The sequence below is a fragment of the Lathamus discolor genome, chromosome 10, assembly GCF_037157495.1.
Source record: "Lathamus discolor isolate bLatDis1 chromosome 10, bLatDis1.hap1, whole genome shotgun sequence".
Classification (NCBI taxonomy): domain Eukaryota; kingdom Metazoa; phylum Chordata; class Aves; order Psittaciformes; family Psittacidae; genus Lathamus; species Lathamus discolor.
In genome coordinates, this window is record NC_088893.1 from 15,497,417 (window position 1) to 15,775,691 (window position 278,275).

At 48.9% G+C, this 278,275-nt stretch overlaps 10 protein-coding genes across 16 annotated transcripts; 7 read left to right on the top strand and 3 right to left on the bottom strand.

Annotated features, from left to right (window-relative positions):
• Positions 1 to 6,420: 6,420 nt before the first annotated feature.
• Positions 6,421 to 37,858, top strand: PDGFRB (platelet derived growth factor receptor beta). Its single transcript, XM_065690262.1, has 23 exons — positions 6,421 to 7,150; positions 19,796 to 19,873; positions 21,059 to 21,355; positions 22,085 to 22,354; positions 22,637 to 22,764; positions 23,089 to 23,263; positions 23,818 to 24,010; positions 24,193 to 24,308; positions 24,801 to 24,927; positions 25,527 to 25,738; positions 26,455 to 26,549; positions 26,716 to 26,848; positions 27,109 to 27,213; positions 27,305 to 27,415; positions 27,731 to 27,884; positions 28,817 to 28,983; positions 29,144 to 29,262; positions 29,978 to 30,100; positions 31,047 to 31,158; positions 31,434 to 31,533; positions 31,653 to 31,758; positions 32,239 to 32,477; positions 32,956 to 37,858. The coding sequence occupies exons 2-23, from the start codon at positions 19,813 to 19,815 to the stop codon at positions 33,104 to 33,106; spliced, it is 3,294 nt and encodes a 1,097-aa protein (XP_065546334.1). The 5' UTR covers positions 6,421 to 7,150; positions 19,796 to 19,812; the 3' UTR covers positions 33,107 to 37,858.
• A 2,836-nt stretch (positions 37,859 to 40,694) lies between these two features.
• Positions 40,695 to 61,270, top strand: CSF1R (colony stimulating factor 1 receptor). Its single transcript, XM_065691011.1, has 22 exons — positions 40,695 to 40,710; positions 41,047 to 41,190; positions 45,959 to 46,204; positions 46,966 to 47,250; positions 47,767 to 47,903; positions 48,645 to 48,804; positions 49,599 to 49,788; positions 50,786 to 50,901; positions 51,133 to 51,253; positions 51,897 to 52,084; positions 52,654 to 52,766; positions 54,733 to 54,859; positions 55,321 to 55,425; positions 55,737 to 55,847; positions 56,100 to 56,262; positions 56,808 to 56,908; positions 57,055 to 57,173; positions 57,900 to 58,022; positions 58,144 to 58,255; positions 58,485 to 58,584; positions 59,128 to 59,233; positions 59,727 to 61,270. The coding sequence occupies exons 2-22, from the start codon at positions 41,142 to 41,144 to the stop codon at positions 59,856 to 59,858; spliced, it is 2,904 nt and encodes a 967-aa protein (XP_065547083.1). The 5' UTR covers positions 40,695 to 40,710; positions 41,047 to 41,141; the 3' UTR covers positions 59,859 to 61,270.
• A 588-nt stretch (positions 61,271 to 61,858) lies between these two features.
• HMGXB3 (HMG-box containing 3) lies at positions 61,859 to 81,173 on the bottom strand. The gene is made up of 20 exons (XM_065691010.1): positions 81,083 to 81,173; positions 80,272 to 80,422; positions 79,690 to 79,864; positions 78,684 to 79,247; positions 77,930 to 78,028; positions 76,269 to 76,400; positions 73,877 to 74,289; positions 73,359 to 73,534; positions 72,975 to 73,072; positions 72,342 to 72,440; positions 71,644 to 71,793; positions 70,196 to 70,497; positions 68,658 to 68,785; positions 67,986 to 68,117; positions 67,531 to 67,715; positions 66,709 to 66,928; positions 65,567 to 65,700; positions 65,052 to 65,168; positions 64,419 to 64,628; positions 61,859 to 63,877 (listed from the first exon to the last, which is right to left on the bottom strand). The coding sequence occupies exons 2-20, from the start codon at positions 80,418 to 80,420 to the stop codon at positions 63,407 to 63,409; spliced, it is 3,954 nt and encodes a 1,317-aa protein (XP_065547082.1). The 5' UTR covers positions 80,421 to 80,422; positions 81,083 to 81,173; the 3' UTR covers positions 61,859 to 63,406.
• An 18,105-nt stretch (positions 81,174 to 99,278) lies between these two features.
• On the bottom strand, positions 99,279 to 106,788 carry LOC136019967 (neuropeptide Y receptor type 2-like). The gene is made up of 2 exons (XM_065690635.1): positions 106,584 to 106,788; positions 99,279 to 100,480 (listed from the first exon to the last, which is right to left on the bottom strand). Exon 2 carries the CDS (start codon positions 100,440 to 100,442, stop codon positions 99,279 to 99,281), a length of 1,164 nt encoding a protein of 387 aa, XP_065546707.1. The 5' UTR covers positions 100,443 to 100,480; positions 106,584 to 106,788.
• Positions 106,789 to 118,764: 11,976 nt separating this feature from the next.
• On the top strand, positions 118,765 to 125,482 carry LOC136020007 (nuclear factor 7, brain-like). The gene is made up of 6 exons (XM_065690719.1): positions 118,765 to 119,459; positions 120,067 to 120,162; positions 121,843 to 122,076; positions 122,469 to 122,488; positions 122,951 to 123,066; positions 123,166 to 125,482. Exons 1-6 carry the CDS (start codon positions 119,187 to 119,189, stop codon positions 123,708 to 123,710), a joined length of 1,284 nt encoding a protein of 427 aa, XP_065546791.1. The 5' UTR covers positions 118,765 to 119,186; the 3' UTR covers positions 123,711 to 125,482.
• A 3,205-nt stretch (positions 125,483 to 128,687) lies between these two features.
• FLT4 (fms related receptor tyrosine kinase 4) lies at positions 128,688 to 184,017 on the top strand. 3 transcript variants are annotated; one of them, XM_065690408.1, is made up of 30 exons: positions 128,688 to 128,903; positions 149,416 to 149,512; positions 155,410 to 155,684; positions 159,147 to 159,259; positions 160,140 to 160,302; positions 160,549 to 160,688; positions 161,282 to 161,450; positions 162,225 to 162,342; positions 162,846 to 162,997; positions 163,721 to 163,883; positions 165,709 to 165,853; positions 168,409 to 168,517; positions 169,547 to 169,906; positions 170,156 to 170,302; positions 170,962 to 171,093; positions 171,359 to 171,465; positions 171,753 to 171,888; positions 172,266 to 172,370; positions 173,899 to 174,012; positions 174,250 to 174,338; positions 174,635 to 174,782; positions 175,337 to 175,431; positions 175,774 to 175,896; positions 176,306 to 176,417; positions 176,774 to 176,873; positions 177,086 to 177,191; positions 178,140 to 178,279; positions 178,927 to 179,047; positions 179,812 to 179,897; positions 181,247 to 184,017. In XM_065690408.1, exons 1-30 carry the CDS (start codon positions 128,846 to 128,848, stop codon positions 181,464 to 181,466), a joined length of 4,143 nt encoding a protein of 1,380 aa, XP_065546480.1. In that variant the 5' UTR covers positions 128,688 to 128,845; the 3' UTR covers positions 181,467 to 184,017. The 3 variants fall into 3 exon arrangements, with proteins under 3 accessions (XP_065546480.1, XP_065546481.1, XP_065546482.1); XM_065690409.1 differs by having other exon boundaries at positions 181,250 to 184,017; XM_065690410.1 differs by lacking the exon at positions 179,812 to 179,897 and having other exon boundaries at positions 181,247 to 181,326.
• A 4,444-nt stretch (positions 184,018 to 188,461) lies between these two features.
• Positions 188,462 to 230,916, top strand: RNF130 (ring finger protein 130). The gene is made up of 9 exons (XM_065690266.1): positions 188,462 to 188,822; positions 198,963 to 199,157; positions 212,240 to 212,490; positions 215,689 to 215,760; positions 217,614 to 217,696; positions 225,038 to 225,134; positions 225,522 to 225,726; positions 227,767 to 227,860; positions 230,724 to 230,916. The coding sequence occupies exons 1-9, from the start codon at positions 188,561 to 188,563 to the stop codon at positions 230,737 to 230,739; spliced, it is 1,275 nt and encodes a 424-aa protein (XP_065546338.1). The 5' UTR covers positions 188,462 to 188,560; the 3' UTR covers positions 230,740 to 230,916.
• A 14,594-nt stretch (positions 230,917 to 245,510) lies between these two features.
• TBC1D9B (TBC1 domain family member 9B) lies at positions 245,511 to 267,799 on the top strand. 2 transcript variants are annotated; one of them, XM_065690370.1, is made up of 22 exons: positions 245,511 to 245,699; positions 248,060 to 248,170; positions 250,735 to 250,853; positions 251,929 to 252,157; positions 252,920 to 253,178; positions 253,775 to 253,982; positions 254,113 to 254,325; positions 254,489 to 254,650; positions 255,254 to 255,404; positions 255,811 to 256,025; positions 256,754 to 256,871; positions 257,570 to 257,855; positions 258,515 to 258,644; positions 259,798 to 259,896; positions 260,712 to 260,780; positions 261,555 to 261,795; positions 262,157 to 262,222; positions 262,384 to 262,455; positions 262,835 to 262,906; positions 263,984 to 264,031; positions 264,481 to 264,587; positions 265,352 to 267,799. In XM_065690370.1, the coding sequence occupies exons 1-22, from the start codon at positions 245,582 to 245,584 to the stop codon at positions 266,042 to 266,044; spliced, it is 3,786 nt and encodes a 1,261-aa protein (XP_065546442.1). In that variant the 5' UTR covers positions 245,511 to 245,581; the 3' UTR covers positions 266,045 to 267,799. The 2 variants fall into 2 exon arrangements, with proteins under 2 accessions (XP_065546442.1, XP_065546441.1); XM_065690369.1 differs by lacking the exon at positions 262,835 to 262,906 and having other exon boundaries at positions 245,512 to 245,699.
• Positions 267,800 to 268,225: 426 nt separating this feature from the next.
• On the top strand, positions 268,226 to 271,985 carry MRNIP (MRN complex interacting protein). 2 transcript variants are annotated; one of them, XM_065690305.1, is made up of 7 exons: positions 268,226 to 268,310; positions 268,377 to 268,436; positions 268,598 to 268,695; positions 269,907 to 269,976; positions 270,258 to 270,394; positions 270,658 to 270,745; positions 271,257 to 271,985. In XM_065690305.1, exons 1-7 carry the CDS (start codon positions 268,251 to 268,253, stop codon positions 271,857 to 271,859), a joined length of 1,116 nt encoding a protein of 371 aa, XP_065546377.1. In that variant the 5' UTR covers positions 268,226 to 268,250; the 3' UTR covers positions 271,860 to 271,985. The 2 variants fall into 2 exon arrangements, with proteins under 2 accessions (XP_065546377.1, XP_065546378.1); XM_065690306.1 differs by lacking the exons at positions 268,226 to 268,310; positions 268,377 to 268,436; positions 268,598 to 268,695 and adding exons at positions 268,775 to 268,919; positions 269,764 to 269,833.
• Positions 271,986 to 272,412: 427 nt separating this feature from the next.
• Positions 272,413 to 276,962, bottom strand: SQSTM1 (sequestosome 1). Of its 3 annotated transcripts, none has more exons than XM_065690302.1 (8): positions 276,707 to 276,962; positions 276,450 to 276,545; positions 275,391 to 275,620; positions 275,124 to 275,280; positions 274,567 to 274,653; positions 273,842 to 274,086; positions 273,400 to 273,604; positions 272,413 to 272,722 (listed from the first exon to the last, which is right to left on the bottom strand). In XM_065690302.1, exons 1-8 carry the CDS (start codon positions 276,882 to 276,884, stop codon positions 272,565 to 272,567), a joined length of 1,356 nt encoding a protein of 451 aa, XP_065546374.1. In that variant the 5' UTR covers positions 276,885 to 276,962; the 3' UTR covers positions 272,413 to 272,564. The 3 variants fall into 3 exon arrangements, with proteins under 3 accessions (XP_065546374.1, XP_065546376.1, XP_065546375.1); XM_065690304.1 differs by having other exon boundaries at positions 274,567 to 274,656; positions 276,707 to 276,919; XM_065690303.1 differs by lacking the exon at positions 274,567 to 274,653.
• Positions 276,963 to 278,275: the final 1,313 nt, after the last annotated feature.

The window sequence follows — 278,275 nt, forward strand, 5'->3', positions numbered from 1 at the left end:
AGGCTGGCTTTTTCTCCTCAACCCCAAGCACAGCCGCACAGAGGCTTCAGAAGGGTGTTTTGTCACCTCCTCCAAGGCCAATTCTACCCTTTTCTCTGCACCGTCCCATTCGCCTGCTGGAAACATGAGCAGGGAGAGGACTGGTCAGTCCTCACCCTTCTGGGGAATAAACAGCCTGGAATGTGACAACAAGGAACAGAAAAAAGAGAGAAAAAAAGGCAGAAAAAGAAAGGGATTTAGGGTGAAATTGAGAGGAAGGGACAAAATAAGAGACTTTCAGAGCTTTTTCTGATGCAGGTATGAACTTGGGAAGTGTTTCCAGCCTGGGATTGCCTCAGATCTGTGGGATTTAACAGGAAAATGGTAAGAATCCCAGCAAAGCCCCTCTGACTTGAGGAGCTCAGTACATTCAATGCGCAGCCATTTCTTGCCCCATTGCTGCTGGCGGCCGATGTCCCCAGCGTTAGCCGGTGGGTTGGGGACAGCGTGAGCGCTCCATGGGGCCCCACTCACCCGCACACCAGCCCTTCCTCCCCACAGCATCCTGCGCTCTCCTGTGCTCATGGAGGGATCGGCATGTCCCCGAGCCCCTGCAGCACTGCTGTCATCTGTTTGCTCAAGGTGGACTTTGTGAGAGCTTCTTGTACCCACCTCGCAGCCCTCCGAGACACAGCCAGGCCGGGCTGCTGCTGTTCCCAACCTGCAATCAACCAGGAGCCACCTCCAGCCCTGGAGCTGTGGACCTGCAGCAGCTCTGCATCAATCCTGGGCATCTCATCCCATTGCAGGCCTGATTCTGGCTGCGTCTGGTTGAAAACATTACATGGATGCCCCTGTGGCACATCCACTCCCTGCAGGAAGTGGGAGGCAGGATGAGATCAAAGGGAGATGGGGAAAGAGGTAAGGGGCCTGGTTTGCAAGAAGGGAGCAGAATAAAGTCCCAGCAATGGGAAAACACCCCCAGAGCTGGCATCTGCCTCCTAAGACTGAGCAAGGCCAGAGGTACCATGAGAGGTGAGTTATTTGCAGCATCCTCCCTGTGCTCGCAGTGTCCCCAGCCTCTTGCCCAGCCTTGTTCTAGCTAGTGACAAAGGTGACCATCATGGATAGCCTACTCAGTGAGCACCTCTGCTCAGACCGCAGCACAGATTGATTGATGTGCTCTATAACCCCATCTATCCTGGATTTTCCCCAAGTTGGCACAGACATGACTTTCTTTAAACGAGAGAGCCAGGACCTTCCTCTCCCTGCCAGCAGAGATGCTGGTTCAGAAAATGGGGAAAAAAGGAAGAAAAGAAGAAAATTCCCCCCTGAGCAGATGGTGGAAGCCAGGTGGCTGCTGGGTCCCACCCCAGGGGTGGCTGCATTTTAGGGATGGGGATGCTGGGGTTATTCCTGCCACTGGCTGTATCCCGCAGGCAGTGATGGGCAGCCAGGACCCACTTCCTCTTTTCTGAGCCCCTGGAGCCAATGACAAGGGCTCAGGCAGCTGTCAGGACCAGGGAGCCTGGGTGCAGCACCCCACATGCTGCATCCTATGGTAGGTGAGGGGCTTATTGGGGCACAGCATCTCCAGGTGCCTGCTCAGAGCCCTGCAACCAGCTCCCCGGTGTGGGGTGAGCAGACAGGAGAGGACAATTGGGCCATAAAGATCCACCAACAATAACTTCCCTCTTTTCCTTTTCTTTGGCCGGTTTGTTGCTGGTGGGGATTACAGTTGGTGAAATTTATGCTGGGGAAGAGCCAGGTGAGGCTCCCCTCCATGGGCTCACTGAAGCTGCTAGAATGGGCCTGAAGGGTGCTGCTGGTGACCCTCGGTGCCTCAGGATGACACCCACTGCAGGGTCCCATGCATGAGAAGGTCAGGGGCTGCCACAACCCTTAGGGGACCCCAGCTGGGTGATAGGAGGTGACAGTACCCTCCCCATCCACCCCGGGGACCCCCAGCACCAAACCCAGCCTGCGGAGCTCCTGTTACTCCTCCAGCCCTGAGACTCCTGATGGAAACGAGGCAGATGCAGCGGAGAGGGAGAGCAGCCAGGGCTCCCCAGGCACTCCCTGGGGCTCGGCGCTGCTATCCGTGATCGAGTGATGCCATCTCCTGGAAGCTGGAGGGCTGGGGAAGGGAGCGCGGGGAGGCCCCCGGGGCCAGGCTGCAGGCAGCTATCACAGATGGAGCAGGACTGCAGCAGAAAGCGCCCCATCACCTCCTCCTCCCATGCAGGAGGCTCTCACCCTAGGAACCAAGCCCTGCCTTGTCCCCCGGCTTGCTCTGAACCCCACCATGGATGCACCAAGACAGGGAGATGCCTGCAGAGGGTCAAGTAGATGCCTCCCTTCTCTCTCCTTCCAGAGCCTCCTGCCACACCAACTCCCTGGCAGCCCCATGGGCTTGTGGCCGTCCCACTCTCCCCAGCCTCTGTTGCTCTCAAAGGCAAACTTGTGGCCTCTGACCAGCACACCCCAGAGCTGTGAGCCCCCCCCCCCACACCCCAGCCCAGCCTTTCCTCCTGCTGCAGGAGGAAAGGGAGAGCAGAACATGTCTCCTGTGCATCACTCCTGCCATACACCTTTGGAGCAGCATCCCAGAGAGCAATGGAAGGATGGGGCAAGCACAGCCACTCCGCTGAACACCCAAGAGCATCCCTTCCTCTCTGGCAACAGACATCAGTGCAACGTTCTTACAGAGGACAACCCCCTATGCCACCTCCATCAGCCCCACTGCAGACTCCCGTATGCCCTTTGGCTTTTCCCAGATGCCTGGACTGCATCTTGGCTGGCACTTGTGTCCCCATGCTCTACAGAGCTGGTCCCCAGGGATCTGGATCAGCTTTCCAGGTAAAATGCAAATGGCACAAACCCTGGGACTATCCTCAGGAGGACACAGGGGACAGGGACACATCTGGCATCTCCCATTGCTTTCCACCATGTGCAGGGGCCCTTCTCTCACATGCTGGTGATGTGATTCCCACTGCACCAGCACAGAGCTGGGTGCTCTCCGTGCAGCTGACGGGAGCTGAGGACACCTCACCCTGCAGCCTGCGACAGAGACACAGAGTCCTGAAGGTTGCCGGGGCTTGGCAGGGAGCATCCTGACAGTGCTTCCCTCCGTGTTTCAGGCGCTGCGTAAGCAGAGGGTTAACGACTCCCACATTAAGTGACTGCAGATGTGTGGGAAAGGCTGGGGCGACCGGACGGCATCCCTATTAGTATTCACCCAGGAGCCTGCCGCTGCCTCCCGGGGCTCCACAGAGCACATTTAATACTGAGGCTCATCATGGGGGTTAGGAAGAGTGCGTGGGATGGGGGTGGAAAGGCCCCATGGTGGGGAAAGGCAGCAGAGTAACAACCTCTGCTGCTGGTTAGAACCTCCTCCAAGTGCCTGAATCCGGTAGATGCAGGGGATGGGTCGGCATCTGTAGGGACACAGCACTGCACGGTGCATGGCTTGGTGCTACCTCCCGACACAGTCACCCTGTAGCGTCCGTGGCTGGTGCTCCTGGTGCTGAAGGATGCTCCCCAGCACATTGTGCTCGGCCATACAGTCACTGTGGAAGGACCACAGCACTTCCTGCCTCCCCTTCCTCCCTGGGCACGGCTGTCACCCACTGCCACCCTGGCAAAGCAGGACCGTGCCCATGGTAGTGGTTCCTCCAGAGGCCAGAACAGAGCTCTGCAAAGGGCTGGATGAAGCCTCCAAACAGCTCTCCCCAGGTCTCAGGAACTGGATCCAGCCAGGAACAAGTGCTGACAGCTGCCATGGTGTAAGGCTTGCCCCGATGCGGTGCTGTGCTCCCTGGCACCACTGCTCCTTTCTTGTGGTCTGTGGCTCGACACCACATCAGAGCGAAGCTGAAATTCCTGGGTTGGCTTGGAGCTGATAGAAGTTTGGAGGAACCGAAGTTAGGGCAAATCTGGCCCTTGTTAAACCTGCAGAGAAGTCGGAAAGGCCAACATCTGCTTCTTCTTCACCACCTGCCTCTTGCCCCTTGGTACATGGGACCTGTTGCTGACTCCAGCACAGCCATTCCTGCCTTTGTGTGTGTCACCTGGTGCCTCTTCTCCACATCAGGCATGGGATATGGGCTTTTCCAATGGTCCCAGCTCTATCTGGAGAGCTGCTTTGACCCAGGTGATGCCAGAGCAGACCATGCCCTGGAGAGTCCCTATCTCATTGCATGACCCCAAGCCCTGCTAGCACTTAACGATGCTTACCGAGGCTGGAAATCTCCATCCGGAGCCACTCTGAGCCCACACTGCAGCTGTCCCAGCCCCAGGGGAATCACGAAGTCCATGAACGAGGGGTGCAGGCACCAAAAATAGAGGTGAGCAACGAAGGGGGACGAGGCAGACGTAGCTGCGCTGCTCCCCTCCACCCACCCGCTCGCACCACGAGTCCCTCCGGCTTCGGCGCTTCCTCCGGGCTGGCCTTTCCCAGGAGCTGCTGTAACCCCGATGTGCTGTTCCTAAACAAAGCACGCAGCCCTGGATGCTCCCTGGGGATGCACAGCACGGGCCGCTGTGTGCTTGCCGGGCCGCTGAGAGCTCTCCAGGGCTCTCCCAGCATCCCAAAACAATGAACCCTGCCCTTTGCAGGCTTATGCTGCAAGAAGGTTTTGTTTGTCCGAGTTGTCCCTGCTCCCAGCCCATGAGTGGGCATTTGGGTCATCTGCTTGAAGAGGGGAGAGGGGGGAATTATGTCTGACCTCGGGATAAGGATGCTCTGCTGTCAAGCATGGTCTGTGACTGCTTTTCCACCCCCTGCTCACCCCAGGTAGCCCGTCCCTGGTGCGAGGGGTCCAGCAGGATTGTACCAGCGAGTTTCTCCCTCTCCCACTGCGTTAAGAGCAGCGATGTTGTTCTTGGAGGGGGAATGCTGCCTGGAAATAGCTCGGCTGAGCTATTCCCAGCAGCCCCCCCGCACAGGGTCCTGTCAGACACGTCTTTATCCCTCGGGAAAAGTGTCGGGAAGAGCCATGTGAGCTGCACGTCCCCTCTCAGCCTGCCCCCCATATGAGCTGCTCTCACACTCGATAACTCTTCTGCATGACAGATTATCCTGGATCATTGGGGGTGCTGCCAGGCCCCCTCCCATGTGCCTGTCACCACGTCTGGAGTCAGGGAATCGGCCAGCTTGGTGCAGAGGAGAAGCAGGGTTTCATCCAGCCATTGCCCTTCATTCCACTGCACATCCCGCTGTAAGAGCCCTCCAGCTCCCGGGGGCTACCACTGCAGTATCCCACTTTTGCAGCCTCCATCTCCTGCCCGGGCTTAACCAGACCAGCATCCCCTGTGCCCTGTGCGTGCTGGCAAGGAGCCGGTGCGTGAGCCCTGTGCAAAGTGCTGCTAATTTTGTGTGGATAACTGAGGTGCCACAGCCCAACTCTCCTCACCCTCTGTGGCTACTCGGAATAAAGACCTTTCCCTTTTGCTTTCCACAGATGCAAAGAAAACACTGATAACGGGCGATAAAAGGCAATCTCTTAGGCTCATCCAGCCCGGGAATCATTAGCTGTGCCCATTGTGCAGGAGGCCGGAGGGAATGAATCTGCCTTGCAAATAAAGCAGGAACGCAGATTTCAGTGGTGTTGTCTTTATGGGAAGGGCTTTTCAATTCTTGGAAAGGATAAAAAAATGATAGAAAGGTATCTTTTCAGGGAGTCTCCTTTTTCAGGATGCATCTTTGCAGTTTTTCTTGTTTGGATCGGGCAAAAGCACATCCCCAAATGGAAATGGTGGTAAGAACTGATGGGTCGTAAGATAGTTTTGATCCAAAGAGCTTCTGCACCTTGATACAGTGCTGAAATTAATAATAATAATAGAACAAATCCTCTTTTGGACAAATGATAAAGGTTTGCCTATTGGGAGATTCTCAGAAACTTTCTTTGAACTCCTCAAGGTGCGGGGAGGATTTAAAGCAGGTTCATGAGCTGGTTTGCAGCTCCCCAGCGCAGCAGGGGTACAGTACACCGGAGCTGATGGCATTGCAAGATCTAAACTCCTGCCACCTCTCCCAGCTCCATACCCTTTAGCAGCCCAACCAGCTCCATGTCCCCAACCAAACCCATCCTGCGCCGCAGCATCCCAGCGCCACAGAGCTTTTATCTCCCTTTCCATAAGGCAGGTCTGGGAGGGCGCGTTGGCGGTCGGGGGGCAGCGGGGCTGGAGGCGCAGCGCCGGCACGGGGAGGCGGCCGGGGGGAATATTCGGAGCCGGTTCAGTACAGGCCTTCTTTAATAAAAACATGAGTCAGCTGCTGGCGTGGGCAGCGGATTTTCTAAACATCCCCTCATATCCTGAGAAAGGGAAAAAAACGAGAAAGAAAAAGAAAACGGGGGGGGGGGGGGGGGGGTGAGGGGAGGGGAATACTGTAAAAGAAAAAGAAAACAGGGAAAAAGGCCAGAATTGAAAGCAGACACAGGGAGAGAGCAGCTCCTTCCCTCCGGTTTAAGGAGGAGAGAGCCGGGCCGGGCTCCTTTTGTTTCCCGTTAGCCGGGCTCTCGCTGCTCCCCTCCTGCAGCCTGCAGCGAAACTCCCCTTTCCTTGCAGCCTCTTTGGCTTCTCCTCCTCTTTAAAAGCCTTTCCCCCCCCCCGCCATGGCTCTGTCTGCCGGGCTTTAATCGCAAGTTTTGCTCCGCAAAGGGTCCCCGCCGAGGGTGGAGGGAGGAAGCCGGAGGTTCCCCGCTCCTCATTGGCGAGGCAGCCTCCCCCCTTCTCCTCCTCCCCAGCTCCCTTTTATTTATACACGCACTCACACGCGTGCACATCCCTCGGCCAGGGGCTCTGCTCCACGCTGGGGTCCGAGCTGCCCGGACCCTATGTCCCGGGCGGGCTGGGGGCTGTAGGGATGCACTAGAGGAGTAGAGCGAGGGCTTGGCTGCAGCCCAGCCCTGGCACAGCCCAGCCTCTCCTTTTGATTTGATTTGGGCTTTTTCACCCTCCCCTCCTCCCCTCCACTTCGTTTCTTCCCTTTCCTTCTCTTTCTCCTTTAAGTGGGAAAGCCTTGCCAGCTGGGGAAGGCTGGGAGGGCAGGGAGAGCCTCGGCACACAGCAGATAAAGAGTGCGGAGGAGGAAAGGAAGGAATCTCGGGGCGGCCAGCGCCCGTGGGACGTGCGGCACAGGCGCTCGCCCGGTGGGACCCTAACCAAGGTAAGCCCTCGCGTCGCCCACCCGGGTGCAGGCTCGCTTTCCTTCTCTGCTCTGGCTTTCCAACCAGGAAGACCTTTGCTGGAGGTGGTATGGACCCCAAGGATCCTCTCACTGAGCCAGCCGGGGTGCTCTGCAAAGGGCTTTGCTCCCCTGCAAGGGGCTGGCACCCCAAAATGCCCCACCAAGCCCTGGGGAGGCGGTGTTTGGTGGAGAGTGGATGAGCTCTGCAGCATCCCATGGGAAATACCATCCCATCAGCTCTCCCCAGGTCCTGGGCTAGGACAGCTGAAGGGATCCAAGGGGAAGCTGTGGCTGAAGGGCAGGAGGGGGCTCTGCTGCAATAAGAGTGGGGTCCAAAGGATCTCTGCTTCTCTGTGGGGAGCTCTCAGTCTCTCCCTGGATCAGGGAGTTATTCTGGCTTTCCCGACCTGGCAGCTGTGGGAGGACTAGGGTGTGCTTGGGGTCACCATTCCAGTGAGGCATCTTTTAAAGGCATGAGTGTGCCCCATTGCAGAACAGTGTCACCTCAGTGTCAGATCCTCCAAACACATCCATGATCATCCCTAAATACAGGGTGCTCCTGGGACCACTCGACTTAGGTCTGTGCCCTTGATGTGACTCCTGTCCCCATAGGCAAGGCCAAGGTATAGGGGAATGTCCACAAGCCCTGCTCAGGCCCTCTGCCCTGGTGTGCTGAATACCAGAGGGGGAAAGCCTGATAAAACCCTTACAGGCATGGATGTGGACAACTATTTAGTGTCCCAGGAGCCCTGGAGCTGAGGGACTCCCGCAGGCTGGATCTGGTCTGGGATGAAGCTGTGCTGACTCAGGCAGCCCAGCAGCTCACTGACAGGGGTTTGCATGACTTGTAGGGCTTTGATGCTCAGACTGGGACCACTGTGGGCTCAGAGCATCCAACTTCTGCAGTCACTTGTCAAGGGAGGCTTTCAAGCAGGCGGAAAGGGATGTTGTCCTCCTCTATCCTTGCCCCAGAGCACTTGTGGCTTCTGCTAAAGCAGTGGGCAAATAGCTAAAAGTAGTCACTGTGGCAAGAAAACCCTGTTAGAAAGGGCTTGGCATTCCCAAATCTTTTCCGAGGGTGTCCCATCGGTGACAAGCACTAGTGATGTTGAGCCCCGGTGCTCCACACGGATCAATGAGGGGTTGGTTGAAGTTTCGTTTGCCCCTCAGCACCCTGCAGGACAAGGATCCTGTGCATCCCATGCTGCTGGGAAAGGGGTACGTTCCATCGGCAGTGGTGAAGACATGGCTCTGGCTGGCAGAGGGCATGTGCTGGGCTGGCTCAAAGCGGGAGATGCCAGGTAGCCATCCTGGCTGGCAGCCAGCCCTGGGCATAGTCTGATGTGAGGCTTGAAGTTACTCCTTGACACTGATGTCACCCAGGCTGGGGTGTGCTTGCGGCCCCAGTGGCAGTCACCAGCCCTGTCTGTGTCCCTGGGTCTAGGAAGCACCCCTGTGTCAGTTGGTACATCAAGAGGGGTCAGTGTTTTGGAGAAGCATCAAGTCACAGTGACCCATCTGCAGAGTGCAAAGGGCTTTTCTCTCTCCCTAAACCCAGCTGTTCCTTCCTCCAGCTCAATCGCATGGAGGGTCCTCACTGAAGGAACAGGGGAAGGGTTTGCAACCACCCAATTGCACGCCCTTGGCTCATCTCCTGCATCCCCACACGTTCAGGTCTGAAAAGGGAGCATGGTCTGAACCCGGTCACACTCCACCCTAATGCTGCAGTCAGGGAGCAATCAGCTGTGCCTTGTTGTCCAAAGCCCTGGGCATTTCTAGTGGGGAACCAGGCTTGGTCCTCTGCAATCTCTACATTAACCCACCTGGGTGATGGACGAGCACAGGCACTAAGCTCTGGGCTGGCACCAAGCTGGGTGGGCAACCAGTGTATGGGCAGATCAGAGCACCCAAGGGCTCCAGGAGTCTGGTGTCAACCAGGCAACAGCGAGCTGTGCCAGCGTGCTGCCATTAGGAAGGAAATACTAATGGCTGTGCGTGACCTTAGCTGCTAATGGCTGGTAGGGTGGGAAAGGATCTGGGGGCTACAGTGGACACAAACCAGATTGCAGTGTGGTGGGGTGAAACCCACAGCTCTTCCCATGGGATGTGCTGAAAGGTGCAGGGCTGGAGGCAGTGTGAGCAGGCAGATGGAGGGGAGCGGGTTCTCCCAGGCAAGTGATGCTGAGAGCTTCAGCAGGGATGTACATGGAGTGGAAAGGCTTGGGGAGAGCAGGGAGGGTGATCAGAAGCCCAGAAGGGGCTGCAGAGGTTATGGAGAGGGGTTGTTGGGGATCTTCGGTCACTAGGTGTCATAAGGAGGTAGCATACTGTATTAAGGCACAGGGAAGGTCATTGCAAAGAGAAAAGTTAGCTTTTAGGAGAAATGTCTTTGGGTTTAGATATGTGAGACTGGGTGCCTTTAGCAACACAGGTTTCAAAGGACATGTTGGGCAAATCTCTGGCTGGGGAGATGTGAGCACTGCAGCAGGACAATGACCCCAGGATCTCCCTTGGCTTAATTTTTGATGGGTCCGTGATGGGATTTCCAGAACAATACTGTTAGGGAGAGCTCTGAGCCCTTCTCTAGGATGAGCGCAAGATGACATTGTCTTAGTGAGCACCAGAGGAAAGCTGAGGTTAAGAAATGCTCTCTAGTGATGCTATGCAAGAAGACACTATGTTGGCTGGCTATAGGATCACCTGAATGATGGGGAGGTGGGATCAGCCACTGCCACAGAGTGCAGGCAGGGACTTCTGTGCCTCCCTGCACCCTGGGGCCAGACAGCCCCTGAGGTCCCTCCGGCCCCAGTGTCTGATGCGATGCTGAGGTGGGATGGGATTGCAGTGGTGTTCATAGGGTCAGGCTCCAGGAAGCGTCTTCCCAGGATGCAGCAGCAAAGGGCAAGAGTGGAGGATCTGCGCAGTGGCCGAATCCCATGGGAGCACAGCCGCCAGCGGCCGCCTTTGGCTCAGAGCTGGAGGAAGCTGGGGACCCTGCGGGCTCAGGGCTGGCTGGATGAGCCCTGTCCCTGCGAGGGAGGATCGAGGCTGAACACGTCGTGGAGTTTGTTTGTTTGTACTTTAACCGAGGGAAAGAAATCCCCTGGAGAGGAGCTGCAAGGGGAGGGTATAGACCGGGTATTGTTTCCTGAGAGGCTGGAGCAGCTCCAGGAGGCTCCTTCCGCTCCACCAGGCAAATTGGACATAACGAGGCTTGTTTTAGGGGTGGCTGTTTCCCTCCTCCTTCTCTCCCCAGTTGTCTAATTAGGGTCCTTAAGCCAAGCGCATCCCTGCCCTGCTCCGATCCCACCGGGACACCTCCTCCTGGAAGTGCAGCAATTTCCTGGTACTACAGGGGACATGGAGCGAACCCAGCTGGGACAGGGACGCGTGCCAGGGATGCACAGAGGGGTGCTGAGATGGGTCATGCACTGAGCAAGGTGGTCCCACAGGTCCGTTGCCCCCCCAGCCTGGAATAGGAGGCTTGCAGTGAGGGGCTGCCCTTCACATCCTGCTTTTTCAACATCCCTGGGCACACACTTGGGACACAGGCTGTGACATGCCCTAGGTTGGTTCTGCAACCACCAACCTGCAGAGCTGGAGCACTGTGGTGTGGAAAGCCTGTGCAGGGAGCAGAAAGGCTGCTGCCAGGAAAGGCAGGATAGTGCAGTGGAAGTGGTGCATGTCCTGCACGCTGGATGGGCTCATCCTCTCTGCTCATCCATGCATCCAGGTCTCTGCTAACACCCATCCTATGCTCTTCCCCGGGCTCAATGAGAGCCAGTGTGTGATGGAGAATGTGAGGTGCAGGAGCAGGGAAGGGCTGGAGAGTGCAGGGATGTAACCAGGGCACTGTGCTGGCTGTCAGACCCTGGGCTGCAAACAAGGAGACAGATGCAATAGGAGGTACCCCGCTATGGAGAGGGGCTTCTCAGCACATCCCATGGGCAGCACCAGGGCTGTTCGGAGGCCGAGGCTCCCAAAGCCGGCAGAGGACAGGCAAACGTGCCCCTTGGTGTGAGGCCCCATCCTGCTGGTCCCTCTGCCTTCCCTCCTGGCCCGTCTACCACGCGAAAGAGTCTGTGACTGAAATCTTAATGCTACCGAGACACAGTAATTGGCACCAATTAAATTGCTACATTCATGTTTGAATTGCTTTAACTGGCGAGACACACTGTCTTATTTATACAAAAAATATGTTTGCTTGTGGGTTTGTCTGAACCGGGGCCAGCAGAAAATGCACCATTTCGAGCTCCGTGCTCTCCGAGTGCATTCTCCACTCGCAAACTGAAGTCACCTCGGTTCCAACCTTTGCAGAGCAAATGGTTGCAGAACAGAAACCTGATTTCCTGGGGGCTGAGCGCTGCCAGCATTGAGAGAGGGGTCCCCTCCTCTCTGCCAAGTTTCCCTCTCCAGCCTGGGAGCTGTTTGGGAAAATATGGTCCGGTTCAAGGATTCCTTGTGCGGGAAGCAGGAATTGATGCCCATTGTGAAGCAGTGCTCAGGGGAGAGCAGGGGGTGCTGGCAGCTGCCAGCCCCAGTGCTGAGTCCTGCCTCAGTTTCCCCTATGGAGGATCCGTGAGGTTTTGGGGGCAGAGGCTGTTTGCAGTGCGTGGGTGCAGAAAGGAGATGGTTTTTGCTCTGTGACTGTGGGGAGAGGAACTGCTGGAGATTATAAAGGATTCTTCATGCAGGATGGCTTGGTGGTCTTAAAGGCCTTTTCCAACCTAGTTGATTCTATGATTCTACAGCAAGCATGGCTTGTGCTGCCCTGCCACAGCACATAGGATGAGGTTATCAAGAGGGAAGCACCCCTTCTGTAGCCTGTAGATGCACAGAGAATGGGTTCGCTTTCTGCATCTCCTGCTCCAGGAAACTCCACTGCTGCCTGCAGGTCCTGCTGTGGGGATCCTCTCCCACCCCAGCCACAGCACCAGGCTCCTCTCTGGGTGCTGCACATGGGCAAAGGGTGCCCTGACCACAGAGCTGGTGAGCCCCTAATCCCAGCCGCAAGAGCCTAAAACCCCAGAACAAAGCGATTTAGCTCTGGTCTTTCTCAGGCAGCCAAAAGAGAAGAGCTGATGCATCCATGCAGCTTGTTCCCTCCTCCCTGACAGCTCTGTGTCTCAGGGCAGTTTTCGGAGCAGGATCAGGTTGCTCATCCTTTGCTGGATGTGGGGATGGGAAGACCACAACAGTGACAGCTCCTGGGGCTCTGCAGAGCCCCTACATCCTACTAGGGCTCAGAATGGCTCTTTTTCCTTGTCCTGCCCCCATTGCCCTCCCCTCGCAGCTGATGATTTGTGTTAATTAGAGCCAGCCAGGACCTTTGGCCCCAGCCCTGGCCCCACCATAGCAGCCACCCTCAAACAGTGACCGTGAGCAGGTGATGGAGATGCTGATGTGTTGGGGACAGTTTTCCCCCCATGTTTACCTTAGCAGAGTGCTTCCTTTGAATTCCCCTGAAGGCAGACCTGGTTTTCTGGCAGCCATGGCACAGGAGCAGGGAAAGTCTTTGGGGTACCAGGACATTGGATGTGCAGCCAGGATGGTTCCCAGCCTGTGGTCCCATATCCCCTGCTTCCCCTCTCCACTCCACTGGTGGCAGGGGAAAAGCATTGGGTGAGCAGATGGGCTCTGCTCACAGAGGCAAGCCCCATCCAGCCCCACATGCTCAGGACCTGGGACCCCACATATGCCAGTTTGGGGGTGGTGAACCCAGAGAGCTCTTTGTGTCACTGCTGCCCTGAGGATTTACTGCCCAGCTGGGGGGGCCAGCGGTGGGGCAATAGAGGGAGCTGCATGTGTCCTGGCTCGTGGTTTGGGTGCCCTGCAGCCACGTCCATCACTCGCATTGCTCACATGCTTGTGAAGCAACGTGGTGTCTCTGCTGTCAGGGGCAACGGCGAAGTTGGGGGTCGGTCACGGACACCCCCAGCTGGGCTGTGTTGTGTCCTTTAGGGCATCCTGCTGGAAGAGGGCACTGGGAAAGTGGAAGACTGGAACGCTCCCAAAGGGGCACATTTGTGCCTTCCTCAGGGAGTCATCACACTGCAAGGGGTGAACACAGCCCTGCTCCACTCACCCCAGTGAGCATCCCTGGTCGTGCACATCCTTCAGGGCAGTGCTCCGGCCAGCCCCCAGCACCACCACAAGGCCAGCCCCAGCATCACCATGGCCTGGGCACCCTCCCGCTGCCCGAGGGACACCAAGGAGGGCAGGATTTGGCCAGGGTACGCAACAAGGGGCAGGCAGGCGCCGCAGCAGCCCTGCTCGGCGCGTGGCAGCCGTTCACCCCAACACCCCCATCCCTCCTTCCCTGGCCCCCGGTCCTCTCCCAGGGTTTTCCCACAGCCTGGGCCAAGCTCTTTAGGCTCCGGGGAGCAGCCCCGGGGTCTGGCCTTTCCTTGGAGAGCGGAAGCGGGGGAGCATGCGCAGCCCAACGGGCCATGGATACCAACACTCGGGGCTGGGGGATTATTTATAACGCTGGCACCCCTCCAAACAGATGTTTCGTTTTATTTTGAACTCGCGCTAAATGGGTCACTCGCTTCCTCCGTCTCCCATGGGCTTAAAACAGAGGAAAGCGGGGGGAATAGGGGTGAGAGTGTGGGGCTCGTTGTGGTCCCACGTCCCCCTGTGCCAGCTCCTCACTGAGAGCCGCTGGCTGGGGGTTGCTGGGTGGTGCATGCATGGACTTTGCAGTGCTCGGAGAGGGAGGATGGATGCAGCCAAAAAGGGGCTGCGTGGGGCTCACCACCCCACCACATTCCTCACATGGCTGACCCCGGAGCTGCTGAATCACGCTGCTGGGGTCCAACACGGACTCGTCATCCTCCCCAGCAGCCTCCCCCTGCTTTGGAGGCACTATCCTCATGCTCGGCTTTCTGACAGATGCTGTCAAAGGGAGGAGGCTGGCTCTGCGAGCTCGCGTCCTGCTCTTTGCTACAGAACCAGTGCTCTCATCTGCACAAACACCTCCTTCAGGTACCACCAAAGCTGGGGGCAGGATATAGGGTCCTGGGCATGGTCTCCAGTCACACCAGCCCTGCTCAATGCAGCAGAGACAGGCAGGAGAGCTGGCTCCATCAGAGGGCACAATAACCCTGAGCTTACTGCCCACTGCTTTGAGCATCTCTTAGAACCCTGGTCCACACCAGGACCAAAGAGATCTGCCAAAACCACTCGGAGGGCTCAGGCACTAGCGATGCTGTCTGTGAGCACTTGCAAAACCTTACCTCTGAGTGACTAAAAGAACCCCCCCAATCTTTGCACGTTGCAAACAGGCACCCAGGGCTCTCAGCATCCCTTGGTCTCACCAGGAAGACCCCGTGGTGCTGGCAGGTGACAGGGCAAGGAGGGTTTTGCCCCCCAGGCATTCATTCTTTGTGTAGGGATGTCCTGCGGGCCCGCAGGAGCTCCCCATCCCCTCTGCTCCTCTGCCTGGTTTCACATTTCCTACCTCTGCGTTTTATTAGCAGCTGTTGATGGGCTCTGGGGTGACTTCCCCATGTGTGTGCCCTGCCTAATCCTAGCCATGTGCTGGGAAAAAGCTAAAGGGCTCTGTGATGATAATGTGGCCTGTGAGTAAACACGGTGTCATGGGAGCCGAGGGACCCCAGAGGAGAGATGTTGCAACTCCGGACGGCTCCAGCCAAGGGAAGGGAAAAAAAGCAGCTCAGTTTTATTTAGATTAAAGGGTGGGAAAGAAGCGGAGGCCGGAGGGAGGGTGGCAGAGGGAAACAGGACAAGCCAAGGAGTTTCGCTGCCGGACAAGCACGGCTTGGGTTTCATGGGTTGCCAGGCTTTGCTTGGAAAGCTTTCTGCCTTCAAAAGCAAGGGGATGGTACCACCCCCCTACCCCCCCTCAACCAGGAGAAGCCCTGGCTCCCTGGCTGCGAGTGGCATGGATCACGGGATTCATAAGGGGCTTTTTTTCTTGCATACGGGCACCCATGATCTCAGTTAATGACTCAGATGCGCTCAGACAAAGAAGAAATAAAGTATATTTTACTTCCCGCTAATCTGCACCAGATGTCCCTCGCTGTTTGGCAGGGCAGCAGAGCCAGGGAGCATTGTGGGAGCGCCTGGAAGCACAGCCCCAGCAAGAAAAGGGGATAGAAATAGAACGCCGGAGGAAGAGAAAGGACCAGCGGCTGTGCGAGAGGCCTGGCTCCGCTTCTGCGCTCCCCACAGCCACCAACTGAGATGCCCTCATGGGCTGTGCTAGTGGGAGCAGATCTGCCCAGTGCCACCAGAGCAGGGAGGCTCAGACAAGGGGACAAGAACAATGTGGGGCAATTGATGCAGTAATTGCCCCTGGAAACCTAAATGGAATTTGCTGGTTTCCAGCAGGCAGCACATCCCCTTGTGGTGATGGATGGTCTGTAGGGACCAGAGCTCATGCCAAGGGGGCTTCCACCATCCCTGTCATGCTGAGCCATCCCCTTCGCCGTGCACCAGCGTTGCAGGCTTGTTCCCAGCTCCCACAGCTCTGGGCGTGCTTGATGGTCCTCCCTAACTGGTTTTTTGTAAGGCATTAGTGGTTGTGGAGGAGAGGCAAGAAGCATGGTCTAGGCATGCTTGGGAGGAGGGCTGGGATGGCCTCCTTGGTGTGGATGCCATCTGTGTAGATCTCATGGTTTAAGGCATTTGCAGAGCTGGAGATGGTCCTATCCTGTGTGATCCATGCTTGGAGATAGGCAAAGCCAAATGGTGCTCGTGCCAGCAGTGGCTGCCATGTGTGCTCTGCCAGGAGCACTGTGGAGAGGGAAGGGGGGTCCGAGCTGTGGCAGGGAACAGCAAGCAAAGTCAAAGGAAATTCATGCCTTGTTACCCAAGAATAGTCAAGACTGGGCCCACACAACATATTTGGGGCATTAGCAAAGGCATCTTTGGCTTACCAGCATCCTTAAACAAGAGATAGGTCTGGAGTGGGAGAATGGTAATACATCACTAAGGTTTGGTGAGCTCTTTAGCAAGGCACTGCAAGATCAGAAGAGTGGCAGAGATGGCTGAAGGAACGGTCCCTAAACAAAGGTGGGACAATCCCCAGCAGGGGCTGGATACGGCTCTTCCTTGTATCCAGCCCCCTGGGTGTAGCCCTGCTCCTGCTGCAGAAATTCCTATCCAAGTCCATCAGCCACAGAGGCGTCAGCCCCTGGCTACAACAAGTGGGGGAGCAGGAGAGGAGGCAGAGGAGAAAGCCCAGCTGTCATCAGGGTTGGGATGCAGGAGCAGGCTGCTGTGAAGTCATGAGATGGGGAATCATGAGACTTGAATCCTGGTCCTGGCGCAGCCATGGCTCTGCTGTGTGGCCTGGCTGTGCTGTTTAATCTCTTTGCTCCAGCCCTTCTGTCTGTGAGAGCACGTCTGTAGGAGCTGTCAGAGCCCGGGGTGCCCTCTGCACAGCACTGTGGGTGCTCAGGGATGTCGGGGTCCCCCCATTTATCCCATCACCCCGTGCAACGCACTGCAAAAGCACCAAGTTAGAGATGCTCACAGGGGCTGTCAGCAGCACCTGGCCCCAGCCACATGTGGGCCGCTCTCCTCCCAGCAGGCAGTGGCTGGGAAGCGCCACAGCCCCAGCGCTCCCTCTGCAAACTCCACTCTCGGCATCCGGAGGAGGAGCAGCGCCGGGCGCATTCCTGTGGCCGCGCAAGCAGCGTGCTGGCCGGCCTGCCGGGATTACAGGGCAGAGACAGGGACGGTGCGGCTGTGACACCGGGCAGCGACAGTCGCCTCTATCCATGTCTCATTTGGACTCAAAACCATCCCAGACATCCCGTGCCATGGTGCCCAGCTCCGGGCTGGCTGGGAGCCATCCTCCTCCATAGGGTGTCCTCAGGGACCCTAACCCCCGAAGAGCGCAGCCACCCCATAGGCATGTAGGGCTGGATGTGGGCGCAGGGCTGCATCACCCGGCCTCGCTGCGAGCCAGCTGACCGCCTGCCTCCTCTCCCAGCCACATTCCTCCCTTAGAATAATAAACAGAGGAAAGCTCCCTGATGGCTGCCCTCGCATCGCAGTGCTGGAGGGGGCAGAGGGGAGGTCTGTACGTGTGCTGGCAGTGAGGAGAGGATGGTGAGGGGTACAGTGTGGGGATGGAGAGCTGGGACTTCACCTTGAAGCTTCAGCCATGGAGCTGCAGGGCTGAGGGAAGGGTGCTGGACATGGCGCTGCTGCGGGACCTCGCTGGCCAGGATGGGTGGAGATAAAAGGCCCTACGGCTTGAAAATGCTCAGATCCTGGCCCATGGGAAGGATGTAGGACTCCAAGGCACCTTGCTGACTTATAGGACTGGAAGGAGACAATGCAAGGCAGCTGAGCAGCTCATCCCTGGGTGGGATAACATCTGGGCTCCTGCTTTGAGATCGCTGAGTGGGGCTGCACCCACCTCAGCCCCTCCTTGTCTGGCACTCATAGCGTGCTGTGGCTAAGAACAAAAGCTGAGTTTGAGAAGGGAACAGAAGTGCTCTCAATCTCTGGGTGCATTTGCATCCCTTGTGAAAGGCCTGTGCTCACCCACATGTGCAAGCACACATCCCCATGACAGGGAGAGAAAGGTTTGCCCCTCAGCAAGGCAGACTGTGTACGTCCTGCGGGACAGGCGGAGCTCAGCATCTCCGAGCATTGCCTCTAGCCCTGGCCAGAGCAGACAAACAAGGGAGAGGTCACCACTCTGAGACACTGCCACCCTCCCACTCTGCTTGGGAAGCATCTCCAAGCAAAATGCCTTTCTGCAAACCCAGCAGCTTTATTGAAACCAGCTATGAACACAGGGGAGGCGGCAGATGGAGCCTGCAGGGCTCTCACTGCCCTCTGAAGCAACAGCCATAGTAGCCTGGCACCAGCATGTACCCACCAGCTCTGGCAGAGCAGTAGTTTGCCCCATCAGTGGGCCTGCAGAGATCAGAGGGACTTGTCTATGTGGATAGAGAAGCCAAGATCTTGCCTGCAACAGGACTAACAGTGACAGCCATGAAGCTGGACACAGCTAAAAGCTGGGCATGAGCTTGGGAAGAGTTTAGCTGCTGACAGGCAGATATTTGGGGGATGGTGGGGGGGATGAATACAGCCTGGCTTGTGCATGCAGGCAGGGAGGGGTGAAAGGAGGGGATCCCAGATGTCCTCAGAACCTTGATCATTGAATAATGGATGAATCACACACCTCTGTAAAGGAGAATTGGGAAACAGAGGTAATGGTTCTCATGGCAGTGCTGGGGGGGCAGTGAGTTCAGATTGCCCATCCTCCTCCTCCCCCCTGCAGGCTGGTGCCTTCTGAGGGTGGGTGCAGTGAGGTCGCATCCATTTACAGCCCGAATTTCACCTCGGCGCATTCACCCTGCCCACCCCAGCTCTTCCCTGCGGGTGCTCTCATCCCCTCTGGCAACGGCAGAAGGGAGCAGGAGTCACGGCGGGGTTTTCTGGAGCGGGGAGAGGGAAGCTGCTGAATAAGCTGGAGACCTGGAAGGGCTTGCTGGTGGATCAGACTCTGCTGAGCCAAAGCAAGAGAATACTAAAAACATCTGACAAGCGCACGTCATTTAAAAACCATTTCCTCCTTAACATCGAGCAGACCCAGAGGCCACGCCAGGGCCAAGAGGCAGCTCAGAAGAGACGGTGCCTGGGGCCGGGTCAGCAAGTCCAGACCGCCACTGGCCATCCTCGTGCCTGGCCAGCAGCTGCCCAGGCACTGTGTCCATATCCCAGGGCTTCTCCTCTGACTGTGCCTTGTGAGCAGGGTGAAAATGCCTCTTGTGACCCAGCAGCAGGGCCGGAGCTGTGAGGTTCAGCTCCATGCTGAGCATCCTCAAGTTCAGGACTGTTGAATTCATCTGTTCAGGCACAGAAAAACCCTTTTCCGTGTTAATTCCTCCCTTGTCAGCTTCTTCATTTGCTTCATAGAAATACTCATCCCTGCCTCTGCATGCGCTACGGGAAGGGTCACCTGTCACTGTGTTACATGAGGGGCAGACCCACTGCTCTTAGGGAGTTCTGAACTCATCTGGGCTCTTGGTTTGCACCAGGCAGGGCTAAAAATGCTCTGTGGGAAAGATTTATTGAGAAATGTTGACAAAAGGGATTTTTAACTGCAAAACCCTCTTAAATATTCCTTTAGAATATACATAGTTCAAAGTTACATACAAGAAACTCAGGGTTTTTTTTATGGGGGTTCCTTGGGCTTGTTTTATTTCACTGGAAGGAACAGAAAATGTGGGAGGGTTGGAGGGGGATCTGTTTTCTAGCAAGTTTTATCTCACTGGGACAGAGGGAAGCAGAAACTAAGGGGGAAAAAGACAATCTGTAGAGCAGAGGGAGGCAGAGGCAGGGCTCTGCAGCCGCGGGAGCGGCATCTCGAGCACAGATTGACTAGAGTAGACTTGAATGAGCAAGAGTTGACACAACTGCTGGAGCCTCCAGCAAAATCCCTGTTTACCAGCAGGAGATGCCTTAGAAACAGCTCCTTCTGCAGATCCGGCTTGAGATGGAACCAACCACCCAGCCGGGAGGGAAAGGCTGAAACTGGGAAGAGATGGGAGGTTTCTGAGCTGGAGAAGGGTGGCTGAGGGACCCCCCCTCCTCTGCTGCAGCGCTGAGCTCATCCTGCTTTGCTCTTGGCAGGATTCAGCCACCAAGCCATGGAGCCCACCATGGTGTGCCCTTCTCTGAAGACATCTCTGTGGTTCCTCATCCTCACCGGTGAGTGCTGTGGCTGGGGATGGGTGTGCAGGATTGCGCCCTGCATGGGGATGCTACCCTGAGATGCTCACTCCAGGGCAAGAGGGAAGAAAGGGGCAGCGCCATTGGGCAGCACAGAGGTGAACAGTGTGCTCCGGCTACATCTGTCCCTCTTCATGACGGGGTCCATGGGCTCATCCCTGCACAGCCCTATGGTGGGGTTGATGTAAAGTCCCCACCTGTATCATGCTGATGCACAGCTGGGTGGAATGAGAAGATCTTTGCAACTGGAGCACTGTCAGGTGTGCTCAGTCCTTAGTAGACATCTGAGAGCCCCCATTAACTGGACATTATGGTCACCCTAACAGCATGAAGGACTTGGTCAGACCCCATCTGCACAATAACCCCCGCAGCAACACAACAGGGCACCCAGGTGCATCTGGGCTGTTCAGAGCACTGCTGTGCCCCTGGGGGCTGTCCCCAGCTGCCCTCCCCACCAGTGGGGTCACTGGGGAGGACCACACATCCCACTGGGACATCTGGGCAAGGAAGCTGGGAGAGACATGGGGAGCCATTCAGGAAGACCTTGCCTGCTCTATTGCTTCCAAAGGATTTCCTGCCAGGTTTTGCTGTCATTCCTTTTTCACTTTCTTGTAAGCTGACATTGTTTCAGTCTAGACTGTGTCCCGTCTGACACTGTCCCTGTGGAGAGGCAGCCAGCAGAGCAGGGAATTGCCTCATCTCCTCCTCTCCTCCTTGCCTGCTAAACGCATGGCCATTCCAAGCCTTTGAAGGTGTCACCGGGCGGTGACGAGCACAAGGCAGCACCGGGTGGCACTGAGGGTGCAGATAGCTCACAGAAAGGTTGGGCAGACACAAGACATAGTTAAAGCACAAAAGGGGAGGCTCCCTACCCATTATTGCCACAGGCAACATGGGCAACTTTGAACACTGCTAAACCCACGATGTCTTATTTCCTCTCCAGTGTGGGCTTTGGGAGGTGCAGAGAATGAAGGGCGACCCACGTAGGTTTAATTTGACAGGACATTCCTGTGGTGACCAAGGAGGACAAACCCAGGAAGGTTATTTTTCAGTGTAAAGGCTGACACCTTCAAACCAAACACATTGGCATGAGGCTGTGCTCCAGCCTGCTTCCCTTCGGATGTCAGAGGAATCCAACCTGGCCTCATCTCCCTCCTCTCCCAGGTCTGCTGGAGGTAGCATCCGAAGCCAGCAGGCTGCACATCGAACCTGGAGACAGCGAGCTTGTCCTCAGCCTCCACAGCTCCTTCTCCCTGTTGTGCTATGGGGATGGAGCACTGCTCTGGGAACGGGAGGGTCAGCCCCTCACCGCATCCCTGGAGCACAGGGATGGTGTCTTCGTCAGCAACCTCACCCTCAAGAACGTGACGGGCCGTCACACCGGGGAGTACTCATGTGCCTACAGCCCGGAGTGGGCTCCAGAGGCAGCGGAGAGGAAAGCCATCTACATCTACGTTCCAGGTAGGGGACAGCATGGCCTCATCCCCCCTGAAGGGGGCCTATAGGGATGCTGGGGAGGGACTCTTCGTCAGGGACTGTAGTGACAGGACAAGGGGTAACGGGTTAAAACTTAAACAGGGGAAGTTTAGATTGGATATAAGGAGGAAATTCTTTCCTGTTAGGGTGATGAGGCACTGGAATGGGTTGCCCAGGGGGGCCAGGTTGGATGAAGCCTTGGGTGGAATGGTTTAGTGTGAGGTGTCCCTGCCCATGGCAGGGGGGTTGGAACTGGGTGGTCTTGAGGTCCTTTCCAACCCCAACTATTCTATGATTCTATGATTTACACAGGCTTTAGCAGTCAGGAGAGAAAGAGGGCTTTGGATTATTCTATCTCCAGGCACTTGGCCTCCCCAAATCCTCTTTCCCATTGCAAAGGAGCCCTCATAATGTCATCTGCCTGTGGCATGTCTCTGGTATGCCAGGTCATGGGAGAAGCCCATGTGTGGTGCTGTTTGGACAAGTGGCAGGGGAAGCAATGGTGCTAGGCAGCAGCATCCGAGTTTCTCTCACCCTCCCACAAGTGGTTTGGCAAGCCCGTGACATCGCAGCTCTGCTTTGCTATGGGGAGTAAAGGAAGAAGCATTCCACTAGGCAGGAGGCAGAGCCCTGGGGCAGTCCTGGAGGAGCACAGAGCAGCCCTGGTTTAGCTTCAAGCAGCTTTCTGTAACCAGCATTCTGTTTCTCCCTCAGATCCCTCCTTAGTCTTCCTTCCCACACTGACCTCTGAAGAGCTCTTCATCTTCATCACGGGCTACACTGAGGCCATCATCCCGTGCCGCGTGACAAACCCACAAATGCAGGTGACCCTCTATGAGAAGAAGGTGGAGAACCCCATCCCAGCAGCTTATGACCCACAGCAGGGATTCAGAGGCTTCTTTGAGGATAAGACCTACTTCTGTCGGACAATTGTGGATGACCAGGAGGTGGATTCAGACACCTTCTATGTCTACAGGATCCAGGGTGAGCTGCCACTGTCTTCTCCTGTGCATCTGCTGTGGCTATTCCTTCAGCCCAATGGCAGGGGACAGCAAAGCTCTCCGGCTGTCTCCTTAGTGATGCTCTTGATCAATCCAGAGACTGGATCTAGTCCTGTCTCCATCACAGAAAGGGTTCTGCAGAAGTGTCTGCTCCACCCCTTAGGGACGAGGCTTTCCAATGAACCAGTCCACCCAGGATAAATGGACTTGGCACCCACTCATCCCTTCCTTCATGATTCATTCCTTTCTTGCACCTTCTCCACAGTCTCATCTGTGAACGTCTCCATCAGCGCAGTGCAGACCATAGTGCGCCAGGGAGAAAACGTTACCCTGATGTGCACCGTGAGCGGCAATGAGCTGGTCAACTTCAACTGGGATTATCCCCGCAAGCAGGTGAGTGCTCCAGCCCCACGGGCTCCAGGCAGCAGCTCCAGCCTTCACCTGATGTCCCATGGCAGTAACTCACCAATACCCTCGGTGAAGCTTCACAGGAAGCTGTGGGATGCTGCTGCTGCCGCACAGAGGGGCTTGATGAGGTGATCCTTAGGTTCAGGCTGCCTCAGTGGCCTCGGATCAGTGCATGTTCCCTGTTGCTACGGCAGCAGACCGGGGTCCTCTCTCTCCTCCTGCTCCCTCCCTGTGAGCATGGCTTTGTAGCTCCAATGGCAGAACATGCTCTTGAGTTCTCAGACCCTATTTCCTGTCCCTGTTGTGCAGGCAGGGAAGACTGTGGAGCCAGTGACCGACTTCCTGCCCGGATCCACCCATGAGATCCGCTCCATCCTCATCATCCAGAACGCGGAGCTGGAGGACAGCGGGACCTACGTCTGCAATGTCTCTGAGGGCTACCATGAGAAAACAGACCGCAAGGACATCACGGTCCATGTGATCGGTGCGTTGATGCCCGCAGACCCAAAGCCACCACAGCACATGGGTGTCAAAGCAGGATGTCCCAGAGTCGCTCTTCTCCCCCCTCCTTGACACTGCCCTAAGTAACCATGGCAAAAAGGAACCCTCAGCTCGTATCACCCTGCCCACTTCATTATCCCAAACCCCCTACTATGGCTTTTGTGACCCTTTATGATAGTTGAGGGTGTAGGTAAGAGCTCTTCTGCACTGTGCAGTGCCAAAGTGATGTGAGGTCATATCCTCACCTCCAAGTTGCATCTGTCCTTCTCTCGTGTAATTTGAGGGAACGTGCCCCATCTGCACAAGATAACAGCTTCCTCCCAACACGCCACCTGCCCCATGAGCTGCTCTGCTCCAGTGCGGCTCTGCACCCACACTCCCCTCACACCAACCTTGAAGCCTTGAAGGATGGATCTGGAGCTGCCGCACTGCTTCTGTGTGTTCAGAGGGTTTTGTTCCATGTCCACATTTGTCCAAAGGGCCGGAGAAGGGGTTGTTTCTCTCTCTGACCCTTCAATCCCTCGGGTCCCCTCTCAGAGCGTGGCTTCGTGCGCTTCCACACCCGCCTGCCCAGCACCGTGTACGCCGAGGTGCACAAGAGCCGCACCATCCAGGTGGAGGTGGAGGCCTACCCACCACCCAGCATCGTGTGGCTGAAGAACAACAAGACATTGACCATGGAGAGCAGCAGCGAGTTCACCATCACCAGCAGGAACCTGTCAGAAACCAGGTGCGGGGAAGGGTTAACTCACAAAGCAACCTCCAAATTGCTGGTTGGACACAGCTGATGAATGACTTTCTAAGGGTGGATTTTGAGCATGATTCCGATGGGTGGGAGCTGGTGGCCTTTGAGCATTATCAGTCCCCAGATACCTCCCCACATCCATCACTGTGGGACCGTGTCTCCTCCAGGTACCAGACGGGTCTGGTGCTGGTGCGGGTGAAGCAGGAAGAAGGAGGATTTTACACCATCCGGGCTTCCAATGAGGATGATGAGCAGGAGCTGTCCTTCCATCTGCAGATAAATGGTGAGGATGGGCATGCTAACATGGGGCTGTGGAGTGAGGGCAGCCTCAGGGTGAAGATGGACCTTCAGGCTGAAGCCATTACTCCTCTGGCTGCGGCTCCAGAGTGGTCTGAGTTACAGAAAGAACATTCAAGCAAGAAGCATCCTCATATCTCCCCCTTGGTCTCTGAGCAAGGGGGACAGGGATGCAGTGCAGACATCAGCAGCTTGGTGTTCATGCTCTGTCTTAGTGTAGTAGATACAGAGATGGCACTTTCCCCTGTGCTTGCCTGTGCTCTCCAAGCAAGTTAGATGGGGGCAGGTCTCTTCCATACCCCCTCAAACCTTTCTTGTTGCTGTTAGCTTTCAAAAACCCCACACAATCAATGCAACGAGTCCTTCCTCACTGCCTCCTCATCCCCAGGCCACGTCAGGGGCACAATGGAATCACGTTCCCCTTCCATCCTGCAGTCAGAAAGGAGGGTTAATTGCCATCACTGTCTCTTGGTTTCAGTGCCAGCCAAAGTGGTGGATCTCAAGGAGAACAGCAGTGCCAGTAGTGGGGAGCAGACCGTGACGTGCTCTGCTGAAGGCATGCCCCAGCCGGAGATCAGCTGGTCTACTTGCAGAGACATCAAAAGGTAAGTGGAGCGATAGAGCCCACGGGGATGGCTGGATACTTGCATTTGTTACAGTAAGAGACTATTATTTATGTATTTATTTATTACTTAGGGCAAAATTTTCATGCTGGCCTCAGAAAAGATTTCCCACATATACGGGGGAGGGGGAGGAGGATTTGGAAGAGGTTTATCATTGCCACCTCCCAGTACCTAAAGGAGCCTACCCGAAATCTTAGCAGGAACTTTTTACAAGAGCTTATAGGGACAGGACAAGGGGGAATAGGCTTCAGCTGAAAGAGGGGAGATTTATTAGATATTGGGAAGAAATTCTTCATTATGAGGGTGCTGAGGCGCTGGCATAGGGTGCCCAGAGAAGCTGTGGCTGCCCCATCCCTGGCAGTGCTCAAGGCCAGGTTGGACACAGGGGCTTGGAGCAAGCTGCTCCAGTGGAAGGGGTCCCTGCCCGTGGCAGGGGTTGGAACTGGGTGGGCTTTAAGGTCCCTTCCAACCCAAACCAGGCTGGGATTCTGTGATGTTATTGTACTCTGCTGGGAACACACCCGGGCAGCCCATGGAGGTCCCTGCTGCCCCTCAGATGCCTTTACCCTCCCCTGGACCAGGTGCAGCACCAAGGGGCAGCCCACCCGGCTGCTGGGGAACGAGTCGGCAGAGATCGGGCTGCGGACCAACGCCACGTACCATGCGGAGCTGCAGGTGTACCGCGTCAACAGCACCCTGCAGCTGCACAGGGTGGACGAGCCCCTGCTCCTGCGCTGCACCGTGCACAACTTCCTGGGCACCAGCTCGCAGGACATCACGCTGGTCCCGCAGGGTGAGGGCTGAGGGAAACACTTGAGACAAGGGTGGGGAGATGGAGTTTTCTCTCCGCGTTTCCAGCATGGAGGTACTGGAGCCAGGACAGTCCCCTGATGACTGCAGTCCTCACAGGCAGGAAACCTGGGATTTCTGCCCCAGATAAAGCCTCCTTTAAGTCGAGCAGGAAAGGATGCTCCAGGAGGAATCTGGAGCCTCGTGGACATCCCCTTCCCACCACTATCAGGGTCATCCACCTAGGGAGGCAAGACGGGAGTGCCTGAAGAGGTCCCTGGTGCCTTGTTATTAACCCGTGGGTCACTAGATGGTGCCACGGACTCAAACATCCCCGCACTGAACATCCTAAACCCGAGGAAGAATGGTCTGAGCCCAGGCCGGAGCTGCCAGTGCCCCCAAGCAAACCAGCCCCCCTGGCTCCTTATATTGTCCCATGGTCAAACCTCTCACAAGGCAGCAGGCTGTAACCACCCATCACCCTCTTACCCATGGGGGTGCAGGACACAGGTCTGCCCAGGAGGAGAGGACAGGCACTGTCCCCACACAGAGAAGAGTTCAGGGCCAATGTCTTGGGGGGATGCATGTAGCAGGAGGGGTACAGTGGTTAGAAGAGGGAAGGGGAAGGGTACAAGATGCACTGCTGTTCCCTCCTTTCCTGGGGGTACCCAGGCCATGCAGAGGTGGAGGAGTCTGACTGCTGTCCTGTTATTGTTGTAGCCTTGCCGTTCAAGGTGGTCATCATCTCTGTCATCCTGGCCTTGCTGGTCCTCACCGTCATCTCCCTGATCATCCTGATCGTCCTGTGGCAGAAGGTAAAAGACCATGGCCTCCGTCAGTCTCTGCATGCCCCTGGCTAGACAAGGAAAGAGGCAATGACTGCAGGGACCAAAAACTCCCTAACAAAGCTCACCAGTATCCCCCATGCCCTCTCTGACCCTCAGCCTCTCAGACCTCTCTCCCCTTTGCTCCCCTTTCCAGAAACCTCGCTATGAAATCCGGTGGAAGGTGATTGAGTCCGTCAGCTCCGATGGGCACGAGTACATCTACGTGGATCCCATGCAGCTCCCTTATGACTCCAGCTGGGAGGTGCCCAGGGACAAGCTGGTGTTAGGTAAAGGCTTTACAGGTCCCACTGGTGGACCCCCGGGGTCCTGGGTGTCTGGGGGTTTGAGATAGGTTTGGGTTTTTATCTCCAAAAGAGAGAAAGGAACAGAGATCCCTGGATGTGGTCCCAGTCCCAAACATCATCGTTCACAACCACTTCCATGCGCACCAGGACCACTGGTGTGGTTTCAGACCAGGGACTTGTCTTTTCCAAGCTCCTCTCCTCGAGGACCACCACTGACTTTTCTCCTTTCTCTTTCTTTGCAGGACGCACCCTCGGCTCCGGTGCCTTTGGACGTGTGGTGGAGGCAACAGCCCACGGCCTGAGCCATTCGCAGTCCTCCATGAAAGTGGCGGTCAAAATGCTCAAGTGTGAGTTGCCCCCACACCATCCCTTTCCCTATCCTAAAGCTGCAAAGGCCAAACAGTGCCCATTCACTGCCCTCCTTGCCCTGTCCAACAGCCACTGCCCGGAGCAGCGAGAAGCAAGCCCTCATGTCCGAGCTGAAGATCATGAGCCACCTGGGACCTCATCTCAACATTGTCAACTTGCTGGGGGCCTGCACCAAAGGAGGTACCTGAGAACTGCCCTTGGAGTGAATAATTCCTGCTTTCTGGTTCAGAAAGATTCATCCTTCCCTATGGAAAGCCTTGTGAGGCTCTGAAAGCATTTCTTTCCAATGTGATTGAAACTGAGCAGCCGTGTTTCTGTTAACCTCCACCTCCCATCCCAAACACAGATTTCAGGTTCCCAAAATGCTCAGTACCAGAAAGGGGGCTCTCCCTCCTGGCCCTGCTTAGACATCCTGCAACCTGGCAGTGTTCCTTTGGGATGATACTCACTGAACAGGGCCAAGGCAGGGCTGACTTGGGTGCTGTCTCCCACCAGGACCCATCTATATCATCACCGAGTACTGCCGCTATGGGGACCTGGTGGACTACCTGCACCGCAACAAGCACACCTTCCTGCAGTGCTATGGTGAGAAGGCACGGCGAGAGGCAGAGCTGTATGGGAACACCCCCAAGGAGGACCACGTGCACAGGTACTGGAAAGCAGCACTTTCCTCCTCCCTTGTGCCTACCCCATCATAGCCCCCATCAATAAGGCTGGTATTCCCAGGAAGGATAAGTACATTTAATCCAGCCCAGTGCAATAAAAGCTGGGCCAGCACTGGGACACAGCCGATTGCTCTATTACCTTAGGAGACCAGCCCATGTGCCAACCAGCCACCTCCAAACAGCTCCTGGCAGATGAGGAGATAGCAGAGGCAATATGTGTGTCCTGGAGGATGGGTTTGCTAGCACACACGCCGGCTGCTCCATGCCAGTTGGGAATATTCCCTGGCATCACTAACTTCACTGGCATAACCATGGCTATGCATTCAGTACAGACACAAAGGGTTTCCCAGCATGTCTTTACCCTTAGAGACCTCAGCTCTGCATTTTTAGAGCAGGTTGTGTTGCTACTGAGCCTAAAGGAGAAGCGCTATAAGGAGTGCAGTTGCACAAGAGGTCCTACAAGGAAAGGGAAATGGTCCTTCATCTGTTTGCCAGCTGTAAGGGATGCAGGCACATCAGCACAGAGAAATGGTCCCATGGGAAGTTAGAAAGCAGCATTTCCTTCTAGCAGGCCGAAACAATATAAAACAGAGCAGTGTCAAGACATCAGCACAGCTGCCCTATAGACTTCCTGCTTGAAGGCAGCTGAGATCCTCCTAAGCACTAAGAAGTCTCCCAAGCCCACGGGGATGTGCCCCACAGCTCCAGCCATGCAGCAGACTTCCCTTGCCCAGCACCAGCATGTGGAAGATGGATGCTGCTTCCCAGATGCAGTAGTTGCTCACTCCCTGCTGTGTGGGGCATTTCAGTGCTGGGGCTGAGGGTTCAGGAACTGCAGTCCCACAAATCACTGTCCCCATTCCTTGCGTCTCCTGCTCTCCTCTGGATCTGAACAGCCTCTTTGCTTCCCCCACAGTCACCTCTCCTTGTCTGTCGAGAGCGATGGGGGCTACATGGACATGAGCAAGGACGACTCCCTGGATTACGTGCCCATGTCTGACATGAAGGGTGAAGTCAAGTACGCCGACATCGAGTCCTCTAATTACGGCACCCCGTACGAGCTGGACAGCTATTCCCCATCAGGTAACAGCTCAGCCACAGCGGGAGGCTGAGGGGCTTGCACTTTGGGTGCTGGATGCCTTTGCTTGCAGAGATGGGTGATTTCATATTGAAGACGTCACCCTTGGGATGAGTTCAGCAGCTGGCTGAGTAACACCAACATCAATCTCGGCTTGCTCTTCAGCTCCTGAAAGAACAGACCGGGTGACGCTGATAAACGAGTCTCCCCTCCTCAGCTACATGGACTTGGTGGGATTCAGCTTCCAGGTGGCCAATGGGATGGAGTTCCTGGCTTCCAAAAATGTATGTATGGCTCTGGTCCATAGTGCCTGCAGCAGTGAAGGCCAGCGCTGCCCTGCTGTGTTCTGTGGTCAGCTTCTGCTCGTTGTCCCTCTGTCCATGCCAGCCTCCTCATGGGAGAAGTGGCAGTGAGATGGAATAGCTGCTGACCGCTTCCCTTTGGAAACAGATCTGGGTACCAGCATGACATTATTTGCACATGACAGCTAACCCTGGCTTAGATTGAGCTCCAGACCTCAAATTCCCTGGCTCTGAGCTCCTCCCAAGCCATGCACAGCACATCTGTGGTGTTATATCATCCTGTTTACAGGGATGACCAGTGATGACCTCCCTGTGCTACAGCACAAGGCACTCCACAGCGGAGCCACTACTCTCCACATCACCCCTGTTAAACCACACGCTCTGAACCCCCCAGGCCTCATCAGAAGTGCTTGTTTAGTGGAAATTAAGCCACCATACAGGAGTAGGCTCTGGGATTTCCTAAGGTGTCATAAGGTCTTAGGATTCCTATGGTTTTCCTGGCATAGCCTAGGGCAGGCAGTAATACAGTTGTGAAACATCGCACAGGGCAGGGCTAAGAGAGGAGGTGAGGATGGCATCAATGATGAGCGGAGAGAAATTCCTGGCTCTCTGCCTGTAGCCAGACCGTTCCTGGTCAGTGCTTCCTTGGGCTGTCTGGGGGCCCCTCGCTGTGACAGTGTCCTGCCTCCCCCTACAGTGTGTGCATCGTGACCTGGCTGCCCGGAACGTCCTCATCTGTGAGGGGAAGCTGGTGAAGATCTGTGACTTTGGCCTGGCACGAGACATCATGAGGGATTCCAACTATATCTCCAAAGGCAGCGTGAGTACCAGGAGCTGTGCAAGCCCCTTCTTCCTGGGGCTTTGGACCCATCCATCACTGTGCCAGGGTGGTGACAGGGCAGGACTCCCAGGAGATGGTGTCAGCAGCCACCCATCCTGATGTGCTCTGCACATTGTGGAGTAGAATTGCATGTCCATATCCCCAGGCTTTTACAGAAGAATTGAGGCAGCAGCAGCGAAGCTGAGGATGGTCCCTGCAGAGCCCATCACTGGCAGCACTGCTACATCCATTCCCTACACAGCACTGAGTCTGGTCCTGAGCTGCAGGCAGGAGGGCTACAAGGTTGGGCGGCCCAACAGTGCTGCAGTGGGTCATTGGCCACTCTGGGAAGAGGTTCACAGACTTCTGCTCTAACCACCAGACCACAGGCAAAGAGGAAGTGCTTTCCTCTAGGCAGGACTTTCCAGAAAGACGTCTCCAGTCTTTCAAGGCAGGAGAGGATGAGGCTGTAACTGAGCTTGCCCAGAGCCTGCCCTGTGACTTGAACACAGCACGTCTGCTTCCAGCCCTAACATACTAGGGAATGTGCAACCCCAAGCAAAGCAGGCCATGGAATTCCCAGAGAAACTGAGGCTGGGGGAGCTGAGAGCGGAGCCAGGCCCCTCCAACCCCAATCTTTCTCTGCTTCATGAACTTACTCAGCTTCTCTTGTGCTTTCTCCCATTTGCATGGGACAGCAGGCAGGCGCTCGGTGCCTGGGCAGGGAGACCCTCCGGCAGAGGGGCTGCGGTTTTCCAATCCAGCCTTGCCTTAGCTGCTTTTCCTTCCGAAACGGGAAATGAAACTGGGCCCCTTTGCAATCCTTCCTGGAGATTATTTTGGTATTCGTTGTGCAAGCAAATCCCAGGAACAGCACAGCCAGAGCTGGCTGGAACAAGGGCTGTGGCTGCAGCTGACTCTCCTCTTGTTCCATTTTTCCTCTTAGACCTTCTTGCCCCTAAAGTGGATGGCTCCTGAGAGCATCTTCAACAACCTCTACACCACCCTGAGTGATGTGTGGTCCTTTGGGATTCTCCTCTGGGAGATATTCACTCTAGGTAAGTGCCCTGGAGATCATGGTGGTATCCATAGGTCTGATAGCCTGTTAGCAGGATCCCTTCTCAGATTCCCATTTCTAACCCCCAAGTCCCAACCTTACCAGTCAGGGCAGCACTTCATTCCCTGTCTCCTTCTTTCCCATGCTGACACTGCCGTTTGGAAATGAAATGAAACAGGAAAGGTACAGAAAAAGGAAACCTTGGTGTGAAATGCGTGTTGGCATGGGGTGGCAGCAATCCACCAGCCTGATCTCCTGCTCTCCCTTTACACCCAGGGGGGACTCCATATCCCGAGCTACCTATGAATGAACAGTTCTACAATGCCATCAAACGTGGCTATCGGATGTCCAAACCCACCCATGCCTCTGACGAAATGTAAGTGCTGCCGATACGTGTTTGCCCTGGGCCTGCGATACACAAGCTACAGAAGCATTTCTGCCTCTCCTTTGCCCACCCAATAACTCACCACAGTGCTCTCTCATCCCTCTCGTTAGCTATGATATCATGCAGAAGTGCTGGGAGGAGAAGTTTGAGATCAGACCGTCCTTCTCACAGTTGGTGGTGCTTATGGGAAACCTGTTGGTGGATTGCTACAGAAAGGTATGTTCAAAGGAGCCTGTGCTGGAGGGACAGGAGAGTGCTCTATGGAGGCTTTGGTTAAGTCCTCAATCAGGGTTTGGAGACCAGTGTTTAGTGCTGCTGTACCAGGGGATTTTGCTGTGACTAAGGCTGCATTAGCTTGAACACCCAATGAAGGTGCCTCGGGCATCCTGGGGATACTGCTGAGACAATCAGCATCACCAGACAGGCAGCTTGGATCTAAGCAACTGCAGAAACCAGAACTGCCAGGAGATCAAAACCCTGCTTCCAACTCTTTGGTGTTCTGGAGTTGTGGAGTTGTGCCCCTGATGTCTCCTTTAGGAAACGTCCATGACTTGTCTCTGGTGGAGTCAGGGTAGCTGAACCCAGCTGGGAGATGCCAGGCCCTCTAGAAAAAGCCTAGGGGACAGGGAAAGCAAATACAACACAAGTGCATCTTCTCCTCTCACGAGGCCTTCCCGTTTCCCTGGTAACCTGCAGAGGTACCAGCAGGTGGATGAAGAGTTCATGAAGAGCGACCACCCCGCTGTTGTCCGCACAAGACCCACGATCCCCAGGCTGAACAACGCCAGGATCACAGCCAGCTCCCCCGCCGGCAGCATCCTCTACACCTCCGTGCACCAGAACGGGGGTGAGAACGATTACATCATCCCTCTGCCCGACCCCAAACCGGAGGCAGTCTGTGACCTCCCTCAGGAGGCCTCCATCAGCCGGGCCAGGTAAAACACCGCTTCTGAAAGCCGTCCCTTCTCCTGACTCCCCAGACATGAAAACAGGGGCCTCAAGAGGAAATGGGGATGTTTTGCTGAGGGATAGACCAGGGCTGGGTTTACCAGGAAAGAAGAAGGGCAGTGTCACCCCATCTGAGCCCACAGGGGTAGGAATGAACCAGGGGAGCTGGGACGTGAGCTAAGGTAAGGTGCCATCTCACATGCCCATACATCAGCCAGCACAGCTGGGGATAAGTGACCCTGCTCACAAGGAGAAGGGCACATAGGGACCCATGGCCTGCAGAACACAAAGGGGTGCATGTTGTGTTTTAGGGCTGAAGAGACCAAACTGCTACTGTCTGGAAAGCTACACAGACAGAGTGGGGGCGCTTGGAGCTTGGCATGCTTCTCAGCTGTTGGGAATCCTCTCCCACCAGGAGACTTAGGGCAAGGCACTCATTTCTCTCCCCCTCTTGTCTCCCTTCAGCTCTATGCTGAACGAGGCCAACACATCGTCTACAATATCCTGTGACAGCCCACTGGGCCTCCGGCAGGACGAGGAGCAGGAATCCGACCCGCAGCCAGGCTGCCAGGAGCTGACCACAGGGCACCAAGAGGTGGAGGAGAGCTTCCTGTAGTCAGAGCTGGGCTGCCTCTGCATCTCCCTATGGAGAGGCCAGCTGAGGGGCCGACCCAGATGTCACAAGGGCCATGCTCTGTCTGCACATCGCGACACCCCTACCTGCCCCAGCACCCCTCCTTCCCTCCTGTCTCCCAGCGTTGGGTGGGGAATTGAAGACTTTTCCCCATCGCCATCCCCTTTCCCCTTACAAAGAGGTGGCTCAGTGCTAGCACCTTCCAGATCACTGCCACATCCTCCTCAGTGATGAAACCACTGCAGGAGGGAGACATCTCACAGACCAACATCTTCTTTTCAAGTGGAAGACGTGGGTTGGTTCTCCACAAGAGACGCCACTTTCTGCGTTACTAAGATGATACTCCAGCCTCTTCCCCCTCCACGGCGATGAGTTTCATCTCCTCTGCACCAGCACTTCTCTGATGGTCTCAGCACCAGCCACACTGTGGTTCTGTGAAATGCCAGCGGGATGGATGATGTGCCTGGAGTCTGTTGCTGGGGTGCAGAGAACCTGTAACACCAGCCTTCAGCTGCTGGAGATCAAGAGTACATTGGGTAGATTCTCCTCCAAGCACAGCCAAGTCCTGGAGAGAACAGCCAGCGTCTCAGATACCAAATCACCATCTTCCTTTCTTGACAGCTCTTCTGTGGTGGAAAGAGCATCACAAGCACTACAGGTACCCATGGCTCTGGGGCACTGCTCTGCACCCATCTAGAGGGGCTGTCACACCCTGAAGCCTTTTGTGCCCTGCATGGCACCAGGAGCCCCAGGGGCATGCCAGGAACTCAGACTGCTCTCACAGTGACTGTTGTTGTAGCAAAGAGGGCAGTCCAGTGTTGTTCGTGTTGGCTGTGTGGACACTAAGCTAATTATTCTCTATTGAAGATTTAAAGGGAACAAATACATTAATCCACTAGCCAGGGCCAGTATAAGAAGCAATATGGCTATTCATTAATCTACTGCCACAAAGCCCAGCCCATCCGCTGGGAAATCATATAACCCTGCCAGCTGCAAAACGTTTGTGCCTTATCCTTGGGAAGCAAGGGATCCCTTTTGATAGACTGCCCACTCACACACCCTTTCTCAGGATGGGAGGTCTCACCGGTCCCTCCTGAGTCATAGCAAGACTATGGGGAGCAATAAGGATGCCAGAACGCCAACCCAGGGATATGTTAAAAGAGAGATAGGGAAAGAGACTGGGAAATGTTTGGGCACAGTTGAACTGGATCTCACACCCTGTCACTTTCTGGGGGCCAGACATAGCCTTTTACTGGGCTGTGGCTGAAGTGCCATGGGGAACCAAGCAGAGCAGGAGGAACCAGGGAGGATTCCTCCCTTTTGGAGAGTGGTTTGAAGAATAAAAGGGCAGAGACCTTCCTCCTGCTTCTCACCTCCCTCCTCGCAGGCAGGCCTGGGATTAACGCTCTCAAGCAGGCACTTGAATGGGGAGACTCAAAGCAGGAGGAACACCGGGCTTTTCAAACCAGTTGTGAGCAAACCTCTTGCAGAGATGAAAGCTGGGCCCCAAAAAGCAGGTCTGACACCATAGAAACTGGCAGGGCTTTTTCTTGCACGGAGCTCTGCTCGCTGCATGCCCCCACTCCCATTAACCCCTCCATTTATGCACCTCTGTGCATGCAGAAGCTGCACAGGCAGGTTTACGGACTCAGAAGTTCCCTCAGCATCTTGCTGGGCTTCTGCCACCTCAGAGCCGCTGAGATTTCTTTTTACTTCAACATACGAAACTTCTGCCAGAAACCCCCAGCAAAACAGCTTCTGTTTTAAGTTGTCTGTCGTTGCAATGCTGCCATTTGTGCAGCTAAAAGAGGAGTAGGTGTTTTGTGGGCTGGTGTCCTTGCTAAGATGTGAACATAAGGAATAGCACTTTTATTGGCAGCCGGTGGAGTGTATTTTCAGCTCATGTGGTCAGATTCCCCACCATCCGTAGGAAACACACTGTGAATAACAACTGTTTTTCCATGCTCTGTTCCTCCTGCTTGTAACGAAGGAACCATCTTCTGTGGCTACAGCTCATGAAACGATCCTGACCGCAGAGAAGCGGTAACTTATCAGATCCTTAGGGTCAGGCCACTTTATCTGTGTGAGGTGCTTGGTAAGACCCATGTCACTGCAACTTGAGCCCATAGGATGGCACATCAGATCATCCTAATAGCCCCTGTCTGCACCAGCTCCGTTTTAATTTGTCGGTCCCTATTAAAGGTGACCAGAAGTACCCAGTACTCCAGGTGAGGTCAAACCTAGACCTCACATAGGGCATTAATAGTTCTGGTCTGTACTGGATTTGACTTGCCTGGTGTAGCTGTGGGTAATGTTGGCCTTTTCTCAGCCACAACATACTGGCTGTTTGGAGTCATCCTCTGACCAGTCCATGCACCTACGTCTTTCTGCTCCTCCAGCATTTCTAGCGCAGCTACTCCCCGCTGTTCCAGACGTTGGGTCATCAGCACATTTTGTTAACAAACTGTTATTTTTGGGGCTGGACTGACTAATAAAAACATTAAATACTTGTAGCATCCAGAGCAACACTAGAGAGCTGCTTTTACTACCTCTGTCCAGGCCAAACATTTCCCCATCAGTTAACCCTTTCTCAGCGTCCCTTTGGCCATTTACTTATTTACTTCACAAATCAAGTACTAAACTCCACCTTGTACAGATTAATTATTAATTAAATTAGTAATTTCCCACTATCAAATAGTTTCCGCTGTGCTGAAACAGGAGATCTTTGTCTTCTCCTTGCTGGGGGAACTCAGGTATCCTGTCCTATCAGCTGGGCATTACCCTTGGATGCCTATTGCGTTTTGTCCTATTTGTAGATGTATTGCAACTATTATTTCCATCAAAACCTGCTGTGGCTGCTGACATGGTGCTATCCCCCCGCCCCCCTTCCTTCTTAAAGCAGGTACGCCAGACTCTTTGCAAAATAGTGCAATTCTCCAGAGAGATAGGACCAAATATTTGCCTTTGGCCAAGTCTTGCACTTTGTGGTACTTCCCTGTCCCTACTCAGCTCTTCCTATCATCACTTAGAGCACGCACACTGGCTGCAGCGAGCAGATCTCCACCAGGCTGGCAGTGGGCAAAGCCAACATCTTTTGCTAAGCATCCCTGTGACTCTCCTCTAAGAGAAGTCTTGGTAAAGCTGAGGCTTACAGCAGTCCCCAGACAAGCTCTCTCTGCTGCCGACATTCCAGTCCCCACGTGTCCCAAAGGGTGAGGACCAGGAAAAGGGGTCGGCTGTTCTGCCCCCATCAGTTTTGCAGCCATAGTTTCCCCGGTGAGGCTCCAAAGGGAATCAATCCCTCTGGGTTTCTAGTTTCAGTGATCAGCATTTTAATCCGAGTGTGGTTTTGTGTTTAGAGGTGGACCCAAACTGACCCCCCCCCCAAAGGGACACATCTTGCACAGCTTGGGCCCATCTCTCGTGCAATATCTTTTATGCATAGATTGTATTTTACTCTGCAGGTGTCACGTCGTTATCAGCACCAGTGTATACATAATCCTACTGCCAGTCACTATTCCATACATACCTACATGTATCCCAGAAACTAATGCGACACTTTGGTGTCTCCTTCCACATGTAAGATGCTTCTCAGACTGTGTGCACAGGTTTTAACCCTTTTGTCCTTCTCGGTTTGAGCGTGTTTCTGTGTTTTTAAGGGCGAGTGTCACGTTTAGTGTTTGTTTGTGTCGTGTAAAGAAATGTAGAGCACAGCGGACTTTACTCCTAACCCAGTTGTCTCTGTTCACCTGCCAAGGGCACCGTGGTGGAGTCCCACGGGGACCGGAGGCAGAAGCGCAGTGCAGATGTGCAGCCAGGAGGAAGTCAGCCAGAAGTGAGAAACGGCTCTTCCCCTTCTTCCCAGTCAGGGCTCTGGGCTGGAGGGGAGGCAGCACCACACATACAGGGTACTGAGGGTTCTGGCTGTGGGGAAGTGCAGGGTGTGGAGATGGGCAGATCTGGAGAGGGGGATTTCGCAGATATCTCCTTATGGGGGCTTTTTCTGAGCTGAGATCTCAGCTGATGTGCTAAGGAGGCAAATCCAACACATAAGCATGAGGAAAGGCTCTGGTCGGGCTCAGCACTTAGCTCAGGTCCCAGGGTCTTGTGGCCAGTTCGCAATGCAAACCACACAGACCAAGGGAGAGTCCTTGGCTGCCAAGCCAGCTCTGGGGGGTGCAGGCACAGCCTGACTGTGCACCCACTTGAGGAGCATGAAGGTTGCCCTGGGACATGCCAAGATCGATCCGGATGGCTTTGGCAAGGGCAGGGAACTGCTCCGGTGTGGCTGCATCGGCACTTTGGAGAGATGACTTGCAGGGGTGGGAGGAGGCAGGGAAGCCAACTCATGCTGGGAGGCGGCGGTGTCCCATCAACCCTGTCCTTTCCTCCTCATGGCTTGCACCAGAACTGCAGAGCTTGCCCAAATCGTGCCCTCTCCCCCTCCTGCTGCCCTGGCTTGTTGGCATCGCGCTGTTGCTCTGCATCACCTCTGAACAGAAGCAGCGTCTGCCTCCGTGCTGTCTGTCAGGAACCATCCCGAGGGCAAAGACAAAAACAGAGTTCAGACTAAGGTACCAAAGAGTTAACATTTTCCTAGGTTTACAGATATACTTGTAGGGTTTGTACTATGTCACATCTATAGCCATGAGATACTATTTTTATGCTGTAAACTTTTACAAATACGTTTTTAAAGAAAGAGTTTAAAAATAAAGGTGTTTTTCTTTTTGCAAAGTTCCATCTCTTCCTTTTGTGTGCCTGGTTTTGGTTGCTCCCACTCAGATGGGGCTGGGAATACAGCTTAACCATGTGGTGGGTGAAGGCTAAGCATGTTAATACGCTGTGCATGACCCCAATGCTTAGCGAAAGCCAAGCTGGGAGCCAGGCAGAGAGAAGCACAGCAAGGCTACAGCTGAGCCCTGGGACATGGTAAGGAAAAGGGGCCGCAAATAGGGAACGATCTGCCCTGCCACGTTGGTAACTGGCCAGTTTGTGGATCCCGTTGCACTGGGAGGAGGTGGGTAGAGGGAAGGACACAGCGAAGAGTTCCCATGTGTATCCCCTGTGCCTGAGGTTTGGGCCAGCAGCACCAGACAAGGGCTTGATGTGCTCCTTGGGATCATTGCTGGGTGTGTGCTCAGACCAGGGTAGGGCTGCAGGAGATGCCAGGCTGAGCAGTGCTGGGCTGAAGGAGCTGGGAGACAGCCCAGTGCTGTTTGTTAGCTTTCCCCCATAGTTTAATAGCTCAGGGTGACGGGAGAGACTGGAGGTAGCAATGGGGCAGGGCACCAGCAGCCGCACTGCAGTGCACAGTGCTCCCCATGTCCAGCTCTCCTCCAAGCTGGGTTCCCCCCTGCCTCTGAGAGGAGGAATTCACTGATACCCCCAAAACCCCGGCTCCCCACACTGCTGCTCCTCCCCAGCCCTGTGATTCAGGCACCTGCTGAGTCCAGCCCAAAGTTCTTTGCTCTCCTGGCTCCAGTGGGGCTGCTCTTACAGAAAATGCCCCCAGGCTGCTGAGGGAGCTGTTTGCAGCCAGCTCTAAAGCCTGGGGTTGATGTGAAGAGGGGTTTTTGAGCTGAGGTTCAAATAGATCCATGCTGACCCTGTTTTGAGGCTGCAGCCCAATGCAACTCTCCATTGGCAGCACTGTGCCTCTCTCTGGAAACCCCTTGTGCACCCAAAGACCGAAGGCACTGGCTGCAGCAGAAGGCAGCTCCAAGTCCCTTTTCCATGCTTTTCCTGCCTCTGCTCAGTCTGCCAGAGAGGAGGTTTGGAGGCTCCGGACCAGCTCAGGCTGATTCTCCCCCCAGATACTCTCTGAGCCAGCTGGCAAGGCTCAGCCACGACAGGCAGACAGGGCTGAATCAGCAGGGAAACAATCACCTTGTCCCCAGAGGGGCTGCAGGGAAGGCTGGGGGGAGCAGGGAGGGGGAATTGGGAGACCTCATCCCTGACCCCAGCCGGTTCCCACTGCCCGATCCCTGCCTGGTAGGTCTGCTTGTGGGCATGCACTGAGTGCACTGCGTGTATACAGGCTGTGACTTGTCACCTGCGGACCCACGTCCCCCTGAGATGCAAAGGGCCTCCTCAAAGAGCAGAGTGTGAGTGATTGCTTCCCTTCTCTGTGTTAAACCTGCCTGGTTCAGTGCTTGTTCTCACTGGTGAGTCAGTTCTCTCCGAGCTGGCACGTGTTCCTGGAAAAAAGAGTTAAAAAGAAGAAGGAGGGAACCAAACATCCTTTAAAAAGCCCCTTTGGCTCAAAAGGAGGAAAGAATCATCAGGCAGACATCCCCTGTGGCCCCACTGCTCGACAGCCCCCCGGCTCTGGGCAGGAGCCCCCCAGCACACCACACTTCGTGTTCTTCTTCCCCACATCCCGCCAGGAAAAAGTGCTGAGAGGAAATCTCCTCTGGCCAAGAGCTCCTTTCCTCCTCTCTGGACTCGCTCCGGCTCTCCAGCCATCCTCCGGGCCAAAACCAGGAGCTGTCTCCATGCTCGCATGACTCTTAGTCATCCCCAGCACAATCAGCCGTGCTCTCATCCCTTGGCCCCAGGACCTTGTCTTGCTGGTACCTCTCTAACTGCCCTCTTCGGAGAAGCCCATTCCCCTCAGTTTGTGGAGACATGAGAGCCCTTCTCCACATGCACCTTTGCATTGTAAGTGCAGGCTCAGCGGCCACCTTCGTGCGGTCATTCTGGATGAGTACATCCCTTCCTGCCCATGGTTTAGAGCCAGCGTCCCTGCCACCTCCCCAGTGATGGGGCTGCAGCTGGCTGCAGCTAAGAGGAGCCTTCCATCAGGACCTTCCTCCCTGTGCTTCCCAGCACTGTCAGGTGGTGACCGTAACTTCCCATCCCAGAACTACCAGGAACCATCATGAACTTCTGCTGCAGCGCGGGGTTGTCAAGAGACAGAGCAGAGAGCAAAGGGCACGCTGGGTCTGACTTGATGTGCTAGCATCTTGCTGACTTGAGCATCCCTAGGACAACCGGTTTGCTTCAAGCCTACTGCTTTGGAGGAGGCTCAGGGGAGGGTTAACAAAGTGCCTCATTGCTGCTACCAGGTGCCTGGCAGGTTCTTAATTAGAAAGTGGCTTTAAAAGGCCTCTCCTCCAGCTGGGCAGTGTGATGGGTTCTTGAGGAGGGTTAGTAGTTGTTTGAGCCCTGATGGTAATGGGGTTTGCTGTGAGCCCCAGGCTTGGAGGTACTGGGAGAGGAGGAGAGCTGGGTCCTCATGTGTCCCCCTGTGTCCCTCCCAGCCCTGCTGAGGATAAGGAAGGGTCTGCAGGCTGGACCCAATGTGTCTCCTGGTTGGGGAGGGTGGTGAAGGCAAAGCCTGCAGCTGGCTGGGCTTGATCCTTCCTCTGCATGGTGCTGGAGTGGGGCTTGGGGGTGATCCTGTGTGGCCACAGGAGCCCTCTTTGCAGCAGGGGTTGTGCTCTTGGTCAAAGCAAAGTAAGCTGCCCTCTTCACAGGGAGCTGCTCCAGGCTGAGCCATCTCCATGGGCCTGTTGTGAGGGTGATGGCCATGCTCCTGTGTGGGTCCTCAGGACCTGAAGCCAGCAAGATCCACCAGGCCTGAGGTAAAACGGAGTCCCCCCATCAAGGCAGGTCCCAGGCTGGGTTTTGTGTCCCAAGAGTACAGAGCTCCCTGGGGGTTTGGGTGGCAATAGCCAGGGCTCATTGGCATGGTCCTAAACCCTGGCATGGTGCAATGGTCCCTGGGGCTGAACCCCAGCCTGAGGCATTAGGGCGACCCTAACAGCAGTGGGGGACCAGCAGTGGGGTGCGCGCCCGGCCCCACTTCTGCGTGGGGGCTTGTCCCCGGTGACGTCCCAAAGCTCTGCTTGTTTGGTATCTTTCCCCTCCTGTTTCAAAAACAAACAAAAAAAAGGGAATTTCTTCACTTGCGGTCTCAGAAAGGAGAAGCTCCCAGTGGGGACGGAGCTGCTGCGCGAGAGGATCCTGCACCGCATCCCTGCTCTGTGCTGGGGGCACCGTGCTCCCTGGGGACATGGGTCCTGCTCTCCTGCTGCTGCTCACCACAGCCAGCACTTGGCACGGTAGGTCCATCGGCACCCCAAAGCGCCCCACTGTCTCCTTGCTACGCTGGGGCAGTCTGGGGGTGCAGTGAGGGTTTCCTGGGTGTGTGGTGTGGGTGCTCCATCCCTCGGGTGAGGAGGGGTGACAGCCACAGTGGTGCTGGGGACAGGGCAATGCTGAACTTGGACTAATGGGCACAAAGCTGAGCCCCGGGTTGTGTCCACCAAAAGCTTGCTGTGGGCTGGGAGGGTCCCTGCTTCTGGAGGCTGCTGCGTGATGCTGCTGTAGACAGGTTCAAGGAGCCTTGGAATTCATAGGGAGCAGGCAGGAGACTATTTCTTCTCCATGGCATCGCATGGAGAGACACCAGCTTGGCATTTAGTGCAGCTTGGGCTTAGCAGCTCTCTGAAGGTCGTCCAGAGCTGGTTTATTATAGTCATTATAGAGGGAGGGCAGTGGTGGGAAGAGGGTGTGCTGTGAAGTCTGTGCTGGCTCTGAAGCCCTGCAGTGCTGAGGGCTGGCTTGTGGCTGCCTGCACCACTGCCAGGGTAAGGCCAAGGGGTATGGAAAGGCACACGTAGCATGGGAAGAGCCTTGGGAATGGGGAGAAGGGGAAGGGAGACTTCGCACTGTTTGTGTCTGGGCAGGGGTCGGGAAGAAGGAGAGGTTCAGCAGAGCGTGTGTCCTGAGGGGAGCTACATCTGAAATAAACCTTTGCCCAAACGGGTGGGAGCTGAAGGTGCTTGGGCTGCAGTGAGGGAGCTGGAAGTCAGCTGCATCCGCACCTTGGGATGCACCTCGGGGGTGCCTGAGGATTGCTGTTTTCTGGCAGTGCTGGCACACACAGCAGGGCTGTGGGGCCGGGATGTGATGGAAACAGAACTTGGGCAGCCAAAAAGGGAAAGGTGAATCCGCCTGGGTTATGAGGCTGCGGAGACTGCCAGGAGGCAGTAACCCATCAACCTCAAGTCACTGAGCCTGCTCTGAGGTTTCCAACCAACCAGACAGACCAGCATTACTCATCTTACACCTGAAGTGCTGGCAGCCTCTCAGACCTTGCGTGGCACTTTCCTCTTGAGCTTGCTTGGGGGGCACAATGAGACTTTGGTGTCAGATTCCCCCCTGGAAGGGGGCAGTCCGGGGGGAAGGGTATCCTTGAGCCACTTCACTGCCCATGCTTTCCACCCAGGATATTTGCATCCCACTTGCTGTTGCACTGCAGGGTTTTGTTCACTTCAAGTCACGTCTTTGACGTGCTCAGCTTGTCGTGTCTTTTTCCATGCCTGCTCTGCTGGTGTCTAGGTTGTGAAGGTTTCAGGGCTTGTAATTCCTTACGTTTATGTGACACCTTGGCATGGCAGGCAGTGCCTGATAAGGGTGTCAGACACATGTTTGTCTGAGCACTAGCACTGTTGGCCATCTGCAGCACAAAACTGCATTGTGCCGGGGTTGTCCAAAGCCATTGCCTCAAGCTGGAGTCAGAGCCCAGCTTCCTTCTGCTCCTTGGATTGTAAGTAAATCTTCTGAGAGTACCAGGGCTGATGTGGTGTACGTCACGGTATGACCACCCATCATACCCATGGGCTCTTGCTGAGGGGAGTGTCAGGGGCTCAAATCCCAGTTTCAGATCAAGCAGAAGAAAGACTTGAAACCTGATCAGGTCACATCAGTGGTTTTGGCCATCTTGAGACGTCTTCCTGGGGTTTCTTTCGTTATTGTGGGTGATTTAAACTCCTGAGGTGGAAACCCCTAACACACACGTGATGAGCACCCTTTTCCCTGTGCCCTGCCTCACAGATACTGTGGGTGGCTCTGGGGAAGGTGTCCTCAAACAGAGCGTTTCCTTGCCATCACTGGGTGGGGGGAGTAAGGAGACCTCATGCCTGGTATGAGTGCCAGGGCCAGACCTTAGCCTAGTTATCCCGTGGGTCAAGTCAAGGTCCTGATGACTGGCTTCTGTGGTAAGGTCCTCGAGCACCTCTGTTACAGCCTTCCCTCCTTCCTCACCATTTCCAAACCATTGGCAGAGGAAAGCGATGTTTTGGCTGGCATGGGAGAGGCAGGGACGGAGCCTGCAGCTGTAACTGGAGGTCGTGGTTGCACAACTCAAGTGTGGTAAAACCATTGGCCAGCAGTTCCTGGCAGTGCTGCGGAAGCTGCTGGAGAGCAGCAGAGACATCCCTGGGCTTCATGCAAGATTGCACCGTGGTCAGCAGGGAGAGAGCCTGCCCAGCAGCACTGCTTCCCCATTCTGGATGGGGACCTGCTGGTCTGACTTAGCCCCCGCACACACAAAGGAGTGGATGCTCGGGTGCCCTTCCCCTGCCTTCGGTCTCTGCCCTGCCTGCCCTCACTGCACTTGTGTGGTGGTTGTGCTATTGACAGGAGCCTCCAGTGACAGCTTGAAGGCTGCTGGCTTCTTCACTGTTATACAGAGCATTTACCCTGGCCTTTTTCTGGCTGCGGTATCTCAGTGGAGGATGGTGACAATAAGGGTGCAGAGTGATGTGACTCTTGTTTTTCCTGTCTCCTGGTGTGGCCAAACGAAGGACCAGTTAGAACATGGTCTCTCCTCCCTCAGTCAGTTTGAATGCAGCTCTGCGTCAGAGAGCTCATGTACCCCATCAAATGATGCTGAAGCCTTGGATGCGGAGGGATAGCTGAAGCAGAAAGTAGGAGTAGGCATCCAATGACAGCTAAAGCAACAGAAATGTGCCAAGGCCTGCTAGAAAACACACCAAAAAGGGAGGAATCTTGTACCTCATGTATGTGGAAAATGTGGTTTTGTGAAGGATTCTGGGATATGTTTTTCTCCACTTTGGGAATAAATGAGGCTTTTCCTCTTTCCACAAAAAGATAAAGGCATCACGCACACAAACCCAAGCAAAAAAACCCCAACAGATAAAATGTCAAATATTCCATGCTCTGAAGCTCCGTGTCCTCTGCTGCTTCCCACAGGGGCAGTCAAGTTGATCCAGGCCTTGTTTGGGTTTCCCCTGGACAACAACATCGTCATGCACCAGTAACACTCTCCAGGGCCTTGAGTCTCATGTTCTCAATCCCTCTTTGCATGGAGGAAAGCATCCATTCAAGGCTGCTTAAATGATGCTCTTGAGCTCTTATGGATGGGCTCTGGTCTCACAGCCCTGAGCACAGCTGGAAGCACAGGGTGCATTTGTACCCTGGATTTAGTCTTGCTCACCATGTGAGCTGTGAGCAGGGGGGATGCTGCTTCTGCTGATGTGTTACAGGGACAGTGCCTAAGGCAGCACCAGAGAATGGATTTGCTTTAAACTGCCTTTGCTACCCATAACCATAGCAGCCTTCTCTTCCCTCCTCCCTGCAACAAGGGCTGTCGTATCTGACCACTATTCCCCTTTCCCTTGAAGGAACATACATGTTATGTATATGCATATATGTAGCTGGATTAATGGTGTCATTAGAGGGTGCTTTTCCCTCTCCTACCTTCATTCAGACCTCAGATCATTCAACTAAAGAGCTCCTATGAGTTCAGAGCAGTCTGCTGCAGAGTTTGACCATCACAAGCCCAAACCCAGCCCCTGTTTCCGTCGCCACCTCCCCAGAGGAGCACAGCCTGCGGTGACCTCCTCTGCAAAGAGCATCAGACTGATAAACGGAGCAGCTACCTTTGTACTTAGTGTTATTTGAACCTTGGTGTGTGTCCCTTTAAGCTGTTAGCGACTGGGAGGGAAAGCAGAAGTGGGAGAATAGCCCTGGATAGGGGCTGGAGGGGGGTGCAGAGCCCCCCGAGCACAGATATCCCTTTGCAATGTGTTTCCTGTCCTCCCGAAGGCCTGCCATGGGGGTGGCAGTACCACTGCTTCCCCAGCCCCGCGGCACTGATTCATTTCTCACTTCCCCCCACCCTAAATATAGGTGGTGACTCAAAGAACTCGCTGACACGGCAAAACAGGGAAAGAATATTTCCCCCTGACACTAAGGGCTGGAGTGGGACCCTGGTTCCCCTTTATTCAGCCAGCAGAGAAGCCATCTTTAACACAGAGATGGCATTGGAAACCCAGATGGGCTGCGGTGCCACTGTCAGCATGGCCCAGGGTGCTTATCTACAGCTGCAGCCATGGGCTTTCCTGGGCTGTTCAACTTTCCTGTGCCTCAGTTTCCCACAAATGCTATGCTATACTACAAAACATATACAACAATAATGCTGACTCACCTTGTAACGTTTTGATGGTGTCTGGGAGTAGAATGCACTGTGTGGTTCCATGACAAGGCATAAGTTGGTGCCCATCAAAATCTAGTACCTGGTAACCAAACAGGCAGTGCAAGGGCATACGTTGACCTGCATAAGCTGCATAAGCTTTTCAGGTCTGTTTGAGCTCATCACAGCAGCAGAGAGCCCCATCCACTAGACCTTACCTAAACTTCATCAGATAGTGCTATGGGCTAACCCAGTTCATGTAGTAACTCCAGCTTTGTCACAAAAGGAAAACTGTTGTAAGACGAGGCAAAACCCAACAGGAACAGTCCGCAAGCTAGCATCAGACCTAATCAGCTCCAGATGATCGATTTTCCTGTCCCAGTACTCAAAATGTTCACATGTGGGGTTTTCTGTCTTCCCTAAATTCATTCCTTGGAGTATCAGCTGTGTCTGTCTGGTGGATAGGGAATGGAGTGATGACAGCCTGTCTGAATCCCAAGCTCAGCCTCCTCCTGATGCTGAACTACTCCATCCTCAGCAGTGTGAACTCCAACAGAGCATCTTTAAGGACCATATTTGCACCCTCACTCTTTCTCTTTCCTTTGTAGGCTCAGCATCCCTGGTGATCAGTCCTGACGTCCCTGCTCTGGTTGTCAGCACAGGTGATCCAGTCACCTTGCACTGCTCAGGGAAGTCCAGAGTTGAATGGCAAACCAAAAAGGATGTATTCAGCAATGACACCAGCAGCACGCTCAGCATTCCCAAGACCACTTACAGGGATACAGGCACCTACGTTTGTGCTTATGTCAACAGCAGCGACAAGAGCATTGCAACGGTGCATCTGTTCGTGCGAGGTAACCATGCTTCCCTCTTCCCACCTATGCTGGCAGAAGAGCCTCCTTCCAGGGCTCATGGCCATTACACAGCTCCTTTCTATGGCCGTGGTTCCGTGTGTTTGGGGACAGTGCGGGCTCCTCGTGGGGCAGTGGCTCACCCACAACCATGTATACCCACATAAAATGGGGCATGGAGCTGAAGCACTGGGGTACAGAGCTGCATCTCCTGCATGTGTGGGAATGGCCAGAACCTCTCCCTCCATTTAACTTGGCTTTCCTTCCTGAAAAACCACGATGAAAGTCTGTTTGTTGGTGTTTTGAGCAGTGAGATCTGAAAATCAGAGACCATATTAACAGTACCCCAGATAAGGGAGAGAATCACATGAATCACATCCTTCCAACATGACCTGAAACCCAAATATTCTTTCACCCCAGAATAAGTTATACTGGGGTAGCTCCATCACTTGAGCTGACCTCTTCCCTTGCACCAGAGATTCTACCCTGGGGGGGGAAGCTGGAGGTCTGATAACTGAAACTAACACCATGGTGAAAAGTTTAATTAGAAGCAAGCATACTTCCAGGCTCTCTTGCCTGTGTGCGTTTGTGGGTTGGTTGCTGTGCTCTCCCCAAATGCCTTGGCTGAAATTGGGCTTGTCGTGTGGGTTTTTGGAGGCTGAGTCAGGCAGGCGCTGAGCAGGGCTGGAGACTCGCCTTTGCTGGGATGTGTTTCTGATGCGTTTTCTGATCCCATTCCTTGGCCTACCTTGCCTCCCCCACAGATCCCAATAACGTGTGGAACACCCTGGCTTTCCGGGTCGGTGTGACCAGGGGTGGTAACGCTGAGCTGCCCTGTCTCATCACGGCCCCCGAGTATGGATCCAGTGTGACCCTGATAACGGATGGCGGCTCTCATCTCCCACCCGGGACCAACTATTCTTTCAGTGCCGAGAAAGGAATGACACTGTACAATGTGCAAAGCAAGCAGAAGGGCTTTTACAGATGCCAAGCAGTGATAAATGGAAAAACTGAGAAATCGCCAAGAATAAGACTGCTTGTGGAAGAAGGTAAAGGCTTGGGGTTGCTGGTGTCCTCAGGGAGACAGCAATAGCCAAGCTGGCCACAACAGATAGTTAAGGAAAAGCTCCTCACCAGTGGAAGGAAAGACCTGAACCTGCAGTCTTTAAAGGGTATTGGAGGCAAAATTCCATCAACTCCTGGCAAATTACGGGCAGTGTTAAAATCTTTGCCAACACTATCTCAGAACAGAGGAAAAAATCCACCCATCTCGCTGATGTTCTGCAGGTCCTCAGGCCCTGATGCTCAGGACATACCCATGGCAGAAGGTTCCTTTTCCCTTCCAACCCACAGTGCTGACTGCTGTGCTCTTCTCTACCTGTACTACTCCCCATAGACACACGCACTAAAGGAGCGATGATTGTTAGGGAAGGAGAAGGCTAGGGAAGGTAAAGAGACTGGAGAGGATGAAAAGGAAAAGGTAGCCAGGCCCTAGGGAGTCTCCAAAGCACTTGAGGTCTCTGGACCAGCTGTCATTGACTCTTTCCATGCTTGCCTTTGTGTAGCTCTGGAGAAGCCTGTATCGGTGATGATGGACCCTATAGACCACGTGCGAATTGTGGGCGAGCCTTTCAAAGTGACTTGCAGAATAACTGCTCCTTCCCACAAGTACGATGTCAGATGGGTGACGGCAGCAAAGAACGTAAGTTGTGGAGCTTTAAGGGGGAATAGGGCTTTCCTGGAGACCGGGAGATGTAAGAACTAACCAGCCCCAAGTCACCTGCCCAGCCAAAGCAGCTATTCGAGCAAGCTGTAGAAATATGAATATGAATATGTCATCATTTCCTTGGGATAACACAGGGTTAGGAAATACCTTCCCATTGTCAGGATCTTGCTGCAAGAGAGAAGAAAAGTGTATTGTCTCCGGTGAGTTAAGTGAGCAGGAGCAACAGTACCTACTAAGGCAACACTTCTCCACTTTATAAGCCAGGGCTTATGAAATAGCAAACATGTTCAGGACACCCAATTCCCCAGAGGAAAAATACGGGTAATGAAAGGGGATGCACTTCAGAATAGCTGTGGTGCTGGCTTTTAACTGCTAGGTGGTTAGATGAGGTTTGTTAGAAGTCCTCATTATACCTGATGTCTTTATTAAGGAGTTGAAATAACGCACAAGATATGTTTGGATCGCACAATGTAAGCCCAACTTGCAGTCAAAAGGCTGACAACAGCTCTTATAACCCAAACTGATGCGGAATGTCTGCTCCGAATACTTCAGTTTAATATGCCTCTTGGTCTCCACCCAAATGGCTGTCATGGACAGAGGCTCCATAACCAAGCTCAGTAGCCCAGAACAAGAAGGGGTGGGTATTTGTGCCATAAATATTCAGTTCCACCTTCTCCCTTCCAAGGAAGTGCCTGATGCTCCCTCCCTGCCTGACAGGTCTCGACAGCTCAGAATCGTAGCTTTGAGAATGAGAACTACTTCATCAGCGATGTCCTGTCCGTTTCAGCGGTGTCCATGGAAGACAGTGGGAAGTATACCTGCATAGCTAACAACTCAGTAGGAGTCAGGAATGCCTCCACAATGCTGCGGGTAGTAGGTGAGCGCCTTGATTCTGCCTCCATCCTGTTCCTAGTTTTGTTGTTGGAAACATGGTTCTTGCTTGTGCTTGGGAGCTGCGGAGCTGCTAGGAAAAGAGCTGGTGCTCCTTCTGTGTCTTGAGGGGAAGGAAGTCATGGTTTGGATTCGGGGTGGAACACCTGAAAGCTCTGCTCAGTTTCTGTGTGTTTGTAAAGATCTTTAAAACAAAAAGAATGCGGCAAGGTTATGTTGAAGACAGGAAAGGCTGGCTGCGAGGAAGGGCAAGCCACATGAGCACAGTGTGGATCTTTGCCTCTTCCAGAAACAGATCCACGTAAGAGGACTCGGGTATATTATATGCTTGTTTGTACCTCAAGAAGGAAAACTCATCCTTGCAGCTCATAGCTGGGGTTTGCTGATGACCCAAAGTTGCTGCACACCATGGCTTAGAAAGGGCTTGGTCTGTTTCCGAGAGAGAAGCCAGCAGTTCAGCTAAGCAGCCTGTCTTCTACAGGTGATCAGGAGGTACAGTTTTAGCCTCGTCACTTACTAGGATATGGCATGTAAAACCTCTTTGCCCATTCATTAAGGTTTTCCAGCTCTTCTCAGGCAGGGTGTAATCCAAGCTGCCATCACAGCGCAGCCACTTACAAGTACTCCTCTGGCGACGTGACCTGTGTAATGCCTCATTCGCTCCTGCAGTCTCACTGCTGAAGCTGCCCTTTCCAATAACTCCATTTATGAAGCTGATACGAGTTTATTCCATGTCTCCGGACATGCCTGCTGATGGCCATGCTCTCTTCCATCCTCCAGAGAGAGGTTACGTGTTCCTCACTCCGCTGCAAGCCACCAGCCAGGAGGTTGCTTTGGGAGAGAGTCTGATGCTGCAGGTCCAGATTGAGGCTTACCCAAAACTTCTCCGCTGGGGCTGGGAGCACACAAACCCCCTGAAGAACACTGAGAGCACCCCAGTGCAGGGCCAGATGATCCCCGGAAACAACCGGTATGTGCTTTCTGGCTTACACCCTGGCCATGGCATGCTTCCAGCAAGGCTTTCCTTGTGATACAGGCAGACAGAACACTCTGGATTTAAAGATGGGAATTGTTCTGCCTTTCGGTCTTCTCTTTCCCTTAATATTATTAGCAAACCACAGTGAGCAGCTCTGATCAGGTCAAGGAGGACACCACCTCTGTCTGACTTGGCAGCCTTCTCTATAGAAAACCTTGCTGAAGTCAGACCCCATTTGTGGTCTGGTTGCTCAAGTGCACGCTCTCCTTGCAGGAAGAAATTGCAGGGGTGGATGAGCAGTGCAAAACATGGAATGCCCTTGGGGCTTCTCAGACCTGTCCCATGCTCTGAGGTCTGGAGAGTGTACGCATCCAGCGACACTGTGCACCCGTGGCAAGAGGAGTCATAGGACCTAATGGAAGTCACAGGCCTGCTCTTCCAAAGCCTCCAGCCAACTGAGGCCAAAAGGAGACCAAAAGAAAGGAATAATTCCCCTTTCATTTTCTTAGAAAACAAAAATAATCCACAAGGGGAACTGCGCCACTCAGCAAAGCAGAATGGCTTTAGGGCAAATTATTTCTTTCACTGGGGTCTGAGAAATGGGCTGGGGCAGAATGGGGTGGGTAGCGGGGACTGTGCCTTGATGGGCTAAGAAATTGAATGACTCATTCTGCCAAAGGCAGGAGGACCAGCATCCTCTGGGCCTTCAAAGGTGAGGGGTCAGATGTTAAACTCTTCTTTCTGAGCTTTCACCCACCATAGCCTTTCAGAAGTGCTGTGCACTTGATGGCAGAAGCTCTTTCCTCTAAGGAAGATCAGACCTTCCCTGCTTCACCTGCAGAAGAAGTAGCAAAAGCTGGGATCAATGCTGGGAAATGTTCACCCACTCCAGGGCATGGGAAGCAGCAGCACCTGGCTGAGCAAAGACTGAGAGTGCCTGGGTTTCCTCAGAACAGCTTATTCATGGTGTTTACCCTCCCTGTGTGAGCAGGTATAACACCACGCTCTTCCTGAGCCGCCTGCAGGAAGGAGAAGGAGGTCTCTATATGTTTTATGCCATCAACAATGAAACCAATGCATCGGTTACCTTCAGTATCTCTGTGAAATGTGAGTGCTTTCATTGCTCTTTCATTCTGCTTGCCCTGGGGCTGCTGCCCAGCTGGCAGCAGGTAGGATGGACTATGAGGGTGCTTGCAGCCCAGTGCTCACACAACACACGGCCCAAACCTATGCATAACACAGGGCTTCCTGGTGTTTTATTGTTGCGCACATGGAAAGTAAATCAGAGCACAGAGAATGTGGTCATAGCATTCACTGTTCATGTGCCTTCCCCAACAGCTCCTCCAAGACTCTGCAAAATCAAGGTGGCAGCCAATGATTCCAGCATCCTTCAGTGCATGGCCATCGGCTACCCTGCCCCACGCATCGAGTGGTACCAGTGCCCCATTCACTCTGACAGGTAAGAAATGCCCAGGAGACCGAGCACCTCCAAGGTGCGCAGTCCCCCTTGCTGTGCTGACATTCATGGAGCAGGCAATACAGCAGAGCCTGCTCAGTAACAACAGGGATGCTGCCCTCCTAAAAAGGTTCCTGGGGACTGAGGAGAGGAGCAGGTACTGTTCCTGAAGTCCTGACCTCCAAGAGTTCAGCCACCTGTGATTCACGTTCTCCCAATGCTTTTCTGAGGAACATGCGGATCCCTTGGAAAAGCGCCCTGGTGTATGCTGCTGTAGAGCTGCATCCTGGCTGGTCCTAGTCGTCTTTCTGATGCCTCCACAGGTCTAAAGCTCCACAGCACAGGATTACCAAGCTACAGTGTGATGGAGGCAACAGCAGCTGCCTGGTCAGGGGTTGCTGTGTCTCACACCAAGAGAGAACTGGCAGAACACAGCTGTAGCCACATAAAGGCAGTCAAGGCTCTGTCTACACAGGGCTTTGATGTTAAGGGACAGGTCTTTAAGTGGGTTGAGAGTAATAAATCTCACAGAACTGCAACCATTGGTTCCCTGCGTCTCCTCGCTAGACTGGTACAGGCACCAATTCATTTATGAGCAACTGTGCTGCAAGGAACACTCATTCTCTCCTGCTTGGTATCCCTGCAGATACGAAGACTATAGGCTGCTACTGAACGACTCCAATCCCCAAGTGGTGAATGTGTTGCCCTTCCGAGAGATGGAGGTGGAGAGTATCATCCCTTTCCAGGAGCTGGGTGCCAACTTCACCTTCTGTTGCGTGGCCATGAACAGAGAGGGGAACGCTTCTGACATGTTCCACTCACTCACCATCACCAGTAAGATACAAACTGGTAGCTTGGCAGAGTGGGAAGGATGTGGGGGCTTTTTGAGGACCCATCTTTCTACACGTATATCCCTATTGTCTTTCATGAGAGGTGGAATAGATTCCACAAGCCCCCTGTCCTCCCAGGAGCAGGAAGGCTTTGGCATTTGTCAGTCCTGGGAGCCATGTGGGAATTGCTGGCTGGGCAAAACTGAGCCGTGCCATAAGCACCTTCCAACTGCAGGACCCAGCTCCAGAGTGCAGGAGCTGTTGCCCACTGGAGGCCAGGGGTTGCATCTTTGATGGGACTGTTCTTGCTGCACAAATCTCAGTCCCCAGTCAGTCTGACCAGTACCTGGTGCTGTTTGTGTGGAAATCGGGTGCATGAGGGGAGCCACTGCAGCTTTAAGTTTGGCATCAAGAACCTTTCTCAGTTCCCAGTAGCATTTTAGGGTGTCTCTGAGGCCAGTGCTGGGTTGTGTTGCGTACGGGGGAAGCTGAAGTGATCAGCTGGGCAAAATGCTCATAGAGGCGAAGTTGAAATGAGAGTGTTTAACTCATTCCTGTGCTTTTCTCCTCCAGGAAGTGTCATGGCCCCCCCAAACAAACTCTTCAGCCCCATTCTCTCCACCTGCATCGGCACATCGGTCCTGCTGCTCCTCCTCCTGCTCTTCCTCCTCTACAAGTACCACCAGGTCAGATTCCCTGTTGTGTAGCAAGGGCTGCCCAGCTTCTGCTGGCAGCCACAGGCAGGGAGCATTCAGCCTCCCTCATCTCCATTGCCTCCCAACTTCCCCCAGGTGCTTCCTGCACCGTACCCACTCTGTTAACACCTCTCCTGCCCTGCTCCCTCAGTCCTGCAGTGCAGAGGTCAATGTGGCTATTTCTTGGTGCCAAGGGCGCCCATTCTGTGCTGTCAGTTGCTGATGGTTTCGCCCTGCTCGCCTGAATCCACAGGCGGAATCAGAGGGGAAAACAAAAAAGTGGTTTGCAGCTTGCAGCTATTTCTTATTCTCCTCCCTGCTTTATGCGACGTTGTCTTTATGGGGGAACAGGATGATGTTAGAAGGCGTTTGTCTCCGGGAAGACTTGGTCACTATTTTTATACAAGAACCTGCCCCATTTTCTCTGCAGGACTCATTTGCAGCATTTAGAATCTTCTGGTTGTTTCCATAAACTGTACCCATCAGCAGCCACCCCTGCTCCATCAGTGGGTGACAACCTCCTGGTTCTCAGCTCTTCCTTTTGGCACTCTTCCTTCGACAGCCTATCAAGGCTGCGGATTTCATAGCAGAGTTCTGATGCTGGTTGTCAGAAGATCCAATAGAGCCCTCTCCCAAACACCTACAGCTTTGCAGGCAGAGCTGTACTGGGCCTGTAGTCCAGAGACATGACGGGTGCATTGATGTGCAAGTAGCTCTGAAGAACAGCCTTTAGGAAGGTCTTGCAAGCCCAAGAGAAGCAAGATGTGTTTATAAACGATCTTGCCTATCTCAGCCCTGAGCCTCTTTAGCCATGGCTGATTGCTGCAGTGCTGTAGGTGAATCGTGGAGCAGAAAGCAGCAATGCGCACCCTGTGGGAGCAGACAACAGCAAATACACTGAGTGCATGTGGCATCTTTTATAAGGGACCTCCACCAGAAACTGTGCTGCTTGGAGCATCCTGTCTGAGCCTTTTTCAGCAGCCTGCATGGGCGAGGATGTTCAGCTCTCAGGCAAAGAAAATAGAAGCAGTGTGGGGGAGAAAACAAGCAGATGCTTTGCATCAAAACTGCAGATCTGTTTGATTCAGTTATGGTCCCTCATGCCTGTGCTAACCCAGCTTTGAGCATCTCCTCATACGCTGCATCCTTCTCTGCAACTATGTGGAAGTGGTGAGGAGAAGCATTCCAGCACACACCACCTGGTAGCTGGGAACTGAGGGTCTCCATCACAGCCATGGTCATTCCACCCTGTGTCTGCCTTGATGGACCTGAGACTGCCTTTACCACACTGGTCCTTGCCTGTCTCCTTGAACAGGAGCAGAGGCCACGCACACAAAGCTATTTCACTGTCTGTATTTGTATTTGTGCTCCAGCCTGGCTCCTGAGCCCTCTCAACATGAAAGACAACCTGCAGCACAAGCTCTGCTCACAGGCTCCATCCAGCACTGCTTCTCTCTGCCTTGCCAGGTTACTTCTGCCATGAGATTCAAGGAAAAGAGAAGAAATTCTGACCTCTCTTTCTCCATTTCTTTTTTCCCCTGTAAGGGAGGTGGGGCTGTGGCAGCCCCACTGTTCTGCTGCGCTCAGCAGCACAGGGTACCAGGGAAGGGGACCCAATGCTAACATCTCCCTCCAGTGCCAGCTGGGCACTGCCAGACACTGGCCTGGTGGCACATTGCTGATCCCAGCTCTGCCATCCCAAGTGAGGGCATGGGGCTACTCTAAGTAAAAGGCAAGAGAGCATCCTGCAGCTGTGGGTCATGACTTGGAGGGGCTTTGAAACAGCAAAGGGACCAGGTTGTCCAGGAGGACCCTGTCTCACTCAGTCCAGGTTCAAAGCAAGAAGTGTTTGATGGGCTGAAGCCTGTTCTCCCTCTGTGCCTGCAGAGTGAGAGCTGGGACTGGGGAACGGCCGGGACTTGAGGAACATTGAATAACTGGAGTCTCTTCCTTACAGAAACCCAAGTACCAGGTGCGGTGGAAGATCATTGAGGCCTGTGAAGGGAATAACTACATCTTTATCGATCCCACTCAGCTCCCATACAATGAGAAATGGGAGTTCCCCAGGAATAACCTCCAGTTTGGTGAGAAGCTTTCCTCACTGCTTGCCTGCTGGTGTGCAGCTCATCACAGAGCTGAAATGTTCCAAGGGACAGAGCCAAAGCAACTGGGCAGTATCCAAAGCTGCATCCGGGCGTTACAGCCACATCCTTCACCAGGCGTTGCTGCCCTCTTCCACACAGGGTGGCAAATCTTAGGGTACAACCTCCCTCTATTGCTCTGAGGAAGGTTGAGAGGATCATGTCCCTCCTCTGGTACAGAGCTGGTGAGCCCATGGTTGGACATGGCCTCTTTCCTACCCTCTTTGCTCACAGCAGAGTTCCCCTCAGATGTTAACCAGCTCCTGACTAAGGGATGTGTCATCTTGTCTGAGCTCAGCAGGAATCCCCTCCCACCAGACATCCTCCTCGAGGCTCATGCAGGACAACTGCTCAATCTTTTTCTATGAAGCATCTTGTAAGTGCATTTTTAATTCCCTTTGCAGGAAAAACTCTTGGAGCAGGAGCCTTTGGAAAAGTGGTAGAAGCCACTGCTTTTGGGCTGGGCAAAGAAGATTCCGTCCTCAAAGTTGCTGTGAAGATGCTAAAGTGTAAGCCCAGAGCAATCTGCAAAGGCTGAAATCCCCCCCATAACCTTTGGGCAGGATGCAGTGTGTGCTCACCATGTGTTGGTGCTCCTGCTTTTGTTGGATGTTCCTGTGCCCAGTACTGCTGTCGGAATTGCACTGCTGCCATCCTTGTGGACACGCATGGCCAAAGGCACAGGGGATGCAATTTCCTCTGAGTGTGCCTCCTCCTTTTGTTCTGGACCTGTGCCTACACCTTTTTCTGTCCTCTCCCTTCACCTGTTCCTTGCCCCTTCCTCCCTTCTTCACACAGCCGCTCCTCTCTTGTCTTGCAGCATCAGCAGACACGGACGAGCAGGAGGCTCTCATGTCTGAGCTGAAGATCATGAGTCACTTGGGACACCATGAGAACATTGTCAACCTGCTGGGAGCATGTACCTATGGAGGTAGGATCCTACAGCCCTGCTTCCCCATGGAAACCTCCCATTGCCTGCCCCTCCGAGGCTCTTCCCTCTCCTCATCTCACAACAGAGGATGATCACCTTGGCGGTGTTTTTTGAACATTTAGCTGTGCAAGGGCCCGTTTCCAGACGTGCTCATGTGCTGTATGGGTTCTGCTGCCCTTCCGGGGAGAGCAGTCCCCAGGACAGGCCACAGGAACATCAATTCTTAATTGACCCTTCCTGCCTCTCTCCCAGGCCCAATCCTCGTCATCACCGAGTACTGTCGCTATGGAGATCTGCTGAATTTCCTCCGGAAGAAGGCTGAATCCATCATTATCCAGGATTCCGCACTGGACATCTCTTTAGATAGTGCTGCTGATTACAAAAACGTCGACCTAGAGAAGAAATACATCCGGAGGTAAGAGCGGAGCTCAGGTGGCCACAGGACTGGGTACTTGCTGGGAGAAGTGTGCTGGGGAAAGACCGAGGCCAAAGCTTTGGGGACTTGCAGAACACCAGGATGTAAAAGCCGCTGGGGTTGTGTATGTTTAGATTTGGTTACACACCCAGGTTTTTCAGTGTTTGGCAGCAGTCATTGAATATCCCAGAATAAACGCGTGTTTCAGTCCAGTCTGTCCTCCCACAGTCTGGAATCAAAACTTCCTGGCTTCCTGCGCTTTTGGGCACATGGGTTTTATAGGACAAGAGGCTGAGCACTCCCCATCAGCTAAGGGCAGCCCCTTCACAAGAGGGTAGCAGTATTTGGACCCCTAAATCACAAGGCACCTTGGTCTCCTTTCTGAATTGGCCTCAACACTGACTTTCCCTTCATCCTCAAGCCCCAGGCTAAGCCACTTCCCGCAGGCAGGGACGTGGTTTCTTCTTTCAATGGATGTGAAGGGCAGGAGGTACGGCTGGAGGGTTGCTAACAGCCTGCCTCTATCTCTCTTGCTTCTGACTCAGTGACAGTGGCTTTTCGAGCCAGGGTTTGGAAACGTATGTTGAAATGAAGCCTGTGTCGTCAGCATCATCTTCAGCATCATCAGATTCTGCGCAAGCCAGGGGTGAGTTAAAGGTTCACTTCTGAGTTTCCGTGATTGCTTTATCCTGGCCCCACCCCATGTGGTTTATCCTGGGGAGCCAGGGCACTGCACAGCTTCGGGTACTCGCCAGGTTCGCAGCAGCTCTGCAGCTTCACTTTGAATTTCAGGGAAAAGCCCAGAGGAAGAAGATGGGAGCAGGGAGGACCTCCGTCCCCTCAACCTCTCTGACCTCCTGCAGTTCTCCAGCCAAGTGGCCCAGGGCATGGCATTCCTCGCATCAAAGAACGTGAGTGCCAACAGGACAACTGCTCCCAGCATCCCAACTGGGAATGCCGGCGCAGGCAGCAGGCGCCATCCATCCTTGTCTGCATGGGAGTTGGGATATTTTTGGGTGGGGTGGCCAAGCTCAAGCAAACTGCTGCTGGAAATGAGCCTCTGCTCTGTTTGCTGGGTTCAGACATGCTGTGCATGGTGTCTGGTGTCCCCTTCAGAGCCTTTGTCTCCCTGGGTTAGAGGCAGTGTTAAGGATGGGAACCCAGGGCTGTGTGTCCTGCTGGTCTCACCGTCTTCTCCCCAGCTTTTGCACGAGGTCAGGAACTTTGGTGTGAAGCTTTCTTGCCTTGGCAGCTTCCCCACTGCCCCAGGGACAGGGAACCAAAAGTGGCCATTGAGCTGCCTGCCAGAGCTGGCTCATTTGGAGTACCAGAGAGTCACTGTGTGACTGTTTCAGAGATGAGGACAGTGTCAACAGCTCCTGCTTCCAAGCCTCCTCCCACGGGGAAGATGACGGCCCCATGAGTGAATATAACATGAAATGTTATGTTGCACCAGCATTGCAGGGCCTGTACCCCTTGTACATGACACAGTGTCTATCGCAGGGGCTTTTCAAGCAGTACATGTTCCCTTTGCCTCTGTTCAGTGTCGTTTCAGTGACAGGCCCCGGGCTGTAGGGAGTTAGCTGGGACTGCTGGGGGATGTTGGCTGGGTCTCAACTGTGCTCTGTTCTCTCCAGTGCATCCACCGTGATTTAGCAGCGAGGAATGTGCTCATATCAGATGGACGGGTAGCCAAGATCTGTGACTTTGGCCTGGCCCGGGATATCATGAATGACTCGAATTATGTTGTAAAAGGCAATGTAAGTAATTGAAATGGGGAAAAGAGAAGGTACAAGGGGAGGGTGCAGCTGGAGCATGAAGGATGTGGGATAGGGTAAGCTGCCAGCTTGTCCCAGGCTGCAGGACTCTCTACTCTTCCAGGCCCGCCTGCCCGTGAAGTGGATGGCCCCAGAGAGCATCTTTGACTGCATTTACACAGTGCAGAGCGATGTGTGGTCTTATGGCATCCTTCTCTGGGAGATCTTCTCCCTTGGTAAGAAAGAAATGAGCTTACAAATCTCTTGTTTTCCATGGCTTTACCATTGCCTCAGCTAAAGAGTTTCCAAAGAAATGGATCCTGGATGATTTACTGTAACTCAGAACTCCCTGAAAACAGGAGCAGTGGCTCAGGCAATGCTCCGGGCTGCCTCTAGCCACCCTCTAAGGCTGGAGTGTTACAGGCTCTGACCTGTGAGTCACCTTTGCTCCTGTCACTGTCATAGGTAAAAGTCCATACCCTGGCATGGTGGTGAACAGCAAGTTCTACAGCATGGTGAAGCAGGGATACCAGATGGCCAGGCCCGAATTTGCTCCCTTGGAAATGTGAGTGGATGTGCTGAAGTGACACTAGGGGGGACAGAGTCGCTGGAGCTGCTTCCTGGGGAGGCAGGAAGGTGGCACTGGGACCTTGGTGCAGGAGTGTTATGCCTTTGAGCTTCAGGTTGGATCCTAGTGGCATCCTGCTCCTGCAGGAAACCAGAACCTGAGGCAACTAGTTAGGATGCTCTATCCACTATCTCCTGTTTATGGACAGAAAGATGGGAGCAGTTTTATGTTACATTCCTGGCCTTGGTGGGTTTTCTTCCTTTTAAAGTCAGCTAGTTTTTGACTCTAGGACTGTAAGACAAGTCTGAGTAGGTTACAGGAAGGTAATGAGTTTAACCTTAAAGAATAAAGTACTGAAGGCATAAAGCTCCTTATTGATAGATTAGTTTATCCACTTCCATGTTCACCTTTACCTGGAGCACTGGCATTTACAGTCAGCAGACTGCTCAGTTCTGCGTGCCTGAAACAGAGTACAGCCCAAGGAAGCACAGAGCCTGCAGCAGCACAGTGCAGCCACCCTGTCCCTGTTTGGCTCTGCAGGTACACCATCATGCAGGCGTGCTGGAGCCTGGAGCCCACGGAGAGACCGACCTTTGACCAGATCGGCTGCTTCATCCAGAAAGAACTGGAGGTGCATAAGGAGCAGGTGAGGACTTTTGAAGAGAATGGGGAGATGTGCTTTCCCCCTACAGGAACTTAGCTCCTGGACAACTCCCCTGGTGCTGGTCCTTGCCTTTATAACTGATGGGAGCTGTTTAGTGGTGGTGGGCAGTGCAGAAAGGCATCCAGATTTCCCTGTGCTCAAGGGTTAAGCCACCCTCCACCATGACCAAAGAAGGCTGGACATAGAAACACAGCTGCTTTGCAGCAACCTCTATGGGCAGCAATAGGGGTAGTGATACTACTGGCAGCACAGCAGCCCGGCCCCATCCCATCCCCCTGGACTGAATGAAAAGCACACTCCTTTATTACTAGCCATCCTCCAGCTCCATAGAAGCATGGGCTAGCCATGCCTTGTGGGCACAAAGGGCAGCACTGATGGAGCATCCAGCCCTAGCTGGTCATCCTCTCGTGTCCTACAGCACTGAAGGGACTGAAACACACTTGGGGTGGGGTTTTTGTCTTTTCTTGATTTCAAGGACTACACCAACCTCCCCTCCACCACCGAGGAAGACAGTGGCTGTGATACCTCTGGCTGCTGCGAGGAGTCCTGTGAGCAAGAAGATAGCGGGCAGCCCCTTCTCAAGGGCAACAACTACCAGTTCTGTTAGCTGGTACCATTGCCCCGGGTGGATCCCATCCTCCTGGATCTGCAGAGTGCATGGTGCTGCCCTGCCCTAGGACAAAGACACCTTCAGCTTTGGCTCTCCTTCTTCTTCTGAAGTATGAGTGTTACTGACTCCCTCACTGAAATGACAGCGCTAGAGTGACTCAAAACCAAGACTCACCATGGGGTCCCTGAGGCCTTACCTGAAGCGTAGCATAGGTTGTGAGGATGGGAACACGCTCCATCTCTACGAGGTACAGAGAGGTCCCTGGCACCTGCCTCCCCATCCCCAGTGGGGCTGTGAGTGTTTTGGTTTTGTAGGGTTTTTCAAATACTAGTTGCAGCCAAGTAAGACATTCCCACAACTGAACCCTTGTGTTTTACGAGCGCATCTTGAAGCTGGAACTACTTCACACAGCAGAAGCAGTCCTCTTTCTTGGTGGTCCTGCTTTCTTCCCTTTGCCAGTCTGACCCTGGATGGTGCAGAGTGAGTGTTTAGATATAGGTAAAGCCTCTACTTAGCATTACATATGCATTAACCTCTACATTTTCTCACCCAATCTACCTCTACACAGCTGATGCTTTGGCATGGAGTGTTTGGGTGAAGCAAGCCAAGGAGCCAGCCCCAGGGTTATGTGAACCTGGGGATGAAGGGCAGTTATTTCTCAGGTAAAACACAGACATAACTGGTGCGCTTCCATGTCAGCACTGAACAAATCCCCAATCCAGGAAAGAACGGCAGCTTAAACAGATCTGGAAATGATCAACATAACACACATCCTACAACCCTTCTGCATTATTAAACATGTAGCAATCACTGCCTTTGTCCCAAATACAGATATGCTCTTGCACATATTTTCCTGAGTGTATTTTCAATAGAAGAGCTGAGATAGAGAACAGTTTTTCATAAGCTAGGGCCTGATGCCCTTAAACTTATTTCTCATCAAGCTCTTGTTCGGGGCTACTAGTGCCAGTAATGGAAGTAGCTATTGAATCTTCTTAACTTCACCTGGCTCTGTACACCAGGTACAGGCACTGACAGGACTCAGGCAAACTACAGTGAGACATGACTACTCTATCACAAGTGGCCTTGGTCATACCCTGAGCAGTTAGCTTGTGGGCCACTTCTGGTTATAGTAACCCTGGGTTTATGCTAACACTGAGTGATTCTTTCCTCCTTACTAAACACAAAGCTAATTTATTTCTATCTGTCAGCATTATAAAAAAAATGAAATGTTTAGCAAAATGAGTCTCTTCTAGAGCATTGAAAGAACTGTTCTTAAAGAGGAATAGATCAGAGCACAGGTCTGCAACTCTGCTCCAACTCCTCAGACACACATCTTTTCCATTACAAGTTCTCAAAACCATTCAATCTTGTGTAATGCAAAAACTTATTAAAACCAAGATTTTAAAGCACTTGCTCTGAGTGGCCTGTCTGTAATGGAGGAAAAATGTAGTCTCCACGAATGGATATAACGGGGGAGTAATCTGAATTGTGATGATGGGACATCTAACAGTCACTGCTTTGAGATGAGCACATGGCAGCCACCAAGGGCTGGGGAGAGGCAGAACGGCCCTGGTGAGCAGAGACTCGGGGTTACTGCAGCAGAACCTCCTATGGCAGTTGTTTAGATGCAGCAGGAGCTCCTACGCAGGTTATTAAACACATCCTGAAGAGAAATTACTGCCATGTGCTGCAGACCTCCTCTGAAAGTCACCTCAGGAGCTGCCCTGGGAAAGAAAATGCAGAAAAAGAACAGGGGAGTTGACCATCTGCGAAAGAGCTTATGAGAACTGTACCTCAGCTCTATTTAGCAGGATAATTTTACCTGACACTCTGGTGAGGTGGCCCAAGCCATGTCTCAAGCTGCTCCTCTCAGAATATCAAGCTCTTCCTCACCACCCTGGCAGTGCAGAGCAGCCATGATGTATGTGCACACAGTGTTTGTGCCCTTTCCCACTGCAGCTCTCCAGGTCTTGTACACAAAAAACAAGTTACTCAGCCACAGTTTCACCCCCAAAATTGGAGATAATTTATTAAATTTTATCACTGACTGAAAAAAGTCACTAAGTCTCTTAATAATAAGTTAATGTTCTTAACAGAAAACCCCCAAGCCATATACTGCATTTGCTCAGACTTAATACATTTACTTTAACAGTATGGTACTCAATAGGTTCCCCTTCACAGAAGGGAGTTTTCAACCACACCACAAGCCTCTGAATCTTCCCCACTGCTCACTCAGGCAAAATAAACTCCCTGGATGGCAACTTCAGCAGTCCAGCATTCCACTTCTCTTCTGTGTGGGTCACAGCACCCATCCACCCACTTTCACCTTCATCACCAGCAACAGCAAAAGGGAGAGGGCAGCAAAAAACGCATGTAAATTTACAGCTGCAGCCCAAGGTGTTCTCCAGCCATGCTGCGGAGGCAGAGGTCTCAGCCTGACTCTTCTCAAGGAGCTGATAAAGCAACCTGGGCAGCAGGAGGCTGCTCTAACCCCCACAGCACTGTGTGGACAGGGGCAGGAACAACGTGACACCTAACAGACCACTCAGACTGCCTGTGCAGTTGCAGCTCTGCTAGTGTTTCCCCTGAGGGTGGAAGACAGAACCCTGCTTACCCTGCTCACACTGCGTTCATCCTTCCTCCTTGGCTCCACAGACACGCTTTGTGATTCTGTTCTAAGGGCATGACAACAGAAAGGCAAGTCCTTGAACAGAATGAAACTGCTGCAGAAAACTGTCCAGAACAACAGCACAGAAACTGATTGTCCTCCTTTCAACAGCCACCTCCTCACATCACACTCATACTGCCCACCAGCGAGCTTGGCTCCCCTGGGGCTCACCCAGTTAATTCTGACTTTAACATACAGAACACTCTCCGCTGACTCTATGTTTCAGCTTCTACATTATTAGTGCTTATAGAAAGGACAAGCAATTCTAGCAACTTTCTGCAGCTGAAGCACTCACAACCCTGGACCCAGGATTGCTGCCCAGATACAGCCGGTTAAAGCTGCGTGGCTCCTCCTCAACTAAAAACTCCTTGCAAACAATGCATATGAGACCTCTGCAAGATTTCCAAGCAGGAGTCAGTGTCCTAAATTAATCTATTTGGACCATTTTGGAGAAAATCTTTGCTGTCTGCCGCTCATGCTGCTCCCACACCCCCAACCTGCCACCAATATGCACAAAGAAGTCAGCAAGCAAGATTCAGAATTAAAATGGCTGTGTGCTTGATACTCCCTGCTCCCAGGAAGGCCTCTGCCCTCTCCACTTGCCTGCTGCAGGGAGGGTGATGTTTTGCACAGTGGGTTCATCACACACCTCAGGAGGCAGCTGCAGGCTTCGTCAAGGGGCTGATGAACCCATGCTCACAGCAGCTATCATGACACTATGGAAGCACACAGCTCTTTGGTCATTAACAGCAGTCAAAGCCACAGGCATCACATCTCCAACCTGTAAAAGTAAACCCAAGCCAGGCAGCTTGCAGAAGCTGGCCAAGCCCACCCATCCATACGACCAGAGACAGACACCATCAGGCTGTTTTGTTACTCAGCAACCTCTATCATCCTCCTGCTTCCCCTCCTCATCCTCTTCTGTTTCTGTTTTAATCTGGGCCACCCCGAGCCGGTACAGAGCATCACGAATCACCACTTCCCCAGGCTGGCAGCTCTGCACGATCTCCTGGATCTGCCGATTGACAATTTCCCTGCTGGTGAGGAAGTCCATGAGGCGGTTGTAGAGGTAATAGTGTGTGGCGTTCTCAAAGGTGATGGGCTTTTGGCGGACATTGCTGGTTTTGCTGTCAGTGATAGCAGCGATGATAGCGCTGTATGGCTCCAGTTCACGGCACAGGGACATGGAGTGGTGCTGAGCCGTTGGGTCTCGGGAGCTGTTCTGCTCCAAACCCGTGTGAACAATTCGGCGTGCTGCTGACTTAGTGATTGGGTGCTGCACAGAGTGCTCAGCCACAGTCACATCCACACTGTAGTGCTGGTCGAGCAGTTCAGGGCAGGACACGTACTGCAAGAGAGACGTACCAGGTAGAACAAAAAGCAATTTCCCCACAGCTGAGAAGAACAAGACAAAACTAGCACTTGGTGGAACTCCAACCAGCACTGTGACCGAGGACAGAGGGAGGGCCAACTGATTCAGGCTTCCACTAAACACCATAAAGGTGGTCCCGTATGCACCCCCCGTCACTCATATACCCTCAGAGATAACCCCAAGGCATTAGCAACCCTCTTCTTCTCCCATTTTTCAAGCAACAGCAGTAGTTTGAGAGAAGCGAGTTGTTGTGTCAAAGTGACATACTCGAAATTTCAGGATTTGAACTGCTCTTCCTATTAAGGAGCACAAACTTAATGTAACACCCCAACCAACAGATAACACTTTCCACTGTGCTCAGAAGCTGTGAGCTGGCAAAGCTGGGAGTCAGGAGACACTGATCAGTCCAAACTATCTTGTTACATGTTACATATACTTTTTTAAAGTTACTTAAATCTCACTTGAAACTTTTCCATATGGGACTGGCACAGCAGAGTGCAAAGTGAACATAACTAACCGTTGGAGGATCCATGGGGTCAGAAAAGCAGCCCTGGTTCTTCCCCCACATCTGGGAAGTCAGGCCAGAACAGCAGACATCTGCACACAGTGCCACTGAAGATGCTGTATCAACAACATACACTGGAGGCCAGTGACGTGAGGAAACCAACAAGTCCACATGATCCCGGGCATTTTCTCCTCTTACTAGGTACTTGGAGCCACACACAACCTGGAAAGAAAAGGATTAACACCAAACAATACACTAAAACTGAAAACTTATGGGAAAAATATAGTCTTAAAATATGAAGCTTCCTTTCAGGTATTCCAGAAAATACAGTAACTAGCCAGTTACTGTCTCTAAATATATTCTGTTTCCTCCTCATACACATTCAACTTTATCTTGTTCAAGAAGAGGTAATTTTCAGCTACACATCAGGAGCAACATCAAGACCAGTCTTCAGATCACTAGCTGATATTAAAGTCCCTCCAGGACTGGTCATACTCTGAGCCCCAAGGCAGTGTGTTTCATTCCAGAGGCTCAGAGTTACCTACTCCACTGCTTCTATTTAATGAGGGAGTTCCACACTGTTAAGTCAGGTAACACTGACTATAGCAAGGCAAGAAAAATCATTGCATCTCCAGCCCTCCTTACCTGATGTGGACACACTTTGTAGATTTTCCCTCCTGTGTGATGAGCAGAGGCTCGTGTGATACTTGTTCCATTCTGTACAAACTCATAGAGAGCCAGGAGGGAGTAGCAGAGCTGGTCCTAGAAAAGACAGGCCCCAGAAAAAGTCTGGATGTGGTTAAAATTAATGGATTCCTCCAGGGGTAGAAGCCTGCAGGCAAGGTCCCCCAAATACTGATCTGCACTTCATCCAATAACTTCCTAGTCCCACACTCAGCACTCTGAGGATGACAAGCAATTGCATGATGCTGAGCCTGTGACAAGGTAATTACAGGCTTCCTTTCTTCTAGCCCACAAAAATTCAATTTATTTCACCATGTGTAAATTATCCTATAATGTGTAGGCACTCACTTCTAACCCACCCCTGCCCTCAGTGCAGTCAGATGAGAAGTTAATTAACTAGGATGGCAAGTGTGAATGAGGGAAACAGTGAAGAACAGCTCCACTCCTGTGGAGCGTGTGGGCAAACAAGCCACTACCTTTGTATCTGAAGGCTCCCAGGGGATGCTGCACTGTGTCAGAAAGCTCTGCAGCTCTTCTTCACTGTAAGAGCTTAACAGCTCAAGCCTGAGGATTTCTTCCTGAAGGAGCCTCACCAAGGCACTCCCATTACCTGCAAAGGCAGGAAACAAGTCTCAGCATTCATTCTCAGGAAGAAAAGTCACCCAAATAATTTATTCCAAAGACTACAGAAGCAGAGACTGCACAACCAACTGCCAGCAAGAGAAACCCATTAATAGCTCAAAGCATGTCACAGCCCACACTTCTCTCAAACCCTCCACTAATGAGGTCACCAGACCGAGCTCAGCAGAGCTGCAGACTCCAGGAGCACTTCTCTATCTTGTCATTTGTAATCTTTAAATTACTGCTGGACTGACATGAGGATAAACAAGTGACTGGAGAGTGCAGAGAAATGTGACTGCAGCCTTCAGACTGAGCAGCTCCATGCTTACCCTTCACATCTCCCTGGTCCTTCCTCTGGAGCTCCATTTCCAGGAAAGCCCATGTAACTTCTGCAGCTCTAAAACAGCTGCAGCCCTATCTGCAAAGCCACCTCACACACTTGTTAAGCTTGCAAAGCCAGCTTTCCTTCTTATACCTAATGCCTAAACTGTTAAGGGAACTGTGTGCTAACTAAATTCAGCTCTCATACATCTGAGCTTATTCATCTCATGGTTTCCTGTTACTTGCTGTCAATGACCTGCATATACTGAATATTGACAACACTGATCAGGACTAGCACACCCACCTCCTAGACTCTAAGTTCTGTAAAAAAACTTATTCACCCTTTACTGAAATCGTGATATTGAGCTGCACTCCCTGCAGCTGTCACAGTCCAAGTATCAGTCTAACAGGAAACAAATATTGACTGGCATTCAAGTTGTGTATGCATTCCTCTGCAATCAGACTGTATATCATTTGGGGTGCAGTCTCAGACGCATCAGAGTACACCGATGTATTCAAGTTTTCCTGGGCAGGCCAAAGCTCAAGCTTACTCACCCCAGTGTTCTTGCCTTCCCTCCACAGACATAATTGCAATTATCAATTCTCAATTCTGAAGATCACCAAAAGACACCACCACATAAAGCACTCCCTTAATAAGCACAACCTCAGCAGTTACCTGGTACTGGGTGTGCATCCAGGTTCTTGTCCTTCTCAGTATTGATCACCACTGATCCTCTCATCAGTGGAGGGAAGAAAGGAGCAACAATAGAAGCATCAAACTTTGTGATGGGGATGCTAGAAGGAAAAGCCACCTGCTCAATCACCTCCGTCTCCATCGTGGACCAGAAGTCTTCTACATTCACTTCACTTGATGGCAGGAATTCCGGCCAAGTAAACTAGAGAGAGCAAGAAACACACTAGTCAAATACAAATAGCCTTAGCTCAACTGACAGTTTTGAGTGAGACAGCCTTACTCAAGGCATAAGGACTCCCCAGGAGAGTTCTCAAGTCAAATACAACATGATGGCTTCAGACTCCTAGAGTTCCCCACCATCACTTTTACTCGGGTGAGAGTCAAAACCATTTATTAGACATCAAAGCCAGACATGCTGCACAGGACAAGTGAGGCTTTTCTTCCCATTAGAGAGGACAACACCTCAAGGAAACTGCTGTTGGAGAAAAAACAGAATGCTTGCATGTCACAGGAAGAAGGCCAAGTTCAGCAAGCTTTCATCCAAGGTCTGTAACTCTGAGAGGCTACTGGACAAAAGCTGTGATCCAGAGACAGAGGATCTTGTTTTCCCCAAACCATACATCAACGCCTCTAAGAGGAAGCACAGGCATCACCACTCCAGCCACATCCTCTTACTAGGCATCAGCAAAAAACTGCTCACAAATGTATAACATAATTACTGTGCATCAGAAAGACCAGAGTCAGCAAAAGTCATTACGATCTGCTGTGAACACAAACAGGATCTGAAGGTTGTAAGAAGCCCACCTCTATGTTTTTCAGTGCCAGGACATTTTCCACATTCCTCTGGGCTATTTCCACCTTGGGGGTTATGCCACAGATTCCACAGATCATATCATTGTAATCCCGGACTGTCAGGCATTCAAAGGCCCAGTAGCCATTGCACAGCAGTTCCTGGAGCTGAACCTGCTCATCAGGGCTCAGACTTTTTTCTGGAAAGAGAACATGACACCATTAGAGCTTTCACTTCCTAAAGTCAGTGGAGAGGTGCTAGAACTCTCCTATGCAGAGTTAAAAACAAAGCTGTACTCCAGAGAGTTGTTACAAAGAACTCGTCATCAAGATACTGTTTGGTTTAGGAAGTGATTTAACAGAAACATACCACACCAGAATTTGCCTTTTTGCAACCTAACAATCATCAGGAGGTCAGTTTGGTTTGTTAAAGTAAAATAAAAAAAAAAAAAACAAGAAGGAAAACCCACCAGTTTGCTCCTGAACAGAGTCAAGGATATTGCCAACAGCCACTCTGGGATCCTCTCCAAGTTTAATGTGGTTTCGGATTGCAAACAGAAGATCCAAGCTCACTAACAACTTGTTACCCACATTGAAAAGGCCTGCAGTTAAAACACAAAACACTTATTGTCCATAGGGTTCCAGATCTTCCTCACAAAGAAATATATTCCTTACTGATATGTAACATACAAATATGGTTCAGAGGATAACGGAATCATGTGGATAGTGCTTCTGGGACTGTTCCCTCTGCAGATTAGCTCATCTCAGACTTCATGCATTTAAATTTAAATGCTTCTAAATTTAAAAAGCTACAAGGAACAGCAGCCAATCCATCTCCTCAGCTCCACACTGCATTGCAGGAGGCCCACACTGACTGCCACTCGAGGCTCACCAGTCAACACTGAGAAACAGCTCTCTGCAGAGATGTTTTTGACTCATCTCAGGGGCTGTCTTGCAGAACACATTTACCACTCACACAGTGCAGAAAGGCACAGTCTTCCTCAAACCATTCATACGTGTTTTCCCTCAGAAATATAGATTTACTTGCAGAAGAACAGTGCAAGTCAAAAACAATTCAAGCTGAATACACTGGGAAAGGGAAAATGCTTTTCTGTAAGTTGGTACGCTGACATTTTTCCTACCTGTGTAAATATCAGTGAAGCTATGGAGAGCCAGACACTGCAGGTTCAAGCACACTTTGACCTGAGCTGTAACCACCTGTAATCTATTAGCTGTCAGCAGCCAGCACTCCTGAGGACCAGCAAGGGAACTGTAACAGACAAAAAGGCAACTGGAAGTCAAGCCAACAGGGGTTTTAGTCCTGTCCTGCAGTAACTTTGGATGTTCTAGAGCAGATGAGTTCATTAGTAAGTCAGTCTAAGCCAGTTCACATCATTTTACACCAGAAAAAGAAATAACTACACTAAAATGATCCCCCTGGCAGAGTCAGGTCACTGGTCACATTCCTTTAACAGCACTAAAACATCTCTCCAGCTCCATACATCAGGCACACAGTACTGGAGAGTTGGAGAAAATCTACATCCCCAGCTGCCCTGGAAGAAGTGTCAGCCCTATTTCTGTGGTACAAGTGGTGGTTAGTAACACATTCTCCCTGCTAGCCTGTTCCCACACAGAGATTCAGAAAGGCTGCTCTTCTGCAGTACAGCTGCTGAGGAGGAAGTTCAGATAGAAGAATGCCAGTTTTGCCCTAATGCCAGAAATACAGCTGAGAAACTAGGAATCAAAGCGAAAGCTAGCTCCCTCCCACCGGCAGGGGTTTAATTAGAGGCTATACAGACACATATGAGAGTCCCACTGCAAAGCAGCCCAGCATGGAAGCAAGGATTTACAAAGCACAGGTTAATAAGTCAGGAGGTGAGGGACAAGGGGCAGAATAGTACTGTTCTGCAAAAAATTACCGAGTATAAAAAGTACCTCTATTGGAAAAAAATCTCAGTACTAACCTGACCAAAGAGAAAACACACAACTGGTATCAAGAAAATCTTTTTCATTGAAGAAACAAACACAACAGTAAATTACCCAACATTTTGCTGGGGGAAATATTTCAGCTCATGCTTCTGACAACAAAAGGATGTTTGGCAAACTTGGTAAGGAGATATCCTACAGGCTTTCACAGAAACCTAATTAAGGTAATCCAGCCTACATACTGGTAGCTTCTGAAAGTATTTCAGGTTTCAATTTGGATACCTGTTCAAAACAGGATTCACTCAAGTCCATGCTAAGCCATGAAAAGAATGAAAACAACATAAGCAAAAAGATCCACACAGGAAATATTCGGATCAGGAAGAGAGAGAGAAAAGGGAAATCACATAATGCACATCCCACAAGTTTGCATCTGTCAGCCTCAAAACATCAGAGTGGAAAACAAAAAAGGGATGACTAATAAAAATACTCTGTTTCAAGATAGAAAAAAAAATAGATCTAGACTTAACAGTCACTCTTTGATCAAGCTCTCCCATTGTGTAGAAGTGGCAACTATGACAAACTACACTGCACAGGAGATACAGTTTATCCAGCCAAACCCTTTCCACACACATCTAGCTTAGTGCCACTTACATCTGCTTCAGTACCAGGGCTAAAGCAAATACTATTTCAGGCACGCTTTAACAGAGTATCAGCACAAGGTTGAAAGAGTCACAAGTCTAAAACAGAATCTTACTTCTGTCCCCCTTTGAACAATGGGCTGTTACAGAGGAGGCACTGCGCAGATGGAGACTCATAGTAGTTTGACCAGGAGGTCTGCTCTATGGTGACTGTCTCCTCACTCACGTTGGACAGGATGAGCCGTGAGCTGTTGAGTTCCTGGATGAGCGTGAAGACCTCTGCCAGCTCCGATTCATTCTCTGGGATCTGCATTACCTTGCGCAGCAACTGCAATGTGGACTGACGCTGGATCTCTTTCTGGGAGGGGGTTAAGGGTTCACTGGTGTTCAGCACATCAGACTGACATGGACTCACCTCCTAAAAAGCAAGCGAAACATATTCCAACTAGGCAGGCATGGAAAGACATGTTAAGAAGCCCAAAGAAATCAAAAAAGGTAGGAGAAACACAGTAATCTTTGTACTCAGCAGACTCGACTTAATTACAGAGCTCAGTCTTTCAGGAACTCCTATAATACTGCTAAGACCATCAGATTTGTCATTAAACTGGAGCATTTGGATTGAGGATCAAGAGGGTGAGGACAACCATGTGACACGTATGTTAAACACATCTAGCACCAGAAAATAAGAAAACAAACTAAATGAGGAAGAGAGGAGGCACATGCCTCTCAAAATGCAAGCTGAGCTAAGGACACTGCTGTTCCTGACACAGCTGCTTACACTTGAGTTTCACACAGGCCATTTCAGTTTATGTTCTTCAAAAACATTACACAGTTATGTTCTTCAAAATAAAAAAGACAAGTGGAAGAGTCATATTACCACAGAGACTAAAATGCAGCCTATGTGCTGAGTGGGCATTTCAGCTAATAACAGAACACCTCCTTTTTTGCCTCTTTTTTTAAGCAATTCTGTATGAGAAAAGCCAACCTCTGAAACTTCGAATGCGAAAAACCCCCAAACAAACCAACCCCAGATTTTATGATTTACCTCCATGTAGAACAGCAGACAGCTGAAAACCACCTTTCTACAACAGGAAACAAATACTACACCCTGAAATAAGTTTAGGCTGGAAGTAAAGTTGCACTACAAGCCCTTAAAAATAGGAAGCTCTAATAGAAGATGTACTAACTTAACTGACATGAGCCACAAACTGGTCACAAACAGAGCATACTTGGGAGTTTCTTGATGAAGTAGAAGTTCAGCAAAGCTGACACAACAAATGTGACTTTAGGGGTGATTTTCCCAGCACGTACTGACATGTTATAAACATTTTTAAGCTACGGAGACATCCAGTGGTAGAACTGAGTGCTCTCAGGCTCATTCTCAGCCTGAAACACAGGAGTTGGACAGTAACATCACGAGTGTTTTCAGTAGGACATTATTGTCACAAAAGCTTACAAAAATGAGAAAAACAGTAAGATGTTCCCATGGGCACTAGCAAACTAAGGTACTTCCCAGCCCACCCCACGACAGCCTTTTGAGGATACAAGTTATTCTGAACCTTACCAGGGATTTTGCTGTTTTCTCAGTTCTGTCTTTGGCAAGATTGTACCCACAGCTTGGACAGATGCGTGGCTTGTGCCTGTTTGTATACACATAACTACAAGAGGGGTTCTTGCATTTCCCTCTGCCACGTGATGTTGCCAATCCCAAATCCTGAATGACACAAAAAAATTATTTACTGAACTTGACTTTTAGACATCTTAGACTTTTAACAGTTGGACTTGATGATCAAAGGTCCTTTCCAACCTAAATATTTTGGTGATTCTATGCCAACAAGGCTCTAGAAAAGTCTGCTTGAATATCATGGTTTTCCCCCACTTTACGATGCCCCGTTTAAAGGTCAAACACGCCCTGTCACTTTGCACAGCATACTTTTAACTGGCATTCAAACATTTTGGGGCCAGTTCCAGAGACCATAAACACTCACACATTGAATTCATTCAGAAAGCACTGATCCTCCCTGCTGAACTCAAGGAAGGGTGGGGATTACACTAGGACATGAAGGAAAATCTGGTACTTAACAAGATTTAACAGTATGCAGTCACCCTGGATTAGGTCAACAGATGATACACAAAGTACAGATTGTCTCACATTAAACAGGAGAGACATTTCTGCAAGTCAGTAAAGGAAAGTCACAGAACACCCTATCCCACAGATGACATTCCCTGCAGCACAATTCAGACAATCTGAAAAATGCTCACCAAAGTTACAGTGCAGCTGTACTTGTAGGAAGGGAATATGTCTGGTTTGACCTCCACTACTTCAACCTGAGATGCCCTGCTGGTCAAAGCACTGTGGAGCTAGAGATTGAAAGCAGAAAAAAAACAAACACCCATCCTGTAAGCAATACCTATTAGCATTTTTCCCTTCACAATAAATCAATTAATGTTCATTTAATATCAGAGGACTACAACACACAGTTTTGCATACTAAGGCATTACAATTCACACAGATGTATTCCAGCATCTTGGCATACTCTCTGTCATATTTCACAGGTGAAAGTCTCTACACTCAGTATTGCATGTCAGATTATCAAAGCACCAGCAGATCCTCAAAACATTTTCTGGAAGTAACTGGGAGTTTCTCAATGCAGCCAACAGAAGGAGCGTCCAACAGCATTTCTCAGTTCACTTCTACACGCAGCCATCTCACATTCATGCTGCTTTTGAGCTGTATCATAAAAGCTATCAGTCATAGATCTTATCATAAGACTGCTACATTTTTATATTCTATTTCTCATCACTCAGGTCATATCATCTGTGAAAAGAAAACCAACACAACACACAGAAACAAACAGGAAAATAATATGCATTTGAAGAATAAACTATAGGTACCTTTCGCTCCTCGGCACTTGGTGGCTGCAGAATTGACTGGCCCAATTGTTTCAGTGTACTGGGCTTCAAGCCTGATGTTCTCACAGGGGAATGCTTGTCTGGAAAGAGAAAAGGAATGTAGCAGGTTAGATATGAGAAAACAGGACCTGTTTCATTCAACATCTTTGCTAAATGCCATCATAGTCATGTGAGATTTTTTCCTCTGAACTTGGAATGACCCAAGCAGGTGTTTCATGGCCCATTTACTGCACACTCAGAGAGCGCTTTTCTCTAGCATAGGTCACTATCTCCCTTCAGACCTATCTTATTATGTGAGAGAGAGCACTTCAATGTGGTGAAGACAGACAACTGCTCCCAAAGCATTCCAGAGAATACAGCTCTTACCAGCATTCCCAAAAGCCTGTCTGTTGCTCGACTGCTCAGTGCTGGCTTCTCTCCCCATGCTGGCTGGTGCAGGCAGAATGGCTCGCATGGGTCTTGCTGCAGCCAGCAAGGAGGGCTTCGGTCTTGGTTTACTCTTTACTTCTTGTCCTTTGTGTGTAGGAGTTGGAGCATCAATTCTGAAAGAGGAGAGCTACAACTGGTAAAAAAAATCCATCAATTCCCCCTCAACCTCAATTCTCTTCTCTTTCCTGAGCTGTTATTAGCACAATAATCACAGCTATTGTGAAAGAAGAAGCAGCACCAAGGATACATCTGCCCTGTGACCACAGTCTGTCACTTAAAAAATATTAGCCCTGATAAACAAAATCACAAAGGAACAATCCAGAACTAGCACAAAACAGACAGCAAACAGAACAGGTCTTACAGGAAGCACTGCCAACGGCTTTCAATTTCTTGGGTTAGTCCCATCAGCACACAAAAGACATCATATGCTCCCATAATATGGAAAACTGACTCACCCCACTGGCTTTTTTGCAGAGGCATTTGGACTCGGCACCTCAGAAGATAGTGGCATTCCCATCCCTACACTATCTTTCTCTGCCTGCTCTGTGGAAGACTCTCCTTGCCGTTGACTCTCCTGACTCAGCACCACTCCAGTAGCACTCAGTCCGTCTTCAGCAAGCACACTGTTTGCAAGGACATGAGCCTCAGAGACGATCACTTCCTCCCATTCCAACTCCTGCATTTGCTCTCCAACAGGCACAGCATTCAGCAGCTGGCTGACAGCTTCAGAGCTTTCCAGGGCAGACTTGGAGGTACTTTCACTCACAGCTGCTGGCTCTGTGAATACTGACTGTTGACCTCTTTTAGCTGCTGGAGTTTTAAGAGAGGTGCCTGAATTTGGCTCAGATTTGCTTTTTGGTTGCTTTTCCTGGAAATAAAAGAGATAGTTAGATTTCAGAGCTCTACACTTTAACAGATAAATTCGCTTCACATATGCCAGGTTTGCCATGGCTTATTTAATGTTGGATCAAACCAACAGAATCCTAAGTATTTAAGCAGCAAGTTGTACAAGAGCAGAAAGACATCATCTCCTATGAAAGCAAGTCCATGTTAACATTTTACCTAGCCTCCTGGCCCTCCATGTATTATTTTTAGGCACTGTTTATTGCGAAGTACCAGTCTTTCTTAAACTCCCTCAAATACCACCATTAGCACCAACATCACAAACTCACCCACCACCCTCTGTAACAGGGGCCCACCTCCTATGCTCCCCTTTCGAAGCTTCAGCTCTGATGCTGTCTGTCCTTTTACACGATTGATAAACCAGAGGGAGACAGAGAACTCCTTATCTTTTGATATGTGCATTCAGAAAACCATACATTTGAGCAAGTCATGAAACAGAATTACTTTAGGAAGGTTTTCTGGCTTTTATGAAAAATGATACCTTCAAGGCTAAGGCTATAGAACCCATGTACTGGGGCCAAGAAAGGTTTGATGTAACACTGAATTGGTACGCAAAAAGACATCAGAAATAGAACCAAGAGCTTCTGGCATGATAAACACATTAATTCTAAACTCTCTATAGAGTTCATACTCAGAAGGGTAATCCAGGTGCTTAAAAACAGATATAGAATCAATCTTAGAATGTTTTTTTGGAGGGGACCTTAAAGATCATCTAGTTCCAGCACTAGACCAGGTTACTCAAAGCCTCAATCCAATCTGCCCTTGACATCTTATAACCTGTGCCCTTTCCTCAGGAACAGAATGCTATGTACATATTTAGTTTCAGTTCTACTGATGTTATTGCTAGTTAAAAAATCTGCTGGTGCATGTTTTTCCCAGGCATGATACCACAGGAAAGAAGTTGAACTGTTTATGCAAATGTGTACCCAGAAGAGTAGAATGAAACTGAAAGCAGGAAAACTCCTCTAAAAGTTTTCAGCTCTAATCAATGCGGGATTTAACAGGAGCAGGCATGCTATATTTAGCTAGAAACACATTTTTTCCATTAGTCACCTACTTCAGCAGGTTTAACAGAACAAAAGCTAAGACACCATTGTCACTATTCGTGCCCTACCACGCAGGAAGTCCAGCCACCAGATCAGACACTGCAGAGTTTGTAATCTGCCTAAAAAAGTTCTTGCCCCTAAATGTTTAACAGATCTGGAAACAAAACAAAGAAGCTTCAGAACAAATCCATAAAAAGTCACTGAATGTCAATGCAAAATGTCACACTGACTATCCTTGAACTTGTGCTTGAGTAGCCTTGTTTCAGACAGAGATTTAAGGAAGAACACACATCTATTCAGAGCTAGCCAGTTACCATGACATTGCCAAAGTTTCAGGAGCAAGTGGTTTTAGCTGTATACAGCTAATAAAGATGCCAACAACTTAGGCAGAGTAGGTACCACGTGGAGGAAGACTTTTCCACTCAAACTTCACAACTCCACCAACACCTGATTTCCTTCCAGCCAAAGGTCAGAACATCATGAATGATCAGACACATGGCCATGAGTCAACAATATCCAAAGGCACTTCAGCTTCCACTAGATCAACTTTATTAGCTAGCTCCCAAAGGATCATATACCTACTACAGTTGAGAACTGCTCCTCTCTTCTGTTGAAAAAAATGTTGAAAGACCACAGAAAACCTCAGTTTGTAGAAGAATTTCAAATATGGAGAAATTACAAAAAAATAAATGGCTTAACCAAGTTCCTGAGCTTAGCTAGGGTTGCAGCAGGAAGAACAGGCAATGTCTTCCAGTCACAGGAACTACAGAACACAAGGACACAGATTGCTTCTGGCATTATCTGACTTCCTGTGCTAGATCTATACATCTAGAAATACCAGACATTCACAAAGACAGCACTTGTTGCCTAAAAACCAGGGAAGGAAAGGCAAATTTACCTTTGGGATCCATTTCCCTCCCAGGAAGTTCCCACATAATGGGCATTTCAGTGGCTTATGCCTGGTGACATAAGTGAAGGAACAGCCAGGATTGGTGCAATTTCCATGTCCCCTTCGAGTATAGGTGGTTGTCTGAAACGAGAGTTGGCAAAAATTTCTCTACAGAGCCGAAAAAACCTCAGAGCTGAGCTCATCATTCCCTTTTCCTCATAAGCACTTTACAAAGTGTTATTCAGCAAATCACCAGCACTCCACTATTATTCCTTTCACTGATCAACCACCACACAGCTGGATCAGAGTGAGTCAGCACCATAACTACTCTGAGTGTAAACGCTCGGTCTATATAAGTCTTCACTGTTACCAGAATTAAGTTCAAATTGCAGAGCAGAGATGAGCAATGCATATAACCTACTGTAAGGAGACGCTAACCTTGCATTTACAGTGATGTAACAGTTCTGAGTAAATCATAGTAAGAGAGTAAGAAAATGGTTTGAACAGCAGTCCACAGCAAGGCAAGATGGGATTAAGAGACTCATGTCAACGGAGCAATAACACATGAAGCCAAGCACTCATGATGTACAGGCAGTTTTCATTGGTGATTTACTGTTGGATGCAGTGGTCAAGCACCTCCCTGGTGCTTTAGTGTAACTTGCTGTGAATATTGTAACACCAGCAGCACCACCAGGCACTATTTATAAAGCCAACTGAAGCAGAACCTGTCATCTTTGCCAGGACAACTGCATCAACACATTTGAGCTTCTGTCACCACAGCACTTGATATTCTGAACTCAACACTCCCAAGGCAATTGCTGTGCCATAGGTCCCTAACTAGGTATGGAGTTTTTTGAGAAATGCAAGTGCTGCTCTCAAAGAAATGAGACAATTTAAGCTGAGTACTTCTCAGGAACTAACACCTGAGGTATTTCTAGTCTCCCCAAGACACCTGGAAGAATATGACACTATGTGCCACTATAAATATCTGAGTTTTCCACCAGCTCGAAGTATAGAGGGCCTGGAAAACAGGATTTGAAGCTAGCTTATACAACCCAAGGAGCTCAGTGCTGACTGCACAATGAATTCCTACAATGACTACAGAAACACAGGCGGCTGCAGTGGTTAGACTGAAGAGAAATAATGGTATTCTTCCTAATACAACAGGCCACAAAATCTTTTATGTAAGTTCTTAAAATCCTAAGTGACTATTCCTCTCCTGTCACATGGCCAAATCAACAGCCACCCACGAGACTGGAGAGCTCATGTTTTCCTGTCAAAAGAGTAGATTCTTGCCCTTAAAGGGATGGGGAATTGGCACTGGCATTTTATGAAGACAAATACGCATCCAAAATGGAGGACACAGACAGCTACACAGACTCTGAAAAGGGCAACACAAAGTGCTATTGGCCTGATGTGTTGTGATAGCATTATCTACTGTTTCCAAGAACAACCTGGGAAAGAAGGCAGCAGAAAGAGGCCCTATAAGACACTTCAGAAATTCAGAGACCCCCATTAGCACACACAATGCATAAAACCAGGGACAAGATATAAACTGACACAATGGCTCCAAATTGGACCATGATCAAACCCTTCCTACTCTAGTTACGACAAACCTATAGTGACATATTCATACCTTAAAATACCACACAAGACTCTGAATCTCTTACCAATTTAATGGATGCTGGGTTCTCCACAACAGAATGAGCTGGCAAAGGAAGCATAATGAACTGTGTAGCTGGTGTGGAGGAGCTGCTCTCTTCAGTATCCTGAAATGAAGTCAAAGGGAAAATAAACCCAGAAAACAAGAGACATGGTGATCTGTGTCCCATCCTCTCATGAATGCTACCATTGAACATGTGTCTTAAGGACTGATGAGAACAGAAAGCAGAAAATAGGAGTGATCATTTCAAAAGCAATGGCCTCAGCAGGTTCACTCTGGAAATTACTAAACTCTTCACAGATTGAAATTGAAATCAGAAAATCCAACTCTTACCAAAATAAAGGTTTCTATAACCTATCCCTAAAGCCTCAACTTAAAATTACTCCGTTCTACCTCTCTGCGATAAAAAACCAGCTATCAGGAGCAGAGGTAACATTTTCTCCTCCCTAAAAATCTGTCCAAAAAAAAAAATAAATAAAATAGTATCTGTTCAACTGCAGAACCCACCCCAAGTATTTTTATAAGAAAAAATTAAAAAACCTCAAGCAGTCAACTGAAGACAGACATTACAGCAGCACATGGCAGAGCCAATATGCAAGCAGAGACTCTAACCACAGAGTTACAAAAGGTGATGTCTCCTTCCCCACTGAGCCTAAGCCTCTTGCAGCTACCACAAATCTTAAGTAAAATGTATTAAGCAGCATTTGGAGCATTTCAGGTGAGAATCTGGCAGGAGTCTGAGTCTCGCTATTAAAACTTACCCTCCCGGTCACCACGGTCACCACAGACACGCCATCTGACACCTGAGGACGGGCCACAGCAATGCTCCCATTGGACACGTCTGTGGAGTTGTTAACTAGAGTCTCCTCAATAACTACCCGAGCTGTCTGATATGGTTGCCCTTCTATTTCCAAAGAAGCCTCATCCAAGAGGATATCTCCAACCACTTTCTCCGTCACAGGCCCAACATAATGAGAGAGAACCTCTGATGCAACTGCTTCCTCCAGACCATCTGGCTGGGTGAAGGAAGCAGTGTCTTCTGCCAGCCCTTCGATGGCGATACACTGCTGAGAAATGCCCCCATGGCTTGAGTCCACAGAAAGGATGTTCTGCACAGCATCACGGGGGACACTGGTGATGTTTGTGGAAGCTCTTAAGCCTTCGGACGCTGCCTGACCCTGTGTGACACACAGTTCCAGAGACTGCCTGCTCCTCTCTTCATGAAGAGTGGTTTTGGGAATAATGATATAGTCTGAGCGAGGAAGAATCTTACGGAAACCTGGAATGTCTGGAACTACTGCAGCTAGAGTGGACACCTTGGAATTCTGTTGGCAAAAAAAGAGTATAGAATAAATAAGAGAAAAGGAAGAGATTCAGGTCTCAATCCTGCTATTTTAGAGCCTGAAGTTTAAATCGTTTCCTGAAGTAGACTGCTGAGATTTTCCCCCATGACAGAGCTGGCAGAATCCCTCTCAGCCCTGGTTTTATCATCCTTTACCATCAGTCACCCTGATGACACAACACAAAAGTAACTATCCCCATCAGCAGGTATTAGACATATCTGTCATGAATTTAAAGACATTAGCCCTTACTGAACAGAAAGCGAAAGCAAGACACAGGGGCCTCGCACACTGCTTCTTTAGAGGCTCTCCTAAGCAGAAATACAAACTGGAATCTGCAGTTAAACGATCCTCCAACACACAGCACTGTGTGAGCAGTTAAGCGCCTCTCTTTATGCAGCAAAGAGCTGCCAGGAAGCAGACTTACCGGGTCCAATCCCTCTTTCTCTAACTTGGCTTTCTCCAAGTAATAGCTTTTTTCAGCCACACTGAGCAACCTCCAGCTCTCACTGATCTTTTTGTTGATTTCAGATTGAGGGAGGTGGGGGAGCTCTTGCTGTACTTTCAAGTAAATATCATAATAGTAGAGGAGGTAAGCAGATCTGAAATTAAATCAGACACCACAATCGTAAGGGCATTCTACATAAATTCTTCTGGCAAAAGAAATCTACAAGTTTTATATTTGTCTCAAGGTCAAATGACAAGTATGTTACATTCAGTTATACTTCTAAATGTGGTTTTTAACCAAATGAAAACTAAGATTCTGAGAAGAATCTCTTAAGTAGGGACAAAGAGACTAAGGCAAATATTCTGGGGTAGACAAACTTTAGATCAATCAGCGGTAGCACCTCTAAAGACAAGAATACCAGAGTAGGCTGAAAGCGTCAGACTAATGTTTTCTACGTGATGTGTTACACTATGAAGCCTCCCAAGCATACTGCAAAGTTCATTCTCATCAGAAACTGCTCCCACAGCACACGGGAGCTGAATGAAGACACAAGGAACTTACCTAGGCTTTTTGGCTTTTTCTCCATGATCACCAGTGCTTTTGTATTTCTTTTTCTTCTTAGATGGCACTGGTGATGATGCGTAAGTGTAAGTGCCCTCTATTTCCTCCATTACCACAGTTACTTCAGTGCCATCATATGGAGCCTCCATTGCTAAAAACATGTATTTTATGTTATGTGTTTGCCAAGTTATACCGAATTTCTTGGAACAAAGACCACTCTTGATCATATTTGTAAACTGCCAGCACCAACGGCCTGTGAGTTTGGCTGTTATTAACTAAGGTAAGTACGTGTTATCAGTTATCAGTTTTTAGAAGAAAACACTTTTATTACTACAACCTCAACTCCATCTGTTCAGTGCAGGCACACTTCATCTGCACTCCAAAGATGCAGTTCCCCAGGAACCTCACAGTCAAGTCTGGCAATCCAGAAGGAGCCTCACGCCCAAGAAGCAGGTGTCCAGCTACAAGGTACCCCGGCCATGCTCCCGAAAGTGAGGCCAGAGCCTGAATAAGCACGGAAGCCTCTCAAGCCACCAGATCTCTAAGGCTCCTGGCTTCACACCGATGATGGCCACAGCCTTCGGGGCGCTGGGAGGCAGAGAAGCCACGATAAGCCTCAGGAGGTAAAGGGCAACGCTACCCGGGCTCAGGCGCAGCCCACGCCTGACCTGACCTCGGCCCCACGCAGTCACTAATCCCGGGCAAACCCATTAGACCCAGGCCCTGTCTCCCGCACAGTGCCCGCGGAGCACCGGCGAGCTTTCCTCCCATGCGCCCCCCGAGGAAAAGCCCCATCGCCGCGGCCACTCACCGGGGACGCGCGGCGGGACAGGCAGCGAGCTGCGGTCACATCCCAAGCGGGGCGCAGCGGCGCGGGGGAGGCAGCGCCGGAGCTACGGGCCAGCCGCATGGAGAGGAACGCTCAGATGGGCCGTGCGGGGCAGGCCACACCGGCATACTGCGCCGGCGGCAGGCGCGGCCCGGGGCGCTGGGGCAGCACCGGCACCGCCACCGGAAGAGCAGGCGGCAACATCCGGGTCGCTGCGTGACGGCTGGAGAGGGCGGGGCCACGCCGGCGAGGAGGGCGGGGCTGGGGCAGCGTCCCCTCGTGTTGTGGCGGGAAGGCGCGTGAGGCGGGGCAGGGGTGGGGCTTATGTGGTGCGCGCGCGCGCGCTGGTTGTTTCCCGCCAGTTCTGCTGGCGGCGCGGGGAGCGGTGCGGCGCCGTTACCGCGCAATTAGGGCGCAGTTAGCGCGCAGTTAGCGCAGGGCTCCGTCCGCTGGAAGTGGAAGTAGAGCCGTGTGCTTGCGTGTTCCAGGGCTGCTGGCCAGGCTGCTGGGGTGGCTTTCCACAGCCTGTCCGCCTGGTGGTCCCAGAGCAGCAGGCACAGGCCTGTCCCGTCCCCTCGTGAGGGAGGAGGTGAAGCTCTGCTCCTTCGGCAGTGCAGTCAGCCCTGCTTCCCGTTCCTGGGGATGAGGCAGATGAAGTGGCAGCATGAGGTTCAGGTCTGGGAAAGCTCAGTGCCGCTTGACTAAGGCGGTGGGTGTGCCACAGGCTGCTGGGTGTGCGTCCAGCGCCATGCCGCCACAGCGGAATGAGAGCCGACAGATCCTCCTGCCAGGAAATGGCAGCCGCTTCAAGTATTTTTGAGGTCATTGTGTCCCAGCATTTCTTTATCAACCTTTCCCATTAGTTTGGGGAAACAGAAGTTCCCAAACACAACAAAGTAATTGTTTTCTCCGTTTCCACGAACACTAAAATACAGCATTTTGCTCTCCAGGGAACAAATAGCCTGTTAGGGCTCTCATAACCCTTTTCCTTTGCACCTTTTGGAGAGCGGGATGTTGCACAGTCGTTGCTTTAACATGTTTTTCAAATTACACGTTGTGATTCTATCCATGCCTATTTCTGTGGTTTACATCATGACTTCTAACTTTAGAGAAATACAAACCACATCTATCTCATGCCTTGGATCTCAGAGAAGCACAATAAGGGCTCCTCTACTCTAGTAAGCCATTAATAAACGCCACAGAGCAGTGATACGACAGCCAGTATGAAATCTGCAACCAGTTAGTTATTCTCCTGAAGTTCTACAGGCGTTTATGTGTTCTGCTAGTGTTTATGTGCAATAATTGGTGGCAAACTGTTCTGCATCAAACACTGTGGCTTTTCCAAAGCTCTGTACTTTTATTCGGATCGATATACTATAATACTGTTGGAATTATTACCTAGCCAAATATATATATTAAAAACAAAATAATAAAAATAAATTAAAAAAAAAAGGTTTTACAGGACTCATGAACAACGGAAAAGATAATTTAAGAGAAAAAATCTTGAAGGACAGTGGGTGTGCTTCCGTTGTTCATGGAGGAGTTTCTTATGGCATGCAGGCTGTCGCTGGTGTTAGGAACTCAACCACCTGAATTTGGCATCTTGACTCTTCCATGGACATATGTCTTTATGTCAGAGTTATGATATCAACAGCATGTAAATTAATATGCTGTAGTTAGTATTTATTAACAATTTATTAATAATTTATTAATAATTAGTGATATCTATTGTAAACCCAGGGGACGTTACAAAGGAGTTACCAGCTGTGTTAGGAAGGGGAAGGCACGCTCCCCCCTGGACACTTTATGCATCATTGCCTCAAGAAATGAAAGGTAGTGATGGACACAGATTGCACAGGGATCTCCCTCTTCATTTCCCTGATAAAGTACAAAGGCCACTTTGAGGGAATTCAGAAGGCAGCCAGGCATGCTGAACTAGAGCAGGTGCCAGCCTTTACTTGGGAAGAGTCACTTCAGAGTCTGCTTAAACAGATGAGAAATCGTAGCAGATGATTATCAGTTTCATCCATCTCGAGGTCCCTCATCCGCAAAGCTTTCCAAGGCTGAACCCCTTCTCCTATTCAATCATCACAAAGCTGTCAGGCTGTAATGTGCGGCTGAGGCGTCTTTCCTCAGTGCAATTTGACATCATCTCTGTGTCAACCCCTCAAACAGCACCAGCTTCCAAGAGGCTTTCGTGACACCAGCCCTTGAAACAAAAGCTGTGTGAGATTGAGACAGCGTGGAAGCGAGGAGGGAAACGCTGCCAGGAACTTTGGGGGGTGATCTTCACGGTGGAGGGGTTAAAACCCCCATGGGACCTGTGCTGAGCCTCATCTGTGGTGAAGGAGGTGTGCAGGGAAATTTAGGAGCACTCTGGTAGACCAGATGCAGTCACCAGGAGCAGTTTTCATTAGTCCTAAGTAATTTTAAACTACTAGGACACTACACTGGTGACTGTAGGGTCACGCTTTGAGAGTACAACCACACTGAACTAGCTCCTCCATAGCCCTGCGCACATCTGCTATAGCTCCCATCTCACCCTGCCGTCCACAGTCTGTGCTGATAGTAACTGCAGCAGCATGATGGAGCAGCCGTCAGAGGGCTGGAGACAGGGAAGGAGCGTCTGTCTGTCTGTGGAAGGGTAAAGGAGCCCCTTTTCCCTCAGAAACGTTGCAGTAAAGATGTTACTATTTATACAATGGCACCAGTGGAAAAGCAAAAAGGGATTTGTATTTCTGATGAATTCTGGCATGTTTGGGAGCTGTTTGCAAGAACAAACATGAGGGATCTCAGAAATGTTAACATTTGCAGTGTTTCTGATTATATACACAGGTGTCTGGGGAGTTGGGGGTTACAAAGCAACAATACTTTGTCTCTTCAAGGTTTCTGTATTGAACAGGCACAGCACAAAATAACCAAGCAAGAAAAGGAACCAGAAGTTCTATACTTCATTTAGGTAGCAAAAGGTAACTTCTTGTTTTATCCTAAAAAGCAGTCATCAAACTGATGGAGTTACTGCACCAACCTCTCATTTAATCCTCCAGGATCATAAAGGTTTCAATTGCTCCGCAAGGCTGCTATAGCCACAGTTAGCACACAGGGGAAAAAATGGTTCCCTGTGAGGGTGCTGAGGCGCTGGCACAGGGTGCCCAGAGAAGCTGTGGCTGCCCCATCCCTGGCAGTGCTCAAGGCCAGGTTGGACACAGGGGCTTGGAGCAAGCTGCTCCAGTGGAAGGGGTCCCTGCCCATGGCAGGGGTTGGAACTGGATGAGCTTTAAGGTCCCTTCAGCCCAAACCAGGCTGGGATTGTGGTGTGTTAAGTGATGAAAATAACGACAGCCAGGAGAAGGGGCACCATTACAAAGACTGTAGAGGGTTCCTGCAGGAGGAGAGAAACCCAGTGATGCGTTCGTGCAAAGTAACGAGCAGCACAGAGCAGGCGAGGCAAGCGCTCCCGTCTCTTCTTTATTGCCAATAAAGGAAAGGGGACAGCTTTCGGAATTGAAAATTCTCATTTCAGTAAGATTTGGGGAGTGCAATCGAAGCAAGGCTGCGCGAAGCTCACCGGGAGCAATGCACCAGCGTTGTGTGCACTTGATCACAGACAGCGCCTCGGCTAGCGGGAGAGGGAGATAGGGGCAGCCATGAGGGGAGGTCGTGACGGGAGAGGAGGGGCGGCCATGAGGGGAGATCATGAGGGGACAGGAGGCTCTGCTATGAGGGGAGATCATGGAGGGAGAGGAGGGGTGGCCATGAGGGGAGATCAGGAGGGGAGGGGAGGGGTGGCCATGAGGGGAGATCAGGAGGGGACAGGAGGCTCTGCTATGAGGGGAGATCATGGAGGGAGAGGAGGGGCGGCCATGAGGGGAGATCATGAGGGGACAGGAGGCTCTGCTATGAGGGGAGATCATGGAGGGAGAGGAGGGGTGGCCATGAGGGGAGATCAGGAGGGGAGGGGAGGGGTGGCCATGAGGGGAGATCAGGAGGGGACAGGAGTGGTGGCCATGAGGGAACATTATGAGGGCATAGGAGTAGCGGCCACCAGGGAAGATCATGAGGGGAGACAAGGGGTGGCCATGAGGGAAGATCATGAGGGGAGAGGAGTGGCAGCCATGAGGGGAAATCATGAGAGGACAGGAGTGGTGACCATGAGGGAAGATCACGAAGGGAGAGGAGGGGCGGCCATGAGGTGCGTTAATGAGGGAAGATGAGGGGCAGCCATGAGGGGAGAGGAGGGACATCCATAAGGGGCAGCCATTAGGGGAGATAATGAGGGGAGAGGAGGGGTGGCCATTAAGGAAGATCATGAGGGGAAATGAGGGGCAGCCATGAGGGAAGATCATGAGGGGAGAGGAGGGGTGGCCGTGAGGGAAGATCATGAAGGCATAGGAGTGGCGGCCATGAGGGAAGATCATGAAGGGAGAGGAGGGGCAGCCATGAGGGGAGATCAGGAGGGGACAGGAGTGGTGGCCATGAGGGAACATCATGACGGGAGAGGAGGGTTGGCCACGAGGGAACATTATGAGGGCATAGGAGTAGCGGCCACCAGGGAAGATCATGAGGAGAGACAAGGGGTGGCCATGAGGGAAGATCATGAGGGCATAGGAGTGGCGACAATGAGGGAATATCATGAAGGGAGAGGAGGGGCGGCCATGAGGTGCGTTAATGAGGGAAGATGAGGGGCGGCCATGAGGGGAGAGGAGGGACATCCATAAGGGGCAGCCATTAGGGGAGATAATGAGGGGAGAGGAGGGGTGGCCATTAAGGAAGATCATGAGGGGAAATGAGGGGCAGCCATGAGGGAAGATCATGAGGGGAGAGGAGGGGTGGCCGTGAGGGAAGATCATGAAGGGAGAGGAGGGGCAGCCATGAGGGAAGATCATGAGGGCATAGGAGTGGCGGCCATGACGGAAGATTGTGAAGGGAGAGAAGGGGCAGCCGTGAGGTGCGTTAATGAGGGAAGATGAAGGGCAGCCATGAGGAAAGATCATGAGGGGAGAGGAGGGGTGGCCATGAGGGGGGAGGAGGGGTGTCCATTAAGGAAGATCATGAGGGGGAGAGGAGGGGCAGCCATGAGGGGTGGCCATGAGGGGAGATCATGAGGGGAGATGAGTGGCGGTCATGAGAGAAGATCATGAGTGGATAGGAGGGTCAGCTGTGAGGGAAGATCATGAGGGGAGATGAGGGGCAGCCATGAGGGAAGATGATGAAGTGAGAGGAGAGGGGGATGGGCCATGAGGGGAGGAAAGATCATGAGGGGTGGCCATGAACTGGATCCAGATAAGCATCTATTCCTGTCGTTGTTGAACTGCCCCTTTCAGCACAGTGCCCATAGCCACAGCTCTCACCAGAACAGCAGGACTTGAGGGTGGCCGTGGGCTGTAACTTAATTCGTTCTCAGAAATGCAAGAAAGGTTGACAGAAGCTATGGCCACACTTTTCACTGCAGTGTGGACATACAGCACAGTAACAGCAGTGAAATCAAGAGCAAACAGCTTCTACTCCTGGCACAGCACAACAGGTTGCCTGCAATAAGGGGTAAAGCTTGGCTGGGTGGGAGACAGCAGAGCCTTTTTGGGTCTGAGCTGAGACTGCAAAAAGAGCTCCCTCAGGACCTGGGAGCCATGATCAGCTCCACTAATTTCTGGTCCCAGAACACCGAGGTTGTTTTTTAAATCTTGCCTTGTGCAAGATAAGTAAATACATATTTTTTTAAGAGATATCCACCAGAACATGACATTCCTTGCACTCATTTCTTCCCCTGCAGATAGAATGGGAAAATGAACAACAGGAGGGACGTGAAACCAATAGCAGTATATTGGAAAAAGCTCAGATACTGGTACAGTTTGTCTGGGATATACTGCTCATATACTGGGATATACTTGCTCATTCTCCTGCTCTGCAGTGCATATGATAGCATGGAAGGTCTGGTTTGCTTTCTGATGTCACTATTAGGGTATGTAGGGATGCTGATGGTGTGCACCATTGCTGGACCTTCAGTGGCATGGTTAGGAAAGAAAGGACAGGTTAGATGGGGCTTGGAGCAACCTGCTCTAGTGGAAGGTATCCCCGCCCATGGCAGGGGTTGGAACTGGATGAGCTTTAAGGTCCCTTCAACCCAAACCATTCTGTGATTCTATGAAATCCTCCAGCTTCCCGTTCAGCAGTAGTTGATGGATTACACCACACTGGCGCTCTGTGACAAGTACTGAAGTGCCACTTGGCAAGGAGGCAGTTTTCCTGAATACAAAAAGCAGCTCCTACTGTCACACACAAAAGGTGCAATCCTGCTCTCTGTGATGTTAATACGGTTTCAAACAGAGCAACTGAGTGGAGAATCAAGTCCCTGAAGTTCATGTTTTTACAGTGACATTCAGAATAACTGCATCTCCTGGTGTTTGGTACAACATTATACCATTACTGAATGCAGTACTGCTAATCTCATCTCCACTCTTTCCACTGAAGGGGAGAACATCAAAGCTTTACATCTGGATCTCCTACCTGCTATCTGTCTGCTGTCTCTCTCCTCTCCCTGTTTTTAGTCTGTTTTGAGATGAAACCCTTGCCTTATCACATTCAGCAGTCGTCTGTTGATTACAAGAATTAAAAGAAGTAGGAGCTGTGGCTCAGCTGGCACAACAGCGCTTCTAAATGTCTGCAAGTCTCCGGCAAGCAGAACTCAGTGCCAGGGTCTCTTTTCACATTATACCTCAGAGTGAGTTGGCATCTTCATCACTCAAGAGGGTCCCTGAACAGACCCTTAGCAGCACAGTTCACATGGAGAGACACAGTGAAGCTGTCTCCACCGTTCCAAGCTCCAGTGTCTTAACAGAGGTTTTCTGGACAGTAAAGTAGGATGATATCCAGGAATGAAGTCAGATCCCCGTGCTTCCTTCTAACAAGTGCGGGCTTGTTTATACAATCCCCTCTGATAATATACCACTGGCAAGTCCCAGCCAAAATCATTTATTTGTGGCACTGTAGGGGCTGTATCTATTTGCTAATGCCAAAGGCATGTATCTCATATTTATTAGCACAAGCACATTGGAATAGAAGGAATGAGCTTTCTATAGCATTGTGCCAACCGTGAAACTCAAGAAGTCCTGGCTATTGTCAAAAAGCCCACAAACATCCAAGAGACAGTTTATTAAGACAGCAGGTTGACCTAACCTGCTGCCTACAGTACAGTACAGATGAGAATTTTCAGATCAAAACAGACTGATAGAAGAGTGCAGATCCTTGCAACTCTGGATGAAAAATGCCAAATCTGCCCTCAATTACCACCACTGCAAGAACAAGGATATATTAAATTCTGTTTAGGATCCTCATTTTAAAATTGCTTTTATAAGTTGCCAGTCATCTGAATGCATAACTGAAGAATTTTTGCCACAGAACTGGCATTCTGGTTTTTGAGTGGGCCCAGTGAAAGGTGGGCATGTGAGGAAGGAGATTTTTCATTTATTTCTCCTAAGATGGTGCAGGATACCAGAAATACCAGAAATACATAGGGGCATGACTAGACCTAATGAGAAATCTTTAACAAAGGGGAAATATATGCTGAGAAACAGAAAGCAGCTTCCCAGAGTAGGATCCATTCATCTGTGGAATGGGCCTGCAAGGAATCAGGGGGAGCCCAGGACTTAAAAAAGAACTTGAAAAGACAAAACAGTAACAAGTGCACTGGAGGGAACAAGGAGATCGTGCCCCAGATCTTCCATTTGATAGGGCTCCTGTGCAGCCGGTGCCTGCCTGTTAGTGCTTGTTAGTGAAAAGTCTCAACCAGAGCTCAGACTTGAGGTTTGTCTTTAATAGCGGAGAAGTAGGTTAAAAATTCCAGGGGGGGGCACACACAAGAGCCTCTAAGGAATAAAACCAGAAGGGGCTGCTAACATGCACATAACAACTGACATCTTTTGGGGTGTCCCTTGGTGAAGGGTGACTTTTAAGAGACTGTTCCCTAGAAAGACAATTACCTTCATGTCCCATGGCTCCAAAATTAATGAAGTGGCAATGGGGTAGAAAGCCCCATTGCACTTTTAAACCACTTGATGGATTTCAACAGAATTTGACAGAGGGGTCAAGGTCTCCATGATGTTGTATTTGAAAAGTTTTGTGCAAGAGCACAGCAGGTAGAGACTGCCACTTGTGTGAGCTGACATGTTATTAGACACAGGAGAGACAGGCAGCAGGCATAAAGCCTTTAGGAAACTTGTCTTTCCTCATTCTGTGGCCCACTGATCTACTTGCAAATATATTTGCTGTGAGTTGCAACTCATGCTTCCACAAGGAGCAGTTCAGTCACTTCCCAGGATAGACTCCATTCCTCCGGGGAAAATGTGGCACTTTGAGACCCTTGTGTAAAAGGGTCACAGGGAGGCTGAGGGAAGTGTTTTGCTAATAAATGGCTCCACTAATAATTGATGCAATTCAGGCCGCTGATTAGTGAAGACATCTGACCATCAAACCATGACAGGTTGCTTTCTAGCTTCCTAATCTAGCTGTGGTAGACATTCCACCTCAGGAGGTCACCTAAATGTAATTTTGCCTTGCTGATTGCTCAGGTAGACACACAACGCTGTAAATTTGCTTTGCAGTCAGGGTGCCTCACCCTCCTCTTCAGGCTGTTCGCTGATGCTGCAGCCCAGAGCATCTTCTGAAATGGTTTCAGCAGACAAAGCTCCTCTTCCAAGTGCACATTTTAGCAATCATCAAGGAAGGAAGCACAAGACAGCACAAGACAACAGTAAGATATGGCTAAAAAAAAAAAATAAAAATTGGCTTTTTTAATTAGCTTCCTTAGAACAGAGAACAACTGTGTTGGTATTTCTTTAGAATCATTCTTGCCCAAACAATTCCGAAATGCTTATGAGCAGTGGAGCAAAGCCTGAGGTCATCCTTTGGTCCATGCTCTGAAAGCAGTAGATGCTGCTGAAAAATTCCAGGCACTGTTACCATTAAAACCCTCCCACACCTGGATTCACAAATCATTACTCTTTTTCTGAGAGTCTGGAATAAATATTTACCCCTGAGAATTCACCGTTTGCTTTTCTCTGCATATTTAAGAGCGCTTTCCAAGTAAGGTCTGCCTCCTTAATACATAACGGATGGAAACGTAACTGTTGCAAGATGTGTTCAATTATAATGCTTTTTACTGCAGTAGCCCTATTCAGCTAGCACATATGACAAGTTTTACAAGGCTCTGAGTGCTGCACTTGTCCTGCTTCACGGAAAAGACAGGCAAAGCTCAGCAGTTCAAGATCAGCTCATCTAAGCTGGGAGAAAGGCCTAGCTGAAAAGAGCTTTACTATCTATCCCTAATACAAGGAACTACAATGCAAGGGATGTTCTTAGAGGCATAGCAAAGGAAGTAGCAGTTAAAGACCCCCTGAACAGGGGATACTAGGGACAGTGAGAAGTCAGCACTGCCCTTGTGCTGCTGGTCTGCTGGCAGAGCTGTTTGCTCAGGCACCTTGGTGAGTCTGAGGACTGCAACGTGCTCCACCAGTGCCACAGGATGCAAGAGTGGGGATCCAGCCACAGCCTGAAGGTCCCCTGGGCATGTGAGGTAAGGAAGTGGCTGCTACACTCACAGCAGGGATGGGGAGTGCGGAAAGCTGATGGGCAGCACAAGAAACCGTAGTGAGGTTGGCTCAGAGAGACACATCTGCAAGGCACCAGGTTCCTTGGGAAAGGCGAGTTTGGACATGGTGACTGTGGCCTCCTGTCACTTATGTCCCTTTGTCCTAGAGAAGAGGGTCTCATGTGTGGTCATGCTACAGACATACCCTGAGCTGCACACAGAAGGCAACACCCACAAGGGGCAGAACTCCACATGGCAGATCTGACTTGTAGGAAAACTTGCCTCAGAGTTACTTTCACATGCAAGGGCTTGAATAATGCTGGCAAGCACTGCTGCTTTTACCCGTGTAGAGACAGCTGTTGATGAGTCAGAACATGGAAATAGCTCTGCTGACAGTGAAACAAAGACCCTGGTCTCCTGCCATAGTGTAGAGGCAGTCACTGTGTTTGGAACAGAGCAGTTCCCAATTATGCATTCCAGTCTACAGAGCAATTGCTCAGGGAACCTCACATTTCTACCTCCTTCAGTCCTTTTGTTTACCTGCAAATTTACTGGCTGTTGAACACAGAAAGTTCAGAGGAGAGCAGCAAGAACAAACGGGTGCAGAAAATAAGAGCTGTGAGGAAGGACAGAACAAAATGACTTGGTTTAGTCTGGAGGGGGTGGAAGAGATGCACGATAATACCCTTTAAATATGTAAAGGTGCAGTAGAGAAGGTAATAAGCTATTATCTGTGTCTGCCAGGAGACAAGAAGTAATGAATTTCAGTAAGGGAGATTTATTGGTTAGACATTAGGAAGGGCTCAGAACAGACTGTGCCTTGGGAGTGGGTGCAATCTCCATCACAGGAGCCTTGGAAGAGGTAAGACACCCTGTGATCAGGAATGGTTTAGCCAAAGGAGTTCTAACTCCCTTCCATTTATTTCCTATGATCTTTTCTTATACTATTCTTATAGTATGTACATGATTGAAATACCCCAGAACATCTCCCTGCTGTCTGGGAAATCTATGAGAAGTACTTTAATAGCTGTATTTGAGAAAGAAAAGCTCTTGCCAGGCTGTTCTAGCTGCCCAGGTTGCAGTGAGATTAGCTGGTGTCTTTTTAAGAAAGTAATTAGAAAGACCAGGACTCCAAACAAACTACTGGCTATTAACCACCCAACTCTGAATGATTTTGCATGAAGCCAATTGGAATTTCACACAATGGAGAACTGCAATGCTAGGCAGACCTTCCAGAGGCCAGTGTACCCTGTGCTTCCGTAAGACGTCTTTGCCACCATAGCAATCTCGTGTTATTGCACTCCTTGAAGCAGCAGACAGTTTCAATCAGTTCTTGCCATGCTAGTTTTGCTACCTTAGCTTTACTTAATTGGGTACTGCAGGGTTGTCTCAGAGAGTTGAGATCTGCACTTGGAAACCACTAGATTTTTATTTAACCCAGGGAAGAGGAACGGGATTTCACATCGCAAAGTTGTCAGCAACAAAACTGGACCAAAAATGCTGAATACATAAATGCATTAGCTGGGGTCCACTTACACAGCCATCTGCTGAGTTCAACCCTGGAGATTAGCTCCCAGCAACTGAAGCCCTAAACTGTTGTTTTAATAATCATGTCTTGATTCCTGTCGGAAGTCCACTGCAGAAAGCAAGTCAAATTTTACTCTGGCCTCATCGCCTGGATTTGCTATCACTGTGCATACATCCACTGCACCAGAGGTTTGACCCCTCCCCAGTTTCCACATGCAGATCTCTTGCTGATTCCTCTTTTTGAAGGCTTTTGTTTCTGGTGCTCAGATCTTGGCTGACAGGAGTGCAGCCATGCTGTGTGCTGATTGCAGCTGGCAGGTGGATTAGAGCACATTCAGATAGCTGTGAAATGCCGCTGCGAGACAGAAATGGCAGAACAACAGATTATTTCTCCATGAAGAGCCCAGTAACTGATGCAGACAGTCACGTTGAGGAGACAAGCTGAGGAGCATGCAGACATAAAGCACTTTTTGCTTCCATGAGCCCCAAGAGATCTTCCCAGCTCAAATTTTAGGGATCTGCTGCCAGTTCCCTTCCTCCTCACCTAAGCTGGTGGATTTCTCTGAGGTGCAGGATGTTCTCTGATTCTTCCAAGATATGTGGGAGCGACAGTTGCCAAGTAACAAAAACTCATCACTCTTCCTGAAATGCACAACTTCTCATTTTTCTGTTTTTTAGAATGGACAGATGAAGCTGTGATTTAGGACACTAGTCCAGAATCAGGATCATTTGGACTCCAATATTGCCCCTAGATAAATCTGTGGGATACAGAGCTCAAGGTGAGGTAGGGATCTGACTGTCCTTGTGGCTCTTGTTTTCAAAAACAAAACTGGGGATGCATTTCATGATTCACTGAACTGGGTTGGTGACCAGTGCAATGGGATTTAATTAGGAATAGATCAGTGCTGCAGCCAGGGAGAGGCAGCCTGGTATTTCATTAAGAGGACTCCTTCCCCCACACATATGTAAAAGCTCTCATATGGTTGATCTCAAGCAATGCTGGAACAAAGCTGATAGATCCCACTCCTTCACAGGAATTATGGGCAAAATTCAGCCCATTGTGATATTTGTGGAACTAGAGGAAATACACAGAAGAGCATATAGGGTGGTTGGGGATGAAGAAGCTGCCGTAGGAGAAGACATGACTTGAGCTAAGAGAGGGAAAAGCTGGAGAAGTAGGACAGCATCAAGCCTTACAAAATGAAGAAGGCATGGGGCAAGCACAGGTTCAGCTGCTGCTCAGCAAGTACCACACTACTGGAACCAGAGGGCATTTGCTTAAACTAGTAGGGGATTGCTTTTAATAGATTAAAGAAAGTACTTTTTTATACCATGGGGAGTGAACTTCTGGAACTGACTGCCACAGGAGGCTGTGAATCAGACAGAATTTTCAGAGTCAGGGGGGATTAGACAAAACACAAACAAAAAGCCTAGCAATGGATACTAAATGGTCTAGACAGGGATGTCCCCTCTAATATCCCTAGTACAACAGTTGTGGCTGCTGCTAGGTGTGTGAGGGGAATAGACCTCTGAAGTGTCCAAGTTAGCATGCTTTCTGTAAACAGAATCTTTTATTACCTTGACCCAAGACAGAATGTTGGACAGGATGGATCCAGGTTTGTTGTTATTTCTTACTTGTCTCTAGCTCGATAGAGCCTCTGTTCTTCCTGCACCATGACAGAGTCCATTCCCCTTTTGATGTTACTCATCCTTGTCCCAAAAGAGCCAACAATCTGCCCCATGCTCTATAAAAAACTGTATTAAATTCCAAATTTCATCCAGAGGCTGATCCTGTCCTGAATATCTTGAACTCTTGTTCTGTGACCCATTTTCCTTCTTCCTTCCAAGCAGCAGCAAGGAGAAGCATCTTGTAGCTGAGCTCATCCTGGAGACAAACAGTGTCTGAAAGTTTGTGACACATTAGCAGAGTGTCACGGTGACAACTCCATGCTTGTGCACTTCAATCAGCTAGTTATAAACAAAACGGTTTCTCCTCTAATGTTCACAGTCTTTGCTACCACACTGGAGAGGACTGAACTAATGAAGATCTCCTCCTGTGAACTCCATGAGGCATCTGCACTATTCCTTTTGTACTCATTACACCGAGCAGAACACAGACCAGAAAAAGCATTCTTTGCTGGCTATAAATCATGAGTGGCACTAAGGTATTGCTATTAGCAGGAGAAAAATGCTTTCCTCCCACAACCTCATTCAGTCCCATATACACACAGTGCTTTGGCAAAGGGTGCTGAGGTATCTGGATAGAAAATTAAATGGAGGTTGTGTTGTCTGAAGATAAATTGGTACCTCCGTTGGTGTGTGTGAGTGACTTTGTCTTTTTCTGATTTGTCTTTTAACTTACAAAACACTGAGACTAGAGATAAGGATGAGTTTTAAAACCCTTGCCTTCTTCCCCTCCCAGGCCCTCCTGAACAAATCCTTTCTCTGAAATGAGCTCAAAGAGAAGATAAATGTTCTGGCAGTAATATGCAATATTATTTTTGGCACTTGAAGAATCTCAAGCTAGATAAAGGAAAACCATAAGGAACACAAAGCTCTGATTTTTTTCAAATGCAAGGGGCCAAATTCTGCTCCGTCATGAATACAGAACCCGTTTTTGTTCTGGATTTTTGTCCTTTTGTTCACCAGGTTAGCTGTTCCTGAGGCCTGATTTAAAACCTAGCACATTCAGAGACTCTGTTGAAATAATGCAATAATACAGCTAAAAGACAAAGGCGTGCAAAGAAAGCACCAACCCCACAGCTCCTGCCCAAACAAAAGCTAATTTGTTTTCAGACCATGTTAGCTGGAACGCTGATAAGATTAACACCTGATATCTAGGGAAATGCTGAGCTGTCTGTGACCTCCTTCAGCAGAATGGCATTCCAACCCCTCTCGTATTAGCATGCGTTAGAACTGCTGCTTTCCTGGCCTGGTGTGTATGTCCCTACAGAGCCTTTGTGAAAAGTTCAGAGGAGTGTTTCTGCCGATACATTTGTGGAATATTGAATAAAACATGTGCCATTTGACATTGTTTGCTTGGACTGCTGTGCGTAATGGGAGAGGGTGCATGTTACTACAGGGCAGAGAGCCACCAAAGGATGGATGTGGCCTTTGTTGGAGCAGAATGAAGCACAGGCATCACAGGAGTGTGTCACATCTTTGATTCTAAGACAGCCCTGACTGAAGGACCCAGGTCACCCTGCATTGATCTAAATGCCAGCTCTATATATTGCCTTAAGACAAAGAAAAGTAAGAAGTCCAAACCTTTGCTCTCTTTATGCACATGAGCTTGTTACAGAAATACATACTTTGGAAATCAAATGGGAACGGATTTTCAGAGCAAACTGTGTTTTAGAGGCAAAATTTCTAGTACTTGCAGAGCCTCCAGTGTCCAAAGCACAGCTCCTGCTCTGCAGATTCCAATGTGCTTTGTCAAGCCTGAAAGTTTGGTAAGAGACTCTGGGACTCGAGGGCTCTTAGAGCAGCCTGTAGTATGAAACAGGAGTTACTGATGCTGCTGGTTTTGAATGATGCTGTTGCCACATCTCAGCTGTTGTATTTGTCTGGCATGTGAGTCATGGTTGCACGGGATAGTTAGAGGCATCCCCACCTGTGTCTATTCAGAGTTAATCATCTGCTAGGACTCACTTGGCAATCAAGAGCTGTTCAGTGGTATATTTTATAATACAAGATTTGTATGGCGTGACCAGAAGGAGTCTCCTAGCATGAGAAATAGGGTATTTCTTGGGGAACTCAGAACCTCCTAAAAGCTGTGAAATATCCTCGGGTGAGTTCAGTGAAGCAGCATTTTGAGAAGGATGTCAGCAAGGATCAGAAAGATCCCCAGAAGAAACTCATTTGGTCATCGGAACACTGTCTTCCAGACAAGCTTTGCTGAAACACTTGTTCATTTTAATTTTTGTCACTGCGTGCCTAACCCTGTAATGAAATGCCGTATCCCTACCAGCTGTGGTGTTGACATGAATCATTCCATCCCACATAAGGAACAGCAGGGCCAGCTCTGCAGAGGGTAGCCCCGCTTGGCCAGCATTTACTGAGGCACCTTCGTCAAGGAGCAGGCAGCAGACAGATGCCTTTGACTCCAAGAACATCTGTAGCTCCTACAGGATCTGCCCTTGACACCAATACAGCAGGGTGAGCTGGGTTCTTCCTACCCTGTCCCAAGCTCTAAATAGTTCAAAAACTTAAAATGCTTCTGGTTGTTGGTTTCATGGAACTGATCATGGCAGTAAAGCCATCTTTAGCAGTGTTAGTATTTGGGGAACCTTCACCTCTAATAAATTTCTGTTTCATGGAAGCAAACTCTTTCCTGCCTTCCATGCAGTCATGATAGTCTATAACATACTATTTATTCTCCCAAATCAACTTCTGGTAAGAAGCTTTGCTTCCTTGCTCTCCACCTTCTCTTGCTCTTTTTGGCAGCGGACACTAGGGCCACTGTCCCTCGATAGAGGCATCATGGTTTCCACAGGGATGTATATGCACAACCAAGAGCCAGTTTGTTGCCAGCAGTGGGTGTGGAAGGTTGTTATCTTTCTTCCAATAGCAAGGAAAAAGCAGCAAGCAGAAATTATCAGTAAAGCTGCACAAGTGCATTAAATAAAGCCAACGGAATGATGCTGTTACACTTGAAGTAAATAATTTCTCCTTCTCAGTTTGCTCCAGCATAAAAATACCTCCTCCCTATAAATGCTGCTGCCAGTATTTATTTGTGAAGAGCTGGGATCTATTTATTTATTTATCCATATTTAGTTTAAAAGTCTGGGCTCAAAATTAAACAGTCATTCATAATGTCATTATCTGCCTTGCTCTGCAGTCAGATACAGTACGTGGTGTCACAGGACAAAACCTTTGGCAAGGCCTTTAGAAGAGCAATTTAGTTCCTCATCCATCTCAGATGGCAACGTGATTGGCCTCCAAGCTTGCATTGCTGAATGTGTTACTTTACACTGACATATATTATTGAGTGTTCAATCACTTTCTGAAGTGTTTATTGGTAATAGTTGAATTCTTTCCACTCATTTAGGCTGCTTTTGAAACATAAATATTTCTTTGCATCTTGGAGTTTGGTGGAAATAGGGGGAGAGTTCCTCAGGAGGATGGATTGTAGAAATGACCAGCTCATTAGGCAGGGACAGAATTTGCCAGTGCTGTGGAGGAGAATATCCTCTTTTCATCAGGATGAAAAAATAAACTTCCACCACCACGCCACGGCACATCACATGGCAAAGGCTTACTTATGCCTTGGCTCTCATATCATGTTGTGGCCTGTAAGGAAGGAGATGACCCTCTCACTGGAACATCAATGACTTCCTGACAGGATCTTGACAGATCCAGAAGCTCCCTGAAAAGAAAAACAGGCTGTGACCTGCAGGACCAGGTGCTGCGTAGGTTATTAGACATCAGCATGCCCATGACTCCAAGTACGGAGAGTGAGCTGCAGGCCCTGCCTGGCAGTGATGTCTCTTGGGAAGGAACCAGTGACCACTTTCTTGTACCTAGTTAGGAAAATGGAGCAGGGGATCAGAGAAATAAACAGAGACTAAAATCTAGTGTGGCAGTTGTAAGCTGAGCTGGAGAGCAAGGGCCATAGGCAGGACAAGCTGGGGAGGAGGCAGGAGAGCTAGACTATCAAATAAGTCCTTTGACATTTCATCTCTTGAGGACTGCAGATGTGACAAGCCCAGCAGCCTGGTCCGGGCTGGTGTCCTCAGGACTGCAATCCTCTTATCTCTTGTCCTTGCTCCATGGAAGACCTGCAAATCAAAGGTTTTCTTTTTATCTTTAATGAGGAGGTCTCTTAAGTCTCTTTCCTGCACCTGGGAGTTACTTTCCAATCTGATGAACACTGACTTTTACAGACAACCCCAATGACGAGCTGCTGAGATCACAGTAGCAATCAAGGCTCCTTTGATGGCAGAGCTAAAAATACGCTCCTCAGCTGACAGCTTTAGAGAGGAGAACATATAGTTTGGTTTGATAGAATACATCTTCCTTTGTCTGCATGTCTTCTTCTGCCAGGGGATGCCACATCTGTGACAATCATGCAAGCAGGTTACATCTGTCTTCTGAACTGAAGCACCCGACCTATGCTACCTCCAACCACAGAAAGAGTAGATTTAAAACCCTCTGAGTGCCTTGGAGAATGGTGTCTTTGGAGAATGGTGTCATTGGTAGATCTGCCTCTGGTCATGCTGGGAGCCATCAAGTTATTGCATGTCAGAAGCAAGATTTTAGGGTCTGGAGATCACCTTTGCCAATCTCCTAGGTTCAGTTTCAGTTCCCTTGACCAGCTGCCCCACGTCTTTCCTGTCCACTTCTCTGCCTGCTCTCCTTGCAAAATCCAGAGCACTGATTCACAAGCTCCCTGGTTAATGAGGTGACCCCATAGCCTTGCTCTTGCACTTGTAAAGCAAGCTGTGGTAAGTAGTGTCACTGCCACCTCCTGGGCTTTCTGAGGACCTGAGCTCATCCCATGGGTTGCAAATATAGATTAATGCAAATGCTGGTCAAGAAATCATGGATTGCCCAGCTTCAACCTGCTTCAACATGCTCCCTTCCCAGGACACCAGAGTGATGGCACTAGCCAGCTCATGCTTGCAGAAGAGTGTAGGTCTCCCTCCCCTTGGAGACATTAGCTAAAGTTGGAACATTAAGGCTTTTGGGTAAAAGACATACAGATGAAACATACACAATAAGGTTCTGCATTTGTCATGTGTAATATGTCAGAGGGTAAAAGGCTGAACAACCCATTTTGGCAAATGGAAATAGCAAAAGGGCGTATTTGGCTAAATGAAAGCTTCCTCTGTGTGATTTTTCATGCTCCTGCATGCGTAACTTGAATGCAGAGAAAGGCGAAATTCATTTGTTCGGTCAGACAGAAATACATCAGGTTTATTGTTTTGCGAGATACAGGTGATGTTTCTACATGCCTGCAGTAGCTATAACGTTTTGGCAACATAATGCTCTGCCAAAAAAAAGGCATTCACACAAGAACGTCTCTGGGCTCAGTCAGTCCCAGTCCTGGAGGTGGATGTCCCATCCCTAAACCTCTGTGGGCAGTGGTACATTGCCAGCAGTCTGTTTGATGCTCCCATTTAGGGTGCTGGCTCTGAAAATGTATGACCTCCCTCTAACAGAGCCTTCAGTGTGAATGCTTTCTGGCTTGTTCTGGCAACGGAAGAACATGAGGAAGCCATTCCGGTAGTTCTTGTTCATCCATCCGTAGAGCAGAGGGTTGACAAATGTAGAGCACATGGCGCCGACATGGAAAACAGTGTACAGGAGTTTGTAGTCATGGAAGATAAGGACCAGGTCAAGATCAATGGCAAGCTGGAATATGTGGAAGGGGAGCCAACAGACTGCGAATACTACAACTACCATCACTAGCATTTTGGTAGTCTTCCTCCGCCGGCACTGGTTTTCATTCCTAGAAGTAGGGCTGACATGGTTTTTGAGCTTGAACCAGATCCTGGTGTAGGCAAAACAAATAATTGCAAGGGGAAGGACATACTGCAGAAGGAGCATGGACAGGCTGTAGATGGTGGCATCTCTGTTATTGCCAGAAGGCCATTTTTCTGAGCAGACAGCCATTTTGAGGTTGATGGATGGGATTTCCTCATATCGGTACTCTCTGAAGATGGCCAGAGGACCTGCCAGCACAGCTGCTACTAGCCACATGACAGCAATGATGGTGAAGCTGAGCCTCTTGGAAATCCTGCTGTCCAGGTGGAAAACAATACACCGATACCTATCCAGGGCAATCACAGTTAGGGTGAGAGTGGACACATGGACACTCAGAGCTTGAGCATAAGGAACCAGATGACAAAGAACAGCCCCAAACTTCCACTCATCCAGCAGCGTGTAGACTAGGGTGAAGGGCAGACAGAGTGTGTCCACCATGAGATCTGCCAGGGCCAGGTTAGCTATGAAGAAGTTGGTGACAGTCCTCATGGTCTTGTACTTCACTATGATGTAAATGACCAAGGAGTTGCCGATGAACCCCAGCAGAATGATGAGGGAGTAGGCGGCAATCAGAACAACCTGCACCCCCAGGATCTTGGTGCTGTCCATCATAACACTGCGGGACCCAGAGAGATCCTGGTTAGGAGTGACAAAGTCCTTGGCATGCCAGCCCTGTGGCAGCTTCTCCTCCAATGCTGTCTTCTCCATGGTGAGAGTGCTGTTGGCTCCCTCCAATGGTCCCATGCGTGGCCTGAGACTTTCTGTCAGGAGGTGAAGGAGGTCTGGAACACAGACACAGCAAAAGTGAGAGCTCAGGAGACAGCAGAGCATCTGCAAGAATTGAGACTCAAAGGGCATGTCCCACATGGCATTTTGGGCTAAACAGCAGCAGTGGTGACATCCTCCTTCCTCCTCCCTTACCCCCATCCATTCTCATACTGAATGGTCTTGCAGCTCTCTTACACTTCCTGTTAGAACCTATGATCAGTTGAATGCCAGTTCCCCAAGGAAAGGTCAGGGGAAAATGCAACATTTCACCCAAGCTTCTGCGATTCTGTTTATTTGAATCGAATGGGGAAAAAAACCCTCAACTAGTCAGGGCTAGAATGGTAGGTCCTGAAGAGATCTGCTCATGGAGACCCTTTGCATGCTGTGTCTTCTGCTTCCTCAGGCTAGGCTTTGCAAAACAGGGAAGTCACTTCAAGCAAGCCAAAAATCTGGGACCTCTTGGGGCTGACAGAAGCAATCACTGATGATGTCGGTCATCTTTGATGAGATTTACTGGCCTACAGAAAAGCCCTGAGTCCTAACTCCTTAAAAATTAGGAAAAGAGAAAAGCAAGACATTGTCAAATTCCTGGGTTCTTCTCCAGCTCCCCGTAACTGTTTATTTCCAGATTGTGCACCAGGTTTTTTCAGTTTCTTATTTCTCACCTCTCCAGGTGAAAGTATCTGTCGCCCTGTCTCTGCATGAGTCTCCACCACTGCTCCTGCTAGTGAGGCTACCACCCAATTCAACCCAGTGGACCCTGCTCCCAGCCCATAATAATGTGGTTAGCAAAACTAATACCATTTTATGAGGCAAGCAGCCACTCTCTGTGAGCAAGCAGGTCACGTATTACTCCCTTTCCTTCACTATCAGGCCCTGAAGGTCCTGTGAACCAACTAGAGAAACCAAACAGTTTTCTTTCTCCCCTGCCAGCCTCAAGGTTCCTGCGTACCAGGGTGACTACTCGCTTCCTGTCTGGCCTTGAAGGTCCCACACACCCAGTCAGGCAGCTGCTACTGACCCCATCATGGAACAGGGAAGCATAAACAGCACACAGCACTGGCCATAAAATCGAGCATTTACAAGTCCTAAGTGGGGAACTACTGGACAGTGAGACCCATAGACAGGGACACCCCCACCGTCCTCTGTTCCCTTTGATTTCTGAGTGTGTCTCTTACACTTTTATAGGACTTTTTAAGACTAGAGGATGATTGTTACATGGGTACAGCAAACCATGTATTAGAATTTGACCTGATCTGCAGAGGGTTCAGGCAATTATAAGTTAAGTTGTATTATAAACTGTGTATTACTTAGGTGATCAGATATCATAAGCTGCATCATAAATTCTGTATTGCACTACTTGTAGATTGTACTACATGGATTTGGCTTATAGAAATCCTGTGCTACACTAACCATAATATCATGTTAAGATAACAAAGCTTTAATTGTAACCACGATTTAGTGCTGTCATCATTGCCAAGGATCCCTAAAAGAACTCGTCTGTCCCGTCCATGTCGGTGACACCCAGTCTGTGCTGGCTGTGCAAAGGAGGGAGCTCCTGCAGGGGCTTTTGCAGGGGGCAAACTCCTGGAGCTGTGAACCAGCCTCCTGCAGAGCTGTTGCCGAGCGTCCAGGCACAAACAGGCCTGAGAGCCAAAGCTGCAGCATCAGTGAGCTCCTGCCACGTGGTGCTCAGACGTCTGCGTGAGCATGGCTTTGGGAGCAGGGAGCCTGGCTGATGAGCCAGAACTGACTCGGGCTGGAACCCACGGCTGGCATTTGGTGCCATTGTAACAGCAGAGTGCTGTCATGACAGGGCTATCATTGAGTCCAAACACAGCAGGAGAAAAGCCAGCTCTGTTACAGGCTCCTTCTCAGCCTCCGTGGCTCAGAATTGCTGCTGGGATATGCAGAGAGGGGTGGAGATGGCCCCTTACATATCCCATCTCCCCAGCACTGTGTAGGGCCCCCATTCCCACTGCACACTTGATAAAAAGTGAGAAAAAGTCATGACTGCGCCCAAACAGAGTGGTTTGCAGAGCATCGTGTTTTCTCTGACCTGCAGAGATTGGGGATAATGCCCTGCCACTGAGGGCTTAAAAGAAGCTGAAAATCAGAGGCACACTGCTGTGAACCTTCTCAACTGAGGAATTAATTGGTCTGGGTTTGTACCAGATGAGATTTGAGCATTTGATACCTGGGTGCTGGTGGGCTTCCCGCAAGTCCCATACCCTGCCAGGCAAGTGTTTAAGGACAGCCTATCCTGGGAAAGGGGGGGAATGCTTTTCTGTACATTTGATGAAATGCTGAAACTGCATTTCAGCCAGTTCCATAAACAAACAGCATAAAATAATGCTGGAAAGATGGTCAAGGTGGCAGCGATGAAGTTGCAATGAATTATTCTGCTTGTTCTTTCATTGCTCCTCAGAGTAAGGGTTGTGATTCCCCCTTGGGAGCTGCTCCTAGGGGCTGCAAAAGAACTGTCTCTGTTAGACCCTGTTTGCACACTTGCTTTCTCCTGCCCTCTCCATGTCCCTTGGCTTGCCTAACTTGCCTAACTGCTGGCCAGTTTAGGCCAAAGGTTCCTGTATGTGGAGTTGCTGGGCTCAAATACTGTGATAATGGATGCTATACAGCTACCTAAGAGGGTAAGAAGGTAGCTCTAGGCAGCAGGAGGAAAAAATGGGTGGATTTGCTGCGGTAGGGGTTTGCTAAAGGGTGGTCTCAGATCTCCACAACACCACTGCCCCCAGCCCTGGAAAAGTCCTAGTTTCTACAGCAGGAGAGATGACCTCAAAGCCACCCCATGCAGCTGATGCAGTGGGACTCAGAGCAAGGCAACAGGCATTACCTGATCACTATCACTTGTAACCCCTTTTCCGTGACTTGCCCGTTCACCTTCAGTACCCAAGTCCTGGCACAGCACGAGTGGACACTCCATTCCCTTTTTCCCCACCTCACCCACCAACTGGTTGCCAGTTCACATGTTCACATCTCAGGCTTTTCCCTTTCACTGGAGACTGGCAGCTACCCACTATCTGAGAGGAGCCAGAAACATTGTGATTATTGAAGCTGTTTTGCTTCCTAACAAAATGGCCTTAATGGAGTTATTATTTGATTTGCTTTGCTTTGTGTTTTTTTCCAAAGGAGAACTATTACAAATCAATTAAGGCATTTTAATTAAGAGACAAAATGGTCATAACAAGTGTTCCTACTCCAGGGGCTGCCTGGAGGTCACAGGGATGCTGCTAGGAGTGGACTGAGGTCTGTTCCAGCAAGTAATGGAAGTACTGGCATATGTCTAGGCTGCTGCAGGCACATGCTCCCATGCCCAGCAGGCCTGCCAGGCTAGATGGAAAAATCCTTGGAGCAGAGACACAACTGCTCTGGGAGAACAGAGCAGCATGGCAGAAAGAACCCTAAGCCATTTTCTCTGTGCTGGGCTGCCATGAAGGGATGCAGAAACAGGGCATTGCCTGGATCCTGCCCTCACCCTCTCTTCCAGCTGAGATTCACCCTGAGGCAGGGCTGGGACCCAGGGAAGGCTCCTGTGGAGACAGAAAGCTGTTCCCTGTGCCAGCAGGCTTCAGCCTTTGGGAAGGGAGGAAGCACTTCGCTGAGCACACTGCTGTCTGTGACTGAGAGGGATAGTGACCAACTCCAAAATCCATTCCTACAGCAGGCCAAGTCTAGGTGTCCTGGGACTCACATGCACCTCTGTTTCCTGGGGACAGCCCAGCTCCCTCCATGTCCCTGCTGCAACCCAAGGCACACAGACAGCCTGGTCCAGCTCTGTCAGGGCACATCCAGACCTGGAAGAGCCATCTGCAATGCCTGGCAGGGTTCAGAAAGCAGGGCTGGAGGGGTGGGCAGAGGGCTGGAGGAAACAGAGCTTGTTAATGAAAATTCCTCTTTTTGTCCCAGGAAGCGAGCTTGGGGTTGCTGCAGCCAGCAGGCATGTGGCGTGGGGACAAGGGGTGCAGGAAAGAGGGAAGTAAGGGCAAAGATTGCTCAGAGTGTAGCCAGCAATTGTAATTCTATCACAGTAATCATGGATCGGAAGGGAGGGAGTGGAGGGACTTTGACCAGCCTCTGCTCTCTGGCTAATGACAGCCACAATCTCCTCCTACAGCAGCACTGGGGTGTGAGCACCGAGGCTGATGGATACTCCCAAGTCTTGGCTCAGACATGTTCTCTGCTGTGTCCTTCCTCTGATGCATCTCAACTGCATGAAACCCTTCATCTCCAGCAGCTGTCTGGAGCACTGGCTCCCAGTGCTCATCCCCAGTCCCATAGCTGGCAGCAGGCAAGGTGTCTGTGGCAAGGAGGTCTGAGACCATCCCTCATCACCAGAACCCAGCTGTCATCCTGGGCAAGCCAACTTCTACCACCTTCGTGTTCCCCTACAGCACTCGAGAGGCAGCAACAAGCTGAAGCCCTGCGCCACACAGCACAGCACTTAAAAGAGAACACAATAAATTGAGATATGGAGGTTAAATCAGCTTGCCAGAGACCACACAGCACATCCATGGCAGGGCTGGGAACAAAGCCCAAGTTTCCTAACTCCAGTTTCCTGCATTCCCCACCAGAGAGGACTCTGCATCTCTCAGGATAAAACCTGAATGTGGATTTCAGGAGCTGCATGAAAATGCAAAATATAAGTGATGGAGGGGAAGAGTTTTGCCTTCTCTGTGCAAAGGGCTGGCTTCAGGACAAACAGTAGCTCTGGGGTGATTTCCTGAAGCCAAACAGCAGAGAGAAATTGTCCCAGGTTCTTCCATCTCCAGTGAAGGGGTGATTGTCCTACTATGACACTACTGGAGAAGGGAAAACCCTCTGACCTGCCCACTGTCTTCTGCATCTTTCTACATTACCTACCAGATCAGGCCCATTGGGGCAGAAACCTCATGGCGTCAGACACACATTGCCAGCCCTGCACATACAAAGCTCCAGGGCCCCGGAGCTGCTTTTAGGGGACCCCAGTGTAGAACTGGCACTGGGAGACAAAGTGAAAGGAAGAGGGGATACTTGTGGTTCCCCACTCCAAGTATTTGCAGGTCCCTGCCTAGGTCGGAGCCAGAGAAGACTGAAGGAGACAAGGCAAGAAGGATGCTTTAGCCAGTCAGCTCAGGACAGGATGAAAAAGGTGGTGATGAGAAGAGACCCATTTGGCAAGGATACATGCTTTCTCCTGGAAATCTCCTACAGAAAGCAGGGGGCAACAGAGCAGGACCCCTTGCCCTGTGGAACACACCATGGGATCAGAAAAGGCTGGCTAGGAGACAGGGCTCAGCAGGTGATGCTGCAACAGAGACATACCAGTTTCTGGGGTTGCAGAAGGGAAGAGCTTGGTGGAGGGATCCTCATCACCCTGGGGAGTCTGTTACCTCCTTAAATCTGGGGAGGCTGGGGTAGATGAGACAAGGGAGGAGAGGGAAGTAAAGAACCAACAGAACAACCAGGAAGAAAATCCTGCTTTGGGACAGACTAGAAACTCCATAGGTGAAATGCAGGCTATAACAGGACTACAGAAGGCTTCCTCTGTTCAACAGTTAACATGCAGTGAGCACAGAAAGACAGCAAGCACCAGTTTTCCTCCTGCAGACTCCTATCTCCCTTTGAATCTGTCTTTGAGGGCACTGATCTCTGGCAGTGAGACGAGTGCCAGCAACATGTGCAGTCCCAGCACGGGGAAGCTGACAGGAGGTTTGAACCAAGCCACGAGGAGGCAGATTGTGGGAGAGATCTGGATTTCTCAGGCAGCCACGCACCTCAGCCCCACACCTGCAGCTCTGTCCTGTTACATGCCTGGTTTGTGCAGCCCCCTGGAGCAACCTGCTCTTCTCACTGCTCTCCCTCAGCATCCTGCTTCCCAGACTGTGTCGAAACTCCTGCCAGTGTTTCTTGTTCACTTTCTCTCTATTCCATCTCGCAGCTGCCAGTCCCCAAAATTCAGTTTCCCAAAGATGCTTGTACCTTTTTTGCCTGGACCATGTGTCATGGCCAGGACCTGCCCCGCCCCCCCACCCCCCGCCAGCCCTGCCATACAGATGAGCCCTCCCCAACCCACCTGCAAAGGCCAGAGTATCCTCCTCCTCCAGGAACCGAGCTGCTCACCTCAAGTTATTGTCTCATTGCTGGCCGGGATGGAGCGCTTGGTCCTCTCCACTCTCTGGGAGTCAACCTGTGGCAAAGGGGTGAAAAGCACTTTTCTGTGACTGTCCTCGGAAAAGCGAGGAAGTCAGGTGAGGATCTGGGCTGCTGAAGGGTGCTTCATCGCTGGGGGTAGCTTCAGTACCACCCTGAGCATCCGGAGAGCACCCTCTTGCAGGGTGACTGACAGCCCCCGTATCGCAAGGCTGGATGCTGGGTTAGCTCCTGAATGACAGAAAGGCAGGGAGCGTGTGTTTAACAAACAGAAATGGAAAAGGGGAGGGAGCCTGCTGCTGCTGTTTATACAGTGTTCAGCCACTGAGGGGCTTCTTGCATCGGGGAGAGAGAAGCTTTTCCAACACATCCACAGTTCCCTCTCCGGTGAAAAGTGGTGGGAGATGGAGATCTGCAAGCTCCTTTCCTGTGCCACTGACCAGGGCAAGTGTCCATCCGCCCTTACTCCAGAGCTGTCCCATCTGCTCAGGCTTTAAACTTGTTGGGACCGGCACAGTCTTGCCCAGGGGTGAATCTTCCCTGCAGCAAGAGGTCTGCAGGTCCTGTAACTCAGCAGAGCCCTCGCAGACCTCCCCTCATCCTCCTCTGCCTCTGTGTTAGTACAGTGCCCTGCATAGAGCAGTCAGCTGCTGTGGGACAGGCCTTCAGGTACTCTTGTGATGAAAACAGAAGTAATGGTAAGAAGTTTTAGCCACTTGGCAATGGCTCAGCCTGTTCCAGAGCCAGATTCAGTGTGGAGCTGGGAACCCGAGTGAGTTTCTATTTTAGGGTGCTCAGCAATACCCACGCTTCTGGAGCAAGAGAGAGGAAGAGGCACAAAAGCAGCATCCTCATGTCCAAATCTGCAAAATCCAAGCTTGCCAGAGCCCAGGGAAGCACCCTGAGGGTGGCACGGGGAAGCAGGAGAAGCACAGCTCCCTGCCTGCTCAAAGGGTTTGCCTTCAAAGAAGTCGGGTGTGTTCCTCGCATAGGATTTGCCTCACAGGCAGTGCAGTGCAGAGGTCAGGGAGGAGGACACCTGTCCTTGGCTTTGAGTACCTACAGCTAGTAGTTTATCTGAAGAGTCTTGCTCTTTACCCCCACAGTGGACTTTGGTTTCCTCTTCTTTGTGAGAAATGAAAAAGGGGAGGGTTTTCAACCACCTTTCTGTGCCACAAAAGTCATGACAAACCAGGAAAAATAAAACATTTCAATGGCTTAGGAGAAAAAGGAGAGAGGGAACGTTCCTAAACTAAGTCACACAGACAGTGGCACTTGAACCCAAGACTTGGACAAGGTCCTCATGAGTCCCATCCTTCCCCTTGCTCTCCCAGTCACCCCTTCAGGAAGAAAAGGGCTCAGTGTCCCAGCACTGACAGCTGGGTAAATCCACCAGCTGCACTTGCTGGATTTCTATGGGAGTTTTGTGTCTTCTCCCCCTTCATTTTCCCTAAGGCTGTCTATTTAGCAGCTCTGGAAAGCTGAGAGTGGAGAGGAGCAGGACAAGACAAACCCACTTGAAAGGGGCTGTTGCTGTCTCCCAGCAGCCTACAGGGAGAGGCAAAGAGTAGCTAATGGTGTATGCTACTCCTTATGCTCCTGGTGGATGGATACTCCTCCTCTCCAGGGTCCTCAGCAGTGGATAGTTGATTTCTGCGCAAGAGAGATGTTTTCCCCTCCTTTCTTTTCTGGTGTAAGATTTTTCTTGCCCATTCCCCAGAGAGTTCCCTGCTCTTCTCTTCCTCAGGCTGGAATAAGATGCCTGGGGAAAAGGCAGTGATTGACAGGAGAGAAACTTACTGCAGCCTGAAGCTGTGAACCTTTAGAAGGACCATGGGGTGAATTCTAGTCATTTTTGGCACATGGTGCTTGCTGTATGACAGCAAATGCAAACTCTTAAATCACAGACTAGTCACTGCAGTCCTCAAGACCATCCTCTCCCACAGCCTCAGGGTCCAGCAGAGAGGTTAGCACCAAAACCTGTGGTGTTCCCAAGAATCCACTCAGCTCTCCAACGAGATAACATAGCCCAAAGCCCTTGTGCTTGGCAGAACAGACAGAGCCCAGGAAGGGAGACCTGGTCATGACTCATGGTGATGCACATGGTCACAAATCATCCCCCAACAAGCGATGGAGCAGTCTAGTAAGGGAAGGCCAAGCTCGGAGCACACCTGAGGTGTCAATCCAAGTGGCAGCCACCAAGACAGGGTTTGTTCCCTGCTCCCTCCGTGCTCCCCGTCCCTCTCTCCAGGAGCCAGGCTCTTCTCACGGCACCACAAACAAGCTGCCTGCCAGCCTGCTACAACAGCTACTACATAATTACTCCCACCCAGCTACAACATAATTACTGCTGGCAGCGAGTTCATGCAGCATAGCCCTGATGCTGCCCAACCGTCAGCTCCTCGGCAGCCAAAGGACACCCATGGTCTGCTCTTCCAGATCCCCTCTTCCTTTTGTTGGGGGAAGAGGAGCAGTCCTGGTGCTGGCTGTTGCAGCCAAAAAGACCTCCCCAGCAGGTAACAGGTCCCAAAAGAGCTGAGGGTCTTCCTAGCCTCAACCAGCAACTATACCTTGAAGAATGAGGATGGGGAAATACAAAGATGGTCCCTTCCCTAGGGAAGGCTGCACAGCCCCAAGCAGAAGTGGTGGGACCCACTTCATGCACAATGTACCCTCAAACGCTGGGGTATTTCATACATGGACTGGGTACACACAAATGCCTGCACCAGTGTTGCAGGAGCTTCGTGTCCTTTCAAACACGATGGGATTATTCAAAGCATCTTTGCAGTCCAAAAGCCTTTCCGTGGTTGTGCTTTGATTAGGTAAAGCGCCTCTGCTCACCTGCTCTTCTGAGAACACAACAATGAATATTATGCTCCAGGGAGTAAAATTGATGTCAAAAAGCTGAGAAATGGGGCAGAGGAGAGGGCTGCCTTTTCATCAGCCCATGATCTGCTCTGCCTCAGTGAGCAGGCTGGTCCTTGGTCTGCACACCTTGCAGCTGTAAGCCACACTCTTTAGCTCAACTCCTGTCATAAAAGGCAGGCATATTATCTGATCACACCCTGGCAGAAATCTCTGTGAAATCTCTAAGAAATCTGTTACCAAGGCTTCCAGATGCTCCCGTTCATCCTGCTTCATCTGGAGCACCAGCAATGAGTGACTTAAAAAAGCAGCTTTTCATTTTTCAAACATCTGCTTAATTCCACCTGCACATAATCAAAATATTTCCACTGCTCCTTCCTGCAGTATCACTCCCGTGTTTTGCTGAGCAGCCTCAGAAGCATCAGCATGTTGTGGTAACACAAAAGCCCCTTTTCCATCTGAGCCCCAGAGTTCATGGGCACAGCAGATTTGGGAGACTGTGATGCATTTGGGAGCTAAATGAGCCACAAAGCTGCTCAGGGGTGGGAGGGAGGATAGAAAGCTGTCTGCACCCTCTCTGAATTTAAAAGCAGATGTTCTCATTTCGTAACTGCTTATTGTCCTCATAGGAACATTTCTGGAATTAGTGGAGGAGCAGAGATAGCAGCAGGGACAAGGTTTTGCTGAAATACCTGAGTGATCTGATGCCACAATGAGAGGCACTGGAGAAGCAGCAGAAGAGACAAGCTGTATGGGTTGGCCTGGGATTGACAAATCTCTGCTCTCCTCCAGGGCAGACAGAAGACAGGGATGCTGAGTTTGTCTTCAGGGTGAGAGTCAGTGAGCCAGGAAAAAGGAGATAGTTTGGAAAGATATTAACAGGGTTTGTTTGTGTCCTGCTGAAGAGGACACACATGGCCACACCAGCTCCTGGCAGGGTTGGGAGCAGGTAGGGACAGGGCTCCACTTTGGGCAAAGCCACAGAGCTCATTTGATATAAGTTGATTAACTCCCTTCCTACCCCTTGATCTCCTCCAACACACAAAATCTCCTTCTTCATCCTCACATCGAGGCAGAGGGACTCTGGGCAGCTCAGTTCCTCCAGACAGACAGCAGAGCCTCTGAGCCCAGAACTGGCCCCTTCATTTAGCTGTGGTTTCTGCAAGTCACTGCACTCAAAGCTTCACTAATTTATTAGAGGGTTGTTGCTTGTTGTTTGTGTACTGAGCCAGGTAGAAAACAGCTTCTGCAGAAGAGGATAATTGCAGTCAGATAAGCTCTTCAGAGCGAGGATTGCAAAAATACAATACTTTGTACACCAGCAGTTGTCTGGATAGACTGGAAATCTGGCTGAGTTTTGGGGAAGCGGAATGTTTCCCGGTCCTTCAGACTCTCTGTGTGCCTTTGGGCAGATTATTTGACGTGTCTTGATTCCCTGTATGTGGAAGAGGTGATAAAAATGCTTCACTTTGGCAAACACACCCCTGGAGCAGTGGGCTGCATGCACTACAGGAGGCTGGGTGCTTGGATGTGCAGTAGTAGCAGCCTTGCTAGGACAGCTGAGATGACACTTTTGCCCTGTGGGGTTTATTTCTAAGTTGTCCATGTTCTGCGATCATGGTCTTGCTCTCCCAGGCTGAATACTCCTGATTCATAGACCCATGATGAAGTTACAAGTCTCTGGCCACTCTGTCACTCCTGAGACGACAAACAGCACTCTAAATACTGGACTCTGGCAATGGGAGCAGGCACAGCTGGATGGGCTGATGGCAACCCCAGCCTGAACTCTACCTAAGTGTCAAGACTGAAGGTGATGCAAGCGCTTGGGAAAAATTCAGGGCATTGGCATGTTTTCCATGGACTTGGTGCTGCCAGAAGGCACCGGGTTTCGAGGAGCTGAGATCTGTTGCTCAGCTCTGCCATAGAGACAACAGGATCATATTTGCTGCTTCACTGCCTTGCTCCATCTTTCCCAGCCCTGTGGGGACCCACATTAGCTGTCAGCAAGCAGCAGATTATCTGCACCATGCTCAGTGCTGTGCCAGCACCAGTGTCAGTACACGCCAGTGCTGCTGGTGGCTCTTCACACCAGGGCAGGAAGGTCTGATCCACTCCTGATACAAACCCAGAGGCTTGGCTGGGATTCCATCTGGCTCTGTGTTCCCTAGAAAACGTGACTCAGAAGCCACTGTCTGACACTGAGAGATAGGTATGACACTGAGACCCCAGGAGACAGAGCAGCATCCCCAGGGTACACACAGAGCACGCACAAGCCAAGCTGGAGAGCACAAAGCCTTATAAAGGCAGTGCTCTGAGTTTGTCCTTCTTTCAGCTCTTCAGGCGATGAAAAGGACGGCTCACAACCCTAATTAACTGGAACATGCTAATACCACTGAGCTTCCCTGGCCAGCAAATCTGGCACAAGGCGTGTGGGACACTTTCCAAACAACTGCTATGGGGAGCGTGTGCCTGCAATTTATTATTCGATGAGCAGTGTTTCCTCTCTGCCTTCACTGAAGAGCTCGGATCAGACATGAGGGAGGTGAGTCTGGAGCCTGTAAATCCACTTCGAAAGTCATTTCATGCTGGAGGGAGAAGAGACTTATTTCTCCCCAGGCATTAAAGGTATTTAAGATGCCAGGAGAAATAGGGCTTTGCACAGCATTACCTCTGTGAGCACTCAGGACTTTCAAATGCTGCAGCATGTGGCGCTAAGCTTCCCACAGGGAAAACCATGTTCCTTCAGGGTGACATTCACCCTGGGCAGAAGATGGACAGCTTCCCATGACATCCTGATGTGAGGACCAGAGCAGTGTGCATCATTATTATCAGGGTGAAGGGGATGAGTACAGCCTGCTCTGGTCACTGGAGAAAGGGAAATGTCAGCAAAGGCCTTGGCGCCATGTCTCCAGATGGGTTATTCCCTGTTTTGATAGCTGTCCTGGGCAAGGTGGTGCCCCTGCTTATTCCCCTGGAATGGAGGGGAAAGGAGCCTGCCTAGCTCCTATTACAGATAAATCACTCTGTGAACTTTGAATGGGAAGCAAAGAGCAGGGCTCTGAAAGAGATCAATTCATCCTCAGGGTAAGATCATCACTCTTGGCGCTTACTGTGCTGCCAGAACGAGGAGCAGAAGACACAGCCTCCTGAAGGCCATCGCCTGCCTCTGGCCTTGGCTTCAGCCTGGCTGCATCACACAGCATCCCTGGACCCAGGGTTATTTAGGGCAGCTGCAGCACAGGGCTGGGTGACAGTGAGCTGCCTGACCAAGCATCACCACAGCCTCACCAGTGCAGACACTGGGAACCGGTCAGATTTGTGTGGTATTCCTAGAACCGGGGCTCTGTGGCCATCTTTAATGGAAGTAATGAATAGAGCAAACAGCCAGGGGAAAGCAAATTTGGTGGTGTGATGTGATTTCATGGCTACTACGTTTTGACTGTGGAATATCGATGCTAACCAATGAAAGACTTAAGCACCTTGAGCAGCCAAGTCTGCCCAGCCCATTTTTGTAGGGTGAGCTCATGAAGACCTTTGCTGTACAGAGCTGAGGTGAGAAACCTCAAAGAAGCTAAAAACAACCCACATGCTTCAGGCCCTACAGAGTCAGCTCCACACATCTGTGAGTGCTCAGCAGCCTCACCATGAACCAGGCATCCAAGTGCAGGATAAGAGCACTACGGGGCATCTCTGCCCAGGGACCAGGTAATGGGCTGTTTGGGGAGCTGAAGCATGACCCATGATGGGGAAGGCTGAGAGGACAAAGCTGCTTTGGCCAAGCCCTGTGCTGTGTGTGGAATATCAGAGGGGTTTCATGAATAAACAGGCAAACAAGCGGCAGCCAGAAATGCTAATATTTGCACAAATTGCCTGGATTTGGCGCCTGGGTATGGGGAGGATGCTGGTGGAATGCAAACGTCGTGGATTCCTGGCTGCCCGCAGGGGCGGTGTGGGGAATCTCACATCTCCATATGTCAGACAGCTCATGATGGTTTACACAGGGAGTCCTGGGGAGGGAGACTGGGATGAGAAGCCCAGCAGCCATATGAGTCCAGTCCCTAAGAACTCAGCTGTTTGAGTATCCTTGGAAAAATGAAAGCCATGGTTAAGCAGAATTCATCCTCCTGTGCCTGCTCTAGGACCTGTTTCGTACATGCCGTCACCAGTGGGTTTTGGGTTAAAACACAGCCTCAGTGCCCGCAGAGCCATGCAGCATCCAGGGGCTCAGAAGCACCCCAGTCCCATGGTGAAAACTCCCTCCCTCCATGTAGTGGGAGATGGATTTGTCTATGCTGATCCCCAAGCCTTCTTCATGAGCTCCTGGACCCACAAAGGACAAAATGACCCAAGCCTTCAGACAACTAGCCTTACTTGACCTAGGTCCTTTCATGGCATGTTTGGGATGGTTTGAACTTGCTCAACACCACTCACCATCTCCATCTGGCTCTTCTCTGGACCATGGCTGCCAGTTCATGGGGTACTTGGGGTCAGTTGGATGCCTTCAGAGCACAAGGCTCTGGCTTTAGCAAAGCAGCAGTGTCATTTGGGCCTGGGAAGAAAATATTGCCAAATAATGGCCTAGCCTTGGGTCACCCTCCTCCTCCAGCTATTTATCCAAAGATATCTTGGAGCATTGCTTCATTTCCTGCTCACTTTTCTAACCAAAGTCTTTAAACTATGTTCCTGCAGCTGAGGTCATGGAGGGATGCATAATATTCATTAACGGCAATGCAGCCGTTACCTTGATTCACCTCATCCTTTCTTCTTTCTCTTTTTTCTTCCCAATTGCTGTTTTCCCTTTCCATTTCTTCCTCTCTCCTGGTCTCAGTGCAGGAGAGAGCTGGCAAGAGCCCACTGAAGCGGAGCCTCCTGGGGTGCAGCCAGGAGTCTGGGGATCTCTCCTGGACCAGCAGCACCACACTCCCTCCTGGCCAGGGATGCTGTGGGCAGTGGAAAGGGCACAGACACACCAAAACCACCACCTCACCCCAGTGTCTGTGGCTGGAGGATCCCTGCCTCCAGGTTTCCACTCTGTAGGGGACAGGCTGTGGGTGCAGAAGGGCACAGACCAGCTAGCACAGGAGTCACTGCTGAGGGGCTGCCCAGCCCCTCACCACTGGGGCTCCAGCCCCAGTTCACCCCTCTGCCCCCTGCCCTGTCCCACAGCCAGGCACTGCTCAAGCAGAGTGTGATCCAGAGGGATCAAAGTCCTCGGTGTGTATTTGTACTCAAACCAAAGTGAAACAGGGAAATCAAAATCCAAAGCCTCTAAAGCCCTCTTGAGCTTTCTTGCCCACGTTTGGAGAGCTGACACAAGGGATCGATACTGCGGATGTAGTGGGAAGTGCCGTAGGTCCAGCTTCATGCCCCTCCTTCTCTGAAGCCAAACAGTGCCTTTGACACCCATCTCCAAGAATACATGTTTGGTGCATGGAGCGGAGAACTGCAAAGAGGTTTGGACCCAATCCATGAGCTTTCAGCCAGATCCTTCCCGATCCACATTATCATTCATCTCCCCAGCTCATAATCAGGCTCTCCAAAGACAGCGTTCTCAGGTCCCAACCCAGAGCTTGGAGCCTCCCGAGAGGAATATGCTAAAAAAAGAAAGAAAAACATTACACTGCCAACTGAAGTGAGTGCTGAAAGGAAGGAGATGCCAGGAGCACTTAAACAAGAATCCGAGACCCAGGGACGCTGGGGTGTGTGTGTTTTCAATCCACAGATGGGAGATGTGTTCATTGGGAAGTGACTGCCACTCACTGTTGGCTTCAGACCTTGTAGCTGATGTCCCAGCAAGTGAAATGGCCATGACGAGGACATCCCTGCCTGCATTAGCACTTTCTCCTGGGATTGATGGATTAGTGCAGAATGTGCTAAAATGGCACCGCTCCTCCTTTGGCTCCAAAACCTGCATTTGCATCTCAAACCTACAAAGTTGGAGCTGAGCAGTGTTGCACGGGCACGGTCCTGTCAACAGCAAGGGGAGTTATCTGGGAAAATCAAATCAAATCAGGGGTTCAGGACTCCCCTGGGTGCTGTGAGGTGTCCCACAGTACTCAGCTGGTGCAGAGCATTGCTCCCATGACAGCGGCATCCTGCAGCCCTCAGGGTATCCACTGGCACAGCCCCATCCCAGTACCACAGCAGGGGGATGCTCCTGCTGCTCACACTGCACAATGTCCCCAGGACCAGGTTCCAGCTGGGGCTAACAGGGGAGTTCAACATCACCTGAGCTATCCCAAATTCTGCTCTTTAAGGGTGAAGCTTCATTTATCTGGCTACAGGGACTCACCTCCTCCAAACAACAGACCTGCAGCTGCACTGGGCGGTGCAGGCTGGGGGCTGTCACCTCCCTGGGCTCTGCAACCAGCCCCACAGGGAGGGATGAGCTCTCTAAACACAGCACAGATGCTGATTCACGGGGACATCACCCAGCACTGATGGCTCAGGCTGCTGTGGGAACATAACCTTCCACAGCACATTCCAGATCTCCGCTGAAAAGCAATTACTGATGCTTTTACCTCTATGCAGAGCTGCACAAATAATGGACGTTGGTGCTGCAAGCTACAACAGGTCACGGAGCTGCACACTAGCTCACCCCAGGCTGCATGCGCTGAGCTGGGTGTTTTGCCTGCAGGTCTGTGCATGCATCTATGTGTGTCTGTGCATAGTCTGTGATTCCTCCTGGAGAAACAGTGGTGAAGCAAGGAGATTAGAGGCTGGACATGGCTGATGAACCCACTTCCCTCTCAGAAAGAGATGATTCAACTCCCATCCAAACTCCAAGAGCTAAAAGCCAGCTATTTCGCAGGGAATGCTGGCTTGTGGCAGGAGGATGCCATGGAATGCCAGCCCCTCTCCCGCTGCACAGGCGCTACCCACGCTGGGCTGGCAGCAGTCACTGCTCCCAGCAAGCCCCAGCCAATCCACATAGTGAGATCCAGCTTACCGGATGCACGAAACTCCATAAATGTGGGGAGTGAAGTTTTGCTGCGTTAAATCACAGCTAAACAGAGGCTGTTCAGTCATTCCCCGTTCCCTGTGTCATCCCCTAGGTCCTGGTGTCACCAGCTAGTGACATTCCCACAGGAACCCCACTGAGGTGCGCAGTGGAGAGGGGATAAAGGCAGCAATGGGAGCAGGCTCAGCCTGTTGGAGACAGTTCCTGCCCAGGGAGTGATTCTTGTCCCCCAGTATCCAGCTCTCCTCAGCAAGGGGTCCAGAGCCCCCAGAATAATTGTATGGGGGCTGGCAGCATATTTGGGCATGGCCTGACCTTGTTGGTGTCCACAGATGCCATTTGTTTGACCACCCAGAGGCCTCAGAGCACTTTCACAGCAGCCCACATCCTCCCTTCTTGTCCATGGCACTTTCTGAAGCTCAGGATTTTCCCTGGGGGCACCCGTAACCCCCAGGGAAAGCCCCCAGAGCTGCCTAAGCCAGGGCTCTGCATTGTGATGGTGAGCAACAAGGAGCTTCAGCTCATCACTGCTTTGTGCCCATGGGCAGCATCCCCCAGGACAGATTGCTCCTCATGTAGTCAGTGGTGCTGCAAGCCCAAACATCAGCACAGAGCTGAGGCTGAGCATGTGACCCCGAGGGGCTGGTAGAGACAAGGGAGAGGCTGATGCCTGCAAGCAGGGCTGCTGTGGCCACATGCCAGTGGGCAAGCACGCAGAGTGCAACAGAAAGCCTGGGAAAATCCCTCAGACAAGCAAAGGAAGACGGGTGGAACCCTAACTGCATTGCTCTAATGGTGAGAAAACACAGCAGCAGCAGGAGGAAGGCAGGAGGTGGACAGTGCCCCTGCACATCACCCTGTTGGGGATGCTCAGATGCTAACAGTGGTTAGGAGACAGACAGTCTGTGCAATTTGTGCTTGTTCCCATTATTTCCAGTACAGAAAGCTCTTGTGATTTTTCTCACATGTCCACTACTGTTTGCCACTTCCCACAACATCTCAGGGCCCACCATCAGATGACCGCACAAGGATGAAACCCTTCCTCCTTTCCCCTGCTGACAAGCCTGCAGCCCTTGTGATTACAGAGCAACACCTTGTCCCGCAGTGACCCCAAGACTTTGGTCAGAGCTGCTACTTGAAGATGCTAGGACCTGTAGAGCTGGCTCAGGTCCTGCAAGCTTCTGACCCGTGCAGAAGGGAAGCCAGGGAACGGAAAGGACGGGTTTTCCCTGCTGCCCATTTCTACGCTCTCATTGCTGAATGCAGCGGCAGGGCAGTGCAGTGAGAGCAGTGCAGGGAGAGCAGTGCAGGGAGAGCAGTGCAGGGAGAGCAGTGCAGTCAGAGCAGTGCAGTGAGAGCAATGCAGTGAGAGCAATGCAGTGAGAGCAGTGCAGTGAGAGCAGTGCAGGGAGAGCAGTGCAGGGAGAGCAGTGCAGGGAGAGCAGTGCAGGGAGAGCAATGCAGGGAGAGCAGTGCAGGGAGAGCAGTGCAGTCAGAGCAATGCAGTGAGAGCAGTGCAGGGAGAGCAGTGCAGTCAGAGCAGTGCAGTCAGAGCAGTGCAGTCAGAGCAATGCAGTCAGAGCAGTGCAGGGAGAGCAGTGCAGGGAGAGCAGTGCAGGGAGAGCAATGCAGTGAGAGCAGTGCAGTCAGAGCAGTGCAGTCAGAGCAGTGCAGTCAGAGCAATGCAGTGAGAGTAGTGCAGGGAGAGCAGTGCAGGGAGAGCAATGCAGTGAGAGCAGTGCAGGGAGAGCAGTGCAGGGAGAGCAGTGCAGGGAGAGCAGTGCAGTCAGAGCAGTGCAGTCAGAGCAATGCAGGGAGAGCAGTGCAGGGAGAGCAGTGCAGGGAGAGCAGTGCAGGGAGAGCAGTGCAGTGCCGTGCAGCAGATGCAGACAGAACAGTGCCGTGCACTGCAGCGCACCTCCCACCCTCCCGCTGGCGGCGTGCGAGGCCCTAGCACCATTGCCCCGGCCCGCGCGTACATGTGACCGCATCACATGCAGAAGGCCCCCCCACGCCCGCAGCTCCCATCCAATGAGCGTAGGGGCGGGCCGCGAGTCCGCACGGCGATTGGTCAGAGAGGGCGTCACTCCATGAGCGGGGCGAGGCTGAGGTTGCCCTTGCGGAGGCTGCGGGCGGCTCGGCTCGGCTCGGCTCGGCTCGGCTCGGCTCGGCTCGGCTCGGCTCGGCTCGGCTCGGCTCGGCTCCGCTCCGCTCCGCTCCGCACCGCACCACACCACACCACTGAGGTTCGTGAGCACGGTGGGGGACTGGGGCTGACCATAGGAGCGGGGAGTCGTGATTCAGGCCAGGTCTCGCACGTCAAGGCCCGGGCGCCGCACTTCAAGACCTGGTCCCGGTGGTTCCGCGGACTCTGTGCAGCCCAGGGCCGGCACTGGGCCCCCTCGCAGCCGGGCGGCTGCAGACCAGGCACCACCGGGCCCTGAAGCAGGACCAGGGCCGGGTGACGCCTTCCCTGGGGCCTTGTCGGGACGCACGGGCCGGCGCTGTGCGCCCCTGGGGGTGGCTTTGCTGAAGTAACAGGAAACAGAGTTGTTCGGGAAAGGGGAATTCTCCCGAATTCCTACCGCTTGGGCTGGATACACCCGGGGCAGCAGCTGGGCAGGCCTGGTGACCAAACCGTGTCCTAGAGCAGCCAGCAATGAGGAGAGGCGAAGTCCTCCCTAGCGGCGAGGGAAGGGGATTTGGGGGTGGTGCAAACTGACGGCGGGACCTGTGTGCCAGCAGGGATGGCCGGCAGGAGCCAGGACCGGAGCCTGCGGGAGGAGCTGACATGTGCCATCTGCTGCGAGCTCTTCAGCGAGCCCGTCATGCTGGACTGCATGCACCACTTCTGCAAGGCCTGCATCCAGTGCTACTGGGCGAGAGGCACCCGCGTCCCCTCCTGCCCCCAGTGCCGCCGCGAGTTCCCCAGCCGCACTTTCCGCACCCACTACCTGCTGTCGGGGCTAGTGGAGAAGGTGCGGCGCTGCGGCTCTGTGGAGCACCAGCACAGGATGCGGGTGAGTGGCATATGCCCAGCTAGGGGAGAAGGGGCAGGTACATGAGCCCTATGTGGCCACCATAAGCCTGTTCCTCCTTCCTCCTGCAGGCAGTTCCCTAGCAAGGGTGCCCCATGCATGCCTTGCCTGCACTGAGTGCAGTGACATCTGTGTCTCTTCCTGATTCCTTCCCTCTCCTTGTTTCCTTCCAGCTTTCTGTCCTCTGGATGCTTCTTCTCTTGCATTTGTTCCCTCACTGCTGTGCCTGACTTCCCTCGCAGCCTCGTTTCTCACATAGGGACCGCGTAGCTGGGGGTGAGGGCTGCGTGCTCTGCTTGAGGGGTCAGTCCCTGCACAGGTCAGTTCACAGAACACAGAGGTTAAACTTTCAGCAAACAGATTTCCCAGGCTGGAGTGATAATAAGTAATGTTATTTATTAAAAATAAATCTTGTTTCGTTGTATTCACACGTACATAGTTCTCAAGCCTGTGCATCAGGTGCTTTCTTCTCCTTACTGTCTTCATAATTGCAGCCTCCCTCTAATGCTGGCCTCAGGACTTAGGATTGCTCCTGAATCACAGCAGAGTAGTGAATAGTCTCCTCACCTTCTTTCACTTGTTCCTGCAGAAGCACCTGGAAAATGCTTTGCAAGCTCGTCAGAAGGAGATGGAAAACTTCTTGCAGAGGAAGCGTGTGACGCAGGAAGATATCTGTGGCCTGATGGTAATGCGCTGTGGTAGCTGCTTTTTGTACAGCCCCTGGGTTAATGTTCATAGAGGATCTGTGTATCACTTCAGGTGGGGTTTTGCTCAGTTTCCTGTAAAAATCTAGATGGATAACTTCTGTAGGGATCTGAACAAGCTCCCCTGCATGTAGGCCAAAGCCCATTGCTACTGAATGTTCAGTGGAGGCTTTGGGGAGCAGCATTAAGCAGAGCCTGGACAGGGTGAGTGGTGGAAGCTGTCAGCTGAGCAGTCTCTTCTGGCCTCACAGCACTGCCACTTTGGAGAGGGTTAATTCTTGGAAGCTCTAAAATCCTCTTGTGTGTCTGAAGGGGTGGCAGCAAAGCCAAAGGAACTGGGTCAGTGGCGATGCTGGCACTGCAAAGAGCAGTGGCCTTGTTAAAAGGACTGTGTTTGGATTCACTGCGAAGCTCTGAGATGATATGAGGAGTCTGAGTGCTCTCTGTGGGCTTGAGTAGCACCTACTTGTCACTGATCAATGAAGCAAGGACATCTACAGGCTGTCTGCACTTCCTTCTCGAGTGACATTGAAGTATTAAAAGCCAAGGAAGGAGAGTTTAAGAAAAATTGAAGTATCTCAGAGGTGAGATAAAACTGATGGGAGACTGTCCTCTAACTGGAGTCACTGATCCCTCTGCCTGCACTGTTTCATTACTTTAATCCCACTGCCAGATTTGGAACAGACCTTTGACGTTAGTAAAGTATTGGCAAACAAGCACATGTGGCCAGTTGCAGTGGAAGAGCTGACTAGGAGATGTTTCAAGAGTACAGGAGCAAATTGGTGACCTGAACAGGGAGGCTATGCACGTCCTCTGCGATTCTAGTGTGTCAGCACAAGCACCTGCTGGAGCAAAGGGAGGCTGGGGTGTTGTGTGGGCTGGTGGAGCTTCAGATATGGTTTGGGGAAGATGGGTTTCCTGCTGGTAGAAAGGGATGTGCATTTCAGGAAGCACTCCTTGAGAAAATAATGAGGGCTAAGGTTGCACTTAGAGCTTAAAAGCTTGAAGATCTGGAAAACAGAAAGTCATTGGCTGTCTCTTGTAAACAGACAGGAAGGCAGAGCAAGCACAAGGCTGGCTGGCTGACCAAACAACTGGTAAAAAGTGACCTCTGAAAGAGCTGAATGGGATTTATCAGCCGTATCTACAGATAAGACTGATAACACTGATAAGACTAGTCTGTGCAGCTCCCCTACCTCCATACAAACAGCAGCCTTGGGAGATGGAGGCAGCAGAGAAAAAGAACAAGTTACCAGTGTCAGCCAGCTCTGCCTGGGGTCTGGTGTGGTGTGAAATAAATCCTAACCAACCTGACAGTTGAGTCTGCAGCTCCAGGAAAGCAAAGAGCTCCAGTCTTACACACAGTCCTGGTGTTGTGGGAGAGGACTGTGGGTGCCCACTGTGGCTGTGTGCAAGGATTTCTAGTTAAGATGACCAAGCCATTGGTGGAGTTTTTGAGTTTGGTTTTGGTTGGTTGGTTTTGGCTTGGTTTGTTTCTTCCCTTTGGCTCTGCAGCCTTGTGTGCTGTTCTCCATCCAGAAAGTTGTGGGTATGTCTGAGACTGTAATTCCGGGATTCTATAAGGAGAGTAACACCTGAGCTATCCTGTGTACCTGCTTGTGTGTTTTAGCTGTCAGACTCATCTGCCTTTTCCTTCTCAGAAGGTGTCTGGGGAGCTGAACTTCAACATCCGGGCAGAGTTTGCCTGCCTTCATCAGATCCTGGAGGAAGAGGAGAGAGCTGTGCTGGCAGAGCTGGCCCAGAAGGAAGCGCAGTTGCTGGCCCGGCTGCACAGGGACATGCACGGGCTGGAGGAGGGGATATCAGTGCTGCAGAGGGACATTGCACGCATAGAGCACACCCTGAGCAAGATGGAAGAAGTGTCATTGCTGGAGGTGAGTGTCCTTGGCTGACACTGGCAGGAGGATGAGGGATGCCCCAACACCTGACTGTGGGATTGGGAGAGTCCTAAATGACAGGAATAGGCTGTACCTGGAAGTCGATCTCACTGGCATCCCTCCAGATTATTTGCCCAATCCCTTGGAGTCCAAAGGTTTCAGCCACAAGGGATATAGTGTTCTCTCGGATGTGTTGGGTCTCAGGAACCTTACTCCTTCTCTGTCACCCATGTGAAATTGCCTTGGCCCCAGTGCCCAGGATGAGGGTCCTAATAGGTTGGTTTCCTCCCTCTGTGCGTGTGACAGCCCAAGGCAGGACAAGGAGCTTATTTGTGCAGTTGCATGAATTACAGACAGTGACTGCTAATTCTCTCTGCTTCTCCCGGCAGGTGGAGAGCCTGGATATCAGGTACATGTCTGGTGTGAAAGAAGCTGATTCCCTTTTCACAACTTTATCTCTGTCTCTGGCTGGGACCACATGGGACACAGATCTTATCTCAAGCGTTTAAAGCATCACAGACTGCTCAGTGAGCTGCTGGTGCTGTGCAAGCTGGGGGCTGATCCCCAGCATGTGTTGGATGTTCTTCTTGGGGAGCTTGTGTGTCAGGATGGCTGACTGTGCTGGTTTGGAATGGGTGCAAGAGCAACGCATGCTGCAAGCAGGAGCAAGGCTGTGCCACAGGCTTTGGGTGCTTCAGCTTCTCCCTGCCCTTTCTTACCTTCTTACAGCTCATGGGGCTGCAGAGCTTACCCTGAGGTTCAGGTTTGTCTGAGTCTGTGAGTAGCTGAGAGATAGAACTGCCATAGGGGAGCATGTCCCTGTTCCCTCCTTTTCTGGGCAGAGGTTTGACTGCTGCTCTCTCTGCCCCAGGCCTTCAGTGCGTGTTGAGACCCAGCCTGCTTTTGACCTGGAGCACTACAAGGACAGCCACAGCGGTCCCTTGCAGTACATCTTCTGGAGACAGATGCTGCGCTCCATCTGTCCTGGTGAGTGGATCGGTGTGAGGGATGGATGAGCTGGATGGTGGGGATGCTCTATAGAGGGAATATGCAGCCGGTAAAATGCCATGCTGGCTGTCTCCACAGCTCCTGCCCCACTCACCTTCGACCCTGAGTCAGCCCACCCCAACCTGGTCTTCTCCAGGGACCTGACAGCAGTGACAGAGAGGAGTAAAGCCCTGCCTGTGCCCATCAACCCCCGGCGCTTCCGCCAATGTGTCAACGTCCTGAGCTCCCAGACCTTTGACAGTGGCCGGCACTACTGGGAGGTCTGGGTGGGCAGCAAAACCAAGTGGGACCTGGGGGTGGCCGCCGAGGCTGTGGACCGGGCAGCAAAGGTCAAGCTGTGCCCGGAGAATGGCTACTGGACACTGCGCCTGCGGAACAGGACTGAGTACTGGGCCACCACCACCCCCTGGGTGCGCCTGACTCCCCGCCAACCCCCCCGCAAAGTGGGGGTCTTCCTGGACTGCCGGGAGGGCACCGTCACCTTCTTCGACGCTGGGGACATGTCCCACCTCTTCACCTTCCACCAGGTCTCTGCAGACAGATACTGCCCCTTCTTCAGCACCTGCTTCAGCGATGGGAAGGACAACATGGAGCCCATGCGCCTCTGCCACCTGGCCCTGTGAGGAGCAGGGAGGAGCTTTGGGTACCCCAGCCTGGCTCCTTGTTCCTGCTGGCTGGAAGCTCCCCAAGACCCGAGGCCAGTCTGCACACATGTGGGTGTTGGAGGGGCTGTTTTGGTTTCAGTTTTGGAGGAAGGAGAGGGATGAGTTTTTTCCCAGCTCCTGTCTGCCGTCTCTTCTTTGTGCCATGGGCTGTGGGTGCTGCACTGGCACCCCTTGAAGGACAGCCTCCCGTGCCTGAGCATTGCACAGTAACCACAGCCACAGGTTGTTTGCACCTCCTGTTGCTCCATGCCTCCCGCGTGTAAACCCTGTGGAGGAGGGCAGTGGTCCTGGAACACTGTCGAGTGCCTTTGGACACTGAACTCTTGGATCCCAGCCACTGGCTTCCTCTGCTCAAAGGGCTTCGTGGGGAAGGGCTGCAGGCTGGCGGCAGAGGGAGCTCGGTGCACGGTGTGGAGACCCACTGCTGCCTGGGACTGTGATGCTGCCTCACCTCCACTTCCCTCTCCTCTCTCCCCTTCACTCCCCTCTCCTCCTTTCCCTTCCATTCCTCTCCCTTTTAACTCCCCTCCACTCGGTCACTGTTAAAGCTCATTAAAAAAAACCCTGTGTCTCGGGACTTGCATGCTGGGGGGGATCTACTGCACTGGGCTGTATAGCCTGGGGGTGCAGAGCAGCCCCTTGGCCCCTCCTCCAGCCCTGGCTTCATCCACCAACAGCACAACTTGAATGGATTTGGCTGCTGCATTTAGTGCCTGGGGCGTGCTGGCAATGTCTGCACCTTGCTTATGAGTCTGTGGAGTTGACGTGAGGTGCTGGGCCTGAACTGTGCTGGTGGGAGTGAGGATGGAGTGCTTGAATCATCATGTTTATCTCACTCAAGTCCATTGCAGGGTCAAAGCAGAGGCAGGAGCTACCCCAGTCCTGTGCAACCGCTGGCGCTGGTTGGAGCCTGCAAATGCCTCCTCTGCAGAGGCTCCACTTTCTGCACTGTGGGAAGGGCACTTGTCAAAGCAAGTCCTTCACTGGTCCCTGGTGGGGATGGGACAGGGGCTCTATCTTCCCGTTGTACCACAAGGAGCATTCCCCCATCCTGTGCAGCACTACTGCAGTCTGCTAGGGCTGGGATTGCCTAGTTGTTCTGGGGTTGCCTAGTGCCTGTCCTGGGGCAAGACACTGTGCTCAGCCAGAGGGGAGGATGACCCAAGCAAGATGCAGGCAGATGTGCCCTCCTGTGCTCAGGGCTGTGCAGCATGGGTTGGAGGTGGGTGCAGAGAGGACCCAATTATTGGGAAGCTGCTGCTCTGTGCAGCCCTGCTTGGGGGTTGGATGTGGGAGGGATGTCAGGGGTTTCTGCTCCTGTGCTGAGCTTCTGGGCTGCACTCCACCTCCTCTCCCAGCTCCTGCACCATCATCTTGCTGCCCCAGCCTCAGCTGAAATAAGAGTGGAGAAGAAAGAGCTGTTGGCTTGGAAATGCTGCTGTGAGTGCGGCTGCCATCCCAGCAAGGGCTGGGAGCCTCTGTGGGAAGGTGATGCCGGTTTGATCTCAGCAGGGAGCTGAAACCCGTCCCGACCGACCCGAAACCTCAGGCAAGGGAATCTGGGCTGCATCAGGCAGGATCTGCAGTGGGAGCAGGAGCAGATCCGCAGGCACGGGCAGGCAATGAGCACACCCGGCTCCCGCTGCTGTGTGCCGCGTGGGCCGGTGTGGTGGCACGGGCTGCGAGCTGCTCACTGCAGCGTGTGCCAGTGCCATCGCTGCCACCTCCTACACCTTCCCCTTGCCAAAGCAGAGCTGGAGAGCAGCGAAACCTGCTTGTCCCACATCCCTGGCCTGAGCAGGCTCTCGAAGAAGTACGTCCTTCTTCCTCCTCCTCCTGCCGCGCTGTGTGTGGTGGCTGGGGCGTGCTGCGCCGGGGCAGAGCAGCATTTCAGGGGATAACATCCTTGCCTGGCCCTGCAGGCAGGTGTCTGGGGCAGGCAGAGCCCCTCTGCTGCGCAGCACATACAGCAGCTCCTGTGTGCAGGGAGAACACTGCTCTGAGGTGCCGTACGTGCGATTTAGCCTGGTGAGGAAACGCTGCCTGCTGTTAAATGCTGTCTGAAGAGTGCATTTCACTGATAAACCACAGCACCGTGGAGCAGAAACTGTAGCCGTGGTGTGGATGCAGTGACCGGCTGAGCCTGGCTCTGGGTTCAGGCAAGAGGGGATGGGGATGGGGCAGTGGGCACCACGGAGGCGAATCCCTCCTCTCTGCTCCAGCATCCGGACTCTGCACATCCCAAGCTGGCCAACTTCCCCCAGGACCAGGCTGTCTTCTGCTGGCAGGTTACCTGTCCTCTTGTCCCGGGTGTCCTCAGAGCCACCCCCGCCTGCTTTTCCCATTGCTGTCCCTGGGGCTGGGCAGCGTCCAGCTCCCTGCTCTGTGTGTCCTGGTCCTGTGCTTTGGGGAAGCCTCTGCTTCCTCGGGTCCTCCCCACGTGCTGGAAGGGGCTCAAGATTTTAAAATAGGATCCTTTTGTTTCCCAGGGCGGCAACAATGGAAAGGTCCCACCGGTCCCACAGTCACCCTGTGTTTGTGATGGAAAATTCCCCGTCGTCACGGGGCGAGCCCTCCCCGCTGTCCTGCCGTTAGATGGCAGCACGGACGGGCTGGTCCTGGCCACCACCGCCTGCAAGGTGCCACGTTTGCGCTGCGGTGGATGCAGGATGCCAAAATCGCTTGATTTGGGGGCTGCCAGAGGATCCCCCTCCCTCCAAACCCAGGGCAGAGCCTCCACTGTCCTCACTCTCGGCTTTTCCAGGCAGTCATTTGACTGCTTTGCCCAGCATCTCAGCAGTGTGATGTGATGTGATGTGATGTGATGTGATGTGATGTGATGTGATGTGATGTGATGTGATGTGATGATGTGATGTGATCCATCCCTCCATCACTGCCCACACCTCACCACCTCGCTGCTCACCTCTCAGGTGGACGATGCCCCCTGATGCTCGCAGTGGTCCTCAGCATGGGTATGCTGCAGTGACAGGAAGCTCCATGGCTCCATCTCTGATCACAGCCCCCAGCACTGGGAAGGGGTCTGATTCCAAAATCTCAGCTCATCACCCTGCAGTGATGGGCAGTGCTGCCCCTTTGTGCGGTCCCTCTGTGCAGCCCCCAGTTTTTCCGTGTCATCATAGCGAGTTTAAAAACCTCTCCAGAAACTTGCAGGGGTTTGGGCACTCACCTGGGATCGGGGGGACACCGTTGCTGTCTGCTCCTTTCCTCCTCCTTTGGGATCAAGGAGGGAGGTGGTCCAAGAGGAGCGTGCTGAAGAGCGATGCAGTCGGGGCTCTCAGGGTTAAAAGCTCAGTAACAGGGCTGGGGGGAGTCAGGTAAAACAAACTCTGTGGCTTGGAGCCCTTCCGAGAGCTCTGGGAGAGCGATGGGGTGATTTCTTCCTTGGCTTTGGCAAGGAGAGCAGAGCGCACGGGAAGTTTTCGTGCCTTTTCAAAGCCATTTTTCAGCCTTTTCAGGCTCGCTCTTCTCCGCCTGCGAGCGTGTATAATTAACAGCCCCCCAGGGTGCAGCGTGGGGCTGTGTTAACCCATGCACTCAGCACCCGTTGGGTGCACAGGCAGCTGGCCAGGGCTGTGCCCACTGTGCCACCGCATTCCCAAAGCTCTGCCATCACAGCACATTCCCAGTGAGCTCACACCAAGATGGAGCCACTGTCACCCGTGGAGCTGTGCATGGGGTTTGGTTCAGACCTGCCAGAGCAGGGGGTTTGTGCCCCATGTAATGATGCTGGGGGGCAATACAGCTGCCCCATGCTGCTGGCAGTGCCCTTGGATAGACAGCGTGAGTGTGGCCCGTAGTGCACCCCAAAGGAGTAGGGGTGCAAGTCTGTGCACACAGGGCATCTTAGTGTGCACCTAGGGGTGCAGGAGGATGTGTGTGGATATAGGCACTAGCTGGGGGCTTTGGGGTGCATGCAGGCAGGAAGGTGTGCGTGCAAGTAGATGAGATGTGTGTGTTCACATGCAGGGTGTGCACAGTAGCGTGAGAGGGTGCTTGTGTGCATTCCCTCTGGGATGAAAGGTTGGGGTGTGCACACAGATGTACACAAGAAAGACACACAGAGGTATGAGTGGGATGTGCAGGGGTGCATACAGGCATGCAAGCATATGGTGTCATGAATATACATACAGGTATTGGGGGGCTCATGTGTACATGGGGCAAAGGAGATACACAGCCATGCACACAGGTTCAGGACACGCTTGTACACAGCTGTAGGGGAATGATGCTCACCCATGCACCCAGCCACAGGGGGTGGATGGATGCTCACCCATGCACCCAGTCCAGGGGAAGGATGGATGGATGCTCACCCATGCACCCAGTCCAGGGGAAGGATGGATGCTCACCCATGCACCCAGTCCAGGGGATGGATGGATGCTCACCCATGCACCCAGCTGCAGGGGACGGATGGATGCTCACCCATACACCCAGTCCCGGGGATGGATGGATGGATGCTCACCCATGAACCCAGCTGCAGGGGATGGATGGATGCTCACCCATACACCCAGTTCCGGGGATGGATGGATGGATGCTCACCCATGAACCCAGCTGCAGGGGATGGATGGATGCTCACCCATGCACCCAGTCCAGGGGAAGGATGGATGGATGCTCACCCATGCACCCAGTCCAGGGGATGGACGGATGCTCACCCATGCACCCAGCTGCAGGGGACGGATGGATGCTCACCCATACCCCCAGTCCCGGGGATGGATGCATGGACGGATGCTCACCCATGCTCACCCATGCTCAGCGGTGCAGGGCCGCTCGCACCCCGATGTGCGGGGCTGCAGACACCACCGGTGCCGATGCCCGGTGCCGCAGGTGCGTCCCCCCCCGGGCCCCCGCCCTCCCGCCCCGCCCCGCCCCGTCCCGCCCCGCCGCCCGCCCGGCGCCCCGCGGGCTCGGTGGAGGGCGGCGGGCGGCCCGGGCGGGCGGAGGAAAAGGAAACGGCCCCGGTGCTCCCCGCCCGCCGCCGCGCGTCGCCGCAGCTGGGGCGCGGCGGGAGCAGAGCTCGGGCGCGGGGCGCTCCGCACCGCTCCGCATCGCCCCGCACGGACCTGCCCGCGGCCCCGGAGATGAAGAGAGTTTGCACGCTGCCCCTCTGGCTCTGGCTCGGCATTGTCTCGGAGGCAGGTGAGCGCCGCGGGGCTCTGCTCGGACCGGACCGACCGGACCGCACCGCACTGCGCCGGGGCTGCGGGCTGCCCGCTCCGCCGCCCGCCCCGCACCGCCCCGCACCTGCGGGCGCGCTGGAAGGGAGGGGACCCTGCGCTGCCTGCGGCGGCTCCCACATCCCGCACGGGGATGTGCCGGGACCCAGCGCTACGCGTCCCGGCGTCTCCCAGCCCCGACGGGGACCGGCGCCGCCCGCCCCGGGGTCCCCCTGCCCCGGCGGAGACTCGCGGCGATGCCCGCCCGGGTGTCCCCGACGCCTGTGACCGCGTCCCCGCAGAGAGAGGACGGGCAGGGACGGGACGGGAGGACGCCGCTGCCGTCCCTGCGGGTCGCGGGGTGACCGGTGGGGAGCACTCGCCGTGCCCGTGCCGCTCGCTGCGAGCAGGGGGAAGCCGCATGGGGCTCCCGCAGGAGCGGTTTCTCCGCGCCGGGCCGGGCCGGGAGGGGAGGCTGGAGGCTGGAGGCCGGCTCCACGCGCTGCGTATTTGGGTTTCATGCGCGGGGTCATTAATCTGTGAGCGCCGGGCAGCGCGCTGGGAGGAGGCTGGTCCATGCGATGCCGTCCAGCCTGCCTCTGCCAGTGGTCAGTGGCCACTCCGGTCCACCTGGGAAGTCACCCAAAGCAGATCCTGGTGAAAACGCTTTTACTTCCCATAGCGTTTCTGGGGTAAAAGGCCGTTGGGCAGTGAGTCAAGTCCCCTGGCCACAGCTTGTGTGGATGTGGGACCGCGGCAGGGATGGGGCTGCAGTGCCTGTCCGGAGAGCAGGGACCGTGGGGCAGAGCAGAGCTGGGTGGGTGCTGCCAGGGCAGCAGAGGTTGGGCACCAGCCCCACCAGCTTCCCCTCGGGGAAGCTCCTGCTCACACAGGTAGAGCATTTGCCGCCCGTATCAGAGCAAGATGGACAGAAAGTCGGTGATGCTGGAAGCTTGTGATGTGGGGAGGTGAATATGGGGAGCATAAATAGAATTCTCCGTAGCCTCAGCTCCGTGATTCACTGTCACTGGTGGCATTTGCTGCCATCATTGAAGTGAGCTCACAGGAGGGCTGCAGGTCCAGCCACAGAGATGCGGCATGGACACCATCACCGGCCACTGCACCATCAACCTGCTCTGCCCAAAATGCTGCCGATGGCTCTGGTGCCACCAGGCTGAAAGACCCACCGGGCTGCTGGAGCTTGGGGGAGCAATGTGAGGCAGGGGAGGAAGGGACCTGCTGCTGGTGGCATCGTGGCAGGAGCTGCTGCTGCTCAAAGCTCTCTTGTGAGCAATTTGTAAGGCATCGCGTAGCTGCTCGCAGGTTCTTTCATCTCCCGGAGGTGCGGGGCTGGGTGCTGGGGAGGCTCTGGCCGGCGCGGCTGCGTGATGTGTGGGGCCTCCTCGGCACAGAGCTTTGAAGCTCTCCGGCATTGCCTGATTAGCGCAGCGACGACGGGAGATGTGGAGCTGAACCAGGGGATCGTACCCTGGGGATTTGCTTCCTCTTCTGTTCTACCTGAGACCAATTTGTCAGTGCATAAAGGACGCACAAATTCCTCGTTAGCTGTAATGTCAACTGGTGAAAATATTTGCTTGCCTTGGAAGCAGGGATGGGGGTGTGAGACTGTTCCACCTGGGAAGGGTGAAATATTCATCTTGGCATCAAGATAACTCTGTCCTGGCCCTTCACCCTGCTTGTTCCTCCACCCTGGTACCTGGCTAAATGGGCTAGGAGGGGATGCTATGTGCAGGAGCCCACAGTCTCTCCCTACATCCCAGCTCCACAGTGCTTCAAGGATGGAGTGGAACGGGGAGCGTGTGCTCCTTGCAGAGCAGCGCTGACCACCCTGCTGCCAAATAATCCCACGGTGGGCTCTGGCTTGCTGCTTTCAAGAGCACGTGCCCTCTGTGTGAGGGAAGGGTCTGTGCTTGTGTAGGACCTGAGCCGATTACATTGGCGGCTGCTGCCTGCCCTCCTTTAAGGTCACGCAGACCTTCCCGACTGGGTGCTCCGGCAGCCCCGCACTGACCGTGCCAGCAGCAACATTTTCCTTTGCAGCTGGGATTTGAAGCAGTTGCTTTATTACAAGTAATAAACGTGGCCCATTTCAGCAACACCCACCTCGAGTGCGCAGCAAACCGCGCTCTGGCTTAACCCCCTTCATCGTTAGTGATGAAGCAGAGCCAGGGCCTTCAAGGAGGAGGTGGGTAATGGAAGGGATGCAGCCCTTGGTCCCCGGGGAGGGGGCAGCCATGGCCCTTGTGCCCCGCTGTCTGCTTAGGAATGGCTTTGGATGAATGGGCTGCAATTACTGCCCTGGGATCCGGCCGGGGCACACAGCCCGCGGCTCACTGCCTGCACAAACAGTGTGCTGCTGAGCTCAGTTTGACGTCAGGTTGGGGTGACGCTCCCCCAGCCAGCGCAGGCAGGGTGGGAAGGGGCTTCCCCCAGCATATCCCACCTCCCTGCGCTGCCCCTCTCCCATGGGCTCGCTCCACGCGGGATCGCGGTCCCTGGGGTGCCTCTCGGCCCCACGTTGATGTGGGGCTTTCCAGGGCTGGCGTGGGAAGGGCAGGTGCTCCCAGCCGGCAGGGAGGGAACAGGCTGTTCCCAGCGTCCCAGGGCAGTTCCTGGGGAGGGAAAGGGAGAGCAGGATCCCACGGGAGCGGCAGCATGGCCAGGCAGCAGTTTCCCAGTGATGCGCAGGGCATCCGCAGCGCTCAGGAGGCTGCTTTGCAGAGCAGGAGAGGGCTTTCGATGGGTGCCCAGGTCCGCCCATCCCTCAGCAGCTTTGCGAAGCGATGTGAGCCCTGCAGATAGCACCCATCTCACCCACCGTCTCCCCAAGCACTCGAGCTGGTCCAGCACAGGCATCTCCAACTGAACGTGGTGTCTTTGTGTTCAGCATGCTGGCCTGGAGCAGCCCCAAGCAATGGGGACAAGCTGGGGGGGGACCCCTTCACCCCCATTTTGAGGGGCTGTATGTTTAAACCCGTTGGTGGGGAGAAGCTGCAATAAGCCTGAAGTACTGGGGGGGTCCTGTAGGTGCGGGGAGCAGCAGAAAGCCCTGCGATGGCCGGACCCCGCTGCGCTGCCATGGAGGGTGGGGAGCTGGAGCGCAGCAGCAGTGGTTGTGGTGGTTTCCGTGTGAGGAATGACGAAACGTCACAGGGCTCTTCCGCTGGGAAAGACGGGCCGGGGCATTGCGACACAGGGCTGCACAATCGCTGCTCGCATGGCGTGTCCCTGTGCTGGGAGGATGCGGCGCGCCGTGGGGGCCAGTGGCTTGTTGTGGAGCTTGTCGCCAAGGGGCCTTGTGGGTGTCAGATGTTTGCCTGGGATCAGGCATGGAAAATGCATGGGTTTGCCAGGAAAAAGTCCACAGGTGGCTGGTTGAAGCTGAAAGCCCCCTTTCCCACCCAGGCTGTGAGCCAGAGGCGCCAGTGCTGCGCTTCCCCTTGACTTGCCCCTGTGCAGGTACCTCCTGCAGATCTCCCGCAGGGCAAGGGGCAGCAGGGAGCCAGGCACAGAGTCCCAGAGGGTCCCACACCAGCTGGGTGCAATGGGGTGACTGCGACTGCCCAGTGCATGCCAGTGTCTGCTGGGGTGACCAGAGCTGAGCCTTGCCCTGGGCCAGAGCTGGAACTGTCTTGCGTCCTTCATTAGGAAAAGAAATACCGCTGCAGCTGCACTGGCATCTAGTGCCGGGTTAGATTAATTCCAGGGGTTTTATTGCCTCTGGCTGTCCCAGATCTTTGTTTCTTGTTTCACGTTGTTAAAAGAGAGGGTTAGAGGGATCCCAGGGGGGCTTTTTTCTCTCCGGCCAAGCTGTTTTTGGTACACAGTATTATTGCCCATCTGCGGTGCCTCATTGTTAATCCAGAATAGTGGAAGTGGAGATGGCCTGCGGTCAAGTGGGCGAGGAGGCACGAGCTGCGGGCAAATCACTGCATCTCTAGGTGCAAGTTCAACAGGAGGAGGGTGAAAACCTGGCCCCGCGGCAGCCGGTGCTGAAACTCCCACTGAGTTTTATAAGCTGAGGATATTAAGCAGGGAGTCTCTCCCGGAGTCGGTTCCCTGCTGAGGTAGCAGAAACAGGTCTGAGCCGGTGACTTGTATTTCACCTTACAACTGCTCCCACGTGTGAATTGTTTTTCTTGCTGCGTTTCTGCCTCCTCCTTCCAGGGCGAGGATCTCCAGGGCAGGTTTTACAGGCAAAGCCTGGAGGTGCCATGGGATGGATGTCACGTGCTAATGAGGGAGGATCGGTTAAGGGGGTCAGGAAGAGACTCTAAAGCGGATGAACGCAGAGAACGCGAGCACGAGGAGAACACAACGCCACAGGTGATGGGGAAAGGCAAGTGCTGTGGTCTCCCTGACTTTGAGCACTGCTACTGCTCCCCTGCTCTGCTTCTGTGCAGTGAAAGGCAGCAGGGACCCCAGGGCTGTCCCCAGGAAGACCATGAGAAAGGGCTGGGTGGATTGCAGCTTGTCCTGGTCCCTCTTACTGATGGGCAGAGCCGTGGCGTGAGCAGAGAGGAAGATGAGATGTGATTTTACCTGTCTGCAGCAATCACTTGGTTACAAGTCCTGGTAGAGCCTGGAAAATGCCAGTTTAGTTGCAGAGGGGTAGGCAAGAGAATAAGCTCAACTCTGCTTCTGGTCTCAGTGCATGCATAGAGGAAAGTGAACTGATAGCTCAATAATGCTTCTGGGACCCACTGGTGCCGTGCAAGATGTAGCCACCCACTTGTGTGCAGGCAATGGAGGGGTTAAACCTTCTCCTGGCCATAGCTCCAGCTGGAAAATGCTAGCCAGTGTGCCGAGTCCACCCACCTTGATCTGCGGTGTGCGCGCTGGTGATGCAGCACCTGTGCAGCATCCCATCCCAGCACCCATACAGCATCGCACCATGGCCACACTGCACGGCATGGTGAGGCCACCCGCCAGGGCAGGCTCCAGGGGCCAGGGCATCCCCCTGGGAAGGGTTAATCGAAGAGGAGCGGTGCCGATGCCAGGCTGGGTGTCCAGGTTCTCCCTTGGCGGAGGTCAGTGGTGGTTCATGGGAAAGGAAAAATTGGCAGCTGGGCCGGATGTCCCTGCATTTCCCCTCTTCCTGCAGCCGCCTGAACGACGTTCCTTATTTAGCTTTCCTGACGGACAGGAGGAATCTGATGGCGGAAACTGTCACTGCCTGATAACAGCTCAGGGACCCCTTTATGATGGGCGGCACGGCAGGGAACAGGGCAGCGTTCCTCCTCACTGGAGGGGAGAAGCCGGGTAGCTGGGGCTGCCCTTTGCTCCGGGATTTTGGGGGTGTCTGTGGGTAGGGAGGGAAGGGCACTCACAGCCCTTCCCTCTGGGCTGGTTTGTGTACGGACCCCCTCAGTGCTATTTAAAAGACTCTCAAGGCCAGGAAGTGATGGTGAATATATGTCACGTTGGCACTTCTTCTTTTTGGTGAGGCATCTGAGCCGGTGAAAGGGAAGGCATGGAGCAAAGCCACCCTGATGATGTCTGAGACCAGGTGAGGCTTTCTTTCCATTCACTGACAGTGAGGATGTGAAGGGCAGCCAAGGCTGGGTTGCTTCAGCGGGAACTGGGAATGATGACCAGCGCCAGGAGTACATCGGTACTGGGGCTGGCTCCCATACAGCAGTGCTCTGACCAAGTAGATAAACACTGCAAAGAAGATGTTACTGCATGTTTTATTGTCCCCAGCTTTCTCTCCACAGAAGCTGGCATCTTGTTAGCGTCTGAGCCATTCTCTGCTATGTGCCCATGGTGACCAGCCTCAAAAACCACAAAAGGTCCTGAAATACAGCCTGTATTTCAATGTATCCATTGATTTTTATCTTGCATGTGTAGAGGCCACCAGGCTGCTCCCATACCAAGAGCATTGTTTCCATGGCAATTAATGTATTTAAAAAGGGCAGAATGTACAGCAAGACTGTACTTTTTAAAGAGCAAGCCCTGAGCAAGGCAGCTCTTGCTGCTGGACTGGACCTTGGACTCTCAGCCCATGCAATGCACAGGTTGGCATCGCTTGGGATGCAGGGCATGATGGCACAGGGCTCACACAGACCTGTGAGGCTACAGCCTGGAACCCTGAGGACACCAGCCCTCTGCTGCTCAGAGAGTGGTGTGTCCCCTGGGAGCTGGATGCTCCAAGGTCTGTGTCTGACCATTCCAGTTTTAGCTGAGCATCTTCCTCCAAGACCTCAAATCTCAGCAGGAACTCACAGGAGCAGTTTCTGTGCTCTCTGAGCAATCCATTATATGAGACCAGGTCACCTACCTGAGCATCCGTGAGTTGCGGGATTGAGGTTTAGGTCCTCAGACTATGCTGGTACCTCAGGACTAAATGCTTCTCATTTCAGCCAAGTTCAAATTCCTTTTGTTTGCTTTCCATCATCAAGCAGCAGAGGAGATCCACGTGGAGGGAATTGCTGTATCAGTCCATTTGTGGTTATTTATTGCTCTGTCGGTGCCACAGGTGTGCGCGAGGCTGGTAGACACGGGAAGGAAGCAGGGACTCCTGCCTCCTGCCCCGAGCCCCAGTGCACGTTTCAGATGTGCTGGGGATGAGGTGGGTACCCACAGGGGATAACAGGGCTTTGCATCCTCCTGGCTATTCTGGGGCAGAGAAAGCAGCAAGATTCATACTGCCAGTTGTTTGAAATTGTATTTATTTCTTATGGCATCACTTCCTAGCATGATGCATAGTTGCCATTGCAGCGAGATGAGTTAACTTCCTGATATACCTTCCTGGGCAGGAGTCATCTCACCCAGTCCCATCACATAAAACTTCAGTGTACAGCCTAAGGCGCTTGCTCTACAGTCAGTGCGAGGGAGAAAAGCTCTTTTAGAGGCACCCCATCCCATCCTTAAAGAAGTGCTGAAGGAATTGCTTTGGGGAAGTGATGGCTGAGACTGCTCCCAGCCTGTATGGTGTCCCCACATCTGTGTGCCCGCAGGACCAGCACTGTGCCTCTGCCAGGTTGCATTTCGCCCCATGATCCATCCTCTTCCTCGCTGACTGCCCTGGCTCTCTCCACCGCAGCTTGCGGCTCTGCAAGGGGACAGGCATGGACTGGTGGAGGGTAAAATGAAAGAGCAGCATCAACCAAAACAACCAACGGCCCCAGCCTCTGGAGACGTGGCCAGGAGGAGGCTGGGAGGTAGCGGGATCATGTGGAGTGAGCAGTAGACAAAGGAAGGAAGTTTTTATTACTGGGCCAAATCCTGAAGTCCTTCAGTTGTATTTAGGCCAATGCTTCAATGACTGCAGTGGAGACTGGACTGAGTAAAGAGAGAAGAAAGGGCTTCAGGATCTGGCCCCTGGGTAATTGTGTCACACGGGAAGCTAATAAGGAATTTGCGAGCTCACGATGGCTTTGCTGAGCAGCCAGGGCTAGCAGTGCCCATGGCAGCCAGGCTCCTGCCTGGTCACTGTCCCCTGCCTCTCCGGGGACATGAAGCACCCATCCTCTGGTGGGTTCACATTTCAGCCACTGGCAGGGCCTCGTGGGGGCCGGCAGATCCTATGGAGCCAAATGGGGTGGTGGCTCTACAGGGTTGTGATGGTCTGTCTGCACATTCAAGAGGCCCAGGGAGCGTGTTTGCATGCTGAGATTTGGAGCACTTGGGCTCTTCATGCAGCAGGGAAGTCTGTTAAAGGTCTACTGGTTTCATGGGTTCTCCCCTAAAAGAAACCACAGAAAGCTGTGTAGCAGAGCCTGGAAAACCCTCCATCCATTTCCCTGCATGTGGAAGGTTCTGTGTTTGCTAGCAGAAGCGTGTGTGTGTCCGCACAGACACACTCACCTGTGCTGACAGTGAGGTTCAGCTCCGGGCTTGGCTCTCCGTTGTGACTTGTTTTCCCCATTTCTGAGATACTGGCATCTGCTGAGATGGATGTTAGATATGGTGACCTAAAGGAATAAATACTGACAGAAGTGGGGGTCAAGTCAGCAGTTTCCGTGGATGACAGTAAATCTTGATATTTCCTGAGGCAAGAAGGTTGGGCACGAATTGTGGTTTACACTCAGATTTGGAGCTGCCAGCTCAGAGCGATGGCAGCAGCAAAACTGCATCCAGGAGAGGTGACGGCATCCAGCACCCACAGAAATCCATCACTGATGTGTTGGGTTATCCTAGCCTGAGCAGGGTCCCCAGTGAGGTGTAATCTGGTCTAAGTGGCCATCATCCCCTCACCCCGCTGCAGTGCTCGGCCCTTGGGAAGCAAAGGGCAGAAGTTTAATGGGGTGTCCCAAAAGCGTGGTGGATGGCTGCAACGTGGGATGTTCCCGTGGGAGATGCGTTCACTCTGAGAAAATCCCGGTGCTGCTGGGCCGGCAGCGCACGGTCCTTGTGCTGGGGTGAAGCATGGCGAAAGCAACCACCTTGCCTGCAAATGGGGCTACCTAGCGATGCCTTTGTAAAGCAATTCAACTGATGTAGTGTGCATCTGGGCCTGATGACTCCCCATTTGGTTTGTTGGCTGTTGCCAAGCTATCAGACGTGGCAGGTCCTGGGCTGCTGTCTCTGAGTGCTGGTGCTGGGGTGGGATCTTCATCTCCCTTCTGTGCCATGACATCTCAGTGTGCAGGTGAAAGGGAGCCACAGCATCCCCCATACCGCCCTGTTCTGGGCAAACAGGCTCAGACACAATACATGTCCTATTGGGTGACAGCATCCACCACGTTTGCTTGCTCACATGCTACAAGGACTAATGGAGTCAACCAGAAGGCAGGGGTGGTAGCTTGCTGTCCCCAGTTTGCAAGCATGAGGATGGGGAAACCTCCTGTGTCGTAGGGAGGCAGGAACTTTTCCAATGACATCAGTCCCACCAGAACTGCACCCAGCCCAAGGTGGGATGCTGCGGCCGTGGTGCCTGCATTGCCCAGCGTTGCCCCTCCACAGTGCTTGGTATTTCACAATATTTATGGCTGTTCCTCACCCTTGGCTGCTTAGACAAATAAAGCCTAATGCATCCTGAGGCACTTAATCCCTGGCTCGCCAGCCTCCCAGCAATAACAAGGCCTGGGTGGCATTTCAAAGAATGCTCTGGGGAAGAGGGGGAGAGCTGGGGTCTATTTTTTATATGGCAGTGGAAATACAAGCCTGCATTCATTGAAGATAAGCAGCGTTGGCCGGGCCGAGCTCCCGCTCCGAGGTTATAGTGGTGATGGAAGGCAGGAGACTCCGCACAGCGCTGGCCCCACAGTAACCTTTGCCAGAAGAAAAACACTTCTTAATACAATAGTAGATGTAAAAAAAGAAGAAAAATAAACAGGGCCCCATGTGAACTTAGGAAACCTGTGCTGGCGCGAGGAGAGATGCGCTGCTGAAATGGCCCGAAGAGCACCTGGAAAGCCTCTGGCACCCAGACCCACGCTGCTGGGAATAGGAAAGGGCCCGCGTGCGTCCTCAGCCCCTCGGTCCAGTGTGATGCCAAAACAGCCCTGCTGCCAAACAGCTTCTCCTGCCTTTGTGGGCCAAGCCAGTGCCTTCCCTTCGTTCACGCCTTGGCTTTCCCAAGGAAGGCCATCCCCAGCCTCACCGCACGGCTCTGAGCGCACAGGACCTTGCGGTGACCAAATAGGGACAGCCAAGGAAGTGGCGTGTTGTCTCTTTAGCACCATTTCCCTGCTAGTGCTTGTGCTCCTTTGGTGGAAGTCATTAGCATGTGTAAACGCTTCCTTCCCATTGCGTCCGCTTGCGTGCTCTCCCCACTGAGCTGCGTGGCAAGGGAAGCACCTTTGAACGGGAAAACAACAGTGGGGCTCTGAGCGATAGCAAGAGTCACGGGGAGCCTATGGAACTTGGTAACCCTCTTGTAAACTATTTTTACAAGGCAGCGTAATGTGTTTTAGCTAAACTGGCCCCCAAATAGCACCAGAGTCCAACGCTGCCATTTAGGCTGGGTGTTTCATCGTAGGAACTGTGCCGCGATAGTGTGACATTTCCAACTCAGCCTTTCTTGGAAGGGAATTAAATGAGTTTCAGAGCTGTGCGAGGGGTGTTATGTGGAGGTGGAGAGAGAAATCTGTGCAGATGTTAAACAGCCAGCTAATCTCAAGTGACGCGAATGCCCTGATACACTTTGGCTCTCGGAGATGATGATTATCATCTCCTGCTGCAGCGGGTCCTGGCTTGTGGTCACAGCTCTGTGCCAAGAGAAACGGAGAGCGTGTGCATTGAACTTGCCATCACTGCCCTGGACAGCCCTGTGGGGCTGGCTTTCCTCACAGTGCCCCAGGTCTCTCCATCTTCAAGTCTTTCTGCCCATTAGGAAGCAGATAGCATCACTGACCTGGGGGTGAGGAGCGACCAGCAAAGCCCTATGTGAGAGGAGAGTCCTCCCCTCTCGAGGACCCTGTGAAGAGCAGAGTAAGATTTGTATTAACTCATTAGGGGAGGCTCTGGGTTTGGCCGGCTCTGGCTGCTTTCAAGCATGGCACGGAGCCGAGCTGTGCAGTGTTTTCCAGGAGCACTGCAATTTCTTACCTCCTGCGTTGCTGTAGGTGCATTTACCCCAGGGAACTGCACCTCCTGTCCTGCCTGCGCGGGTGCCAGGAGGGCTCTCAGATCCGCAGCGAGCGCTCGGAGCTCGCCCAGCAGCCCTCTCTGCTTGAGCACGTCTGACCTCGTACCTGAGGCTTCCTTCCTCTGCCGCTACCTCTGATGACTAATTCTGCTTTGAAGAGCGTGTGCCTGTGATCTTCCTGCCTCTCCTCGTGCCCACCCCGACGGAGGCAGCAGAAGGGGTCGTGCAGATGCGCACGTGCGGGCGTGCATGCGGGAGGCTGTGCCGGGGAAGGGGGGGCTCGTGCTCTCCTGCTCCCCGTGCTCGTGCCTGTGACCACTCTTCCCTTCGCTTTTTTATTGTTATTATTATTTTTAGATTATACTCGATGCCTGAAAACCCCGCTTTGATAATCAGGAAGTTTAAATTCTTCCTGCACTTTGCCTGTACTTCCTATTTTTCGGATCCATCCACATCTGATGTAGCTTTTTCATGTTGAATTGGCTCAGGGATAAATCCATTTTCTTTGTTCCTTCTTATCTGCCATTAGAAGAAATCAGGATTCCTCCTTTCTTGCTTGAGTACCTTCTTTTTTCCAAGCCAAAGCAGCCCAGTTCCAGCTGCCCTACCCTCTGTGGCTCAGGCGGGGATGGAGGTGCAAAGAAGCCGCATGAGGAGCTTGCAGGAAGCCTGGAGCAGACGGGGGATTGAATCCAGGTTTTCCAAGGCCAAGATAATCATCTAATTGTAAAACTGTTGTTCCCCACTTACCCTGTTCATCAGCTTCCCTGGCACTCGGCAGCAGGAGATCAACTTGAGGACGGGCTGTGCTGCAGGGAGCAGGCACTGCCAGCTCCAGGGCAGCTGTTTGGTTTGAGGGCTCTGAGTTGATTTCAATTCACAGCCAAGTAGCAAACATCTGGATGCAAACTCCAGGGACACGAAGATGGAGGAGCAGGTCTTTTCTGCTTGGCGTGGTGCCTCCCGATCCAGCTGTGTGGCTTGCAGACCCCTGTAAAGGCCCAGCATGGCCAAGCTGGCTGCAGCAGGAGGCAGGCAGGGTCTGCAGGTCTGCTCATGATGGGTACAACTGCCCTGAGCGGGGTACAGGGGTTCCCTCAGTGTTCTGCTCAGCCTGTCCGTAAGCCAGCAGTCTTGGGAAGAGCTAAACTTCAAAGGCCAGCCATTAAGCCCACACACATCAAGGTAAAAACAATCCTGAGACTTGCTTTTTTCTTTCCAAGCGCTGCTGCCCTTTTCTCTCTGTGCTCAGTGCCCACCCTCGGGCTCTGTCTGACTTCACAGTCAGCTGCTGCTGCTTCATCTCCCAGTGAGAGCTGGATGCCGAAGCTTCGCTTAGCTTGAACTCCATCTTCCCCCAGTGCACATCGGTGGCTTGCTTTGACAGGAATTCTGCCTGAGCTCACAGTGGAGATGTAGTTACTGATGTCTGAAGTGAGGGTCTCCTCTCCGCTGCTTCCCAGGCTTTTCCCTTCTTCTGCCCAAGTACTAGAGCTGGTCCTGAACCTGCACGAGCAGACGGAGCTCCAGGAAAGGGGATGATGCCCTGGCATTAGCAGGGGAATCCTGCCGTATGCACCCACTCTGCTTTGGTAGTGGGCAGTTTAGAGGCTCCTAGACCTGGGTGTCTCACGTGGGGCAGTGTATGTAGGAGCTGGTGGTGACTTGTCCTCTGGGAGCACATTCCTCTCTTTGTGAATCTCTCTGTGGGCCTCCCACAGTGGCAAAATCCACAGTTTAGCTGAGTTGCATGAGAAGGTGCTTTGTCATCTGCCTTGTAACTTCATCAGGCACAGCTGAGAAGCAGTTGATGGTCATTTTCTTTAGTTGTTTTCCCTTTGTCACTGTATAGGCTTATCCTTTCTTTTCAGTGGCCAAAGATGTCTCTTCAGTGCCCCATGGGTTTGTACCACTGCTGCCAGAGGTATTTCAGCCCAAATACCCCCTGGAGTTACACCTGGGTGTAAGACACGGGGTAGAATTCAACTTTGAACCCTGCAGTGGTCGGGCAACCCTTGAGCAGTCCCAAACACTTTAACTGGAGGTAGCAGGAGTACAAACCGCCCGTCCAAAGACCTCAGTGCCCACGGCGGGGACGTTCCCAGCCCATCCTGGCCATCCATTTTGCTGGCAGTGCCTGTCCTCCAGGTAACAGATATGGCCCAACACTCATTTCACACAGGCTGCGGACCGTCCATCGCCTCCCTTCAGGTTAGAGACATAATGAAGGGTGTTAATTTCTGTTACCAGTCCCCTAAAGCCATCCGATCCCTCTGCTCTTTCTACGCCGCGTTAATCACGTCCTGCGGGGGCAGCGAATGTGAGCAGGGCGAGATTTTCAAAGAAGTAAATTAAAACAAGAGGAGAAGTGACCGGACAGCGCTGAACATGTGGGAGGACAATTTTAATGGAGTTTTGTGAGGTTTGGCCATGCGGTTAATAGGGGCCACTGGAAGAGGGGTGGCTGTGTATGCTGAGCAGGGCGGCTCATCTTGGGCTCCTGGCAGTGGCACAGGGGGAGCTGCCACTGGCATTTTGGCAGGTCTGAGGATTTCTGCCCCTTGAGGAGCGAATCCTGCGGACAGAATAGGTCCTGTTCCTGCCTGAAGGCACCGGGCTCCCGCTCCCCTCCCCGCGCATCCCGCTGAGCCGGAGCTGCCCTCCGAAATGTCAGGGAGAGGAAGCAATCCTTGGCTTGTTAGTTTCTACAAGGAAATAAAACGCACAGATGGCTCGAGCATCCTCTATCTCAAAGGCAGGAAAAGGATTCTCCGGGCAGGAGCAGGCAGCCAACAAACCCGGAGCGATTCAGGGAATGGGGGACCGAACAAAGCGGTGTCTGGCCAGCAGCAGAAAGGGTGGGCCGAGGGGAAGCGAGCTCTCTGATGTGCGGGAGCATCCCTCAGCCGGGCAGAGCAGCAAACAGCCGGCTCCCCTGGGGCCCGGGGCGGCTGCTGACAGCAGAGATCCTGGAGGAGGTCTGCAGGGTGGCCCCGGCTGACCCGCTGCCCCAGGCCGGACATGCGGCTACCTGACAGAGGCTAACTTTGGCTCAGGACGTAGCCTCTTGGGGAGGATGGAGTAGGGAGTGGGCGCGGGGGGGTGTCAGGGAGAGGAAAGACGGCAGGAGACAGAAATGCAAACACGGGCTGACAGCATGGGGCAGGGGGAGGGGAGGAGGAAAAAGCAGGGTAAACCTGGCAGGATGGAGCAGGAAACCAGGCTGGAGTGAGGCAGGGCGATGGTGAGATAGTGCTTCCTGCGGGGGGAGAAAGGCAGACAGATAAACACTCCCAGACAGCGCTCCTTGACCCCTCTTTAGGATGCTTTGGGATGACGGCACCACGGTGGCTGTGCCCATGCAGAGTCCCTAAAGCAGGTGGCAGCACGGTCGGGCATCAGGTAGAGCTGTGCTCTGCTGCCTCAGGGCAGCTGGCTTGTGGTACACCCGGCTTTCAATCCCTGCCTAGAGGCACCAAAGGACGGGGACTGAAGGATGCAAGGGCAACTTTGCTCCTCATGAAAGTGTATTCTGCTTGCAAGTTCTCCTTCTGCCTGCTGATGAGACCGCCAGCCTGGAAAGTCCAAGAGCTCCTCCCTCCATACACCAACTTACCCAGAGATGTCCTGGGGCAAATTAATGTCTTGTTATGCCTTTGGTGCTGGACAGGAGGGATCAGGCACCCAATAATGGTGATCACCTCTGCGTTTGTGAGAGTTGGTTGGGTTCTTGTAATTATTAGTGCCTTGTAGGCCTTGAATAATGCCAGCTTGTTCTGGTTGAAGCAAAGGAACACCTGATGATTTGGGAATATCCTCAAAACACAGTGAGGACACAGATCCACCACACTTTTGATTTGTGCAACTGGGGGCTTGGAGGGCCATAGATTAAAATCTCTGGACAAGAGGAGTGTTGCCTCACCATTAGCATCGCCCACCCTGAGAAGGGGAAAGGCGTTGCTCTGGGTCTGAATGAGCTCTTTGTGCCTGGGGGTCAGTTGTGCAGCTGGGACAGTGATCAGTGATGCTGCTGTAGCACGACACAGGGTGCAGAGGGTCTGACGCTGCACAGAGGAGCACAGCCCCTGTGTTTAACCCCTTCTGGGACAGGTCTGAAGTGATGGTCAATCCTGAGCTGCAGAAAATGAGCATCTTTCATGAATGCCATAACAGAAGGGACCCGCTTCCTTTGCCCTTGTGTGAATGCATCATTTTGGGAGGATTTCCAGCTTTCTACCATTATAGGGTTTGATTTATTCATTGGTTACACCTCAGCTGGTTTCCATCTTGCCCACAGGGCCCTTTACCACGCCACCTCTCTCTTTTCCCCCAGCCTCACAGTGAGTGTGGGTGTCTCCTGGCCAAAACCTGCTCCATTGGAGTGAATTCCCACCATGGTTTGGAACTCACCCTGCCCGCTGTGAGGCTGGAGAGAAAACACCTGGTATTTCACCCCCACGTTTGCTGGAGCCTGCCATTCATTTCTCAGCCTCGTGTGATATCTCACCTCTCTGCAAAACAAGCCTTCCTCCGTGCTGGCAAGCACCGGGAGGAGGAAGAGGAGGAGCTGACAGCCCTACGTCCAAATTCCCCCCGCTGCCCTGCCAGCTGCCTGCTCCTCGCATGACGTGACTCTCGTGCTTTGTCACTCCAGCCCACAGCTGGATGCTTGCCCCGTGCATGAGAAGGAGTCACTCCATGAGGGAACTTCACAGCCCTGTAGGTGGGAAGTTGGCCCGGCTCTGCCTGCAGCATGTGGACTTCCATGTGTCTGTGGGCAGCTGCAGGTCCTCCAGCACCAGGGCACTCGGTTACACCAGCACAGGGCAGGTGGGGAAGAGAGAGCTGGAGCAGACGGGGAAGCTGGCTGGGGTTAGTTCCTGCAGGGCAATGATGCACGTGCGGTTCTGCCAGCAAATGCTGCTAATTCAGACAGTCCAAGGATTGGAGAAGCCTGCAAAGCTGCAGGAGAGGTCTGCAGAAAGGGCAGAGCAAAGTTTCTCCTCCCTGTCCCCCAGTACCAGCTATTGCTGCTGTTCTGCATCAGAAAGGGTCACTCAGTCCCCATTTCATCAACTGACAGTGAGGTACCAGAATTTTATTGCTGGCTGTCCAGGAGCAGTCTGTGCTCACGTAGTAGCTATGGTGCGTGATTGCAGGTCTAAGTGCATGCCTTGTCCTGCTTGCAAGGGAAGGACCCCACCGCTGGCTTTGCAGCCTTCAGGGGCAGCCAAAGGTTTGGGCTGGGGATAAAACTCAAGTGGAGCAGGAGATACATTGCAAGATGGGCCACAATGGGCTACAAGGTAGTGCTGGGCCCTGAGCAATCCCAGGGCGTTCGGAGTGCTGTTGAGCTCTGGTCAGGGACGGGTCAGAGGAGCTGCCTGAATCCAGTGAGTCAGAAGAGGCTCATCCGTGGGCTTTGCATTGCACACTGGGGACGTGGGTAAATTCAGGGGCTCCATCCTTGATCCTCACTCTGGGGATTCAATTACCTACCAAAAACCTGCCAGAAATCCCTTTTGTAGAAAGTGTCCTGGAATTTCAGGTTCCTGCCTTGCTTTGTCAGGATGCTCACTGACTGGGAATTTTGCCTGGATGCCCCAAAGTAGAGATGGGGTAGCAGAGTCAGGAACGCTTTGTTATAGGAAAAGACACCTTTTTTCCCTTCCAGCCTGTCTTTTGCCCCAGTACAGCACCGGGGCAGCCGGGCTGGCTTGGGCTGTGCATGCGAGGTGCAGGGAGGCAAGCGGGAGCCCACAGCCTCGGCGGTACCTGCAGTGGCAGGAGCGTGAGCCGTGCCGGTTAGCTGGGGACACGCGGCCGCTGTGGCCGGAGCGATCCAGCCCAGCGCCGGGGAAGGAAGTCAGCGAGAAGGACAGAGTGTGAACAAAACCCTGTCCGGAAAGGCGCCCGTTAATCAGTCAGCGGGGCCGACTCAGCAGAGAGGGAGGGAAGGGGAAGCGGAGAGGGGCTGAGGTGATGTGCGGGGGCTCGGAGCGAGGATCCGGTGCAGGGCTTCCTGCGGGTGGAAGCAGACGGAGAGTGGGAGCCGTGTTGTGCCATGCGATGCCCGCACCTTCACCCATGCGCAGCCTTCACATGGGTTTCCAAACCTATTGCTCACCGCAGCCCTGCTGCCTCCGACGTAAATGCTTTGCAGTGATTTAGCCATCTGCAGCCATTACAAGGGAAAACAGCCCCAGGCGTGGAGAGGTGAGGTCAGGCACAAGGCTGGAGCCTGCAGGCTGCTGGGTCTCTGCAAGATGCCCCAGGGTGGATAGTGCCTTCTAGGGTGAGCATGGCTTCCCCAGCAGGCAGGGAGAGCCCTGCGATGCAGGACCCAGCCCTGCCGCCGTGCTGCGAGCTGCAGTGATTTCAGGGTGCAGAAAGAGGCAGAGGGGGATGGAGGAAATGGAACCAGCAGATATAAAGAGAAGGCCCTGGGTGCAACCTGGCCCCTTTCAGAGCCGAGCGCCGAGAGATCAAGGCTAGGAAAAGCGCTGGGAAATGCACTTTGAAAATAGACAAGGTGTGAGTGGCTGTGGGATCCTGCTTCCTCTCGCCGCATCCCATCAATCCCCCTCTGTTTATTTTAATATCCCGCTGCCAACTTGCTTGGAAACCATCTTTTAAAAACAAAGCTCGCTGGGGCTGCCGCATGCCTTTTTAATTACACTAATGCTCTCCCTGTGCAAGGGCACGATTTGGTGTGGTGAGAGAGTGGGATCTGCTCGGAGCGCTGAGGAGATAAAGCATCACCAAGGTTGGAGGTGGGGAAGGAGAGACTCGGAGGAGAGGAGGCGCTCCATGCTCTGGAGACATCTCCCTCACACCCTGGGATTTGCTGGAGACACAAACCATCTGTATGTCAGTTAGCAGAGATTTAATGGCCAAACTCAGCACCAAGTTCAGTGCTGGGGAGAGTGAGACACAGGAGAGAGCCATAGCAGGGCACACACTCCCCTGGGGATGGGAAGGACAGGGGCAGCAATGGGGTGGATCCATCTGGCAAGCACAGAGAGGGATGGAGAACCTGGGAGGCAGATAAAGCTGATGGCCTTGAAGATGCTTCTGCAGGCTGGGAATGGCTCTTTGCATCCCTTTGTCTCTTTTGGATGCCATAGGTGCCTGTGGACATCAGCATCCCGAGATGTGTGTGGGGCATCAGGGTGAGCAGCGGGTCCCCAGCATGATCCGGTGCCTGATGCGGGGAGTCCCCGAAGCTCAGGGCAGGCCGGGGGTGGTGAGGAGGCTGGACAGCCACAAGGGCCATCCCATCCCTGCGCCGCGGTGCTTTCGGAGGCAGCAGTGGTTCCTTTTCCTGTTGTACTCGCGGAGGGCCATGGACAGGATGCATCTGCAGGAATCCCACAGCCTCAACCTGCACAGATCGTACTTTTCCTTTCTTCCCCTCCACCCCCTGGCGTTGTTTGCTAACAGGTCACCGTGCAGCACGTGAAGGGAGGCAGGGGGTTATTTCTGCAGCCATCCTGCTCCCTCTGAGCCCAGCGGTGGGGCAGATGCAGCGCACAGCATCACCCGAGAGGCTCCTGTCACCTCGGACCGCTTCTTTAGTGGTTCAGGCAAGGGGGACCACTCTGGTTTCAAGATTCAATTTGGCTCCAGTCACAGCTGGTCCCAGATATTGCTGTACCAGGGGTCTGAGATTCGCTTTCTTCTTGCTGCCCCAGAGCACTGGTGGGATGAGAGGGTCTGTTGTCCCAGCCAGCCCCATGGCAAGCCATACCCTTTGCATTTTGGGCTGAGCACCACAGAGGTGCAGGCATTGCTGCTTGCTGGGGAGATGGACCGGCAGGCTGTGGCCATCTGGAGAGCAGTGTTTGCACTGGGATAAGCATGTCCAGCATTAATAGGAAATGCAGCTTAGCGGTCAGATTCCTTTCCCCCCCCCCCCCTTTTTTTAATAAACCTCGTTACATTTTGAAGGGATTTTACCAAAAATGCGGTCATTTATTTGCACAGCTCCGGGGCACATTTTTGTGTGTGACATTTGACGTCCCCCCCCTTGGGGAAGCGGAGGTTGGAGGCATGAGGCAGGGTTAGGTCCTCCACGGGGGCCGAGCGCCGGTTCCAGAGGCCATGGTGACGCCAGCCCCAGCGTGTGCTGAATGACGACCGATGGCTGCTGTTGTCACTGAGAGAGGGGTGTCCGCAGGACAGGCCATGGGGAGCAGGACCCACACCCAGGCTGAGGCTGACGCCGCCTCACACGGGTGATGGAAGAGGAGGCAGGAGGTGGCAGGGGGGCAGATGGCTGTCACCCCGCCGTTGCCATGGGGGCAGCCGTGGGGACACCAGCTCGGAGCCGCGCGCAGGCGGGAAGGAAGTGGAGAACAATCGGGGAGAACAAGGCCGGCGGCCCTGGGCTGGCGGTGCCGCTCCGCACGTCCCTGCTCCGCCGCAGGGTCCCCCCCTGCAGCCTCTCCTGGTGGCGGTGGACCCGCGCACCTCGGCTTTGCCATGGGCATCTCAGAGAGCGCGTGTCAGAGGGGCTGGTGGCCATTGGTGTCATAGAATCATAGGATAGTTCGGGTTGGAAAGGACCTCAAGATCATCCAGTTCCAACCCCCCTGCCACGGGCAGGGACACCTCACACTAAACCATCCCACCCAAGGCTTCATCCAACCTGGCCTTGAACACTGCCAGGGATGGAGCACTCACACCCCCCCTGGGCATCGTGTGGCTCTGCCATAGAGCTTCCAAGGGCTGCGGTCCTCAGGCCATGGCTTTGGAAGAGAGGTGTCACACAGCGTTCCTGGTGCTGGCGATCTGTCGCATCTCCCTGTCACATCCCTGGTACATGGGTTTGAGTGTTACGGGGGAAGGAGACAGAGACGCACACAACGTGGTTGCAAAAACCTGGTGTTTCTATAGAGAATCGAGTTAGCAACGTATTTTTGCATTCTTTTCTTCCTTAGCATTAACATCTACCTGAGTCACAGCTTCACATTTCGCAACGTTGATGTTTTTTTCTATTTCGGGTTAGTTTGCTTGCTTGTTTTTGCAGTCACTGAGGCTTCTCTTTTGAATTATCTCACATCTCCAGGAGCTGGAGTGCTAAGATAAAGATCACAAAGTAATGACAGTCGGTAACACTGTGCTAATGAAAAACAAGGGGTATGTCTCTGAGGGTAACCGGTACTTCGAGATGTTTTGTCCGTGAGGAGCTCGCTTAGGGTGCATGTCTGGCATGCCGGAGATGCAGGCGTTGGAGAAGTGGGACTCTCCCAGACAAAAGCTGGAAGAACAGTGTGATAATGTTTAACTGCCTGTCCTTGAGCCTGGATAACTTCACCCCTGGAATGCCTATCCAGCTTTGGTGGAGGGAAGGCGGCTGCTGTAATCCCCAAAGGCTTGGTCCTGTACCCGAGGATGCCCAGCAGGAGAAGGGCATTCAGCAGATCACTGCCAGCTTCTGAGAGCATCTCTGTACAAATGTGAGAGTTTTGCATTTGTGGTATCTGGGCACCCTGATTTATCCCTCTAATTACAGAAAACTACATGTGCCTAGAAAAATCTCCTGCCAGACTCCCTCCAGTTAACAGATAAGAACCTTTCAGAGCCCTGTTCCAAATGAGCTCAATCTCAGCCACCTGGTGAGGAATGGCCACTCCTGAATTCCCTGATTTCTGGTCTGCCATTCTTTTTCTGGCCCTCATCTGTGCTAGTCTGCCTGTCTGAGCCCAAGAACTGTCTGGCTCTGGGGCTGTTGTTGAAGAGCTGCTCACTGGAGCCAGAGAGGCTGCAAATGAACCACTTGTGGCTCAATGAGCCAGCATTAAACTGTCTTTTAGGAGCAGACTCCTATGAGCTGCTTCCTTCAAGAGGCCCATGATGCCAGGCTAGCTGCTGCTCACAGTGGTGGGTCCAGACTAAAAGATGTCTGCATCATCCCCTCCCTCCTTTCTCTCCACAGATCTGGTGAGCAGCTATTCTATGACCCCCCCTACTCTTAGCATCACCGAGGAGGAACACGTCATCAACGCCAAGGATACACTGACCATCACCTGCAGGTAAGGCACAAGCAAGCGTGGCCCTGCCTAGACTGCTCCTACCTGGTGAGTGTTGGAGGACCAGGCAAGGAGAGCCCACCAGGGATGCTCTGCCTGCAGTACACCTGCAGATCAGCACAGCTGACTGGAAACCCTCCACACTCACCAAGTGTGAATTCATCTAATTAATTAATTGCAGAAGAAGCTGAAGATGTCTCAGAGGAGATGGTGATAACCTCTGCTGTGTAGTCTTGCAGGCAGAAGGAAGATACAGAAACATTTGTATGATCTGATAGCTCCCTTGTAAGCTCTTTAGGGAAACTGGCCTTCCTGACTCTCCTTGTCTTTCTCTGATCTTGCTCATTCTCACCTCCTCAGGGGCTGCAGTTCTGGTTTTTAAATCTGGCAGGTTATTTGCAGGCACATTCAGAAATTTCCATGGGAGAAGGCAAGAACGTACTCAGTGGTGGCTGTGAGGGGCTTCCAGCTTTTCTAGGAAGCTGGGATTTCCTGCTCTGCCTTGTACGCATGGGGATGAAGAGAAGTCCTAGTGAGGCCAGGTGAATAACTGTGAGAAGAGCTGGAGCATCTCGGGTTGTTCTGGAGACGTGGCTCTGAGAAGGTGATGTGCCTGAACTGATTCACCCCATGCTGGGACACGTGGCTGTGCATGTTTTCAGCACTACCCCCTATCCTGGAGAACTGACCAAGATCAATTTTCCTGACAAAGCTGGAGTTTCCCTTCAGCAGCTGAAAGCAGATCCATGCTCGGGATCTGAGTGCTAGGGGCCAGTGGGGATATAAATTCAGCGTGGGCCTCAAATGGGTGTTCCTCAGTGTTATATATAACCATGGAGCAATTACTGCAAGCACTTGGCTGGCATTGTGTTCGTGTCTTGTCACAAACATATTTAACTTTTCCTGGAACAGATGGCATTGCTTTTACAGTGTGAATCGGTTCATAGCCAGGGGAGAGGGACAGAGGAAAGGTTGTTGATGGTCATACTGAACGGGTTTCACTCGGTCTGGGAAGATAAGTGGTTGTGGGCTTGTTCATACGGTGACCTGAAGAGTCATGGTGTGTGCTGGGTTGTAGGAAGTGCATGAGTTGAGAACTGTGGTCAGCCATATAGCTGCTGAGGGGCATAAAGGAGAGAGTCTGGGGACCCCAGTGCTCTGCTGTGGCAGCATCCACAGGTGGCGTTGGAACTGACACGCTCTGCTAAAACCTTGGAACAGGGGAGATTCAGTGAGATTATTCTGAATGAGCTCATAATCAGACCAGACCCTTTCTCAGCAGTGGCCCAGGGAGGGACACAGAAAGTGGTTTCAAGGCCATGTTGCTTGCAGATTGAGCCAAAGCTAAAGGACATCCTGAAGCTAAGAGTTGTGGTTAAAGACAGTATCTTCTGCACTGACGCAAGAACATATCTGCTTAGCACCATGAAAAGTGGAAAGCCTTTCTTTGCAGGCAACCCTCCTGGACTGTGGACAAGGCTGCCCTTACCTTGTGCACTTTTTAGGTATCAATCAATAAGAAGGAAAATCACATGAAGTGGAAAACCAACATCTTATTTCCAGTGCAGGCTGTCCATGGCCTGCATCGTGCGAGCTGCAGAGTCAGGTGGGAACAAGCTCCTCTGTGTTTCCTGCTGCAGTGACAAGGCTCATCCTTCAGGCTCACAGTGCAGTGGCATGGACACAGCTGAGATAAGGAAGATCCCTACCCCTGGCTCCAAGTGCAGTGCAGGACTAAAGTGGCCAGCCAGAGAGCAGCAGGGCCACCTGCAAATAGTACTAAAACCCATGAACTCTCTGCTCATGTTGGCCCTGGCTGCCCCTCACTCCTGCATCCTGCTGTCCCAGCCGTGCTCCTTTCAGGCTGTGCAGTGTCCTTCACATCATCTACAGGTCTCAGCATCTTCTGTATGGCTCAGAGTTCCCCTTCTCCCTCTGAGCTCTCAAGCCTCTGTTTGTCTGTTGCCTTGAGGAGAGGACTTTGCCTGCAGGACACTATTACTTCACTTGAATGAAAAGTAAATCTTTCCTGGTCCCTGGATCTCTGATTACACCCAGCTGCTTCTCCAACCTCTTCCCTGGACCAGGGCCCACCCTGGGAAGACCTGGCTTGTGTTAATGGGAGCTGAAGGCAAAAACATGCAGACCACCAAGAGAACAGGCAAAGGAGAGGGTGGTGGGGCAGGGTAGGGCAGAAACAAATATGAAATCAAATCCAGGATCCAGGGATTTCCTGCTGAGCATCATGCTGGAGGTGCCTTCAGTTTGACCCTGGTCTTCCCTTGAGAGCAATGTCCTCTGGCTGCTCTTCAAGCTGCCCTGGGGCCAGGAGTACGAGCCTGCTTGAAGCAGTGCTGCAGCAGAAAGCTGAGCTCAAAACCCACCATGTGAGACTCCCTGGAGACCTTTCAAGCTTTACCCACTGAGCGTGAGAGCCCCACAGCCAACTGCACCTCAGGCTCCCTTGCAGCAGCCGGGATCTCACACACCCGCAGCTCTGCAGCCCACCGAGCATCATCAGTGCCCAGAGTCCGTGCCAGGCCGTGGGATAAGCCATGCTTCTGGAGCTGGGCATGCTCAGCAGAGACACAAAGGCACAGCACGCCACAAGGAGCCAGCAGATGCTGAGGCTGTGCTTTTGCAGATGGCATCGCATGCAGGCGTGTTCCCTTGTCACCCAACACAGCGCACTCATGAGAGGCCCACACAGAGCAGGGGACCAGTGCAGGAGCATTCCCCAAAACACAGATCATGCCAGGGCTGGCTGAGAGCCCCAGTGATGTTTTGATCTAAGCATGTGGCAGAGCAGGGCAAAGGGGCTGATGCCCACATGGACAGTGCATCTGTTATTAGCTCCCATCTTGAGAAGGAAGGAGAGAATATTGTGAATCTCTGCATTCATGCCCTCGGCAGCCTGTGCTGGGGAAAAGCAGAGAGCTTGTGCTGTTCCAGCTCATGAATACTGGAGCAGAGCCCACAGGATCCAGCTGCACAACACCAGGAACCTCCAGAGGGATCAACTTGGTCCCGGCTGTGCCATCCCCATCCCGTCCCATCCCACCCCGCAGGTGCTGGGCACCCAGGTGGGGAGGGAGACATGGTATTTACAGAAAGAAGGGCAAGGCTGTCCTTTGCTGCCCAGTGGCTTATTAATAGAGCTGGTTCACAGATGCACAAACCCGACTCTGACAGAGAGGAAGTCTTTGACCCCAGAGCCCTCTTGGCTCCTATGGAGGAAACGGGCGTTGTGGCCGGGCTGAAAGAGCCTGAGGATAAGGCAATGCCCCACTGTGGCTGCTCCGGAGCAGTGTCCAGGGGCACACACCACCTGCTGCTCTTTCCTACATGTGTGTGACTGCTGTGAACATCCTCTGCTGTGCTGAGGGGGGATCTGTCTTATCCCAGGTAAGCCACAAAACCAAGCTTTGCCCGTCATAGCACGCTTGGGAGATTCGAAGGGGATTGAAGGAAAGTGGTGCCAATTGCAACGTCTCCCTTGAAGAGCATGTGTCCTGAAAATATGTAGGAAAACAGCTGTGGAGAAGCCCACAATGCATCTGTTTCCAGCTGGCTTCAGCAGGCTCCATCACCCAGCAGCACATTATCGGAGCTGAAGGAAAACAACTTGGGAATAAATCTCTGAAGGTGACAGGAGGGAGGAAACCATCCAAAACTGCTGCCTGGACCTTCCTTCAAATACAGAGGGTGGATTCAGAAACAAACCCAAGTGAGTCTGGCCTGTCATCCTCCCTGCCTTCTTCTGGTCCTCTTGAGCACACCATTGAGGTTAACTTGGACTCACGCTAACGCCTGCACCTTCTGTGTCCCCACTGGCTCTGGCTGAGCAGCACATGATCAAGGAATGCCTTGGTTTAGAGCTGTCCGCAGGCTGGTCGGCAAGTCTGTTTGTACTGGCCCATCCGTGTTTATACAAATACGTGTCACTCAGTTAGTGCAAGCCTTGATGGTTAATAAAACAAGTGGATCTGATAATGTGTGAAAATCCCAGTGGGTAAACAAACAGAAAGCGGAAACACTGGAGACTTGTACAATTACCCTGCTCCTTGTGGAGAGCCAAAAATGCCTGAGCAACCGCAAAGGGCTTTGGGGCTCCCTTGTGCAGTTGGGGTGTGGAGCGCTCAGCTCTGGGTTGAGAGAGGGGCCAGCCCCATGGGCTGTGCTTGCTGCGCCGGAGCCATGGGCACAGCAGCAATGGGCATGGCAGAGGCCACTGGTTGATCAGGTTTATTAGTATTTTCCCTGTGCATGCATAGGATGGGGAAACTCAAAGTTCAAGAGCTTTATTTTGATTGAAGTGCTTGTGAGACGGCTACTTTGGAGAAGCCTGCCTGTGATTCATGGCCACAGGCCACCAGAGCTGTGCTTCCAGTCCTGCCTCAGGCACTGATGGCATTTTCAGTGAAGGCAGAAGTCTGAGCTGGGTCAGAGGGGCTGTATGCCTGTCCCCAAGGGCACGTCACTGCCTCCAGAGCCTTTGTGCCTGGTGACGTGGGGAGAGTGCAGCACAGCATCTCCAAACTCAGCCGCAGCGAGCAAGACAGCAAGGTCTGCAGGAAGATAAACCAGCTGCTGAAGACAAACACAAAAGGGGCAAGTCTTTCCCCGTGTTTGGACAGGAATCCTGTCCTCTTGCGTATGAGCCGTTTGCCCTCTGATAGGACCTTATCTTACTTCCTTCTTGCTGTCTGCATCCAGCTATCGGTGATGGTCATGGTCTGCCTGCCCTTAGAAGCATCTGCCCACAGAGCTGCCCTGGCAGAGGAGCTGCATGTGCCAACATGCCCATTCCCAGCTTGCGTAATAGACGAACCCACTTTCCCCTGGTAGAGCAAGCGGTGCTGACAAAGGGCCATTCTCATCCCCCAGCTGTCTCTTGCGAGGTCTTCTTTTTCCCCCCTTCTTCTGCACATTCTTAAGTGACTTTCAGATTTACTGGCAAACTTTCAAGTGGAGACTCGGCCTTCCTCTGAAAGGGGCTCTGATTTCACAGAAGGAAACTTCCAGCATGGAATAAAAGCTTGTTTTGTTTGTAGTAAACAAGTGCAGCTATAGCAAGCTATGGTGGCACGTGTGTGCGTACATGTGCATATGCAAGCTTCCCGCTCGGGAGATCCTCAGTTATATATAAATAGACACGTGCACGCTCTGCCTGGGGGTTTCTTACAGTTCCTGGACTTCTCTGTTTGTCCTTGGGCCGCTGGTGAGCAGGGTCTGTGGTTACGGAGAGGTGTCTGCAATGCAGTGTCTCAGCAGACTAGAAAGAAAATGGGAAGGGGTAGCAGGGTGCTGTGCAGAGCAAGGGATCCCCCTCCCAAAGCAGCAGGGAAGGAAGCAGTCATCTGAGCCTCCCTTGTTTTTACCTTGTGGTCTTTTATCCCTGACTCCCTCCTGCTTTTCTCCTTCCCGTTTTCTTTCCAGTCTGCTCTCCTTCCCTCATTCTCCTTCCACTCCATTCATCACAGCATGAGCTCCAGCCAGCAGCTACCCTGAGCCAAGGGAACTCATCACATCCATGTGTTTTCTTAATAGCTCTGGACCCTTTTAATAATGAGAGGGAATAGGGAATAAATGGAGCCTTTCCCTCAGGGCTCTATGTGGCTTCTTGTTCCGGCATCAATACCAGCAGGACAAAGTCATGGGAGGGGGAGTCCTGCTTGTGAGTGGGTTGATACCTTACAGCTTAGCGTGGCCTGGGGAAGGGATGAGCCTCTGCTTCCCCAGCAAGCAGACTAGTGAAGCTGCTTGTGTCTGTTCCTCTCCTTGGGGGATGGCCGTGCCTCAGCCCAAGAGCTGTGTGTGGAGTCACACAGGGCAGTTAAATCCTCACCGCATTCCCCCTGCTCGGTCCAAAGCTAACTCTCCTCTTTGCCCACGTTTAGAGGCCAGCACCCCTTGGAGTGGTCGTGGCCTGGAGGCAAGGTGGACCCTGCGGGGAAGGAGAAGGAGACCGAGTTGGTGGCCTCAGCGGCCCCCAGCAGCAGCCGGGCAATCCGAGAACAAGACTGCGAGGGCACCGGCACGAAGCCGTACTGCAAAGTCCTGGTGCTGACGGAGACCCAGGCGAACGACACGGGTTACTACCGCTGCTACTACAAGTACATTGATGCCAAAATCGAGGGCACCACAGCGGTCAGCACCTACGTGTTTGTGAGAGGTAAGAGCCATCCGTCCATGTGCACCTTCAGCTCAGGGGCAGTCTGTGCACCAGCATCATAGCAGGAAAAGACCACATGCACCCCAGTCTCCCAGGGCAGAGCATGGCTGCTGCAGGCTCAGGGATGGGGTCAGTGGGTGGTGGTTCCTTGCACTTTGAGGGAGTCAATATCCGTCCATGGCAGCAGCGCCTGGGATTCAATTACATCCCGGCCGGGGGGCATCACTCCAGCCAGGCTGGAATGCGGGAATTTAAGGAGTGAAATCCAGGCCTCAGGGATGCTTCACTGCTAAAAAAAGCACCAGCGTTAGCTTCTGGGCAGCTGGGGCTCTCTGCGATGCTGGTGGCTAGGGATGATAATGTTCCACGAAGCTGAGACAGAGGCAGAGGAGCAGTGGTACAAACATGCCACATGCAGCCTTCTCCTGTCCCAAGCTCTATGGCCCTGGAGCCACTCCACAGTGGCAGATTTGGATGCTCCTCTCCACCCAGTACAGGGACTGCTTGCACAGGCAGCGTTATGGGAGGTGTTTTGGAGGAGAAGGGCTGTCCACCAGGCTTGGAGCTGGAACCTCAGCTCAGCAAGTGGCTGAGGGGCCAATACTCAGCTTCTCAATGACCCAGGGTCTCCTCCTCTGCTGTCTCCCCTGCTGCTCGCAGCATGCTCCAGTAAGATAAATGAGGGCTGTCCCCTGGAAACAGTTGGCTGAGCTATTTCTCTTTCCGCCCCCATTTATTAGTTGGTGCAGTTGTCATGAGCCAGGCAGGTCATGACATACAAGATGCATTTTTGAGGAGTCCCAGGGCAAAGCCAGATTTGCCTCTGCAACTATGCAGAGAAAAATGCAGGGGCAAATGAGAAAAGCTGGGCAGCTGCTGGAGAGGAATGGAGATCTGTTTGGGCAATTGCATCCTCTTTCTGTGGGCTCTGCTGCTCATCCTAAAACAGGGCAGAGCTTCCCTGGATCCCAGACTGGTTGTGGGGAGATGTCTGTGAGCTGGACAGGGGTGTTCAGGCACTCTAGTGTATCAGGATGGAGGGAGAAGGCTTCTTAACACACACTTAAAATAAGTACAACCCAACAAGCTTACATGCAGGGAGTGCTTTTGCAGGAGCCTGATTTAATTTGTGATCCAGCAAATGCCACTTTGCCCCCTTGTCCACCTTCTCACCTCCAGCCTCATGTGCAGCTCAGTAATGGCTCTCCTGTTTACCAGAGAGCAGCAAGTATGCACGTGCAGTGTAGCTTAGGGGCAATAAATCCCACACTGCTGGGGCCCATGGGACTCACAGTGCCTGTGGACAGCCTGTGTGCAACAGATCCAGCCGACACCTCGCAGCGTTGCTGTGCACATGGCTACACTCATTACAGTCAGGCTCTGCCCTGTTAGGGCTATCAAGCATCCAGGAAACCTCAGAATCTGCCTTTCCAGACAGGACAAGCTTTCAGGCAGGAGAAGGGACATGTCAGGAAAACCCAGGCATACAGTGACCACAGCCATCGCAGAACACCCAGATAAAGCCCTGCCTGTTCCTGCTGAACTGGGCTGCAATGTGAAACTGTCCCTTGAGAGCTTGGAAGGGCTGATGTAAGTGTTGGAGATGTTTGGAGACAGCATGGTCAGACCACAGGTTTATCCATCAACCTCATTTCTCATGTTAAGAGCTCGGTGGAATTGCCAGGAACCAGAATATCTGTGCTTGGCTGGAAAAAAATGGGTTCTTCTGTGTTTTACCTGCAGCTCTTCTCAAATAAACTCTCCACACACACATCTCATTTCCCATGTGTCCGGTTAGGTGTGTATTTTATTACAGCTACAGATAGAGCTCTAAACATACAGAATGCCTCTTCAGGGTAGGATAAGATGTGTACAGCCCCCATCTCATAAAGCTCAGCATATATTAATGAAGAAGATGCTAAATTATTCCCATCCGACTAATAGAAAATATGTGATGTGGTCAGAGAGGGGAGCTAGTGCATGAATCACAAGCTCATTGGCAGCAGGACCAGCCCGGTAAATCAGTTAGTTCTTGGCTGCCATCTGAGCTTCAAGGGGACCTCATATTCTCTCACCTCTGACAGTTGTGCACCTCCTCCCTCTGCCCAGGGCTCAGGAGAGGAATGAGGAACATATTCACACTCGGAAACAAATCTGTGATTTCAGAAGTCAGCAATCCTGGGGCAGCACAAAACCCCAGGAAACAAAGATGAGAATTCTCTGGGCAATCCGTATTTTCATGAGAGCTGACCGACACGTTTCCTGTGCATGGCTTGTTTCGCCTAAGCTGTAGAAAAAAGCACTTCAGTAGGTCTTTGCAGCATACCACTGAAGCAACAGTTTTAGATCAGATAGATCAAAAACTAAAGGAATTCCCTTATGCGCTTAACAGTGGAAGCACTGGGCCGGCTTGGCGTGGCCCAATGTGTTTTGAACAGCTTCAGCAGCAGCTGGCATGAGGCACTGGAAGACAACTTGCACCTTTCCTACTGGCCGTGGGCTGGGACACAAGTGTATTGCGCATCCTGGCCTCACCAGCTCTTTTCAGTGTATCTGGAAAGAACCAGAATTGGGGTCCATGCTGCCTGTTACCTTGTTATCTCTTTGGGACCAGGTTGGTCTTTGTGCCCTGTGTCTGGATGGTGTCTGGCACAATGGGCCGTAACACATCTCCTTTATTTGCTGCCATCAGCTCCTTTCGGCTTGGAGTCCTGCTTGGGCTCTTCTCATTTGACACAGACAATGCACTGAGCAGGATGAGGCAGACCCTTCTGCAGACCCTCTGCTTCTTGGTGCTGGGTCCCCATGGAGTTTAGTGCAATGTCCCTGTCCTTGCTAAGTCATGTCACTGATTAATTTGGGGTGGGTTTGTTCTTCCTGTCAATATTTGTGCTTGCGGCAGTTGGGAGGCAGTGGGGTGGCAGCCCTGGAGAGCTCAGCTCATCTGTTTATCTGCCGGCTGGGATGGCTGCAGGATGACATCTGCATACCATTCCGCTGCAGATCACTTCCTCGCCCTGGAAGGTCGCGCTGCCTACGTGGCACCAGCCCCACACAGCCCAGCACCGGCTGGGCAGGCACTGAGCCCAGGATGAGACCTGATGGTTACACAAAGGGTCAAACCCAGGCAGAAACCTTGAGGGGGACAGGAAAGGGGAGGTGACTTCCAACACTGCCAAATGTCACACAAGTGCTGCTCTCCCGGTACAGTGTTCCATGTGGAGGAGCCGGCTGGCCCAGGCGCTCACCTCTGCTGCTCCCTTTGCATTCCCAAGCTCCAGGTGTCTCCTCTGAGCGTTACACATTGCAAATGGGGCCATCCAGCTCAACACCACTCCCTCTGGCAAGCTCATGCTGTGGCAAAGCAAGCCAGAAAGCCTCCTTTTGTTCTAATTGGTCCCTCTTCCCAGTTCTTTTCTTGCCTCTGCTTAGTAACTTGTTCTCCTTATATCTCTTCTTCAGATTTTGAACAGCCATTTATCAACAAGCTGGAGACCCTCCTCATCAGCAAGAAGGAGTACACTTGGGTACCGTGCCTCGTGTCCATCCCCGATCTTAACGTCACGCTGGTCTTGGTGAGAGCTCTACCAGTGGGAGATTCTGGACCACAATGTTCATTTGTTCTGCATTTGTAATTACCTGAGTGGAAGCAGGACAGGCACTGCCAGGAATGGAAAATGCATGGGACACATTTTCCATGGAAAGTACAAGCCACTGGCTTCCTCGTTTTATTTGCTGGTTGAAGCTGTGCTGTCCAGTTCCCTTGGGCAGACCCCACGGGTTTCCTGCCAACCTTGCTTCTCTTCCCTGGAGCATTATGAAACAAAACAAGACTTTGTTTTAATCCCATTTCCCCGCAGCATCCCCTGTTTCTCTGGCCTCTGTGATCTACAAACCCTTTAGGTGATCGGCATCCCCACGAGGGAGGAGGCTGCAGCCCTGGGGCTGATGACTAAAAACAGCTCTGTTATCAGTTTGTTTGTGCCTTTCTTTATTATTTTTTTTTCCCTTTTTTTCCTTCACAATGCAAATACATCCTTCCAGGATGAGTGTTACTATTGTACAACGGCCTCCAGGGACACTCTGGGGGCCAGGGGCCTTTCCCTTGCCCGGGAAGGACACTACCCAAGGTCAGCACTCATCCCAGTGGAGCTGATGTTTGGGACATCAGCATCAGTTTCCTTAGCTATCACTAGAAGTTTCCATTCCTGGAAGTCTCTGGCCCACTCTGCAGATGGAGAGGCTCGTGGTGCAGGATACGGTGCTCAGGGTATAGGGGGGCTGGGATTCCTAGATGGCAAACCCCTGGGGGAGAGGGCAGGAGGCCAGCACAGCACGATGCTGCATCATTTCTTCCCGCAAAAGGGATGTGTTAGCCAGCAAAAAGCCTGGAAGGGGTGGAGTGGGAATGTTGTTACCTTCTTTTTTCAGTTGGCAAAATGTTGATCTTTCCAGCAAAATTCCGTCATCCACCCTGATGGGAAGAGCACTTTCTGGGACAACAAGAAGGGGGTGCAGGTACCGACACACTTGATCAGGGATTCCCTGTATGTCCAGTGTGAGACTGTCATTGACAAGAAGGTCTTCAGGTCCAATTTATTCATCATCCATATAGCAGGTGAATACTTGGGAAGGGGCGGGAGGGAGGAGTTTGGATGACTGTGAAGTTTATCAGTGTGGCTCATGGGGTTGTCATGGTCCTCTCTAGCCACACTGACTCTGCATGGTGCTTGTATCTCCTCTGTGCGCCAGACAGAGACACACCAAGTACCAGGGGGTCATACTGAAGTCTCCTGTAACTGCATGCTCTGAGTCAAAGAGTTAATAGATCTGAAATGCCTTTCCACTGCCTCTTCCTCATCAGGGAGTGAGCTGTACGACATCCAGCTGTATCCCAAGAAAGCCATGGAGCTACTGGTGGGAGAGAAGCTGGTCTTGAACTGCACAGTGTGGGCTGAGTTCAACTCCGGCATCCGCTTCCAGTGGACTTACCCTGGCAAACAGGTATCAGCAAACAGAGCAGCTCCAGAAGTGCTGGGCAACTTTCCCTCCAAGTCATTCCTTCCTGCCCCTTCATGTGTTCCTCCTCACATCACTGGCAGGGCTCTGCTTCATGATCCTAACCATGATGAGCCCAGCACATCTTGGTCAGAGTGCTTTCCCATTTTTCTCTCCTGCGGTGGAAGGCAGACTGAGGGAAGACCCTTCTTCCTCCTTGCTGAGGTCTTATTGCTCTGGGGCTCTCCTGGGCAAACACTGGTTTCATTTCCGCCAGTGCAAATCCAGAGCAAATATCATTGGCTTAAGAGCTACTCTAGCCACACAGTCCTGCTTACCAAAAGCCTGTGAGGGGGTCCCTTCCTGTGTTTTCCTTCCCTTCCCCACTGTGTTTTCCCCCTGTTGTAGCCTCTGGCTCATGTGATCAGCAAGGTATCAGTCAGGGCATCACTGTTCAGGTACCTGTAGGCCTCCCATCCTCGTTACTGAGCTGCAGATAAGAGCAGAACTCTATGCTAAGCTCTTATCCCAGCCTCAGGGCTTGCACAGCCCCATCCTGCTGATGTCTTTCATCCCCTTCTCTCTGTCATCTCCCACAGACACAGCGGGCAGTGATAGAGCCTGAGCGCCGGTCCCTGCAGACACACACGGAGCTCTCCAGTATCCTGACCCTGCACAACGTCAGCCAGCAGGACCTGGGCAAGTACACGTGCACGGCCACCAACGGTGCCCAGATGCTGGAGGAGAGCACGGACGTCATTGTGCACGGTACGGTGCCTTCCAGCCCCTGCAGAGCCACAGCCAGAGCAAAGCTGCAAACACAGCAAGCCCCAACTGCTTTGACAGTGCTTGGCACAAGACTCAGTAAAGGGGCTCCTGCACCTCCATCCCACTCTGCTTTAGTAAGACCCAGCCTCCATCCAGTCCCTCAGCCCTTCTGTGCCCCAGAACCACTCTGGGATCACATTCAGCAACATGCCCGGATGACAAGTGAGGTACAAACACCAGACTGGCCCAAACACCACTGGGATGGCAGGACACACAGGTCTTGTGGTCCTGTGGCAGATGCAGTGTCCCTTTGGCACGACTGGCCTGGGAGGCATGAGCTGCGGGAGCACAAGGTGCCATCAGCACTGAGTGGCTGTCTCCTGGCAGCAGAATGTGATGGGGCAACACAGCCTCCCTGTGCCCCTCATGGCTCCCAGCAGCAAGGCAGAGGCAGCTCTTCAGCTGCCAGTCTCAAAGCAGTGCTGACCTGCCCAGCACTGCCTGGCACGCACTCCCTTCTGCTCCAGGGAGGGGACCCTGCTGGTAACAGGGATGCAGAAGAGAGGCTGGGGGTCATATGAACAGATAAGACAATAGTGGATTTTGGTTATTTTGACTTCAATGTTTCAGAGAAGTAGTCATTGTCAACTGCACTGCCTCAGCACCCTGCCTGTCCTCGGTCCTTCCTGTCGGGCCCTGTGGAGAGAGCAGATCTTGGTGACAGCCTGTCCCTTTGTGCTCTCCTCTCCTCCATGCTCACCTTTTTGCTTACAGAAAAGCCCTTCATCAACGTGGAGTGGAGGAAGGGCCCAGTGATAGAAGCCACTGCAGGAGATGAAGCCGTGAAGCTGCCGGTGAAAGTCGTGGCTTACCCCCCACCAGACTTCCAGTGGTAACGCACCTTTCTTACCCTGACCACCTTCTCCTCCTCTCCTTCCCTCCGCCAACTAGGAAAGCTTAGCCTGGTCACTCTGCGGCCAGGATTGTCCCAAATGTCACATTTTTCCACCCATGGGGATCATTTTTCCCACCTACTCTGGCTTTCAGCTGCACGGCTTGGGGTGGGAGGAGGTGACATTGCATGGAGAAGCAGCAGAGGTCCTGGCAGCTCAAATGGAGCTAGCCCCACTTGTCCCCCTGCAGAGGGGATCAAGGCTGGCCAGAGGAGCAAGACAGCTCTGCTTATGGCAGAGCTACAACATCCCCAACCCCAGGCACACCCCTATAGGACCCGTAACTCAGGTCCAGGGAAAGCCCAGGGATCTCTCCAGAGAGATCCCCAGTGCTAGCAAGAGGTGCCCTGACTGTGCTCTAATGGGGACCAGCAAACCCCTGCCCAGCTGCCAGTGGGACACTTCCTCCCCATGGCTGCATTTTCTCTCTGCCTCCCCGCAGGTACAAGGACGGGAAGCTAATTCCCAAGCAATCTCAATCTTCAATGCAGATCAAGGATGTGTCGGAGCAGCACGCTGGGACATACACGCTCGTTCTGCGGAACAGGCTGGCAGGGCTGGAGAAGCGCATCAGCCTCCAGTTAATCGTCAATGGTAAGGGAGGGGTTCAGGGCTGGGGCTGGGGGGAGAGCCCATGGTCCCAGCCTTTGGGCTACTCCAAGACCAAGTCTTTGTTGTTGTCCTAAAGCAGTTGGCACCTACATCATCTCCTTCTTCCTCATTGCTGAGAGATGCTCTGGTTACATTGAGGCTGGTTCCTTGTGGCCTGGCGATACGGCATAGCTCTGTTCCTGGCTCCATCACTCTTGGCAGGATATGTCCTTGCTCAGGAGCCATTTCCCACGACAGGATCTGAGGGGTGACCCTGACTGATGTGGACTTGAGAGCAGTGTAGCTACAGCACACACAAAGCCTGGAGCTGGAGCAGTTCTCTGGGTGGGAAGCTTCTGGGGAGTGTTCCCCTACAGAAACTGTCCCAGTCGTGCAGGAACCAGATGCCAGCAGAGAAAGTGCTGGCAGGGCACTGCTGCTTGGAGATTTGTCTCCAGCAGGCTCTGTAGCCCTGTGCTGGGGGCTGCCAGACAGTGCTTTGAGCTCTACAGCATCCAGACAGTCTCACTCTGCAGAGGAAGGAGAAACGACACTGCTTGAATCTAAGTATAATCTGCTCTGCCTTGCAGGTCTGAGGTCCCCAGGAGCTGCCCTGAGAGCCACAGTGTTTTAGTGCCCAGTCTCTCTAGAGATGGGCCTGGGGAGGGCTGTGAGTGACCTGGGGATGCAGGGGCTGACCTCACGGTGTCACTCTGATCCTTGCAGTTCCTCCGCGCATCCATGAGAAGGAAGCCTCTTCCCCGAGCATCTACTCCCGGAGGAGCCCCCAGGCTCTCACCTGCACAGTTTATGGCATCCCAGCACCAGAGGTGATCCAGTGGCAGTGGAGGCCATGGATGCCTTGTCGCATGTTCTCCCGACGCAGCCTGTAAGTGCCATTTCTTTCAACACCTGTGTCTTACCAGGCCATGAGCATGGCACTGCAGGCTTCTTGTGACCATGGCTGTGTCCTGGACCCCATCTCGCTTTTGCTCTCCCAGCCACAATGTGGCAAGAGGAGTACAGCACTGACTGATAGCTTGGAGCACTGAACACCCACTGTGGGGAGGCAGAATGGAGCCCACCAGAGACACTTGTGATCCATATGGGAGTTTTCCCCAGCCTGGCTGGACCCACACACCCCCTTGGTGAGACCCTGGGACAGGAGCTGGGGCTCAACTCATTCCTGCCCTAAGGTCCCTGTGGTTCTTTGGTCCTTCCTCATCTTCTTGGTAATGATGGAAGCTAAAGTGCACATAGGCAGGGGAGCAGAGGTGCTGTGCGCAGGGAAGAGTTGCTGAATCCAGGGGAAGAGCCAGCTGCTGGAATGGTTTGCCAGGAAGGTGTTTGTGCAGGCAGCACCAACGGGTAAGCAGGAAGGGTGCATGCCCATTGCCTGTGCCCTGGGAAGCTGGGGCAGCACCAGGCAGGGCTACAGTGACATTTTTTAGTGGCAGGAAGAAGGAAAAGGGATGCTAGAGAGTTATAGCCAGAGCAGTCAGGGTGGAGGACATCAGGGTGCCTGGAGGAAGCCAGGTCCTGCAGCCCTGTACAGGCTGTTACCGAGCCAGGGACACCAGAGAGCTCTCCATTGCATGCAAGTGCACTGTGGCCCTGTCAGGAAGCAGAGGGGCCCATGAATTATGAGCACTGTCTCCCAAGGCCACCATATTTCTGCCTAGCAGAGCTCCAGAGGATGCAGGAGGCTTCTTTCCAGCTTCCTGTTGTTTACACAGCTCGATGGTGTGTTTGCTCCGCCAAGTGCTCTGCCCCACACTGCCAGTGCCCTTGCCACTGCCCTTGGGTGCTCAGCTCTTCCCTGCTTCCCTGTCCCCATAAACCTTCTCCCTCCACACCTCCCACCCTGCATTTTGGGCAGACCCTCCTGTCTCCTGGCCCCAGCTGCATTTCAGAAGCAGGCTGCAGGCTGCAGCATCCCCAGTCCCTGGCAGATTTAGGCACTTCTCCCAGCTCTCCTGTCTTAGCCTGAAGAGATGCCACCGTGTTCCTGTGAGATGTTAGTAGCATCTCTACGTGGGATGTTTCCCTCATGGTATTTGTTGAATCGGGAGCAGCAGAAGTACCTTGGGGTGCTGCACCGTGTGCTCTCCAGGCCAGCACCCAGCCAGTCTGTGACATTCCTGACTCTCAGTCACAGCAGGGGGTTAAGGCCTTGTTGCTGAGCAGAGGCATCAAGAACTGCCCGAGGCACACATGAACCAATTTTGAATCATAGAATAGACTCATAGAATGGTTAGGGTTGGAAAGGACCTCAAGATCATCCAGTTCCAACCCCCCTGCCATGGGCAGGGACACCTCACACTAAACCATCCCACCCAAGGCTTCATCCAACCTGGCCTTGAACACTGCCAGGGATGGAGCATTCACAACTTCCCTGGAAAACCCATTCCAGTGCCCCTACCTTCCTCCACCCGTAAGGGGAAAGGTGAAACCACAGTTTTGGGGGTGAAAACACTGCCTGGGACCTGTATCTGTCCGCTGCCTTGATTTTCACATCTGTAGATGTTTGCCTCACTAGTGGCTGTGGGGCACCCTTATAAACCACATTAGAACTGATAACTGAAAGACACAGGAAATTTTGCAGAGTTAGAGGACAGGGACATCAGTTCTCAGACACAAAAGCTGGTTTTGCTGCCTTTTTCCCAGCTGACCTGCTGTCCATCTCTCTCCTCTTTCTCCTGCTCCTGGATTAGCAATAGCCGGCACCGGGCAGCGAGGCGTCATCAGAGGGATCGAATGCCCGAGTGCAGGGACTGGAAAGATGTGTCGCAGCAGGATGCAGTGAACCCCATCGAGAGCATCGACACCTGGGTGGAGTTCGTGGAGGGGCGGAACAAGGTAAGGCTGAAGCTTCAAGCCCATCCGGAGTGAGGAGCTGGAGACAGGCACCTCGGAGGGGTCCTTTGTGATCAGCCAGCAGAAGCAAGCCTGGCAGAAACAGATTTGGGGAGGGCGTCACACCTCTGCTACTAAAGTAAATCATGAGCAGCCGTCCCCAGCTCTGGGGCTCTGCAGTACCAGGCAGCCCCAGGGCGAGGGAGAGCTGTCATCTTTGAGGAATTACCCTACATCCAGAGAGGCTCCTGCTGGGGCTGACTGTGCAGGAGGATATACGCTGATTGATGTTGAATGCAGGACACCCAGCTAGAGAGGGCACAGCGGATGTGTGCTATAGGGGCTGCTATGGCCATTTCTGAGCACTCTTGCATGAGCTGTTCTGGGAGACCCAAACCCCATAGAGTAGCCTGGGCAGCTGGGAAGAGAGAGCAGGAGTCACAGACCGACCAGAAAAACTCTGGTGTGTGTGGCGGGGCATTTCATCCAGCTGCCCCCATTCCAGCTGGGTGAGGGTGGTATGAAGATGCTGGCATCCCTCTGCTGCAGGTTTGTGAGTGCAGCACATGTGCTCCACAAAGCCCACCTCTCCATCACAGTGTTTCCCCTCTGGAAGGAACATCTCTCCCTTATTGCAGCATGTGACCTATATGCTCTGCTGCCTGTTTCCTTCTGTCTCTCTGGTAGCTGCGAGTGTCAGGTCTGTGCCATGACAGGGTTCCTGTCCCCACTGGTGTTGGGCACCAGCCGCTCACAGAGGGATGCAGAACAAACAAAGGGGCCCCTGTTTCCGAAAGTCACTTCCTGTTTTCCTACACACCTCCAAAGGCACTTCCCGTCCTCTGGCCTGGCGGGAGTTTATCACTCTGCCAAAAGGGTGGCAGGGGCAGATGCCCTCCTCCCAGAGCAGCCGAAGGGAGAGGCAGTGATTGGTGTCCCCCGGGCAGGCGAGCAGGGGTGGTGGCAGCTCCTGCGTGAGAAGCCCTTGTGTCCCACTCCACATCTGACTCTGGTCTTGGTCCCTTTAGATCTTTTCTTTGTATTCCTCATTGTTTTCCTCCTGTTCCTCAGCTGTGTCCTTCTCATTCTGTCTACTTACTTGTAACTGTCCTGGGGGTCCAACTTTGGTCATACAGTCCAATGCAAGAGTTCTGGGCTAAAAGAGCTCTTAAACTTGCTGTAGGATGCTATGTCCTCAAACCTGCTTTCTCTCCTTCTCCTTTCTGCCTTTCTACTCCTACCACCCTCCTCTGGTTTTTATTCTGTCCAGAAAGGCCAGAATGAGCCGCAGGGTGTGCAGTGCACAGCCATGCACTGCAGGATGACATCAAATCCAGAAAGCCCAACACAAGCATAATACACAGATTAGAAGGAAAATCCCCAAGAAACAGGAAAAGCAGCACACAAAAGTGCCAGCAATAGGGTCACCTCAGCTGTATTGAATAATCCCAAGAAACGGAAAAGGCAACACACAAAAGTGCTAGTAATAAAGTCACTTCAGCTGTATTGAATATGCACTGAATGAATTCAGTTCCTTTGATTAACACAGGCTAATATGTTGTCACTTACAATGGAAATGCTTCCCAATGGGATGAATAGTAAAAGGCAAAGTAGTTTCCCTGTAGGAAGAATATTTTTTTTTCATGTTAAACATTGTTTTATTAGAAGGATTATTGCATGGATCCACTTGTCATTTAAACTGGGAGGGAAGAAAAACCTGTGCTTCAAACTGCAGATCTCCTCTAAGGGGAGTGCTTGCAACACATTTGGCCTCTCACACACGTACAGTGTGAGCTGGGAGGAGGAGAACATCCTTACTACCCTGCTGCCTTTCCTGGCTTATTTGGAGGCAGCCTCTCCTGGGTCTGTGTTCCCAGGACAGCAGCCTGGCTCTCTGCCCAACCTTAGTCATATCTTGCTGGAAGGAGGGAGGAGGAACCTTTTAGGGCCCTGTCTATGTACACTTCAAGAGAGAAGATGACAGCCTTTCCTGACGTGGTGAGAGCTGGATGCATTCACAGGTTTATTTTCCCTTTATGGATTAAAGGAGCGTTCTCAGGTCTGTAAGTACCTGTAAACTCCACTGAACTCTGTGGGACACCAAGTAGTCACTTAACTGGAGAGGGTTCAGAGAATCAGAGCTTTTGATGTCCTTTCCCTTTCTCCCCACTGTTATAAAGCTTGGAACCTCAGTCATCTGTCAGTCCTGCATCCTGTTCATGTCCCCCTTACTGGGCACAAGCTTGTCCCCATGGTGACCCAAGGAGCTTAGCAAGAAGTTTACTTCCATGGAGACGCATCTGTGCTGGTTGGGCTCCATAAAAAGGAGCAGAGATCAGGAATAAAACCATGTTGCTGTTCCTAGAGCCAGCAGATGAGGCTTGAAATGCACAAAGGGCTATTGAATAAGGGACTATTTTTGCATAACCCTTTCCTGGATACAGGTACCACCTGGGGCCACATTTGCTGGTGCTTTGCTGTCTGCCAGAGAGCAGCACTGATCCTAATTCTCTCCCCTCTTGCTCTTCCTAACTCCTTGTCCTCTTTTCACCCATCAGACAGTCAGCAAACTGGCCATCCAGGAGGCCAACGTCTCAGTCATGTACAAGTGTATTGCCTCCAATAAAGTGGGTCGAGATGAACGGCTGATCTACTTCTATGTGACCAGTGAGTACTGCAGATATCCCCTCCAACTGCACCAGATGAGCTCTCTGCTTGAAACAAGGAGGACCCTAGACCTGCCGGATCTTGTCATTTGCAGTTGACACCTTAAACAGTGATCGGGAGGCCAACAGGAAAGCAGAGCTACCCCAGAGCTCTGCTGAGCAGCAAAAGCCTGGAGCCTGGCAGCAGGCAGCACGGGCAGAGTTTGACAGGCAGGCCTGGGGGTGAGCCAGTGCTGCCTGTACCTAGGTCCAGCGCTGGGAGCATCCTGCTGGCTCCGGCCCAGGCAGCTCCCTGGGCTGGGGATGTGCCTGGTCCGAGAGCATCCTCTAGTGGCACTGCTCCCAGCCCGGGTCCTGCAGGCCAGAGCTCCTACGGTCCCCACAGGGTTTTGGTGATGGGAGAAAGCTGAGTCTGTAGAAGCCAGAGCTCAGCCGTCGTGGCCCATACGGAGCTGCATAAGCGGTACCCTGTGCTGGCAGGAGTCTGTCCCTGTCTGCTGGGCACAGGGAGCCTGATAAGGGCACAGCAGAGGTTTATCTTCATGCCTCTCTGGACAGACCACAGAAACCTTGGCTAATGGCCCTCATAGGCAGTACCTGTGCTAGCAGAGCCACCAGCTTTTGTGGAGGCAAATAAACATCTTCAGTTGCTGCCCCAGTGATGCTCTGCATGTGCAGTTGTCCAGCCTGACTGAATGTGTAAAAGCAGGCATGTGTGCAATCCAGAATGTGCAGCTGAGCTGAGAGCAGTAAGAGCCTAATTCAGACCTCCCAGATTTGTTTCACTTGTGACCTCATCTTAATTGGACTCTGGGACTTCAGCATATCCCTTAGCACTTGCTGGGCTTAAGCTGTTTGTTGCCAGCAGTTTGCATGTCACAGTTCTGCTCTAGATTGGTTTCCTTTACCTTGGATGAGGATGGGGGGGGGGCGGGAGGGCCTCCGAGGGCTAAGCCCAGGGAGACAATTTTGTTGTGTCTGGCAGCTCAGCCATGAAAACTCATTCACATGTTCACTTCCTTCCTGAAAGCCATTCCAGATGGGTTCGAGATTGAGTCCCAGCCCTCGGAAGAGCCCATAGAGGGGCAGGACCTACAGCTGAGCTGCAATGCAGACAACTACACCTATGAGAACCTGCAGTGGTATCGGCTGAACCTCTCCAAGCTCCACGACGAGGAGGGCAACCCGCTCGTGCTGGACTGCAAGAACGTCCACCACTATGCCACCAAAATGCAGGGGGAGCTGCGCTTCCAGCCAGACTCCAACGATGCCACCTTGCTGCTCACCATCCCCAACATCTCCCTGGGCGAGGAGGGAGACTACGTGTGTGAGGTGCAGAACAGGAAGACCCGGGAGAAGCACTGCCACAAGAAATACATCTCTGTGCAGGGTGAGGGTCCACAGGGCAGGCGGGAGTGACAGAGGAGAGTTGATGCTCTTGCTGCCATCAGCTTCCCAGCCCGTCCCCAGGGGAAGCCACGCAAGCAAGTTAAACTCAAGGTGGCAAAGGCAGGGCACCTGGGTTCTCAAGACACCCTTCAGCAGGGGTCAGAGACCCAAAGACCCCCAGGAACACAGATATTCTTTTGATCAATCAGTTTCCCGTTTTCCCCTCCTCCTCTTTGTGCTGCTCCTCCAGCCCTGGAGATCCCCCGCCTCAAGCAGAACCTGACAGACATTTGGGTGAACATCAGTGACTCCATAGAGATGCGCTGTAAGGTGGACGGCAACCATGTTCCTGAAATCAGCTGGTACAAAGACGAGAAACTGGTAGAAGAAGTGTCAGGTACAGTGGGCTGGGGGTGAATCAAAGGCAGAAAGTCATGCCTCGTGGCTTTAGAGCTGAATGCTGCTGGCTTCTGGGTGGTGGTGTGCCCAGGCAAAGGCACCCATTCACTGAATTGGCTGAACTCTGGTTATAATCATGTTCTATCCAGTTTGATGCAGTCTTACTGGCCAAGTCTATGCCCTAGGGCTTGGCTCAGCACTGTCTGCATGTGCATGTTCAGCTGGAGAGTAGAGAGAGAAAAATTATTCATCTCACTCTCAGCCCAACGGCTGGAATCATTGCTCACAAAGGGACCAACCCAGAGATCCCATGGAAGAAACATGGGAAGGATCCAGGCACAATGCAGAGGGAAAGGAACAGGTCCTGAAGCTGAAGCAGAGTTTGGCACACCAGCTGAATTGCCTGGGCACCAACCCCATCCAGCATTGTCTGCAGGGGTTTTGACCCCTCCGTACACTGGCCGGGAAAGGCCCCTCCAGGGTATTTCTGGAGCCATCAGGCCACAGAAGAGAGCCCCTACCAGCTGGTGTAATTTCATTCTCCCATCTAAAATGAACCAGCCAAAAAACTAGAAGCCGTATTCTGAGCCTGAATGAGTCCAGTATACTAATTCCCCCTTCCTGCGAGTGACCATCACAACCCTCTTTGTCTTACAGGGATTGATCTGGCAGACTTCAACCAGAGGCTGAGCATTCAGAGGGTGAGGGAGGAGGATGCTGGGCTCTACCTGTGCAGTGTCTGCAACGCTAAGGGCTGTGTGAACTCCTCGGCCAGTGTCTCTGTGGAAGGTACCAGCAGCCACGACACCCCTGGGGATGAAGGGGTAGGAGTGTGGCCAAGGTCCCACACCTCTTCCCTGTGACACCAGGGAGGCAGCGAAAGTCCCTAGGCCTTGCTGATGGCATGGTGCTATTACAGGAGGATCTGTAGTCCAGAGCATGTTTAGCTCAGGCAAACACACCTCCCCACATCCTGAAGCAAGCCACAAGCGATAACTGAGCTGGGGCACAGAATGGGAATCTCTGAAGCTACAATTTCCCTCCCATCCCACAGGCTCTGATGACAGGACCAATGTGGAGATTGTCATCCTGATTGGGACTGGTGTAATCGCTGTTTTCTTCTGGATCCTCCTTATCCTCATCTTCTGTAACATCAAAAGAGTACGTGACTGTCCCAGGGCAGGGGAGGTGGCATAGTGGGGTATCGGGAAACACCGCTGCTGTGATGTGGGGCTGTATGACAGCATCCACTAAAAGGAGGTCATTGAGTGATGCATCAAGCGCTCTCACTGCCAAGAACAAGGGTTGTGGCAATGGAGGTGACAGGGAATGGCCTTTGCCAGGGGGAAGTAGGTCAAGTCAAGAAAGGAAATAAATTCCCTCTGGGAGTCAGCACTCAATGCCAGGGGAGCATCTTCCTCACCCTTTATGTTGGCTGATTCCTGCAGCCAGCCCATGCAGACATCAAGACGGGCTACCTCTCTATCATCATGGACCCCGGTGAGGTGCCCTTGGAAGAGCAGTGCGAGTACCTGCCCTATGATTCCAGCAAGTGGGAGTTCCCGCGGGACCGCCTGCGCCTGGGTGAGCCAGACCCCCTCCTTGCCACTGCGTGCTGCAGCCAGGGATTCCGGGGCTGCTCTGCTGCAAGGTGCCACACTTACCCTTCCCACACGCTCTGCTCCGGGGCAACAAACAGCCCTTCACTTCTGCAGGGCCGTTTCCTTCCTCTGCTTTGTCCATGCCAGCTCTGTCTCAGCTCCTCCCATCATCCCTTCTCTTATTCTCACCGACAGAGCAAGCAGCCATCTGGGAAGGGCACATGTTCCACTCCTTCCTTTTCCTTTGTCATGTTTTATTTCTTCCCATGGTTTCCTGTTAGGATTTTGGGGGTTTCTTTCATTCCATTCTGCCTGTACTGCACCTGCCTTCCTTCACACCGCCTCTCTCCTTACCTATAGGTAAAGTCCTGGGTCATGGTGCCTTTGGGAAGGTGGTGGAAGCATCAGCATTTGGGATCAACAAAAGTAACAGCTGTGAGACCGTCGCAGTCAAAATGCTGAAAGGTACATGGACAGTGAAGCAGGATGTACAGTCAGTGTAGACAGCAAAGAATGAGACATCTGCTAGGGAATGTCCACCCGGTGAATGCCTGTCTTCTGCATAAGGCATTTGTTAAGGCCCTGGAAAATGTCTTATCTCCCACAGACACTCCTGGGTGCTTCTGCTTGAGCCAGCCCTGACCTAGGGGATAGGAGCTGGAGCCAGCCTCCTAGTTTATGGCTTCTTGGCCTCAATACACTTGATCCTTTTGGCCTCCCCTCATGGATGTTTTAGCCTCATTCAGCTGCACTGGGAGGCAAGTGGCAGAAAGACAGCAGGGACTTGGGGAACTCAGATGTCAAGGAAATTTAGCTGTTTATGAAGGCAAAGAATTAAATGTGTCTCAAAGGACAAACAAGAATCCAGAGCTCCTGTTCGGCAGGTCACTAAAGAAAGTATTGCTCCCAGTTACCTTCTTCCAAATGTGCCTGTATGTTATGTTTATGGATCAGGTTCAGAGCTGGGTAAGGAAGGAGGCGGCAGCTCTTAACCTGCTCTGAGGGCTGAGCTGGCTTTGCACCCAAAGCCTGGTCAATCCAAGGTGGGATTTCAAGCTTTCATAGCCACACTTTCAAACAGGCATCTGAAACATTTTCATATGGCACCCAATGAAATACCTAGGCAGTCTCTGGCCAGCAGAGGCCTGTGCGTGGAAACCAAATCCTGGCCCATCTCAGCAGTACTTACCACTGCAAGTGTACGGATGACCTGCACAGCAATTGCAGAGGGAAGACTGGCTTTAGTCTTTTGAGGCATGACTCTCACCTGACCCATTAGCTGCAGCTCAAGAGCATGCTTCTGTCTCTCAGACTAAATGTACAAACTCTCAAGTAAGGCAAAATGCCTTATTCCCTACATAGGGAAGCTGAGAAGCATGAAAAGGCACAGAAAATCAGAGAACACACCCTAAGGGTAACACAGAGGATCAAGATTTGATGTGAATTGGGCACTCAGAGAGAAGATGAAGTACGGAGGGCTGGCAAGGTCACAGCACTGTGTTTGCTGCTGGACAGGAATCATAAAAAGATATTCTAGGTTTGAGCTGAGAGAGCTCCTATCTCCAGTCATGATCAAGAGACTTGGATGCCTTTTGTTTCTAATTTTCCTTCAATATGTTTTATGGCTCGTTATCTCTGTGTGGAGGCCAAAAGGGAAGAGATTCAAACATGTGCATCTGTATGTAAGCCTCAAGTGATCTTTTTCCCTGCAAAATTATTACAGGGAAAAATGTATCGGGAACAAGTTGTGTTGTCTTTTGCTCTGGGTCCCTGCCCCGGCTGGCAGCACTCTACATGGTATAGCAGGGATCCTGGAATCTCCAGACAAGGCTCTGACATTTCATATGGAACACACGCAATAACAACATGTACTTAGGCTTCTGGGTCACAGCCTCCTCAGCAAGACTCCCATTAACACTGTGCTAAGAGAAGGGTGGTGAGGGGGAGTGAAGAGCTGTAAGGAGGCATCATGGCAAGGTCTGTGTGTTTCCAGAGGGAGCTACTGCAAGCGAGCACAAAGCACTGATGTCGGAGCTGAAGATTCTCATTCACATTGGGAATCACCTCAACGTCGTGAATTTGCTGGGTGCCTGTACCAAACCCAATGGTAAATATCCCAGGGCAACAGGCTCTGCCTGCTCCCAGAGATCAGTGTTTGTCCCCTGTGTCCTTTCTGCTGGCTGCATGTGTGACCACAGGAACACATGGGGATGCTATTGGTGTGTCTGTGTGCACTTGGGGCAGGTGCCACAGCTCAGCAGGGCTGCACATAACATGATTTGGGGCAAACTCTGACCAGCCTAAGCCCTTATCTCCTCTCCTGTCTTGGGTGCCCTCTTGCCAGGTCCACTCATGGTTATTGTTGAGTTCTGCAAGTACGGAAACCTCTCCAACTACCTGCGGACCAAGCGAGAAGGATTCAGTCCTTACAGGGTAAGTGGCTTCCTTTGCCCCTAGGGACCTGTCCCATGGGTGTGGAAGGAAGATGTATAGCCTGAAACATGATCTGACACTGGCACAAAGACACCCTCTGTCTAGTACCAGATCAGGTTTACACAGTGATCTTGGTTCATGTGCACATCAGGGAAGCAATTTCTTTCTGCAATGGTAGATAAGTGCTTCCAAGATGGAATTACAGTCTAAGAACAGGAATAGACTGTGCCGCTCATGGGTGCAGGGGTTACAGTGTGGGTTTCCTGCTGAGGTTTCTGGTTTTGTCTCCTTGCCAGGAGAAGTCTCCCAGGCTGCGTATTCAGGTCCAGTCCATCGTGGAGGCAGTGAGAGCAGACAGGAGGAGTCGGTCTGGGACTAGCGACAGCACTATCTTCAACCGCTTTCTGCTGCACAAGAGTCCGACAGCACAGCCGATCCAGGAAGGTAACACTCCAGCCTTGACAGCAGCTCCTCACTGGGCCCACCAAAACAATGCCAGACTTGGATAGCTTGGGGAACGGGTAGGGCATGACAGCAGGGAGCTCGGGTCAGGCCTTGGAGTTGATCACTGTTGCATGGAAAATCCCTGAACAGGGATAATGCAGTCATGTGTTGTCTCTTGCAATAGACTCAAAAGCCCAGAAAGCAGGATTAAATTCCTTTGGATTTTTTTAGCCTAAAGAAAGGAGAATTGAGGGGGATCTCAGTGGGTCTTCCCTAGGACAGGAATGATGAGCTGACCCTCAAAGTCCTTTCCAGCCCTGTTTCCCACAGCTCTGCCTGACTTGACATGTGCTTGAGGCTGGACTCATTCTCCTCATGCTTAAGCAAGCTCTTGCCATGTGCTATCGAAGCAGAAAATCCACTGGTTCCTCTGGTTAGCACTGAGGACTAGTTGTGTCTCACCAAGAGGCTGGTTGCATCCCACAGGCCTGGAGAGGGGCAAGGAGAACAAGAGACCACTCACTGTCTAATCATTTTCTTGTACTCCTGGACAGTGGATGACTTGTGGCAAAGTCCCTTGACAATGGAAGACCTGATCTGCTACAGCTTCCAGGTGGCACGTGGCATGGAGTTCCTGGCATCCCGAAAGGTGAGTTCACCTTTGCCTTCGCTCCCCTCTTCTTTTGTGCGTGCCTAACCAGACAAGACCTGCCTACAGCCACTTTACAGGTGACAGAGAGATTCAGTGATCTGCCTCACACTTCTCAGGAAGTCTGAGGTAGCCCTGTGTACACAAAGGTAGGAAATAAGTCCCCTGGCATCTCATCCTCTCCTCAACCATCTCCTTCTGAAATTTTTGTCTTTAACTCCTTCCCATTTCCACTATTCTCCCATTACAGCTCAGGTCTGGGAGGGCACGGAGATGCTCTGTACTTTCTGATGGTGGTTCTCGTTTGTCTGATTTGCCCCTTTCCTCTTTGTGTGCCCTCAGTGCATTCACAGAGACCTGGCTGCTCGCAATATCCTGCTGTCAGAGAACAATGTGGTGAAGATCTGTGACTTTGGCCTGGCCCGGGACATCTACAAGGACCCAGACTATGTCAGGAAAGGCAGTGTGAGTGCCATCTTCTCAAACCCTATACAGATTAGGTCCCCTTTAGCTATTCATAAACTACTCTGGGGATGGAATAAACTGAGGAAAAGGGAAGAGTGGAACCACTTGTGTGGCTGAGACCAGGAACCACTGGCCCAGTGATGTATATGCTCTTCTCCTCCTCTGCCAGCAGACCTCTGTCACCTTCCTCCTGCCCCTCACTCTGTCATTAACTTACTCTTCTTTCTTTATACTCTTTCCTCCCTCTTTCAGTGTCTTCATCCCTCCCTCTGGCCTAACCAAAACTCCATTCCTCCACAGAGAGAGGAGCAGAGCTATCTGGTTTCCTTTCATCCCATTCCTACAAGAAGGGCTGTGCTGGGACACGTCCCTGAGTGAACACTTGTGCCTTTGCCTCTCCTTTCTGTAGGCCCGTCTCCCACTGAAGTGGATGGCTCCAGAGAGCATCTTTGACAAGGTCTACACTACCCAGAGTGACGTCTGGTCCTTTGGGGTTCTCCTCTGGGAAATCTTCTCTCTAGGTGAGTGCTGATGAGGGTTACATGATACTGAGGGAGATGTCTCTTCCCACATAGCAGTTTGGTGGGTGAGTCTGTGCAGGAGGCCCTGACACTCTGAAGAATGTCTAAGGGATGTGATGGGAAGAGACATCTATGTAGGCAAAAAAAAATGTGACCAGAGTGAAGGGGAGAGGGGCATGCAGAGGTGGCCTCCAGCTCACTGAGGCAGAGGAGTCTGTCTCAGGCAGCACTAAGGACTTGGGCTGTGTATGAGAAGTGGCCACATCTCCCAGTGTTTTGGGAGGAAGGGCAGTCTCAGAAGAACTGGTTTCTGATGGCACATTTCACATTCCCACCCCTCTTCAAACCTCCTTTAGGGGCATCTCCATACCCTGGAGTCCAGATCAACGAGGAGTTCTGCCAGAGACTCAAAGACGGTACCAGGATGCGAGCTCCAGAGTACGCCACAGCAGAAATGTGAGTCAGAAATCTCCCAGATCCCAACACAGGGCAGGACAGGCTCCTCTGTGGGATGCAAAGACCTTTCAGCCAAGGTGGGGGATAAGCCAACACATCCTTCACTCTAGGCAGCTGCCTGGAGGACAGGCCAGATGGGTTCGAATCAGAGCTACCTAGAGTGTCCAGAGTGGGGTAGGAAGTGGCATAAACTTAACATCTCTTCTTGGCAGATACCGTATAATGCTGAGCTGCTGGCATGGTGATCCCAAGGAGAGACCAACGTTCTCCGACCTGGTGGAGATACTGGGGAACCTTCTTCAGGAAAATGTCCAGCAGGTGAAAACCTCTCAGTGTCCCTGCTCAGCTCCAGACAGCTCTTTCTTCTCCTACCACTAGCTCTCTTGCTGTGCCCTCCTCTGACTCCCTTGCCAATGCAATACTTCTGCATAGGCCAAATGACAACACAGGGTTTCCTGGATCAGAGAGATCTGTTTCCCAGAGCTGCTGGAGAGCTCATTTCTGTTGTAGCCTTCTAGCTGCATCCTAATATAGCTCCACTCTGTTCAGGGTGGGTGCCCTCTCAGTCATCATTCCAGCATTTCCATCCCAATCCCTAGATGATTATCTGAAATTTTTCAGCTGACTCAAGGCCCTGGCACTCCTGCCTCCCACACGCCTGCATAATGAAAACCAGGACTTCATCGGGAGTTCTGAAACTCCATCCTTGGATCTAAATGTCAGGGCCATGTGACCCAAACAACTGTTCCATTACAGCAGTCAGATACACAGATTTCTTTGAAACTATTATTAATCACTGCTATGCAGTAACTCACCAGGACTTTTAACTGCGATGAGCGCGCAGCTCTGGTTTTAACTTCTTGATGCTCCATTTCAGATGATAGCTAAATGCTTAAATATGAGTACTGGCTCATCCTTACACCCCTGATTTTAACCTTTCAGCACTGGATCCGAGAACAGGCATGACTAAGCTGCAATGATGTGCCCAAGGGAGCACAGTGCTCTGACTGTGTAGGTTGGAGAACTGTGAGTGCCGCAGGACTGGGTTGTTTTCCGGCTCACACACAGCTCCACACACCTGCAACATTTGCAGCTACTTAGTACAGAGGGCATAGAAATCCCCAGCCAGACAGTTTGTTCCAGGGAAAAAAAGAAGACATAAACCAGAATCTTTCTCCCCAGCTCTGACAGCTTCTTCTTGTAGAGCCCTTTCCTGTGGGACAGCCTTCCCCTCCTTGTAAGGCCACTCACTGTTCTTCCTACCAGGAAGGAAAGGATTACATCCCGCTGAATGACTCTCACAGCTCAGAAGATGATGGTTTCTCCCAGGTGCCCTCCTCTGTCCAGCAAAACTCAGATGAAGAGGATTTTGACATGAGGATACGCTGTCACAGCCTAGCAGCAAGGTGAATCCCCGCTGGAAAGGGCAGAGAATGCTCAGCAGGCAGCCAACAGCCTGAGCCTGAGGAGGCATATGGGGAGAACCCAGTAGCAAAATGTTGGGAAACCCCCAGGGGATCAGGTGCAATCCGTAGCATCTTGTTTATAAAACCAAAATCACTTTCCTTTCCTGATGAGAAAGAGCCCTTGATGTGTAAGCCTATGACATTCCTTCTCTTGCCTCCAGCTACACTGCCAGAGCATCAGGTCCCACTAAAGGTGTCATGGCTCATCAGGTAGCTGAGGAAAGAAAGTGTCAGCTGGGACTCTGCCCTTCTGCTAATGCAAGAGCTTCATCCTATCTATTTCTAACTAACCCAAACAATTAGACCTAGGCTTCTCATCCCTGGAAAGCTGTGATAGTGAGATGGCTGGGATATATTTGACATTATTCTGCTTATCCAAAGTGGAGAGATAATCTGGGTGCTCCCATCTGAAGTAGTATGGCCTTGAGAGGCCTAAGGTGACCCCATTCCTCTCCCAAAATCCACCATTTGGGTCACCCGCCTCCCTGCATACTTTGGTTGCACCAAGGGGAGGTTGTTTTAGGTCCTGTTTATTCAGGACATGGACTCTGTTGGTTTTATTGAGTACAGTCTGCTTCTGTCAGCAGATACTACAACTGTGTCTCATTCCCTGGTTGTCTGACGGGAGGAAATCAGATCAGGTGTCCATCCAGGATAAAGACATTTGAAGAGTTTCCCATGACACATACAATGTACAAGGCACACCCGGTGAGTAGCATCTGAGTGGAGTGGAGCAGGGGGCAACGAAACGATCATCTGTTTCCTGACACCTTTGTTGTTAGGATCGTGGAAGGAAGATCACTCCTATCTAATGTCAGTCTGTCTGTGTCATTCCTGTTCAGTCCATCCAGTCCTATGCCCATTCATTTCTCCACCTGGCACATAGGGGCTTCTCTGCAGCACAGCTCACACTGCCTGAATGTGAAATAGGGAGGTTAGGTCTGCAAGCAAGGGGACTGTAAAGGACCTCAGAGAAGAGCCTGCTCTTCCCCCTTCTCAAATCTGTGAACACGGCCTGGATAAGCATACTGAAATCCAGCCAGGACTAGGTAAATCCAAAGTCCTTGTACTCCTGTATCTTGACCCACACAACAGTGTGCAGTAGGGGCCCTCCTGGCCTCTCTGAACTGGGCTGGTACTTAGGATCTCCTCTAGTGAACTTAAGTCATCCCTTAAGTCTCAGAGGGAAATCTCTCCTCTCACAGATTTGATGGTAATACATTTATCAGACAGAGAATTCTCTTTTTTTCCCCAAAAAGTGGCACAGAACTGCACACAGTATGTGCTGTTTTTAAGAAGGCACCTAACAAAATCACTTCCAGCAAGGCCATGGAGCATGCTGGTGAAGTGCCCCTACTCTTTTTTCCCTGTCATAGACACACATGGTCTCATCTCCTGAATGATTCCTCCTCCCTTCCCACTCTGATCAGTCGACAGGGATGTTACTGATAACTCCTGTTGCTTCCTTCCAGGACAATCAGACAGACAGTGGGATGGTTCTGGCATCTGAGGAATTTGAGAGGATAGAAAACCGACACAGAAAAGAAGGTGGATTCAGGTACTCAAGTCTAGCCACTCAGCCCTCCCTGCTGCCAAATGCAGTGAGACCAGGAGGCAGCTCCTGGTGTCTCCCCATAGGATATATACCTCTTGGAGCTTGCAGGAGCAGCAGGGCTCTGGGCCATGAGCCAGATAAGTCCATGCACATTAACAAGAGGCAAAATGCATGAAGAACAGACCTGCCTGCTGCTTCCTAGGGTTTAAAAATATAAACTGTGCCCATTCAGTGACAATGTGTTTGTTAGGATCATGAGGCACAGCGGAGTGACGGGGTTGATAAGACTCTTAATGCTCATTGACAATTTCTGCTGAAATGTGTCAGGTGGGATAGATGGAAACCATGTGGCTGTCACCTTCTCCTCCCTCCCACAGCCCTGACCCATGTCAGCCCCATTGTGGCATGGCAGGGATGGTGCAGGCCTTAGGAATTCCCACAGGCCAGTACTGAGCCTGGCAGGCTGAGCTGACACACTAAGGATGCTATGGACGATTATGTCCTGCCCCAGACTTGAATGGAAACTGGGCAAGAACCTGACCAGCTCATCTCTGCTTGGTGGCAAGGCAGGCTGGGACCTTGTCTCCATGACAGTGTGTTGAGTGAGCCATGTCAGCCCATGTGTAGACAAGACTAGTCCCAAGCCTCTTCCTCACCTCCTCTGCTCCTAACATCAAATCATACTGGTCTTTGTCTTTTCCCTTAGCCGTAGCCCTGTGACCTCTCTGCTGTTTTACTGGACTGTCTCCTGCTTCTTGTCCTTGTCCTCCTTTCCCTAAGGCACGTTCCTTTGTATCCTACACAATGGGCTACCTGGCATCCCGTCTTCTTGAAAACACTGCCCTTAAAACTGTCCTTGAGTGTGTCTTTGCCCTCGCTCTTGTGACTTCGTGCCAGTCACCTGGTATTGGCAAGCACTGAGATGGGGTCGCTGATTTCCTCCCACAGTTTCTTCATCATCTTCCTTCGTTTCCTTTCCCCCACCCTGGCTGTTGGTCTGTATTAGTCTCTGTTAACTCCTGCCAGGTCTAGGAGCAATTGTGGCTATGTCTCTTGTCTCTTCCTGCTCATTCGCATCCCAACCTTTCCCTGGGCTTCCCAAAGGTATCTAGAACAGTTGAAATAACTCTGACCCTGGGTTATGTGCAGATGTTCCACAAACCATATGGGCTGTGCCTAGGTTTAGAGCCAGACCTGGTGGTGTGCTTTGAAACAGAGGTGTTAGGTCCATTCCTGACCCTGCCTCTGCCCCGTGCATTAGCATATAATTCCTGAAGCTGGGATCTCTCTAAGCAGGATAGAGGGTTTCCAAGAGTGCTCAGATTGATCTTCTGTGTGTCTTTCCCTCCCAGCAGTAAAGGGCCCAGCCGAACTGCGGAGCTGCCAGGGGAACAGTCCGACCTGCGGGGCAGATGTCGTCCATCGTATGGGTCCCAAGTCGGAGGCCAGACTTTTTACAACAGTGAATACGGGGAGCTGTCAGAACACTCTGAGGACGGCAGCTGCACCCCGCCTGGAGAGGGGGCCAGTCCCCCCACTCTCCATGCTTCCTTCTTCTCCGAGCAGTACTAACGGCATCAGGCCCTGGAGGCACTTGCCGAGGCATCCCCTTTCACCCTCCAGGCATGTCACCAGAGTCACTCAGAGTTTCTCCTTCAACCTATGCCCAACCCCAGCAGGGAGCCTACCCGAAATGGATGGAGAACCGCAGCGCGATGGCCCACACAGCACCACCAGCTGCAGCTTCCCCATGCCGGGACTGAAGAGAGCACCTCACCGATTCCTTGTGTTTCTTTTCTTCCTGTGGCTCAGACAGATGCATTCTGCCAGCGAGTGGGTGCCTGTGTTCAGCACTACAGCACCTTCTGCCTTGCATCCTGCCTTCTCTCAGATCAGCTTCCCATTCAGAAAGCCCATTTCAGGTCAGATATAAATAGATCTGTCTTAGTCTCAAGTTTCTTCCTGGTGTGCAGCCTGAATGTTTTTCCTTGGATTGCTTCCTCCTCCTCTCCTCATGATGTCAGCTGCTGAGCTGTGGAGCAGAATCAAAGGGAAGAAATCCCTAGTGGTATTTGCAGCAAGAGCAGGACATTTTAAAGAGGTGTATGGAGAGATCCCGAGGAATCTTTGTAAATGTTCATGCACACTGTTCATTCTGAGCAGATGCCAGCCTCTTCATCTCCTCTGCAAGCAACACCCACACCCCTCTCATCTCTGCTGGGAGGAAACTTGTCAATCTGCCTTATCACCAGGATTATTTTAGCCATCTTAACACAGCTAGTGCTGAGTAGTCATCAGATGATGGCTAGAGTCCTCCCTGTGAGATAAATAGCAAACCTTTTTGCAGGCCCTATGCAAAACAGGGTTTTATGTGATCTGTGCTGGGAGCAGGTTACTCACAGGTCTGCTGTCTCACCTTCCCCTTCTAGAGCACTGCTGAGATCATTTGTTGCTCCAGTGAGAACTTAAAGCAAAGCTGTGTTAATTTCAGTTGGTTTCTAAACATACAGTGAAAATAGGCTGCTTGCTGGGAGGAAAAGGATCAAAGTGGTAGGGAGTGAAATGTTTATTTCCAAATTGCTGCGAGGGCTTTGGAAACAATGGAAGGAACAGAGTTCCAGCAATGAGGTGCTCTGGGTTTCATTCCCTGGCATGCTGGCATCACTGAGCACATGGAGGGCAGCACCTGGCCAGGGCTCAAGCCCCAGTTCTCCTGGATGGACAGTTCCGGACCATGACCTCTTCTGTCACCGTGATTCCCTGGCTCTAAGAAGGCACTCTGCCCAACAGGCTCCTCTCCAGTTTCTGTTGCCAGCACAGTGTACCTGTCTCTGGAGGATCGAGGAACATTTATTTGCTGAGGAAACATCTCATCACTTGGGCCTTTTGTTTCTAAAAGATACCACGTGAATTCAGAGCCCTGGGGAACCTCTGCAGCCCCTCTCTACAGATTTCTGTGCTGCTGCCTCACCACTTCACACCTACTTCTTTCCATCCTGCTCACAATCAGAGAGCTCAGCCACAGAGCATGGTTACATCAATGCCAGAGGAGTCAGGGTGAACAAGATCATTAGAACAGCTTGTCATCATCTCTTCTCCCACATGCCTGTGGCTGGCACAACTCTTTGCTCCAGGGCATCTCAGCACTGGGGGGTGTTTCTGCTTGAGGGCCACACCTCTGTGCAGAGAGCCAAGGGTTTGGTCTGGACTTTGAAAACTGCGTTTCCTGTTAGATGTATTGCTTTCCCAAACTGTTATTTCTTTTCCAGCCGAGGGTTTTATGCGTTTCCTGACATGAGCCTGTGAGACCTTACGGATGATGTTCCCAAGTCTTAATTATAGTTCTCCACACAAGTGTAATGGGGAGATTTATTTAGCACATGGGAAAAGCATGCCTGTCATTCAGATTCTTCAAGCCTGTGCTTAGCGCGCTCGATGTTCTCCTCCCTTTTTGTGTCAGCAGAATGACATGGCTGCGATTTCCATGGCAAAAAAACAAGAGGCACAAAACCAACCAAAACTTGAGCCAAACTGGCTCTGGATGTGGAATTGGAAAATGCATGTGACAAAGAATTCCCTGACTTCTACTGATGTTCTCTGAAGTTGCCAGGAATTTAAGCATCTTTAAGTAATTGTTAGGACTCGGTAAGAATCATCTGGCAGGAGATGCTGGAGAGCCAGGCCAAGGAAGTAGGACAGCCCACAGGGTATAGGCCAGACCAAATTCTCCTGCCCTCACCTTGCCCTGGTTTTTGAACTGGTGGTTCCCTTGACAGGAGGAAGGCTGCAAGTGCCCTGTGCTGCTGGGGGTCTCAATGGGTGGAAGGTGACAGGCAGCTGAGCTAAATTCAGGCTGCTTGCTCAGTGATGTGTATCCATAGGATCCAGGCTCTCTTGTTCCCAGTGCTTCACACACAGTTCTCTGCCTGGAAACACAGCCCCAGCTGAGAGAGGGCCCAAGAAAGAGGCCTATAAATAAAATAATAGTTAAAAAACAGAACACCAAAGTAGCTTCAAGTCCTTGTCCATATGTGAGGGATTGAAATGTGTTAGCAAAGCCCGACACTTGCAGGGCACTGACATGACTCCTCATCAAGAAGGGGACAAAGGTATCTCAGCACTCCCAACGAGCCAGGACAGCTGCACTTTGTCTCTAGGTTCAGCTGTACATTTCTCACAAGCATCCTTGTGCAGAAGGGTTACTTCATTAGAGCCATTGTTAACGATCCCCTGCTTCTCTCTAGGGAAAGCACAGGTGTCACATCTGATTTTTGAACATTCAAATCACTTGACTCCACATAAGTTTATTTTCTCTCTTTTACACCATCTTGGGGGTGTGTGGAATCAGATCCTATTGTATCTGTATCAACAGCATCGCATGAACAATGCAGCCATGACATGAGCAAATGCTGGCTCCTCTTCAGACACTCCTGCTGATGAAGAACAATTGTAGCGTGGGATAGTGAAAAGCTGTTGAAACAATTGTACTTTCACGCTCTCTTAAAAGTATACTAAATTTAGAGTGTACAAACCTGATACCTTTCTCTACATTCTTGCATTATTTCTGGCATTATGATTTTTACAGTCTCCAGATAACTGTCAGCATGAAATGAAGCTGGTCTGGTTTGGTTTTAAGATGTGAGGCAGCAGCGCTGCCTGTTTTCCGCAGCAACAAGTAAGTATTTCGGTTTTAAAACCCAGGGTTTGATAACTGTGCCTGCTCCATTCACAGTGCACTCTGTTTTGGGCTTTTTACTGGAACTCAACATAGAAGCTAAGCTATTTATCATCATCCTCCTTTAAAATGAATGTTCCTGCTCTACACATGGTCTCATTTCTCCTTACAAAGTGTTGGTGTTGAGAAGACATTCCTCCCTCATGAAAACAAAAGAGTTGGGTCCCCTACTTGCAAATACACACTTGTGTCTCTTAAGAAAAACCTGTGTATCAAGTAACACTGCATTTATATTGCAATATTTTAACCTGGTACCTGTTGTTGCTACAGCAGCATTCAATGTTTCAGTGGGCTGCCTTCGAAGCAAGTAGGTTACAACATGGGTTATGTGTGAGTACAAAAGTGTGGTCTGTGAGTGTGCGTGAGTGTTTTGTGGGTGAGTGTGTGAGTATTTGCACGTGAGTTTTCTTACCAGTGAGCGTATGTGAGTGTTTCTAACTCACGTTGAGTCTTGTCTCTGGAAGTTCACGGTTATATATCAAACCAGTTAGAACACCGCTTTCTTTCCTCTCCTCCTATAGTACTTGTTATCCTTTGTCATTAAGAGTTTTGTTGTAATATCTAAATGTGAAAATGAATAAAGTCATAAACTGGCAGCTGCTCTCTGGTTCCTGGAGCCGGTGCCAATCCCCACACAGCACCGGGCGGCCATATAACAAGCATGTTTTAGTTTTGTTATTTTTATTCCCCTTTGCATTTCCCCGCATCCTCTAGGAAACAGCTGGCCTTTGTGGCACTTCCATGCAGGATGAAACGCGGTCTCTCCTCAGGATGAAGCGGATACGCTCTGGTTACCCTTGGTGCCAGCAGCCGCCGGCCCAGCGCCCAGCCCTTCGCCCCGCTGCCATCTCCCCCAGACCCTCCCTCAGCCGCGGGACGCCGTGGCCGCTCCTGCGCTCTTTCCCCGCCGGGAGGGACGGAGGCCGGCGGAGCCCCCGGGCCCTGCCTCGGCTCCGCACGGAACCACCCCGCCGCGGGCGGAGGCAGGCGCCGCAGCGGCCCGCAGGTGGCGCCCTCAGCCCAGCGGCGGCCGCGGGCCCCGGGGCAGAGCCCGGGCCGGAAGATGGCGGCGGTGTGAAACCTGACGGGGAAGCGAAGGGCGGGCGTGAGGCACGGGCGGCGTCCGGGCTCACCGAGCTCCACGGCCGGAGCGCGGTGGAGATGGAATCTAAATGGATTTGTGGATGTTTCTCCCACAAAATCACCAGGAGCTGGAGTGAAACCTGAGGCACGAGTCCCTCCTCACCGCTGTGGTGACTTGCGAGCACCTCAGTGCCATTCAGCTGCCAAAATATGGTCCCCTGGGGAGTGGTCGCTGGCAGAGGCATGGCTGGCCTCTACAGGGTGAGGAGACGTGGGGACATACCCTCAGCTCCAGCCTCTCCATCACCATCAATCCCTTCATCCGTCACAGGGTGAAGGCAGCCTAAAGCACCTTTGGACTCTTCCCCTGCCCATCCAGGGATATGTGTGTCTGGGAATGTGGAGATTGATGCAGTTCTGTTCATGAAATCCTCCACTTTGGTGGTACCCTGCTCATCCCCTGCCTCCCAGCCTGTCCATCAGACAGGGATGTCCCTTCCTTAGGAAGGCTCATGGCTTGGTACATGGCGCAGAGCAACCTCCCGGCTCCCACTGCGTGAGGAGGGATGGGGATGGGACCAAGCAGGCAGCCCTCACACCGGGAGTCAAGCGTGGCAGACACCTCACCCAGGCAGAAACACAGCCCACAGGAAACCGGACAGGGCTTGTGGTTAGAAACGGGAACTGGGAAGTCACTAGCTGGGTCCTTCAGCTTGTTTTGCTTCTAACATGGCCGGCAAATGTCCTCTCAATGCTTTTCAAAAGTGCTTTGAGATCCTCCTACGAAAGTCAATGCAGCAACAGCAAGGAGCCCTTCAGGCTCCTAGGACTCCCTGGCCCCTTCTGAGGACATTTCAGCATTAAAATGATGCAGAACTCTGTGCTGAAATATTAAAGTGCTGTCTGCGCTGCAGGAACAACGGCTCCGAAACACGCTCTGCACAGCTGCAGTCTCAGTGTGCTGGCCACAGCGCTTGTCCTCCATCTGGGGTGAAAGTTTGGGTGAAATGTTGAGGGGCCAAGGATAGCATGTGGCTCCTCAACCAGCATTTACCAGGAACGGCAAAATTAAATGAAAAGGCCCAAACAGGTGGAAGCAGAACATTCAGCTGCTGCTTCAGAAACATTTCCTAAGCTGTGCGGATATTTCTATAGAGCTTTCCATAAACAGCTTCTCAGAGGGTTTTAGAGCCACATGCTAAATGTGTTTAGCAGAGCCCACAGGTCCATTCCATGCCAAGATGCGGGCTTGCAAGCCTGCTGTTTTGCTTGGGAATGGCATGGGTTTCTACAAGGGCAGGACTAGACACACCACTTGCATCTCAACAAAACAGACCGTGCTTCGACGGCGTTATCTGATACACGTATGCGACCAGTGCGTCACGAATGGGTAAAGTACAAAACCTCCCAAAAGAGAACTGTTTAATAAGATGCTTCGGTTAAACATCAGGCTTATCTGAGGGCCTTACTGAGCAGCCAGGGAAATCACCAAGGAGACCATATCTCAAAAGAGCACAGCTATTTGTTCAGAAGTTTAGAAATTATCCTAGCTCACAGCCCTGCAGTACTTGTTTTCTTTGCCATTTATAATTTTCAGACACTTTGCCTTGCAAAATCCAAGGCGGCCATTACACCGTTAGATCCCAAAGAGACCAAAATCCTTAGAACTGTTAGATAAAAGGAAAAATCACCAAGTCCTGTTTTACAGTATTTCGAGGGATTAATGTTTATTAACAGTATTTGAGTGTTTGTAACGTTTCCCATTTGGTACACCAGAAGCAAGTAACTCTGCATTAGGTAGAAGTGACTGAATCCTGACACGGAGGCTGTGCAGTTCCTGCCCCAGCGGCACTTCTGTCGTTAACTGGGCAGACTGGAGGCACCCCACCTCATTGCCACACACACAGCCCTTTCCCCCCCCCATTTCACAAACGCTATTAAACCAGCCCTCGTGTCTTTTGGACGGTCAGCACTCTTGACACATCGAACTGAAAGGCGCTGAGGGCACGTATGAGTCCCTACAGCCAGCCCCACGATAAACCCGTCCCCCACGGGAGGGTCTCGGGTCTAAGGTTGGCCCGACCCATTGAAACCCCACTGCCGCCATGGCCGCGCTCCTCCGCACTGCCACACCCCGGTGACGTCATGCCCGTTAGCCCCGCCCCTCCTCTAGCCCCGCCTTCCCGGGGCGTGTCTCTCGCCCCGGCCTCGCCTCTCGCCCTCGTGGCGCTGGGCGGGGCGTGCAGCGTATGCGCAGTGCGCGGCCGCCGGGCTGCAGGTGAGGCGCGGGTCCGGTGGCGGAGCGGGAGCTGCTGCGGCAGGAGGGCCCCGGGGCGAGCGGAGCATGGAGCGGCGGGCACCAGCTGCGGCCGCGGGGCTGCGCAGCGCCGTGCGCCGCCCGCCGCACTGAGGCGGTGACGAGCTCTGAGGCGCGGCGAGCCGAGCCCCGTGGCTGTGTGAGTGCGACTGGGGCGGCAGCGGCGGCTCCTCCCGGCGAGTTCCTCGGGGCTGTGCGCCTCCTCCCCTCGCCTGGGCAGAGCCGGGCTGCCGGGGCTCCCCCGCGGGCGGCATGAGCGCGGCGCCCTGAGGGACCGGCGGAGCGGGGCTCACCCCGAGCAGCCTCCCTCAGGGGCCGCGGCCGGCGGATCGGGCTCGGCTGGGACCTGCCATGCCTGCCCTGGCTCCTCCCATGGCATGAGCCCGTGCTCTCCTCCCCTCTCCGCCTGCTTTTGGTTTTTCTCCGATCCTGGGCTGTCAGATGGGATAACGCGCACCCGGGCGTGCGGCGCTCGGCGAGTGGAGCGGTGGAGGTAACTGGTGACGGCCGTCGGCTCGCCCGGAGTTGAAGATGAGCTGGCGGTGGCCTCGCCAGCACGGGAACGGCGGCTCCTCCGTCCTGTTGCTGCTACTGCTGTGGCACTGCCGGGTCCTGCCGGCCGGCGCCGATAACGCCAGCCAGGCGTACTACACCGCCCTCATCAACGTGACGGTGCTGAGCCCCGAGCGCGGTGGCCCCACGCTGCTGAGGATCGACCGCGGCCGCTACGGACAGGATTCCCCCAAGGTGGAAGTCAAGGGCCTGCTCGTGGCTCCGGTCCCCATCAACGGAGGTAACGCTCCCTTTGCAGCCCGCGGTCGCTTGCTGTCGGGTGCCTCCTTCGCGGGGTGGTTGGCCTTTGTCTGAGCTTTGAAGACTTTCCCGGGGAGCTCTGACAAAAGAGGAGGAAAAGCTTGCCCAGACGAAAACCAAATAATTTTTAAATCCATGATTTGACAGTGCTGGCTCTGCAAATCTTAGTGTGTCTTCCGGCATGGATGCCAGCGTGCTAGCGATATTGAGCAGTGAAGGTGTTATTTCTCGGCTAATTACATAGCGATAGTTAACAGTATTTGGTTACAGCGTTGCCATGAAGCTGAGAACAGCTGCACAGCTATCTCAGTGTGATAGGTGTGCATCTGGATGGCTGCTGCAGCTGCTCGAAGCTGTGTTTTCTCAGTGTATGTTTCTTAGAAATGCTATTGAAGCATCGAGACTTGGAAGGACTAAAGCCATCAAGCTGTTACTGTCTTACCAGTCCAAAATGCGATTGTTTGTCGTACTGAATACTCTGTAGTGTTTCCAAGTAACTTTTAAGTGAAGCTGTTGTCCATCATTTTGGATTCTTTTTGACAAGCATTGTTTTTACAGAGAACGCTAATTTAAACAAGCGAGAGTATTGTCTTTTTTTTTTTTTCTGGCTAAAGTGGAACCGATTGCTTCAGTCATAATAATATGCTTTTAGTAGTATCTTATTTTTGCAAACGAAGAAGTATTTTGCAAACGCTTCTTGATGTTATCTAAACTGCCATCTTTAAGAAATGGATCACAGTGGTCCCAATCTGTCTCCTGGACAGTAAATTCTGAATAATGCATTAAGTGAAATAATATAGTCAGTTAAAACTAGACTCTAAGTGGTAAATATTAAGAGGGTTTTTTTTTAAGTAATTGATAATGCAGAGCTACTATATTATTAAAAGCTTTTGAGAAGTTACCAGATCCTAAGATCAGGAAAATACTTTGGTGCTACTTCAGAGCAAAATGCATGCTTCTAGTATGTGAGAAGCAGACTGTGCATCAGCAGATGCTTATCAGTTTCATTGAAGCTCGGTTTCATTAGCTTTGGAAAGTGTTAACAAGAATATATTAATATAGCATATCTTTGGGTGGATGGGTGAGGAAGCAGAAATCGTTGAGCAAGTCTACTGTAAATGATTTTCATTTGTATTTCAAGTCCTACTTTCCCTGTTCTCTCAGAGCCAGCTGTCATGAAATATGCTTAGTCTTTCTTTTTTCTGCTTCCTGGTATTCCTCACTTCAACACACACACACCAACTGCTGTATGAAACCAGGAGGTTGTCCTGAAGATGTTAGTCATGTTAATACTGTTACTGCAAGCAGTATCTTTAGGGGTTTAAAAACTACTGCCTTTTAATATATGCAAGGTATTAAACCCCATTATTTTTCTAATAGCTGCATTATTTGCCAAGAAAAGCTTTCAATATTAATTACTTTTTTACCTGCTTCCATAACTTTTTCCGCTTCCTTCTGATACGTTTTCACTAGAGTGCGATTAAAGCATTGAGGGAGGCTGACAGCATTTTCACTGGAAGCTGAGAGAAGTGCTAAATAAAATTCTGAGCAGTCCATAAGCAGTATTTTTATACCTTGCTGCTGAATACTATGATTAATACTTCAGTGGGAAAGCATAGCAGGAATTGTGACACTGCAGACCTCTGTTTCCGCAGTTTTGACATGCTGCAGTCATTAGAACTTTGCCATCAGTTGTTGAGGAGGTTCAGTTCTGTCCTTCTGTTTGGTAACAGAAGACTGTTAAAGCAAACGCCGCAGCAGCTATTTTCCTTTAAAGTTCTGAGTTGTTCTATGTAGATTGCTATATAATATACATTTTTAGTTTTGCCGAGGCATACTTTATGTGCCTAAAAATATTTCATGTAGTAGAAAAGTCTGGAATATTTTATGCTTTTAGTTAAGATGTTCTTGATTACTTAAGGGTCTTATGTTTATATTCTGCATTTTATACCTAGATTTTTATAAAATATGATGCTGTCTTGCTGAAAGTAATTGCTGTAATGTCTTCTTATCAGTTTCTTAATAATGCTGTAGAACTTGTTTGCAAAATATTTTTTCTAATAGCTCTCAGTTGTAATTACTCTTAACAGTAATATTAACTGTTAGAGCAGTGAATGCTCTACCCAATTCTGGTATGTTGAGAAGAAGAGGACTCTACAACTGCTAACACCTATCTTTGAAGACAATAATTTGTTTTACTGTTGTTCTGAAAGCTAACAAAAAGGAGAGAATGAAATGGCTGTGTATGCGTTGGCATTATGAGTGCATCGCAGTTTTATCTTCCAGAAACTGCTCTGAAGGAAAGACGTAGTGATAAGTGGAAGGGGATAATGATACCAGTAAGACTCCTTGAATATTTTTAGCTTGTAGCAATACATCCAGGAAGATCTGGTAATTAAGTTATTGTTACTAGAATCTCAGCCAGCCAGTAGCACTAATTCTGACTACTCAGTAGCCATGAGATAGTCCTAGAGACAGTACATCAGTAATTACTAAAATGTGGTGCAGAGTAATTTGTCCCTGCTTTGCCTGTGGAAATGACAGGCATGCTCCTGGTTTACAGCATTAAGTTATGCCTTGCTGTAGTTTGAAACATAGTTATTTGACTTTGAAACTGCTTTGATGTCAAGTATTCATCCATTTGTGGGCTACCCCTTGAAATTTCTACAAATGTGGGTGATCTGTTAGAGCCTTGGTGGTGTAGACTTAGAGCTGAGATGTCCTTAGTGACTCAGATTTCTTACTCATTGCCTGCAGGCAAAGAAATGAATTTACTAATTCAAGATTTAGGGTCAGAGATCTGCTGCTGAACATACACCATTTGTAACAGCACAGTCTGTGATTTTAAATGTTGTGCTATGTGGTGTTTTTGGTTAACCCATGTTTTTGAATATGCCCAATATTATATATACTGTGTCTTGCAGTTGCCAGTCCCATATGATTACCCATCCTTTAAATCTCAGTGCAGAATGATGCATTGAATCACTTCTTTAATTTCTTTAGCAGAATTTCTTTAATCGAATTCAACATTGTCATGTTAATACACATATTAAAAGTCTTTCCCTGTTCTTTTTATAGACCCTTGTATGAAATTGATACTGGCTTTCAAAAGCAGTGCTCCCATGGAAGTGATATGGCTGTAATTCATATGACCGCTTGTGAATGTGACATGCAAGTATAGCTTCAGTGTGCAGTCAGTCACATTTGGCTGCTGGGTGTAAATACTACACCTGTGTGCATATATCTTTTCAATTCTTCCATTTCTAGTTCATTTTCTTACTTTCTCTAACTTGTTAATCTTTTGTCATGATTTATTTATCATTTATTAGAAGAGTGTTTGAAACAGCTTCTGGATATGAGTATATGCAGATTAAAAAAAAAATGCTCTTCCTATTCTACATGAAAGGGTAATAGTGAAAGGCATCTTCACATCCTGATGTAGCTTTTCTGATAGTTCAGGTTTATATTATCTCTTCGATATGGTTACTGAGCACTTCTCATTCAGTTCTGTAATCTGTTATTTGTGGCTTTGTGGAGCCAGTCATTTCAGCCCAGACTTCTTGCAGTGGCTGTCTAGGTGCTTGTGGCATGGTCTGTACATGCACCGTGTAAGCTTTCAGTGCTGTGCCAATTCAGTGACCTCTGCTTTTAAGCATCATTGGTATTAGGTGGCTGACACTAGTTGTGGTGCTGACATTTAGGTGTCAGGCATATTTCTCTTGCTATGGAAAACCAAGGTAAAAGCCATTGAAAACTGACTTTAGTGGTTCTTGGTAGAAATGTCAGCACTTTGTGGCTTAGTTCCCTCAAAAGTGTTCTCCATGGTGAACAGGACTCTTCTGTAACTGTTGATTCTGGGTTATTGCATGTCATCCTGGGTTTGGATACACAGTTGAGGGCTGGAAACATCAATCCAGTGTTGTCCTGGGTTTAGCTGTAACAGTTGTTTTCTCTCAAAGTCTCCTCCTAGATGGTTAGACCTTGCTGGGAGGTAAGATTTTCGTGCACCTTGGCTGGCTTGAATAGCGAAAGCAGGCAAGTAATGAGGACTGGATGTGGGACTTACAGGAAGTGAAGCAGCAGCAGACTCAAAGCTGAACTTGAAAATGCTCAGACTCACTGAACTAATAGGTCAGAAATGAGGGGGTGAGGGGAGTGGAAAGGGACTGGAATCTTAACAGCATGTGGGGATGATGGTTGTATGAAATCTGCATTGGAGAAAGAACTTGTTGAAAGGAGAGATCTCTGCTGAAGGGGTAGTAGGGCTGTGACTGCACAAGGACACTGAGAATTTGAGGAGAAACATGTTAGAAAAATGTGGAAGTGGGGAAGAAACAATATTGGCTCAGTGTTAGGCATGAAGGTATATCTTGTGCATGGTACTGTAACTATAGCATTTGGTGGCATCTGACACTTCATAAACATGTTGTGTGAACAAGTTTTAGCTGCAGAAGGCTTAAAATGCCAGTTTCCTGGTAACTGCAGAGCTTTAGGTAGCATTCAGACAGAATTTCATATTCCTTTCTGGCCCAGAATCCAAAACAGCAGGCTTTAGGAAAATGCAACAATCAAATACATAGTAGTGGAAGAAAAATCTTGTGCCGTGCATCCATCCTTTACCACTGGTCTCGGTATCCAGCTTAATTAGCAGTCATTAATTGATAACAAAAGTGGAGGTTATAGATTGGAGTTTATAGTCATGATTGTAGTATCCTTACTGAGCTAACACAATTAAATCTGGGCTATTACAGGACTCTTTTAAGCTTCAGTGATTTTCTTTTGTTTAACTTCTTCCCTGAAACAAGATTACCTCTTGTTCAAAGAGTTTCTCTTAGTGTTAAAGCCAGCTTGAATCAAAGCAATTACCTGAAATAGCTCTTGATAATAGGTTGTCGCTGTATGTAACTCATGGACACAACTTTTTAAAAGTTGATATTATAACTGGCTTGAATAACTTCTATATTGATAATAAGACAAGTAGTAATGCATAGAAAGAAAAAGTATCTATTACATGTATTAAGCCCTAATGGGACAGCAAAGAACTAGTATCCTTCCTCAAAATTAGAATGAATTGGTGCTTCTGTGCTGCATCTATAAACTTCCCAGGCAAATTCCTTTTCTGGAAGCTTTATTACACAGTTATAACTGATGTGTTGCACAAGGCTGTTTGCGTTGTTGGTCAGGTGTGCTATGTAGCACCTGAGGGAATGCTTTGGGGTGCAGGCTGCATGGGACTCCATCTTCCCATGTGCTGTTTTCTTTCCCAACGAGTCTCTTGAGTTGCTGCCCCTCAAAACGGTGGTGGTGTCTCTCCATCTAGCGTATTACAGTGACTGAAGGTCAGACTTTCAAAGTATTTATATATAGCTGAGACAGACCAGCTCTGGCAGCTGGTGCTGGCCTTAGAGAGTAGAGTGTTACAATCAATTTTAAAAGATCTGATATTAAATATATATATATACACATACCTATCTATATATCTGATAATTAAAAAGGGGGGGAGGGGAGGAAATAGTTAATGTCCAGGGTGTGGGATCATAGTACTGGCTTTTTTCTGTGAAAAGGGGACAAAGTCTGAAAACAGTCAATGCAGCAAACTTGGCTGAAGTGGGACATAACAGGTATGTTTGAAGCAACACAAGAGTAATGTGAGTGTTCACAAGTAGGAGACAGTCTGCATTCAGGCAGGTGTGTACTTCTGACAAAGCCTCTGACAGCTGACCTACTAATTTCATTTTTGTTCCCTCAAAATGGCTATCCCTCTTACGGGGGAAGGCTAAAAGACCTGGTCATGCAATTGGAGAAGATGAGAAGGAAAGTACGATTCTGTGCTGATGTTAACTTGCAAATACTTCTTCAGTAGCTGTGGAAGCCTGGTTGGATCTTTTGCATCGTGAGCTAATTCTTTCACGTGAATCCCTAAAATGCTGTCACATGCATTAGTCCTTCAGCAGGAACAGCTCTTGAATTTAAACAAAACCCATTTAAATGCTTAAGGAGAAACATATATGCAAGTTGAGCAATCCTGTGTGTTCTGCAAGAAGAAACTGAGGCTCTCCTGAAGTTGAAAATGAGCACACACCCTAATAGTAGATATTTAATTGCAGCTGATCCCTCTGTAAAGAGGCTCTTCTGTGGTGGTGGGGCCTACAGCAGGAAGGGAGGTATTTACAACAACACTGTACATAGCTCTTTAACCCAGCAGGCTGCCACTTCTAACAGAAAATTTGGGTTTTTTTGCCAACACATTCATGGTACATAGGTAGACATGGAGAAGGGAAAGGCAGAGTAAATAACTTGTATTTCAAATAAGCCAGAAGAGTAGCACACCCATAGGGTGTGCAATCTAATGCTTAGATTGCTTTCTGTATGCCCATATCTTCTGAAATTATATGGGTGGTCCTATCTTTTTGTATGCAAGTGGTTTGTTTTAGAGAAATACCAATTTAATGTGAAGTTGCTTTTCATTCTGATATGGACTGCTGTTTTGGGCCACCCACTACATGAAAGACCTTGAGGTGCTGGAGTGTGTCCAAAGAAAGGCAGCAAAGCCTGTGAAAGGCCTGGAGCACAAATCCTATGAGGAATGGCTGAGGGAACTGGGGCTGTTTAGCCTGGAGAAAAGGAGGTTCAGGGGAGACTTTACTGCTCTGTACAACTGCCTGAAAGGAGGTTGTCTCAAGGTGAGGATCAGTCTTTTCTCCCTAGTAACAAGTGATAGGACAAGAGGAAATGGCCTCAACCTGTACCAGGGGAGGTTTAGAGTGGCGATTAGGAACAATTTCTTCACCAAAAGGGTTGTCAAGCATTGGAACAGGCTGCCCAGGGAAGTGGTGGAGTCCCTATCCCTGGAGGTATTTAAAAGACGTGTAGATGGGTCACCTGGGACATGGTTTAGTGATGGATTCAGCAGTGGTTGGGCTTGATGATCTTGTAGGTCTTTTCCAGCCTAAATGACTGTATGCTCATCCAGGTAATACTTGCAAGCCGTAGTCTTTTACATCCTATTTGGACTTTGGACAGTGGAGCATGGATTGCATGATAATGGAGAGCTGTTGATGACAAGTCTTGCTGAAACTGTTATTTTTCTATGTCCCTTATAAATACTAACTGATATGCCTGGCTCTTCAGGTATATAGATGATTTATTTTAGCCAGCTTGCTATACTGGGAGGATGACTGTGATTATAAGCCTTTCCCTGTTCTCAGATTGTATTGTGAATTGAAAAGATGAGCTGAAAAACTCAGACTTTATACTATTGTTCCTGAATTTTATTTAGTTAAAAGTGAAGAGACTACATGACATGTGTGGTGGAATAAGTTGCTAATGTAAAGAAAAGCAGGTTGTGACTTTTCATTGACTCTCGAGTGACTTGCAGATACTCAGTTCAGGTTTGTCTAAAACAACTGGATTTCCCTAAATGTTTTTGTACTAAATTAGTGCTACAATAATACTGTCAACTGTTAAATTTTCATCTGGATGTACTGAATCCACCTAGTCAGGAGTAACATGCTGTATGCATTTGAGTGGTGTTTGTTGGTCTATCTCTGGAAAGCTTTTATCTCTTAATATCTTGTTTCCTAATCCTGTTGCTCTATGCAGTAACATTTCATAGCTCTGTCCACAGCTGAAAGACTTTGATCTTTACCATGGTAGAAAATTCTGTACTACTTTTCCCACAGATGCAGTTACTGTTATCTCTTTCTGCTTTCTCTGGTTTTAAGCCCAAAATGTAAAGATGCCTACATAAGTTATTGGTAAACTCTACTGTATAACAGACTTTGAGTGCTGTGTCCATTTTCAAGGTGCCTTTTGCTGCTTCCAGCCCATTACCTTATTTTTGTGGCCATTTTTTTTTTCACTTGGTATTTTAGTTTTTGAGCGTGATTGTACCAAAGCAAACTACCTGATCCATAGGATTACTGCTCTTCATCCATCCCGTGTATTTTAAGTAAATTTATATTGGCCATAGTGTCTAATTTCAGAGGGTTTTTTGGCAGTTTGAGGAGAAATTGTGAAATTATGGCCATGTATTGAACAGTATTTACCAAAGGATATATCACATCAATATTCTTGAATATGATTTTACCAGGGAAGGATGGGATTTCTAGCCTTCAAGGCTTGAGAAATTTCCTGTCAGAGTCTGCTGGTGCTTTTTCCCTCCTGCATTTGTAAGTGGAAATGTTCTGAGCAAGGGGGAAGTGTGTGTTAAATTGCTTTTGTCTTAACAGGCAAAATGTCTTAACATCAGGGTTTGTTGCAATGTGCCATGTTATGGTTCTATCATTTTCCTTTATTTCCTTTTAAAAAAAATGTACTGTTCTCTTAAGTTTCTTAAATGTAAGGCTATAGACAAGCTACAGAAGTGCAGTCGATATGGAAGTGCACTCCTATGATCGTTGCTGTTCGCGATGACTCTCACCAGTGTTCCAAAACAATGTGTGGATCAGTGCTAGCTGGCAGTTTCCAAAGGGATTCAAGTAATAATGTCTTGGTAATGGAAGAAAATACTCTATAAAAACCGGCTTCAGGCATCTGTATTTCAGATTTTCCCTGATTCCTGTATAAAACAAAAGCACAGATGCACAAATGCAGCAAATAACCTACCATGTCTGAAAGGTCTAATACAGCCTTGAAAAACAATTGTGAAAAGGATGTGCTTGTCTCTGGCTCCCCACCCTCCTTCCAGGGGAACAGGGAGAGGCACTTCTTGTCCAAATTAAGAGATGCGATGACTTCCTGTTTAATTGCCACGGTATAGATTCAGCTGCATAAGTTCTCTTTAGGCAAGCAAAAGATTTTCTTTCTTCTTTCAGTAAAGGTCCTTTAGCTGTTTGAATCTCCTCTGCTACAGGTTTTAACCTGAGCTGTGTTAAGCTGAGAATGCTTAAAAAGATCTTTGTTTTGTTTCCAGCTGACAGGTTAAACTGGATGTTTTTTGTGGTAGATCATTTGCTGAAATCTCATCCTCTGTGCTGAAGAACTCACTCCTTTAAAAAGAAAAAAATATGGGACACTTAATTTGAATTGCTCTGAAGAACTGTAATGCTTTCAGAGCTATTATGCAAATAAATTGTTTATGTCTTGAAAAATCACTGTTTATCCCAACCATTTTTAGTAACCAAAGATTCTTGTACTCTTGGCGTTTGAAAGGGTAAATATATTTGTATTATAAGTTGTTGTTGGCTCTAAATTTCTAACCCCCTTTAATGATATGACCAGTGTATAACACTAAATTGTGTATTTACAGTTGTGTAAACAGAAATGTCTTTCATCAGTTTCAGCTGCTGTACCCTGAAGATATCTTATGTGCTTCATTTTGTGCCTTCTGTACATAGCTTTGTGTGGGTTTGCGTTGTTCAAGGATACATTACAACATCAGAAAGGACAAAAGAGCTTTGCATTCTGCTGAATTCGGGCATCTGGCATTTGCTATTTCTCTTACTACTCTTTATGCCATCAGTACCTGTTTAGCTGACAACTTGAGTACATTGTGTTTGCAAAACCATTTTTTTCTCTGAATTTGAATTCACTTCCTTGTAGGCAAAATGCACACACGTAAAAAGCCGATGTTGGCTGCTGGGGTTTTACAAGATCAGCTTTAAATGTTGTCCTTTTTAACTGTAGCCTGCACATGGCAGATAACTCAGAAATCCTGTTTTCACAACCTCTTTTGTTTAGTTAAGTTTAACTAAACTACAGTGATATTTATGACTGCATTAGAAAAAAAGTTATATCCCCCAGAATGGCTGATAAACAACTGTTTCATAAATGCCTATAGCCTATGATCCATATTGTAATGTTTTTCAGCCTCTAGGCAGGTATTGATTCAAATGTGAATTCATTGTTGTAGCTGCACTAGAGTTAAAAATAGGCTGTGTTAGCGAGCCTAACTCTCGGGCATATAGTCACAGCTTTTAGCATGTGAGACTTGGTTTGTTTAATACTTCTTTTTTTTCCTGTAAGAATGCAGTTATCTTTAGGCTTTGTTAACAAGAGGGGGTGGCTTCTTAGTTTGTAACAGTGAAGTAATTCATCAAAACTTGGAGTTAGGGTTTTTGTTTAATTTTTTGCCTGTTTGAACAAACTGCCATCTGTGTGAATGTATTTCCCATTTCAGTTGCAGATCGCCTCGGCTGTGACCCTCGAACACGTTTCCAAGTTCCACCAAACACCAAGCAGTGGATTGCTTTACTACAGCGAGGAAACTGTACATTTAGAGAGAAAATACTGCGAGCAGCTTCACATAATGCCTCAGCTGTGGTCATTTACAACAATATATCCAGTGAAGAACCTGTTACAATGACCCATCAAGGTAAATAAAATGTAATCTCCTTCACTGTAATTCTTTTCTGCCCAGGTATTCTTTTGCCATATAAACTACCGCTAAAGACCTCTTAGCAGTGCACGGATGCTATTTGAAATAGCCTGTTCTCTGATGATGCTTACATGTATGCAATATAGCAAAATAAGCCAGTAATTCTGAAAAGTTATTTTCCTGTAGTGTATATTTTATCCAGTGAGAAACACTTTCATCTGTAGTGGAGATATAGGTGTTTCGGAGGGAGGAAATATCTGTAATATCTTAGGAGGAATCTGTTTCAAACCTTTCTGAAGAAGAGCTAACATATAATGAAAGGTCTATAATTTTACAAAGCTTCTGAACCTGAAGAATTTTTATAGTAGCATGTCTTCAACTGGCTGTTATGGTGGGAGTTTGAGATGTTAACACTTATCAGGATCTGAGCTTGCATGCTATTTTTGATGATGGTTTACAGAGGGTTCTCTTTCTACAATACGTCTTTGAGTGCCATACAGGAACCAACAAAACATTGGGGTTTGGAGAGCAGTTGCCTCTAAGTTGTCTAGTATTAGAGTACTGCTGGTCTAGAATGATGCTGAAAAAATGGATTTCTACTTTTTTAGGACTGTGTAAAAATTTCTCAGTTATTAGTGAGTTACTTTAGCTGGTGGGAATCATACATGAACATCTCCCTTGGTTAAAAATGATGTTTGCAATTCTGATAGCTATACTTTTCATTTTCCCAGAGGGTTTTTTTCAATTTGGAATTATTTAGCTTAATCAGAAAAGGCATATTTCTATATTTGATGGCTGGCTGATTTTATTTTATTAGAATACTTTCATTTTTCTTTTAAGCTTAGGGGATTGCTTGGAAACTGGAATTCCCTAATTATTCTTATGCATATTGTCACACAGAATTGAATTCTTTTACTAAAGAACTGCTGGTTGCTTCTTTCTCTTTTTTTTTTTTTTTACAAGAGAAGTATCTTGTGGCTTCTTCTGGTTTAGTGGGGTTTGACCTTCCCAATTTTGTGTACCACAGGAATTTTTCAGGGAGATTTTGACCTCTGTTTGGCAATTCAAAGGCTGTTGACAATCCAATTTTATCTTAGGTACCTTCCTAGGACATTTTTGAGAGTAGTCTACAGACAAAAAGTCCCATGTTCTCTTGAAACACTTTTTACCACTTTCTTTTTGTGGTTTTTGACACTTCTCTCTCTACTGAAGTAACACCTTCCTAAGCCTTCAACTCTGGTCTCTCTTTGAGATAAATTCCTGTATGATTGTTAAGGTTTGCAGTCTCTGCTTAGCAGTGATCTCTGCCGCCTTCTGTGGCCTGGAATACCTTACTATGGCAAGAAAAAAAGACTATGAATAACACTACAGTTTTAGCATTGTTTGCCCTGTTACATACTCAATTGTATAAAGGGTTTAATTATAACTTCAATACCTTCTTTCTTGTAATGCTGTTAGATTTGGCAGGTGCTTTCATAGCAGTGGGATGATGTCTTGTCTTTTATTAGGAAATCCTAGTTCACTCACTGTTTCAGTTCTGACTGGTGTGTTGCCTTTGAAACTCTATCAATAGGTACAGTGGTTCTGGTAGGTTGAAATAATGTCTCAAGTTATAAAATGTGAGAGCTGCTGTGGATAAAATGATGTCTTGTAAGCCAGCCAGGCAACTGTTTCAATACTTGATACTTGGAGAAAAGCCAATACTGTCTTCAGCATGTTGACTCCAAAATACTTATTCATGGCAAGCTTTAAAAAAACATAATTAGTAGAGATGATGTATCTGAGTATTTGAGATACTGATGTTTAGCCACAAGTACTCCGTCCCTGGTATACTCTTATCACTGATTTGGTCTGTAGGCACTCTCTCAAAATTAATATTTGATTTGAAGTGTTCAAACTGTGTGACAGACTAAAAGTAATTATCTAGAAATGAAGTACCACCTTAGTACCACACTGTAATGAAGAGGAATGTCATTCCACAGCTTTTGTTTTGATTGCATTATGGTCGTGTGAGGGATCTCCTAAGCAATCTGTGCTTTGCAGAGCTTCCTATAAATAACTTCTTGTTTGCTTGATGTAGGAACTGCAAGTCTGTGTAACTGAGATGTAGATTAGTCCTTCTTTGGTGTTAGCCTCAGTACAGGGAGGGTTTGGAATCCCACATTCACCTCAGTGAGAATTATTCCAAGTGCAATATAGATTGATGAACTTATGCAGACGAACATGCATAAAGCAAGCTTACATGTGTTCACAGCACTCTCTGGTCTTCATTTTTCTGCATTTTCAACCAAATCACTCCTTGTATGCTGATGAGGTGGTGAATGACCACATCATCTGCTACTTTGAGATTCTGGTGTGCTACATCTCTTTAGGATTTTCTGTTCCTAAAGGTGGGGAGGAATTGATGCTGTGTATCTAATAGTTGTTTTGCTGCTCATTCATTTAAATAGGTGTTAAGTAAGGTTGATACAAAGCGAAGATGAAGGTGAGCCACCAAGCCGGTCTTGCTTCTGCAAGTTATCTAGTGCCGTGCAGTATTCCTCTTTTTCTTTTAAAAATGCATTCTTCACAGGACAATTCTGCAGCTGTATTATGATGACCAGGTTCACAGCTCTACATTTTCTTTCCATAGACAGGTGAAAATGGACTTTGTGTCATTTTATATCACTGTAATGTAATTTTTATAGTGCTGTGTAGCAAGCCTTAGGAATATTCTTTCTTCCTGGTGAAGCAGAAAGGAAAGTGGCAACTGATGGTAATGCATACTTTGTGAGCTGCACACTTTCCTACTTTGGTATTTGCATGAATTCCAGTCATCTGCTTAGGCAATGTTTGTGCTAAAAATAAGTAAAATATTATATAGATTTGTGTGTTCTCCACCTACGGAGAAGGAGATTACCTATGAGGAGAGCTCAGTAAGCGCTTTTCACCTATGGGATTAGTATTGTATCCAAGTTATTTTATGGTTGCACACACATTTGAAAATTTTAATCTTATGGAAATTTGTTTGTGCTCAACATATTAATTAGCAGAATATAAATGCCTTCTGGTGGCTGGATAAGAACTGTTGCTCTTGAACCAGTCTATCATCAGTATGTCATATCAACAGTTTCTATTGCTTTATCAGAAGTTGCCTTTTCTTATGTGATAGTCCACTAATCTCTGCCCCTTTGACTTTGAGTTTTACAGTAGGTATTGATCTTAGGGAGTTGGTGAGTCTTATAAACAACAAAAACCTGTTGTTGTTTGCAACATTATTTCCTCTTCTCTGTGTATATCTATGTATGTATTACTGTGTGCATGTAAAATAAGTTTATTTCACACATTCTTATAGACGTCCTCTAAGCGAAGGACATCTTTCCCAGCATAGGTTATGTTAGACTATGATATCACTGACAGGAAGGCAATTTTATGAGTGGTTTTGCCTGCTAGTTCTGTTAAAGCAGAACAAATAATATCTAATGTAAAAAAGAGCCTGTGTGGTAGAGAGAATATGTAGGAGCTGTCTCCTTTATAAACAGTTATGGGAAGAGGAAGGAAATGCAGGTAATGTGTCTGGTGGAGACAATCCCGTCAAGTACAAAACAGTTAAATTTGATATTGAGCTTATCTGTTAAAATCTATATTATTTGGATTTATAGAAAATAATATAAGCCAAAGAAGTCACTAAATTTAAGATTTCATACCCAGAATTTATGGAACAAATACAGGCAGAAAAATATAAACAAACATAAAAGAGAGTGTCAAAATGAAGTTGCTGGATTCCAGTAACTGCTGTTCATCAGTGCTGAAGAAATTTCCTGAAGTGTTTAAACAGCTTCTAATATAGTACCTTTTTCAGAGGATTCACCTGATACAGGTGAATCTTTCAAAGTGTTTTGAACAAGCTGAAGGCATCTCACCAGGGTCAGTCTCCATTGCACTTCAAAAGAAACGATGCCTTCATTTTCCGCAAGGTGTTTGTTTCTTGATGTGCACAGGTGATGTTCTGCTGTGGTACTGTGGGAGAGCTGCCCAACACTAGCTCTCAGAAACAGCTTCCTCTCATAGAGAGGATTTCTCATGGCCCTGTATTCACTTAAAAAGCACACTAGCACAGGAAGCAAGGTCTATACTAGCTTTGAACTGTGATAAAACCAAATGTATTTTATGTGGATTATTTTAGGTCACTGGGTCAGAGGCAGGAGGCACGGGAAGGAATTTGGAGGTATTGCCATCTAATGGCTATTCCATGTTCTTGCCCTAATTCGGAGTGGGTAGACTGCAGATAGCAGCAGTTGAAATGCCACTGTCTTGTGGCACTCTCACTGCATACAGCCAATCTCTTCCTCTGCTGCTTGCCTTTTCCTCACAAATGTCTGTTTATGTAACTGTAATCTGAACTGGGGCATGAAGGCTATGGCACTGCAGATTATTTTGCACAAATGTGTGCTGATGAATATTTCTGCTCTATATGAAATCCACTGCAAAACTTCCCTTGCATTATTGAGATCTACCTTAAATCCACAGCTCAACATTTTATGGTATATTGCAATATTGTTGTTATAATATTTATTAATTTACACTGGCATACCAGTGAAAAGGAAGGAGAAATGAGTCATTAAAGTTGAAGCTTGAAAAAAGGCAAAGCAATCGGTAGTCTAACCATAGTTTATGTATCCTTGATCACTTTATATTGTTAATATTTGCTGATTGAAAATATGGGGAATAAGTGTCAACAGCATTATACTTTATGCTGTTTTCCCAACTGTTTCTTGGGAGTTGTATCCATCAGGAAAGTCTGTCACACAGTAGATGGAGGTGTCTGACACTTAACAAGATGTGGAGAGGAGCGTGTTTGAAGCACAGATTCTGGACCATAAGGAAGCACTTGTCTCTCCAAGACAAGCCAGGGGAAACCCCTTTACAAAGCTAATATAACCTCAGTGCCTTGCAGAGCTTCTTACCAGTGTTTCTGTGTGGTACATGCCTCATCCACAACTGAAATAGCAGCTAGGCTGATTTTTCCTTAGCCAGCTGAAAGGGTAATTAGTTCTGTGACTGTGAAAAGGCCCACGGGACTGTTAGTGACTGTAAGTAATTACATTCTTTTTTTTTTTCCCAAAGTCTGAGCTCCAGCAGCTGAGCAATTCCTAAACTATATAGATTTGGTGGAATCAGATTTATGATATTCATCTATGAACATGCTATTTATAAAGCTCTAAAAATATTTTGTAGTGTCCTTGGGTAAGGCTCTCTTGCCATTTCTCTTTTGTGCTTCACTGAATTTGTTTGGAATGACTTTCCAGATTGATGGGTCTGTATGGAAGTTGTCTGTAGATAGAAGAAAATACAGGAGCATGACAGATTACTCTTCTTAGAAATACCAGGATTTTTTAGCTCCAACTTCCATTAGTGAGAATACGAACTTCTGTCCAGAAATAGCAAAATGGAAGCTGTCTACTGGCACTACAGAATGCAAGATTATGGAGACTTTTGCTATCAAAGCCCAAGTGTATTAAATTGATGAGTAGACCAATAATGTCTATATTAGGTTAATATTATTGATTAATCAAGAATGCAACACTGTAACCAGTGATTAGGTGTTCACCCACATCTAAGGTAACGGGTGTTGTACACTGTTCGGAAGTGTAAGTGAAGAAAGGTGGCTTTCAAATAAGCAGAAATGTCTTTTGAAGATAAAGACATATTTCAGAAATGTGTGAAACTGTGACATGAGGAACATTTTTCAGTAGTGTCATGTGTTAGGATTTTACCATTTCCCTAGTCAAAACTTAATGTGATTCTTCTTTTTACTAATTTGCATTTGCTCAAGGTCTGAATATAAAATTTGATCTACTCTGTTAGCATACTGATACCTCAACAGTAAAAGTAGTCATTAAATAGGACTGTAAATGCAGTTTACTCACCATAATACATAGTTAAATGCTTGTAAAACTATATGAATGAAAGAAAAAATTCTGTGCATGGATTATGAAAAGATGAATTCCTTTGTACCGAGTTTGTGGTGGAGTTTTTATTTTTGCATCATTATTTAAGTGGAATGTCTGTTTCCTTTTCAAAAAAATTACAGTGGAAGTAGATGCAAAGAAGCATTGCTAAAAATGTTGTGTGAAATGTCTCCAAAATCATTGTAACATCTGTCTGCTTTTCCCTTATCTAGGCTTGGTTTTCCCTAGTGTAAAGAACCCGAAAGGTCACATGTATTAAAAATATATATAAATATATTTCCCAGAAGATAAACGTCCCCCTACAGAAAGGGAATATGTGATATAAATGGAATGATCAAGGCAGTCAAAAGTGAAGGAGAAGGGAGATGGCAAAACCCAAACCCATTGTCCTTACCATTTTAAGTGAACATTGCTGCAGTTCTGGTTCCAGAACATAAATTTGTTTTGTGTGCTCCCCCCTTCTCAGCCCAGCCATGAAGCTGTCCTCATGGTGCCCATCAGAAGCACCTTAGAGAAGAAGCAAGTGCATCTTGTAACTTAATAGAAAGATCTTAATTTTTCTAACAGTGTTTAGTGTAGTATAACAGTAGAAGATAAGGAGCTCTCTGGGTGAGGATGTTAGAGAGGAAATGATCTGCAGTGAACCTGAAGTCCCACACCTCTATTCTACAGACTAATATTGTATCTTTGAGAGACTGTAAGCATTGGTTTTCCTGAGTCTGGTATGCTGGCTGTATCAGAGGCAGCTGGACCTTGTCAAGCTTGAGGAAATCCAGGGGCATAGCTCCATCATCTCATGTGTATCAGCATGATTTGGACTTGTGAATGTAGCAGGATTTAACTGTGACTACATGTTTTGATTTTATGTAGATATCTTCTTAAATGTCTGAGTGTCAGAATGGAGCAATCAGGTTATGAAATCATGTATTAGTAATTGTCATCTAAATAAAACCCAACAGTTTCCTCACCTGATTTTGTTATTTAGCTCTCCTTTTAGGAACTCTACTCATAGTAGCTTATAAAGCTGATCAAATACGTGGCAAGAACATGACAGTGAGGCAGCATTTCTTGTTTAATGAAGGGGCATTGGGATGATCATTTCTGCTTCTAAGGTTATTATTTAATACCTATGGACTTAATTTAATATGCTACAGGCTAGCACAACAAGAATCTGATTAGGCTTCAATGTTTGTTTTGAAGTTAGCTGTCACACCCATCTTTGGAAAGCTGCTCTTGCCCTTTCTGGTTTTCTAATCATATGCCTCAATCCTAAACTTGTTTTTCTTAAAGGAGCAGAACTTTGTGGATATCATCATATGTTCATGAGCATTACAGCAATGCACGGTACATTGCAAAATCCTGAAATGTATGTAGTCATATTTAGAGGGTGTAGGGCAGTGTCCTTTCTTAGCCTGGCAGGATAAAATCTGTTGAAGCTCTGCTGCAATCAGAGAGGACTTTTGAGTGTTCTTCAGACACTGTTTGTAAATTGACTGTATTTTGATTGCAATTCACAAAAGCCTGTTCCTTGCTGAACTTGGAATATCTACTTCCCTGTCCTCTTAAGTAGGCACCGCAAATTCAAGTTTTAACCTCGGAAGCTTTATATATATATATATATATATATATATATATTTTTTTTTTTTTTAAGATTCTTTTGGATAGGTTTGTGTAGCAAAGAGACCTGTGATTTCTGCAAATACTTGCTTAATGTTTTGGGATACTTGCTTGTTCAACTGGTTGCATGTAATTGCGTCATCCCATCTGACTTTTACATAACCATTTCATATAGTCTTGTCCTTCACAATTTTTCTTACTGTAGTGTTGTAAGATCATCTGACGCTACAGAAAATAGGCATCCCGAAGGTAAATGTTTACAGAGAAGAATTCATCATTTTCAATATTACAAAGGCAACAGGAAGACAAACATTTTAAAATGCTATCCGGTCTAGTTTTAAAATTGATGTATATTCTTGGCATTAAATTCTTGCCTTGCTCAGAACTAAATAACTGACATTATAGGTGTTTTCTGTGTTTTCTGTTTTCAGAAGTGTTTGATTTGGGACATCTCAAACAACATATTTTACTCCTGAGATTGCGCTTGTGTGTCGACAGCTTGGATGTGCTTTTGTTTACTTTCTGATTAGATCAAAATCAAAATGTGTGCAGCTAGACCTGTTTTAATTGCTCTGAAGAGCATGCCAAGGCTCTTTCTCTTGGTGTCTGCTTTTCCAAAAGCCTGTTTCAGAATGTAAGACTTATCCTTTATGACGTGTTTCTGGTTTATATCAGAATAAAACTTATTTGAATAATTTATGTATTTTCCCCAATGTTATTGAATACTTATGGAATTTATATTTAAAAGTTAGTTTCTTAGCGGTGCAGCTTTGCATATAGCTTAGTATGTCTTTCCCTTTCCCTCACCTCATGGATTTCATGGATCATATCCTCTGTGGCTAAATCCCTTACCTTATAGAGGTAATTGTTGCTTCTGCCTCTGGCCCTTGCAGCTCAGATGTCATCTGGTGTTTTCATAGAATTCTCAAAATTTCATATATAACCATAGTTCATTTGTTCTTTCCCATTTTCTTTGTTGACATTTTGTGGACTCCTAAATTCTGTTGGAGTGGTTTCACTGTTACTTAATGTTATTCCAAGGAATCAGTCACTCGCAGTAATAGGACTGATCCCTTTCCTGGGTACTGAATAGTGTGTGTTGCTGTATTTTGATTTCTGATATGTGTTCAGAAGTCCTTAGCATACAGTTACAGGATTTTAATAGGACAGGGAAGTCTGGTATGTGAAGATGGGCAGTTTTATTTCCAGTTATCATTACGATGTTCTAGTTGTTGCAGTCAGGTAGGTGGTGGCATTTCAATGTCTGAATCATGCCCTGCATCCAGCCTGCAAGTGACTGTCTGCACCATTCTTTATCTGTATCAGGAAGGTGGGATTTTGTTTGCTTTTTTTTTTTTTTAAGGAAGTACTCAGAAATATCCCCCAGCAGAATTACTCAGATAAATGTGTAAACTTTAGGTTTTTCAGAACTGAAGTCATAAAAGCATTCGATTACAATTAATTATTGTCTGCTACTTAAATAGAGAATGATATTCTTGTGCAGGCATGAGATGAGTGCAGTCTGCCTGCTTCATGCTCTCCCTGCAGCATCAGCAGGCACTATCAAAGACCTAGGAAATTACAAGGACTTAGCTGAAAACATCAGCCATTAGAAAAGTCCTAAACTTTGTTATTAACCTGACTTAATTCCCACTTCTCTGCACACCTTGTTGCATCAAATCAAATTAGTTCAGTGCCTCCTATAGGTGCTCCAACATCTGCCATGCATGAGATGGGATCTAAGTTTTTGCCTTTCCCGTCTGTGAAGGTGATTGAAGCATTGCAGCAGAGTAGCAGCAGTACAGTGCCAGGTTGCTCATGTGCCCAGGAGGAAATGTCTCTCCTGCCCTTGTCCCAGAGTATTGACCAAACAGCTGCTTGGGCTGTTCACAAGCCCAGGAATAAAAAAATCAGCTGTTTGGTGGTTGCATTTTGCCAGGCTGCTGTTCCCTGCATCCTCCAAGAGACAGTGGATGGATGGAAGGTGTCTGAAGTCTGCTCTTTGAACCATGGGTGTCTTTAGCTTGGTGTCCTGGCCATAGTTGCCCATATTTTGAGCTTCAGGCAAACGTTTTGTAGTTAAGAATCAACAAAACAAACCACAAAAGAAAACCATTATTTGCTTGTGATGAGACTAGTAGTTTTTCTTTGAGATGACTTTCTATTGACTTTGTAAATGTGCTCTGTTAGAATTTCTAGAAGATATGGATAAGCTACTCAGATAGCAAAGCAGTTTCCTTAAGAGCTCTGCAGGAAACTTCTGGATATTGCTATTTTTCCCATCTTCTTGGTTTTAGTGTCTTAGCTTTTTAAATCCTTCTGTCTTCTCCTCTCCCAAAGTACTGTTACACAGACTTAATGATTAATGCAACTTCATTCTTTTTTATACATAGAGTTGTATAACTATCCTAATTAGACATGCACATGGTAAAATTGCACACTGGAAAGAGCTGTCTGGGCTTGGATGATAGCAATTAAGTGATTTATATTTATAGGTGTCAATATTTACCTTAGGCCTACCCTCTGTCCTAGCTCATCATCTATGGTTGAGCGTGTAGTTCATTGGCTTTAGCTAGCATTACAGTTTATTTTCCCTGGACACTGTGTTCTTGGCTGAGGAGAAGTATTGCTTTTCGTGAGATTATGTAGGAAGACCATATTCTAACTTTGCATATTCTATGCAAACGCTGTTAATCTTTCTGTGTTCACCTGAGGGATTATTTTTCTGCTTTAAGTTTCAGAAATGCAAGGTTTCAAGATGCTTTAAATATATGCGTTGGTGTCTCTTCCTGCCCCCAATTGTTCTCAGACAGGGAGTTCTTGCTAAAATTATTTAGAGTGATGCCCCTGACAAAAATATGGATGAACCAAGTCCCAGTTTCCACTGAGCTCCAGTATGTTAAACAGGCACCATTTATTTTTCTTTTCTGCAGTTCTCCTTGGCTCTCACAGGGTCAGAAGCAGCAGTAGCACTTCAGCTGTTCCCAGTTGAGTCATTTGGAATGCAAATCACTTTGCAGCCATGCCAGTGGTTCCCTTTGTGCTGGCCTTTATATAAAATGCATGACAGATTGTCAGCTTTGTCACATTTCCTGGGCAGCAGGGAATAGGTAGACAGTTCAGCTTTTGATTCAGACAGAACTGGACTAGTATCGGAAGGTATTAGTCAGCTTTGCTTTGCAGATATCTGTAATCATGTCAGAATGCTATACTGAGTGCTTCTGGCTGATGCTCTGATACTAACATAATTCCTTGGTGCAAATAAATACCTACTGGGTAAGCTCAACAGAATATGTGCCCTGGGGAATACAGTCCCTCCCACCCTTCCCTGCCTTGCTTTGCTATCCAAACTAGATATGGAAAACAGTATTGAAGCCTAGGGAAAATACTAAGTACCTGCTCTGAATTGGTTGTGCACCACCTGAGCTGCAGGGGCTTGGGGTTGCAGAAGCATTTGCTGCATTTGCGCATAGAATCTTGCAGGAGGTGGCTCTTGTCCTGTAATTATGTGCTGCAAGTCTGGGCAGGGACTGTTCCCAACTGGACAAATAGAAATCAGAGTAGATTGCCTGAAAATAGCATAAGTGTTGGATTTTTACAGTTTCTGAGCTTTGCTGCCTATTAAATATCTCGATTAGTTTGAATAAACCCAACCTCAGTACATCTCAATCTGAAGTGTCTCTGGAGCTGAAATACAGTGGACCTTGTGTGAATCTGTGGATGCTAGTGATTAAATAAGTTATATCTATAAATTGTGTTGGGTTTTGGTTGCTCATGCGAAGCTTTTGAGTTAGGGACCCTTGCTTCAAAAAATTCAGAAGGAAACACTGAACATTTTTGCTACTTAGACACGTGTTATTAGGACAAGGCATTTAAGTCTTTACCATTTAAATGTTAAATAAGGAAAAGTTGAAATTTCTTGGGAAAAACAATTTTGGGGCTGTAGAATATTTTATAAATTACTGTGCTAATCTTAATCTGAGATTATCAATTTTGAGTCTTCTGAGTAGTTCTGTCAGCACAGTCCCAACACCAGTATTGGGGAACTTGTTCTGAAACCTGAGGATAATCACTGCAAAAGTTACTATTTAGCATGGTGAATTGAAACAGCAATGAAATAACATAAGACTGTTACACAACTCTATTAAAGCCCCTGTTTCTAAAAATTATCTCTCTGGGTCTTTCACACTGACTTATTCTGCCCTGGGTTTCAAAGATGCTGCTCTTTGGGTGTTCTACATCATTTTGTGGGTACAATAACTTCTTAAAAATCGGATTTTGATTAAACGACTGAAGAAATTGCTTGTGTTAAAATAGAACCTCGTGTTCTTTCTTCACTGTCGCAGTAGGTTCTCTGTAACTTAAATCCACTCTAAATCCAAAATCTCAATCTGAAGTTACTTGCATTGTACAGCTCCTCTGTGAGGGAATGTGAACTGAAGCAAGCAGATGGAGCAAACAGATGAGCAGACTTTGCAAGCAATTTGAAAATAGGACTTGAAAAAGGTTTTAGTGTAGGAAGCAAATAGAGCTGGTTGAATAAGAATGGTACTCATAAGGCTTTTTTTCTTTCTGGCTTTGCTTTTCTTATAAACTTTGCTTTCTTTGAGCTTAGATCAGAATTGCCCCGAGTTTAAGGTCCTCTCTTTTTATAGGGCCTTTGCTTTTAAAACATGGGTGCTCTCTCTTCTCTACAGTTGATTTTGTTTTTTCTCAGCAAGTCTTGTGGTTTGATTCTGTCACTATCCTTGTATCAATAATTTTCCCTTTGGGACAGGAGGTAGTCTAGAGGCAATACACTATGAAAACCAGATGGGCTACACATTCAAAATGGAGCTTATGAAGCTGTCAGCTTGGTTGTGATCTTATCAAGCGTGTCTTTGTATGGATGATAAAATCAGCACTCCAATTTCTGCCAAGTTTTTTTCATTTCTACCTTGCATCCGGACTTACTTTCGCTTCAGACAGAGTGTTGTAGGTAGATGTTTGACTTTGTTGCTTCTGTACTGAAACTGTGATGTACAGGTCCTTGACAACCTTGGTGGTATGTGAAAGCCACATAACCTCACGGGGGAACTTGCATAACCCTCCAGAGCAACTTGTGTGCAGCACAAGCTAGAGAGACTACTCTAGCAATATCATTGAACTCATTGTTTAAATGTTTTGCTGTGAGTTGCCCATTTAGGTATCCACAGCTTCAAACTTGAAACAAATGTACTTTCAAAAGCTAGTTCAGACTGCACACGCTAATTATAGTGTGGGAAGTACTGTGTAACCACTGGTAGAGACCTTTTACTATGTGTGGAGCTGCAGGTAGTTTGAATGTTAATGCCTTAATTTGAAAATGTGATTTTGAAGAGCAAGCCATGAGTTGAGTACCCAGTACCATGTTCCATGTGCTATAGATGGCTTAGATTGAAATCTCTAAGTTGTCAAATGGCTTTGCATTTGGAAAATCTTGTGTGTGACAAGCTATTTTTAAATGTAAATTGCATATTTCTTTTTTTATAGGGACTGGAGACATTGTTGCTGTCATGATTACAGAATCCAAGGTTAAGGAGATCCTGAATTACTTGGAAAAGAATATCTCTGTCCTGATGGCAATAGCAGTCGGGTCCCGTGTTCCTCCTAAAAACTTCAGTCGGGGCTCTCTAGTCTTTGTGTCAATATCATTCATTGTTTTGATGATCATTTCTTCAGCATGGTTAATATTTTACTTCATCCAGAAGATCAGGTATACAAGTGCACGTGACAGGAATCAGGTAAGGGCACTCCTCTTTTGTTTCTCTGTGTTCTGGAGGTGATGTTTCTGTGTACAGTAGTCAATAGAGAACAAATAATGTCCATCAAACTAGTGTTCACAGCCTCTTTGTTCCAAGGCAGGGCATGTTGCTGAACAAGGGTTTTTATATAACAAAGTGTTTTTATTCTGAGCAGCACCAGTGCAAGATCTTATCACATGACAGGAAAGGATGGAACTGAAGAAAAATATTTGCATTTTGATGAGTAAAAGTCTAAAAGGAAGATCCAGTTCTATGTTGGCTCAGTAATACATACTGTGTGTATGTTGGGAATGGGCAGGAAATTTAAATAGTAAATGAAATTGTATAGTGTAGGGGAACACAGAGCTAATATTATGAATTCCATCCATGTTCTCAAAGATAGCAGTTAAGGTAATTCAAGAGGTATTTCCAAACTATAATCTGTCACGAATGTTAATTAGTGATCTGTGTTTATTTTCAGCTTTATTCAAGATTACAGTTGGTATGGACCACCCAATTCTCCTGGCTATGTACTTTAAGTAAAATTTAGTTCAGTATGCCTCTTTTACAGTCTTTTGCAATTAATTTAAGACCTCAATTAAGTATGGCCACACTTAGAGATCTTGACTACATCAAGTCATCAGTTCAAATATAGATTAAATGTGAAATGCTTTACTAGCATGGCCTTAATGGTACACTGCCTCCAGAGTGTGCCTTGGCTTTTATTGAGAAGGGTCAGTAAGCCTCAGAAAAACCACTGTGCTCTCTTTGCCTGTATCTGTCAATGCTAGCTTGCAAAGCTGCTGGCCTCTAGCCATTGTCACCCCTCCTTCCCCCAAATTACCGCTAATACACAGGAGCTCACTGTGAGGCAGTGCTTTGCTGTTTTGTCAAACCTAAAACAAATGCAAACTTAAAACCTCAGTTGTGACAAAGGATTTCCTTTTTAGCTTCTATAAATAGTATCTGATGCTGCAGGTCCCATGGGCATCCTGTAAATTTTCCTAAGGATGTCATTCTTAAATGACCACACTGTAACCAGTACTTAGTGTGGTCCCTTGGGGTGGTGAAAGTTTAAATATAACTGTTACTCAATGAATGTCTGTGGAATATTAAATTGAGCCTTCTCTATCCCCCTACATGGTTCTAGGCTTCTTCCAAATGTCCATGTTTCAAAACAGTTGCTCCATGGGGAAAGGGCTTTTATGACCTTTATTCTTTCTTTAGATTTTTACAAAGGTCAGGAAAAACTTGATGAAAATTTTATGTGGTTTAAAAAGCTGAGCTTATTAAACTTTAATAAGAAGGTGGCGACAGCTAAAGCTTATTTTTAAAGAGCTTTGAGAGCTTTCACCTCCAGAGAGAAGGCTGTACTGTTAGTGATGAAGTAACTCGGTTTAGACGATGATCTTGTTTTTAAGTTACGTCAAAGCACACTTTAAAGAAGAAAAATCAAAAACATCAAAACCATGCTGTGTTTTGTAGATAGTGCAAGTAGATGTAAGTAGATACTGGTATTTCACATCGTTGCTCTTGTGCGCTTCCGCCAGACGTATGCAAGTCTTTTGCATGTGGTGGTGGCTTTTCCAACAAGATAGTTCTGGCTTTTAAAAGCAAGCATATGCTGTGTGCCTATTCCCTACTATATGGAAATAGCAAATCCTGAGCATTCCCAATGTTAGCATAAAAAAGTATTTGTTAAAATTAGAAAATGGAAGAGGTGGATCTCTTAAATGGAAGAGGACATGGGCCAGTATGCTTGTTCCAGGATGTGTAATTGAGATTTGCTTAAATTGACCTATTTCTCAAACATTCAAGTTAGGAAGATATTTCTGTCTTCAGGAAGCAATAACTTCCTCATCCCAGAGCATCCCCTCTGTTTCTGCATTTCCTACATGGGTATTCTTCAGTGGCTGGAACTGAGTATCTGATTTTTTTCAAATCCATGCTCTAAAAGTAATAACAGGTGTTCTTCTGTGAAAACCACAATAAAAGTGTTTATGTCATTCTAGAATAACAGTGGTGCAGTAGATTGTCCTGGACTTCTGAGGTCTGTGTTTCTCAAATAAAAGCAGCTGCCTTAGTTTCAGTTTCTATGCAGAGAACCCCCTATGATACAGGGGGTACACCTTATGCAGGATTTGATTTTTTTCAGCTGTATAGAAGGTGGGCAGAAAACCCACACATTTGTTTCAAGTGATATGGGAGGTTTTGATAGGCACAGTTCACATTGTCAGAAACAGCCCATCTCTTTCAAAAGCAGAGTACTTGTTACAAGGTGGAGGTGAAAGATTAAACACATAAACTTCCCTTTTTCCAGTCAATATAAACCAAATATGATGTCTCAGGTCCTTGAAACAAGAAGACATGAGCTTTGTGCACTCAGTACCCTGGGTCTGGGATCTCATGGACCAGCTGGCAAACAGCCATTCTTCCTTGGCTGGGAACTAGGCAATGAAGTAGGAATGAGCACTTGAATTGCAGAAATGGTTCTTTCCATCCACCAGTGGTGATCATAAAAACAGCATAAACAACAAAGAGCTTGGCCTCTGCATTCAGATTGAGGTTCATTTTCAAACCAGTATTCGTTTCAGCTTTATTTAAGTCTGTATTGGCTTATTTAGATTTCATGACCCATATTTTTTTTCCTTTGTGAGATCCTGGTGGTTTCAGGTAATAGCAAGAGAGAAACTAGGTTACACTGAGAGCATCTCTTACGTCTCAGAATAAAATTGGCCTGCTCAGGGGAAAAAAAATTAGTAATCATTCAAGCTTCAGAAGAGAACCAGGGGTATATTACATACAGCATCCTGAATAAAAAACAGTATGAACAGACTATAATGGAAATCATCAGGAGGGCATGTTGCTTCAGCTTTTATCCTGTGGGCTGGGTTTGCTCAGTTTTGTCACACAAATGTTGGATCACTTTTGTGGATATTGATATGGTCCATGAGGTTTATGCCCATGGTCATTGAGTGCATTTGTGAGCTCAGCCATTGGGTTTTTTCTTCCTGATGTCTCTGTGCTTTTAAGTGTATTTTCTGTCTTTTTGTCTTGTGTGAAAGCCTTGGGTGTTGGCCTACTGCTGTAGTGTGTATTGCAGTGTTAGCATTGGGCCCAAATAAGTCATTCTAAAGGACAGTAATGAAGCTTGTTTATCAGGTTTAATTTGTGGTCTTTTATTTGTCACTTTACTAGCGTCGTCTTGGAGATGCTGCCAAGAAAGCCATCGGTAAATTGACTACCAGGACAGTAAAGAAAGGTGATAAGGTATAATAATAACATTTCAACATGGTAAATTTTAGCATCATGTTTAATTTTTATTGGGGGAAACAATCTCAGTTTTTCCTTTCTGCTTCTGATTTATGACTTTGCCTTTGTTGTTGGAAGCTTACTTTTCCTGTAGTATTTTGTTTAACTCTTAGTATCAATGTATGCTGTTAAGTCTATACATTTCAAAGACATTTTTCTTGCTTAAATACTACTTGCATTCCATCCGACAACTGTGACAGTGGTTTTGTGTGCTGGCGGACTGGGGGTTTTGCTGGTAGGAGTACAGAGGGCTAGCACTGTTTACGTGGAATTCTGTAAGGTTAGAATAATTATATATGCAGGTTGTGTAAAGTTAAAATAAGTTCAAAAGACTGGTAATTAAGGACAATCGCTTATGTAGAATGTGAATATCCAGTAATCTGAGGGGGAGCATAAACAGGTATTTCATTAAAGGCAGTAAATGCTAGTCCAATAATATTTCTTGCCAGTATATGTATATATAAACTAAAATAGTTGGTGTGTTAAGGCCTAAATTTTTTCCACTTTTAGGAGCGCTGCTGTCTTTGATTCTTAAAGGAAAAAAGTCACTTAATCTTGCTTAATTTTTGCTCTGTAGTTTGCAAAAGGCAAGGGAATTCTGGCTATGATTTGATTTTTAAGAGAAAACTATTTCCTTGGACTTTTTCAGTGTGATTTGGTTTTATCTTTATGACACTATCAGCAATAGTGTTAATAAAGATAAGAATCTTTTTATCTTCATCAGGAAGTGGTGGAAAAATTTACTTCCAGAGAGGAGGCAGAATTAATGTCTTTGCTCTTTGTCCCTTTCCTATGTAGTTTTACTTCAAGGCAGCCCACTGCACTAAATCCTTTCTGTGGTTATGGGAGTACATATAGATATGGGGAACCTTCACAAACTACAATTAAAGATGCTGTCATTTGACAGCATAAATTCAAAACTGCCAAGTGCTCTGCAGGTTGCAGTACAGACAGCATGAGGTGCACACTCAGGTGAACAGAGTAAGAGAAAACCTGTCCTTCATCAGAGCAGCCCACTGGGATTCTCTGCATGCAGCACTGACTGGTACTGACCAGGGAGTGGCTGTTTTGCTGAGGTTCCTGACTGTAGCTTCCTCATAGATTGCTGGCATCAAAAAGGATACAAAAAGAATAATGAACTAAGAGAAGGCACAGTCTGTTTGGTGTCACAGGCCCAAACATTTTAAATCTATATTGCTGATGCCGTACCTACGTCCAAATGAAAGCAACCCTTTTTCATTAGCCACTTTTAAATTCTGATGTTTATAATAATAAAATAAATCATAACTTGGAAATCAGGAAAGAGAGGATCCAGTCAGTGATCCCCATCTTCATGTCTGGATAATAACTATGATAATTCTGTAAAGTAAGCGGCAGACAAAAATATGGGACTACTCTGAAATAAGTAAAATATGCTGGTTCTGGCTATAAAAGAATTCCAGGATTATTGTCCTGGAAAAAAAAAAAAAAACAGTATAAACTGAGTAAAATAGAAGTTTTAGCTCCAAGCTGAAGTAACGCCTCTAGGAAAATTGCAACTATATTTTATAGCAATCCAGCTTAGTATTAGAATCATCTTAAGCCTCAGTTTATGTTTCAGATAATCATTTACCAGCTCCACGTGAGGAGAGAGTTTTGAATGTACAAGATAAACTCCAGCATAACTTAAAAGAAATAATAACCCAGTCATTCTTTTGTGTCTTCATAGTAAGAGCCACTTGGCACAATGGAGGTCATATACTAGTCACGATTACTTTTACATTTGTAATAGCCTCAACCCTTGACTTGAAATTTCATTCTATTCATTTTAGGAAACAGACCCAGACTTTGATCATTGTGCTGTCTGCATTGAGAGTTACAAGCAGAACGATGTTGTTCGCATTTTACCATGCAAGTAAGCTAGTAAAGTTGCTTTGTTTGGAAACTATTCTTTCTTTGTGCTCCTTTGATTGATTTCATGTAATATTTCATGTGTATTATGATTTACAGACACAACTGTTAGAAGTTTCCAGTCCTAGTAACAGCCACTTTATTTTAGACTGTGATTAGTAGAAGGTATGAAGGTGTTAATTTGGCACTGTTATGACCATAGAGATTAAACAAAAGATTCTGATTTTGAAGATGGGCAGTTTGGGCATATCAACAATGGAACTATTAAGATTGTAAGGGGGAGGTCGGAGAGTGGTACAGATTTAAGGACTGGTCAGACCCAAAAACCTGAAGTAAAATGAACCAGGTACAGCTGCAGCATTCTGCACAGTAGATGTACAACACTGGCTGCTAGTTTCTTAAACAGTTGTAGGAAACGGAAATGCAGTCTTTCCAACCTTCATACCTCCTCTGACATCAATCAGCCACTGTGCTGTCATCTGTCTTTGATCCCTCTGGTGCAGTCTGTTCTTCACTTGTGCCTGAAGATTTGTATTTGCTGCATTGATGCTCAAAATGTAACAACTTCCTTCTTTTATGCCATTCTCTTGACACTTAAAGGTTTTCATTTTGTTTACATTCCACTTCCATTCTTGAGTTGTTTCAGGATAAGTACTTTTCCATAAGGTGATTGGTTTTGGTGAATTGGTAAATTTTGGTAGCCTTAAGGATTAGCAAGGACATCTTTCCCTTGTATTGTGAAATGCAAAGATTTCTTCTTATCTCCAGACACAAAAAGTACATTGTGATATATATATATATATATATATATATATATATATATATATATATATATGCAGCCAAGATCCAGTAATTTGGCCTGTGCTTTGTATATAGTGTTCTGCATGATACTCTAGAAGCAACAGTGTCATGGTGTTGGACTCAATCTTCAGTCACACAGCAGCAGCGCATAAGAGCTCATTATAGGTTTTCTGAGTCCTCCTGCAGGCTGCTCTGAATAGCTGGAATATTTCTCTAGTGCACGGTGAATTTCTAACATCATAAAGGGATAACAGTATTATATCTTACTGATGTAAATGTGTGCATTCTACTTGTGAAGCCAGAATTTTAATTCAGTTTACTTTTCTTTATCTTCTTTATCTCTTAGACTGTGGGAGACAATGACCTCTTTTAGATTCCTGGTGGTGTTGTTTAGTTAATACATTTTACACATATATGTTTAGAAATTTCCATTAAAGTATTTGGGATTAGAAGAGCTTGGTCTTAGATAAAGATTTGGTCATGGAGATGTCTGTGCATTTCTTTTTTTTAACATTTCTGTCATTTTTACTCAAAGATGATGTTCTCTTGCCCTCAAAAATGTACTCCCAAGTCTTAACTAAAGATCCCAGTTATGTTCTGTATTGTAATCTCAAGTACAGCTTGCATCTGTGAATTGAGCCCTTAGTCTTTGATTTGTTACATAGAAGATTACTTTGAAGCTAGAGGAGGAACTTCTGGAAACTGCACACCAGTTTTGGACCACTAAGATGATGGTTCGATAAAGTGCCTCTTAAAAAATCTTTACTTGTGTAGTTCAGGGTGGTTCTGTGCGGCTCAAGGATGTGGAATGGAGGTTCACAAATCCCACTCCTCTGTGCCTTTCTCTCGATACTGAACAGAGGTCAGAGAGACGTCCTTGCCGACAAATAGAGAATGAGTCTTCATCTGATTTGAAAGCATCTTCTCTCACTAAGCATAAGGCAGAGTTGGGACTAAAAGACAGCTTCCTTAAACAACTGCCAGTGTCCAAGCAATGGCTCTGTTGCAGGTATCAGCAGATGTGATGCAGATCATTTAACCAAGATGATACTTGATTTTTTTTTTTATTCTTTTTATTTTTTAATTAAAAAAAGTCGAAGTCAGTTTCCTTCAGACAACTTTGAGGCACAGTCCTGCAGATAGGAATCTTCCTGCTCTCAGGGATAGTTACAGGGGCTTCAGGGAGCTGGATGAAGGTGCATCTGACTGCCATCTTAGCGCAATCTCCTATATAAAGGAGGTATCAAGGCTCTTGTGTAGATTTTCTGTTCTGTTTTTCACAAGAATATAAGGTCAGTGGAGGCTCAGATTCCATTCCTGCTGAAGGCCATATGACAACTTTCATGTTCACTTTGTACTTCTCTTTCTTTAAATTTCACTTTTCATCTGCCACAGCTCAGGTTTGAGTTGAGTACAAAACCGCTTTGGCTAGGCAGAAACATTGAAATAGATATGCTGCACAAGACGTTGCATTTGTTAAAGAAGAGCCAACCAGTACCTGCAGAGATGAGCCCAGTATATTTCAGATTGCATTTAAGACTTTTCAGTCTTCAGCTTTTGAGATGCTTCTCTCAGAATCTTGTTTTGGAGATTTGATCCCTTTCTACTTCCTGATACTTTAACCTCTCATTGTAGTGCAACAGGCAATGGTAGTTTAAAATGAAAAAAAAAAAAAAAATAGAGAATCTCAAGCCAAATGAGACATTTCAAGAAGACCATGGAGAAAATGGCTTGTCCAAGAGGAAGTAAATGAAAGGCTTGAAGTTTTTCTTACTGTGCCTGTTGAGGAAGCTATAATCATTACACAGTAGGAGTCACTGACATATGACATCCTTGCTGCTTTCATCACTTTAGAAGTAGCATTTCCCTTTGGTACCACAACTGTTCTCTGCAGTTAACTGTGGTCTGCCACTCAGTGCCTCAGCAGAGAGGAGTCTGGTCTGGGCAGGGCCACAGCAGGCAAAACCTACCAGAAGCTGAGCAACTTGCACCTCGTTCTATAGTGAAATAAAATGTGATGTAAAGTTTTGTGGCCAACTTTAAAGTGAAAACGATTGCAGATAATGCATTGAACTTTTATAACTCATTTTGTGCTTCAGAGAAATATGTTCAGTACCAGCAGCCTATGGAAATACCTGCAGCTTTTGGAGCACAGGCTACCATCTGTCTCAGGCTTCTAAGCCTGAGGAGCAGCTCTGTCTTTTGTGAATATCATTATGTAAGTTAAAAATGAGGAAGCAAATGTCAGAAGGATTCTAGCAAAAGCCAAACCTCATGGACAATTTCCTTTTATTCGGATATTTCTACACCATCACACCACTGTGTCTAGTTGATGAATGGGCACTGGGTGAAAAGTGATCAGGAGGGGGTAGTGTGAAGGACTTGTAACAGATGAGGGAAGGAGAGGGCAAAGTGACAGCTTAGAGAAAAGCAGAGAGTGACATTGGAAAGGGCAGAAAGATGACCTGGGAATGAAGGAATTTACTGGGTAGGAAGAGAATTAATTAAAGGAGCAGTGAATACACTAAAATACATGATTTTTGAACCCAGTTATTTAATAATTCCTTTACTGGCGAAGGAGGAAGTGAGAAAAGTGACTAAGCCAGATCATCTGTTGATTCTGTGCTGCTGCAAATAGCTGTCTTTTGTTTTTTTGGAAGCAAATTAACACAATATCTCAATGCCATCCTTACTGCAGTGCCTCTGCACAACACCCTGTTTTCTCTGCTACCTGCTTGTGAAGGCAGTCTCTCATTTCCCCCAGCAGTACTGTATTTGTGGAAAGCACTGAGACAGCTCTCCCCTGGTATTGTCTATTGGGGGCACACATGTGGTGCCTTCTTCCCCACCGCAGCAGGCCAAGCGTCTCTTCTCAGCTGTGCTAAGTGTGATGGGCAGCCTGCTGCAGGGCAGGACCTGTGTGCTGCTGGGAGGGTTTGTACCCAAGGGCGAGGGGAGCAGTTGCCTTCAGCAGTAACCAAAGATGCTACTTTGCAGCAGCACATTGATCCCCTTTGGCGGTATGCTGCGCTGGGAGCAGGGAAGTGTAGTGAGCTCTTAGGAAATAGCAATTGTGAGCTCATTCAGACCCTTCTCCTTGTGTGATATGCTAAATCACTTTGTGAAATGCCACAGAGAAGTTCTGTTGTAAAACAAAGTCAGGATTATGGTGTTTCATTACGAGCTCGAGGGCAACTGGCTGGGGTATGCTGACACAGTGGAAAAATACCTGCAGGTCACCCATTTGGAGTTATGCCTGCATGGGAGACTTCTTCAGTGCTACTAGCCTGGCTGCTGGCCATGCTTCCTCTAGCCCTGAGGCTGGAGAAGCAGCAAAAGCTGTGTTGCACTTCACTCCCTGGTGTGTGGCTTCTGGGGGACTGCCATCAGCTGCTGTGACCTAGACCATCTTGCTAGGAACTCTTCAGATTGGTGGTCTTGTAACACAAGTGACAAATAAAAACATTGAGCAGGTTTATGATAGAGAATGCAAGGGCTTACTTTGTCAGACTGAGGTTTAAAAATAATTCATGTGTTTTCTGTCTATATTCCAGTATAACTTCTTAACTCTTTCAAGCAGAGATGTCCAGGCAGAGCCTGAGCCACAATGATGGTATCAGCAAGCTTTTTAGGGAGTAGATAAACACCATAAGTAGTAGGCAGAGCCATGCTGATCTACATCAATAAATAACCTTTGGAGAACTGCACTTGTTTTGAATTAATAAATATTCTTGAGGGTTTAGGGTCTAAAAGCAAAGAATTAAGAGGTAACAAAATAGTTGTGCTGTTTTGGTGCATTTGAACTCTTATCAAACTGCTAATGACTCTTTAAAGTAACTCGTAGTATTTAGTGGATGCATGTTGTCATTCATATCAGTCACCTGCTTCACTTGATCTGAGTGCTTCTACAGCACTGATTAGCGGATAATATAATAAAACTGGTTACATACTTCTGTGGAGTCTTCATGTCTGCTGTTTCCCAAAATATTAGATTTTCATGCTTACCCTCCTCTACAAAAACAGACTTCAGAGACTTAATAAGAAACATAAGCAACTAAAAACCATGATTTGCTTAACATAGGAAAATAACATCTCTATATGTTTCAGGAGATTTCAATCCATTTTCTGCCACCCAGGATTTTTACATAGTTTCCTCTAGCTTTGTGAGTAATAAAGGGAATGCAGTAAGACCCAATAATGATAAAGCGAGTCTGTGTTTTGTGCAATTATTAGAACAGTGATCACTGTACATATCCTGTTTTTCATGATGCTATATTGCTAAAAGGGACAGGCCAGCAAAGTGACGGAGATCCTCTTAAGTTTCTGTTCCTGCAGTATCTGGGTTATGGATAAGCAAAGTTCTCTTGCTCCCTGACCATCTTCTGTTGACTGTAAGTCTATGCATCTTTAGTTAGTACAGGTAGGATATGTAGTTGTAGCTGACTGGAGCCTAGTATGTTGCTATATTTTAGTCCCTCCATCAGTCTTATGAGCCACAGACAAAACATAATTATATACTGTCTTTTCCATGTTTATTAGCAATTTTAGGAGTCTTTCTCTTGGTCTTTTTCCAGAGACTTGAAAGAGAATTACCTGGTAATATATCTCATTGGGTCTCTGGTTTTGAAATCCCAAAGGGTAGAGAGCAAAGAAGTCTCTGACCCCATGAGGAGTTTACTGAGCAGCAAGTATAATCTGAGAAGGTAGGGGACAGAGTATCTCAACTTTATGCTGCCTTGGGGGCATGCATGACCTCTTACAGACTGTGCTGGTGCCTCAAATAGATGGCAAGAACTCCTTGTTCTGCCACTGCCCCTTTCCTGCTGGTTTCAGAGCATAGCTCTTCACTGGCTAAGCAGCCCTTGTAATTGCTGATCTTTGTCATGATCACTAGGCTGTCCTGTTTGGGTGTGCCTGCTCTTGCTGGCTTTTTGCTTTGCAGTCATTGCCACTGGAAATGAAAGATATGGGTTCTTACTGTAAGCAGTAATCAGACTGGGTTATGAGTAGTTGCTAAAGCTGTATTGTGTAGGAAGTCTAGTTATACCCATTTCTGCTATGAATATGCTCTGATAAGTTCTTTGCCTTTTCAAAAGCCAAGAAGCCTCTCCTGATTTCAGCTATAACAATTAATTTTCTCCTTTCTAGTAGCTGGTGCAGTGCTGTGTTTCAGCTTTAGTCTGAGAACAATGCTGATACAACACAGTGATGTTTTAGTTGTTGCTCAGTGATACATACTCTGATCAGGGACTGTTCAGTCTCTCATGCTCTGCCAGTGAGGAGGGGCACAAGAAGCTGGGAGGAAACAGAGACGAGACACCTGACCCAAACTAGCCAAAGGGGTATTCCATACCACAGCACGTCATGCCCACTACAGAAACTGTGGGGAGTCACCTGGAAGGTCCAGATAGATCACTGCTTGGGTCAAGCTGTGTATTGATCAGTGGGTTGTGAGCGATTGCATTGTGCATCACTGCTGTTTATTGAGGAGGTTTTTTTTCCTTCCCTTTTTAGTTTTATATTCTCTCCCCTTGTTACTTCCCTAATCATTATTATTAGTAGTAGTAGGTTTATATTATATTTTAGTTATTGGACTGTTCTTATCTCAACCCACGGGGTTTACATTCCTTCCATTCTCCTCTCCATCCCACCTGGTGTGGGGGGAAAAGGGAAGATGAGTGAGCGGCTGCATGGTTCTGAGTTACTGGCTGGGCTTAAACCACGACAAAGCCGTTTCCTTTCATTCCATTACTTTAGATACGTTGTTTTGGTCTCTGCATAATACTTCTTTGTTGTATTGGTTTATATCAATCCCAATACTGTTATATTTTTATTCATGTATGTGACTTAAGATTTTGTATGCAATGTAGGTGGCTGTTCATACTGTTCTCAATCACAGAGTTCACTGCTATGCAAGTAGAAACCCAGTTTGCCTTTTCATCCTTGAAAGATTCTTCTTCTTCTGTTTGTGTTCTTTTTTGTGTTTCTCATGACCATTATATGATGATGGATGTGTTTTCCTTCCTGGTATCAAGAAATACTGGTTGTAGGGAAAGCTTTCTTTATATTTAAATGTGATAATTACAAAAGCCCTTTCTAAATCAAGCATAAATGTGCTTGGATTGGTTGCAGTGACTTTTGAATAAAATTGACTGCTAGTCAATCTGTGCTCTTCCTGCCCAATTTATGGGCAGGCTCTACATAGAAATTGAGTGAAAACTTTACGTAAGGTTAGAGTGGGGACTTTGTTACCCTAGTTATTCTGCCCATGTGCATACTCATATCTGCAATAAAAGGGGAGGTGAAGAATCCTCCTTTTAAGTGTTTTTCTTCCTAGTTGAACTGTTAGTAAAGGGTGGCAACAAGCAAGAGGTTTTGATTTTATTTTTTTTCTTATTGCTGTCAGCACAGAATGCTGACAATTCTAGAATTTGTTCTGCTGCCTGAATTTAAAAAGCAGCTGTCTAAGGGTTTGTTAAAATAGTTCCCATCATGTGAAATAGAATTGCTTGAAAATTATTTGTGTGCTTGTCTGTTCTTCTAGGCATGTTTTCCATAAAGCCTGTGTAGATCCATGGCTTAGCGAGCACTGTACATGTCCAATGTGTAAACTGAACATTTTGAAGGCACTGGGAATTGTGGTAAGTTGCACTGTTATATTGTGGATGAACTGGTTTTGCAATTAATAACAACATGTCTGGATTTTTAGATGAGGGTACAGTAGGATTTGGTGCATGTCATCATTGCTCACAGTGGTAAACCATACAGGCATAGGCTGCGATACAAGCATATCTGTGTCCCTTTCTTGAACCTTCATCCTTTTATCTGCTTCTTCCTTCACTTCTTTAAGAGGGAATGAAGTAGTGACTTCAGATAGAAGTTGTTAATTCAGGTTTTTCTCCCTTGTGTGATCTGAGGACAGCCATAGTGGCTGAATAAAGTGTGTATGTGTCTTTTTACTCCATTTATAGGTTTGCTACATGTAGAATATTCACTTTTGTAATGTGGAATTGCTTTTATCCCTCCAGCCAAATGTGCCGTGTACAGATAACGTAGCCTTTGACATGGAAAGGCTCACCAGAGGCCAGCCAGCGAGCAGGCGATCAGCACTCGGTGATTTTGCCAATGACAGCTCTCTCAGCCTGGAGCCCCTGCGCACCTCTGGAATGTCACAGCTTCCACAGGATGGGGAGCTAACGCCAAGGTCAGGAGAGATCAACATTGCTGTGACAAGTAAGTTTTCTTTGGCTTCCAATACTCTTCTATGGTTTCCGTGGTATGTGGCGCTTGCTCTGCTGTAGCTCTGTGCTGCAGGGCTTTGGTGAAAGACTTCCCTGCAGGAGCAAAGGTGACCTCAGTGTCTCTGTAAGAGGCATATGCTCTGTATTGAAACTGATAACTCTAGGTATGACAGTGCCAACACTTCCATTATTAATGGTATATCCATTTAGATCTGCATGCAAAGAACACTGGATGACCTAAAATGGCAACAAAATGACTGTCTTGAATTTGGTGACCAGTATGAGAAGCTGGGTTGCCAAAACCATTATTTACCCTTTCAGAATACTTAACATGCCATAATTTATACAAATATAAATATTTTAGCTGCTTGCTATTTCTGCAGAGATTTTTTTCCCCTGAGAACGTTACTACTGGAATTTTGATGTCTCTTAGCAGATGGTTTTTGTCCCAAAAATTGTGAATTAAAAAAAAGTATTTGATGTATCAACATTTGAGTATTGTCCAAGTAGTTATGATATCAGAAAACTGTGCCTGCACTGCTTGCAAGCTGTCATCCGTAAGAACAGCATGGGAAATTTCCACTCACTGGCTTTTACCTAGGGTTTTTAATGTATGATAGCACTACAGTGAATACAATGTCTGAAATTGCATAATTTTTCCGTATGCCCTGGAGTCTCAATTTGGTGCGTGAATGGTTGGCTTTCTGTCTGAATTGCAATAATAGAATGCATGCAGGACAACAGTCTAATTTCCTCCTTGTATTTTGCTGATGTGCATCTATGAGCTGGATTTTGAACTTAGTGACACTGTTTGCCACTGATATATGCATAAGAGGCAATGTAACTGATGCAGTCCATTGGAGTGTTTAGAGGCTGCTGCAAAGTAAATGTCTTGTTAAAAAAATCTCATCTTTTAAAACACATAGTCTGTATCCAGAAGCGTCCTGATCTGAGAAAGAAAAATCCACATATAAAATCTGGGTACTTTACAAAGCAAATAAGTCACTTTGTCATGCAGTGTTCGACATTTGATTCATCTTGTATTCAGCTCTGTTGAGCAGAGAGCAAATCTGTTGGTGTGCTGCTTTCCTTGCCATGAATGGGGAAACTCTTTAGTTTAACTGAAACTTTTCACTGACTGGTTTTACAGAAGGTATTTTCACTCCCTGTTCCCAACTGTAGCACTGCTCTTGCACAGATGGGATGCCAAGGATAAAGCAAGAAACAATCAGCAACAATTCATTCTGACAATGTTTATAAAATAAGGCTTTAGGAAAGGCTGTTCAAATGTTTGGATTTTATGGGTGACACATGCATTCTTTGATGCGTGCGAGTTAAGCCAAAAGCTATATTCAACAAAGGTCTTTGTATTCTGAACTATTGCTAAGTGCCAAATTGAACTTTGAATAGTGAATATTCTATAATAGCCCGCTTTATACTACTTCTTATTTTTTCAGTGTGTCTGCATGTATGCACTAATGTTGAAATTACTTTCCCATGTTGTATTCCTGTCTATTTAATGGAACACTAATGATGTTTTACTATTGGACAAGCCATCCTATTTTTGTTGGTTTTTAAAATAACACCATAGCATTTATTAGGGGAGGGTGGGGAGGACACAATTTAAGTGTGAAAGTATATTGGGTGTGCTTATGTGGAGAACCACATCTCAGCTAATCTAAACCAACCCTGACAGTCTTCTTTCTAACTTGGGGGTGGACAGAGCTTTCATTACATTTCCCCTTGTTCCTGCATTTCACTTTACGTTAAGTAATTTTTCTTTGTCACTAACCCTTGGGATCAACCAGGAAATGTTGTGCCATGCTTTTTTCCACACCTTTCTCCACTTCTTCTTTGCTAGCCTTCTCCAGTCAGTAACTCTGTGGCTAACCTCCTTCTGCTTCACCTCCTGGTGCCAGTCATGGCTTAGAAGCCTCTTGCCTTCCGCCAGTGGTGTTTGAGGGGAATATTGGCATCGCTTTGACATAAGCCTTCTCCCACGAGTGATTTCCTCCCTTTCCTTTGTCAACAGAAGAATGGTTTATTATTGCCAGTTTTGGCCTCCTCAGTGCCCTTACACTCTGCTACATGATCATCAAAGCCACAGCTAGCTTGAATGCTAATGAGTAAGTAAAAATTCAGATGTTTCTATATATTCCTGGTGGGTGGGTGTCATGGAAACATTGGGAACAAATACCAAGAAATAGGAAAAACATAGTTTTTAAAGAATCAAATGCCTTTTCTGCATTTCTCTAGTGTAAGTCTCTCTCTTAACAGGAGGTTCCAAGATAACATTTAAATCCCTCTTAATTTATATTTAGCTGTATTCTTGAGGGAAATCTTCTTGCTAAGTGGAGACATGGAACAGGGAAAAGAGAGAATATTTATATTTAGGTTCTGATCAATGATCTAGGTAAACATTAGATTTCTGCCATTAAATATCCATGTTCAAGATTCACCTCTCAGAACCAAAAATTACTACTATCAGTTACCTTTGACAGTTTCACCTCAAAATCATAGTCAAATTTCATATTAAGTAAAAATAAAAATCTGCATCCCTAGTTGGCACCCATTCAGCAAAGAATAAAGGTATTTAAATATAAAACTAACTTGTTTTTTTTCAGGAGAGGGAGATACAAAAGTACCAAATACGCTACTGTTTCTTCTCTCTTAAGTGAAGGTAGCAAACCAGCCTTCTGAGCTTTCTTTGTAGTATGCTTAAGAATTGCAATCAAAGGAGTGCTTAAAGACATCTATGCTTTCTTAATTCTTACAGACACCCCAGTGCCTCCATACAGATAGGCTGGGCAAGAAATGACTCTAGCACCTGACTTTCACTCTTTTTTATAGGTCTGTGTAGGCAATTATAAATCAGTTCTGCAGATCTATTAACTGGGTACATCTGGTGTATGGAACATCTGGGCTCATGATACATATTTAATCATTATCTGTTTGGGGAGGGGAAGTGTCAAAATCTTTCTTTGTCTCAGGACGTCTTGATGCTTTCCATTAATGTGTTGATCTCTTACCAAAATTGGGCTGAGATTCAAAGGCATTCTCCTGCACAGCCTGGAAATGTAACATTATAAACATGATTTTTTAATAATATTTTTTTTTAGATGAGAATTGCTTTTTTTTACTTTTATTGCTGCCTGGAAAGTATAAGGTGTCCTTCTCAATAAGATGGAAACATGGCTAATAGTCTCCAGGGTAAAATTTTAGACAGCTTTAAGCTCATCTTCTTCAGGAGGGGCCATAAGTTCTTACAGGTTTTGGTCATCGGGAACCTTTATTACCACTAATTTGCAAATCTTCCTTTCCTCCTCTTTTCAGATTCCAAAAAGGGTTAAAAAAAAAAAAGTTTTAGAACTTCAGACAGCCCTGTCAGGTCTCCTGGTTTATTTATTTTTTCCCATTTGTCAAAATCTTGGAATTTCCACTATCGATCAGCAGCTTGGCAGCAAAGCTGTGGCTGAGCATAGTTAATGTGCACTGAGAAATAGCTTGGGAAAGCAGGGAGCAAGATGAGTTGTGAAACAGGAATGGCTGCATTTCTGCGCATTTCCACGTCATTAGGAAGGAGAGAAGGAACTGTAGCCCATGTAGTATCATCCAGATGTGGGCACTGATAGCAGTTACGTTTCTGCCTGCCTTGCAACTCTTCTTTTTGTTGTCTTTTGCTCTGTGGGATCTGGGTTTATTTTTACTGAAAGGGTGAGCTTCTCCACACTGCCAGAGTTAGGGCCTCCAGCAAAGTGTTTTCACAGTGATGAGTACAAACAAAGGATGTGCTGATGTAAGGAGAGAGCTCCTTTCCCCAGTGCTAGGAATGACAATATGAGCATATACAAGGCTTTACTTTGAGGCAGACTTAAGAAAACTAGCAACTGCAGAAACCAGAGCTGTCAGAAATCACTTATTCGTGGAACTGAGGCACCTAGCTGTAGCCTTCATCCTCAACAGCTTTTCAGCTGAATCCTTGGGGATCTAAGCAGCCTCTACAAGTGCTGCCAGGTTCTACTACTCATTTTAGACAGTTTAAAATGTGAATGTATGACACTAATCCTTAGATTTATTGTTTAATTGACACCTTATGTTCCCCAGTGCAGACTAAGCATTTCCTGTGCTGAATATCATGCCAAATACATGGCAGCTCCCTCTCACTGCGATTTCCATTAAATGTCATAACAGCATACTGCTTTTTATGCTGTTCTCCATATAAAAAGCAATGCTGGCATACCTTACATTTGTTACAGTAGCGTTTCAAGAGGAAGCTGAAGGTCTTTTTTTTTTTTACCAGAAAACAACAGTAGTAAGAATGAGGCTATGTAATATGCTGATGCCAGTAAATATGCCAAATATTCTGCATTAAAGCTCACCTAAAAACATGTCCTGATCCTTTCTTTTTACTATGTCCGTCCTGCAGCTAAAACATTTATTTAGAGCACTAGTTCTGGATTGTGTGTATATAGATATCTGTGTGTGTGTATATATGTTTATGCATATGTATATGTACACACATACATGCATTTTTAAATAGTCCCTGATAAAAGTAAACATTAAGTGATACGAGAATAAGGAAACAGCTGCTTTCTCTTGGACTTGTAATATTCATGGACTGTTACTATTAAATGAATTAGGTAGTGATTTAAAGGAACGAAAGAAGCAAACTGCTTCTTGGGAACAGAAAGCAGTTTGAGAAATTACTGTACAACTGCTTTAAAGTCCGAAAAGCCCAGATGTTGGATAGCACCACTGGAAGTTGTCAGTACCAGATGAAGTTTCCTCAGAAGGTCAGAAGTACTCAGGCCTTTGTCCTGTCTGTTTTTCTGGTCATGTAAGAATGATGAAAGGACCTCTTAATGCTCTGGCTTGTATAATTAGTCATTTCTCACTAACTTACTTTTACAGGATTGATTGATTTATTTTAGTACTGGCAGTATTAACTTTAATATAAATATTTTGTTCCTCTTTTTTTCTGCCCCACAGAGCAGAATGGTATTGAAGAAACGCTTTCCGGCCGATTGCCTTGGAGAGAGACACCTATTTTTATGCATCATTTATCGATCATGCAGCACAAGCAATTATTTAGTACATTCTATTTTTTCATAAAATTTGCTGATGCCAAAGCTTTGTATTAAGGAAAAAGTGAAGAAATAAAAAAACCCCTTTAATTATGAAATCCTACTGTGTGAGAATTGTATTTTTCTTAGACTTCCTGTGTTAGTACTTAGGTCTGACAGCCTTTTGTACATTTTATATGGTGCTTTATTTCCTTTGAATAGTTTCATCTTTGCAGATCTCTATTCTTCTCCTTTTATTTTGGGACACACAAGCCTAGCAAGTGGAAATCTCATGCAGTGCCGTTCTTATGATGCCACCCAGCACTGGAATGACCATCTAGGGTACTATTAGCAATTATTCCTTACCAACTTGTTAGGGAAAAGAGCTGGGAAAAGCATTTTAGTATATAATAGGCTTACCTTGACTCCAGCTGAGAATGAATTTGAAATAAGAACACTTTCTCCATTTCTCCTCCTGTAACACTCCTGCGTCACACTGGGAGGTTTGCAGTGTGATTTTTGTCTTCAGATCAGGCATTGCTGAAGGTTTGCAACACCATTTTCTCGACATACAAATCATAACCCTTTTCTGTCTTTTACTTTCTGACAAAAGTGAAACCACTTCTTTCCTTACCAAATGAAAAGGTAGCTTTCCCCTGCTGTCATCTGTGAAGCCTCCTTTCATATTAGTGACAGGGGTTAGTTTTTGTTCAAATTCAGATTATGAAAGATTGATAATAGTTCTTACTGTAATGTAGACGCTCTATGCAAACATGTCGCTTCTTGCAGAGGGAAAACATCTCTCATCGCTGTCCTCAGCTCAGGCTGTTTCACGCAAGTTTACTTATGCAAGCAGCATATGAGTAATTTCACAACAGTCAGTTAAAACATGTGGACCTGATTCGCATCCAGATGATAATGCCCGAGTTAATGAGATGGGTAGATGAAGGTAGCAAATCAGTTGATAGAAGCTAAAGCCTATTCTGCTGCATTTGGTTGGTTTTGTTGTTTCTTGTACCAAGACATAGACATTTGAAACTTAATGCTTTCTAATTTAATTAAATGAACAGAGGAGCAATCTTACTTTGATTTAATTTTTTTATGTACTGGGAAATAGAGGATTTAATTTCATTTTATTTTTACGTATAGGCACTTTTAGAATTTAGGAACACAGCCAGAGTCTGCATTAAAATAGTTTCTTAATTCTTGTTTGTCCAGCAGCCTTTAGCTGAGGCAGCTTTTATAACAAGAAATGAAGTACGTGATAGCTTCAGTACATTCTGTAGAATTCTTTTTCAGCGTGTCCTTGTGAAATTCTGAAAGAAACATGAAAACAATCAATAGAGCAGTAAGTGCATCTTTAATAACTAGAAAAGCCCATTGTACCTACTCATGAAGAGGAAAAAACCCCTCAGACTGTGTCTGAGGTCTGTCTCCTTCTAAAATACAGCATGTGTCAACTGAGCGTTGTTGCCAAAAATGGAGGAGTTTGGTTAGAGCAGGATTTAGGGTACAGGCTATGAAACAAAAGGCTGACCTATTTTTTTTTTTTCACCCATCTCTCAGCAGCAGTAGTAGAATTGATAAGTTTGTGCTTGTCTCCTGAAACCAAAATTACAAAGTGCTTTTTAATGCTGCGGGAGGGATGCTCAGGCACAGCCTCAACAGTGTGGTGACCCAGATGCAAAAGGCACCACAGACATGTCCAGTTCATGTTGCTTCTACAGAACAGCAGCAGAAAGAGAAGTTGAGTGGTACTGGGAACAAAATGGCTGACAGGGATTCTAGTGCATTTCCTCTGTAGAGGATTTAAATAACTCAGGGCCACCCTTTTTAATCTTTCTTTTGAGCCTCTAATAATTACCTCAGCAAAGTGTTAATAAAGAAAACAGACCGTATCTGCTAGGTTAATTGCAGGTCAGGTTGGCAATGCAAGTTTATCCTGGTAATGTATTCAAAGATGGACTCTGCATCATACCAGAAACTCATTTTTTGACTCTGGATAGACAGAAGAAAATTCTCAGAGTGTTTCATAGAATTGTTTAGGTTGAAAAAGACCTTTAAGATCAGAGTCCAGCCGTTAACCCAGCACTACTAAGTCCACCACTAAACACCACTTCTACATGTCTTTTAAATACCTCCAGGGATGGTAACTCCACCACTTCTCTTATCACCCTGTTCCAATGCTTGACAACCCTTTCGGTGGAGATGTTTTTTCCTAATATCCAGTCCTGGTGCAGCTTTAAGCCATCTCTTCTTGTCCTACCACTTCTTACTTGGGAGAAGAGACTGACTCCCACCTCGCTATAGCCTCCTTTCAGGCAGTTATAGAGAGTAGTAAAGTCTTTGCAAACAAGGGGTCCAGCAGGCACCTTCCCTGGTTGGCTCCCTCACCGGCTGTGTAAGGAAGTTCTCTTACACACACTCTAGGAACCTTCTAGACTGTTTCCACTGTATTGTGTTTCCAGCAGACATCTGGTAAGTTAAAGTCCCCCATGACAACAAGGGATAGCCATTGGGAGACTTCTCCCAGCTGCCTGTGGAGTATTTCATCTGCCTCTTCATCCGTTGGATGGTCTATAGCAGCCATGATATCTACCTTGTTTTTCTCCCTAATTCTTGCCCATGAACACTCAACCTTATCATCACCATCATTAAGCTTTCGACAATCAAAATACTCCCCAACACACAGGGCTACCCCACTGTTTCTCCTTCGTTGCCTACCCTTGCTGAAGAGTTTACAGCTATCCATTGCTGCACTCCAGTTGTGCAAGTCATCTCACCATGATTTTGTAATAACTATGTCATAGTTTTCCTGCTGCACAATGGCTTCCACCTCCTCCTGTTTGTTGCCCGTGCTGTGTGACTTTTGTTGCCTGCCATGCTTTCAGATATCCACATATAAAAGATGAGTAATCTTACTCTCATATGTATTATCATAATAGTGGAAAGGAGAGGAGCTGCTCCCTCTTTCCAGACGTTGCAAAGATGGCAGGACTGGACTGACAGAAAAGTATAATAGGAGTTCAAGAGGGAGTAGCAGTGTGTTGCTACACAGCTGGCCTCAAGGAAATGGTACTTTATGAAATAATCCTGCTCTCTTGTTCCTTAACCAAGAGGGTGTTTCAAAGAGATTGAGGTAGGGAGTGCTCTGATCAGATTTCTGCATTGAGAAGTCATTGTGCTGAAGGAGCTGTGGAAGGACTGCAGTTTGTGGCAGGAGCTGGCCCTGATTAATGACTAAGTGCATTAAAATACTTTCAGATGGAGGGGGAACACCGGGTGATACTTAGTCCTGATGTACCTGCAATGCTACAGCAATGCTGTCTCTTGAATTTTTGGCCTTGGTGTTGTGCCCACTCCTGTAGCATCCTATGGTACGCATAAAGATCAGTTCCAGACTAGTACGTTTCTTTTCAGACTCAATGCAAGTTATCTGAAAAGTTTTTGTAAGTATGTAATGAAGAATGGTAGCGGAGCATGCTGAAGCATTCATCTTCCTGTTTTAAAACTGAATGCAGTTCCCGGTTGTTTTCCATATCAAAGGGATAAATCTTGATCTGTCTTGGTAAGTGCAAAATAGGAAGAGCAGATTCATAAGCTGAATTTGGAACTCTGGATCTTTCTACTCGTCCTTAAAATGCATTTATTCACTAAATTTATCAACTGGACTGATGCCATATTTGTAAACTTAACACGAGCAATTCTCTGCATTAAGTCGAGCGTAGCTGGGTCACTGTGCCCTGCTGACTCTCTTTTTCTAAGCCATAAATTGTGGGCAAAGATAGCAACCTGGTTATTAGAGCTCCTGAAGATGGAGTGTTGAAAAGCACTGAGCAGCAGCTGTATTTTCAGCACTGGGCAGGCTGTGCTGAATGGTAGAGAGACATTTAGGACAAGAATGAATGATGTGTCCCAAAAGTGGTATGCAAGCCAAGAGATTTGTATCTGTATGGAAACATGCAGCCTCCCTGGAAGTGGGTGGCTTAAATTGCTTTTGCCAAGAAGCAAGAAAACATCCCAGTAGAGAGTTTGAGAGGTGTTGGATATACAGTGCCTTTTCCCAGATTAATTTAAAACACTTGTTGTCAGATGGCCTGTCTGCCTGGTGATTAAATCTGTCCCTTGAGTCTGCTGGAGTGGAAGTCTGGGAGCACACAGAGGAAATGACAGCCTGGGCTGTCTGCTTCCTAATCCCTTGTTTGATTTTTGTGTAATAAAAACAAAAGCAACACCAGGCTTTCAGGGTCCCCTTTCTTTTGTTTCGGTATTGGCTGTTATGCATGGAGCCCTTCAGCGGGTGGAGGAAAGGGAGATGAAACATCCAGTATCCGTGGCTTATTTCAACTGCAAGCTGAGGCTCAGTCATCAAAAGTTAAATTATCTTGACCCATAACACATTTCAAGAGGAATCCTGAAATCAGCTTTATCTGGTAGAGATATATAGAACCAAGTAGGTTCAGGTTGGTTGTTTGAAGACAGACGATGACCAGCCAGAAGTCATAGTTTCAAGTTTATGTTCTCTTAAAAACTCAACCTTTTTTAAGTGTTGCCCAGTTTTAAAACCTGTAAATTCAGGCGAGGGTTCAGGTCTAGAATGTGGGGGGTTGTCATCCCCTACCAACTGCTTCTGCAAAGTATATTCCAACACGGTACCTTTCTTCCAAAGGCCTGGATATATGCTCCTGGCAGAATGAGCAGTTCAGTCCTTTTGAGTTGCAGTGCAACTACTAATTTCACTCGTGTTTCAGTTAACTTCTTGCAAAATTAATTTGGCCTCTGCATGGAAAAGTGGAAAATTCATCCTTGCTTTTGCTCTTTCAACACTTCTATGCATTTGATTATAACTCTAGCTTTTTCTTTTTGATCCTGTATCCTCATTTTGGCTGGGATTGAGTTAATTTTCTTCTTAGTAGCTGGTGCAGTGCTGTGTTTTGGATTTAGTATGAGAATACTGTTGAGAACGCACCAGTGTTTTAGCTGTTGCTCAGTAGTGCTTAATCTAAATCGAGGACTTTTCACTTTCCGGTGTTCTGCCAGCGAGGAGCGGCACAAGAAGCTGGGAGGGAGCACAGCCAGGACAGCTGACCTGAACTCCCAAAGGGATATTCATACCACAGATCATCATGCTCAGGATATAGACTGGGGGGAGCTGGCTAGGAGCAGCTAATCACTGCTCAGGGATGAGCTGGGCATCAGTCAGCAGGGGGTGAGCTATTGTAGTGTGCATCACTTGTGTTTCTAGAGTTTTATTTCTCTCTTTTTCCTTTTATTATTACTGCTGTTCTTATTGTATTTTACTTTATTTCAGTCATTAAACTGTTCGTATCTCAGCCCGTGGGTTTTACCTTCTTCCAATTCTCCTGCACATCCCATTGGAGGCAGGGGGTGGAATGAGTGAGTGGCTGCATGGTGCTTAGTTGCTGGCTGGGGTTAAACCACAACATCCTAATAAGGACTTCTGTTTTTTCTTACCTGAGTCTCTGTCTTTTGGGTGAGTGGGGGAGGAGAATAAGTGTTCTGCACAGTAGCAGCTGAACTCTTCTCTCATACCTTTTGTGAGCTCTTTATTTCAGAAGGGCATAGGCTGGACTCAAAAATTGGCACAGAAAGGAGGATTCAAGCACCTAAATTCTGCCAGGGCTAAAACTGCAGTCCCTGAAGTGTCTCACTCCACTAGTGCCTGAAACTGGAGGCACCTTGGTCTGCTGAGTGCCTTCTTGATGAACTTGGAAGCTTTTCAGTTGCCTCCAATTTGGCTCATGTGGCTGCCTGGCGTATTGTAAGCTAAACAGCCTTGCTCCCAGCTAATCCCTCTTGGGATCGAGAAACTGAGTAATGAAACGATTTGGCCAAGGGCCTGATCTGATAGATGCTTTCAGAGAGAACCGTTCGTACAGCAGTAGGCTGGGCTCCTTGCAAAATACATCTCTGGCTTTGGAGAGCCACAGTCATGCCAGGCCACCAACGGAAAGCTGAACTTCCATTCCCCACTCTGTCAACAGCCACTTAGTGCTTGGTTTGGGTATCACCAGTGTTGGAGGAGAGGGTCTCCTTTGGTTCCGTGTAAGGAAATAAGTAGGTGCCTGTTTCTAGAAGGTGACTCTGAGTGGATGGATGTTGCTGAGCTCTGGCGGAGGTCAGGCTTTCAGCAGCAGCGGTTGGACAATCCTTGGTGACCTCCTCACTCAGCCTGCTCATTCCTTTTGACCCCGTCGTGGAGCATTTTGTGCCGGTCACAGCACAGGGAACTGGGCACCTACCAGAGGTTTCTGGGTTTCTCAGGGAAGCACATGCCTGCTTTACAAGGCCGTAAATCAGCAGCAAGCACCGAATGCGAAACTGCAGCCTGCCCCAGCCTTGCTCAGACTTGACCTGTTTTATCTGAAAGAACCATTTGAGGTGGGACTATTCATGCATATGGAAAGCAGCTGCTTTGAGCTGGCAAGGGAGCATACAAATAGAGGTGAATTGTTTCATATGGCTGCTACTGGTTTTTTTAACTTGTGTTGAAGGGTGGCTGTTTTTGCCATGCGTACTGTGTTTTACATGGATGCTTGTGGGCATTGTTCACATGTGATCCTAATGAGGTTTTGTTCTACCTCTTGTAGGCAGCCACTTCTTTCATCGTAACTCTCTGTCTCCTCGAAGCCTGGTCTACGAGAGCGAGTTCTCAACCATCGAGCCTGCCTTGGACATGTATGACGAGAACAAAACCTGAAAGGAATCCATGCTCCTTCCTGGCCCTTTTCCCGTTTTTTTCATTTCTCATTCCTATTGTTGTGTACTCTTTCCATGGATCTCCTTTGTCTGAAGAAGAGCTGCTTTTTCCAGAACACGAACCCACCTTCTCGATTGCAAAGACGAAGACCAGCTGTGGTGGTTTCTGAGGGTGGCATCTTTGAGCTGACAAAGAGTTGCGCGCAAGCAAGGTTGTCTGATGGAAATTGCTGAGTAACAGCATGGGGAGCTGTGTCGGTCCAGCCGCGGCGATGCAGAAGAGGTTTTCCAATGGTCCTAAGAGTTTGTGTTGGACTGCAAATGCGTCTCTTACACAGGCGTCTGCTGTTCCCATTTTCTCCAGTTGTCTGGATGGTGGGGCAATGTCAGAAAGGGAACTGGTTGTAGAGGAGATGGCCAGTGACTGGTAAAAGCACTCCTATATCTTGGTCAATCCATAACCTTACTGTGAAATAGCCCCTTCTAAAAGGGACCTTTGTAAGTGCATTGAGTTTCCTACAACCCACGTAACCCCGGATAATAGCAAGCCAGTCTGATGTTAAAGCTGCAGGGAGGACCTGCGTTTGCAGAAAGATTTCAAGGAACTTGATGCTTGGATTTTTTTCTCTGATTTGATTGAAGCAGGAGAATGGTCTACACAGAATATACTTCTGGTCGCTCCGTGTGCTCAAGTCAAGTGAGTCTCTTCCTATAGAGAGGACATTCACAGAACCAGCACTTGATCTACCTGAAAACCATAAGACTCTTTGAAATATGCAGGAATCTAATTAGCTTTCTTTCTCACTTAACCTTTTTTTTGGGGGGGGGGAGGAGGGAGGGTGATGGTTTAAGAAAATCCACCGACTTTTTCACTGAGGTTTTTTAAGAGCCAGCATGTTGGCATTACACAGAGAAGAAAAGAGGTAAGCTTCTTATCCCGTCCTCCCATTGAGACCTGCAACAGTTAAATGACAAACACGTTTTCTAGGCCGTGCCCTTTCCCACTGACATCAGTAACGGGAATGCAGAAAGCAGCAGAAGAAAGAAAAGCAGCAACCGCTTTGAGACGCTGCAGGAAAAATCAGTTTGCAGTGGTGTGTGACAAAAGCGGTGGGGAAATGAATATTGTTTGCAAGCTTCTGAAAGAGTAATGCAGGAATGGGGAGCGAGAGAGGAACCTCTTGAGTTAAATCGTCCACAGTGTTCCTCAAATGAGCAGACACGGAGGAGGGAGTGCTTCTTCAACACCTTTTCCTACCGGACAAATGCATAGCTGTTTAATGAATGTTTGGATTTTTCTCCATTGCAGTCCAAGTTACTGTAGGTGTAGAAACGCATTTGTGTCCTTGTAATGTGAAACAAAGCGTCACCTTCTGTATAGGAATCTTGAGAAATCAGTTAAGCCAAAAAGGAGGGTAAGACATTACCCTGCCACGCTTTCATTTCATCCGCTTTTGCTACAAGCAAGGGGAATTTCCCCTCCTTTATTATGTTTTCTGATTGTATAGCTGTCTGCTTGACATACATCCTTACCTGAAGTGTGGTTTGGCTGTGTCTTTAACACAGATGTTTAAGAGAAGAAGAAAAACCCAGCGCTGTAAAATGAGGAAACGATCCTCGTCACCGAGCGTGCTTTGACTTTTGTTGCTGTGCGTCAGCTTTATTTAATCTGGTAATTCAGGAGTGGGTGGCGTGAAGTGTAGGGAGGCTTTTCTCTTAATACCCACATTTATATTTACCAAATGCACTTTTATTGTCATCCAGCCCACTCTAGAAATACGCTTAAACCCCAAAAACCTTTAAAGAGCACAATTTTAACACCCACTTTCTCCTGCAAAGCAGAAGTGAAGGTTGCACAAAATGCCAGACGGTGGTTTGAGAGGCAGTAGGTCGTGGTCAGCATCCTTCCTCTTTTGCAGATGTGCAAATGGGGGCAGCTCTCGGCAGCATCAGCAAGCCCAGGCAGAGCTCCCAAACCCAGCCTGGCTGAGCTGCACTGAGGCCCATGCAGGGCGGCAGAAGGGCTGATTGAGCAACCCCTGTTTTCATAATTCCATCTGCGCAACCACAGCAGGCAGACACGTGAGAGCGGGGCCTTCTGAGAACAAATATCCAAGAGAAAAATCACCATCTCCCAAGGATGTTACAAGGCTTCTTGTTATCCGTGGTGGGCAGCCAGGTTACAAAAAACCAACAGGCACCTGGGTGTTTGTGGTTAAACACGTAAACCTCTGGGTGTCCACAACAACCATGTGTCCCGTGCGCAGTGCAGAGCTCCCCAGTGTGGTTTGGAGTAGGGCAGCCTCGTGCAGCAATGCACAGGGTGCAGATGCTCAGAGTAAATCCTTCTTGTAGGGGCTACCTCAGCCCAATGCAGGGATTTGCCCCAGGGCCACTGGGCTTAGTTTTGGCACGAAAACAAAACGGATGGTTTCTCAGCTGTGACTGAGACCATTTGCAGCAGGCATGTACCGCAGTGTCCAGAACAGCTAGAAAATGCATGGAAATTAAAAGAAACATTAGAAAGTACAAAGGCCCAAAGACAAAATAATAAATAATATCGTTTATATTTTGTAAAATCTTATTTCTAACCTAACATCCTGGGGTTTAGCAGGGGGAGGGAAGATTTGCCTCTGTGGAGATCAGGGTCTGGTACAGTGGTATAGAAATGGATTTGTGCTACAGCAAACTTGGATAAGGGAGTTGATGATTCCAATTGACATCCTGGATTTGGAAAATCTATCAGCACTGTAAAAATGAAAAGCTAGTTCAAACAATTGATCCCTACGTACATGCTGGGACGTGCCATAGCGTGCGTTCCTCTACTTAGTCATATGCAGGATGGGGAGGAGGCACCACAGCAGCATGGGTGATTTTTCTGGGCTGCACTGGTAAGTTTGAGGTTTTCCTTTTAATATTAATCAGTATATTAAAAGAAAGCTTGATGGGCATTGTTGTTCTGCGGCAGTGGTGCTGTGTATGGTTGAGTCATTTCATAGAAGTAAAATAGACTGCAATCTACCAAGAAATGTAAGTGCCAGTAACTTGGGAAATCATTTCCAAGGTTAAAAAAAACCCAGTTCTTTTTAACAGAAAGCATTAATTTTATGACTTTAATATATATATATATAAAAGCTTTTATCTCCAAGTGTTTCCCTAAAATATTTAAACTCAGCACTTCACCTCTCTTTCCTGGCCTCCTGTTCTATGAGTTTCGCATGTTCCCGTAAGACATTTGTAAAATCAAGGTTTGCTTGTGTTCTTAGAGGATAATTGCCAGTAAAAAAGAAACAGACTGTAAATGTGCTTTTTACCTATAATATTAACAGTAAGTATTACATTTGAAGCATGTTAAAATTAACTTAATGACACTTATGATTACTCCCTCCGGTGAGCTCATGTGTTGGTATCTTCACTATCCCCCTGCTACTAGGATGCTTGCCTTGGCACCTGAGGATGCTGTAGGAATAGCCAGATATCCTACATAAGCCAAAGAAAGACCAAAAATAGTTAAATAAATGTTTTTAGGACTATGTTACGAGACTTTTACACACCTTCTGTTCTCTTTAAACACACTCATGTAAGACAGTGCAAAGGCTTGGGAAAGACAAGAGCTTTAACAGCTACTGAAAAGCAGAGGGAAGTCTGCAGGAGGCAAGAGTCACACTGATGCTCCAGGACTCATTTAGCCCAATTTAGGTTTGAGATAATGCCACAGTCATAGTTCATGAGCTGAAGAATGAAGGCACCAGGGGCAGCTCTGCAGCCTGATTACTGGGGGGTGAATTAATTGTTAAAAGTATGTATTGTTTTGCTTAGCTAGTAGTCATCTGGGCTTTACAACAAAGTAAACATCATGGCAATGCACAAGCCAAGGCACGGTGGGCAAATACAGGAGCCACGGGGCTGCTGCCAGCCCTGTGGGGTGCAGAGAGAAGGGCAGGAAACGCCTTGAACTTCCCAAGTGAAGCTTTCGCTCCTTCTTCACTCCATGTTACACATCCATAGGTGACCTAATTTTCCAACCTGAGCAGTGCAGAAGAGTGCATGATGTGCCATGACAGCTTGCATATGTGCTGTTATATTTAAAGATGCCTTCACTTTTTCCTTGCTGCACCGCAGGGTACTGCTGTAAGGGCAGCGCGTGCTCCAGCACGCTGGATGGAAACTGCTGAGCAGGGGAGGGATGAGAGAGGGAAAGATGCTCCAGTTAACCAGATTGGGGCGGGGGGGAATCAGGAGAAAGGTAAGAGTGTGCTTCTGCAGGTTGGTGCTCATTTCTGGTTTGTTTCCAATGTCTTTGGAATACTCGGGAGGAAAAGTGGTACCCCGCACCACTTCCTCATGGGATGCAGTGACAAGAGTAGGGCTCTGGCTGGGATTTTGCTGCTAGCACAGGGTCACAGTGCTGTGTAACCCCCAGACAGTGATGTCCTGACCTGATGGCCAAAACCCTGACATCACTGCGGCCCATAAGGCTTACCTGATGCAGGTGTAGTGCTTTGGGGGGATGAAACAAAGGCATGAGCCTTTACAAAGCAACACTAACTGACACCATTTACGTGGGTCAGTTGTCTGATCCTTTCATTCACCTGCTCTTTTTAAATGCCTGCAGCGTTCCCAAATACTCTTAATTCTCCCCAGTTGATTTCTGGTCTCCACCCCATTGATTACTAGTGGCTTTCTTCTCCTCTGGAGAGCTAGGTGAAGGTCCCCATTGTGCAAGCACTGTCATCCACCCAACCTCCAGCATCTTCTTCACCACCATGCTGCCACCCTGCCAGCCAGCCCTGTGAAGGGGATTTATCGATCCAAACCAGCATCATGGTCTGAGGGAGCGCAGAGATTCCTGGTAGGTTGGTTTTGGCCAAAGCAGGCTGTGTGCACCGTGGGTGGTTGTTGTATGATGCTCATTCAGAGGGTCCCTGCATGGAGCGTCCTTTAGCTCCTCAGCCCGCTAGCCTCATGGAGATGCCCAGATGAACAGAGATAGATGTGTAGGTTGTGCAATAATGTCTGAATATTTATTCTTTTTATGGCAATAATGTCTAGGGTCTCTGGGCATGGGTGCACTGTGGTATAAGGTGTTGCCCCAAAATAGTCCCTTTCCTAAAGAGTTAATAATTAAGTATTAATGCAAAGTAAGAAGTATATAGGGTTTCATTGTAAGCTGAAACTATTTAGAGTGGTTTTGTTGCAAGGCTGATTACTGGGGGGTGGGGTGTGGGGGGGAATTAGTGTTATAGAGCTGGAACTGGGGTTTCACAGCTCAAAAATCTGCTGGTTGTGCATGTGAAGCTCCCTTGCTCCTGCAGGGCATGGGCTATTCCCTTCTCCTCTTGCATTTACCTGCAGCTTGCTGCAGCTGAGCCCCTTGAGCAAGAAAGCTTTTAGTCTTTGCCCTGAGCTCAGCTGCATGTGTTTGCTGCATCATTTGCCTTTTGTTTGCTGCCTCTCATGTGCTCCAGGGCTCAGCTTGGCTTGGCTCTGACTTGGTCTGCAGTTGCCCAAACCCCTCCAGGGGACAAGAGCCATTAATTCCCAACAGAGCAGCTCTGCTGGGTTGTGGTAATGGCATCAGATCGCTAGATTTGCTGCTGGTCTGCAATGCCATTGTCTGTAACATCCTCTGGCTGTCTCGGGCAGTAAAGGCTGTATCTGCCCGCAGCCTTTGCAGGTACCTGGGCTGCACTGGGAGGATCACACAGAGAGCAGCTCAACAGCTCAGCTCAACGCTCCCATGTGCCAGTACAGGGAAGTCTCGGCTTGAAATTAGGAGGGATTATCATTGCTGCTCTCAAGCCAGGAATGTTTAATAGGGCGTTTGAGGCTGCTGAAGTAAAGCTCCTGTTTGCAGCTTTGTGCATTTCCTGCATTGCAGCCAGCAAGGCAGCGTCCCAGCCTGTCACTAGACAGGGCTGACTTTGTGCTAGTGCTGGAAGCTGCTCCATGAAAAAGAAGCCTTCTTGGTTGCCACCACATCAGCAGGTAGACTTTTCCCACCCCTTGTGTCTAGACTTAACTCCTAGCAATGGTAAGATCTGTCACACTACTTCTATAAAGGGGAATAGCCATTCTGAGCAAAGTGACTGATAGCATCGCGCTTCTGCCTACCCAGTCAGCCCTGCTGCAGTTTGCAAGTAGATGTTAAATACTAAACGCTTCTCATGGCCTGCTTGAGGCCACGGCTAGCTGTGCATAGAACACACCGAAACAGCATCATTTCATCCCAGCAGAGAGAGGACACCGAAACCTTTGGTCCTTTGGGTGTGGGAGACTGCAGCAAACAACAACAGGAAGAACAATTTGCCTGCGTGTAAAATGAAGTCTGTTTTGACTGGCTCGCTGCAAGGTGGACCACAGCGGTGTGACCACACAACCCGAAAATGCCAGCAGCTACCAGGGGTCTGGCCGAGGAACGGGGACACTGCAGGGACACAGGCACGGCGGGTGGTGCGGTGCCCTCCAACAGTCAGATCCTCACAGCCCTTGTGAAACTGTAGCTTGACAGCAGCAGAACTTCTTGACATGTTTTGATGTAAGTATAACACTGTATTGTAGTTACGTGGTATATGCCAATATGTTAACAGTGCATACCGGTTAGTTAGGGTTTACTAATGTACTACATTTCAATAAAAAGCAATTTAAAAATACAGAGTTTGTGAGCTTGGTATCTCTCAAAATACAGGGGGGTGAAAGCATCACCCAGTGACTCCAGTCCCTCCAGTATTTCTTAAATATATCTCTTATATATCTATCTATATATATATGGTATAGAACAGCGTTGTCAAAGGATCCATTTTCAGAGAAGATTTTTCCTACTCTACCATAGATACTGTTTTATTTTCCTATAATAGTGCCTAGAAATCTCAGGCCATTAAAAGCCACATGGTTCAAAGCGGTTTATGACTACACAGGAGACACTAATCCACCTTCCCACAGCGTTTTGCCACCTGACAGATGGCACATAGCGAGCAGGAACAGAGATAGTAACACAGAGAAGGCTCCTTCAGCACCTTCTGCCAGTGCTTGAACCCTTCCTGCAGCACATCCAGCCTTCAGAACCCACCGTGCGGCTCCCAAGCACAGCCATGCCATTGAGATGAAGGTAGAGCCCTGGGAGATGAGCCAGCTAATAAATATTTATATTACAGTAGTGTACAAAGGCTCCAGCAGGGATTAGGGCATTACACTAACACAGAAGATAGATCATCCCAGGGTTAAAGGATTTACAGGCTAAAGAAAACACGGCATTCCCGCCTTCCTGGCAGCCGGGTAATAATCTCTGACACGGTGACTGTCGATGTTTTCTGCTGGTAACGCTTTCAGAGTTTGCAGGGAGACTCTTTAATGGCTCTTCAAACAAGAACAGCGGTTCAGTGGGAAGCCGATCTGCAGCCAAGAGATGAGAAGGACCCACATCTGCTTTCCTGGTTGCTGCAAAGACCATCCTTGGGCTTGATCACAAGCCCTGTGTGGGCTCCAGAACCGCGAAACAAGGACTTAAAGCTGACTGTAGCCCCTACACTGGGAGCTCCCTGCCAATAAATTACCGCATGAACTACAATGGGAGGGAGCACTTCAATAATCCTGGTTGACAGCAGCTTCCGTGGGTCCCGTGGGGCTGCACACGAGGATGAGTATTCATGTGCCTGGTGTTTTGCCCTGTAAGCACACAACCCTAGTCAAACTTGAACTGCCCTAGCAGAGGTTTTTTCAGTGCGGGGTGCCACCGAGAAGCAGAGCAGGGGACCCCAACTGCCCACCGAGGACGGTGCAGGGAGCTGGCACCGGACCCCCCCTCCGCCTGCAGGGACTGGGGCTCGAACCCGCTACCTCGCCGCCCCCGCGCCGCAGCGGCAGCCTGGCACCGCCCCGCTGCAGCGAGGGGGCCGCGACGCCAGGGGGCGCCGTGGTGGCGCCGCCGCCGCGGCCCCGTGACCCGGCTCCGCGGCCCGGCCGCTTCCCCGGCGCCGCCTTCCCGGTGCGGCCGGGCCGGGCCCCGTCGCGCTCTGCTCCGCTCCGCTCCGCTCCGTGCCTCCTCACCGGAGCGGCCCCGCCGCGATGTGGCTGGGGCCCGAGGAGGTGCTGCTGGCCGGCGCGCTGTGGGTCACGGAGCGGGCCAATCCCTTCTTCTTGCTGCAGCGCCGGCGGGGACACGGCAAAGGGGGCGGCCTCACGGGTGAGGCGCGGCGGGGCTGAGGGCAGGCTCCGGCCCGGGCACAGCGGGGAGGCGCCGCGCGGGCAGCGGGGGTTCCTGCCCCGCTGCTGTGTCCCCGCGAGGCCCGGCCCGGGGGGTGCTGAGGGGCCCTGACCGCGGTTCGGGCTCCGGCGGGGCCGGGCGGGAGCTGCCCGCCTCGGTACGGCAGCGGCAGCGGGAGGGAGATGGAGGCCCCGGCGGCCGGGGTGAGCCCGTTCCGTCCGGCGGGGTCTGTGCGGCGCCTGGCGCTGCGGCCGGGCCTCCCATGGATGCTGCTGCTCAAGGGAGGGCGAGTAATGGTGACGGGGGCGGCTGGGGTGACCCTCTTCGCTTGCCAGGAATGGCTCCTCTGTCATCCTCGCGTTGCCTGGAACTGCTGAGGTGTTTTCTGTGTGCATTTCCCCCAAGATTCGAGGGTGGAAGTGAGACGTAGTTTTCAACTAATACCTTTATCAACACTGCTGTGCCTGGGTCAGGAGTGAAGTTGTGTGGGTGCCCGATAGCGATGGAGCAACCCCAGTGTGTGTGTGCCTGATACCCTGTTTGCTGACAGAAACTGTAACAACAATGTCACAGTGAACCAAGGCGCGACGTTAACAACACAACAGGCCCCTCACTTCGGAAACACCCCGTTTATGTGCAAAATGCTGCCAGAGTTACATGGATAACCAAAATGTGCTTTTTACATTTGCGTATTGCACACAACCAGTTTCATGCGTTAGCCCTGTTAACCGAACACACTGACTGCAGAAATGGCACAAGCTGATAAACACCCGTAGCGTGTTTCATCGGTTCACGGTGTTCAAAATTGTTTTGAATTGCTCTGTTTTACGCAGCATAACTTAATTGTGTAATTTCACATGTAGCCATGTAGGTGGTCTGGAGTTCCCCAGGTTCTTGCAAGAAGAAATGATAGCTGGTGCTGTTCTGGAAGTGTTTGAACTAATCTGTTGTTGGAAGCTTGGAGCCAGTTTACTTCTTCAGCTAGTCTAGCTCAGTAAGAGTCTTCGTCAGAGCTCTTATGTGAAAAGCCACATGTCCTCCTTACGGAGCTGTACAACTCCAAGTTGACATTTTAGAGGTAGAATGTAGATATTCAGCCTGAAAGCCGGAAAGGTGTGTAAGTAAGTTGCTGTTGTACTCAGATTCTTAAGCATGTCAATGTGTCTTCACTGAGCCATGTGTCAATATTTGACACATTTGTTATTGTTATAGAAGTATGCAAAATGACTTTTTAACTCCTGTTCTGTCTAAAACTGTACACAAGAAGCCTGGAGCCAAAACTGAGGTCCTGCTGTGCTGCATACATACTTATTTGGTTTAAGGATTACCAGATGAGCTTGCTGTGGATGGCATTTCTCTTGAACTGTGATCAATGGTGTATTCCTAGTCTATTACTTGCTTTTGGATAGTCAAAGGAGATAAAGGGGAGGAAGTATGTTTTGTGATAACGAATAAGATATGGGTGAGACTTGCCCAGGCTATACAGAGGAGAGCAGGGGGATTGAGCCTGGGCCTCCCAAATAGAGATCCAGAGGAAGAATCATGCTCTCAAAGTTCTAATGTTAGGAAACTTCTAATCATGAGGAAGTTGCAAAACTAATTTGCCTTAAAAATGTTCATAGTACATTATGTAGAATAACAAAGCAAACTATCACCTTAGATATTTGATTTATCTAGAAAATAGACTGAATTGAAATACATGGGTTTGCTTTACAAAGTTGCTGTCAGTATTTATTCTGGAAGTGCTTCCTTTTTTATTTAGCATCATGTAAAAAAAAAAAAACCTTGAACTTCTGTATTGCCAAATTCTGATTTCCTGCCTTCTGTCTTTGTTTAATCAAAGTACTTCCAGAAACAGCACTGAAACCTGTGAGTACCAGTTTTTCTGGAGCTGCTTGATTCTAGTTTGGATGAGTTATCTTACCTGCTGTTTGCATAGGTGATGCTGAGATATACAGCTTTGAAAACTCTTTGGTGTTTTATTTTAGTGGGCTTAAAAATCACGATTGGCAACAAAAACGCCGCAGAGGAAATTACATTTCACTTGTATTAGAAAACTCTCCTAGGAAGGCAGAGGAATATAATGAGGTTTAGGAGACACTTAATTGCCATCTGAACTTTCTCGATTACCAGTGGGATTGGCGGTAGTTGGTTTATAGGTAGTTTGCTTGCAGTGACTGGATGTGTCTTCGTTGTCTCAACCAAGTGCCGTTGTTCTTCTGTCACAGCATACATCATAGGAACATCATTTTTCACTAGTTTTCATCCCATATTTTTACTTAACCCAATTCTTCATTTTGGTAATACATTGTTTTAATTTCTCCCTCTTTGCCTCCTAGGTCTTCTTGTGGGAACATTAGACGTGGTTTTGGATTCCAGTGCCAGAGTTGCCCCATACCGTATTCTGCACCAGACTCAGGACTCTCAAGTGTATTGGGCAGTGGCATGTGGTATGTAGTGATTGTGACTCTTATTGGAGGCTGGATTTTTATTATTCTGTTGTCTTTTTGGTTCAGATAATCAGTGATCCAACATCTGTAATAGCTTTGTGGGTACACTATATCTGTATAAAACATTACAATAATATTTTTTTAAAACATCAAGAATCTTTGGTTTCTTTTACTTGAGAAGTGTAACTGCTCTGTTAGGATATCATGGTACAACCTTCTAATACCTGCTGATAAACTTTGATTAAGGCTTTAGGTCCTACTGGCTGCTAAAGAGAAAAGTATCTTCAGACTAATTTGTTAGACCAGTTTTGTTTATAATAAGAATCTTCACTTCTCACTTTGTGGTTAAGACATAAAATTTGAGCATGAGGTAACTACGTGCTAAGCCCAGACGTCTTGATGTCCTGTTTTCACTGTTTCTGTCTTCTCCCCAGGCAACCACCATAATATTCTCCCTTGCAGAGCTACTTAAATTCTGCTGAAACAAGGTTTAGAAGTTGCTGTGTTTCACAGAAAGTTTCCCTTTTGAGGAAGGAGGAGGCAGAGAGGAAGAAAGAAAACAAAATGGCAAGCCAGAAACTGCATAGAAAAAAGCAGAGTATTTAGTGGCCACGTATGGCGCAAATCTGAAATTTTATAGTATCTTAACACTGAGTGTGTTATTTTTATTCAATACCAGGAGTGTTTTAATTGATATCTTCTCTATCTCAGTTACTCTTAAGAAATGCAACATGATAAAATGAGCTGGGCTATCTAACAACCGAATGGAGTTTGATAAATAATTGTACTGGAGTAGATACATTGTCTTCATCCACAGTATTTTTGTAATTATATCTGGTTCTCATTTGACTGTCAGAGTGAAAGTACTTAAAGTTATAAAATGTATATGGCTCTCCAGTTGAAAAATGTGTACTTTTTATGTACAATTCATCATATGTAAATACTAGTGGCAGCATTCTGGTGATGCACACAGCCTTGGCCTTCCAGCCAGAGGTTCCGGCCTTAGTTCTTACAACTCTCTCTGTAGGAATTGGTTTACTTCTTCTTGTATGTAATTTTAACGTTGTTCTTAGATGTCAGTTGCTGAGCCCTGGCTCATTTTAGCAATTTGTCTGCTGCGACTTGGTGAGAGATGCAGCTCCTGAAACAAAACGAAACTCAGACTTTATTCCCCTACCATTGTTGCTGGACCTGTGGAGGTTTTTTGACAACCATAGTATCCTATAGTTGATAATTCTGTGACCTTAAAATAAGCCATTTTGTATTACTTGAAATCATTAGTGCTTTAAAAACACTGTCAGATGGCTAGCACAGATGTCAAGTAAACTTACTGTCGCCTGATCCATCGGGCTGTACACACAGACTCAAATTCAAAGCCCTGCAGTGCTTTGAGACAAGACAGCTTACTTGCTTCTAGTTTTTAGTTTCAGTTCTTGGAGTTATTTCTACTTATGAAACCGCAGATTAGCTGGTGTTGGGCTTTGTGGCTAGGTGTCCAACTGCAAATACGTGAAGACTGTTTCATTGCTGAAGCTGCCTCTTAAAGTCGGGTAGAGCGGTAGCTTTAGGGAACAGCCTGGGTGTCTGCTACTTTCTTCTCTTCCATCATTAACCACAGGGAGGGGTGTAGTGTACTCACAACGAAACTGGGTAGAGGGAGGCGTGCTGTTAACTTTTTTAGCTATCCCACTGCTCTTGCGTAAAACTTCAGAAGATCAATTTACTGGAATTTGGCAAAGAGAAATTTAAAAATGTCTTTGACTTGCATTTAAACAGGTTTCTTTTTCTCTGCACTTAACCATGTTCTTGTTAAGAATATAAATTGCTTTTTAATTTTTCTGCATTTTTTCTGTCTGCAAGTGAACGCAGTGATAGCTCTCAACAGAGGGGAGGAAATCTTTTAGTAAACACAAATCTTTGAAATAATTAATGCCAACTAAGGTAACTTTCTATAGAAAAGTTCTTCAAATTGGTTAGAGAGTGCAGCTTGTCCTTTGTGAGCTGTTGTAGGCGGTTAAAGACAACAAACTAGTAGGAAGTTTGGTGAGACTTTTTTACTTAAGAAAGTAAAAAACTTTGATATGAATATTTGGTTGCTTTTTGTTTTGGAATTTTATGTTCTTTGCAGACCATTGCGCATGGAATACGGAGCCTCTTTGTAGGTGTAAAAGGTTCAGTTCTTCTTCTGTAGGTGTAAAAATTTCAGGATTCTACTGAAAGTTAACTATTTTTGCTCCGGAATAGCAGGAACTAAAAGAGTACTTCTTGTCTGGAACATAAGGACATGTTTTATCTGGGGAAAAAAGCTGTGTTTGGTGTGCACTGGCAGATAGGGTGGTCTGTTGGTAGTGTTATTATCCTTGGTGGCAGGGGAGATATTTAATTAGAAACATAACGGTGTACATAAAATATCCTTGACGTCTATGCAGTTACTGTGTTTGGTTTCTCCTCGTCACTGTTTAGTAATTATTAGTTTCCTGCTGTGAACTTGGAGGGCAAAAAAAGACCATGTTCTAATTTCTTTTTTCTTTGCTCTTCCTGTCATCTTTCACCTCTTCAATTAGGGTCATCCCGTAAAGAGATCACAAAGCATTGGGAATGGCTGGAGAATAACTTACTGCAGACTCTCTCCATCTTTGATAATGAAGAAGATATCACCACCTTTGTGAAGGGCAAGATACATGTAAGTGACACGTTTCCCTGAAGGACATCCAGATCCTGAGAAAGAATGAGGAGGTGGCTTTAAGAATTTTTTACCGGAGGGAGGGAGGGAGCAAGAGTTCCATTGCAAAGCTTCTCCCTGCTCCCTTTTCAGACACACATACATTTGAAATTGTCATGGAATATATATGATATTATCAGCATCATGTTGCAGTCATAGCACTGGCCAAAGGTATTTGTGTGAGGGAAAAAGTTACAAGCAGCAGGTCTCAGGGAACAGCCTGCTTAGGATGCTCTTACTAATTAAAATGTACCTATTTAAAATCCTTGCTGATTATGCCTTTGATGCAGAGAGAATGTTTAACAAAGATTCATCTAGCAACAAATACAGCAGGGAGAACTCTAGTTTGCAAGTAATACACTTGTTCTGCCACAGTGCTCTAAAAGGCATGTAGCTTGTAAAGAAACTGCACCCCAGTTTCCACTGACTTCTGAGTCAGACAGGTGTCTGCTTGTTGTGCAGTGAACACACTTCAGATTCCCAGCCCACAAATTCTCCAGAGTAGAAACCTATAAATACAGTTTGCTATTGAACAGCAGCAATTTGAGTCTTCTTCAGTACTCCTGTCAGACTGTATTTTCTGTATGCGAGAGAGATTGTGGTCATTTGTTTTTTCCTTCTGGCCAGTCAAGATCTGACAGACTGTGGAGTTCTGCTCTTCCCGGCAGATGATCTTCTTCCTGTTGAAGAAGCATGTATGCAAGTGAAAACAGACTTCAGTTCTCCTGCAGGGTGTTCAAAGTGTTACCAGGACAGCCAGGAGAAACTCAGTCAAACGTTAAATGTGAATGCTTGCTGCATGTGTTCAGGAATGGATCCCAGATCATAGACTCCCGGGCTATCTGGCTGCTCTTTCTACATGTCTTTACCATTTCTCTAACATGACAGGAGAAATGGTAACTGTTGTGTCGTGTTTCTTCTTTCTGTCTTCTGGATTGCTGCTGTGACCTTTTGCTGTCCATTATGTCTGTCAGCAGGCATGTTCCCTTCTGTTACTTCTCTCATTTCTTCCCCGTCTCCTCCCATGTCCTTTCAGGGAATTATTGCTGAAGAGAACAAGAATGAGCAGCCCCAGAGTGAAGAGGATCCAGGTAAATTCAAAGAGGCTGAACTGAAAATGCGGAAGCAGTTTGGGATGCCCGAGGTGGAGAAGTTGGTCAATTACTATTCCTGCAGCTATTGGAAAGGCCGTGTACCCAGGCAGGGATGGCTGTACCTCACTGTCAATCACCTCTGTTTCTACTCCTTCTTGCTGGGCAAAGAGGGTGAGTTGTAAGCCTGATAGTTGTTTTTTCTCCCATTTACCATGAACTTCTTGATGCAGTTGATCTTATGTGTGACCTTTTTTAAGATCACAGGCTTTTTTCCTTTTAGGAATCTTTTGAGATCCAGCTCAATGCATAGATCAGTCCTTGCACTCATAGGCACTTCAGGGATGTTTAGACTGAGTACCTAAGTCAGTTGCCCAGGGAGGTTGTGAGTGCTCCATCCCTGGCAGTGTTCAAGGCCAGGTTGGATGAAGCCTTGGGTGGGATGGTTTAGTGTGAGGTGTCCCTGCCCATGGCAGGAGGGTTGGAACTAGATGATCTGGAGGTCCTTTCCAACCCTAACTATTCTATGATTCTAAGTACAACCAAAGTTTTACATAAACTGGATTGGAGAACCAAGCAGTATTTTTACCTTGGTGAGTTTTATTTGGAACCACCACCAGGATCCAGTATTTACAGAGCCTGAACTCCTGAGTTAAAAGCTAATTTGCTGGAAAGAATGGGTGAAAACTTGAGTAATTGTACTTGAAGGCATTTACTGGATAGGGGATAGTCCTTTTGTAACTGCATTATTTCTAGTCTAGTTAATCACAAGGCTTACTTCCAAGTATCTTTGGAGAACCCAGTAAAAGAATTGTCCATGTGTAAGCGGGGGAAAAAATGCTGCTACACTGAGAGCTTAATGGCCCCTTGAGCCTCATTTCTGATTGTTGTTTTGCCTCAAATGGTAATATAAGGGTTTTAATCTTTTTTTCCCAGTTACACTGGTGATCCAGTGGGTGGATGTAACCCAGCTAGAAAAAAATGCCACGCTGCTGTTCCCTGAGTGCATTAAAGTAAGCACAAGGGACAGTGAACTTTATTTTTCCATGTTTCTCAACATCAATGAGACATTCAAGCTGATGGAGCAGTTGGCTAATATTGCTATGCGGCAGCTGCTGGATAATGAGAGCTTCCTACAGGACAAGTCCCTCCCGAAGCCCAGGAAGCCTCTTAAGAACATCTCTGCATTAAAAAGGTATGTGTTTCCAGCAGTGAGGAAACAAGACAAATAACAGGGGATTGTTATAATAAATCTGCATTACTGTGTAGCTCCCAGTCGCCTCTGGGGTTTTCTCACTTTGGCTGTATCACTTACTCCCATCATTAGACTTCTGCCTAATCTTTTTTCTTCCCAAATTGGTACTGAATTCACACACACCCTCATGTCTTACTCATGCGTGAGTAGGCATGGTCAGGAGGAATTTTCAACGACACACTGTTGAAAATCCTGTTAAAAAATAAGTGAAAGAAGAAAATTACATCAGCCCCATTGTCTGAAGTTGAAGATTTCTAAGACGTAATATTCATTTGTATTGTAATAAATCCTGCTGCTGGGGACTGCTCTCTGCACTTGCATATTTTAACTTGTATTGCAGGACATACACTGTCAGTGAAGCATGTCTGATGGCTGAAAGAGGAGTCAGATAAGGGGTGGTATCTCAGAGAAATGAATACTAAGAATACACAGCACAGTCTGAAGTTTGTGATTGGAGTCAGCACTTAACATTAGTGTTTGAGTGGGTTTTTCCAGTGAGAAAAAACCTCTGTGGATTACTCTTTACTTTTCTTCAGGGACCTGGATGCTCGAGCCAAAAATGAGTGCTACCGTGCCACTTTCCGGTTGCCCAAGGATGAATGCCTGGATGGACACACAGATTGTACCTTGTGGACACCATTCAACAAGATGCATATTCCTGGCCAGATGTTTGTTTCCAACAATTACATTTGTTTTGCCAGCAAGGCGGAGGAGGCCTGTCATCTCATCATTCCTCTCAGGGAGGTAGGGATTTCTTACCTGTGTATTAAGACTATAGGCCTTTCTTGGTTTTTGTGGGCTTCTGTCTTGTGCAGTACTTTATATATCATAGAGAATCTCCTAGATCCAAATGGCCCTTGTCTTTGTCTTCTAGGTGACAATAGTTGAGAAAGCAGATAGTTCCAGTGTCTTGCCCAGCCCTCTGTCCATCAGCACTAAAAGTAAAATGACCTTCTTCTTTGCCAATCTGAAAGACCGAGATTTCTTGGTACAGAGAATCTCTGACTTCTTGCAGAGAACACCATCCAAGAAACCATGTGGCAGTGACAGGGAGTGGAAGTGGCATTCGGCTGATCCTGGTTGTGAGGTACTAAGGAAATAGCAGGGAGGAGCATTTGTCAACTTTTCAGAATAATGCTCGTTACAGTGTTTTAACAGTGCTCCTTACCAGCAAATGCTGTCTCTTTGTTGGACAATTAGCAGAGGAGGGAGGCTGCCTGAGCTCAGCTGCTTTGTGTTCTGTTGTTCAGGAGGTTCCAGAGTTGCCTTCCAGCAGCCCACTTGCTGTTAGCCCCATGTCTGCTCTCAGCAGTCGACCTACCAACTTCTGTGCTGGGGAAGTGCCAACAGCCTCACAGGGATTACTCAAACTCTTCAGAAGAAATTCCGAGGAGCTTTCAGGACCCAAAGGGGTAAATAATATTTTAACTTAAAATAATTAACTCTAGTTTGCAGTAGGTTGCAGATTTCCTGTCCTGGCCTGACTTAAAGTTCGTTTTATCCCTAGTCAGTCCTGCAGTATCACTGCTTTGTCTGTCACAGTGACAGTGCTGCGTAGATGTAACCTGACCCTCAGCTTGCTTTATCAGTACTGAGATACCTGAGATGCTTCACTAGAGGGTGGGAAATTAGTGTTACTGTGCTTCTGGGATGTAAATTCATGTCTGTGAAGAGCTGCTTTTCTTCAGATCAAGAAAGCAGATCTCTGCTTGCTAGTTAATCATCTTAGGCCATGGTTCTCCTTGCATTTATGTGCAGGTTTGCAAGGTGTGGTGCCATTGCACAGCCCATGTTAGTGTTTCAAAGACTTGACTTTAAGTGAGGTCAGAACCGATTCAGAACAGTGTAGGTTAGGATGCACCTGTTCATTCAGGCAGAAGAATAAAGGCTTCAAATGTCACAATGCAATGCATTTCTCATGTGAAGTGTAGGCCTGAGCGTACCCAGAAATTACCTGTCCTACAAACATAAAAATGCATTAACCTCCTAAAACAGCCATGTTTGTTTCTGTAAAGGCAAAGGAAAAGATGAAAGAAGAGTCTTGGAACATCCATTTCTTTGAATATGGGCGAGGTATGTGTATGTATCGCACTGCCAAAACAAGGGAGCTGGTGCAAAAAGGAATCCCAGAGAACCTTCGTGGAGAATTGTGGCTCCTTTTCTCAGGTAGGGTGTTGTGTTGGATATTTTGACAGCAATTAAGAATAAGCTTTCTGCATACCTCAGAGGAAAAGGGATAAATCTTAGCTCATTTCAGAACAAATTAATCACAAGTTAAGTCCCATCTGAATGATACATTTCATGGTGCTGTTGCCAAAAATGCAGAGATCACATTCCTGAGATTACAGGTTTTTTATGAGTGTAGTAGCTCTTTAGCTTCTTTTGTCTGCGTTTGTGTTGGGACCTATACTCTTAACATGATGATTTCACTATGAGTTTATTACTGTCTCATATCTATTCGTAGTTAATGAGTTCATGCAGTTCTTCCTGGCTGCCTCATCTCTGAAACTGTGGGTATAAAATTTGTATTCTAGAGCTCAAAAGGTGAAGCAATATTTATTTGTCATTACAGGGGCTTGGAATGAGATGGTGACTCATCCTGGTTACTATGCAGATCTTGTGGAAAAGTCAATGGGAAAGTACAATCTTGCTACAGAAGAAATAGAGAGAGATCTGCACCGTTCTATGCCAGAACATCCTGCCTTCCAGAATGAGCTGGGAATTGCTGCCCTCCGCAGAGTGTTAACAGCCTATGCATTCAGAAATCCAACAATTGGGTACTGTCAGGTAGGAGAGAAGCCTTAGACTTGGTGACCATGATTGACTTGGTCTTTTTCTGCAGTTTTTTGTTAAGTTTCAAGCTTTTCCTTCATGCTGTCCATGTGGTGGTGTGAGAGCAGGAAAAGTGGTGATGTTGCAAGATCTCTTAAATATCCCTTGGATATAACATTTAAATAGACTCTGTAGATTTCTGTTAGGTGTAATGAGAGTCTTTTATGAGTTTTCCTGTTAGAGCTTTCCCTAGGTCAGGAAAAACATTGAATAATTTCATTGAAAAGAGCAATTGGATCCAATAAGTGATGACGAGCATAGCCAGTATATTGACAACCAAGCCAGTTGCTCATTTCTGAAACAACTCAGTGGAAATTCAGATTCGTTTTGCATATTGCTCTGGTATTAGGCATTCTATTATATTGTTCTGTTACAATCAAATTGTTAAAAAGCTTTTTATGAAAACTGTGAAAATAGTAGTTAGTCACACTGATTGATCTAAATGTTTGACAAAAAGTAATTGTATTATTTGCTGCCTCACAAACAGAGGATCTGAAACAGGAAGGTAAATTGGCTTGAGGTCATCTGTTGACTCAGATACCAGTAAAAGCTGGAAATAGATGTGACTCTTAGTGGCAGTTTTGCTGTATTCATGCTTTTTTTTAGCTGGTCTGTAATGACAGAGCTTTCATGAGCATCTTCATGTTTTTCTCCTCTGTGTATTTTACTCTCCTGGCTCGTAGGCCATGAACATTGTTACATCAGTACTGCTGCTGTACTGCAATGAGGAAGAGGCTTTCTGGCTCCTCGTGGCTTTATGTGAGAGGATGTTGCCAGATTACTACAACACAAGAGTAGTGGGTGAGTCTTTCTCAAATTCATGCTGGAGCCTGGATTTTCAGCTTCAGCTGCACCAACATCTCTCAGGAGCATTTTGTTATTCAGAATGAATAAAATGTGATGCATTTTTAAGATGATGAAGCACAACTTGTAAAGTTGCAGGTGTTTGATGGAGATGTAAGAAGAGACAGTGCAGACTAACAAGGTAGTAGTACTACCTTGTAGTAACAAGGAAGATGCAGTCACTAAAAATTGATAGCAGGAGGGACCGTTGGCAGTAAAGAGGCATATCTAGGAGAAAATTATTGTGTTATTTCTTAGCCATCTGAATGGTTTATTAAGTCTTTGGAATAGGCTCCCAGGAAAGGTTAGTGAAAGCTCCTCTTCAAGGGCTTTTAAGGTTGGTCTGTATAAAAGAGTACAGTTTGATGTAAATACCATAATATCAGTAGTTCTCCACTCCTCCTTTCAGGGTAAATGCATAGATCAGTGGGAGTTTCTGTTTCTACATGTTCTGCAATGTAGGAGTAGCATCTATCTAAATATGTTTGCTTTATTGAGGAGACAAATCTAAATAAATGTATCAGTTTTAGTTCTGATATTAAGAGGCTTATATGAAATTGAAGTGAACTCATGATATTTTAATAATTGATTAGCTAGTGTATAGTACCATGATAGCACCAGTTTGAATTCTACCATTATTTTTGTTTGTTTTCCAGGTGCATTGGTTGACCAAGGCATCTTTGAAGAACTTACACGAGAGTATCTGCCACAGCTGTCAGAAAAGATGCAGGACCTAGGAGTGATCTCCACCATATCCCTTTCCTGGTTTCTCACTCTCTTTCTCAGTGTCATGCCCTTTGAGAGTGCCGTGGTCATTGTCGACTGTTTTTTCTATGAGGGCATCAAGTTCATCTTACAAGTGTCATTGGCCATACTTGATGCCAACATGGAGAAGTTGTTACAGTGCTGTGATGAAGGTGAAGCCATGACTATTCTGGGCAGGTACCATTCATTGTTCTTATTTGTAATGGAATAGTAATGGTACCCCTTAGTCATTATCTCTTCCTACTTAATTCCCTTACATAGCAGGTCACAGATAACGCTTAGGTTGCAACTTGAGCTCCAGAGAGTTTTGCTATTGCTTTCTACAAGAGCTGAAATTGAATTACAGCTCAAGTGTGGAAGAATCCCATATTTCTGGAATTGTTTGCTTTGCAGCGTAGTGCATTCCTGCATCTCAGTTTAAATTTGAACTCCAAAGGGTTGTTTATCTGAAATTCACTGACAAATTCTAATCTGTATTAAGAACATATCCTGGCAGGAATTGCCTGGATAACAAAACTTTATCAAGCAGGTATCTCCCAAATCTAGTAAATGCAGTATTTTTCTTGTTTGAAATGTGAATCTCTTCTGTGTGCCGCAAGATCTTCAGCTTACAACTAAAAGCTCACTTTAAAAAGGTAGGTACTCCCCAAAATAGGGTGCAAATCAACTTGAGATTCATTGAGGGTAGCATTGCAAGTTAGCTGGGAAAAATTAAATTGCCCTACATGTTTAGATTAATGATACAAAGAAGTTGGGAATTACGTGTTTAGGATATGACTTCTTTTCCTGGACTCTAATCCTGGAGTCTTGCATCTGTTCTGTTTATTTCCCCACAGATATTTGGACAATGTAGTTAACAGACAAAGTGTCTCTCCTCCTATTCCCCACTTGCATGCCTTACTGACAAGTGGAGATGACCCGCCACTGGAAATCGACATCTTTGAGCTCATCAAAACATCCTATGAGGTAAGGTTCTGGCTTAGTTTTTGCCCAAGGGATTTTTCTCTAGTAACATCCAGTTTTATACTTTGTGCAGCCTGAATCTGAACAATGTTCATAGCTTGAGGTGTTTTAAGTGCAGGCTCAAGCCGTTAATCCACGTTTGGTATGAGTAAAGATTTAGCGCTGTTGGCTACTGCAGATTACAGAGAGTCTCCCCAGCACCAGTGGAGATTAAAATGAAGATTGCAAATAAGTAAAAATTGCATACCAGAGATTTCTTCCTGCTTTGCTAAAAAATCATCCATTCTTACTCATATTTGGGGATTGTCAGTTCTGTGGATTTGGGGAAAGAAATTAAGGATAAAAATGGTGAGGTATACTGCAGAAACATTGAAGCATCCCTGTTCACGTGCACAGGAATCCTGTTCTGGGATCCAAGTTACAGTAATAGGAAGGTGACCTGTTGAAATACCTCTGCACTGGTGGAGATACTCATTATTCTTACTGAGAACAAACTCAGAAGAAATTTGCGAATGAATGATGGAGAGAACACAGTTAAAAGAACTGGTGTTTGGCAGTTCTCTGCTATGCTGTACTAAACATGGGTTCATTTTGCTTTTTATCTCCTGTTTTTCATCCTGTCCCTTTCCAGCTGCTGACAGTCAGGCTGCCATCATTTTGCTGGGTATTTCGTTTGTTTCTTCAAATCTGCCATCTCTCTTCTTGATTTCTTTTACAAAAAAAGTTACCAAATTCATCTTACTTGTCCAACCTCATCAGTAGAAAAGCCTCTTAACTTTGGTGTTTCTAGCTGAATCTCTTATGGGTCCTAGGAAAGAACATGTCTGGAAGGAATGCCAACCTGTCTGTACTCTTATCTCCACCACAGTACAGGATCTGTATTTCTGTCAGTCCTGACAGATGCTTTTTCGGCTGTTCTTTTCAAACCTCTTATGCTGGATTTCTCATGAATTCTATGTGAGTTCTCTTACAGGACAGATGTGAATAGGGAATAGAGCTCAAGCTTTGTCTCATCTTCTTGCTGTTGGTAAAAGGCTTCTAGGGGGGTTAAATCATCTCTGAGGGGATAGTGCACTTGTTAAAAGCCATGTAATTGAACAGGGGTTGTTCTTTCTTTAGGAGATGATGCTGACCTGGTCTGCTTCCTTTCTTGTAGAAGTTTAGCAATCTGAAGGCAGATGACATTGAACAAATGCGTTTTAAACAAAGGCTGAAAGTGATCCAGTCTCTGGAGGATACAGCCAAGAAGAGTGTGGTATGTGACTCCCAGATTGAATGAGCTACCAGATGGCATATAAATGCAATGTGTTTTGCTGTAAGCATCTAGAAAGTTTGCACTGTAGCAAACCTAGTTTTGAGTGACTTAAAGAATAGCAGTTCATGTGAAAAATGGATTTACTGGCTGTCATAATATATTTTCAGTTTTCTTACTTCACATGGTTCTCTTTAATCTAGTAAAATGGATTGAAGTGCGAGGGCATGATTGAATGAGATATTTGGCATGGAGGGAGATAAATGCCACTTGTAAGCCTTGCAGTAGTCTCCATTGCCTAGTACTGTCTGTTTCATTACTTGCCTGGAACCTTTGAGAAAAGCTAGCCAGCAGGTAATTACTTACCTGCCACTTAAAGAGTATGCTATTGCATGGACAAAGGGGAGTATCCATATCTATTGCAATTATCTGCCATGTCCTAGGCGGAGAATCTCATCCACAGCTTTCTTTCACTGTTGTTTTTCAATACATGAGTCGAACATCTGAAGATAAAAGCAAGAGGCAGGGGCAACACAATCTGCACAGTCAGGTCCCTGCACAAACAGGGAATAAGTGCAGCAATTTTTAATAGCCATTCCAAATGTCAGCAGTTTCTACATGACCAGAAACTGTCTTCCTGACGTATAATTCATAGCAGCAGGAAGTATTAGAATGGTTATGTTTTCCCTCCCATCCTGTGTCATATCACCTTGCACTTGTTTGTTTCTCTTCTGTATTACACAGATTTTTCCATGAGTCGTATTTATTTTTTCTAGCTTTGAAATAAAATTTTCACTCTATTTCCTCCCTAACTATAGGTTCGAGCTGTGTCAGGTGACATTGGTTTCTCTATTGAGGAACTAGAAGAGCTGTATGTAGTGTTCAAGGTAAGAAGCTGGAGTGAAAAAGAGTATGTTTTGACACAGAACAAATATCAAAATAAATTGAAAGGGAAGAAATTACTTTGCTTTGATTTTTAATCCAAGCTATCAGAAACAGATGTGGCATTCTGTTATACATGGTGCCAGTAAGACTGGCCCTATTATGTTCTGGTTGATTATTATTTTTCCCCCAAAGATAGCCAGAACACATTTGCAATATTTGAATGGTACTTATTCAGAAAGGGATTGTGGAGTCAATGGAAGAAATGACAGCACTTAGAATGGGGAGCTAGAATTGACTGTACCTCAGTTTTTGTTTTCAAGTTTGCCATTGACTTGATCTGTAATTGTGACAAAATTACTTAAGTGCTTTGCCTCTGTTTGTCAGTGTTTTTTTTAAAGGAGTGGTATTATCCAACTCCATTTACCAAGTCACTGCAAACTCAGTTGCATTGTGCTGTAGACAGAGAAAGAGAGGCTTAGTTCTTAAACTTGTTACAGGAAAGCCTGAGCGACATTTTGTTCAAACCTGAAATAATGGGTTTTGTATTTTTCACTTAAAATTGTTCTTTGTGCTTTTCACAAAATCCCTGTGTCTTCCTTCATTTTGTATTACTTTGTAGTTAAGTAACACTAATAATAATGGGGAAGATAAACTGTGTGTCCTGGAATATCTCTCCTTTGCGTCCTGATGCTATTCTTGAGCTACAGCAAAGTCTCCAGTCCTTTGGACTGTTGTAGTGTAGTATAATCTGACCTTTTAATCCTTTCCCTCCAAAGGCAAAGTATCTGATGAGCTGTTACTGGGGCAATAACCGTGCTGCAGCTGCCCGCCGGGATCAGAGTTTACCCTATCTGGAGCAGTATCGCATCGACATGGAGCAGTTCAAAGAGCTGTTCATCGCTTTGACCCCCTGGTCCTGTGGCGCACATACACCAGTGCTAGCGGGGCGGTTGTTCCGGCTTCTGGATGAGAACAGGGATTCTCTCATTAACTTCAAAGAGTTCGTCACAGGGATGAGTAAGTGGTGGGGTTTGGAGTTGATATAATATTGCGAAACAGGTTTCTGTCCTTTTTCAAGCAGAGAACTGAAAGGAGATAGTGGTGTTTGCACTGTCACAAGGGGAGGGTGGCTGCCTTACAGGAAGCTTCACGAGAACAAAAGATGCCTTTTTGCTGCTGCACTGTCTCCTGTTTTGGGAAACAGTTGGCAAAACAAAATGCAGCTTTGCTGTGGATTTCTTTACTGCTTCTGCACAGGTCTTTGTGCAGGTATCATTTCCTCATTGTATGTGAACTCATTCTGGTTTGAGCTTGTGAGCACAGGGTGATTCTTTATCCTAAGGGCTGTTTTTCTTAACCTTGCTTTTTTTCTTTGCAGGTGGGATGTACCATGGTGACCTCACTGAAAAACTCAAAGTACTGTACAAACTGCATCTGCCTCCTGGTGAGTGATTGCTATCGCTTCTCTATACTGCTACTGTTGAGCCTGGTGTGTGCTGACATGCAGTTGAAAAGGGATGCCTCATGACTTTTGCTAATGAAGTGGGTGATAACTGCTGTTCAATTAGCTTGGAGATCTTAACATTTCCTTCTCTGTAAATACAGCTCTGAACCCAGAGGAGACGGAGTCTGCTTTGGAGGCCACAAGTTATTTCACAGAGGATGTTACAGCAGAAGGTAATACAACACTGCTGTCTTTACCTCTCAGATTAGGCACGAGTTGCAGCATAAATCCATGTGCTATAAATAGTGACTTTGTGCAAAGCATAGTCTCATGGTGGCAATAAGAGTATGTGCTGTCTTTGTTGCATAATGGGAAAGAAGTTTGGAGCTTAAACTCCTCAGTGCCCATTTCATGCACGACACAGCATGCTCTGAATCACAGTCACAGACTACTGAGGAGGAGCAGTGTGCTTTTACCAGCCCCTGTCTCCCACCATGGTTTAGGCTTTTCATGCAAGTCTCATTGTCTCTCTCTTCTTGTTTTTGTTTCCTTCTCTGTGTCTGTCTGTGTCTGGCCTTTACTTCTCTTTTATCTGGGATATTGTCCCCTCAACCCCTTTTTCTGCTGCTCAAGTATCTCCTTTTGTCTCAGAGCTGGATATCTGCCTGCACTGTGAGTCTCAAGGTCAGTCCGTGGATTATGTGCATGCATTGAGCATGGCTATCATGCTGATATCATCTGCTCACACCAGTGTGCTATTTTAAATACTCTGAAGTTGTAGCTGCTGCTCCTCTTTTCATGACAGTCCCACTATGAATAAAGTGCTATGAGTAGTTAGATACCTTTCAGTAGATTCTAACTATTGAGTTTCAACCTAGGTCAACATAGGGATTGTCCGTCTTTTTTCCAATGGAATTTGTCTCACCCTAGAAGTTGGAAGGTGGAAAATAAGCTCAGAGCAGAGCATGGGGGCTGCTGACCTGGGTAGATGGCACCTGTGTCTGCTCCATGATCTTCTAATTTAAAGGAATAATGATTCATGCCATTGTATTGTAAAACTGTTAGTAGACTAATTTACTGTATTTCTTAAAACATGATTTTAGGGATTGTCACATAGGAGGTCAAAATATGTCAATTGTGCTAAGTGTTTACCAAAATGTAATAATGCTCCAAAAATAAAAATCTGAGTAATTACAAGGTGTAATTGTACTGTTTGGTGCTGGGTGGCTGATTGAACAGTCTGAGTTGAGCCAAGACTTCCTGTGTAGTCTGGTGACAATATAGGGAAGCAGAAGCAAAGTTTGTGAAGTTAGACTCTGCTGATCGCTCCCAAAGTGTCAGTTAAGTCAGTGAATAATGGTGAGTGTAGATACTAGTCGCATACGTGCTCAGTAGTCATCTGGTGTTTTTCCATTCATTGTCTTGACTTGGATAACTGAACTTCTTTAAGCCATCACATTGCTCAGCTGTCTTTCATATCTATGTTTCACCCTTTCTTTTAAGAGTTCTGCCCTCTGCCTCAGCTCTTCAATACACTTTTTCAGTGTGGCTTTTTACTCAGTTCATCCCATCATTCTCTTGCTTCCATCCTGTTCTATTCACTCATCTAAGCACGATGTGGGACTGTGAGATCTATCCTAATATTAAACATATTTATGTATTATTTGATTTTGTATACTGAGTTGTCTTACATTCTTCATGTGCTGTGTTGCTGAAAATCAGTTATTAACCATGATTTTTTTAATTCCATTTTTTTTTTAGAAACCCAAGAAGATAAAGGAAGGACAAATGAGAATTGTCCGGAAAAAGGTAATTCCATCATCAATAGAGACCACATTCTAATCTTGTTGCTCTCCTGTTATGAACTGTTCATTGTCCTTTGCTGTATGAAGGAAACCTTTCAAAGTGTCCCTTGTGCACAGAGGTAGAGTGGGATGTGAGCTGAGAAATAAAGCTCTCTCATGCCGTACTGCTCTGACTTTTACATACCAAGAGCATAACATTTGTAATTCATGTCTGGCAAGTTGTCAGCTCATAGAGTTCATTTAGGAGAAGTCAGGCTGGTGCAGCAGTATTAACATTTTGCTCTACTGAGCTGGATCAGATAACCAGCAGAAAACAGTGCAGCCTTCCTGGTAGATGCTTTCCTAACTGTCAATAAAACCTGCTTCCAGGATGATTTTTGCTTGCACAGCGTTCACTTTTGAAGCCTGAAACCATTAACTGCCTGACTATAGTGGTTTATTCTTGCCTTACAGAGGAGAAAGGTACCAGTCCACAGGACTATAGATACTACCTAAGAATGTGGGCCAAGGAAAAAGAGTCCAGGAAAGAAACCATTAAAGATCTTCCCAAAATGAGCCAGGTAAGAAGTGAATGTGAAGGTTTCCAATTTGGTGACTGACAGCTTAGTGGGGAATTCAGCAGAATGTGCAGTGGTTTTGCTAGCATGCTCGGTCTTTGCCTGCTGTTTACCCTGCTGTTCTGGTCTGGTGAGCTTTAGAAGCCTCTAATTCCACATGTTTCTGTTGAATTTCCCAGTGGACATGGGCAAACTGCTTTGTCCCACCAATCAAATGTATTTGATCCTCTCTGCCTCCCAGAACATTTTTTCCTATAAGAACTGCAATCTGTGTTTTCCCTCCAGAGCAGTTTCAAATATGCCTTTAGTCATATAAACTTGTTTGGCTTTTTTGGTTTTGCATTGCCTGAAGTTACAGCTGCTTGGTGAAGAGCAAAGAGTGTGGTTACAGGGAAGAGAGCCTGATGACTGGTGTGATCTTTTCTGTCCCTGATTTCCTTGATGGGTGCTACTTAAACCGGTTTGGAAATGCTTAGAAGCTGACCACACAAGAGTAGCAGGACCAGAAGTAAAATGTTAGGTTTTCTCAGATGTTCATTTGTCAGGATTAAAACACCACCACTATTAAATTGCTAGTTGTGTCTCCATTTAGCCACTATAGCAGAGAGAGGAGTTTGCCTTCACTGGGCTGTTCTGAATCAGTACAGTAAATTGCCATTTACTTAGTAGGGGGGCAGATAAACAAGGAGTCTGCCAAGATGGTGCCTGTTGCTTAATCTGTCACTTTGTTCAGCTTCATCAGCTTTTTTGGTCTTTGTCTTTTAAAGGAACAATTCATAGAGTTATGCAAGACCCTTTACAACATGTTCAGTGAGGACCCAGTGGAACAAGAGCTGTACCATGCCATTGCCACTGTAGCCAGTCTCCTTCTGCGAATTGGAGAGGTTGGGAAAAAGTTCTCCAACAGGCCCATGAGGAAGTCTGAGGACTGCAAAGCAGACAATACCCAAGATCCTGTGAGTGAAGGGGAGTCACCAACATCTGAACAGAGTCAGAATTCAGCAGTTGAGCAGCAACCCCAAGCTGACCATGAGGACAAAACCTGCAAAGATGCTCAGCCTGAAAAACCACAGCAGGAGAACCAAACTCTAGGAGATGCACCAGGGGAAGGACAAAGCTCTCCTTTACAGCTGCTATCAGATGATGAAACCAAAGATGATATGTCCATGTCTTCCTACTCCATGGTCAGCACAGGCTCCCTGCAGTGTGAAGACATTGCAGACGACACGGTCCTGGTTGGTTGTGAAGGCAGCAGTTCAGCTGCCAGGTATGGTAGCACCATTGACATGGACTGGTCTATCTCCTTTGAGCAGATCTTAGCTTCCATGCTGACGGAAGCAGCCCTTGTAAACTACTTTGAGAAAAAAGTCAACATTCTCCAAAAGATCAAAGATCAGAAGAAGGTAGAGAGGCAATTCAGTTCATCCAGTGATTATGAACTTTCCTCTGTGTCAGGGTGAACTGGAGAAAGCAGGAATTGTCTTTGGGAGATGCAACAGGGAGATAATGTGGCAGATGGCAGAATGGTTTGGTATTTTGTGTTTGGGGACTTTTTTGTTTAATCAGAGACCAGTAACTACACAATTACAATAGATTCCAATTGATAAGGGGCTTCTGACAGTGACTTTTTTGTAGGTGCTTCTCTGGCTACTCTGACTGGTGGAGTTAGGTTTATATTCTCGACAGCCATTAGAACCTAATAGCCCCTGACGTACAGAATTACCACCATAAATTATGCATGTCTGCCTTTGCTGTCCTTTATTTTAATGAAGTTTTATTTCAGCCAGTAACTGCTCCTTGCCTACCCTTGTTTGCTGTAGGTTCCTGGGTAACTTGCACAGCAGATGCAGCCTGGCTTGAAACCATGTCCACCGCTGGCTGCCAGCCTGAGAGCTAACGCAGTGTAGTCAAGTGCTGTAGGACCCTGACCCAGAAATAGTCTTGTAAGTTCTTCAGTGCTGTTCTGTGACTCAGCAGTTCTAGTGCAAATCTGCCCCACTGCTCCCAGCACCCTCAGATCTAAACACAGACATTTCTGGGGTCTGCAGGTTTCTTTCAGATGGGATTTGGCATTTTCATAGTGTATGATCACGTTCTCCTTCAGCATTCAGGAGTTTTCAGACAAACCTGATTTTCTAGCATTTGCTTTTCTAATCCGTTGGAATCCATTGGTTTTAGTTTGTCTGGGAAGCCACAAGCTCCTTGACCTCAGCGCAGAAGTGGTATTAAGTCAATCAGTGGTCTTATGATGGTTACAGTGAGGGACTGAGTTCCTAAATTAGAAGATGGTGAATCAGCCTCAGTGTTACAGGGCAGTGGCATGCTGGTCTGCTGGACTTTTCCTGTCAGTACAGGAAACATCCCTTGTTTCTTGTCTGTTCTCTATTTTTACTAGCTAATGATGGGTACAGTTTTTAGGAGGAGCCCTAAGAACAGTCTGATCAGTCAACCCTTGCAAATTCCTGGGGCAGGAAGATGTGCAGGAGCATTGTATCACCTGCAGCTGCTCGGTGTGTCCTTCCTGAGCATCTCCTGTATAAAGAGTCCAGCAGTGGACATGCTCTTAGAAATTCCTACTCATCAAAGGGCAATTACACTTAAAGAGGAAGATTTCAAAGCAGTGTGGCCCTCTGCCATCAGCCCTTTATGGGAAATCTCAATAATAGACTAGATCTCTTTTCCAGTTAGAGACAAAATAACTGGGAGACTGAGTAACTGCTCTTTTAGATCAGTTAAGACCAGAAGAAACTAAGAGTTAGCTTTCTGGTAGTAGGGCATGCACTCCGAGGATGGAGAATTAATGCTGTTCCTACAGATAAATTCATCTCAGTACACAGGCATCTGCCTTGCAGGGCAGGAGTGGGAGCTAAGCCCTCACCGAAGGCAAGGTTTGCTGTGGCTGGTGGCTGGGATTCAGAATGTGAAGGATGGGAAGGACACGTACGGTTGGATGTTCCCATTTAACACTACTTGGCATGCTACTCGGTGTTAATTCCTCCTTGTGACAGTCTCTGTATGTATTCACAGCTGGTACATATTCCTTATTTCTCTGCCTCCTGTGTGCTGCATCACTGGAGAGCAGCCATTAGTCAAACTGCTTTTACTAATTATTCAGTAATTTATTGTCATTTTTTAAAGTACAAATAATACATGTGATTTTACACAGTCTGTCTCATGTCATGTACTCAATAAAGGAACCAGAATCCTACACACTACTTTGACTCCTGTTTCTCTAAGCTTGTGGAGCATTGCTCGTATCCTGTCCATGGTGATTATCCAAAACAGCAGATGTGGAGTTCCATCTTTTGTGCCTGTCTTTCCCTTTTTTTTTTTTTCCTTTTGTTTTACCCATTTATCTTTTTCCCCGTTTTATTTTTTCTTTATCCTTTTTCTTCATTTTTCTTTTTCTCTCCTTTTTCAGATTTTCTCTTTATTCCTTTTTTTCTCTTTTCCCTTTCTTTTCCCCCGCCTTCTGCCTTACCCACTGAAGGCTGCCCAGCCCGAGGCGCGGGGGTCGCCTTCAGCCGGTCCCTGCCGATGCTGCTGCACCGCCCGGCGGAGCCCGTCCCCGCCGGTCTGGACCGCTCGCCTCCGGCAGGGGGCGGGCTCGGACGCGGCTGCGCTGTCACGTGCCCGGAAGGCGCGCGTTGCCATGGCGATGGCCGCATGGCCCCGCAGTGCTGGGCGCTGCGGTGCTGCCGCTGCCGCCTGTTCCAGGTGCAGCAGGTGAGTGCGGGCCGGGCCGGGGGCAGCGGGGAGCGGGCCGGGACTGATCTCTCCGCTCCTTCCTAGGTCAAGCGGAGCAGGAAGTGGAGCTGCAGCGTGTGCGGCCAGCGGCAGGCGGTGCAGAAGGTGAGGGGCCGGGGGGAGGCCTATGCGGGGGGCAGCACCCAGCGAGGCGGAGACGGCCCCTGCGGGATGTTCTGGCTTTAATTAACACTCACCTGATTAAATTGCCTGGGGTGGAGCCGCACGTCGTGGGGTTCCCTAAGCTTTGTGCTCCTTGTTTACAGCTTTACGGGCAAGGGTCTGCCCAGGACTGTAGGCGCCATGTCCAGAAGCTAAACCTGCTGCAGGGTGAGGCAGAGGAAGCAGTCGGGTGGACCTCTCGGTACAGTGTTTTAATCTTTACCTGCTCGTCTATTTACGTGCGCTACGGCTGAGGGGTACCTCTTAGCGCCTGGGGTGCCTGGTACCTAATTTGGGCTCATGGGAGGGTTTTACCTGTTGTAAAGTTACGATGCGTGACAGTTCTGTCATCACCTCATAGGAATAAGCCATTTGTTTGGTTTAGTGCCCTGCCACGTTTCTTGTGACAAGGATTTTTTTTCCCAGGTACGTTTATTTGATCAATCATGTGCGTTGCTCACACCTTTACCCATGAAAATGCATGCAGTAAAGTTCGGTTTTGGAAGGGTTTTTCTAGTTGCCTTATTTACTGTTTGATGAGCTGACTGTGGAAATGCCCATCTCACAGACTGGCATCAGTGCAAAGGTGCATCCTCAGATGAAAATGTCCCCCACTCTGGGTGCTGCTGCAGGCACGCAGGGGTTTCACACTGAATCTGTTGTGTAATTGCTTCTGCCATTGATAAAAAAAAGACTTGTCTAATGCAGACATTTGGGTGTTAATTCCTGCTGGGCTGGAAAATCTGGGTAGCACTTTCCTGTTTATTTCATTCCCGAATCTGTTTACAAATCACCTGATCTTGAACCGGCCTTGACCTGCTCCAGCTTCCTTTTCACTCAAGGTTATTTCCAGAAATCAGTCAAAGCTTGTTAGATAACTGAGTTGCGTAAATGCAGTGCTTCAGGGTTGAGCTTTGGGAGGAAAACTCCTTGTTTGTTCCCTTTATCAAAAAGGGTTATTTCTAGTCTCAAAACATTGTGAAATTCAAAACATTGTGAAATAACTTCCCTTTTTTCCATGGTAGCTTGGGATATCATTAGTGGGGTTTAACCTGTGTCCCAAAGACACGCTGGGACATCGTGTCATAGCATCCCTAGTTATGATCAATTAGAATTTATCATTTCATGATTAGCGGCTTTAGAGCAAACTTGTTACTGTGTTTGCATAGAAACTACAACGCTTCTATAGAAGGCTATTCTCTAACTAGTATTTTCACATATTTGGGCAATGTATCTTGCAAATCCTTAATTTGACATTTCTTTTCTGTAGACCATTTATTTTTCTGACATGCTTCCTATCCGGAGTACCTGTCCATGCTTCCTATCCAATCCCTTGTGCTGTGAGTAGGTGATTTGAAAATTATAAACCATCAGAGAGAATTATGTTCTAGAAACTCTAAACTTCTGTTTTAGGTGCGTAGAAGACTCTGTGAATGACAGCAAAAATACAGCAGCCCAACATGAAGACAGTTCAGTCCAGCAGGTAAGATACCTTCAAAGCTGAAGTAAATACCAACCCATACTGACCCAGGTGAATCACAGTGATCCCTTTATAAGGTTCACACAGCTGGGATAGTATATGTAATCAGAGAGAGAACAAGATGTATACAGAAACTCTGTTCCACTGGGGCACTGAAGGTGGGAACATGACACAGGAACATGTCCTAAACTGACTTGTGATTTAAGGCATTCAGCACATACATAACAATGCTAAAAATGAGAACTCTGTATTTTGCTGTTCTCAGTCATTTTCCAATGTTATAGGAGGGAAGGGCAGAAGTCAGTCGCTGGAGTAAATATTTGGACAAGGACAATGAAGACCAGGAAGATGGGGAGGAGGAGGCAGGTACAGAAAGGCAACAGTTCTGTTCCCGAAGGAAGAACCCTGTGGAAGAACAAAGGTACAGAAAGGTCTTTAAATCTTGGTAATTCCTGCCCCTGAGCAGTGACATTTGGTTTGGAGGTGTGGGAAGTAGCTCAGCTCTGATAGCTCAATAAAGTACAGGTTGTAGTGTACAACCTGAGCTGAGCAGGGATTTGGTATATGGGGATAAAACTTCTCTTATTGCTACAGCCATGCATTTTGTGAACATTTCTGGTGACTTGTGAAATAAAATCACAGTGGAGCTAATCTGTCTCTTTTGTGAATGGTTTTCTTGGCCAGGAAACACCAGAAGAGCTTCCTCTCCAGTGATGCTCAGGAGTACGCTGAAGAAAATGAAGTTTCTCAGCTTGCCTACCAAGCCAAAAAGGTTAAAACTGGTTTAGTTATAGAAGATGCTTCCTACCAGTAAAACAAAACTTTCTCCTGACCTCTTTTATGTCATCATAATTTTGAATTCATGAGTCTTCCTCTGCTCTTCTATTTGAGTGATTGAGGAGGAGAAAAAAAATTGTCAGGAGTTTCTCCCTGAGAGTTTTTAGTCAGGTAAAAACAATGCCACCTTGTGTAGGCTGAGTGGTTGAGCTAGATTCCTGCCTCAGCACAGCTGCCATCTGTGGTGCTTTGCCTTACTGAGCAGTGGCACCTATGTAGTAATGCAGTGATTAAAGTTACTGTGATTACCTGGAGCACCAGTGAAGTTGACCTGAGTCTCCAAAGCCCAGAGCTCATAGGCCCACCCAGTGCACCAGCCCCAGCTCTGCCTCAGGGCTGGTGAGGATTTGGGTGCATTTGAAGGACCTGAGTGCTCTTTCTTCGCCTGCTTCTGTGTAGCTTGGCTGTGCATTCTGGATTTATAACCCAGCTCTCTCTTCTTACAGCGCAAGAAATGTTCAGTAGCAGTGCCTGATCAAGATGATGGAGATGCCATTTGTGGACACAGCATGGCTCCTGCTGTCTTTGAGTCCATAGTGCCTGAGAAGAATACACCAACCCCAAGTGCTTGTACCAAACCCTCCAAGTGGGAAAAATTTCTCTCACGTTCTAACTGCAGTGAAAATGCTGCCAGGATCACCTTATCACCACAGGAGGGCAGTGGAAGGTTGGGGCTACACAGCACAAGTGCTGCAGATGCTGATATGGTCAGTAGATGCTCAGAACAGGCCCAAAGAACTCTATCTCAGGGTACAGGTTTTGAATTTAAAAAGTGTGTTGCTAGCACTGAGCAGATTGGCTCAAAATTGCCTGGCAGCATGGTGCCCAGCATCAGTTGCTCAGCTGGGGAGGATGTGTTATTCAAAGAACCTCAAAGCCAATTGATAAGGGCAGGATCTGGTGTCATAGACACCACTGCAGGAAGGTGCTGTTCAGAAAGCACAAGGAGAGCAAACACCTTTGTTAACTGTAGCAATGGGCCAAAGCCTAGCATCACTTCTTGTGAACACCTCTTCTGCACAGGTGATGAGTTTGATGATGATCTCTGATAAGTTCAGGCATGTTTGGCACTGCTTTCTTGTTGTGTATCTTTGTAATGTAGTTGGTATGCCAAGTACTGAGGCAAGGTTTACTGTAAGCCTTAAAGGACTGCATTATTAAAGCTGTTTACTTGATGCACGGCTGTGTCTGGGGGAAAGGCATGAGGGTGGAAGCAACTGTTGCAGGGGACAAGGACTAAGGGTAGGGAGTGTTGTCCTTCAATCTCATCAGTTAGAAGGGAAGTAGGTCAGCTTGGGAGGAGAAAGTGCCCAGGCTCTAAGGATTCCAGGCCAGTACAATTAAAGTATGTGATTCATTCCCCAATACAAACTACAGCTTTTTTCTCCTGTTACCACCCTTAGCAACCCTTTCTTCCAGAGCAGGCTTCTGAACTAGCAAAGCATTTGACTTCTCTTCAGCAGTTCAGCCCTGAGGGTACCCAGAGGTACCACAGCCCTGGGCTGCTTCCCTTGCATAGGGAGCTGCCTGCTGTAAGCAACACGCTCTTAGCCTGGTCCTTTCACTTTTAACCTGGGTAGTTAAAACACTCACAGAGACTGATCACAGGAAGTAGTATTTATTTTTCCTCCATTCTACAAGCACTTAGAAACATGAGACAAACTCTTAGCAGGGAGAAAGATGAACCACTGAGTGAGTTGTACTGTATTGTCTGCTTTCAGGTAGAAGGCAAGTGCTTTGTGTTACAAAGATTACTACAAGTGAGGTGGCTGCTTGGAATACTGGATAGCATCTAGTGCTGCCCCAATGTCGCAGTTCTTTGTCTGCAGGAGTCGAGTGAGCCATCCACCCTCATCAGAGAAGCCCATGGACAGCATCTGGGACAGAGACTCAATAAGGCGAGGGTCTGCTTCTGTTAAGAGAAGAGAAAATTGAAGCAGTTCATGTAATTGGCAAAGTAGCCAAGGCAATACCACACATTAGATAGGTTGGCACTAATCCTGGTAAGTCTAGCATAGGGGTTTAAAAGCTAGGAGACATGCTCCCCATTGTCTGCTGGGAGGGAGGTATTTGAGATAGGAGATATATCACCACACCCCCATCACATATCACACTCAGCTGCAAGGAAACAGCTGAGTCAGACTCAGCTGGCCTTGCTGCAGGGCTGTGCACTGTTGATCTAGTTTAAGTGGCCTTGTATACTGTCACTGGCTCCAACCAAAATAATGCTGTCTTAAAGCCACACAAGGTACTAGTTCTCATTCTGCATCAAAAGGCTCTCTTGAAGAGTACATAGCAAGGACATGATTTAGGGTAACACCTTCTTTCATTTTGCTCAAATGGCATATTAGTAAGACTTTTGACCTTAGACTAAGACTCAGCTGCCCACATTCAAGAGGAGAACCAACTGACTGTCTAACAGGATACAAGAGATGCCATGCCTGCTAACAAAGTTACAGACAAGTTTAGCTGCAATGTATGTGACCTTAGTTTCTAGCATCTCCCAGAGCAGGTCTGCTTACATCAGGGAAGTTGGTAGTTCCTAAGTGAAAATTACTCTCTCCATGAAACCTGTACACATTCTCATACCTGGTGGTAGATGTGGGTAGAGTGCAGCTTCTCGCAGTCCTGTAGGTCCTGGCTGGGGAGGATCCCGAGATACATCCAGGGAGCTGGGACCAGTCTCTGGCATTTGCAGGGACTGAAGTTCACCTGTGGAAGGATCCACTTCTTTGGAAGATAAATGGGTCCAGTCCTCATCACCCCCTGATGAACTGCTGGATTCACTCTGTTCCTGAAATGGGAAGAAAAAGAGTCCAGATGCTGCACTAGTTTCCAGGTAGGCTGCATGCTCCTGCTATCTGCCTTTCCACAAGAAATCCCACCACCTGTGCTGTAAACTTGTAAAGCAAAGGTGCTGTGTATCACTTAATCATCTGGTATCTTAATATTCAGTCCCACAATGCATGCTAAATAATGATCTTCCTTTTTAGTAAAGCCCCATACTAAATTAGCGTCACAGTTCTTGTACCTGCGACTGGAAGCTGCCATCTTCCGTTTGTGTGGGCACAGGATCTATCACCATGTCTTGTATCTGCTCTGCAACAGTATTTACTTCTGCAGCAGGCTCTGTGTTATTCCAGTCTGGTTTGGTCTGAACATTCTGGTTAGAAGTACCACTGCTTGACTCAGCATTGCTCTTCTCTTGATTGGGAGCAGCAGGAGTCACTTTGCTTCTCTGTCCTCCATGTTCCACATCAATATCAACTTCAATACCTAGAAGTGCATTTGAGATGGAGAAAGTCTTACAGAGATTTTTCCAAAGCACAGTCTTAAATGAGCATGGATCAGTCCTCGTCTAAACACTGCAAGGTTTCAGTCTGCCATGTTACATGTAGCTAAGCACCAAATAGTCATCCTTTATCCTTTAGATAAGCCATATATTTAGAGGGTCAGGGCAGAAGTCATCCATGTCTACTTGAGGCACACAAACTCCTGAGTCACCACTGACTTAACATGTCGCCACTGTAACACTAGTATTAATGAAATCTTTCATTTCCTCCCAAAGGGAGGCTCTGAAACGGTACTGAGTGGCTGTTCTAAGCCTAGGCATTTTTAGTACCAGGAGTAAATTAAGCCTCTGAGGCTTAGTAGGATGAGGTAGTTCTGGTATCAGTCCCAACAGCTGCCTGCTGCTGTTAAAAGGACCTTTAAGCCAGTCTCAGGGATTGGGATAACAAACCATAAGCCACTTACCCAGGGGGCTCAGAAAAGCTGCCACACTCTCCCCAACATTCTTTAAGAAGGTGACATTGGGGTCCTGAGGCTGGCTGTTAGTAGAAGCTTCTAGAAAAACAACTTCTGTTAGCACACACAGATGCTCAGAGGGAAACAGCACCTACAGTTACCCCCATGAGATCTTGGTGCTTGCTTCCTGCCACTCACATACACTGACAACAGCAGCATAGAGACAAAAATCCAGCTCTGAGCTACCTCTGGGACAGAAAGCCAGTGGCATTAGCATTGTTAAGGCTCATTAGCCATGCTGAAAGGCAGATCTGGAGTAGTGACATGCTTGACCTAACAGTTTGGCTTGGTTTGGTTCCAGATACTCTCCTCTATCAGCATCCCCATTGACAGCAGGTATCCAAAGCATGCTTTAAAAATAATCCCATTCTGAAAGGTGCTAATTATTTCAAGCAAATTAGATTAGCTCCTATGTCTATTTTTCCACCCAGATTCTACCCTGTGCTGCAGAACCTCAGCTAGTCTGGCTCTACCACCACCTTGCTTACCATGGCATCTCCTCTTACCTTCCGCATTGGGTGGACTGGAGGCTGCAGCACTGGCTTGGGCTTGTTCAGAGTTCTGGCATGGAGGAGCAGGGCCAGGATATCCCCAGCAGTGCATCCATGGGAAGGGGGGAACACCATGCCGCATTTTACGGAGCCAGCGTCCCCGGGGAAGCCACTGTAAGGAGTAGAGTTCATGTGACTCTGTTCACACAGCTCCATTCTGAGTAATTGAAACTCAGGACTTAAGTTTGAGGTCCTTCAGGACCCTCCACAGATTTTCCTCACCTCAAATGGATTCAGCAGTGGACTTTGGAACATCACCATGTTGTGCTCCTTGTGGATGCCTTTACCCTCGCAGGTGCTGCACAGGTCATAGTCTGGGCAGACAGTGCACTTGAACCTGGCACCCACCACCGGCCCCTCGCAGCCATCGCAGATCACATTGGGATGCACCATGTCGCGGGGGGGCTCCTGGCTGCACTGCGAGCGATGCTCCCGCCTGCACTCCTTTTTCTCTATTAAGGGAAAGGAAACTTTGCATCAAGAACAGGTTACTATTTAAAGGTTGGAAATCAGGCAAAGGAGAAGGAAGCACAAGCAGCTCTTGTTGGTGCAGTATTGACTTACTAGGTCAGTTTATTTTTACACTGGCTGCCAAACACAAGCTGGGGGGGGCATGTAAAAGAACTTCAACCAAGTGCAAAGGGGATCCACAAAGATACCTGCTCCTCTAACTGAGCATGCCTTATCTAGAATAAACATGCCAAGAGACGTGTTATGGATTAATGCTGCACTACTGAGTTTGGCTTCTCATCCTACCTTCCTAAGCACTACAGGAACAAAATGTTTTCAAGAGAAGGACCCAGGAAGAGATGCCAGGAGGCAGAACAGGGACAAAAGCCACTGGCTTGTGTGACTCATTAAAGGGACTGCAGATAAAGCTTTGCAGATATCCACAATAACAGAAAGGAGTGTCTTCAGCACTCAATACACTGGAATTAAGGCCTCCTTATGCATTGTTGTAAGTATCAAAGATACCAGGGCCAGGCTGGTGTTTCCAGGGAGCCAGCATGACAACAGCGGCTCACATTGGGCCAGCCAAGATGACAGGGCTAGGAGGAAACTTGTGATCCGCTTGCCCCACCTCAGCAGGAAGAATTCCTATTCTGGTGTATTACCCTGCCCTTTATTTAACCTGCCCCCACAAACACCGCCGGTTACACCAGGCCCTTGAGGACAATGGGAAGGGTTGGTGCTTGTCTCTCCTATTTTCGGCACCCTGCCAGCAAGTACACAGCATGACATCGAGTCCTGCCGCCGCCCTTCGGGGCTGAGCGACGTTACCTTTGATGTAAACACGGAAGACGCCATCCTGCATGTAAGGCATCGCCATCTCCAGCTCCTCGTCGGTGGAAAACGCGATCAGGTCCCCATCTTCATCTAAAAGGGCAAAGCGCAGCTTTAGGTGCCCGGTCAAGTGTCACGGCGGCAGCCCGTGCTGGGTACGCCGGGGGTGCCAGCGGGGAGCCCTGTGCCCTGAGGCTTTCCCACCCCCCGGAGCACCCCTCTCGGGGCCTGACCCACCCCCGGTGCCCGCTCACCCTTATAGTGCATGCGGAAGGCGGGCGGCGGCCCGGCCCGCAGCAGCCCCTGGAAGAGCTCGGCGATGCGGTCATGGATGGCCTGGTAGCGGACGGGCAGCGGCAGTGCGAAGCGGCGGATCTCGCGGGCCGCCTCCTCCTTGCCCAGCAGGTAGGCTTTCACCGTCAGCGCCGCCATGGCTGTGGCGCAGCAGGAATTGCCGTCGAGGAGGCCGGGAGCTGGCGAGCGACGGGGCGGTAGCGGGAGGCGGATCGGGAGCAGCGGTCTTATAGTGCCGCGGGGAGGGGTCGCTCGTCCCGCCCACCGGTGGTAGGCTCCGCCCCCTGCGAGCCAGGCTCCGCCCCTCGGCCCTATTCGCACCACGGAGCTGCGGCCGGGGTGGTCCGCAGGGGTCTAGGGGAGCGGGGCTGTGCTGGTCACTGGAGCATCACCGGTGACTGGGCACTGGGGACCGCGTGCGGCGGTGGTGGTACCTTCTGGGTGGTCACAGTGGCCTCCAAGACCCGCTGGTGGGCAAACATGACTGCAGACCTGCAGTGCACCTCGAGGTCCACTGGTCCCCATCGCCTGCGTTAGGCGGGGCATGTGCTAACACAGCGCTTTGCCACCCTGGTCCTGTTCATCACCTTCATAACGCCAGCCCGGCCAGATGATGGAGGTGCGGTCCCTGTGCCTGCCCCACTCTTGCTGGGTGAAAACACCCATTGGAGGGCTTCACATGCTCAGCGTGGCAGGAATAAATAACTCTAAGGCTAATGCTCTTCCCTGAACTTGGTGTTTCAGAAGGGGGGGCTAAAAATAAAGATACTGATATAAACACAACTGACATTAAGGAGGATGTTCTGGGGGCTTTCCAAGCTGGTTGGCAGCAGTGTTCTCGTGCAGATCAGATACAGTTGACAGGCCTCTTAATCTGGCCATGGGAATCCAGCTGGCAGAACACACCATCTGTGCCATCCAAGGGTAATTAAATAAAGATGGATCGATGATTATTAGGTGCCTCATTGGTATTAATTCCCTCTCACCCAAGGGCCTGACCGCTCTGACTATTCGTAACATATTTCTTGGTTTAGGATAATAAAAGCTCAGGAGAAACTGTAATGATTTACCATCTTCTGCAATCAAGAGAAGGATAAGTTTTAATTGCCACAATGGGAAGGTAGTTTATTTCTTGACCTAAAGTATATATGTTAAAACACTTGGCTTTCCATATAGCTACATTTTTGGCATATGTGTGGCAATTTTGACATTGCATCACTTCTCTGGAAAAGACTATTTACAATAAAAAGGTTGCCCTTTTAAACTTAAAACCTTTACTAGTATTTTCTAGGAATTTCAATTTCCAGGTATGGCATGGCAGTATTCCACTGTGAAGCCATGAGTTTAAGTTTAAACATGAACAGATTCAGATTTAAGCATGATGATGCAGCACAGGGAATGATTCACCAGCTTTTACAGCACGAGATATTGAAAGGTTTGGGCATGTGCATCACATTCACCTTCCCTTCTGCCTGTTTGCTGTGTGTATTCTTATTTCTGAAAGCGCTGGTGAAAGCTACTGACTTGAC

Excerpts from the sequence above, each read along its gene's own strand:
- PDGFRB (XM_065690262.1), top strand. The coding sequence starts at position 19,813 with ATGGAGCCCACCATGGTGTGCCCTTCTCTGAAGACATCTCTGTGGTTC. Across the intron at positions 27,885-28,816 it reads AAGGAGGACCACGTGCACAG|TCACCTCTCCTTGTCTGTCG; the intron begins GTACTGGAAAGC and ends CTTCCCCCACAG. Across the intron at positions 30,101-31,046 it reads ACTATATCTCCAAAGGCAGC|ACCTTCTTGCCCCTAAAGTG; the intron begins GTGAGTACCAGG and ends TTTTCCTCTTAG.
- CSF1R (XM_065691011.1), top strand. The coding sequence starts at position 41,142 with ATGGGTCCTGCTCTCCTGCTGCTGCTCACCACAGCCAGCACTTGGCAC. Across the intron at positions 50,902-51,132 it reads CTTCAGTATCTCTGTGAAAT|CTCCTCCAAGACTCTGCAAA; the intron begins GTGAGTGCTTTC and ends CTTCCCCAACAG. Across the intron at positions 51,254-51,896 it reads TGCCCCATTCACTCTGACAG|ATACGAAGACTATAGGCTGC; the intron begins GTAAGAAATGCC and ends GTATCCCTGCAG.
- HMGXB3 (XM_065691010.1), bottom strand. The coding sequence starts at position 80,420 with ATGGAGGCTCCATATGATGGCACTGAAGTAACTGTGGTAATGGAGGAA. Across the intron at positions 76,401-77,929 it reads ACCCAGCATCCATTAAATTG|ACAACCACCTATACTCGAAG; the intron begins GTAAGAGATTCA and ends CTCTCGTTTCAG. Across the intron at positions 68,118-68,657 it reads CTTCACTGATATTTACACAG|GCCTTTTCAATGTGGGTAAC; the intron begins GTAGGAAAAATG and ends TTTTAACTGCAG.
- LOC136019967 (XM_065690635.1), bottom strand. The coding sequence starts at position 100,442 with ATGGGACCATTGGAGGGAGCCAACAGCACTCTCACCATGGAGAAGACA.
- LOC136020007 (XM_065690719.1), top strand. The coding sequence starts at position 119,187 with ATGGCCGGCAGGAGCCAGGACCGGAGCCTGCGGGAGGAGCTGACATGT. Across the intron at positions 120,163-121,842 it reads AAGATATCTGTGGCCTGATG|AAGGTGTCTGGGGAGCTGAA; the intron begins GTAATGCGCTGT and ends TTTCCTTCTCAG. Across the intron at positions 123,067-123,165 it reads GCTGCGCTCCATCTGTCCTG|CTCCTGCCCCACTCACCTTC; the intron begins GTGAGTGGATCG and ends CTGTCTCCACAG.
- FLT4 (XM_065690408.1), top strand. The coding sequence starts at position 128,846 with ATGAAGAGAGTTTGCACGCTGCCCCTCTGGCTCTGGCTCGGCATTGTC. Across the intron at positions 149,513-155,409 it reads ACACTGACCATCACCTGCAG|AGGCCAGCACCCCTTGGAGT; the intron begins GTAAGGCACAAG and ends GCCCACGTTTAG. Across the intron at positions 174,013-174,249 it reads TGCCTGTACCAAACCCAATG|GTCCACTCATGGTTATTGTT; the intron begins GTAAATATCCCA and ends CCCTCTTGCCAG.
- RNF130 (XM_065690266.1), top strand. The coding sequence starts at position 188,561 with ATGAGCTGGCGGTGGCCTCGCCAGCACGGGAACGGCGGCTCCTCCGTC. Across the intron at positions 215,761-217,613 it reads CAGTAAAGAAAGGTGATAAG|GAAACAGACCCAGACTTTGA; the intron begins GTATAATAATAA and ends TATTCATTTTAG. Across the intron at positions 225,135-225,521 it reads TGAAGGCACTGGGAATTGTG|CCAAATGTGCCGTGTACAGA; the intron begins GTAAGTTGCACT and ends TTATCCCTCCAG.
- TBC1D9B (XM_065690370.1), top strand. The coding sequence starts at position 245,582 with ATGTGGCTGGGGCCCGAGGAGGTGCTGCTGGCCGGCGCGCTGTGGGTC. Across the intron at positions 255,405-255,810 it reads ATTGTGGCTCCTTTTCTCAG|GGGCTTGGAATGAGATGGTG; the intron begins GTAGGGTGTTGT and ends TTGTCATTACAG. Across the intron at positions 261,796-262,156 it reads AGAGTTCGTCACAGGGATGA|GTGGGATGTACCATGGTGAC; the intron begins GTAAGTGGTGGG and ends TTTTCTTTGCAG.
- MRNIP (XM_065690305.1), top strand. The coding sequence starts at position 268,251 with ATGGCCCCGCAGTGCTGGGCGCTGCGGTGCTGCCGCTGCCGCCTGTTC. Across the intron at positions 268,311-268,376 it reads GCCTGTTCCAGGTGCAGCAG|GTCAAGCGGAGCAGGAAGTG; the intron begins GTGAGTGCGGGC and ends GCTCCTTCCTAG. Across the intron at positions 268,696-269,906 it reads GCAGTCGGGTGGACCTCTCG|GTGCGTAGAAGACTCTGTGA; the intron begins GTACAGTGTTTT and ends CTTCTGTTTTAG.
- SQSTM1 (XM_065690304.1), bottom strand. The coding sequence starts at position 276,884 with ATGGCGGCGCTGACGGTGAAAGCCTACCTGCTGGGCAAGGAGGAGGCG. Across the intron at positions 273,605-273,841 it reads ATGGCAGCTTCCAGTCGCAG|GAACAGAGTGAATCCAGCAG; the intron begins GTACAAGAACTG and ends TTCCCATTTCAG. Across the intron at positions 272,723-273,399 it reads CTACCCACATCTACCACCAG|AAGCAGACCCTCGCCTTATT; the intron begins GTATGAGAATGT and ends TTCTCTTAACAG.